Here is a 288,358-nt window from a genome sequence, read left to right as displayed (position 1 = left end):
CAGCTCTCTGCTGTGGCCTGGGAGTGCAGTGGAGGATGGCCCAAGTGCTTGGGCCCTGCACCCCATGGGAGACCAGGAGAAGCACCTGGCTCCTGCCATTGGATCAGCGCGGTGCGCAGGCCACAGCGTGCCGGCCACAGCGGCCACTGGAGGGTGAACCAATGGCAAAGGAAGACCTTTCTCTCTGTCTCTCTCTCTCGCTGTCCACTCTGCCTGTCCAAAAAAAAAAAAATAAAATAAAAGCAGACGCTGAAATGCAGCAAGTGATGGCTGAAGTAACAGGGGCCCTGCCACCCATGTAGGAGACCTGGATTGCTTTCCTGGCTCCTGGCTTCCACCTGACCCAGTCCCAGCTATTGTAGGTATTGATGGAGGTGAACCAGCAGATGGAAGGTTCCTGCCTATCTAAACTTCTCTGCCTTCCAAATAACTTTTTAAATCAAACAAATGGTCAGGCAAGATGGCTAAACAGGGAGAAGACGCGCTGCTTTAGACGAGCAGGAAACAGCAGAAGAAAAGCGGAGGAAGTGCATTCCCGGGGGAAGCTGGAGAGACGTTTGCATCGGAAATTCTGCAGAAGGAAGAGCAACGCTGTGGAGCAGCTTGGAAAATGCAGACGCACAACAGCCAGTGGGAACACCTCACAGGACCCCCACAGCCAGGGACTGGAGCAGAGCACGGTGAGAGCAGACTGCGGCAGCCCTCGCTCAGGTGATGTTGCCTGAGGGAGAGCCTTGCAGACCACACTGTCTTCAAGTTCAACCTGAAGCCCTAACAGGGGGCAGGATACCCACCTAATCCAGTAAAGAAAAAGCATGTTTCTTTCTCTCCATCCACCCACAAAGGTGCCCGGCAACTGGTGGGGAGAAGGAACCCTTTGGATACCAGTAGAGGTTGTGGCAGCTCTTGTGAGTGCCTGTGATCAGCGGATTTTACCGGAAGGAAAAAGCCACATTCCCCACTGACTTGGAGTCTGGCTGGGAAAGGCGACAAGGGGCTGGGCATCCAAGAAGCACTGTGCGGTGCCCCCATCCTCTCAACACATCACAGGCTCCAGGGTGCAAGCTGCCAAGCAGAGCACCCACAGGCAGCTGGCTCTGGGAATGACTGCCCTTTCCATGGATGGGGAAGGCTCACGGGGCTGAGTGAGTCTCCTGCATCCTGTGACTGTGGGAGCCTTGCATGCTGTGACTGTGGGAATTCTGTGACTACATAATAGGGAGTGGGGTGAAGCTGGGTCTCTGGGCAATCACTGTGCCTGGTGTCAGAGGCTAGGAGCTCCGTGACGGCCTGGGGTGGTCACTGCAGAGCCATCCATGCTCAGACTGAGGACCACACAGATCCTTTGTGCAGTTCATGCACCAGTATGGATGGGTGTTGAATCCACTATGGGCTAATCCAGTCATTGATCACCTTAGGAGAGAGGAGGTGAGGTTGTGATTACAACAAGAGGCAGGATCTTACCCTCTCCCCTGATGACAATAGGGAGCTATCACACCCAACTTGGGTGTCACCATGGATTCTCTTCCTGGAGCACCGAGCAGAGCTCCTGGGCCCTACCCAGCACATGCCTCTAGGTACTCACTGAAAGATCAGACACTTCACTAAGCCACAGAGGCATAGTTCAAAGATAAACTCCTTAACAGGAAAAAACCAATTAGTGTTTTCACAAATGCATAAAATTAAATGCATAAATTCAAGAAACAAGAATAAGGAAGACAACATGACTCCCCTAAAGGAGCACAGCACTTCAATATGAGAAAGTGAAGACAAAGAGACTAATGAAATACCTGAAAATGAATTCAAAAGACTGATCATAGGATTACTCAGAAGCAATAAGAAGCAAATTCCTGAGTTAAAGAAATGCACACATGACATGGAGGGAAAATTTTCCCATGAGATTGAGATTTTGAAGAGAAATCAAACTAAAATATTAGAAATGAAGAATTTGGGGCCGGCACCATGGCTCAGTTGGCTAATCCTCCTCCTGTGGCCCTGGCATCCCATATGGGCCCTGGGTTCTAGTCCCAGTTTCTCCTCTTCCAGTCCAGCTCTCTGCTGTAGCCTGGGAGGGCAGTGGAGGATGGCCCAAGTGCTTGGGCCCCTGCACCCACATGGGAGACCAGGAAGAAGCACCTTGATCCTGGCTTTGGATCAGCACAGCGCCGGCCGTAGCAGCCAATGTGGAGTGAATCAACGGAAGAAAGACTTTTCTCTCTGTCTCTCTCTCTCTCACTGTCTATAACTCTACCTTTCAAATAAATAAATAAAAGAGAGGAATAATTCAATATCTCAAATAAAAAAATACAGTAGAAAACCTTAATAGCAGACTTAGTGAGGCAGAAGAAAGCATATCCAAGCTAGAAAACATATCTTTGGAAATATCTCAGTCAGACAAAAAAAGTAGAAAGTAGAAAAGTTAAAAGCAATGTTTAAGATTTATGGGATACTATCAAATAACCCAACATACAAGTCTTAGGAGTTCCTGCAGTTGTGGAACGAGAGAATGGATGAGAATGGCTATTTAGTGAAGTAATTATAAAAACTTCCCTAAATTGGAAAAAGAAAGCAAAATACAAGTATAGGATATACACAGAACTCCTAATACACTTGATCGTCACCACAGCACATTGTAGTGAAACATTCAACAGGAAAACATAAAGAAAAGAGTCTAAAATATGCATGAGAGAAATACCAGACTATTTTTAGAGGATCTCTAATGAGACTCACAGCTAATTTCTCATCAAAAACCCTATAGGCTGGGGCAAGCACTATGGTGCAGTGGCCCGGGCCTCTGCCTATGGCACTAGCATCCCATATGAGTGCTGATTCATGTCCCACTGCTCCTCTTCCAATATAGCTCTCTGCTATGGCCTGGGAAAGCAGTGGGTGGATGGCCCAAGTGCTTGGGCCTCTGCACCCACATGGAAGACCTGGAAGAAGCTTCTGGCTCCTGGCTTCAGATCAGCCCAGCTCCAGTAGTCACAGCCATTTGGGGAGTGAACTTGCAGATGGAAGACCTCTCTCTCTGTTTGCCCCTCTCTCTATAACTCTAACTCTCAAATAAATTTTTAAAAAATCTTTAAAAAATTACAAAGAATCCCTACAGGCTAAGAAAGATTGGAGAGTCTTAAAAGAAAAAAAGAAGAAAAAACTAAAACTGTCAACCCAGAATACTGTACTCTGCAAAGTTCTCATTTTTTTAAAAGAAGGTGAAATAAAGACCTTCCGTAATAAAACAAAACTGAAATAAATTGCCCCCATTCATTCAGCTTTACAAATGATGCTTCAGGATGTGTTACACCCAGAAAGATAGTCATCATTATGGAAGACTGTGAAGGCAGAAAATCTCCTAGTAAAAAAACAAAGGAATCCAAAGAAAACAATAACAATATATATGGGGAAATGGCAGGGCCAAGTCATTACTTATCAATAGTAACCTTGAATATAAATGGCCTAAATTCCCAAATTAAAAGATACAACTGGCTGAATGGATGAAAAATAAGACCTATTTATTTGCTGCCTAGAAGAAACACCCCTCACCAACAAAGGTCCATGTTGACTGAAATTGAAAGGATGGAAAAAATATATTCCATGTTAACAGAAAGCAAAAATGATTAGGTATAGCCATCCTAATATCATACAAAATAGACTTTAAAACACTAAACTGTTGAAAGAGAAAAAGAAGGACATTATGTAATGATGAAGGGATCAATTCAACAGGAAGATGTGACTATAGTAAATGTATATGCATGCAATGCCAGGGTGCCTGGCTATTTAAAACAAACTTTAATGGAGCTAAAGTGAGACAGATACCAATACAATAGTAATGGGGGACTTCATTATCCCACTTTCACCAATGGACAGATCAATCAAGACAGAAAATCAACAAAGAAACAACAGAACTAATCTACACTATGGACCAAATGAAGCTAATTGATATCTACAGAATTTTTCACCTCACTGTTGAAGAATACACATTCTTTTCATCAATGCATGGAATTTTCTCTAGGCCAGAAAGTAATTCATAGTAAATAAAAAAAAAATTGAAATCATACCATGTATCTTTTCTGTCTACAATGGTATGAAGCTGGAAATTAACAATTTAAGAATCTCTAGAAAATATGCAAACACATGGAGACTCAACAACATGTTCCTGAATGAACAGTGGATCACAGAAGAAATCAAAATGGAAATCTAAAAATTCCTGGAAATGAATGAAGATGACAACACAACATATCAAAACTTATGGATAGAGTATAAACAGTGTCAAAAGAGAAGTTTACATCAATTAGTGCCTATGTCATGAAATTGGGAAGGCATCAAATAGATGAACTATCAGTGCATCTCAAGGACCCATAAAAACAACAATAAACCAAATCTAAAATTAGTAGGAGGACGGCCGGCGCCGTGGCTCAATAGGCTAATCCTCCACCTTGCGGCGCCGGCACACCGGGTTCTAGTCCCGGTCGGGGCGCCGGATTCTGTCCGGTTGCCCCTCTTCCAGGCCAGCTCTCTGCTATGGCCAGGGAGTGCAGTGGAGGATGGCCCAGGTGCTTGGGCCCTGCACCCCATGGGAGACCAGGAAAAGCACCTGGCTCCTGGCTCCTGCCATCGGATCAGCGCGGTGCGCCGGCTGCAGCGGCGGCCATTGGAGGGTGAACCAACGGCAAAAGGAAGACCTTTCTCTCTCTGTCTCTCTCTCTCACTGTCCACTCTGCCTGTCAAAAATAATAAAAAAATAAAAAAAATAAAAAAAAAATAAAATAAAATTAGTAGGAGGAAAGAAATAATTAAAATTAGAGAAAAATAAATAAAATTGAAACAAAAGAATACAAAAGATCAGTGAAATGAAAAGGTATTTTTTTGAAAAAAAAAATAAACAAAGTTGATACACCATTGGCCCAACTAACCAAAAAAAAAAAAAGAGGAAGAAGACCCAAATGAACAAAATCAGATGAGAAAAAGGAGATGTAACAACATATACCACAGAAATAAAACAAATCATCAGTAATTACTACAAACAGCTATATGCCAACAAATAGGAACATCTAGAAGAAATGAACAGATTCCTGGACACATACAATCTACCAAAATTGAGTCATGAAGACATAGAAATCCTAAACAGACCAATAAATGAGACAGAGATGGAAACAGTAATAAAGACACTCCCAACATAGAAAAGCCCAGGACTGGATCACTTCACTGCTGAATTCCATCAGAATATTTAAAAAGAACTAATTCTAATTATCCTCAAGTTATGAAAACTATTGAAAGGGAGGAAGTCCTCTCATACTCCTTCTATGAGGTGAGCATCACCTTAATTCCAAAACCAGAAAAAGAACTATAGACCAATATCACTGATGAACATAGATACAAAAATCCTCAATAGCTAATTGACTCCAGGAACACATCAGAAAGATCATTCACCACAACCAAGTGGAATTTATCCCTGATATGCAGGGATAATCCAATATATGAAAATCAATATATGTGATGCATCACAGTAACAAATTGAAGAATAAAAATCATATGATTGTCTCAATAGATGCAGAGAAAGCATTTGATAAAATACAAGATACTTTCATGTTAAAAATTTTAAGCAAATTGGCCAAAATAGGAACATTCCTAAACACAATCAAGGCAATTTATGACACACACACACATATATATATATAATATATATATGTATATATGACATATATATTTATATATGCAGAGAGAGAGGGAGAGAGAGAGAGAGATAGTGTGGCATACTACTCAGCTGTAAAAATAATGAAATTTTGTCTTTTGCAACAAAATGGGTGCAACTTGAAACCATTATGTTTAGTGAAATAAGCCAGTACCAAAAAGACAAATATCTTATGTTTCCATGATCTGTGGTAAGTAAATAGAGTACCAAAAAAATGTGATTTATACGAGTGAAATTGACATTTTGAATTTTGATGATTGTTTATAGCCTTTGTCTCTTCTGTTGAGGAATAGTGTTTTTTTCTTCTTACTATTTGTTGAATATTTTTTTGTTAAGTATAGGTTAAGTATAGGGTTAATCTTATGAGTATAAAATAGAATAAGAGTAGGTCATTGTAAAAATTAAAGGAAGGAATGGGAAAGGAAGGAGGAGGGAGGGAGCATAAGTGGTAGGGAGGGTAGGGTGGAGAGTATTATTATGCTCCTAAATCTGTATATATTAAATACACAAAATTTGTTTACCTTAAAAAATATAAAAAAAGAAATAAAAGAAATGTTAAATAAAAAATCAAATAAACACAGCTGGGCATACACTTGCAGTCAGAAGAGGGTGACTGTGTACTGGAAAACACTCTACGTGTATGTAAGTAGCAATATGGGCATCAGCTTGGGTCTTCCAATACCTTTTCTGAAAGACTGAAAGGAGGGTAGTTAGACGATGGGCTGATTAATGTAGGAAATGCAGGCTGCATTCACAGGAACGTTGCATCCAGCATTAGGGATGCCCCTCCCTTCTGGGCTGGCTAGCACACTCAGGAGCTGTTCCCTTTGGGGAAAACTGACAAACTGCAGTGGGACTGGAGAGCAGAAAATGGGGCGCTTGGAAGCTACGGAGGTGTGACGAACACTGGGCGACAGGTGAAGAGACTGGAGGAGAGACCACTCCAGAGAAACACACTTGGTGGCCACAAACCCCTGTGGTGAACAATCCTGGGAGCCTTGTGACTGCTGAAGCTGAGCCATTCTTCACATAAAGTCTTCCTCACACCCTCTGCATCGTCACTGAGGCCAGCAGAACTGGGGCCTCCCTTATTACAGTGGAGAAGTGAGGCAGGTGGGAGGACCAGTGATGACCCCTGGACCATCTGCCATGACGAGGTGGAGCGAGGATGACTTGGTCTCTGTGCTGCACCTGCAGTGTCTGGAGCATGCCTTGGTCTGTGGAGACAGACATGGCCTGGAAGGGCCTGGGACTGACTATGTGACAGCCGATTTCAGCCCAACGTGTGCCCTTCCTTTTGGTCATTAGGGCCCCAGCAGTCTGAAAGCCGTGGCTGGACATCTGCCTACTGAGGATTTTGTAGAAGAGGGAAGTAGGGGCTTCCCTCTGTTCTCAGGATTCAGTCATTAGAGCAAAGAGCCACGCCACTTCCTCCTCACAACAATATGCCCCCAAATCACTTACTGAGTTTTTTTTTTTAATTTTCAACAATAGACTTTATTTATACAACAGACTGTATACATTTGGTTCTTCCCTGAAGAACCATATTAGCTCATTCATTCATTCAATGTCAAAATTCCTCAAGAGCTTGATGTATGTCAAGGCTCAGTGACTTGGGGACACATGGCTCACCTGGCCCTGATGTTGAGAAGGTTTCTTCCGGTGCCACAGCAAGGTCATCCAGGGCACGAAGTTAAGGTTCTCCCAAAGCAACGCCTGATGGGCCTCATTTCTCACCTAAACCCAAGCCCACTGCCTCTTTTCTCAGCAACATCAGCTGTTCCTGTCAAACAGCAGGGAGTCAATGAACATTTGCTGAATGACAGGCATTAGGCATGGTGGTTAAGATGCCAACTGGGACATGCACATTCCATGTCAGAGTGCCGGGTTCAAGTCCTGGCTCTACTTACAAGTCTAGTTTCCTGTTAATAAGTACCCTGGGAGGCAGCAGATGATCACTCAAGGCATTGGGCTCCTGCCACCCACATGCAAGAACTGAGTGAGTTCCTAGATCCTAGCTTCAGCCTGCTGTAGCCATGGATGTTGTAGATATTTGGAGAGTGAACCAACAGATGGGAGATTTCTCTCTCTCTCTCTCTCTGTCTCTCTCTCTGTCTCTCTGTCTCTCTCTCTCTCCGCCCCCCGTAATTCTGCCTTTCAAATAAATAAATCTTAAACAATTAAAAATGAACATTTGTTGAATAAGTGAATAGAAATGATTTGAATAAAACAAAATACAAATGTGCAAATGTGGGGATAGTTTTATCCCAATAACAACAAAATAATTGAATCCCACAGGAAGCAGGGACTCCTGTCACTGAGAACTCAAACCCTCGTCCTTCTGCAACCTGGTACTGCTCAGCGAGCATTGATCCAACTACTTCTCAGGGTGGGGAGAGGGGGAGGGGACCTCCTGGTTCCTCTCAGACCCCATGGAGGAGTCTGAGCAGAGAGAACGTGGTCATAACGTCTGCTTTCCTCTGATGCCGACTGAAATTCCTTGTAATGACCAGAAGCTAGGAAAGGCAGAGTTCTTCGTGGGCAGCAAGGGCCAATTCCTTCCGTGACAAGATTTTAAAGTCACACATGATGCTAAGTATTGCCTGAACAAAATATAACTTTGTGAAACTGAGTTTTGTCTCCATTTTTTAAATGAAGCAGTTCATCTCTCAGGGCTGAGGCAGCGAAAAAAATCTTATGATCCCATAAATTAACTAAGGGCTTAAGAAGCTCCTAATAGCCAAATCTGGGACAATTCCAACAAGAAAATAAATAACAGGAATGGTTTACAACCCCCAGAATAAAACATACCAATAGTCCCTGTCTTACAGTGGTTCAACTCATGATTTCTGGACTTAACGAGGGTGCTTGAATGACACCGATTCAGTAGGAACCACCCTTCAAATTTCCAATCTTCATCTTTTCCTGGGTTACTGGCAGGCAACGCTGTCCTGTTGTGTGGCGCCCAGCAGCAGCTGTGGGCCACAGTTCCCTTTCAACCCCACAATTGTGGGGATGAACAGCTGACACTACAGTGAGCTGTGTTGCCAATGCTTTTTGAATAGTCAATCAAATCCATGTCATTCAACACTTTGTTATAAACCAGGTTTTGTGTTGGATGATGCTGCCCAACTGTAGACACAAGTGTTCTGAGCATGTGTAAGCTCAGCTAGGCTGGGGCCAGTGTTGTTGTACAGTGGGTTAAGCCACCACCTGTAACACCAGCATCCCACAGAACACTGATTCTAATCCAGGCTGCCCCACTTCTGATTCAGCTCCCTGGTAATGTACCCAGGAAAGCAGCAGAAGACGGCCCAAGTACTTAAGGCCCTGCCACCCACATGGGAGACCCAGATAGAGTCCCAGGCTCCTGGCTTCAGCCTGGCCTAGCATGGGCCATTGTGGCCATTTGGAGTATGAATCAGTGAATGGAAAATTTTTCTCTTTCTGTCCCCCTCTCCCTCTCTATAACTCTGCCTTTCAAATAAATAAATAAATATTTTTTTAAAAAAATAGGCTAGGCTAAACCATGATAAAATAGCTATATTCAATGCATTTTTGATTTATGACATTTTCACCTTAAGGTGGGTTTATCAGGACATAACCTCATCATAAAGCAAGGAGCATCTGCCTCTATAATAATTAAATCAATTAAGAAGAAAGGAAATCTGCTTCTTACTTTGCAATCTCAATTAAGTATAGAAAGAACAATGGAAACAGGAAAGTTACTATGAGGCAAACAGCATGGCAATAATCATTGCACACAAGAATCAGCGATGGATGCTAAAATTGGTGGGCTCAGATGTTGATAAGAAGTAAGATTTCTGCACAGTCTCAGAGTACCTCCCCACGAGATGATTATTTGAAGCAGAAACTGTACAGTAGAGAATCTTGTAGGTAGCTCCTTGAACCAGTGGTCACACTTAAGTTCACTTGCAATGTAGTCTATACACAGAGGCAGGCAATGTGGCACAGCAGGTTAAGCCACCACTTGGGATGCCCGTATCCCATTTCACAGTGCCTGGGTCGAGTCCAGCCTTTGCTTTTGGTCCAGCTTCCTGCTAGTGTGCAACCTGGGAGGCTTAAATACTGATGGCTTAAGTACTTGGTTCCCTGCCACTCATGTGGGACACCCAAATGGAGCTCCTCCTGGCTCTTGGCTTTCGCCTGGTCCAGATCCAGCTGACTTTCAAATAAATAAAAAATGAATAAACTTTTAAAAATACATATAATCATGTACCACTTGATAAGATCCAACTGAAATTCTAAAATGCTAGCCTTTTCCTTTAAAAAGTTCTAGTACTTATAAAACACAAAAGGGGTAGTATTCCCCTTTATGTTACTATTATGTTACAACATAACCTTAATTACAAAAATATTTTAACTTCATAATTTTATAAATGCACTACAATGTACTAAATAATCCTTTATTAATTATACATTTTGAATGAGTATGAGATTTTTCTGGTTCACTCTTCTACAAATTTCTGCAAATTCATATATTAGGTCATTGAAACTAATACTTTTAGCAACTTGGTTTCCAATCAGTATCATGGGAAGTGATGTCAGCCAACTTTGGCAAACACAAGGCCACAAGTATTTCACCGTTTTTAATTTGAGAATGATCTTTCTACTGATGCACCTGTTGCTGGTGCCCTGAAGAAGCTAAGAGGCTGTAACAACACTGGGACACATTTCTGGTAAACCATTTCAAAACACAAATTTGAGTACATCTAGAGCTGGTGATCCTCATGGAATGAATTTTCTAAAGAGATTCTCTAACTCTTCCTTTCAATCAGTGTTGTGTCAGTCTGGATTTACTGGTCAATGTTCACTTATACAATGCCCTTTAATGTTTAATGATGTGTTTTGTTGCAGTATCCACATGTGATGCCTTTATTTCGTAATAATTTACCAACAAAGTTTACTGCCTGGGCCTCACAGTCCCTGTTCTAGTGCTCAGACTGAAAGGTGATGTCTGTGCCGTCACCAAAAGTACAGGCTCCGGGACACATTGGTGAGCTGGCCTCCGGCCTCAGTCCCAGCACTACCCATGGGAAGTCCCTGCTGCCGCCACCACTGCTGGTTAGGGAGTTTTTGTTTTGTTTCGTTTAAGATTCATTTATTACTTATTTGAAAGGCATAATTACAAAGGGAATGAAAGGGAGAGAGAGAGCGAGATAGATAGAGATGAGAGAGAAAGAGAGATGAGAGAGAGAGAAATGAGAGAGATGAGAGAGAGATGAGAGAGAGATGAGAGAGAGAGAGAGAGAGAGAGAGAGAGATCTGCCATTTGCTAGTTAACACCACAAATAGCAGCAATGGCTAAGGCTGGGCCAGGCTCCTGGGTTTGTCCTGGCCCAGCCCCAGCCATCTCCATCTGGGTCTCCCATGTGGGTGTAGGGACCCAAACACTTGGGTCATCCCCTGCTGCTTTCCCAGGTGCATTAGCAGGGAGCTGGATCAGAAGTGGAGAAGCCAGGACACAGTCAGCGCCTGTATGGAATGCCAATATTGCAAGCAGCACCTTAACACCCTGTGCCACAGCATCAGCCTCTGTTGTTGTCGTGGGTTTTTTTTTTTATTCCACTTTCCACAAACTTCTTTTTTCCCCCTTTTAGATATTTACTCGCTCTTTGAGTGACAGAGGAGCAGAGACAAGGAGACAGAGGTCTCCCATCTGCTGGTTCACTGCCCAAAGGCACACAACCATCGGGGATGGGCCAAGCTAAAGCCAGAAACCTGGGACCTCACTCTGGGATTCCCACATGGATGCGGCCACTCAGCTACTTGAACCAACACCTGCTGCATTCTAGGCCACACACCAGCAGGAAGCTGAGTTGGGAGTGGAGTTGGACCTCGAACCCAGGCACTCCTGATCTGGATGGGGGCAGGTAATCTCCATGCCAAATGCCTCCTCCACTGCTATTTCTGCTGCTACTGCTGCTATGCCCCCTGACACGCAGGGTGCAGTGTCTGGCCCACAGTGCTACCCTCTGCTCATGTGCACACTCTGCCATCGACTCAACTCCTTGGGTCAAACACAGGCCAAAGGTAAAATTGTCAAGAATTTCCCAGAATTCCAAAATGACTACAATGCTTCAGCCACCCACGCCATGAGCAGTGTTCACAGGACACACGCCCATGAAGCCAGCCCTCTCTGGTTCTTTCAAGCTGTAGGTTGGCTTTTCATTGTTTGAACAATTTCCATACCGTTTTCCATAATGGCTGCACTAATTTATAGTCCTACCAACTGCATGCAAGTTTTCACTTTTCTCTACATCCTTGAAATTTAGGTTGTTTTCAGGTTTTCAGAGAGCATTACAAATAATTTTGCAGCGAACCAATCAACATACTTGTGCATCTGTGCTCTTGCTCCTCTGGGGTAGAAACTAGAGGTGGAAGTGCTGGGGGATTTTTTATGACAAATGTCTAACTAGCATTGAATTGCGACTGCACCAGGCAGCATGCTAGGCGTTTTACATATACCTCTCACTGATGCTCTAACATTTACTCCCCCTTTCTACAAATGAGAAACCGAAGCCTCAAAGAGGCTCAGAAAGTGGCTCAGGCTACACAGCCTTTTGGTGTTCTAATCGCTGCCCTGTTCTGCCTCCCTGATGTACGCATTTATGAACCAGCCTGTGTGGATGGTGTGTGGGCCCCATTGGTGCCATTCATCATGTAGCAAGAAGCTTGATGCTGTTCAATCTCAATGGTCCCCACGACGCCATGAAGTTAAAACGTTGGCCCCGTGGACCAGAAGCAGCAGAGCCAGGATCTGCCCCAGAGCCTCTCCGTTCTCCTGAGTAGGAGCAGGTGCTGAAGCTGCTCACCAGGGTGGGTCTTGGGCTCAGGCCAGCCTGCTCAGCCCATGTTGGAAGATGCAGGGGTGCTTGGAGCCTTCTTCCAGCCCAGCCACACTCTCTAGGACCCCCTTCCTAAACACAAAGAGGCCCTGGTCTCAGTGAAGTGCCCACCTTGGGAGGAGGGCTATGGGATGCAGTTTCAACTTCGACCCTGCTCGGACAATAGTCCTTGACCTTGCATGGCCAAGGTCAATGAGCATACAATCCCAGGGGCTGGTGAATCCCTCTGGGCAGAGCTGGAAAATATATGTGTGTATACACACACACACACACACACACACAGAGAGAGAGAGAGACAGACAGAGACAGATAGAGAGAGAGGCCAGCGCCGCGGCTCAATAGGCTAATCCTCCGCCTGCGGCGCCGGCACCCCAGGTTCTAGTCCTGGTCGGGGTGCCGGATTCTGTCCCGGTTGCTCCTCTTCCAGGCCAGCTCTCTGCTATGGCCCAGGAGTGCAGTGGAGGATGGCCCAAGTGCTTAGGCCCTGCACCCGCATGGGAGACCAGGATAAGTACCTGGCTCCTGGCTTCGATCAGCACAGTGCACTGGCCACAGCACGCTGGCCGCAGCAGCCATTGGAGGGTGAACCAACGGCAAAAGGAAGACCTTTCTCTCTGTCTCTCTCTCTCTCACTGTCCATTCTGCCTGTCAAAAAAAGAAAAAAAGAGAGAGAGAGAGTCTATGTCCCAAACCAAACCAACCCTGCTTTCCCCTGGATAGCCCACAGCCCTGGACACTTCTGAGCTTGACCGTCAGACACTGCACAGGACACCAGCAAATGCCATCGGGTTGTGTCAGCTGGCTCCTGATCCAGACAGCATAGGTAATCAGAGCATGACCCCGTGGCGGCCAGACAGGAAAGCTGGTGGCCCCTCATTCTCCACACAGGCCGCCCTCCGTCTTGGAGGACTCTCTGCCGCAGCCTTTAAACCTAGCTTTTCTCTTATGTATCATCAAACCACTACAAGCATGTGCGTGTTCTGGAAGACTGGAACCAGCAAACATCTCTCCCCTCTGGCAGCATGACCAGGCGTTATGCCATCCACTTGGGGTTGCCCCAAAAATCACGCAACAGGCACTCTTCAGCACAGAGGAGACACCTGCCCCCCACCACGCCTGGGACCCCCGCCCGTGGCTCACACAAGCTAACTGGCAAAAGGAAACTGCAGTAAATCTAAGCTCTTCCCTCCCTTCCTTTGCCTGGCCCTCACCCTCGTTCCCGGAGTCTTCCACCAGATAACCCCCTGACCTCCCCTGAATGGAAGGGGGGAAATAAAGAAATCACCAGACATGTGGAATTATTTAGCCATTCGAGAGGCATACATAAATCTGGACAATTAGAGCACACGTCACAATCAATGGCAGAGTTAGTGCAGTAACAAGAGCAATATAAAGAAGCTCGAGATGTTCCTCCAAGAAGACATTTCAGGGATGAAACTGGGGGAGGCGGGTTGTAAAAGAAAAACACAAAGAGGTTGCTGTGGATGCAAGAACTATGTTTGACCGGTTTTTAGATGGAGAATCAAAAGGCAAACTCGAAAGAGATCCCCAGGACTCAGACATAGATGAAAATGAGAAAGTAATAAGAGTCAATGGGCACTTATTCTGGATATAAAATAAGTTTCAAAGAAAAGAGAAGCAGTAATTTAAAAAAGGAAACAAAATCTTCCTTAGGGTGCATGAATATGGAAGTCTTCAAGGTGGAAAGTATCTCCGGGAACAAAATCCTTACCAGAAGGAACTAATATAGGATATGCGATGATTCCATATAAAAAGCAAAAAACCCAATAAGTGTCTAAGCACAGAATGTGAATCAGCTAAATGTTTCTATTAAAAGATTGAGTTTGGGTCAAAAGCAAAACCCAGCTTTGTGATATTATAAAGGAACACACCTATAAGAAAATGTTCCAGAAGATTTAAAATATTCATTCATGCATTTATTCATTCAACAAACAAATACTGAGTTCTGTCTATGCCAAATAAAGTGATGGGCAAGGACTTACCAGGCAAACACAAACAAAAACAAATCTGGGATGATAACATTAATATTTCACAAGGTAGAAACTGAAGCAAAATGGTCAATGATTTTTGCCAGATAGAGAGACAAAAAAAGAAGATTTGGCCAGTTAAGAAGAAACTTGAAAATACATACACATGCAGACACATACACATGTGTACATACATATACATGCCTAGGAGAGTATGCCAGAAAAATCACAGAAAATGCATATTACAACGGACACAGTGTGCACGGGGACTCTGTCTAAAGCCTTAGCAGCAAGTGCTGAGCGAATCTCAAGGCAGCGTATTCCATCCTTACCATCAAATTAGGAAGCTTTTGTCTTTATGCACCAACTGACTTATTTTTTTTAATATTTATTTATTTATTTGAAAGAGTTACACAGAGAGAGAAGGAGAGGCAGAGAGAAAGAAAGAGAGAGAGAGAGAGAGAGAGAGAGAGAGAGAGGTCTTCCATCCGCTGGTTCACTTCCTAATTGGCCGCAACAGCCAGAACTGCGCTGATCTGAAGCCAGAAGCCAGGAGATTCTTCCTGGTCTCCCACGCAAGTGCAGGGGCCCAAAGACTTGGGCCATCTTCTACTGCTTTCTCAGGCCATAGCAGAGAGCTGGATAGGAAGTGGAGCAGCTGGGACTTGAACGGGCACCCATATGGGATGCTGGCATTGCAGGTGGCAGCTTTACCCACTATGTCACAGCGCTGGTCCCTGAACTTGTGTTTTAAAGTCACTTTCCATGAACTTTCCCAAGTCCCTGCATTTACTTGTATCTAGGGGAAGTGGCTTCAGAAAGTTAATTAAAAAGCAACTGAACAAAGACGGCAGCTGAGTAAGAGGCTCCTGCCCCCTCTCCCCACAGAGATGCAGAAATGAATAGCTGTCCATGCACTAAGTCATCTTTTATAAGCACTATGGAAGCTGAGTGAGCGACCACAGCACCTTGTCTCATAAGAATAATAAGCAAAGTCACACTGAAAGAAGCAAGAAGGAAAGAGTGGCTCACGTCACCCAGCCCTCAGCTCCAGGGAGCTCCCGCTGGGGGCAGGCAGCATCCTCAGCCACACGGCCTCTACCACCCCGCCTCCAACCACCTTCAGAAAGTGGAACTCCAGCCACACGGAGCAAAGGAGCTCAGAGCTCAGACCCCAGCCTGATAAGCCTAAGTCCAGCACCCAATAAAGCCCAAAGACCTCGAGCCCCAGGCCAGTGCTCCCAGGCTGAGCCATCGTCTAGGCCTTCCCTGGCATCAGCCGTAGCCCTGTGCTGTGGGATTTGGACTCATTTTATAGCCTCCAGTGGGCTGGACACCCTCTGGAGCTTCCTGGGAACCGTGACCGTGAGAACTAGGTGTGACCATCCTGGGATCAGCCTGGGTATCAGAGGGCTATCTTTCTCCCTCTCCTTTAAGATGGGGCCAGACAGCAAGGGCTGGATAAAGGCCAGTGATAGGCAGATCCTGGTGGGTTCCAGCCCGAGGCAGGTGCCTGCGGACAGTCTCTGGGCTTGCCCCAGTATCAGGTGGAGACCTGCCCTCTGGTGAGACACACATGTTTTGGCATATAGCATCAGTTACCTCTTGCAGGCCTGCTGTGCCCCCCTAAGACTGCACAAGCCTGCTTACTGCGGGACCCAGATGTGGCCCACCCAGATGTCTGCCTGAGTCCCTGAGGGGCTGCCTCTATTACCCCACCCCCACAACCAGGGGCAGACATCAAGGAATTACAAGACTGGGGACTCTTTAAGAGGCTGACAAAACCCAGAACTGAGCAGATCCTAATCGTCCCTATACCCAAGTCAGCACAGCAGACAGAGCCTCTGGACCTGCATCCATGCCCAGAGAAGTCCCATGTTCCCAGCTAAGCAATGTTATACCCCACACAGCATCACCAGCTACTAAATACAACAGCAGGCAATGAGCTCACCCCAGGAGAACACAGAGCATCCTGTGGGGAGTTTGGTCTCACCCCCAGGCTGCACTGGTCTTGGTGGGCCGAGGGCTCTGGGTGCGATTCAGCATTGTGACATTTGTGGGCACCAAACAAGGAGTCTGAGCCTAACAGGCCCAGGAAATGGCGAGTAGGAACTCCTCCAGTGCATACGGAACAGCACACCAACTGGAGGTTTGGAACAAATTGGAGTCTGCAAGTCTTGCAAGACCAAATCAGTAAAAAAAATCAACACCAGTCCTGGGGCAAACTGCGACTTAGGGTGCTACTTAGTACTGAAAAAGAAGAAGTGACCACAGGCTCAGAAATCATAAACAGACGGCTGAGAATTTCTAGAAGGCCAGACACAAGCAAAGCCAGATTACTACCCTGACCCCTCAATGCACAGCAGGAAGCATCAGGGAGCCCCAGGGAACCAAGACCTCACCTAGAGAGCAAAGTGAGTGCCAGAACCAGACACCTAGGAGTTCACATTTCCAGATGCTCTGATGAAGATGCCACATCGCTGTTTCAAGAAAACTCAGTGAGGGACCGGTGCTGTGGCGCAGTGGGTTGAAGCCCTGGCCTGAAGCACCAGCATCCCATTTGGGCATCGGTTCTAGTCCCAGCTGCTCCTCTTCCAATCCAGCTCTCTGCTGTGGCCTGGGAAAGCAGTAGAAGATAGCCCAAGTCCTTGGGCCCCTGCACCCACATGGTAGACCCAGAAAAAGCTCCTGGTTCCTGGCTTCAGATCAGCGCAGCTCCAGCAGTTGTGGCCATCTGGGGAGTGAACCATCGGATGGAAGACCTCCCTCTCTCTCTCTCTCTCTCTCTCTGCCTATCATCTCTCTGTGTAACTCTGACTTTCAAATAAATAAATAAATCTTTAAAAAAAGAAGAAAACAGCAAAATTCAAGAGAAACATAAATAATTCAGTATTCTAACAGAGAGTTTTGATCTAGACATGGAAATATTTTTTTAATATCAAGCAGAAATCTTCCAACGGAAAAGTACACCAAGTGAAATTAAGAATGCAATACGATGAAAGAGAAATCAAAAAAATTCTTGAATTAAACAAAAATGAAAGTACAACATATCAAAATCTGTGAGATATAGCAAGAGCAGAACTAGAAGGAATGTTTATAGCAAAAAGTGCATACATCAAAAAATAGAAAGATTTAAAATAAATCATAAATTCATGCATCTCAAGGATGTAGAAAAGCAAGAACAAACCAAACCCCAAACCAGCAGGGGGTGAGAAATAATAACAGCAGAAATAATTAAAATTGAAAATAATTTTTAAAAATCAACAAAATGGAAAACTTGTTTTTAAAAAAGATAAACAAAATAGACAAAACTTTAGCCAAATTAATAAGAAAAAGAAAAAAATTCAAAGAAATAGAATTAGAGATGAAAATTGATACCCACAGAAATGCAAGGATCATAAGAAACTACTATGAAAAATTATATGCTAACAATTAGAAAACCTTAAAGAAATGGATAAATTCCTGGGTACATACAACCTACTGAGACTAAATTTCAGACATGGAAAATATAAACAGATGAATAATAAGTAATGAGACCTCAACAGTAATTAAAATTTTCTATCTAAGTCCAAGACCTAGCAGCTATACAACTGAATTCTTAAAAAAAAAAAATTTAATGAGGAACTAATTCCAGTGCTTTGCAAACTATTCCAATTATCAAAAAGGATGAAACTTAGCCAAACTCCTTTTGTAAGCAATATTACTCTGATTCCCAAAAAGAAAGAGAGAAACACCACAAAAATGCAAACTACAGATCCATGTACTTGATCAACATAGATGCAAAAATTCTCAACAAAATATTAGCACCCAGATCCAATACTACATCAAAAAGATCAGGTAGCACCATCAAGTGGGATATACTCCAAATAAGCAAGGATGGTTCAATACTCACAAAGAAATGTAATAAATTATATCAACAGAATGAAAAACAAAAACAATATGGTCATCTCAATCGAGGCAGGAAAAATATTTGATAATTTCAACATTCCTTCATGATTAACAAAAACTGTCTACAAATGATATGTAGAAAAAATATACTTCAAAATTATAAAGACCATATGTGACAAACCCACAGCAATGTTGTATTGAATGGAAAAAGCTGAAAGTTCTTCCCTTCACATATGGAACAAGACAAAGATGTCCACTTTCACCACCATTATTCAATACAGTATGGGAAGTATTGGCAATTAGAGGAAAGGGCATCAAAAATAAATAAAACCATCAAAAATACACAAGGAGCATCAAAACTAGAAAAGAGGAAATAAAAATATCCATGTTGGCAGACTACATGATTTTGTGCATGAAAAAAGCAGAACACACAACAAAAAGCTGTTAGAATTGATACACTATTTTAATAAAGTTGCCAAATACCAAATGAAAATATAGAAAGTAGCATGTTTGTATAGCAATAATGATCTTTCAGAAAGAGAAATCAAGAAATTCCACTCACAATAGCTACAAAAATTAAATAGTTAGAAATATATTTAACCAAAGTGAAGGATTGGCACAATAAAAATCATAAAATGCTGATGAAAGAAATCATCAAGGACACACACACAAAAATAAAAGATGTTCCTTGCTGAATTGGAAGGATGGTTGAATTAATATTGTTGAAACATCAGTGCTACCCAAAGCAATCTATAGATTCAATGCAATCTCTATCAAAATGTCAATGATAGTCTTTACAGAATGAGGGGAAATCACCCTAAAATTCATATGGAGGTACAAAAGATCCAAAATAGACAAAGCGATATTGAGCCAAAAAGAAAAAGAAAAATTAAGCCTGCAGCATCACAATGCCTGATTGCAAAGCATACTACAAAGCTACAGTAATTAAACCAGCATAGTACTGGCATAAACACTGACACTTAGATCAAGGAACAGAAGAGAGAGCCCAGAAATTAATCCACATGCATAGAACCAACTGATATTCAACAAAAGTTCCAAGAACTTCACTGCAGAAAGGACAGTCTTTTCAATAAATGATGCGGGTAAAACCAGACAGACCTATACAGAAGAATGAAATTAGATCACTCCGTCCTGCTATACACAAAGATGAGTCCAAGATGGATCAAAAAACTAAACGTGACATCTGAAACTGTAAGATTCCCAGATGAGGGGCTGGTGCTGTGGGGTAACAGGTAAAGCCGCTGCCTGATATATCCAGCATCCCATATGGATGCCAGTTCACGTCCCATCTGCCCCACTTCCAATCTAGCCCCCTGCTAAGATGCCTAGGAAAGCAGTGGAAGATAACCCATGTATTTGGACACCTGTACCCACGTGGGAGACCTAGATGGAGTTCCAGGCTTCTGGCTTTGGCTTAGCCCAGCCTTGGTCATTGTAGTCATTTTGAGAGTGAACCAGTGAATGGAAAATCTTTTTCTCTCTGTTTTCCTTCTCCATTCTCTGTAATTCTGCCTTTCAAATAAATAAATAAATCTTTTTTAAAAAATTGCTGGAAGCAAAATATAGAGGAAACAGTTTAAGATACTCACGTAGGCAACAATTTTTTTGGAGAAGACCTCACAAGTGCAGCCAACAAAAGCAAAACTAGATCCATGGGAGTATATCAGACGCAGAAGCCTTGGCACAATGAATAGAGTGAAGAGATGTCCATAGAATGGGAGAAAACATTGTGCAAGCTACTTATCTGACAAAGGATTAGTATTCATAACATGTCAGGAACTTGAAAAACTCAACAACAAAAAAAATCAATCCAAATTTTTTAAAAAGTCAATCTATTCAATAAATAGGCAAGGTACCATAGACAGTTCTCAGAAGAAGAAATACAAATGGCCAACAGGCATATTTTTAAATGCCCAATATCAGCAGTCATCAGAGAAATGCAAATCAAACCCACCATGAGATGTCACCCCACCCTGTCAGAAAGACACAGGGTGACAAATGCTGGTGAGGATGTGGAGAATGGGGAACTCTTTTCATTTTTTAAAGATTCATTTATTTATTTGTTTGAAAGGCAGAGTTACAGAGAGGCAGAAGCAGAGGCAGAGAGAGAGAGAGAGAGAGAGAACTTCCATACACTGATTCATCCCCAAATGGCCGCAACAGCCAGAGTTGGGCCAATCCAAAGGTGCAGGGGCCCAAGGAGTTGGGCCATCCTCTACTGCTTTCCCATAGCAGAGAGCTGGATCAGAAGTGGAGCAGCCGGGACTTGAACCAGAGCCCATATGGGATGCTAGCACTGCAGGCGGCGGCTTTACCCACTACACTACAGTGCTGGCCCCATCATTATGTTCTTAGAATTGTATCTACAAAACACATTGAATCTGTTAAAAACTAATTAAAATAAAATTAAAAATTATGAAAGAAAAAGATTGACTAAAACTATATGATTATCTCAATAGTTGCAGAGAAAGCATTTGATAAAATACAGCACCACTTTGTGATAGAAATCTTAGCAAACTGGGTATAGAAAGAATTATCCTCAACATGATCAAGGCAATATATCACAAAACCAGTCAGCATCCTATTGAATGGGGAAAAGTTGGAAGCATTTCCACTGATATCCAGAACCAGACAAGGATGCCCACTCTCACCATTGCTATTCAATACAGTCCTGAAAGTTTTAGCCAGAGCCATTAGGCAAGAAAAAGAAGTCAAAGGGGTACAAATTGGAAAAGAGGAAATTAAATTATCCTTGTTTGCAGATGACATGATCCAATATATAGGAAAACCAGAAGACTCCAGTAAGAAACTGTTGGAACTCCTAAGAGAGTTTGGAAAAGTGGCAGGATATAAAATCAACATTCAAAATCAGTAGCCTTTGTATACACAGGCAGTGCCATGGCAGAGAAAGAACTTATAACATCAGTGCCACCACAGTAGCTACAAAAAAAATTTAAATACCTTAGAAAAAATTGTACCAGGTCTCCCACATGGGTAGCAGGGGACCTAGTACTTAGGCCATCCTCTGCTTCTTTCCCAGGTGCATTAGCAGGGAGCTGGATTAGAAGTGGAGCAGCTGGAACTTGAACCAGGGTTCATATGGGATTTAGGACTTTAACCTGCTGCACCACAGAGCCAGCCTGACAAAGATTTTCTGGATGAGACCCAGAAAGTAGACAATTAGGATTTTGTCTAACCAGAAAACTTTTACACAGTAAAGAAAACAAGAGACAACCTACAGAACTGGGAAAAATATTTTCATATTATGCATCTGACAAGGGATTAATATTCAATATATTTAAGGAACTAAACTCAATAGCAAAGAATAAAAGAATAATCCAAGTTGAAGATGGGCAGTAGATCTAACAGACATTTCTCAAAGAAAGACATACAAATGGCCAATGGATACATGAAAAAAACACCCCACATCACTAATCACCAGGGAAATGCAAATCAAAAACCATGATGAAATGTCACTTCACTCCAGGAAGACTGGCTAGCTTGAGAAAGACAAAAGCTAACAAGTACAAGAGGAGGATGCTCAGGAAAGGGGACGTTTGCACACAGAGGGTGGGAATATAAATTAGCACAGCCATTGTGGAGAAGAGCATGGAGGCTCCTCAAAAAACCAAGCCTGGATCTGCCACATCCAGCAATCCCACTCCTGGGTGTGTATATCCACAGGAAACCAAATCCATCTGCCAAAGAGACGTGTGCACTCTCACGTCTACTGCAGCACCATTCACAATAACAAAGAAAGGGAGGGGATGGTGCTGTGGCACAATGGGTTAAACCTCTGCCTGCAATGCCAGCATCCCATTTGGGCACGGATTCACATCCCAGCTGTTCCACTTCCAATCCAGCTCCCTGGTAATGGCCTGGGAAAGCAGCAGAAGATGGCCTGAGTGCTTGGGCCCCTGCACCCATGTGGGACACCCTGATGAAGTTCCTGGCTCCTGGCTTTGGCTTGACCCATCCCTGGCCAATGCGGCCATTTAGGGAAAGAAATTCTCCCTTTCTCTCTGTCACTCTGCCTTTCAAATAAAATTAATTTTTTTAAAAATGGAAGCAATCTAAGTGTACATCCCCTGATAAATGGATGAACAAAATGTGGTACAGGGGCTGGCATTGTGGGTAGCAAGGCCACCAAATTGAGATACCAGCAACCCATATGGGCACCAGTTTATGTCCTAACTGCTGTGCTTCAGATCCAACTCCCTGTTAATGCTACTGGGAAAGCAGCCAAAGATGGCCCAAGTGCTTGAGACCCACACCCACATGGGAAACCCGCATGAAGGTCCTGGCTCCTGGCTTTGGTCCAGCCCAGTCTTGGCTGTTGTGGCCATTTGGGAAGTGAACCAGCAGATGGAAGATCTCTCTCTCTCTCTCCTCCCTTCCTCTCTGTAACTCCACCTGTCACATAAATAAATCTATTTTTTAAAAAAAGTCAGTATTTTAGCACAGGATGTGCTCATTGTCACTGGTATCACATCACTGGTATCACATTGCTTCGAGTCCCTTTGAGCAGACAGAGTTGGGAGATGTCCATGGCAAACACACACTATCTTTTGATGCCATTTTTTACATGAATTTTTTCAAGTACCTTTGCATGTAAGGGTGTGTGTGTGTGTGTGTGTGTACATGTAGCACATAAGCATAGATATTTATTCCATATGTATAGATTATCATGTCAGACCATAAATTAGATAGATGATAGATCAATAAATAGACAGATATGATTGATAGAGAGAGAGAGAGAAAGCCATGAGTTCATCTCTTTTTTATTCCAATTCAGCAAGACAGGGAACATTTCCAGGGTCCTCCTTTCGTACTTGCCCAACAGTGAGAAACTCTGCTCCTATTAGCCAAAACATATTCATTTATGCAATCCCAGAACTCACAGAAGGTAGGTTCAAAATTCTAACTCATTGCCCCTGCAGGAGGAAATCAACTAGGGGCAACAGCAGCACCAACTATGGATCAGAATTTATTTATGTCTGTTGGTTGGTTGGTTCTAGGAAGGACTCCTTGGAGAAGTAACAGGTAGGAAAGGGAAAGCACATCGTGAACCTGAAACAGCTTTCTGTGCCAAAAAGTAAGGACGCACTCCAAGAGTGGAAGGATCCCAGAAGCCCAACTGAAGATGTTTGGAATGTCAGAATACACTGTTACATACAACAGTACAGAGTTATAACCTATTGAATAAATCGAGTCAGGACTCTACACTGATGTAAGTAAATTTTTCTAAGTATGGGAATGGAGAGAAGAGACCTCTTTTCTACAGTAGAATGCTACAAATAATATACAATGAAAGATGGAGCTACAAAGTCATCAGCATGTAATAAAACTAGTGGATGAAAATTTGATGAAGAATGGAGCATTCGCACAGCGTGGAAGTGCTCCCTACAAATTACTTACTGCTTACAAAAGGAGAACATAGTGACAGTAGAGTGGAGGGAAGGAGCCAGACAGACTCCACCTTCTCCAAGACATCAAAGTCAGCAGTACCTGCACTGGGACAACCCGACCTTGTGTGCTGCTACCAGAAAGATCCACCGAGTAAGGCGCACCATCCCTTGGGTAGCATTCCTGCTCAAAGTGCATAAGCGGAACCTATACACTGTGGGGAGCAACTCGGACTAGACTGTTACTCGAATTAAGACTTATTCTATGCATCTGCTCTCCCACAGTATGGCGCTGGGAGAGGAGGAAACAGCTTCTACACAGCTGCCTTTCACCAACTTGACAAGCTGCAGGAGCTGCTCCTGATTGGAGGAGAGCAGCGTACTTGGCATGTGGGTAGCAGAGTTGGGATTGGTGGAAGAGGACTATAAAGGAGGAGAGAGACAACATGCACCAGGAACATCTAAGAGGAACACCTGAGCAGCCCCCGAGAGAGCCGGCCGGCGGTGTGCCGCTCCCCCACGGAAGTGGGGAAAGTGGCAGGGGGAACCGCCCTTCCACAGAGGTGGAAGGGACAGTAGCCAACCCGGGAAGAACCAGCAGCAAACCCGGGAAGGGCCGAGCAGACAAAAGAACAGCGCAGGGTCCTGTGTCGTTCCTCCACGAAGAGGGGGAGCGACAATACACGAGGAACCATGGAACAAACCCAAATGAGAGGCATTCTGCAAAATAACTTGCGTAGGTTCACCAAAAATGCCAAGATCGAGAAACACAATAAAAGGCTGAGTTTTCCAGAGAAGGTTAAAGACACAGGACAACTCCCTGCCACACTTGATCACTTGACTCTGAACTAGACCTTGCAAGATGGAAATAACAGCAACATTACAAGTTACCAAAAATTTGTAAATAGTTGACAATTTAATATTTTTTAAAAATTGAACTACTAAAAAATTCAGGATTGAATTCCTTACTGCAAATAAGTACCTGTCAAGTCTGATTAAGGAAAATGAAAAATGACAAAACAGTTACACAAATAGAAAATAAAAATAGTCATTGTTGTAGAGAATGCTGTTTTCCTGATAAAAGAATGTGGCAAATCCATATGGATAGCTTTGGTGATAACTAAATCCCAGACTTTATTCAGATGTCACCAATCTTTTCACAAATGTTCTTTCTCTGTGGCAGGATCTTAACAGAGATCCCACGTTTCCTTTAGTCATCATTGTCTTCTTGGTCTCTAACTGTGCAACAGTTTCTCCATCTTTCCTTATTACTCATGATCCTGACAGTTTAGAGGAGTTGGCCAAGTATTTTATAGAATGTCCTTCAATTTCACACCAGTAGCTTGTACACATCTCATAAAATGTCTAAATTTCTTGGGATATATGGATTACTGTCAGCAAAAGAAATGTTGAAAATCTAAACAGAAAAGGCAGGCATAAACATACAAGAATTGGAAAAACTATTGAATGAATGATTCCAAAAAACAAAGCACTGGATTAAACTTTTAAAGGCAATTTGTCCCCAAAATCAAGGTAAGAAGAAAGCCCACACAACATTCTTGCTGTTTTGAAGGAAAGAAAAATTTGGAAATTGTCCTCATCCATTGCTCAAAGCAAGCTTAATCTTGACACCAAACCCACTCAAAGATATAGCACACACACACACACACACACAAAAAAAAACTGAACCAATCTCCTTTATGAATAATGATGTCAACATTCTAAGTAAAAACATTACAACTCAGATCCAGCAAGATCCAGGTTTTGCTGACAACACACAACGATGCTTCAACATTAGAAACATCTATTAACAATAATACAGCTCAGTGGAAAGCCAAAAAAAGCAAAACCACGTAGTCACTGTGATGGGAGTTGAGAGGTGGGTCGTGAATCCAGTCTCTCCTACTGATGAGAACTCAATGAATATGGACTAGAAGAATCTGATCTGCAAATAACACAAAGCAGTTACTTCACACCACAGGTAATATCGCACCTAACCGCGGGAAACCAAAATCGTCTCAGTTCAAGTCAGTGGTAGAACAGGTGCACACATTATCACCATGAACAACTTCCAGTCATTCCAGGCAGTTCAACAATACAAGGACAAAAATAAAATCTGCGGCCACTGGAAAACTTGAGGCAAATGTTTTGCTGTTTCTCATTATGCTGGTTTGACCTGGAATAATGCAAGAGAATTTGCTGGAAATTGGACAACTAAGGAAGCTCAGTCTGCCATCCAGTTCCATATTAAATTTACTAATAATATGATTAGCAAATATGTATGTGTGTGTACATATATATAATTGCTTATTCATCCACAAAACCCAGTGAAAAACTAACCATAATGAACAATGCAAAATAATATCATCTTCAAAAACTATTGAAAATATGAAACCATAGAAAAATGAATAGGCAATTCAACAATAAAAATGAAATATTTCTGTTAGTAAAATGAAAAATTAGAAGTCTTCAAGATGGGATGGGAGAGGGAGTAGAAGATGGGATGGTTTGAAGGTGGGAGGATAGTTATGGGGGGAAAAACTGCTATAATCCAAAAGTTATATTTTTGAAATTTATATTTATTAAATAAAAGTTTTCTAAAAAAAAAGAAGTCTTCAAAAAAGAAGTGTGTAAACTGAGAAATATATCATGTTCTGATAATATTATAAAGATAACAGGTTTAGTTAATTTATAAATACATTGTCATCTCAAGCAAAATCCTCACAGGAGAAAAATGCTCGCAAAAATTTTGAGCGACAAAATGAGATTCAGAAGTGACTTGCACTATCATATTTTAAAACGAATTACATAACTGTAGTTTTAAAACAGTGTGGCACAATCCTAGAAAAAGACAGATGTGAAGGGATACAAATGAGGAATTTATATCAGAGGCAATAAAATAATCAATGAACATATTAGAAGATAGGTTTAGCCTATTAGTTACCAAAGAAATGTAACTCAGTATCAAATAACACTTGTGACTTTCAAATGGGCAAAGATTGAAAAGGGCTATAAAACATGGCTGTTGAAGAAGCAGGAGAATGTCTACTCTTCTTATATTCTGAACATGAGGGGAATTTTCCGTAACCTTTCCGAAAGTGATTTGAAACACGTGAGAACTTTTAAGTGTAGTGTGAATTTTCATGTGGGAATTCTATGATCAAAATTGGAAGCAACCATACACCTGCCTTTAACACTATGTGAAAGCTGCCTCCTTGAGGGTCCAGCGCTGGGTGTAGTGGGCTAAGCCTCCACCTGCAGCACCAGCATCCCATATGGGAGCCGGCTGTTCCTGTTCCAATCCAGCTCTTTGCTATGGCCTGGGAAAGTAGTGGAGAATGGCCCAAGTCCTTGGGCTCCTGCACCTGTGTGGAAAGTCTGGAAGAATCTCCTGGCTCCTGTCTTTGGATCAGGCCAGCTCTGACCATGGCGGCCAGTAGCTGATAGTCTACTTCTGCCTCTCTATAACTTTGCCTTTCAAATAAATAATTAAATATTTAATTTAAAAAAAAAAAAGCTGCTTTCCTGAAAGATAAACTATTACATGGAAAGATACTCCAGAATAGCAAGTGAGACACACAGCTTAGGAAGCCCTTGTGTGGTTGGATCCCGTGTTTAGAAAGGAGCAGGGAGATTGGAGAGTGGACACAGAGACTCCGGAAGACAGGCGCTGCAACGACCTGCAACTGTAGCAGCTGCATCCTACAACATCCTTGTTGCTGTGAGTCTTCCACCTCCTTGACTTCATCACGCCCACCAGGTTGGTCACTTCCCTGCCGGCAGGGTTGCAAGCCATTCATGCATTCATTTACGGTGCAAGAGTCCATTGTGGAAATAAAAAGAAGCCCACCGAACAAGAACAATCAGAGGCCACGTCAAGGGACCCGGCCACCATCACTGATGTCTGGCGGAGTCTCAAAGGCAGCAGAGGAGTGGAAGCAAGGACAGGCTTCGGGCGTGTCCTGCGGTGCGGGGAAGTGGTAGGCGGGCCAACCAAAAGCAGGGCACCCTCTGGGATGGGTTACAGGAGCACATTTGACTTTCTCTAGATGGTCTGGGTCGGATGAAGGCACAAAAACCCGGGACGGTGTCAGCGGTTCTGCAAGCCCATTTGACACCGAATGTGACAAATGTTGTTGTCTGACTCGCAGCACTGCTTGCTGCAGATGTCTGTCTGTGTGTCTGGTCGCCTAGGCAACGGGGAAAACACGGGCTTGACAGAGACATGTGAAACTCATCGCCTGCCCTCAGCTGTGGAATTTCCTAGTTGCTCGTCCACACCCTACGACAGAGGTATCTGCCTGGCACTGGGAGAGCGAGCTGCACATGAGACCAAAGCCGTGCTCCATCACCAAGGCCTGCAAGACCCCTCAGGACCAGGCTCTTGCCAACTCCTGGAGCCTCATTCTCTTTACCCACTGCTCACAGTGCTGCAATCAGCACTGGCCATCCTGCCAGTGGGAAACAGCCATGCCCCCATGCAGGCCATCAGCATGCCAGGCATTCTAGACAACATCCATGCCCAGGCGGCACCATGGCACAGTTGGTTAATCCTCCACCTGCAGCGCCGCTATCCCATAGGGGCACCAGTTCTAGTCCCGGCTGCCCCTCTTCCAATACAGCTCTCTGCTATGGCCTGGGAAGGCAGTGGAGGATGGCTCAAGTGCTTGGGCCCCTGCACCTGCATGGGAGACCAGGAAGAAGCACCTGGCTCCTGGCTTCGGATCTTCACAGCTCCAGTCGTTGCAGCCATTTGGGGAGTGAAGACCTCTCTTTCTGTCTCTTCCTCTCATGGTCTGTAACTCTACCTCTCAAATAAATAAATAAAATCTTTAAAAAAAATGCACTCCTCTTAAAAACTGTGTTGGTCTAGGTCCTAAACAATTGCTATCATCACTGTGAGTTTTAATACTCTACACGAAAGCTTCAAATTACCACATTTTTATCACCTTCATTTGAATGTCCATCGACTCTACCTGAAAGTTAAGTTGAATAACTTACAGTTATATAGAGGTCCCCGAGACGCACAGACTGACTGGCCTCATTGGTTTTGAGAGTAAGTTTGTAGTGATCTGAAACGGTCACCAAGCCCATGGAGCGCCACACCCTGCATTTAAACAGTAGATTCAAAATCAATAATAATTGCCTGCTGGGTATAGAGCTGATGAAACACAACTTCTAGCCCTTCAATTCTGTCACCCTAGGAAGTTCACTGGCTTTGAAATTTTATTTTGTTTAAAGATTTATTTATTTGTTTGAAAGGCAGAGTTACAGAGAGAGAGAAGAAGAGACAGATAGAGAGACATCTGCTGATTTAGTGCCCAAATGGCCCCAACATCCAGGGCTGAGCCAGGACAAAGCCGGGAGCTTCATCCGGCTCTTCCACATGGGTGCAGGGACCAATCACCCCGGCCATTCTCTGCTGCTTTCCCAGGCCATTAGCAGAGAGCTGGGTAGGAAGTGGAAAAGCCGGGACTTGAACGGGCACCCATATGGGATGCTGGCATCTCAGAAAGCAGCTTAATCCATTGAGCCACAATGCTGGCCCTGTGTTTAAAATTTAAAGAGAGTGATCTGTATCATGTTACTTTTTTGTTTGGTAAGTGCCAACTTCAGTTCATGCTTGAGGAATTTAACTTACATAATTTAACTAAGATCATCATTTAACTTATATAATTTAACTAAGATCATCATTTTTAACTGTAAGTTGTTTGGAAAGTAAAAGAGAGCACAGAAAAGAAAACCTTACAAGGATGATGTAATTTAGGAGTGTTCATCCTGAGGATGGAGGAGGTCTCTCCGTCACAGAAATATTCACAAGGAGCCACAGCCCACCTCGAACTGTGTGCAGCAACAGATGAGACTTAACTGTGGCAAACAGATGCAAAGAAATGGACAGTCAGGGGCCGGTACTGTGGTGTAGCAGGTAAAGCTTTTCTATCTGCATCCCATGTGGGCGCCAGTTCAAGTCCCAGCTGCTCCACTTCCGGTCCAGCTCCCTGCTATGGCCTGGGAAAGCAGTAGAAGATGACCCAAGTGCTTGGGCCTCAGCACCCATGTGGGAGACCTGGAAGAAGCTCCTGGCTTCGAATTGGTGCAGCTCCAGCCATTGCAGCCATTTGCAGACTGAACCAATGAATGGAAGACCTCTCTCTCTCTCTCTCTCTCTCTCTCATTCTTTCTCTCTCCCCCTCCCTCCCTCCCTCCCTCTCTGTAAATCTGCCTTTTAAATAAAATAAATACATCTTTTTTAAAATGATCTTTTGGAAAAAGAAAGCAATGGACAATCAAATGGAAAAAGAATCAAATTTTAGAGAAGAATGCCGGGAAAAGTGACAAAAGGTCTCGTATTGCCAACAGACATGAGCAGAGTTAGCGTAAGGGGCTTGAGCATTTTTGCCCAGAGTTGGACAATGGGCCAAGGGGTGTCATGTTCACCACTATTAAGCCATTCTCCTTGATGGTTGGAACACAAGACAACTTTGAAATGTTTTACAGAGTGAAATAAAAATTGATGATAATATTTTGGTGATTTTCAAGTAGGGAACACATTTTACATGGAATTCATAGAAATCACTGCCAAATGATGCTCATGCTGAAGACTTTTCATAACTCCCAGCTGTTCTGCGTGAAACTCTTCAAAAACTGAAAGTAATGAAGAATTGTTTTTCAACCAACTATGAGTGAAAACAAACCAACAAATGAATATGGAACATAGATATAGAAAGACAAACAAAACTACCTGCAACTTTGCAGAAGTCCAGGCTTAAAACAAGAAACCATAATGTACTATTCCCCAATTCCACAGATCGGTGTGTAGGAATATAAATTTACCCACACTAACGTAATTTAATACTATTAGTCTGTTATGTATTTTGCTTTTTTGTACTGTAATCTTTTCTTTGGAGTTGATTATATATATGAAGTTCAATAAAAGGAATTTTTTTTTCACTGTCTATCATTCTCTTATGGACGTTGCTGCTATTTGTCTTGTTTCTGACTTGGGATCACCTTGGCATGGGGAAGATATTGGATCGATCCCTTCTATCCATCTATCAAGTGCCTCAGACTCACTTCCGCTCCAGATGCCCCCAGGGACTCATCAAGCTTCCGCTCAATGCTGAGGCTTCCTGTACCTGCTCTTTCCTGTACCTGTGGCACCCTCCTTCCAGACCTTTGAGGATCTGGGCTCTTTCCACTCTAATGCCTGGCCGTTTTTATAGTGTCTTCCTCTCCAACACAGGTCTTGCACTATCCTGTTGATCTATTTGTTTTTTGTTTTTTTTGTGTGTTTTTTTTTTTTCTTGATAGATAGAGTTAGACAGTGAGAGAGAGAGAGAGACAGAGAGAAAGATCTTCCTTCCGTTGGTTCACCCCCCAAATGGCTGCTATGGCCAGCGCACTGCACCGATCTGAAGCCAGGAGCCAGGTGCTTCCCCTGGTCTCCCATGCAGGTGCAGGGCCCAAGGACTTGGGCCACAGCAGAGAGCTGGACTGGAATAGGAGCAACCAGGACTAGAACCCGGCACCCATATGGGATGCCAGCGCTGCAGGTGGAGGATTAACCAAGTGAGCCACGGTGCTGGCCCCTGTTAATCTTTTGTATACTCATTGTCTGTGTCCTTATACAAGCACAGAAACCCCATGAGGGCTGGCTGTGTGCCTCAGCTTCCTGGTCACCCCTCACTACAGCTCAGCATCTAAAAGGCCTGCAGGCAATACCATGACCGAGGAGCAGAAGCGCCCCACCATGAGAGGCAGGTGAATGGCGTCAGGCTCACCAGGTGCAGGCCCCTGAGTCAGAAGCTAAAAGGATGAGCAGGTGAAGAAGAATCCGTAGGAGACAACAGAGAGGGCTTTCAGGGATTTCCAGCAGAGACAGATCTGGAGGGGAGAGCAAGGGACCCCGAGACGGCCATCCCAACCTAAGGAGATTGACAAAAGGTTTTGTTTGGGCTTTACATCCAAGAAAATTAAGCACAGTTTTAAGCAAAGGAATAGGATGGCCTGATTTACCCTCTCAAAATGCCCCCTGTGGCAGCAGAGAAGGAAAGGGGCACGGAGCAGGACTGGGAGGGGGAGGAGTCGACTGTAGAGAGGCTGTGCCGTTTGCATCTTCTGGAAAGGGAGAGCTGAGATGCACCTGAGCCCGCCCTCCAGCCAGGCTCCATCATCTGCACCTGCTGGTCCAGGAGCAAATCCTAGGAAGAGAGGGCGGGGCCAGCACAGCCAAGAAGGGAGGACGAGAGGAGCCTCCTCAACAGAGGGCAGGGGAGAGGGGCGAGCCAGGAGGATGTGAGGAGGGGGTGGCACAGGGGTAAGATGGGGTGCAGGTGGCGTCCTAACCCAGCTGCTGCTGGGGAACAGAGACAGGCAGAGCCACACTTCCCTTCAGGTATTCCCCTTGCTCTCCAAGGTCACGGCGTGGGGGCAGGTCACAGGCAGTCTCTGAAGACTGACATGAACACAGAACTTCTAGGAAGATGAGGGAGCCACGAGTTCTCCTTTATGAAAATCCACTTTGCCAAGGAAGCCGCTGCAAAGGCTGTCCCACTCCAACTCCCTCCCCCCAGAACCCATGCCTGGTGGCACCACTGGGACACACAAACCTGGTTCAGAGGCTGGCAGTTGCTCCCGGGACCCCTTCCCCACACACCGGTGGCCAGCCCTCGCCTTGTCCCAGAATCAGCCTCTGCTGTAGGAGCTCTCCTGGGACAGGGAGCAAGGGGGCACGCTCTGAATCTTTCCATTCCACAAGCAGGAAAATCGATTCCAATGCCCAGAGGAGGGAATTACTGCAGCAGCAGGTCACCAGCCACTGCAGGCTGCAGACTTCGACAGGGAGAAATGCCTCAAAGTGAGGGAAGAAGGCTGTGGCTTCCAAGCAAACCCCCTCTCCCCAAGAATAATGTGAGGGAGTCCCTGTGTGGGGCAAGGTGGGGGGAGGGACAAGGCTACACAAAGGAAGTGGTTTCTTTGTGTGTGCACAACCGTGGTAAAATCCCAAATTCTAGCTCCCATCACCCAGGCAAGTCCTCACCTATAGCTGCAGAGTGCTGATCCCTGTCCCTTCCTGGAGGAACCAGCTGACATTTCAACCTGATTTTTGCAGTGGCAACACCATCAGTGGCAATAACTGTATCACCGGTGTGCCAGAGACAGCCTTGGCAGCCCAGCCTCGGGGGCCCCTGGAGCACTCTGATCACTGACACAAGGATGCTGAGTTTTGACTAGAGATGTGACTTCTTAGATCTACTGCAACAAAGATAGAGACCGTACCTCTGCCCAAGTGTCTTGTCTTTTCTTGGGGCCAGTGTCACAGAGCACAGCCAAAGCAGGTGTCATTGGGCTGGATATTGAAACCCCATTTCTGGGAGGAGAGACTTAAAAACAGCTAAAGCCCAGCTTCTTGTCCAGGCAATGCAGAGATAAGCAGGTGCTCTGTATCCTGGAATTTTTTTTTAATCAATTTATTTGAAGGACAGAGTGACAGAGTGAAAGAGAGGTAGAGAGAGACCTTCCATCTACTGGTTCACTCCTTGGAGTTGGGCCAAGCTGAAACCAGGAGTCAGGAACTGCATCCAGTCATCTACATGGGTGGCAGGGACCCAAGGACACATATTATATCTGTTGCCTTCCAGGGCCATTAGCAGGAAGCTGGGTCAGAAGCAGAGGAGCCAGGACTGGAACCGGCACTCAACAGCGGATGAGGACATTGCAAACCGCAGCTCAACCACTGCACCACCGCATCCTAGGTCTACAAAGAAGAGGGGCATGGCGGGCCCGCCAAGGCTGCCACTTTACCCCGGACGTTACATGAAGTATAAAACCAGACGAGGTGCTACAGAGTAGCACTGCAGCTGGATACGCCAAGTTAGGGACGATCTAACCATAGAGTGGACTATAACAGTCCCAGCCAAGACCTAGGGGCCGTGAAAGGCAAGGAAGCTTCTAGAAGGCAGCCATATGGAGGAAGGGGGAGTCTAGGCAAGAAGTACAATGTGGGTGGGGGCTTCCTTGGTGGCTCCCCTAAGAACGCCTTTCACGAGGGCCCCCGCAGGCCAGGGTTCCTCCTACGGAAGCCCAAGAGTGAGCTGGGCAGGGGCGAGGCAGGAAGTGGAGAAGAGCTGGAGCCAGGTCCAAGCAGAGCCGCTGCCTGGAAGCCACACCCTAACACCACCCGTCGGCTGACGGGAATTAAAATAAAATTAAAAACTGGTGGCATGACACCACCAGCACAACCCATCAAGGAAAAGGATGACACATTGGACTGCATAGAAATTGGAAACTTGTGTTCTGCGACAGATACTGGTAAGGGACAGCAAAGAGAAGTCACACGATGCAGAAAAGCATGTGCCAGCCTCACACTCAACCAAGGACTCTAATCCAGATGATGGGAAGACACCTAAAGACTCAATAGCAAAGCAACCCAACAACAAGTGGGCCAGACTTCCAACAAAGACTGAGCCAAAGGAGACAGAAAAATAGAACAGCAACATGTTTAAAAGGAGTCATTAGGGAAATGCAAACTCAAGCCACCGTGAGGTCCGTACACTCCTATTAGAGTAAGTAAAATACAGGAAGTCCATTTTAAAAATATCAATAGCAAGTGCTAGTGAGGATGTGGAGCAACTGGAATTCTCACACAGCATTGGTTCAAAAATAGTACGGCCTTTTTGGGACGGAGTGTGGCAGTTTCTTATAGGTGATAGCCCTTGGTGAGTGCAAGTTTATATATCCATCAATACCTGAATCTGCATTTTTGTAGCAAATTTGTTTATGATCAACAAAAGAACTGCGCATAACCCATATATCCTTCCACTAGTGAATGGCTAAAAATCCTAAAACATCACACAGTGGAATGCTACCCAGCAATGAAAAGGAACAAACTACTGAGATGCACAAAACAACCTGGGTGAATGTAACGTATGTCACGCCGAGGGAGAGAAGTTCCACACGAGAGACTGCGTACTCTCTGATTGCATCTGGAAAAGGCAAGAACGGTCAGGTCAGAAAGCATTACTAGTTACCAGTGTGGGGGGGGTGCATTTAGGGAGGGGACATGTGGATTACAGAGGGTCAGGAAGAGAAGGAAGGGGTTGGATCTGTTCAGTATCTTAATTGCTGGGGGAATGTGGTGACCATCTGATGATCACTTTTGTCTTAACACCTCTAGAACTATATCCCTAACCATGACTGTACCATATACAAATTTTAAAAGTGAATAAATAGGTTAAAAGGCCGTTTTGAAAAATTAGTGGTAAGGGAATGGGCATTTGGCCTAGCAGTTAAGGTGCTTGCATTCCACAGGGGAGTAGCTGAGTTCAGCTCCCAACTCTGGCTCCGGACTCCAGTTTCCCACTAATGCAAATCCTGGAAGGCAGCAGGGATATGTCGGATCCCTGCCACTCACATGCAAGATCTGGATTGAATTCCTGACTCCTGGCTTCAACTTGACCCAGCCTCAGCCATGATGGGCATTTGGGGAATAAACCAGGAATGGGATTTCAATTTAAAACTGGTGGTAAGAAATTTCTCAAGGGGCCAGCGTTGTGCTATAACAGGTTAAGCCACCGCTTGCACTGCTGGCATCCCATGCAGGTGCTGGTTCAGGTCCTGGATGCTCCATTTCCAGTCCAACTCCCTGCTAATGCACCTGGAAAAGCATCGGAGGATGGCTCAAGTGCTTGGGCCCCTGCACTCACATGGGTGACCCGGAAGAAGCTCCTGGCTCCTGGCTTCATTCTGGCTCAGCCCTGGCTGTTGCGGCCATTTGGAGAGTGAACCAGCAGTTGGAAGATATCGCTATCTCTCTCTCTATCACTCTGTAACTCTGCCTTTCAAATAAATAAAATCTATCTTTTGAAGACAATGAAGAAACTTCTCAAAAAGGACTTTCCCTCCAATTGTATAAACATGGCAAGGAGTTCCTACTCAGCTCACTTAGCAGACATAAACAGGGGAGAGCCCTGCACGGCTCTGACAGTCTGGAAGGATCTGGAAGGACTGAGACTTCCACCTCCCCCCACTTCTGCCTTCCAGAGGGAAGTGGGAGCAGACAGAAAAGCCAGCCGGAGCCTAGGGCTTTGGTGGAGGAGATGGAGTGCTAACTGGGCCCTGAGGAGGGGGTAGGATCCGGGGGTGTGGACACAGGGGCAGTAGGATGTGCCTGCATACAGACAAGGCAGATTCTGAGACAGGGAGGCCAGACCACACATGCTGCCGGGAAACTCAGCGAGGGGCCAGTCGGTCGGCACAGCGACTTTGTTTGGGAGACAGATGGAACATAAATAAAAATCAGCATCTAGCCCACTGAGCTCAAATGGCACAAGAGCATGGGGAAGGCCTTCTTAGCAAATGCCAAGGGCGACCAGCCCCCTCAAAGGCGAGCTCTCCAGGAGAGAACACAATGACCCCATTAGCTGACATTTACAGAGTGCCTACCATGTGCCGGGCACTGAAGCTAATGCTGCCTGTGTACTGACTCATGTAACCCACACACCACTTGGCAAGGCACTTTTATGAAGCTCATTGTGCAAGTGAGAGGATCGAGGTACAGCGAGATGAAGTAAGAGGCCCAGGATCACGCGGGATGCGGGGTGGATCCAGCAGTCGGGCCCCCATGGCACTCTCAGAACTCCACACTGAGCTGGGAGTCGCACCTGTGTGACCCTGCTGAGCACACACACACATGCGTGTGCAGGTGCACGAGGACACACACACTCCACAGTCATCCTCCATCACCCCCCTCCACCAGGACACCAACAGAATCCACGGATTCAGATGCCAAGTAGAATCACAAGATGCTGGTTCTTAAAAATAATAAGGTGAGGACGTATGAGCAGCAGCGGGAGCCAAATGACGTCTGAACAGTGCAGCCAATAAATTAATTTCATGTGGGGAAAAAAAAAAAAACTGGGTTGGCCCTGGGTTAATAAAGATCCCGTAGACATAAAGATCTCATTATAACACAGCCTTCCCTGGCAAGGTCGCATCTGCTGAAGCTGTTTTGAATTCGAGCTTCTTCAGGGTCCCCTGTGCCTAACAAAGATTCCACATCAAATGTAGAAAATATGGACCTGTCTAGACATCGCTGTATAGAAGAAACCACGCGGCCTTCTGTCAGTCCCCATGAAGTAGGCTCTGCGTGAAGCTCCCCACCTCCACCCTGGCTTCCAGCAGCAGGACAAACACAGATATTCTGACCCCGGAATCTCATCCAGCCTCTCTTTTGTAGCAATTGTTATGGAAGTTCTAGAACATTCTGAGGACTCGGTGAAAAGTAACGGGGGGGGGGGGGGGGAGGGTGTTCGACAGCCCACAGTCCCCTGGAAGACAGGGAGACACACCCGTGACTCACTGATGAAATACAGACCACTCCACATCAGTGTTTAACCGCACTTCTGCCCTGGCTGAGCTGAAGTCTCCCCTAGGCACAGCCAAGGAACAGAGGACCCACGAAAACACGGGTGGGTGGTGTAAACTGGAGGAGGGGACAGAGACCCCATTGGTGGAGTTACTAACAACTGTCCTCATACCCCGTTCATGAATATTTATGCAACTCCTGTTCCAGGGCAGGCCCTTGCTAGGAGCTGGTGTTTGGAGGTGGAGAGAGTAGTGTGCATAAATAAGTAAATAAATAAAGAAAGAAAGCTTAATAATGAGATTTAAAAAAGGAAAGTGCAGGCAGTGCATACGGCATGCGAGGAGACACAAGACCAGCTCCACACTGGAGGCTGCACCCTGCCTGTCTCGCCAACCTCGGCCTCAGCAGAACTCTGAGTTCAGCGGCTGTTGGAACACAGCCCAGCACCTTCGAACTTTGCCACTCCCTCCCTTCCTCCCTCCAGAAGGCTCTTGCCCCAGCCTCTGTCCAGCTGGCTGTTCTCAACCCAAGGGACCGCCCTCCTACGGCCACGCCCCCTCCCTCTCTTGCCTTGAGCTAACACGACATAGCAAGGTCTGTGTCTTAGTCCGTTTTGTGTGACTCCAATTGGGTAACTTGCAAACAAGTGCATTTGGCTGATGATGCTGGTGGGTCAGGGAGGGGGTGGGGAGTGTCCAAAAAGCACAATGCCAGGACCCTGGAGAGGGCTCCCTCAGGAGTCACGATGTGGCAGAGAAGCAGAGCTGAAACCCTCAGGGTGCAGATGGAGCCAAGAGTTGAGGGGGTCTCTGTATAGCAGCCTGCTCTCCAGAGACCATGTGAACCCATTCATGGGGGTGGTGCCTGTTCCACCACCTCAACTGCTGCATCCCGTATCAGAGTGCCTGGGTTCAAGTCCAGCCCCTGCTGCCAATTCCAGCTTCCTTCTGATGTACACAGTAGGGAGGCAACAGGCGATGGCTCAGGTGGTTGGGTCTCTGCTGTCCGTGTGGAAGACCTGGATTGAGTGCTCAGATCCTACCCTCAGCCCTGCCCTGAAAAGCCAGGCGAGTGAGACAGCCTAGGGGAGCTCTATCTCTTACTCTCTGCCACTCTGTTCTCTGCCTCTCATGCAAATCTTCTAAAAAGAAGGAACCTGTGGCATTGTCTAGGTAAGATATAACAGACAGAGGGCAGTGGAGCAATAGGTGGAACAAGAATTCTAGAAGCAGGTGGATTAAGATGGCTCCTAAGGTAGACCCTGCAGGCCAGCTAAGTATGAGTCTAAGGGAGGACAGGGGCCAAGAAGGTTGACCAGGGGTGGTTCTGTGATAGGATTGGCAATGCAAGTGTCCAAGAAGGGTCTACTACAAAGAACTCTGGCAGGGGCCAGCGCTGTGACGTAGCAGGTAAAGCCAGCACCTGTGATTCCAGCATCCCATATGGGCACTGGTTTGTGTCCCATCTGCTCCGCTTCTGGTCCAGCTCCCTGATAATGGCCTGGGAAAAGCAGCGGGAGATGGCCAAGTGCTTGGGCCCATGCCAACCATGAGGGAGACCCAGAGGAAGCTCCTCGCTCCTGGCTTCAGCCTGGCCCAGTGCTGGCTGTCCTGGCAGATGGAAGATGTCTTCCTCTCTGGGTCTCTCCCCCTCTCTGTAACTCTGCCTTTCACAATAAATAAGGAGGTCATGTTAGCTTCAAAGCTTTTCCTACTGCAGAGCATTTCTGTGCTTTATTTTTCCCTGTGGATCTCCCAGGTGAACAGTGGTGCAAGTGTAGCACTGATCACAGATGGATTTCGTTAGAAGCATCAATGAGACACTTGCAGGACACTGCAATGTGGGACATTGCTTGTTTCTTCCATATTTGGAAGATAAGTGTATGTGTAGACAGTTTTATGTAAGATATAGTTAATAGCTACAATGTATTGAAATGGTCTTGCTCGTATCCAGGTGCTTAAAGGAAGCATTGAGGCTGCAAATATTTCTAATTTTTAGAAATTATTTTTATGAACAAATGCACCAGTTGTCAGTCCACATCACTGATGCTTTCATTGTTTAAAATGTCACCTATAAGATGACTTGTGTGTGGGGATTTTTTTTTGCATTCCTGATAATATATGTATTGTATAAGGAAATCTGTATATACTAAATACATGAAATTTGTATGTCTTAAATAAAATTTTAAAAAGATGTTAACCATTAAAAATAAATAAATAAATAAAGCTTAATAATGAGATTAAGAAAAAGGAAAGTCTGCACATTGGATTATAACACTGCTGTATTTAAACTTACAGACTTATTTGTAATGTAAACCACCATCTCAATGTGTAACTAACATAGCTATAATATGTACAAATCTCTTGCCCACCACACAACTCTTTTTGTGTGTGATAAGCCAATTTTGGTTTGAAATAAAATCTTGAAAAAAAATTTTTAGAAAAAAAGATCTCTTGCAACTCAACAATAGAAGACAAACAACCCAATTTAAAAATGAGCGAAAGACTTGAATAGGCACGTCTCAAAAGACATACAGATGAAAAAAAAAAAAAACTGCTCAACATTACTAGTCATGAGAGAAATGCAAATCAAAACCACATGAGATACCACTCTGTGCACATTAGGACGGCTATCACTTAAAAAAATTAGCAGTAACAAGTATTGGTGAGGATCTGGGAAAATGGAACTTTTGTCCATTGCTGGTGGGAATATAGCATGTTGCAACCACTGGAGAAAAACTTAAACACAGAATTACCTTAAGACCCAGAAGTTTCAGTCCTGAGACACCCAAAGGAACTGGAAGCAGGTCCTCAAACAATTAAAATACATGTACAACAGCACCTTTAAAGTTCTTAGAAATTGGGATTAAAGCATAAATTCATGTGGGTGCAAAGTTTGAAATCCATGCATTGTTTTTTCATAACATGCATTTTCCATGAATTTATTGAAAAGCTGTCATAAATACCTGGTTCACAGCAGTATTCATGGTAGCTAAATGGTGGAAATATCCCAAATTTCCATCAACAATGGAAGAATGGATAAACAAACCAGGGTGTGTATACCCAGTGGGACATTATTCAACCATGAAAAGGAATGAAGCATTGACACATGTTAAAACATGGATGCATCCCCAAAACTCAGGCTAAGTCAAGCAAGCTAGACACAGAAGTCACATGTTGTGATTCCATGTATATAAAATATCCAACATAGGTAAATCCATGGAGATGGAACTCAGACTGACAGTTGCCAGGGACTCTCCTTGGAGGAGGGGGGAAAGAGAGTGACTGCTTAATGGGCATGAGGATTTTCTTTTTTTGAGAATGAAAATGGTTTGGAGCTAGATGGAGGCAGTGATTTTACAACACTGTAAATTTATTATATCAAACTGTCCGTTCCAAAACGCTTGATTTTGTGCTATACGGATTACAATTCAATAACCTTAAAAAAAAAAAAAGATTAACAATCAGGTTTGGGGATTCTGATAAGGACACTGAATAGCTGGATAGAGATGGGTGCCCAGGTGCCCATTTCAGACTTGGGGAAGCCTTGGGGGGGTGTTATGTATGCAGGCAGGGAGGATCAGGAGCCTGAGTTTTGGACATGTGACATGCAGATGCCTGTAAACTGATATACATGTCCAGGGAAGCACCTGACTATGGAAGTCCAAAGCTCAGATGTGAGACCTTAGCTATAGAGAAAACATGTACGGCTGATTATATAGAGAGGGATTTTAAAATCAAGGAAATGAGACCAGCTGGGGCAATGGTGTGCAACACTCAGTTCCTGAGAAAGTCTGACCTTGTGAACCTGGACAGAAGATGAGCCAGCAAGAGAGGCTGGGAAAAGAGGAGATGAAAGCCGGCGCCGCAGCTCACTAGGCTAATCCTCCGTCTCGCGGCACCGGCACACCGGGTTCTAGTCCCGGTTGGGGCGCTGGATTCTGTCCCGGTTGCCCCTCTTCCAGGCCAGCTCTCTGCTGTGGCCAGGGAGTGCAGTGGAGGATGGCCCAAGTCCTTGGGCTCTGCACCCCATGGGAGACCAGGATAAGTACCTGGCTCCTGCCATCGGATCAGCGCTGTGCGCTGGCCACAGTGCGCCGGCCGCGGCAGCCATTGGAGGGTGAACCAATGGCAAAGGAAGACCTTTCTCTGTCTCTCTCTCTCACTGTCCACTCTGCCTGTCAAAAAAAAAAAAAAAAGACAATGGGAGAGGCAGGCCTTTAGCCTGGAGGTTAAGATGCTGGTGTCCCATATCAGAGTGCCTAGGTAGCAGTCCTGGTTCACTCCTGATTCCAGCTTCCTTCTGAGTGAGACCCTGGGGGGCAGCAGTGATGACTGAGCACTTGGGTTCCTGCCACCCACATAGGAGATGTGGTTGAGTTCCCAACTCCTAGCTTTGGCCCCAGTCCCGTTCCAGCCATTACAGACATTTGAGAAATGAATCAGCAGATGGGAGAGCTATCTCCACCATCTCTCTCTCCTCTCTTTCTCTCTCGCTCTGTGTGTGTGTGTGTGTGTGTGTGTGTGTCTGTGTCTGCCTCTAAAACATTTTAAAAAGAGGGTGGGAGGGGCCAGCGCTGTGGCTTAACAGGTAAAGCCTCTGCCTGTAGTGCTGGCATCCCATATGGGCGCCAGTTCAAGTCCCAGCTGCTCCTCTTCCAATCTGGCTCTCTGCTATGACCTGGGAAAGTAGTGGAAGATAGCCCAAGTCCTTGGGCTCCTGCACCCACGTGGGAGACCTGGAAGAAGCTCTTGGCTCCTGGCTTCAGATCAGCACAGCTCTGGCCATTACAGCCATCTGGGGAGTGAGCCAGCAGATGGAAGATCTCTCTCTCTCTCTCTCTGCCTCTCCTTCTCTGTGTAACTGAATTTCAAGTAAATAAATAAATCTTAAAGAGAGAGAGAGAGAGTGGTAAATAAAAATACAAAGACAGCATGTGCAGACAATCCTCTTGTAAACTTTTGTAAACTTGTACCCCTTTTAAGGGGATTTTTAAAATAAGGTCATTATTTAACTTTATTTAAAATAAGGACCTTATTTAAGACTTGCAGTGGGATCTGAAAGCACCCCAGACAACCTCTTAAAGAAGGTGGTTACCATCATCTTTTATAAGAGAGATGAGGAGGGGCTCAACAGCAGGGGCAAAGGACAAGAAGAGGGGTGCACTCCTGGTGATGGCTCAGTTCCAGTGAGAGCCTAGGGACCTCCCAGGTGCTTTAGCAGCAAAGGCACCAGACACTTCACTAAGGATTGTTGAAAAGGTCCCCAGGGCCATTCCTATTTGCAGAGATCACTGGATGTTCGACTCCCCTCAAAGGCCAAGGACTCCAGGGTCAGGTATTTCCTGCGAATCTCCCACATAGGACTGAGGGCGTCCGGGGCTCCCCTTACAAGCACCGGCAACACTTCAGATCAGCACCCAGGAGCCCAGAGCAGTCTGCACAGTGGAAGGAAAGCCCGTAAGTTTCCTTCTGGACACTAGAGCAACTTTCTCTGTTCTCTGCTCTAGCTTTGTTCCCCATCTCTCATACAGCAACTGTAAAGGGTGTCTCGGGAGCCCCCAAGTTAGATATTTCACCTGTTTGAGCACTGTATGAAATGATCTAATAATTTTATTTTTAAAAAAGATTTATTTTATTTATTTGAAAGAGTTACAGAGAGGGTAGAGACAAAGAGAGAGAGAGAAATCTTCCATACATTGGTTCACTCCCCAGATGGCCACAACGGCCAGAGCTGTGCTGATCTGAAGCCAGGAGCCAGGAGCCTCTTCTGGTCTCCCACATGGGTGCAGGGGCCCAAGGACTTGGGACATTTTCTACTACTATCCCAGGCCATAACAGAGAGCTGGATCAGAAGAGGAGCAGCCGGGACTCGAACCAGCACCCAAGGCTTTAACCCACTGCGCCACAGTGCTAGCCCCCTAATTTTATTTTTTAAGAACTATATTTATTTGAGAGGCAGAGTTACAGACAGAAAGAGGGAGAGACAGAGAGAGAGGACTTCCACCCACTGGTTCAGTCCCCAAACGGCCGCCAAAGCCAGCCGATCAGAAGCCAGGAGCCTGGAGCTTCTTCCGGGTCTCCCATGCAGGTACAGAAACCCAAGGACCTGGGCCATCTTCGATTGCTTTCCCAGGCCATCAGCAGGGAGCTAGATCAGAAGTGTAGCAGCCGGGACTCGAACCAGCACCCATATGGGATGCCAGCTCCACAAGCAGAGGATTAACCTACAACACCATAGCACCAGCCCTGAAATGATCTAATATTTACTCACTCCTTTTTGATCATACATCCTGGAGACTTAGTGCTAATACAAGCTCTTCCCAGATGCTCTCCATCTCTCTCTGAATCTTGGAAAGGCCCTTCCACTGCCGTGCTGTCCAACACTCCCTTCTGCAGCTAAGGTCTCAGGCCACGAGGCCTGGGTCCATCGCACCTTTACTCAGGTGGGGACTATGAAGCCCAGCAGACAATCCCAGGCCTGACCCAAGCAAGGACACCAGCTCCTTGCGAGAAGCCACCCAGGGCCTCCAGCTGCTGTTTTAGAAGGGCCCCACCTTCGGGTTTCGTGTTCTCCAGGATTGAACAACTAGAAGCCCTCAAACTGCAGGAAGTGCTGCTCATGAGGCCCCCGAGGAAACCCGCATTCTTCCAGGAACCATCGGGTGGACCCTCAGAGGAATGCCCTCCATCCCCGCTCTAAGCCCCTCATCAGCAGGAAGCAGTCAGAGCAGTCATCGCCCCTTACCCCTAACAGCACTTAGGGTCCACTCTTCGGACAGGTGGTCAGGCTAAGGTAGCACCAGGTAGCCAGGTCCCTGTAGGAATGAGAAAAGGGGCAGAATCCCTTTAAGAGTGGACAAAGTACTTGCTTCTTCCAAGAGGTTGCCTTTGGCAACACTTAGTTTTATCATGAGAACAGTCTAGACAGGATTACAAATTCCAGCCCTCTGGTGGGCTTTAATCCCAGACTCTGATCAATTGCTATCCTGGTCTTCTGATGGATTGATACTCCAGCCCTCTGATTGGTTGCTATTCCATTCTCCTGATTGGATACTTTTCCTCTAGCCCTCTGATTGGTGGCTAACTCCTTTGATTGGTTAAATCCCCCTTTGATTGGTTAAATCCAGGTAGCCACTTCTGTGAGTAAAAAGATCCAGTACCCACAGGCTTCCTGGACACCTCTTCTCTTACAGCCCCCCTCCTGGCTGCTACAGCAGGTGGACTCTTGCTTTCAACACATCTTGTTTTGCTTACACCAAAAAATTAAAAATAAAAAATGAGGACATTGAATTGGGGGGGAAATGTGGGGTCAAGAATGTCCCTCTTAAAGGTAGGAAATATCACAGCATATTAGAAACAGATCTGGAACATCCAGGCAAGACAGAAAGGTGGAAAAAGGAAAAAGAACAGAGTGAACATGAATGAGCTAGATCATGAAGAGGTTTAGAGGGAGGGAGACAGGCAACCACAGGGACGGGCAGCAGAGAGAAAGGAGGGGTCCCTGAGCAGGTAGTTTTGTAGAGGGCTGGGGGTGGGAAGATGAAGGCGTTTGTGACCTCTGGTTTCCGCTTCTTCAGTGAAAGACAGAACAGGTGTATTAACCAGGGTTCTATAGAGAGACAGAGCCAACAGGACATGTAAATAGGTATGTTAAATAAGACTGACTTCTAGGGGAAGATGGATGGCTCACTAGATTGTGACAGCCGAGATGTCCCACAGCAGGTCATCTGCAAGCTGGAGACCTTGGGGTGCCAATAGTGAGGCTCAGCCCAATCCGAAGGCCTCAGACTCAGGAAAGCTGAGGTTGTAACTCTCATTTGGAGCCTGGAGCCTGAGTACCAGCAGGGGAGGCTCTGGCGGAAGTCCTGGGGTCCGAAATCTAGCAACCCTGGAGGTCTGATGTCCAAGGGAGGAGTCGAGTGTGTCCCAGCTCTCAGAGAGAGAACGAATCACCATCTGTGTTTATTCTCTTTGGGCCCTCAGCCGATTGATGCTGGCCTCCTACACAGGAGCCATAACCTCAGGTCCCTACAGACACTCAGCATGGCCACCACCAGCAGCTCACGTTCAAACCAGTTCCCTCTCCTCTGACTATTTTGGGATGTACAGTGCATTATTGTGCACTACATTGACCCTACTGTGCACTACAGAACTCGGGGACTTACTCCTTCCATATCACTGCAACTTTGTATCCCTTGATCAACCACGCCCCAGCCTGCCTCCCCAGTCTCTGGGGACCACTCTTCCGCCCTCAGCTTCTATGAGATCAACTTTCTTCAGCCCCACATATGAGATCATGCAGTGTTTGTCTTCCTGTGCCTGACTTATTTCACTTAACGTAATGTGTTCTAGGTCCATCCATGTTGTTGCAAATCATGTAACTTTGTGTATTTTTATGAAATGCATGTTCCCCATTGTATATGTGTACCATGTTTTCTTTATCCAGTCATCTGTCGGTGGGCATGTAGGTTGATTGTGCATTCTGGCTATTGTGACTAGTGCTGCAATAAACACGAGACTATAGGTGCGTATTAGCTTTTTGTTGCTAAGGCCATACTCGGGAAGCACGAAGGTTTGTTTTGGCTCAGTTTTAGAGGTTCACAGCCTTAAATCAAAGAACTCCATTAATCTGGCATCTGATGAGGGTAGTGGATGGTGGCACACAGGTAGAGGGGACCACACAGTGATCCGGGAAGCAAAGAACAGTTGCATGAAATGTGGCTTACCTAAGGGTCACAAGAGCCACCAGCCCACTAGGCTCAGCTCTCAGGTACCACAATTAGACCAAGCCCCCAGCCTTACTCCACCAACCATTAATGTTAATCCATTAATGGTTCACATAAGACTTTGAGGTTCCAGCAGAACCCAGCAGCTTCTGAGAATGATGATGACCATGCAAGAGATACTGAGAATGCCGGTGACTGAAAGAGATCCAGCTCATGAAGTGAACTCATTAGATGAGATAGGCAGAGACTTCCAGACCGAGAACAGGCAGGGTCTGTGCCCCTAATCAACAGGAAGTAGCTACAGAAGATGGAGACTCGACGCCCATCAACATCCCCTTAAGATTAAGGTCTGGAGTCTCTGAGGGGGGAATGAAGTAGGCATACAGGTTAAAATTGATCAGATTTGTGAACTGGAAGACCACGCCCCTGTGTGACCTCATGCTCCTACCTGATGCCTTTGCCACGCCCCTGTGTGGCCTCATTCCCCTACCTGGCCACACCGGGGTGCCCACCAGTCAATCAGGTTAATTAACCACTCCCCTTTGGAGTGGGTTAAAAGCCTAGGGCACAGTGTGCCCAAGGCCCTGCTCTTCTTCCCTGGCCTCTTGCTAGGAAGCGGCTTGCTATAGCCCTGTGCCTCCAGGGTGCATGGCCTTCGGGCCATGTGCTCTAGGCTTCCTGGCCTAGATGCTCATCCACGTGGCTGGTTCCTGGTGCTTGGTATGAACCCCTATTCACCTCTCTCTCTTAAATAAAGCTCTCACTCTCCTATGAAAAAATAAAATAAAATAAAATAAAGACTTTGAGGTTCAACCAGCTTCATGAGCTAGGGAGCCAAATCTTGCTCAAACCACAGCAGGATACCTCTTTGACACGTTGATTTTGTTTCATTTGTGTCTAATAGGATACTTCAAGAAGTTTGCCCAAAAAATCCAATGAAAAGATAAGTTCATTTTGAGGCAGAAAACATTGAAGTTCACATGTAGCTTTTTCATTATACACATTTTCCTTGAACATTTTTTAATACCTTCCTCCCCTATATACCCATAGTGGAACTGCTTAATCATCTGGAAGTTCTATTTTTTGGTTTCCAAGGAACCCCTAATCCTATTTTCCCAGAACGACTGCACTAATTTACATGAGAGCTCCCCCTTCTTCACATCTTCACCAGCGTCTGTGTCTTTGTCTTTATGTGTTGTGATGGATGTGTTAATTTGATTGCGGTAATTATTTGCATGTGTGTGCATGTAATCATCACTTGGCAATATCTTGACTTTATAAGTCATTACTTATCAATTATATCTCCAGAAAGCTGGGGAGAAAAAGATTGACAATGCCACATGTTGGTATGGATGTGGAACTAGAACTTTCACACGCTATTGGCAGGTGTCAAAATCAGTACAATCATTTTGAAAAAAAAGCTGGACACAACCACCAGAGTTAAAAAGTTTCATAACCCAGGACCCCTATATATTCCCAAAAGAAATGCGTGTATATGAATGCTCATTGGTGTTAGTTAACAACTGGATATAACCCTGTTCCAGACACCACTTCTGTGTATTAAACCACTTCAAACAAGCCAACAGCAACAACTAAAACAGCTCCCTAAGAGCCACACCATCCAACGCATTGGTCATCTCTGGGACAAATGTATTAGGGGGAAAGCTGAACTTCTCAAAACTTCTCAAAAATGCCCCCCCCCAAATGCTCAGGCCAAGCCCTACCCTCTGCGGCCACCAAGCAGGCACACCATGAAAGTGGACAGCACTGTGTGTGCGCTGGCCCCAGGTTCAAAGCTAACACCCAGCCTCCATCAGTAACCCTCTCCTTTCTGCTCCCTATCCACATCTGGTATTCAGAAAACAAGATCACGGGGATTTTTTTTCTGATTTTTTTTTTCTTAACCAGAGATGGAAAGGACTTTATGCTAACTAGTTAAAGTAGCTGCTGGTACCTGTAGGTAGGCCAGTACGTTCATGAAAATCTGCTCTGACTTATAAAGAGTTCAAGAGATCTCCAGGAGAACTATGCATTTGACTCGGGAGACTAGAACAAGAACAGAGAAAGGAGAACACTCTCGGGAGGTGGGAAGGACAGAAAACCAAGCTCTCAGCTCCTTCAGGTCTTTGCTCAGAACCACGTCATCCATGAGGCTCAGCCTGACCAGCCCCTTTTAAGTTGCACTGCTGCGCTGCACCCAGGCTCCCTCTAGTGCGGGCCTGTTTAACAGGTCGTCACGTGACAGAAGGCAGTGGGAAGGCACAGAAAGGGACTGCACTCATCCTCTTATACTAGCAAGAATCCACCTCTGCCCAACATGGGTGCAGAGGCCGCAGATCCTACCACCTCCCAAAGGTCCCAGCTCCCAGCCACAATGCCAACCAAATGCAGTACGAATGTTCAAACCACAGCAGTCCCCAATACACGGATGATTTGTTCATATTTGTTTGTTTTGTTTTATATATATTTTTATATTTTCTTTATTTATATGGTTTTTATATGTATTGCTGTATATATACTACACCCAGCATATTTTAACTACCGAAAAATTATAATTAAGGATAAAGGAAAAAATATTAACAAGCTGTATTTTCTTTCTAAAAAATATTTTATTTATTTATTTGAGAGGTGGAGTTACAGACAGAGAGAGTGAGAGACAGAGAGAGAGGTCTTCCATCTGCCAGTTCACTCCCCAAATGGCTACAATGACTGGAGCTGAGCCAATCTGAAGTCAGGAACCAGGAGCTTCTTTTGGGTCTCTCATGAGGGTGCAAAGGCCCAAGAACTTGGGCCATCCTCCACTGCTTCCTCAGGCTATAGCAGAGAGCTGGATTGGAAGTGGAGCAGCTGGGGCTCAAACCAGCACCCATATGGTATGCCAATGCCATAGGTGGAGGCTTAGCCCACCACGTCACAGTGCCAGCCCAAATAAGCTGTATTTTCTTTAAGTGCAAAAGTGAGACAGTTTCCTCTGGACATACAACACTGCCTGAATATTAATTAAACAGGCATTACTTGCCAAGCACATGCACACATCACAGATATTGTCATAACCCATCACACCCTGCTAGGTCCATTCACATCCCCCATTTAACAGATGAGAAAACTGAGGTTCAGATGAATTAAATAACTCGATCTGTGGCAGAGTCAGTAAGTAGCAGAGCCAGAGTAAAACCTAGGGGTGTCTGACTTCAAATTCCATGGGCTCCAGGGGTGGGACAGAGATCTCACCTTTGACACAGTCACAGTCAAAGTACAGCAAGTTGAGAATAGCCCAACACATGATCCCAACTCATCATTTCACCCAGTGGAGACAGCCAATGTGACAGGGTCCCATGCCCTGGAGCAAGCCATCTGGCTAGCCCCATCAGAGACCATACAAATACCATAAAGACCTAAGTATACCCACACAGGCTCTCCACGCCCAGGCTGGCACCAGAATCTACAACTTCCCAAGATATAGACATTAGAGTGACCAAAACAACCATTAAGCCATGCCAAAATCATCTATTCCCAGGGTGATGTCTGTCCCAGTCTGACAGTGACAGTCCCCATTTAATTATCAACATACGCTCTTTCACTCTCAAAATTATTAGTACTCTCAAAAGTGCCCGGATGTAGAGAACAGATTACACAGTCAGCCAGTCTGTACCCTGGCTCAGCGCACACCAGACCGAGCCCAAGAGCTGCTCTGACTAGAGGAGAATGCTGTGATTTCTCATACCCAGGGATCCCTCTCCCCCTGCCCCTGCAGGTCAAAGCAGTAGACTTCCCATTAGCAGCAGCCGACCCTGAGCCACCCACATGCCCTTGCATGGAATTCACTTCCGGAGCCCTGGTCACTTTGGGCCAACTGGACTTCCCATAAATCACCCCGTGTTGGCGACCCTGCCCGACCCCCAGCCCCACTCAGGTCTCACCCCAATAGGCAAACATCGTCACTGATGTTAATGGAAGGTTTCACAGGGGCACGCAGCACAGCCAGACACCAGCACTGAGCCCCGTGGCTGACACCACAGCTGCCAAGGGATGAGGAAAGGAGACTGTTCCGGTGGCCAGAGTCACAGCCACCCAGGACAGAGCCTTGTAGCCCATGGAGCTTCCCTAGCAAGTGTCAGGTGGCTCAGGGGTCCCTCCCAGCTGACATGGTCACCACAGACCAGCCCTTCTCAATTCCTGCCTTTGCCACGAGCCTGGGTTTCAAGGGATGCCCTGGAAGACATTGCTGGGTGAGGAGAAGGCGCCAGAATCCCCCAGGAGTGGGGCAAACAGGACCTGATGGTCCACACCTGCTGAAACTGCAAATGGCTCACTGTCACAACACCCCCGAAATCCTTTTAGATCGCTAGCCAAGGTAAGCAGTGATGTTGTCTCCTTTTCTCAGCCCCTCGGCTATGGTGTCTTTCCCAGAGGAAGTGGAGGCTGTAGCAACAAGACAAATAAAGGGATGTTTGTCTCTTTCCCAGTTCAACACTGGGGGAGGGGGGAAACACAGAGGGGTCTGTGGAACGGGACAGCAATCAAAGGACTTCCCACCTGCCGGCACGTGGCCCAGGGAAAGCACTGTCCTATGTCATCCAGCGTAGTGTTCCTCACGTTGCTGGCTTTCAGCCCCCAGCATGCTGCAAGACAGGTGATCCAGACAGTGGCCTGGGTGGGACCACTAACCGGCTGTCAGGCTGGGGGCAAGGCGTCTCTGGGTATGCACTCATGTTATTGGCCTGGCTGACTGTGAGCCTGTGGAGCCCGCCCAGTGAGGAGTGACCTTGAATTCCAACTGGGCACAGCCTGCCCAGGACTGCCTGGGTCTACTTCTGTGTCCCTGGGACAGCAAGGACGGAGGCCACGCTCTCTGTGGCTCCTCAGCCGTGCAAAGACTGAGAGCGAGTGAGTTCACTGCTGGGACTGCAAGACCAAGACGCCACAGGATCGGGTTTGAAGGTTGTAAAGGGAACGAACGTCAGACTCGGCTCAGCTGCCTCGGTTCTCAGTGGAGCCCGGGCATCTGGCTTCGCTGCATCTTGGAATGAGCATCTCCGGGTCAGCTGTTGCCACGCTCTGGGTGTTTGTCCACAGCTCTCATGGAAAGTTACTCTCCAAGGGTGCACATTCGTGGTACTGGGAAGCAGGGACTTTGGGGGTAATTAAGATGCAATGTGGGCCGGCTCCGTGGCTCACTCCGCCTGCGGCGCCGGCACACCAGGTTCTAGTCCCGATCAGGGTGCCAGTTGTGTCCCGGTTGCCCCTCTTCCACTCCAGCTCTCTGCTGTGGCCTGGGAAGGCAGAGGAGGATGGCCCGAGTCCTTGGGCCCCGCACCCGCGTGGGAGACCAGGAAGAAGCACCTGGCTCCTGGCTTCGGATCGGCGCAGCATGCCAGCCTTGGCAGCCATTTAGGGGGTGAACCAACGGAAGGAAGACCTTTCTCTCTGTCTCTCTCTAACTCTGCCTGTCAAAAATAAGAAAGAAAAGAAAATAAAGAGAGAGAGAAAGAGAAAGAAAGAAAGAAAGAAAGAAAGAAAGAAAGAAAGAAAGAAAGAAAGAAAGAAAGAAAGAATGCAATGTGGTTGTGCAGTAACCCGCACAATGGCATTAGCAGCTTCCTAAGAAGAGAGACTCAAGTTAGCAAGTTCACTCCATCTGGCCACAGGATGCTTGCCCCACCTCAGGGTTCTGCAGAGGCCCCATCCGCAGGAAGCCCCCCAGTGACGCGGCTGCCCCATCCGGATTGGCCCGGCTTCCACAGCCAGGAACCGCATAATCCTTTATTCTTTATGCGTTGCTCAGTCTGTGCTGTTCACCTACTAAGAAAGACTAAGAGAGCTACTGGGCCTCCAGGGGGCAGCATCGAAGTCAGCAGCAGGTGATGGGTAAGGTACACAGTGCAGGAAAACCACCAGCTACTCCTTAACCCCTGATGACCCACGCCCAGCCCAGGCCTCTGAGATAGGGAGCCTGGCCTGGGAGGCAGCTCCAGGCACAGTGGGTAAGGAGGTGGGAGCCAGGCAGAGCCTCAGGCCACAGGCCGGGAGCTGGAAGGGATCTGCTCTGCCACCTTCTCTCAACCCGCCCTCAGCTCCGGCACGTTTCCCAGATGCTCTGGCAAACAGGGCGCTGGGCCCCAGGAGGCCTGACCCAGGTGATCCACCTTTAAGTTAAGTGGAAAAAGCGCCACTTAAAGTATCCACATCTCCTGTGCAGAGCCGATTCAAGTTCCCACCACTCCGCTTCCAATCCAGCTTCCTGCTAAAGTGTCTGGGAAGCAGCAGGTGATGGCTTAAATATTTGAGTCCCTGCCACCCACGTGAGACCCAGATGGAGTTCCTGGCTCCTGGCTTCCACTTGTTCTGGGCTAGGAGTTAGGGTCATCTGGGGAATGAACCAGCGGATGGAAGACCTCTCCCCTCTCCCCCCTCCCCCTCCCCTCTCCCCTCTCCCCTCTCCCCTCGCGTACCCTCCCTTCCCCTCTCTCTTTCTCTCCCTCTCTCTCCACTCTTTCCCTCTCCATCATTTTGTCTTTAAAATAAATAAATTAAAATTTAAAAAGAAAAAAGCTAAGGGTGCTGAGACACTACTTCTGCCAGCCCAACATAGAAAAATAAACTAGAAGCTTAGCCAGGGCTCTTCCAAGAGAAAACTGAGGCTTTGGGTCTCCTCAACTCCCCACGCCCCAGCAACTCAGTACCAGGCCCCCCGGTGACATGCAGGGGTGATGAGGAAAGAGGCCAATGCCAGATTGGAGCTCCTCGTCCTGGCAGACACTGACGGGACAGCCGACCCCGCAGAGCAAGCCTGCTTCCTCTGGAGCTTGCCCCCTGCTCTGGGGTATCGGGGTACGAGAGATGTGAGCAGGCTCCAAACCACAGATAAAACCCTGGGGACTGACTCTCCATCCACCCCTTACCTGACACCTCCCACGGGCATTCGCCATTGCTTCCCTCCAGAAGTCTTTAGACACAGAAGAAACACAGGGAAAGTAATTAACATCAAACACTAACAGCCGTGGCTAATCTACCCTAAGAAGTGAAAAGACCGTTTCCCACCTACTGCTCAGAAAACTTTACAGCTGCAGCCATCGGATGCTAACTCTGAGTCAGACACGTTCTAAGTTGCTTCACAATCATCCCATGGAAAGCCCATAACACCCACCATGGTAGTTCCACTGTCAAGGTCATGTTGCAGATGAGGTCACATCTGTTGCTCCCTCCCAGCATAAACCACTCCACAGCAATAATTGATGCAGGCTCCCTTAGCCAGAGAGGTTCAGAAACTTGCTCTGATCACACAGCTCAGGAGATGGGTGTTCGGGACAGTGATTAAGAGGCCACTAGGAAGGCCTGGGTTCAAGTCCCGCTGTGTTCCCCACTCCAGCTTCCTGAGAATGCACAGCCTGAGAGGCAGCAGGCGATGGCTCAAGGGCTTTGGTCCCTGCCCTCCATACAAGAGATACAGACTGAGTTCCTGGCTCCTGGCTCCAGCCTGGCCCAGCCCTGTTATTGTACGTGTTTGGGGAGAGAATTAGAAAAAGAGAAGATCTTTGTTTCTTGGGGTCTCTCTGTCTTTCAAATAAAAAACAAATTTTGTATAGATTTATTTTATTTATTTGAAAGAGAGTTACAGGCCGGCGCCACAGCTCACTAGGCTAATCCTCCGCCTTGTGGCGCCAGCACACTGGGTTCTAGTCCCGGTCGGGGCGCCGGATTCTGTCCCGGTTGCTCCTCTTCCAGGCCAGCTCTCTGTTGTGACCCGGGAGTGCAGTGGAGGATGGCCCAAGTGCTTGGGCCCTGCACCCCATGGGAGACCAGGAGAAGCACCTGGCTCCTGCCATCGGATCAGCGCGGTGCGCCAGTCGCAGCGCACCAGCTGCGCCGGCCACTGGAGGGTGAACCAACTACAAAGGAAGACCTTTCTCTCTGTCTCTCTCTCTCACTGTCTACTCTGCTTGTCAAAATAAATAAATAAATAAATAAAAATAAAAAAATAAAAAAAAAGAAAGAGTTACAGAGACAGGTAGAGATGAGGGGAGGGAGTCTTCCATACACAACGCAAGGAGCCAGGAACGTCTTCCGGGTCTCCCATGTGGGTGCAGGGGCCAAAGCACTTAGACCATCTTCCCCTGCTTTCCCAGGCACATTAGCCGGGAGCTGAATCAGAAGTGGAGCAGCCAGGACACCAGCCAGCACCCATATGGGATGCCTTCTCTACAGACTGGGATTTTAACCCACTGCACCACAGTGCCAGCCCCCAAAATAAACATTCATATATGTATATGTATATGTATATATATATATATATATATATATATATATATATATAAACCACAGAGCTCAGAAGTGGTAGAGCCCAGATCTGAACCCAAGCCACCTGGCAGCCTTCACTGCTGCTGCCTCCCATAAAGGCCAGAGAGAGAAAATGAATTCCCAGCTGCAGAGCTGCTATGGTGAAAGGCACAGGTGCAGCCCCAGGCCCTTGACCTTGAAGCCTCCTGTGTGAGTCCTGGGGCCAAAACTCACCCCTGACCACCGGTGCCCTAGGGGCTGGGACAAGAGCAGGAGCCTGGGGGGGCTGCAGCCTCAAAGGGGCAGGTTCACCTGCCAGGCTCAGTCCCTGCATAGTTCTATACCCTGAAATGTCCTGGAGTTCAAGGACAGGGGCACTCGGGGCTGAAGCTGCACCCCTGACAGGCACCACCACAGTCCACCCTGCCTTCCGCCCTCAAGTCCAGTCCCGCCTCCCCTGCAAAGCTGCAGGCTTGCCTCTCCCTCTCTCCCGATCCCTCCACCCAGTACCCTCGCTGCATCTACACCCATCCCTCACACCTTCACAGGAACCGTGGCACATGAATCACTTCTCCCTGTCAAGGTTATATTTTCTTGTTTTAAAAAGAGCACCTATTCTTCTTATTATTCTGAGGATGAAAAAAAAAAGTTGCCTCTTTTTTGGCTTAGAAGGTGGCTGAATTTTTCAATATATTCATGCAAACGAGATATTTCATCTCATGGATTTTATCCCAGTTCTGTCTATGCACATTTTAAATAAATTAAGATGAAATAAATCCATTTTATTATATTACCCAGTGCCATCTCCATGAAATAATGTCCATATTTGTATTTCCTAAGGAATGTTGACGTGGCTAAAAATGTTGCAGCAAGTGTAATCTTTGAGGATTGTGCTGCCAGAAAAAAAATAAATCTAGGCCTTTGTTTAGAGCCTAGAGTGGCACCACCTTTGATTGAAATGGCTCGAAATATCCATCCCCAAAACATGGGCAAGGCAGTAAAGTATGCAAAATTGATCACCACTGGCTCAGAAACCAAAGTGGTTGCCTTCCTTTGTTTTCCTAACATCTGTTCCCTCCCTCCCCGCAGAACCTACCCCACAGAAATAAATTATACACGCTCCCTGTTTTAGGGGAAGAGAAACCAAGATTTGCAGTGGTCGACCCCAAGGTGCTCTGGGCAGGCCAGCCAAACTCAGGTCTCCTCTTGTCCGGGCGGCAGCTACAGAAACTCCAGACATGCAGCAGGGGCAGGTGTGACCTCACAGACTCCACTTTCTATTTTCTTCCCTAGGGGGATGGAACAGCATGGATTCCTAGAGGAGCAGCCTCACTGTCCGCAGCGTTGCGTTTTCCTGGAGAGAGTAGAGATGGACAACATGGGTGGCACCTGTGACGTGAACCTGAACCCAGAGCCGTCTCTGTAGTCCATTGGCCCTCAACGACCACAAGAGCCAAGGGAGGCAGGACAAAAATATGTGGCTTCAGTCGCTCGCTAGCCCTTTTGTCTTGGAGATGAACTGGGATCACAAAGAATGGAAGAGAGGAGGCAGCAATTCTGTTGGTCAGCAGCTACAGCCACATCCTCCCAACTGAGATGGTGGTTTTCAGAGAACTCGAAGTACAAGGTAGCCGTAGAAAAATGATGCCGAGGGAGGCCATCTGACTGGCTTTGATTGAAGCTGGGACCATCTCTCTGGCTCGTACCTGCTCTGCATCCCTTTTGCTGCCTCTCATAGACAGTTCTCACCTCCCACCTCGCATCACGCCCAGCACGTGTTGCATCCTTGGACAGAGAGGCTCTGTTGCACCCAGCCCAGCTCTTCTGAAACAAGCACTCCAGCTATGCCAAAGCCGTGGTGATCCTGGCTGGGTGTGTACACCGAGGACAGGGACTTCCACACGAGTACACCACAGAGCATCAGCCCCCAGGGGCAAAGCATCTGTCTCAACCTGCCTGGGCGTCCCAGCCAAGAACCTTGGCTCTTCTTGTGACTGTGCTTGTGAATGGGACTCACATGCTTTCTGGCAAAAACTGGCTGCCTCATCAGAGACCCTCACCCAGGTGCCCCAACAAGAACCCACTGCAAAAATACAGCAGCTTCCCTTCCATCCTCCCCAAAGACGGTTCCCTTCTAGAGGCAGGTGCTGAAGTAGGGACCAAGAGGAGAAAATGCCGCTAGACCCTTCTGAGCATCCTCAAACATCCTGGTGGGGCAGCCAGTGCTCCCTCCACTCCTCCAAATGGAAGGAGAGCCGGGAGTTAATTTCCCAGGCCACGGTGGGACGACTGCGAGAGGCCTGGTAGCCACTCTCTGGTGCTCATGCAACCAGGCGATATTCCGGGCTCGCTGCTCCTCCCTCCACTGCTATTACTGTCAATTAGGTTGAGCATGACAGGCCACCTTTGACGAAATGCTGGAGCAACAAAGATATAAACAACGCCAAAGCCTTTGGAGCTGATGTATGGTTGCATTTAATAAACATTTGTTTGCATATTTTTTATCATGCTAATGAATATAATTACTTTAATTTATGTCATCAAGCTATGATTCTGTTCTGATCTATACGTCACTTAAATGTGTAGTGTTAGCATTTTGCACACACTGGCAATTTGAAGAAGGGGAAGGATTCGCCCCCTCCTGTGAGACCTTGCGACATCGCTCCACAGTCACACACGCCCCTCCCCTCATGCCGGCTCCATCCAGCTCTGCAGCTGGGGGCCCCTCCTCAGCACCCAGGGGAAAGGGGGCCACGCCTGCCCTTGCTGGGAGACCCATATCAAGGAGCGCACATGCTCTTGTCTCTAATCCACAGCATAATGCTCCACACACAGCCGTGAAACAAAAATGGGAGTTTGAACCCTAGTAATGAGTTTTGCTGATTCTAAACGTAATACATGTTTATTTCAGAAAATTTGAGAAAACATAGATCAGAAAAAGAGATGGGATGAAGATGATAAGCTAAATCATTCTCAAAATCCTCAGGTACCTTTATCTGTCTACATCTATGTGGATGGATGATGATGATGAAGATGACAGAGAGATGATAGAAGAGTAAAATATGGAAAAATAGAATTAAAAGGTGAGTTTATTTTGATACAAACATTTTAGACGCATGCATAGTTTTTTCATAAGACATATTTTCCATGAATGTTTTGAAGAATTCCAAACCACACTGGATTATAGGAAGGGTTACTCTCGGTATCCCAGGATGTGTAAAAATTCTCTGAAATACAAGAGGAAGGTGGAATTGCATTGATAGAAAAAACACGCCAGTGCCACAGCTCACTAGGCTAATCCTCTGCCTTGCGGCGCCAGCACACCGGGTTCTAGTCGCGGTCGGGGCGCCGAATTCTGTCCTGGTTGCCCCTCTTCCAGGCCAGCTCTCTGCCGTGGCCCAGGAGTGCAGTGGAGGATGGCCCAGGTCCTTGGGCCCTGCACCCCATGGGAGACCAGGAGAAGCACCTGGCTCCTGCCTTCGGATCGGCACAATGCGCTGGCTGCGGCGGCCATTGGAGAGTGAACCAATGGCAAAGGAAGACCTTTCTCTCTGTCTCTCTCTCACTGTCCACTCTGCCTGTCAAAAAAAAAAAAAAAACACTCAGAAGATGACAGGAAATGATGCAAGGGGCACCAAGCATGTGCCACGCTTGGCCAGGGCACCCCAAGAGCATTGGCTGAGGAACAATGCTAGGAGAAGCCAGACAGGTCCCCCCTAAGCATTTCTTCCCCGTGGCCATGCATCAGGCAGAATGACGGATGCACACTGGCCTGCAGGAGAGGCACTGCTCATGAGTGACAGTCCCCCGATGACCTGAGCTCCAGCCCCCCACACCCCCAGTGCACTGGGACAAGCTTCAGGAAAAGATAAAAAAAAATTAATAGAGCTTCTGGGCCTGTGACTCCTGTGCCCCATTGTGCAACCATCTCATGTAGAAGCACCAGCAAGGGGGAACACACCGCAACGGGGAGCCCTAGACCACCGGGAACTCTCCTCCCCCACAGAGCGTGACAGTCTCCTCTCCAACCCATAGGCGTGATCTTGCCACAACCATCACGTGGCCCCAGAGGCTCTCCCCATCCCCCCCGAGGCAGAGGACCCCAGCACCCAAGCACCTACGGGGGGGGGAGGATTCCTGGTCTTTGTCCAGCAAGATGCACCAGCCTGGGGAGGCGGCTTCTTTACATCCAAGTGTCAGCAAGGACCCATGGAAACCCCAGGGGCAGGAGATAAGCCAAACAAACAGACCAAAACACTTCATAAGCTCTGCAAATTAGACTGTGGCTGTAGCTATAGCCCGCAAAACTATGCTGGGACCATGCCAAGCCGAAACAGGGTGACTGCCTGCTAATACCAGAAATGGGAACAGGATCCCGATCTCCTGATATGCAAACAAAGACGTTCAGGGCAGAATGGAAAGCCACCCATCACGCCAAGAACCAACAGAATCACCACCAGGATGAGAACACGACCCAGAGATGCCAACCCGGATTGGGTCAGATATTGAAATTAACTGACACGTTTTTTAAAGTAACCATCATAAAACCAATTCCACATTCTCTTGAAACACATGAAAAACTTTAGAAATCAGTAAAATTCCGTGAAGAAGTATAACTTATCAAAAAGAACAAAATTGAAATTCCAGAACTGAAACACTGAATCACAGAAATAAAAAAAAAAACTTTCGATAGGCTGAATACTAAATGAAAATGACAGAAAATAAAACCAGTGAACCTGAGCACAAAGCAATGGGATAGACGGGGAAAATGAGCCGACTCAGGAAACTGGAGATGATAATGAAATACGCATTTATTTCATTGGCATCCCAAAAGAGGAGGAGAGTGGGGACTGGAAGAGAATTCAGAGATAGGGCTGAAAACTTCCCAGACATTTCAAAAGATATAAACGCAAAGATTCAAAAAGTTGCCAAACCAAAAATAGGTTACACCTTAGAAAGCCACGCCAAGACACACCATAATTAAACTTCTTAAAAATAAAGACAAAAGGGCCAGCGCCACAGCTCAATAGGCTAATCCTCTGCCTGCGGCACCGGCACCCCGGGTTCTAGTCCCCGTCAGGGCGCTGGATTCTGTCCCGGTCGCTCCTCTTCCTGTCCACCTCTCTGCTGTGGCCCAGGAGTGCAGTGGAGAATGGCCCAAGTGCTTGGGCCCTGCACCCCATGGGAGACCAGAAGCACCTGGCTCCTGCCATCGGATCAGCGCAGTGCGCCAGCCAAGGCGCACCAGCCGCAACAGCCATTAGGGGGTGAACCAACGGTAAAAGAAGACATTTCTCTCTGTCTCTCTCTCTCACTGTCCACTCTGCCTGTCAAAAAAATAAATAAATACAAAGGAAAACATTGAAAAGAAAAAAAAAAAAAACCATTACCTAAAGAAAATACCAGATTGGGGCTGGCATTGTGGCTCTGTGGGTTAAGAAACCACTCACGATGCCTGATATTACGTACTAGAGTGCCAGTTCCAGTCCCGACTGCTCCACTTCCAATCCAGCTCCCTGCTAATGCACCTGGGAAAGCAGCAGTAGCAGCCCAAGTACTTGGGCCCCTGCCACCCATAAGAGAGACCTGGATGGAGTCCCTGGCTCCTCCTGGCTTTGGCCTGGTCCAGCCCTCGCTGTTACAGGCATTCGGCAAATGAACCAGCAGATGGAAGATTCCTCTCTCTCCTTCTCTCTCCCTCTCTCTCTCCAAACACTCTGACTTTCAACTAAATAAATAAATCTTTGGAAAAAATTGAATGACAAGATTTTTCAACTGAAGCCATGGAATCCAGAAAGAAGTGGCACAATATTTTTCAAGTGCTAAAAAAGGATCAACTTGGAATTCTATAGCCAGCAAAACTATACTTTGAGCATGAAGGAACAATAAGAAATTCTCAGGTGAAAGAAAACAAAAAGAGCTTATCGCTAACAGACCCACACATAAAACACAGATAAATGAAGTTCCTCAGACAGAAAGGAAACAGAAAGGAAAAAGCTCAGAGCATCAAGAAAGAAGAGACAATGGAAAGAAGAGAAATGTGGCTAAATATGATCAGATCTCACAAATTTTCTAAATCACATATGATAATTGAAGCAAAAACTGTTAGCACCATCTGCCACACAAGACAGTGGTATTTAAAAGTTGGGCTTTATAAAAGGTAGGTTCTAAATGTAAGTAACATTTCCACAATTCACTCATAGTAGTCCATGATAAGTCACATTTTGATATTGCCATACCCAAAGGAACAACTAAGGAAAACATTCAAAATTATTAATTTTTTTTTTTAAAAAAAAGCACACTATAGGTACAGCAATGTGGTATGGAAGGTTAAGCCTCTGCCTGTGATGGATGCCAGCATCCCACATGGGTGGTGGCTCCTGACCCGGCTGCTCCACTTTCGATCCAGCTCCCTGCTAATGAACCGGGAAAAGCAATGGAAGATGGCCCAAGCTCCTGGCTCCTGGCTCCAGCCTGGCCAAGCCCCAGCCACTGTGGCCATCTGGGGAATGAACCAGTAGATGGAAGATCTCTCCCTCTGCCCCTCCTCCTCTCTCTAGAACACTGCCTTGCAAATAAATAAAAAGTTAATCTTTAAAAAATATATAAATAAAGGAAGACAGAATCCTTAAAGATATTCAAATAATCCATGGAGAGACAACTTTGAAGAAACAGAAAAAAAAAATAAAGTGTTAGACTTAAAGCCTGATATAGTAATAATGACTTTACATGTAAATGGCCTAAATCCACCAACAAAGAATCAGAGACTGGAAGAGTGAATAAAAAATTATGATGCAACTGTAAGCTATTTATATGTAACACACTTCAACTTCAACAACATATATATGTTCAAAATAAAAGTACAGAAAACGGATACTACAAAGATGTTAATTTCTACATAGCAGAAATGGCCATGTTAATATCCAGTAAACTGTAATGAAAGGACTAAGAGTCAAAGGGAGCACATAAACAAGTCTAGTACCTGCTAATACTAACCGATAGAATAAATAAAGGGGAGAGTGATCCAACATGGGAAGTGAGATACTCAGCAGACTCATAGAATGGCGGATGTCCTAAACAGCACTCTGGCCTCAGAATCAGCCCTAAAGGCATTCCGATCTGGCTGAAAAGCCCATGAGAGTATTTCAGGCATGGAAAGCCAAGACACTCTGGCAAAAAAAAAAAAAAAAAAAAAAAAAACCACCTAAATGAAAGATCTATGTGAGTGAGATCCCAGTGGAAAGAACAGGTCTTCAAAGAAGGAGGTACCTTTCTCTGAAGGGAGGAGAGAACCTCCACTTTGACTATGACCTTGTCTAAACAAGATAAGAGTCGGAGAACTCAAGGGGCTTCCATAGCCTTGGAAACTCATGACTGGTGCATAGGGAGATTACTGATGCCATAAACAGGAGTGTCAATTTGTAAAGTCAACAACAGGAGTCACTGTGCACTTACTCCTCATGTAGGATCTCTGTCCTTAATGTGCTGTACAGTGAGGCTTAATGCTATAACGAGTACTCAAACAGTATATTTCACTTTGTGTTTCTATGGGGGTGCAAACTGTTGAAATCTTTACTTAATGCATACTAAACTGATCTTCTGTTAAAAAAAAAAAGAAGAAATTAGCAATTCCCAACTTGACTCTCACTGGGATTAAACATGACAATAGGTCTGATCTGATTTCATCATCATTTAAAAAATTATCTATTATTTTTCACTTTATGTTTCTGTGTGGGAGCAAATTGTTGAAATCTTTACTTAATTTATGCTAAACTGATCTTCTGTATATAAAGAGAATTGAAAATGAATCCTCATGTGAATGGAAGGGGAGAGGGAATGGGAAAGGGGAGGGTTGCGGGTGGGAGGGACGTTATGGGGGGGAAGCCATTGTAATCCATAAGCCGTACTTTGGAAATTTATATTCATTAAATAAAAGTTAAAAAAAAAGGAAAAAAAATCCAGTAAACTGGACTTCGGAGCAAGAAAATTACCAGAGACAAAGAGGGACATTAGACTATGATAAAAGGATCAACCCACCAGGAGGTACAATGACCATGAATGGGTCACAACAAACAGCAAAGCTTCAATAAAGCTTTTTATTAAGAGAGCTTGAAAGAGAAATACATAAATCCAAAATTATCCTTGTGGACTTCACACCTTCAGCAGGGGGAAACACATGTATGCAAGACTGGAGCTGTAGCATAGCGGGTAAAGCCGCCGCCTGCAGTGCTGGCATCCCATATGGGCGCCCGTTCGAGTCGCAGTTGCTCCACTTCTGATCCAGCTCTCTGCTATGGCCTGGGAAATCAGTAGAATATGGTTCAAGTCCTTGGGCCCCTGCATCCACGTGAGAGACCCCAAAGAAGCTCCTGGCTCCTGGCTTCAGATCAGCTCAGTTCCAGCTGTTTCGGCCATCTGGAGAGTGAACCAGCAGATGGAAGACCTCTCTCTCTCTCTCTCTCTCTCTCTCTGCCTCTGTCTCTCTGTAACTCTGCCTTTCAAATAAATAATTTTTTTTTTCAAAAAAATGTATGCACAGTGAATGGGAGAAGAAGTTCTGGAGGAACACCCAGCAAGCTAGCAACAAGGGATTCCCACGCCTTTGGGGCAGGGGTGAGGTGGGTCTAAGAGACTTCAGTGTTACCGGTAGCATTTTGATTTTTACGAGAATTTTCCTCGTGTATTTGGTTGTGATATTTCACAAATGTGAAGCACGGAGAGGAGGAGGAAGGACATCACTGTCCGAGAATAATCGGTGTTAACATCCTAACTCACTTCTGTGTGGCTTCATTCACTCGCACACACACACACACACACACACACACACACAGAGGGATGGGGATGCAGACAGACGGAGCGTTACACTTACTCACCTGTGCGGGGTTCCTGGAGTTGTTTGTTTTTTACAGGTCTTGATGTTTCGTAGTTCTCCCACACACTCAGATCAGTTAACGGGCTCCCAGGGGAAACTGGGTCTGATGTAAAGACTGTGACAAATAGATCATCCCCACAGAAAACGCTAACCACAGGGAAACAAGGTGCAGGGGATATGGGGACTCTGTCCTACTTCTCAATGCTTGTTTGGTAAAAACCAGTCTGAAGTAAAAGTTTACAAATGCAGAAAGAGATGATTTTTAACGACTGAGCAACATTCAATTGCATCTTGATTCATTTTAATTTATTATTGGTTATTTAAGTAGTTTCTCCATTTTGCTTAATTTAAATAAAATCACAATAACCATAATTATACATGCATCTGTGGGCACATATATGATTATTCCACTTAAGTAATTTTGATAAGTTGAATTACCAAGGTCAAAACATGTAACTCCTTTTTGAAACATATATACTTATTGCAAAGCAATCTTGAACAAAATACATCCCAGTTTATACTGAAAATCAATTTTTTTTCTCAAAGTTCCTCCAGCACTAATGAAAAGTCCCTGACTGCAAGCTTTGCCTGACATAGCCCTGACCATTGCACCATTTGGGGAGTGAACCAGTAGATGGAAGATCTCTCTATCTCTCTCTCTCCCTTTCTCTCTCTTTTTCTCTGTAATTCTTTCAAATAAATTTTTTTAAAAGAATTACTTATTTATCTGAAGTTCAGACAGGAAGAGACAGAGAGAGAGCTCTCCCATATGTTAGTTCGCTCCCTAAATGGCCAGAAGCCTGGAACTCCATCTGATCTCTCACATGGGAAGCAGGTGCCCAAGCACTTAGTCCATCCTCTGCTGCTCTCCAAGGTACATTAGCAGGGAGCTGAACCAGAAGTGGAGCAGCCAGGACTTAACCCTGTGCTACCACACTGGCCCCTGTTTATTACATTTTCTAATGCAATAATGCAGTTGTATCAAAAGTTTTTATTTTTATATGTTCATTTTGTACTGGACCACTTCTTAGTGCTTAAAAATCCTAATTGCTCCACAACTGGTCATCTTGTCCCTTCTAGGAAGCCTGAATGTATAAAGTCAAAATGATACTAATCTCTTTCTTTCATTATTCACCTACCTTTTTAATTTTTTCTTGTTGTATAGCATTGGCTAGGACCTCCAATACAATGTTGACTATAGAAGCTGTAGACAATCATGTCTTGCTCAGGCCTTGACTGGAGATGTTTCTCATGATTTCACCACTGCTACAGATTCCAGGTACAAATTCTCAACTTTTACCTTGAGACTAAAGTTTTCTTCTTTTTCTCACGTGTAAGAATGTTTATGTCAAGGGGCTTGTTTTTTTTTATGAAGGAAAAATTTTGAAAAAAAATTATTTGACTTCTATTGCGATTTTAACAGCAAAATTACACTAGGCTCATAGAATAAGATAAACATCTTCCCAATTTATATAATAACATTTATCGAGTTCTTGGAGATATAGTGCAACTAAATGATGCCAATCGGGCTTGATATTTTCCAATAAAGGTGTATCCTTGGCTAGCTTTCTAATATTTCCACTTGGACTATAGTCTATTTCTCAAGCTAAATGGGTTAATTTATATGTTTTCTAGAAAACCACATATTTTATCTATGTTTTAATGTTACTGATATAAAGATACTTTTACAAAAATTAGTTCCCTCTATATCTACAATTATATCTCCATTATCGCATTTCTGATGCTATTTATTTACCTCCTTTCTTTCTTCTTAATCAAAGTTGAAGAAATTTTTATTGATCACTTCTACTGCCTTTGTTGTTCTTGTTTATTTTATTAATGTCATTTTTATCTTTATTAATTCCTTCCTATACTTTCTGGAGATTTGATTTTTTTATTCTTTCTAGTATCCTGAATATTATGCTTGGTCCATTTCATTTCAATTTCCCCTATTTCCTAATGTACGCATTTGAGTCCATAAATTTTCCTCTGATAACGTCTTTGGCCACATCTCACAGGTTTTAATATTTTATGCTCTGTTGCTTATTTCTAAATAGTTTGTAATTTCCACTTTTTATTTCCTTATTAACACAAGGCTTTTTATAAGGGTTTTTATATTTATAGCTGGGGAGATTTGTTTAATCTCTCCTCCGTTATTTTCTCATCTGCTCAGGAAATGAAGCCTATGAAATTTCTACTCTAGAATTTGCTAAGATTTCCTTTGTTATCTGATATATGATCGCGTGCTGTGAGTGATTTATGTGTGTTTGAAAAGAATGGGTCTCATAAGATGGCCAGTGCAAAGTTGTTCGTTGTGCCATTTAAATTCTAGTTGTCCTTATTTTTGTCTATCTGAAATGCTCATTTCTTAAGGAAATATGAGATTTGTCCCGCTATGATTGCAGATGTATCGGTTTGTCTCTCTATATCTATCAGCTTTTTGCTTTCTATTTTGCACAGAGCCATTGTTGAGGGCACAAAGGTGCATAACTCCTGTACCTTCTGGGTGGACTGCTCTTCCTAAAAACGGGAAGCATCTCTCCACATACTCCTCCTGTGTCCCCCTGATGAAACACGGCACTAGAATCTTATCACAAGCATTTAATGTGGGGAGCCTTATTTTTTTTGCTTCGTGAGCCTGTTTCTTTCCATTGATTTAACTGATTATCTTGTGGCATCACACTTTTGTCCACTGTGGCTTTATGAATTGATTTATTATCTGATAGATAAATTACTGATTACTCCAACATATGCATATTAACTTCAGATGCATTTTGTAAAATGCCCAATAAATTTCTATTTTAAAGTCATATTGGAATAAAATCACTTATAAATCAACTTGGAGATATCTCTCATTCTGCATTTAAGTATTTTATATGAGCCTCAGGAATTTTCTTTACTTTTATTTATTTGAAAGGCAGAGTTATAGAGAGAGGAGGGGAGAGAGAAAAAGATCTTCCATCCTCTGGTTCATTCCACCAAGTGGTTGCAAAGGCCAGGGCTGGGCCAGACCAAAACCAGGAGCCAGGAGCTTCTTCCAGATCTCCCATGTGGGTGCAGGGGCCCAAGGCACTCCAGTCATCTTCCACGGCTTTCCCAGGCACATTAGCAGGGAGCTGAATCAGAAGTGGAGAAGCCGGAACTCAAATCAGCATTACAGGCTGTGGCTTTACATGCTATGCCACATCAGCAGCCCCAAGGCTTTTATTTCTGATATGTGTGTGTATGTGTGTGTGTGTATGTCTGACATTTCTTAAATTTCTTGGTGCTTTTGAGGTATTTTATATTTTGTTGCATCTATATAACTAAAATATTTTTCTTTCAAATTTACCTGTAGCCATAATGTCTCTGCCAGTAATAACTGGTGTAATATATAGAGCATCTATTGATTTGTATGTATTTGTTTTATTATTGGGCATATTATTTGCCCCTTTGTAGAGCATAGGATCATTTCAGGTGATGTCCTTGAGTGTTTCATATTATCATTTAATAATCATTTTGATTTGACCATCTCATATTTATTTCTCACTTCTTTTTATCACTTTGCCTATAATGCTGTTAGACTGTTTTTGCTACGATAACACAAATTCCTCCAAGTATTCAGCTTTAGGTGTAGTACAGGCTGCTGTTTTGAGATAAGTTACCTTTATCATAGAAACCAGCATTCTCAGCCTTGGTCCTATTGATATTTAGGGCTGGATAATTCTCTGTGGGGGAGAGGAGCTCTTTCCTGCAGGTTATAGGATGTTTAGCGGCATTCCCCACCTGCACCCCCTCATACCAGTAGCATCACCCCTAAGTCACGGCAATCAAACAGGTTTCCAGACAGTGTCAAATGTCCCCTAGGGGGCACAAACAGTTCTGGTTGAGAACTGTCGCTCCCCCTCTTCGTGGAGGAACGACACAGGACCCTGCGCTGTTCTTTTGTCTGCTCAGCCCTCCCCGGGTTTGCTGCTGGTTCTTCCCGGGTTGGCTACCGACTCTTCCACCTCCGTGGAAGGGCGGTTCCCCCTGGCCACATTCCCCACTTCCGCGGGGGAGCGGCACACCGCCGGCCGGCTCTCTCGGGGGCTGCACAGGTGTTCCTTCAGATAGATGTTCCTTGTGCATGTTGTCTCTCTCCTTCTTTATAGTCCTCTTCCACCAATCCCAACTCTGCTACCCACACGCCGAGTACGCTGCTCTCCTCCAATCAGGAGCAGGTCCTGCAGCTTGTTGGTTGAACTGGAGGCAGCTGTGTAGAAGCTGTTTCCTCCTCTCCCAGCGCCATATTGTGGGAGAGCAGATGCATAGAATAAGTCTTAATTCCAGTAACTTAGTCTAGTCCAGAGTTGCTCCCCACAAGAACCACTGGTGTAAGGAGTTATTCTTCTGTTCCTATTTTAATCACAGCTTTTAGCAAAAATGAATGCTGAATTTTATCAAATGCCTTCATAGCTTATGAGTTTAAATCTTTCTCTAGTTACCTACTGGTAGGAAACATTTTTAACTATATGTTTCTTATTTTGGTATCACTCTTAAAATAGTAGAATAAGGCCTTATTGGCCAAGGTTTTTTTTTTTAATATAAGATTACTGTTCTTTTTTTGTGACTCTTCCATTTCTGTTCACATGTAAAGTAAACCTATAGATTTTTCCGTTATTTTTTGTTAGGTGTTGGTATAAAGATTATGCATGCTGTATACATTTTCCACCTATGAAGATTAACACACTCATTATACATTACTTAAGAGATTTAGATGGACTTCTTACACAACCCTGTTTTAACATTTTTCCACTTTATTTTTTGTTATTCAACTATTCTACAATTAAAATTTCCTATAAAATTATACATTTCTATTATTCTTTTAACTTTTTTGAATACATGAATATTTCCCTTACTTCTAATATTGTTACATATGTTTTCTGTGTTTTACTTAAAATAATTTGTCAGATGTCTTTAGCAGTTCTATTTCTTAGATTTGTCACTGTATTATTTGTTTCCTTACCCACTAAGTTATGTTTTATATTTATCAATATCTTTCCAGATTCAGCTGGTTGCTTTCTTTCTAGTTTATTATTAATTGATTGTTTAACTCATTTATTTTTATTCCATGTTCAGTGAAAGTAGTAGTTAAGGTCTGAATATGGTTTTCACTGCACACCTTAAACCTGGTATGTGTCATTCCCACTGTTATTTTCTAAATAGGCTTGCAGTACCTTAATTTCCTCTTTGATCTAAAATGTATTTAATAATTTTTAAAACTGCAGATTTTTAATTTTGGGGCCTTGCAGCACCCGCATCCCATATGGGCACCAGGTTCTAGTCCCGGTTGCTCCTCTTGCAGTCCAGCTCTTTGCTGTGGCCCGGGAGGGCAGTGGAGGATGGCCCAAGTGCTTGGGCCCTGCACCAGCATGGGAGACCAGGAGAAGTACCTGGCTCCTGGCTTTGGATCAGCCGTAGCAGCCATTTGGGGAGTGAACCAACGGAAGACCTTTCTCTCTCTCTCTCTCTCTCTCTCTCTCTCTCACTGTCTATAACTCTCCCTGTCAAATAAAAAAAAATTGGTCACCCTATTTTGTTCCTTTTGTAAAATATGGAACCCACCTGCATCCTGATTATTGAAATGTAGTAAAAAAAAAAATGTAGGCAATGGTTATTCAGAGCAAATATGTTTTGTGAGTACGTTACAGGTCTCTTGTTCCAAGAGAATATCTCTACTTCAGAAGCAATTTTATTATCTGAGATCATAGACATCCTGGACTCTGCATGCTAGATCTGCCAGAAATCAGAAGAATTACCTTAAAGCTTTGCATCCCAGCTGTGAATCTCTCCTAGCAATCTTGCTTGCCACATTTCACTACAGTGTTATTTGCACGTTGGGATCCACGACTAATTCGACCTACTAGACTGTAAACCCACTGAAGACAGAAATAACATCTGCCTTGTTTAATGTTGAGTTACCAGTCCCTGGTCCAATATTTATTGAATAAATGTAAGAATAAATTGACAAGCAATAGAGCTTCAGTGTTAAGTATATACCTTCATACATAAAAAATAGTTTTCCTGTTCCATGTAAAGTCTCTACCTTTTTTTGTCAGATGCCAAAAATCAGGCTCCATATTTTCTTGGTTGCTTTTCTCTTGTGTAAATTGTGCGTCTTGTTGCTTGGGGGGAGGAAGAAGAGGGTGTTCTTTTGTTTCTCCCATCTATGAAATCAGTTTCTTTCTGATCACCTTCAACGTGACAAGACCCTGTTTAGAATTCAAGTAGTAAGTGATTCTTTTGTAATTTGAAAGTCAGAGACTGAGATGGAGAGAGAGAGAGATCTTCCATCTGCTCATTCACTCCCCAAATGCCTGAAACAGCCAGTGGTGAGCCAAGCCAATGCTGGAACCCTAGAACTTAATCCTGGTCTCCTATGTGGGTGACAGGGACCCCACTACTTGTGCCATTGCCTGATGCCTCCCAGGTGTGCATTAGCAAGAATCTGGAACCAGGGGCAGAGCCAGGACTCAAACCCAGGCACACGCATCTCCCAAGCAGTGTGTTAATCACTATGCCACACACCCACCCCAGTAAATAATCAGTAAATAAATTTAAGGATTTCCAAAGCATTATTTAAGCCCTATGATTAATTCCTATTTTTTTCTTAATTTTTAGGTGAGAAAGGAATCCTGGAGTTCTCCTTTAAAACACAGTGGAGTCAGCATATTGTTAACCTCTCCCTCTCCCCGAGCGTGCACTGATGCTTCTTCTCCAGCTTCTCCTCAGATACATGTTAAATAAACTGGGCTTGAATATGCAAATTATTATTAATTTTTACATAATACAACTTCTCTTCAAAAGTTCATTGTTAACATTTTTCCAACAATTTTTCTCAATTGCTTAGATAGCACCCCATAAAACATAAAGAATGCCTTGAACTCCGTCCTGCCTTTTCCAGGCACTGCTGAGCACTGGGCTTCTCACCCCAGAGAGTCACCAGCTGAGACCTCACAGGTGTTGGGGATGGGGCAGAATTCCCTTCCGGACGGGCCAGGTGGCTCCAGTGCCCAACAGGCAGAAAGGTTATAGTGGGGAAGCTAAGAGATAGTCACATGGATGCAAGTTAAAAGATGGGAAGGATCTAGCCAGGGCCGGCCGGCGGGCGCAAGTAGTGGGCACGAGCAGTGACCCGAGGTCCTCTGGCTGGGCAGGAGCCAGCTGCACCTGCTGCTGGAGGCCCACTCAGCCCACCCTTGCCTCCTGGCTCCACTGCTTGTCATCCCCTTGTGGAGGACGGGAAGGTGCCAAAGAAGCCCGCACAGGGACTCGCTGTCGTCATGGGTCTCTGCACCACCTGCGTTTCATCACGAGCTTCCCAATGACGGGTGATTCCATCACCAGCAAAGCAGAGGAAACGCAGGGGCTTCTAACATTCTCCCGTGAAAAGCGAAGTGCGGACACAGCGGCCACAGAGTTTACCACTTTATTAAAATTGTGATTGTTCACATAAAGATCCAACCAGGTCACATGTTAATAATTATCACTGACAATCTTTCACATCAGCCAAAGCCCACAAGTGAAGCAATATTACATCTCTCGCTCTCATTTATCTTACTGCTTATGGCCCCTCTGTGCTCAGCACTGTGTGCTCGGCGGACATTTAATTATGAGCACATCATAAATGTAGCTGACAGGGCAGAGGCTGCCCAGGGAAGCTGCTGGCAAGGGGGTCGCTGTGGAAAGCAGTCAGTGGACGCACCCCACGGCAGGGCGCAGCGCGTGGCTGTCCACCACGAAGCTCCTCTGCGGCTCCCTGGTGCCGGCAGAGGAAGAGATCCTGCTTGGGTGTCAGGGTCCCTGTAACCTGCAGATGCACCAACCAAACTGCCGTACAACCTGTGCCCGGTCCTTCACTTTCTCCTGCCGCTGCTCAACTCTGCTAGTCCCTTGGCTGACCTCTGCATGTGATGTCTGGCTGAGTAAGGAGCTCCCCACGTGAGGATTTCACTGGGACACAGGTGGCAAGGATGAACATCCTCCCTGTACTCCATGGCTCCTGGGAGCTGATTGTCCTGTCCAGCTGGCCCAGCACCTGCCCAAACCACTCAGCTCTACGCAGTGCCCCCAAAGCACCTGCCACTCACCTGCACCCAGGTAACCCATTCCCGCTCAGGAGGATCCAGCAGTGTGAGTGACAGGGCAGGGAGAGCCCTCTGTTTCTAATCCGCCACCATCCTGCTTTGCAAGCCAAAGCGTGGCAGGCTACTAGGGCCGCATGCCCCTCCTAGTGGGCCTGGGGGAGCAGCAAGGCCTCCCAGTGTCAAGTTTCACAGTAATGGTCCTCGGAGGAGCCAAGGTCCTGGTGCCCCACAGCCCCAGCGGGCTCGGGTGGGGAAGACAAAGCATATAATAAGGGGCACACAAGGAAGGAGCTGTGAGGAGAGAACTGAAAAGTAGCTATCATGTTGGCAGATAAATTCTACACACAATTATTCATTCCTAGCCTCTTGACATGTAGATTAATGAGTTTGATAACCCAGGCTTCTAAGAAGTAGATTCCACTCTGTTCGCAGGCTCCCTTTCCCTCCACCTACAAACAGCACACGGGTCTATGGAGAAAAAAACAAATCGATACATTTGCAGTCGCCATCACTGCTTCCCGTGACTCGAGCTCTGTGTCCAAAATATGATGCGGCGGCTCCTCCCTGACCTGAGAGAAGCCAGGCGCAGTGAGGGGCACATGGGTAGGAGCCTTGGGCTTCAGAGCTTGCCCTCTGCTGGCTCCTGGCCCTCAGACCGGAGGCTGGGAGTGGCAAATCTCCAACTCCCACCTCCCTGAGGGTTAGGACGCATTTGTAGATGCGGTGGTAACCTGGTGTTGAACTATTTCAGTCCCTGCTGGCCTTGTGCCCAGTTGTCACCAAGATACTCTGACCACTGAATGAGGGAATGGAGAGAAAGCACACCCAAGGGGTGAGCCAGATGCACCTGCACCCACCCCAGGCTGTCATTTAAGGGGAGTGAGCAGCACCCCGCTGGGGGCTGCACTCCCTCCAGCCACAAGTAATGAACTCCAATCCTCATCAAGAGAAGTGGGGCTTGCATTTATCAACATGATTTGGTTTTGACGTTAGAAGTGCACCACCCCTAACTGGAGTGAGTACAACTTGGGAGACGTGGTATTTGCGTGGTCAAGGGTGCAGTCGTTGGCTTTCTCCTTAGCTGTTTGGTAAATGGGTTTCTGGATCCTAGCCCATCTTATTTCCTCGTCTTCAGACGGAGGTTTAGATTCTAAAACTAAAGTGGGTTTTTTGCAATAAATGCAAACAATACCAGAATAAAGTAAGGAATGAAGACAAATGTCTCCCTGCCCACGCTGGATCCCTGTGCTGCTGCACCCTGCTCTGAACTCTTCCGTAAACCACAGCACTACACTGTAAGGGGTCAGTAGAGCTGGGGTGCCAGGGTACAGGGGAGATGGACAGAGGAGAGAAGGAATATTCCCACCTGCTGCCTTGCCACCTGCTAGGAGGTGTGGCTGCCACCTTCCCGTGCCAGGCACGCCCTCTGGGAATCAGTGCAGGCCGCAGAGCCTGCCCGGATGCTGTGGCAGGCAGGTGCTGTGTGTGTGAGTGCTGTGTGGGTGCAGGCAGGGAGGGGCTGGGGGGTGTCATGAGCACAGCTGTTCTGCCAGGCATCTCCTGTGACCCCACAGGGGCAGGCGTGAATGGAGTAGAAATTCACGCAGCTCACAAAAACCCAATGAGATCTTCGAGGAGCGAGGTGTACCCTTGAAACATCTATGGAGGGACGACAGTAGCATTTCAGCATCACTTCTGTGCTGCTTCCGAAGAGGCAGCCCCAAGCCTTTTCCTGTATTTAAGCAACTTTGAGGAGCCAGACTCGGGTCTTCCAGTGAACAGCAAAATTCAGGAGTCCAGGCGGGACACTGTATCCCAAATATGCATGGAGCATACTTATATGACAAAGGTGACTTACTATATACTAACTACCAGGATAACACTCTAAAAATTGAGCACTAGTTTGGCCTCTGCATTCTTGAGACATACAACGAGTTTTCCAGAAATGCACAGAAAATTAGACTTATCTTCTTATTTAATTTTTCCGTGAACTCTTAGAAGTACCCTTGAACTTATATTTTTTAAAAAATGGTTCATTCTGTGAAATTCAAATGGGAGCAGACATCTGGCATCTCCTCTGACAGCCCCATCGCAAGTGGCCTTGTGAAGTCACCCGGGGACAATCAAGGGTGTGGCCTGGGCAGAGGCAGCAAACACAGGAGCCCCCGACCCTCTCCACCTGGCCTCTTCCCAGAGCCCGAAGCCCAAACCACCGGTGGACAACTTGGGGCCCTTGTTCCTGAGCAGGTGCAAAGCTCTCTTCTCAGAATCCTGGGATTCTGCACATGGGAGCCCGAACTGGAGTAGGGGTTGCCACAAGCAGGGGGATAAGAAGGGACAGCATGGTAGGACAATGGACCCGGGCCCCAGAGTTCTTGGTAACTCCTTCCCTGCTCCTGGATCCCAGCACCCCAGCACCTCACCACGGCCCAACCTGGACTTTATCTAGACGACAAGAGTGGGTTGCAGGTCCTGCTCTCCCACCCAACACAATACAACACACCTGGGACAGGTGTGGGGAGAAAAAGCCAGCCCTGCTTCCCTTTGCAAACCAATTATGGCCAAACTGACTCATCTCCTGTAGACCTGGAAGTCTCGCGTTTTGTTGCTTCTTAATCACATGGGAGCCTAAATTTAGACACGTGTGCAGACAGACAAGCCTGAGAAAGCCCGGATCCCTGGTCTCCCAGGGGAAAGCTCCGCTCTTACTGTTTTCTTCTGTATTTCAAGTGTGGGACTGCTGGCAGGACTGAGTCAGGGACTTTGTCCTCAGCAGTGAGCCCACCATGGTGGACACAGCATGCACCTGGCTGGCAGGGCTCCCCCTACTTGGTAACTCATGGCTGCACCTGAGTTTACACCAGCCAGCACCCCTCATAGCCCTCGGGGCAAATCTCCTCTCGCTGTTCTGCACAATAGTGTGCAGGAAGCAAGGTCCCTGGGCTGCACCCCTGCTGAATGCAGGCTCCAGAGGAGATTCCTGCTAAGCCCCCGCCCCTCACTGGGTCTCAGGCACACCCATGGAAACCCAGCACACAGGACCAGGCAGCAGCCCTGCAGGGTTCCGCATCTGCGCCCTCCAGCCCTTCATTCCATCTGGGAACTGGCACCAGGGCCACCTGCTTTGATATGACTGTGGTTTGTCTCTTCCAAATGCACGTTGATGTTAAAGTCCCATTGTGAGGCACTAAAGGGGTAGACACTTAATCCGAGGACCATATGTAGAGGTCATAGAGGTCGACCTACACACACTATACACACGTACATGTACGCAGAGGTAGATGACTGTTTTATGTCTGTATAGTATGTAGGGTAGGCCTTTTGGAAAAATGATTAGAGTTCAATCTGCTCATTAGGGTGGGGATCCTGTGATTGAATAACCAGCTTGATAAGAACAGAGAGAGAGAGAGAGAGAGAGAGAGAGAGAGAGAGAGAGATGCTCCTGTCTTTTTCCATGCGATACCCATGCTGGCCTGCAGTGCCAGCATCCCATATGGGCGCCGGTTCAAGACCCGGCTGCTCCACTTCCAATCCAGCTCTCTGCTATGGCCTGGAAAAGCAGTAGAAGATGGCCCAAATCCTTGGGCCCCTGCACCCATGTGGGAGACCTGGAGGAAGCTTCTGGCTCTTGGCTTCAGATTGGCGCAGCTCCAGCCGTTGCAACCAATTGGGGAGTGACCCATCGAATGGAAGACCTCTCCCTCTCTCTCTCTCTCTCTCTGCCTCTCCTCTGTGTAACTCTGACTTTCAAATAAATAAATAAAACTTTAAAAAAAAAACTCTTTGTCTTTATAACTTCCCCAGTACATGGCATTGTGTGAACAACATGGACCAAAACATGCTTTTGTTAGGAAACATTCAGTACCTTTCGTGGAGGGTTTCTAAGGCACCAAGGCTCTGAGAGCAGGGCAGGGTGGAGGGTGGGGGGAAGCGATGTTAGCAACGAGAGCCGAGCTGTGGAGAAGAGAGGTGCAAACATGACAGCCACCGTGCAGCCCTCATGGAGCCAGAGTGTCCAGGAAACGTACTTCAGAAGAAACCAAGGTCCTCTCCCATTAGCCATGGAACCCCTTTCCAAAGCCCAAGGTCAAATTCAGCAGCAAGAAGCATGAGACAGGGGAAGAGTGCCCACCAGCTGGGAGGCGCAGGCACTGCAGGATCTAGGGGTGGAGACTGAAGCAGCTTCTATAGGGTAACTCCCCTGCTGTCTGCAGATCACACCCAAAAGACAGCGCGATTGTCCCCTTTGCATCCCTAGCACAGAGGTCAAACCCTGGCACCTCACGGGCCTCCCTGCCCATGGCCCAGGGTCTTGTTTGGGTCACACAGTAGCTTCTAGATACTTGAATTAGTGGCCAACACTTAAGCATCACATCAGTTGTGCAGTTGGTGGGAGGCAAGGAACACGTGGCCCTTTAGATCAAGCACACGATTGCCAGTTCTCCACAGTCCCCACCATTCCCTATTGTCTAACGTCTGCTCAGGAGGTGCACTGTAGAGGCCCTGCCCTGGCCCCTCCTGAGCAACCCTAGCCCTTCTCAGAGACTTTTCTCAGTGAACCCTAACCCTAGGCACCCTCCCTCCTGTAGCCACTGGTAAGCTCCCCTCGGGTCCCCAAGGGCTGTGGTCCATCCACCGACATCTTCATGAATTTCTATGAAAAACCATGCCCAGAGAACTTAGGAACCAGCTCAGGAAAACAGCTGAAATGGAAGCAAAGTCACACCCAAGACCCAGAGAAGGCAAGAAGCACGTGTCCATTTCATAGACTGTGGCATCGAGGCCATGGTCCCATGGCCTCTGGCTTAATTCCCTTGAACTTCCAGAATGAATGGGAGGTGGAGAGGAAGGACGGGTCACAAATGTGCCAGGGGTTGAAGTGGGGAAAAGAAGTTCTGATTGGCTGACTCGGGACCAGCGGTTCCGGGCCGAGGTTTGCAAAAGGATAATGTATCTTTAAGCCTAGGTGCCCTTCAGGGAATGTATTGGATAAATGTCTTCTGAAAAGCCTGTAAATATTCCATCGCCTCTCTGTCATTACTACCATGAAATGATAATGAAGCATGAAAGAAATATAATTCCATATTCAGATGACAGCATTAGCCTCCATAAGCAAACTGAAATATTTATTAGTAAAATGTTCAGTATCTACGCCTGTAATCTAAAAAAAGGACAAAAATGTTTTATAATAAAAAAGAGATTGAATGCAGAGGTAAAATCTGGTTGGCTGATTTTATTGCTTATTATTAAATCCTGGCAAAACAATTATTTTTTTCTTTTCATTAGTAAGACACCCAAATTAAAACTATGCCCTCCGGCTCCAAGGTTTACAGTAGTGATTAAAAACAAGGAATTGTGATGCATGGGGCTTTTGACAATGGCATAATCAAATTCATTCATATTGTTCAATCTTTCACTGACAAATATTTTTACAGTGAAATATTCCAAACAAAGAATCCCATACAGCAACTATCAATACAGAGAAATTAGGAAACCTTGTGATTATTTAAATAGTGAACTGATACAACGTTGCCATAATCTTGAATACAAACATTATAGTGTAGTTAATTAGGGTAATTATTGCCTAAATTGTGCCTAATTGTCTTATACTGAATAGGATGTGTGAATGAAGCTCCATGAGCATTTTATAATACGTAAGTGCCACCAAACTATTCCATTATCGTTTGATAAGTTTCGGTGGTGTTTCCTATAAGTCAGAAAATACATCGGAATACAAGCGAACAGAGAAACGTGAGCCATAGGCCTTGACCTCTGTTTCACCTTATTGAAAAAGAGGCGTCGAGAGTCATTTAGTATCCAGCGTCACCCAGCGCTCAGTACCCAGACTCATTCCTTAAAGGAAAGGGAAAAGGAAAAAAAAAAAAAAAAAAAAAAGGGGGGGTCTTTGAAGTGAATGAAAAATTAGAAATTCAAGTGACCACGATCAATTCTGAAACACTGCACAAAATTAATTACAGTTTTGCATCAGAAGCAAGAATGTAGATTTCAGACAGTCGGTGTCATTTATCTCGAGCTGCACAATATACAAGGCGATTAAAAAGCCAAATCTGTCCCCACCTCCCAAGTCTAAGGCCTCTCGGAGGCTGTGAAGTACAAATGATTAACTCCAAATTATGCAAGGGATTGTGCAGAGGCTTCATCCTGAATGGAGCGCGCGGCAAGTCTCAGAAGCCGGAGAGGGACAGATCCACGGCTCTTTATCAAAATCCAGTCTGGCCACCGGTGACGGAATCCAGATCTGACAGCTCCGCAGAAAGCTGGCGTGGCAAAATCTGGAGCTCTAACTTTCTATCTGTTTTTTTAATTGCTTGCTTTAAATTTGCATCTTCATACCCTGGATTTAAAGGATGCATGCTAGTCTTTAGGCGCCCGTGACCCCAAGTGTTATTTTACAAAAGGTTACAGGAACCTGGCTTGGAAGGTAAGGAAAATAATTTGGCTTTTTAATCGATTTCCACAAGAAAGCTCAGGGTCCAAAATATACCTTGGCTAGGGAAGTCCCCTGCCCTCTGTAGATCGGCCCAGGAAGGCACAGAGGTGGCAGGTGGCACAGAGCCAGCCCAGCCTTTGTGTCCAGAAGAGGTCCACAGGGAAACCCAGCCACACTCTCCCTCCTGCGCCTGGGCTCTCACTGGAAAAGGTAGGGTGTGTGTGTGTTCTAATGCATCATACTCTGTTGCCAAAACTAACTATTAGAAAGGCTAGGGGGGGTCCCTGACTCCAAGAAGCCACACATGGTGTCTCCCCCTCTCTGACACACACACATACACACACACACATGCACATGCATGCACACACAAACGTGCACACACATGCACTAGCTGAGTGTCTGCTTCATTGAACCCTGCGTTCATAACTGATCTATTACCACAAGAGATTGCCCAGTAGAAAATCATCCTTTTAAGATCTTTCAAGCGCACTTCCCCTAACAAGCGCTTAGGTTTTGAGAGATTGAATCCTGGCTGCCCTCACCAGCTACTCCTTTTTTTTTGACAGGTAGAGTTAGACAATGAGAGAAAGAGATAGTGAGAGAGAGAGAGACAGAGAGAAAGGTCTTCCTTCCATTGGTTCACCCCCCAAATGCCCACTACGGCCAGCGAGCTGCGCCGATCTGAAGCCAGGAGCCAGGTGCTTCCTCCTGGTCTCCCATGAGGGTGCAGGGCCCAAGCACTTGGGCCATCCTCCACTGCCCTCCCGGGCCACAGCAGAGAGCTGGACTGCAAGAGGAGCAACCGGGACAGAACCGGCGCCCCAACCAGGACTAGAACCCGGAGTACCAGTGCCGCAGGCGGAGGATTAGCCTAGTGAGCATGGCGCCAGCCAAGCTACTCCTCTTAATAAAACTGAACTGACCTCGTCCAGATCCTCTCCTATTTACCCCAGCAGAATTCCCTCCACGTGTCCCGCTGGAGATTTCTTAAATGGGGCAGGAGACAGCTCAGCGCAGAAGCTTCTCATTAGCCCCTTCCCTCGCGGAAGCAGGTCTGTGGATCCCAGGTGTCTCTCCCACGCACGGCTGCTGCACATGGGTAGGTCACGCAGGAAGGAGGAAGAGCAGGTGTAGGAGAAGTCCATCCACCCTCGACCCCGGACCTCTGGAGCTCTCGCTCTGCTGGAGGAAAAAGCACAGTTACTTAAGCACACTGGACACCGCCGCTGACCCCGCGCCCTAAGTCCGTCACGAAGCAGTGGTGGGGACTGTGGCCGGCTTCAAGCACGGGGTCCTTCCACCCCCGTAGACGTGCCCATGACTCACAGCAGGTCCCCACTGCCAGATATTCTGAATTTCCAAACAAAACTGGAAAGCGGAGGCTGGATTCTCGCAGCAAGTTCCTTCATGGTTTAATGTTGAATCATATTTTAGAAGCAAATAAAATGTGTTCTACTGGCCAAACCAAAACACTTCTGTGGGGCAAATCCATTCTGGGACTCCCAATGTACGACCTGGGAGCCACACGTTTGGTGGACATGAGCATTTGCTTTAAAAATAGTTGTTCCATTTATTTGAAAGGCAGAGTGAAAGAGAGAGAGAGAGAGAGAGAAATCTTCCATCCATTGATTCATTCCCCAGATGGCTGCAACAGCTAGGAGCCAGAGCTTCTTCCGGATCTCCCACGTGGGTGCAGAGATAAAAGCACTTGGGCCGTCTTCTGCTGCTTTCCCAGGACTGGAAATGGAGCAGCCAGGACTCCCACGTTGGTGTTGCAGGCAGCGGTTTAACTCGTTAGGCCACAACACCACCCCCGGAGGTGTGCATTTTCATTGCTGGGGGCTTGTGGAGATTTCCCCCCAGCTCATGTGGGGGGGCCCAAGAGAAGGGTGTGGGAGCAGAAGCCCCTGAACTCCACCCTTCTTTACACTGCCCACCCCCAACCCCCTGGCCTTAGAATGATCACGGGGTGCTGTAACCTTGGAGACCTCAGGGTCCACCCCCATTGCAGGTTCTGGAATCAGCCTTGACTTGCTGTTTGCTTGCTTTGTTTTGTTTTTCTTAAATCCCTGGACTGTTAGAGAAGTGACATAATGGGGGCCAACATTGTGGCGTAATAGGTTAAGCCTCCATCTGTGGTGCAGGCATCCCATATGGGCATCAGTTCATGTGCCGGCTGCTCCTCTTCCGATCCAGCTCTCTGCTATGGTCTGGGAAAGCAGTGGAAGATGGCCCAAGTCCTTGGGCCCCTGCATTCGCATGGGAGACCTGGAAGAAGCTCCTGGTTCCTGGCTCCGAATTGGCCCAGCTCCAGCTGTTGCAGCCATTTGGGGAGTGAACCAGCAACCAGCAAATTGGAAGTTCTCCCTCTCTCTCTCTGTCTCTCTCTCTGTCTCTCTCTCTCTGTCTCTCTCTCTGTGTCTCCCTCTCTCTCTCTGCTTTCTCTCTCTCTCTCTCTCTCTGTCTCTCTGTCTCTCTCTGTCTCTCTCTCTCTGTCTCTCTCTCTCTCTGCTCTTTCTCTCTCTCTCTCTCTGTAACTCTGTCTATCAAATAAATACAATCTGTAAGGAAAAAACAAGCTGTGAACCTAGGCCAGTCACACAACGGTGGGCCCCTGTGGCTTCTCCAACCTCCACCCCCACCCCCACCACCACCCCCAGATCCCTCTGCCGCTCCTGGTGCCCAGGCCGAGTTCCCTCTGCAGGCTGCCGCAGCCATCACTGTGAGCAGCTCAATGGCGCTGATTAGAGAGAGAAAGATGTGCTCGGCTACTGTGGGGTGCCCTCCAGCCACAGCCTGCCGATGCCCGTCAGCAGCCTTTACAGAGCGGGAGGAGAGAGAGGAGACACCAGACACCATGCTGGATCCCCAACCACTCAGCTCCCACAGCCTGGCTGCTCCCTGCCCTGGCGCCCCGACTACAATCTCCTGACGGCGACCTGAGGAACGCATGGGTCCCTGGATAGTGCCCCATTTGGTCTTTTAAGAGCAGTTAGTTAGTTAGCAAGTTAGTTAGATAGTTAGTTAGTTGAAAGGCAAAGTGCAGAGAGAAAGGGAGAGACACACAGAGAGATCTTCCCTCCCCAAAATCTTGTCATCTTTGTTTCCCCAAATTGCCGCAATGGCCAGGGCTGGGCCGGACGGAAGCCAGGAGCCTGGAACTCCATCCGGCTGCACTGAATTATTTACATTTCTCCCTGTGGCTTAGGAAGTGTGGCCCAGCAGAAAGTTCTTGGGGTGCAAAATCAGCAGTACGTAGTGGAAATTTTCTTCTCCAACACAAAGAAGTGATAAAGATGGAAGGTGGTGGGTAGACCAGTTACCCTGATTCTATCATTATACACTGTAAACATGCTATAGACACAGCTCTGGACCCCAGAAGCACATGGTTATTATTAATTTAATAAAAAAAAAAAAACTTGAGGGGCCAGCATTATGGTGTAGTAGGTTAAGCCACCACCTGACACCAGCATCCCATATGGGTGCTTGTTTCAGTCCCGGTTGCTCTTCCAATCCAGCTCCCTGCTGATGTGCCTGGGAAATCAGCAGAAGGTGGCCCGAGTGCTTGGGTCCCTGCCACCCACATGGGAGAACCAGATGGAGTCCTGGCCCCTGGATTCAGTCTGGCCTAGTGCCGGCCACTGTGGCCATTTAAGGGGAAAAAAACAGTGGATGGGAGATCCTCTCTCCCTCCTCCCCTCTCTTTCTCTCTCTGTTTCTCTCTCTCTCCCTCTTTCTCCTGGTCTGTTGTAACTCTGAGTTTTAAAGTACACAAATAAATAAATATATTTAAAATGACAAAAAGGGAAAATTATAAGTACATGTTTGCTCAAAAACAAAAACGACATCCCTGTAGTGGCTGTAGAACCATGGGTAAATCCTAGGAACCCAGAGTTCTGCTTGAACAAATAAGAGAATTGAAGCTCACAGTTCGTGGATGTCCAATCACCATTGCAACACCGAGGAGGAATCTCCATTTAGAGCTCTGTGGCCACTGGGGACAATGCACAGTGACAAGGGTCAACCCCAGGGACAAAACTTCCACTGCAGGGCAGCCACGCGACGGCCTCTGAAATATTTTTTTCTAAGACACTCTATTGGCCAGCAGCTCAACAGGCTAATCCTCCACCTAGCAGCGCCGGCACACCGGGTTCTAGTCCCAGTCAGGGCGCCAGATTCTGTCCCGGTTGCCCCTCTTCCAGGCCAGCTCTCTGCTATGGCCAGGGAGTGCAGTGGAGGATGGCCCAAGTGCTTGGGCCCTGCACCCCATGGGAGACCAGGAGAAGTACCTGGCTCCTGCCTTCGGATCAGTGCAGCGCACCGGCCGCGGCAGCCATTGGAGGGTGAACCAACGGCAAAAGGAAGACCTTTCTCTCTCTCTCTCTCTCTCTCTCTCTCTCTCTCACTGTCCACACTGCCTGTCAAAAAAAAAAAAAAAAAAAGACACTCTATCCATAATAGCTTCTGGATTCACTTCTTGGGCCTTAGTGCATGGTTCCTTCTCCCACGAAGCTGTCAGTTGTTTGCAATGCCCAGGCTAGGGCCCAGCTCACCTGGTTTTTCTTCCCCAGCCCTGGGAAAGTTTCCTACCAGCTCATACCGGGACCACTTTTGATGCTCATGTCATGTGGATGCTGGCTTTCCTAAAGGAAGGGAGAGGCCCACACAGGAGGCCTCCTGCTCTCTTTCTTTCTTTTTTTTTTAAGATTTATTTATTTATTTGAAAGGCAGAGTTACAGAGAGGCAGAAGCAGAGAGAAAGAAGTCTTCCTCGGGGCGCCGGACTCTTTCCCAGTTGCCCCTCTTCCGGGCCAGCTCTCTGCTGTGGCCTGGGAGTGCAGTGGAGGATGGCCCAAGTGCTTGGGCCCTGCACCCCATGGGAGACCAGGAGAGGCACCTGGCTCCTGCCTTCGGATTAGCACGGTGCGCCGGCTGCAGCGCGCCAGCTGTGGCAGCCATTGGAGGGTGAACCAACGGCAAAAAGGAAGACCTTTCTCCCTGTCTCTCTCTCTCACTATCCACTCTGCCTGTCAAAAAAAAAAAAAAAAAAAAAAAAAGTCTTCCATCTGCTGGTTCACTCCCCAAATGGCTGCAACAGCTGGAGCTGATCCACAGCCAAGAGCCAGGAACTTCTTTCGAGTCTCCCATGCATGTGCAGGGGCCCAAGGACTTGGACCATCTTCTACTGCTCTCCCAGGTCATAGCAGAGAGCTGGGTTGAAAGTGGGGCAGCCGGGACTCAACCGGCACCCATATGGGATGCCAGCACTGCAGGTGGTGGCTTTACCCACTATACCACAGTGCCGGCCCCGAGGCCTCCTGTTTTCACATCCCTAGGAGCGGGGAAGGAATCCAGGGGGTCTTGCTGCCCCAGGCTGAGTGCACTGCTGGGGTCACGGGGCCAGAAAAAGGCAAGGACATCTGAGAAAGTGTCTAAGACACAGCTGTCTTTCAGCTCTGTCTTCACCAACGGGATCTTATGCTCTGAACGCAACCTATTAAACAGAAGCAGAAGGGCTGATTTTGGCAATCTGTGATTCAGAGAGCTCTGGGTTTAGCCACTTAGAAATCATTTTTTAATATCACAGTTTGATTGAGTTCAGGCAATATTTATCAATAGCACTTTTCTCTCAGCATTCATGATTTAAGCTGCAAGAATTCGTTATGTGAAATTAACACAACGTCTATCTTGCTGCCGATTACCCAAAGTTAGAGCCGCTGGCACTCACATTAACACTTCCAAATGACCACTCCTGATGAGCCCGGATACCGCATAGGAATTCTAGGGAAGGGCAGTCCTTCTGTGCCTCAGAAGACACCAGCACCCAGCTCACCCTCTTAGCAACACCCTCCGTAGTTCTCAGAATCAGGCCGTGGCCTTACAGTGAGGAAATGAAGGATCAGGGGGTGAGATGGCTTAGAGAAAGACCAACAGCAAGTTCTCACCCCCCTGAGACTTGACTGTTGACTGCAGCTCACTCCTAGAGGAGAAGAAGCCCCTCCACAGAACTTGAGTTTCTTCACACTCACAGAGGGCTGTGAGACCTTGGAGAGGGTCAAGGTCAAGGTGTCCTCTGTCCTGAGGTTCCCCAACACCCTGCAAGCTTCCCCACCCCGGGGGGTGGGTACTGTCAGTCATAGGCACGTTTTCCAGACCCTTGGGAAAATGCAGTGAGCAAACCTCCAGTCATAGAATTCGCCACAGCATTTGATAGGGCAGTCGGTAGCCATCCTTGAAACAGGCTAGAGCCAGCGCCGCGGCTCACTAGGCTAATCCTCCACCTTGCAGCGCCAGCACACCGGGTTCTAGTCCTGGTTGGGGCGCCAGATTCTGTCCCGGTTGCCCCTCTTCCAGTTCAGCTCTCTGCTGTGGCCCGGGAGTGCAGTGGAGGATGGCCCAAGTACTTGGGCCCTGCACCCTGTGGGAGACCAGTAGAAGCACCTGGCTCCTGGCTTTGGATCAGTGCAGCGGCCATTGGAGGGTGAACCAATGGCAAAAGGAAGACCTTTCTCTCTGTCTCTCTCTCTCTCACTGTCCACTCCGCCTGTCAAAAAAAAAAAGGCTTAGAAACAGGCTAGAGAACTTGAAGCTGAAGGAGCTACCCAGATAGTGCTCACGGGGCACTGCTCATTCACGAAGCTCTTGGAAATAACCTCTAGAGAGATGCTAACAGTGCAACAGGGCAATTTTCCTTTCCAGTTAGCTACTGAGTAGCTCACAACCCAAAGCCTAATCTTCTCAGAGAACAGAGCCCTGGATCCAAAAGCAAGGCTCACATCGCTAAAGAAGAGCCAGACATCTTGTACTAAGAAAGACAAGGATCTACGGGTCCTAGTGGACCCCCACTGGTGATGAGCCACCTTGTGAGACAAGGCAGGAAGAAAATCAATCCTTGTGGGACCCGCCTTAGGGCTCAGTGGACTAAGCCACCACTTGGGACTTCCTCCCTCCACACTGGAACACCATCTTGAGTCCCAGCTGCTCCACTTCCAATCCAGCTCCCTGCTGATACACCTGGGAGGCGGCCAACCATGGCTCGAGTGCCTGGTCTCTGCCACCCAGGGAGACCAAGTTGGAGTTTCTGGCTCCTGGCTTTGGCCTGGCCTAACCTGGGCTGTGGCAGGCATTTGATAGTGAACCAGTGGATGGAAGGTAGTTCTGTGTAAGTATATGGGGTGTGTGTTTCAAATAAAATGAACAATAAATAATTAATTTGAAAAAAATCAACCTTGTGGTCACAAGTCGCCTCCTGTGAGATGGTAAATAATCCCACTTCTATCTTTCTCATATGGCTGCTCAAGGCCTCAAGGAGAGAATGCAGACGGTGGGCACCTGGAAGGCCCAAGGCCTTGCACACCGAGGACTACTGCAGAGCTGCTGGCCCTGGGCCCTAGCCAACCTCTGCACTTGAGCCCCATTTGCGTGATTTTGGACACTCACTTTCTGAAGATGAAGAATGCTTCCAACAGGGAATTTTCCTCTGTTGTTGCCTTTCTCCTTGAAAACACTGAGTAACTGGTTTCAATTAAAATAACGGCTGGTGTTAGCATTGCAGAGAGCACACTCCAAGCCCTCATGTGGACAGAGGAAGTTCCGCAGGTCAGCGTCAGCGAAGGGAGATCAGAGGCCCTGCCAGGGGCTGCTTGTGGGGTTCCCACCATCGGATCCTCCACTCCCTCCCACGTCACAGCCAGAGAGCCCCGTGGAGGAGACCCAAGCTGGCCCAGCTGACTGCCAGCCACAGCTGACCCACTAGGGAGGCCGCCCTGGAGTCCCCAGCTGCCCATCAGGCTGGGAGCTGGCTGCCCGCCTGTGTGTGAGCCCAGCGGAAGCCAGCTGGGCAGCCCAGACGGTGGAATTGCCCAGGGTGACTGCTTCGAGGTGCTGTGTGACAAAGCAGGCACTGAGTCCCCTCCCAAGCCCTCTGGGCAGCAGAAAGGACCAAGGCTCAGAGCAGCTTCCTCCTGTCCCCTCTAATGCCTCGGCCCCTGTGAGCCATCCCTCTCTCCACCTCCAGAGCAACAGATGGTGGTTAGATGGTTCACAATGCAAATCTTGCAGTGTCTCCAGCCTCCCTGGAGCCCTGCCTGGCTCCCCAGCGCCCCGAGAAATTGACCAAGCCCCTGGCCCCTTGGCAGCTCTGGGCCTTCCAGACATAGTCCCCAGCACTCTAGCTCCCCTGGTCAGCAGGTTCCCGGGAACAAAGCACCCCAAGCCTGGTGCTGTCCAGAGGGAGGCTAAGCCAGCTGATCGGACCCTCAGCCTCAGCTCCCAGAAAACCAGGGCATCTGATCCACCTTGGAAAGCCCTGCAGATGCCGACATAGGGGACCAGACTCCACGGGGGGCTAGGACGTCACCACCATGGCCGCTGCACCTGCTGAGGTGCCATGTGCTCACCCCTAGCAGGTGCAGCAGGGGCAAGACTGGGAATGAGTAATGGAATGGAAGGAGCACTGGGTTCAAGCCGTGCCCCTTTTGCTCACCAGCTTGTGACCAAGGCACAAGCAGCCTGAGCGCTCATAGTCCTGGGTTCCTCATTTGCAAAATGCAGCAGGTTGAGCCCTTACCCCATCCACGGGGACACCAACAAGGAAAAGCAAAAGCAAAACCACGGGCGCCTCTGCTCCACAGCTCACTTGACCAGGTGACCTCGTAGGTGCTCACCACAGCTTCTGCTGAATGACAGCCACACACCCAGGGCCACCTCTGCCACCTGCCTCCGTGCACCTTGGGCTGCACATGCAAGTTGTATTCTCTCGTGCATGCTCATGCGATCTCTCTCTCTCTCTCTCTCTCTCTCTCTCTCTCTCTCCCCTGCTGTGTCTCCACTCCCCTTCCCAGTGGAAAAGGCCATTGCAGCCTCTTTGGTGAAGGAAGACCCCAGCTCTCCGCCTCTTTGATCGTCTTGCAGGTACTGGCAGGAGGCAGCCCCCAGAATGGATCAAGTTCCTAGAACAGCAATCGCTTCTCTTACCCAGGTGTCGTGAAAGACCCCACTGAGTAGGGAGTCTGGGGAAATCAGAGTCAGATTGAGCCATTTCACAGATTTCAGCCAACTTGACACCACATATCCGGTCATGACGAACAGTAACCTTAAACACATGAAAATGTCGACCTACCCTAGACGCAGCCTGCCAACCTGGGTGCATGGTCACTGCTGCTCCACCGCCTGTGACACCCCTACTCGTCCCCAGATTTGACTTCCCGCCCTCCGTCCACGCGCTTGGCAGCATAACGGGGAAAACGAGGAGCTGCCTTGTAAAAACTGAAAATGCAATTGTCTGACCAATAAAAAGCATCGCTGTATGTAATCCCAGTAATAGATTTTTTAATCCTCAGTGCCGGCACACTGTTATGTGTTCACAGTTATTATCTGTCCACTTGCAAACCTTAAGAGGTTAGATTGTTTAAAGATTTGCTAGCTATGAACTGCTTAAAGAAAGCCAAGTATAAACTCCAGGCTAATTGAAAAATAGCATTTTATCAGATTCTCCTCTGATATTATATTGTAATGGTTGTACTTAGAGTCCTCTCAATACTTCAATAAGTGGTGAAATTAAAAAAATAACATCTTCAGGGCTTTACGGAAAATGTGGCTGTTACCAATTTAGACTGCTTTTTTAACCATTATTTTCTTATATTTCCCACAATGCCTCGGATCAGAAGCAAACAGAAACTGAGTGATTACCCCAAAGTGTGCTAGATGAACTGGAAAAAGTCTATTCAAACAAAGCTCATTAGTTCTGATACCTCCAGGGCGATGACAAATTAAGCGGCTGGCAAGTGCTCTCGTAGACAAAAGGGCGATGCCGGAAACGGGGACTGAGCTAGGCACCGTGTCAATAAATTCCCCTGAAAAAGGTAAAAATTACAATTGGAGCTAAAATGGAATCCCTTTAAGGAGCATGTACAAAATAGATCATCCCTTCTCTCTTAAGCACATTCGTGAGCCCCGCTGCTGATGAATTATTGCAGCCCGGGAAGTGGCCACTCCAGAGGGGCCGCTTGGCCAGGTGTGCATCTGAGGCGCTGGCTGCAAACACTCTCGCCGCTCTGCAAAGACTTGGCCTCCTTGCCCGCAGGAAAAGAGTTCCAAACCCAACAAGCAGAGCGCACATTTTCAAAGCCAGCAATCCGGGGCTCCCGCTCTGCCTGCCGGGCTCCAGGGGACAGGCAGATGCACCGTTCCCAAAGCTGGGGGGCAGCACCCCCCACATACACACAGCCTGCCAGCTTTGAAGGTGACCTTCAGGTGACCTTGTGTTCCCAGCTAAAAGAGGGGTTTGGCATTTTAACCAAGGACTCTTGTTTTCCTGGTTTGTGAACCAATTTTCAACAGTTCTACGGAGCAGTTGTAAGAAGTCAGGCACACAGAGGTTTTAATTTGTTGAATAAACGAAAGAAATATGAATGAGTGAGGCCCAGGGCCTCCAGACTGTCCTTGGGCTTTCCAGGATCCGTGCTGGCCTCCAAAGCCCACAGAAGGTGCCTCACAAAGCTCTTTGACCTCAAGGGCAGAGCAGCTGGGACTCAGAGAAACACAACTTACAGTAATGCCCAGCCGGCTCCATGGCATAGTGGGGAAAGCCGCCCTCTACAGTGCCATCATCCCATACGGGCGCCAGTTCAAGTCCCAGTTGCTCCCCTTCTGATCCAGCTCTCTGCCATGGCCTGGGAAAGCAGTAGGCGATGGCACAAGTCCTTGGGCCCTTGCACCCACGTGGGAGACCCGAAAGAAGCTCCTGTCTCCTGGCTTTGGATCAGCCCAGCTCCACCTGGCCAACTGGGGAGTGAACCAGTGGATGGAAGACCTCTCTCTCTCTCTCTCTCTCTCTGCCTCTGCTTGTCTGTAACTCTGCCTTTCGAATAAATAAATATTTTTAAAAAAGTAATGCCCAGGCTGTCCAAGTGGAGAAAACCCTCAGCAGGCAGCCAGTTCCTAAAACAAGGCCAGAGCATCCCACAGACTTTTTGCCCTACAGTGTGTAGTGTTTCCTGTTCATCTGCCATCTTTGCCACCGAAAAATTCAGTTTGTTCAGAATTGCTAGAATTTTCTGAAGGCTTGAAAGATCTGCTTGAACGAGTCCTGTTCTGCCACAGACACAAATGCCCACAACAGACTTGCAGACACCCCACTGAACAAGCGTGCACACCACACCCCTAGCAATGTGCCAAGGGCCCCTCCCAGCCCACTGCCCCCCCCCCACCACCGTCTAATCAACCTGGCCTCTGAAAGCATCCAAGTGCACAGCCTCTCGGCCAGTCAACCACCAGCCAAGGAGCCAAGGGAAAAAGAAGACCCAGAAAGTGGCCTGCCCGGCTCAGCGTGAGCACACGGCAGCTCCAGCACCGGTCCCCACGTCCGGGCTGTGATCACTGAAGCCATCTGCTGTCCTAGCCCCAACAGAGGGAATTCTCCATGCCTATGTTATCACTTCTGTGCCTACTTCTTATTTTTCCCAATCCCCCCATCTCACCATGTACCCATGTACACAAAGCAGGGGTGACCGCAGCAGGCTGCGGTTAGCGGGTCTCAGGCAGCCCCACCCAGTGCTCAGGGGCTTCCGGGCAGGCTGGGCCAGATGCTGCCATGTGATCCTGTGATCCTGCGATCCTGCAATCATCAGTGTACAGTCTGACTCCACCAGGAGACCAGGAACAACGCGAGGGCAGGCGAGCAGGCATAGTAACCATCCCCATGTGCAGTGCCTGGCACACAGCAGTTCTCAGGAAAACCCTATTTCCCTTTTGTCATGCAGTCTCCTGGCACCCTGCAGGCTCTGGTCCCAAATCCCGGCGGACATACGAGTGCGCAGTAATTAAACCCCAAATACCATGACCACCAGCCTCTTCAAGTCTGACCACTGACTCGCTCAGGCCACGCTCCCAACACAGACTTCCACAATCTGGTGTCTCCCTTAGGTCCAGCAGGGCCACCTCATGGCCCCAAAAGTTTCACTGCATCCAGGCTGGCAGGGAAGTCCCCTTCTTTTTTTTTTTTTAATTTGACAGGTAGAGTTATAGAGAGAGACAGAGACAGAGAGAAAGGTCCTCCCTCCGTTGGTTCACTCCCCAAATGGCCGCTACGGCCAGCACTGTGCCAATCCAAATCCAGGTGCTTCTCCTGGTCTCCCATGCGGGTGCAGGGCCCAAGCACTTGGGCCATCCTCCACTGCACTCCCGGCCACAGCAGAGAGCTGGACTGGAAGAGGAGCAACCGGGACAGAACCCGGCACTCATGCACCCCTCTGCTTTATTGATATTTTCTTTACATTTCCAGAGCCAAAGGACACTGAAGGGGCAATTCTTTTTTTTTTTTTTTTGACAGGCAGAGTGGACAGTGAAAGAGAGAGACAGAGAGAAAGGTCTTCCTTTGCCGTTGGTTCACCCTCCAATGGCCACCGAGGTCGGCGCACTGCGGCCGGCGCACCGCGCTGATCCGATGGCAGGAGCCAGGAGCCAGGTGCTTTTCCTGGTCTCCCATGGGGTGCAGGGCCCAAGCACCTGGGCCATCCTCCACTGCACTCCCTGGCCACAGCACAGAGCTGGCCTGGAAGAGGGGCAACTGGGACAGAATCCGGCACCCCGACCGGGACTAGAACCTGGTGTGCCGGCGCCGCTAGGCGGAGGATTAGCCTAGTGAGCCGCAGCGCCGGCCTGAAGGGGCAATTCTTGACCTAAGGAGAAAGTGCTGCAACCTTTTACCGGCCTGCCTCAGCATGTCACGGCTGTTGCATGTGATTGTGGGGTCTGAGGACCACCCAGGAGACAAGGAACGGGGGGCTTCAGACACCCAGTGGGGAAGCACCAGCACTGTGGAGTCTCAACCTACACACACACACACACACACACATACACTAACTTCCCTTTGCTGTGCAGGCAGCTCCAGGCAAGGTGTCCACTGCTGCAGAGAAGCTACTAGCAAATCATCAAATGATTGTCTTTTGTATCCCACAAGTTGAGAGAGATACGAGAAAAATGAAGAGGCACCTGCCATCCAGCTGTTGCCATCATCCCGTCAAAGCTGGCCTTAGGGAGCAGAGTGGGGGTCAGAGGCTTCAGAGTGGCACAGGGAGGCCCAACCTTTCCCCTCTCCTGGGAGGAAGGTACAGTGAGCTGAGGGGTGCGGGAGCTGGAGCACCTGGCTTGCAGTGAGGACTGGCAGGTACGGACACATGGCAGATGGACCTGTGGGAAGTCGCCAGGCAGTTGCGCCGAAGGACGTCTGGCTGGCCCCAGTCCCTGAGTACAAGCCTCTCCCTCTGTCCCAGGGAAAAAGGGTGTAGAGAAACCCCTGTCCCAACTAAGGAAGCCCAGATCAACTGTGTTTCTCAAGAATGGTCAGACTGGCCTTTGAAACAGAGCCTGACCCCATTCCTGGGAGCGTAGTCTCCAGAGTTGCTGTGTGAGCCGAGCAATCTTCCCCGGAACCAAGTGTGCTGGACAGTGTCTCTCCCAGCAGGGCATCCCCTTCAGGGGGCCTGGGAGAAGGAAGACAACAGGTCCCGGGGCTGCCTAGTGGTCCCTGGGCGGCAGAGGGCAGTGTCGGGGTGGAAGCAGGCACCCAGAGGACAGGGCGGCAGTGGGGTGGTTTTCTGGCTGGTCCTTGGGTAAGGCAGAAAGAGTCTAGGGACCCAGGCCAGGCAGCAGCCACACCCTGGCAGAGCCTTGACAAGCAGCCAGGCCAGCATCTGGGGCCCTGGGCCGGGAAGAATTTCTGAAGGCCACCCACCCGACCTGTGATGAGGGCAGAACATCCTGGCTTCCCAGAAGGCTGGTGTGCACACCCGCCCTGAGCCACAGACACCCACAGACCAGCCAGGTGGGCAGGAGGAGGGGTGCAGTTGCATCACAGTCAAGTTGCTGGCCAGTGAGCCTCCACCAGGCGTCTTGCTGTGCTGTTCTCATGGAGGTTTTTCCAGCACCTTCTCCGTGTTTCCACGTGGCAGCCCTGGAAAGCCTGTGTGAACAGGGGTTTCCCCTGGAGGATGGGGGCTTCTACCCTACTTACCTGAGTGCATGCCACTCCCACAGGGCAGCCTGCCCTGACCCCCAAGGCTAGGAGAATCTCCCTGCTGTACGCCACGGTTTTGACCAGTGACTGATCACTGCAGTGGCGAACCCAATGTCTGTTCTCCCGGCTGGACTGCAGTTTTTTGTTTTTTTTTGTTTTGTTTTTGTTTTTGTTTTTGTTTTTTTTTGACAGGCAAGAGTGGACAGTGAGAGAGAGAGACAGAGAGAAAAGTCTTCCTTTGCCGTTGGTTCACCCTCCAATGGCTGCTGCGGCCAGCGTGCTGAGGCCAGTGCACCGCACTGATCCGATGGCAGGAGCCAGGTGCTTCTCCTGGTCTCCCATGGGGTGCAGGGCCCAAGCACTTGGGCCATCCTCCACTGCACTCCCTGGCCACAGCACAGAGCTGGCCTGGAAGAGGCGCAACTGGGACAGAATCCGGCGCCCCGACCGGGACTAGAACCTGGCGTGCCGGCGCCAAAAGGCGGAGGATTAGCCTAGTGAGCCACGGCGCCGGCCAAGGACTGCAGGCTTTACGAGTGCTGCCACGGCTGGTCTCTTGCTTACACACCGCCTGTACGCAGTAGTGCTTGAAATGAGAGGGTACATTTATTCATATTCAAGCATTGGTGAAAACCAGACACATGCCAGTCAGGATTTTTATTCTGTATCTTTGTGATAAATTGGTTTGCCTCCCCTATTCAGGGACCTAGCAGGCAAGACAGCTATTCCTCCCATTTTCTAGGAAGAAGGCCATGCCGACATCATAAAACCCAGGCAAGCCCTCACCCCGCTCCACACCCACCTTCACAGAAATACCTACCAGAATCTAAGCATCCTAATCTGGTTTAAGCCCATGTCCTTCAAAGCAAGCATGATTGCAAAGCCTAGAACCAGTACCCCAGCGCTCCAAGATACCTGGGGTCCCCAGAAATATGGCCAATCTGCCTCTATACCCAGCATGCAAAGCAAAGGCGGAGGAAGGGCCAGGCTTGCCCAGGGAAGGGCCTGGCAGGGCCGGCACCGAGCATTTCTGACGAAGCCTCGCCTTCCCCCATCAGCTCCCTCCCTGCACACGCCCGCGTCAACGTGACAGTATCTTGGAAATGTGGAGAGTTCTTCATTGCATAAGTAATAGATGCTCATTCTTGAGAAGTATGTGTATAAGGATAAGAAAAACGGAGCCACCCACAACGCCACCACCCACTCAAATCACCGCTGCCATCGGCCTGTCTGCAGCCCCCCTGTGGCTCCTTCCCAACAGCCTCTACATTTTGGGGTGCATGGGGCTCGTTCTTCGGGGGGTCTTCTCTTCTCTGCTCACACTCACATCTTTGGTACCCCCTCCAGCTTTCTTCTATCTGCCCCAAGGGGCACCAGAATAAACTTGTATTTCAATTCTAGTTTCCCCTGGACTTTCTGAAGATCCTTTATATGCCCAGCCCAGCCTCCTTGCTAAACTCCAGGCCCTAACCTCCCACTGCCCAGTTGTCACCACTTAGATATCTATTCCGTATTTCGAACTCAACATGTCCAAAAACGCTCTGTCAAGCCTCAAAAAAAAAAAAAGAAGGAAAGAAAAAAATCTAATATCAGCAAAATGCTACAATTTTAAAAACGAGGACAGAACCCACCACCCCCTGCCTTGATCTCTCATTTTCCTGCCTTTTGTATCCTATCCTTATTTAAAATGTTGATATTTTGTTCATCGGGAGATTTCACATGACTTCTAATTTTTTTAAAAAAAATATGAAATTATGATATGATTCAGCTCGATGACTGAGGTTTCTGTCACTCTAAGTTTTGGACTTAAAAGTTGCCTCTGTCACTACCCCTTCACCCTGGAGTCACCGTTGTGCTAGCCACATGCCCGACACACGCTCAGCTGATGGTGGCCTCTCCAGCCACTTCCAGGCTTGCAGGAAATGCCTCACTTTTGTCCCGGGGTAGCCGATAACCCCAAAAATCTGCCACAGTTGCAACCCAGAAGACACAAGGCAGAAAGCAGAGGATGCTCCCCAAAGGATGCATTTTGACCAGGGGAAAAGGAGGAAAGGGAGGGAGCCAGAAACACGGACTCCTCTTCCCTCTCCCCCACCTCCCACTCTGAGACAGAGTTTCTGCACCCAGCCCATCTGGAGGAGATGACAGCGCCAAGCAGAGACACCTGCTGAACCACCTGCTGTGTCTGTTCCCAGCCAGCAGCCAGCCTGGGGCAGGACCACGAACACTGCTTCCTGTCCCACCTTGCCTCATTTCCCCCTTGCCAATGGTTCACGCCTCTCAAATAAGGCACCAGCTCGTGCATCCCTGTCTCGGGCTTGGATTTCCAGAGAGCCCGGGGTGACGACAGGTTTGCTTCTGGATTTTGCGCTTTGTTGAGGTTTTTGTTAATGTATTTTAATACCAAGTAGAAACTCTGCATCATTCTTTGTTCCCAGATTTCTTTGCCTATGATTACTCATTGAGTCACTCAAATGAAATTTCCCAAAAGTTAAATTCTGGGGAAAAGCTACGGCTTTTGATTTTTCAAATCATCTTCACGTTCCTTGTCTTTCTCCAGTGTGACACAAATATGTATTAGCAGTTTGGATGTGGGCACAGTCCTTGGCTCTCCATGACTGTATGGGACTGTGATCTCTCGGGCGAATGGAAACATCACAAACAACCCTTATGTAAGTCCTCAGAGTAGGTGTCCGTGTCCCCGGATGGCACGGAGCTGAGACCGGAAGTTATGTAACCGAGACTGAGCAGGGGCTGAGCTAGGTCAGGAGCCTAGTTTCCCTCTCATCTGCTTCACTGGCCAGCTTTCATTACTATAGCTGAACACCCGACACAGGTTGTTTGTGAAGCAAAAAAGCATAATTGGTTCATAGTTTTTGAAGGGCCAAATCCAAAAATCTAGAGGTAGACTTTTGGATAGCAGTTAAGCCACCACTTGGGGTCTCCACGTCCTATGTCAGATTTGAATCCTGGCTCCCTTCCCCACTCCAACTTTCTGCTAATGCACACACCGGGAGGCAGTAGTACTCTGGGAGTACTACTGGGAGTACACTGGGAATCAAGTACTTGGGTCTCTGCCACCCACCTGGGAGAGCCAGACTGAGTTCCTAGCTCCCAACTTTGGCCTGGCCCAGTCCTGGCTGGGACAGACATTTGGGGAGTGAATATTTGGGTGGAGATATATGATTTCTCTATCTATCTATCTATCTATCTATCTATTATCCATCTACCTATCTATCTATATCTGTCATCTATCTATCTACCTCCCACTCAAATGCATGAAAATAATTTTTGAAGTATCCAAGCTCAGGCATCCCCATGGGTTTGGTATCCAGTGAGGGTTGACAGAAGGGTCGCATGGAGCAGAGAGTGGCTGTGCGCAACCCTCCCATGAGCACCCCTGGTCACCTAAGCACCTCCGACTAGGCCTGGCTCCTGTAGCCTCACCACCTCTCTGTAGGTGCCACCCTGAGAACCAATCCTTTAACACATGCATCTTTGTGGGGACTCCCAAACTAAGGTTAAACTCACTGCCTCTGTCCACTCCCCCGCCTGGAATACCGATGACCACACAGACAAAGAAGTCAATAGCTCAGAGGTTTCCAGAGGCAGGGGAGGGTGGGGGAGGGCAGATGGGGCAGGTTGATGGGTACGAAGACACAGCCAGACAGAAAGGATAAGCCCTGGTATCCTATCACACAGTAGCATCATCACAGTCAACAATATTGTATGGTATTGTGGGGAGCAACTCGGACTAGACTAAGTTACTGGAATTAAGACTTATTCTATGCATCTGCTCTCCCACAATATGGCGCTGGGAGAGGAGTAAACAACTTTTACACAGCTGCCTCACCAGTTCGACCAATAAGCTGCAGGAGCTGATCCTGCTCCTGATTAGAGGAGAGCAGCATGCTCGGCGTGTGGGTAGCAGAGTTGGGATTGGTGGAAGAGGACTATAAAGGAGGAGAGAGACAACATGCACCAGGAACATCCGGATAACATCTGAGCAGCCCCCGAGAGAGCCGGCCGGCGGTGTGCCGCTCCCCCGCAGAAGTGGGGAAAGTGGCGGGGGGAACCGCCCCTCCACGGAGGTGGAGAGTCGGCAGCCAACCCGGGAAGGACCAGCAGCAAACCCGGGAAGGGCCGAGCAGACAAAAGAACAGTGCAGGGTCTAGTGTCGTTCCTCCGCTAAGAGGGGGAGTGACAGGTATGAATCCACATAGCTAGAGGAGAGGATCTGGAATGTTCTCATCACAAAGAAATGATGACTGTTCAAAATAATGGCTAATCTGAGGCCGACGCTGTGTCAGCATCCCATATGGGCACCAGTTCGAGTCCCAGCTGCTCCACTTCCAATCTAGCTCTCTGCTGTGGTGTGGGAGAGCAGTAGAGAATGACCCAAGTCCTTGGACCCCTGCACCTGCGTGGGAGACTTGGAGGAGGCTCCTGTCTCCTGGCTTCGGATCAGCACACTCCGGCTGTTGCAGCCAATTGGAGACTGAATCAGCGGATAGAAGACCTCTCTCTCTTTCTGCCTCTCCTTCTCTCTGTGTAACTCTGACTTTCAAATGAATAAATAAATCTTTTTTTAAAAAAAATGGCTAATCTGAATGTCCTGACTTGATAGCCTGAAATGTGCACACCTATCAAAATTGCACCCTAACCCAAAAAGATGCACAATATCTATCCATCAATTAAGTAGTAAATTCTTTAAAAAGGAGAGTGACTGCCTGAAAAGCTCAGACTAAGGAGAGCTTGCGGGGGGGGGGGGGGGGGGGCGGGGCGGGAGGGAATGGAGAGGTGCCATGCTGTGGGAGGCTTCATGAAGCTTTAAGCTTCAGGGCGGGCTTTAAGGAAATCATGCCAAGGAGACAGGACAACGTCTAAGGGAGATCCCCAGAGCAACCCACAAAAGCCCTGAAGCATCCAGACCCCAGTGGATGGGAGAGCACACAGCAGTGTCCTAGGTGCTGGGGTAGACAGGGTGGCCCTCGGCGCTTTCCCCTGCCTGTGGATGCTCGCCCACCATCCCCAGGAATTTCACTCTAACTCCCCCATGTGGCCCAGAGCCCCACATTCTGCTCAGTGGCCCATCCTTGGCCACTGAGACCCAGATATGCTCTGAGGCCAGGTCATCAAGGCCTCACCCTTGTTTTGTAGGATTTTTTTCAATTGCCTTCAAAATTTTACTTTTTTTTTTAAGTTTCTCAAAATGAAATCTGACTTGGAAATAGCCTCCCTTCCTGTGGTCTTTATGCTTCCTTAAAACGTATCAGTCAGAAGCAACTCACATGGCCATGATGTGTTCACCACCCACTATGCACAAGACACCTTGCGGGCAGTGGGCAGGGGGGACATGGTCCTGCTTGCAGAAACTCCCAGCCCACCTCCCTCTATGCATGGGGGTGTTCTGTCCCACTGAGGCCTGACCCTGAGTAGCGACCACAGTACCCAGAACAAGGCCAAGGCTTCCATGAAAGAATGAGTGAAAAGTGAGTACAAGTCACAGAACAGACTCTGAGAGGATGGAGGCTCTGGAAACACAGGCAACGGGGAGCCACATGCAGCAGGTGCCATTGCATGGATCATTCCCACTGAGGGGCTTCTCCAAGTCCATTTTCTGTATAACTGAATGCTTGAGACTGGGTAATTTATTTAAAAAAAACTGTATATATATACACATATATATGTATATATATGACTCTGGGGCCGGCGCTATGGCCTAGTGGATAAAGCCACCGCCTGCAGTGCTGGCATCCCATGTGGGCACTGGTTTGAGTCCTGGCTGCTCCACTTCCAATCCAGCTCTCTATTGTGACCTGGGAAAGCAGTAGAAGATGGCCCAGGTCTTTGGGCCCCTGCGCTTACATGGGAGACCCAGAAGAAGCTCCTGGCTCCTGGCTTTGGATTGGCACATTTCCAGCCTTTGAGGCCATCTGGGGAATGAACCAGCAGATGGAAGACCTCTCTCTCTGCCTCTACCTCTCTGTACCTCTGCCTTTCAAATAAATAAATAAATCTTAAAAAAAAAAAAAAAAAAAGATGACTCTGGCTATCAGATGTAAACTATCTATGGTGGAAGCAAAGAAACACGTGAGGAGGCAGGTGGAGCAGTTCAGGTGAGAAATGACCAAGGGCAGTGGAGACGGAGAGTGGCCAACTCAGGATGGAAGTTTCAACAGGAAGTTGAAAGAAGGAAAGAAATCGTAAATGGTTCCTGCTTCCTCCAGCGCCGTCTGTGTGCCATGCTGGATGGGCAGTGCACAGCAAGAGTGGTGCCAGCTGACACTCCCAGCCCTGTGCACTTGCACCACTGGCTCTAGGCTCTAGGGCTGCTATGGACTAAGCTGTGGCCACCAGCCCAGAAGCCACAAGTTGAAGTCTCAACTCCAGTGCAACCGTCTCTGGAGAGAGGGGTTTAGAGGATAGGTAAGGCTGAAGACCACAAGGAGAGGGCCCTACTTCAGCAGGATTGAAGCAGCCATCTGCAAGCCGGAGGGGAGCCCGCACCACAGCCTGGCTGTGCTGGCACCCTGACCTTAGAATGGTGGGAGCATGAACGTCTGTTGTGCCGGACTCCGGGTCTAGGGTACTTTGTTATGGCAGCCTGGGCTGGCTGAGACAGGGTCCCAGCACATGCGGCGGAGTGTTGGGGGTGGGGAAGTCCAATTTTACAAGCACTTAAACCCCTAGAAGCAAACAGCTCTGGGACACACTCTCCACCTTCCAAAGGGGTCATCCTTCTTGGCACTACTGCCGGCTCATTCACGCACCTCTAAATGCGGGAAAAGAGGGAGGAGAAACAGCTACACGAGAGGTCTCAGGGGTAGGTGGGAGAAGTCTCAGATACTTCATACAGGCCCAGGCAGGGCAGTATCAAAACCACAACTCTGGGCCAGGCGTTGTGGTGCAATGGGTTAAGCCACCACTTGGGAGACCCACATGCCGTTTCAAAGTGCCTGGGACTGAGTCCCATCTCTGCTTGCAATCCAGCTTCCTGCTGATGTGCTTGGGAAGCAGCGAATGATGGCCCAAGTACTTGCATCCCCACCACCCATTTGGAAGATGGTTCCTGGCTTCAACCTTGTCCAGCCATGGCTGCTGTGGGCATTTGAGGAGTGACTCAGTGGAGGAAGATATCTCTCTCTCTCTCTCTCTGTCTCTCTCTCTCTCTTTCTCTTTCTCTCTCTGCCTTTCAATAAAGATACATAATTTTTAAAAATTTGGAAAACATCATGCTGAGTGAATTAAGCCAGTCCTAAAGGGACAAATATCATATGTTCTCCCTGATCAGTGACAACTAACTGAGCACCAAAGGGGAAACTTGTTGAAGTGAAATGGACACCATGAGAAACAGTGACTTGATCAGACCTTGTCCTGACGGTTGATGTACAATGTAATACTTTATCCCTTTTAGTATTTTTTTTGTTCTAGTACCATTGGTTGAATTAACACACAATTATTCTTAGGTGTTTAAATTTTAACTGAAAAGTGATCCCTGTTAGGAATTTGGAAAATATTATGCTGAGTGAAATAAGCCAATCCCAAAGGGACAAATACCACTTGTTCTCCTTGATAGGTGACAACTAACTGAGCACCAAAAAGGAAACCTGTTAAAGTGAAATGAACACTCAGTGAACTCAGGGGGGCTTCCATAGCCTTGGCAGCTCATGACAAGAGCCTAGGGTGATTCCTGATGCCATAAACAAGAGTGTCAATTTGGTAAGTCAACAACAGGAGTCACTGTGCACTCACTCCTCATGTAGGATCTTTGTCCTTAGTGTGCTGTACATTGAGATTTAATGCTATAGCTAGTACTCAAACAGTATTTTTCACTTTATGTTTCTGTGTGGGAGCAAACTGTTGAAATCTTTACTTAATGCATGTTAAACTGATCTTCTGTATATAAAGAGAATCGAAAATGAATCTTGATGTGAATGGAAGGGGAGAGGGAGTGGGAAAGGGGAGGGTTGTGGGTGGGAGGGACGTTATTGGGGGGAAGCCATTGTAATCCATAAGCTGTACTTTGGAAATTTATATTCATTAAATAAAAGTTAAAAAGTTTAAAAAAAATCCATAGCTCTGGCTTGCGCTGCAGCTCACTAGGCTAATCCTCTGCCTGTGGCGCTGGCACACCGGGTTCTAGTCCCGGTTGGGGAGCCGGATTCTGTCCCGGTTGCTCCTCTTCCAGTCCAGCTCTCTGCTGTGGCCCGGGAGTGCAGTGGAGGATGGCCCAAGTGCTTGGGCCCTGCACCCCATGGGAGACCAGGAGGAAGCACCTGGCTCCTGGCTTCGGATCGGTGCAACACACCGGCCGTAACAGCCATTTGGGGGGTGAACCAACGGAAGAAAGACCTTTCCCTCTATCTCTCTCTCTCACTGTCTAATTCTGCCTGTAAAAAAAAAAAATCCATAGCTCTTGCAAGGTTGAGTCATCGTGTAATCTGACCGTAAACATTGAAGCTTGTGCATTTTTATGCAGGAACCCACAAATGCTCCTATCCATATGTACAAAGGACGTGAATATGAGACAAAAGGCAAAGCAACCATAAAGGAGAGCAAATCTGCTTCAGCCTTTAGGCTCCGAAAGGTGGCCGAGCATCACCTATGACCGTGACTCAGGCCAGACCACAAGCCAGTGCAAGACTCAACACTGTCATTGAATTTTCCCAGGTCTCTGCAGGAGCCAGAGGTTAACTATGTCATTACCTGGGTCTACCTTTGTTCCAGCTGGGGATGTGGGAATTTCGTAAGACGTCCAGCTGTGCCCTTCCCCAGAGCAAGAACCACAACTGACCCTGACACTGCCTTGCTGGTCAAGACCCCCCAATGACCTGACAAGGTCAGAGCTACATAGCAGAACCTGCAGTCCGGGGACTCAGCTGAAGAAATTGTTCCGGGGGCTGGTGCTGTGGCGAAGCAGGTAAAGCTGCCACCTGCAACGTCAGCATTCTATATGGGTGCCGGTTCAAGACCCAGCAGCTCCACTTCCAATCCAGGTCCCTGCTAATGTGCCTGGGAAAGCAGTGCAGGATGGCCCAAGTGCTTGTACTCCTACTCCCCTATGGGAGACCCAGATGAAGCTCTGGCTTCAGGATGGCCCAGTAGATGGAATATCTCTCTCTCTCTCTCTCTCTCTCTCTCTCTCTCTCTCTCTCTCTCTTTGTAACTCTGACTTTCAGATAAATAAATAAATATTTTTAAAAGGGAAAGAAGGAAATTATTTCATAGAGGAAACCCAAGGGGCTTCTTAGAGGAGAATGCTTGCATTCCAGGTCTTGAGGACCAAGTTGGGTTTCTGCAGGTAGAAAATCACCCTCTGTCCCCTTTCTCTGCCCCATTTCTCCCTTCCAGGGTGACTCTGGGTCTGCCTGATGCACAGCAGCTGTGGTCACCTGAACCCATCACCGCCTGGACATTCACCTCCCAGCACAGAGGCATCCAGGCCAGGCTCTCCCCGCCCCCCCCCCAGCATCCCAGAGCCCCACCTCCCCTCTTCACATGCACAACCATTCCAGGGAACCAGGCCCCCTCCTCCCCCGTTCCCCTCAGCAGCTTGTCTGACTGCAGCACCAGCATCATGGTCACTGCCACCCTCTCACTACGGGCCCAGTGTGGATAGAGCCATACCAGCCGGGCACCTGCACTGGGAGAGCCCAGCACCAAGCCAGCAACTAGGAGGAGACAGAGCAGTGAGAGAGAAGGTGGAGAACCCAGCCTTCCCTCCACACTGCTGGCTCCCCTACGTTGCTTCACTCTCGTGGAGTCTCAGGACCAGTGTGTGAAGCAGGTGCCTTTTCTCTCACCTACTTCTACCAGAAGAAAACCACACCCCCACGGAGCAACAGAAACCCCCAAAGAAGCCACCTGGCTATGCCACACCTCCGAGTGGTTATTTGAGTGCAGGCTCCTGGTGGCTTCTAGGCACGCAGTGAGGAAGAAAGACTGGAGGGGGGGGCGGGGGGGATGCAAACCCTGCACTCACTCAGCATGTGCGTACCAGCACCCACTCTATGGCAAGCAGAAGCTCCGTGCTGGGTGGGCTGTAGGGAGGGGGAGGAGTGTGCCTGTCACACCCCCCTCCTCATTATTTCCCCAGAAGTCAGGGCGCTTCAGTGCCTGGAAGAAATGCATTGCATGATACTAGCACAGTGAGCACATGTGTGCATGTCAACACGGACAGTGATGGCACATGTCACACACACAAGGAAAAGGACAGGATACATACTGAGAAGCGTCAGAGCACAGGGGCAGCCCCCTCTTCCATGTGCTTGCATACCACCCCCCCCGCTGCATCCGGGACTTGGGCCCTGAATGGCCCCTGGCCCCAGGGTCATGCCTGTGCAGGGTGACCACACTCCCAGTTTGGCCAGGATTGAGGGGTGAGGGGATTGCCACAATGTGGACATTGGGAGCTAAAACCCCAAAAACCCTGGGCAACTGGGACAAGTCAGCCAATGCCCAGGAGTTGCGAGAGGAGCACCCGCCCAGACTGCCTTCCCCTGCGGCAGCTTCACAGCCCAGCCAACACACAGCCAGCAGGGCAGGCATGCTCTGCAGAGCTTCGCAGTTTCACGGCCTCCCCAGGACCTTGCTAAAAGTTGTCCCAGGGCAGGCGCTGTGGTGCAGTAGGTTAATCCTCTGCCATGTGGGTGCCAGTTCTAGTCCCAGCTGTGCTTTTCTGATCCAGCTCTCTGCTATGGCCTGAGAAAGTAGTAGAAGATGGCCCAAGTCCTTGGGCCCCTGCACCCACATAGGAGACCCAGAAGAAGCTCCTGACTCCTGGCTTCGGATCAGCACAGCTCTCGCCATTGCAGCCATTTGGGGAGAGAACCAGCAGAAGGAAGACCTTTCTTTCTCTTCTCCCTCTCACTGTCTGTAACTCTACCTCTCAAATAAATAAATAAAATCTTTAAAAAATTGTCTGGCTTTAGTTATCAGTCCCAGTGCATAGGCTTCCCAGAGGAGAAAACCATAGCCCATGAAATGTCCTTTCCAAAGCTAAGATCATAAAGTTGCAAATCCACGCTCCTGGGGGTCATCGTTGTGGCTTAGCAGGTAAGATCACCTCCATCTGGATGACACTGGTATCCCGTATGGCTACTGGTCTGTGTCCTGTCTGCTCCACCCTGCTAATGGCCTGGGAAAAGCAGTGGAAGATAGCCCAAGTATTTGGCCCCCTGCACTCACATGGGAGACCCAGAAGAAGATCCTGGCTCTTGGTTACGGCCTGGCCCAGCTCAGGCCATTGAGACCAGTTGGGGAGTGAACCAGCAGATGAATGATCTCTCTCTGTGTCTCCCTGTCTATAACTCTTTGAAAATAAATAAATCTTACTAAGAAATCATGTTTAAGCAAGGAGGGGCAGCCAGTCTTTCCTCCTTCCCACAGTGGTCACCACCCAGCCCTCTCTGTCTGTCCCCACATTGCTGTCAGGAGCAGAAAGCAGTCTCTGGCCTAGTCCCTTATTCATCTGGGAAAACCAAGTGCATACACAGAGTTCAAGGGCAGAGGCAAGAATAGATGGTAAGCACAGCCCCTCTCCACCTACACCCTTCTATGTCCCCCAACACCGGGCCACCCACAGTCAGCAGAGAGCCACGGAAAGACATAAAGCACAAGGCCACAGGGCTGGCACTGTGGCATAGTGGGTAAAGCCACCGCCTGCAGTGCCAGCATCCCATATGGGCACCGGTTCGAGTCCCAGTTGCTCCTCTTCCAATCCAGCTCTCTGCTATGGCCTGGGAAAGCAGTAGAAGATGGCCCGAGTCCTTGGACCCCTGCTCCCTCATGGGAGACCCAGAAGAAGCTCCTGATTCCTGGTTTCAGATCTGCGCAGCTCCCACCATTGCGGCTAATTGGGGAGTGAACCAGGGGTGGAAGACTCTCTCTCTCTCTCTCTCTCTCTCTCTCTCTCTCTCTCTCTTTCTCTGCCTCTCTTTCTCTCTGTGTGTAACTCTGACTTTCAAATAAATAAATAAAAAAGCATAAGGCCAACCAGAGCCAGGCGGGCAACCTAAACGAGCAACGCCTGTCAGGTATAAGAAACACAGCAGTGAGAATCGGAGGTCTGCGGTGACAGCCACACTCAGTCCAGGGCTGGGGACCGCACACAGCCCCGTCAGCCGGGGCAGCCCCACTCCACTCCCCTCGGTGCTGGTTGGGAAGCAACATTCAGATCTTTCCAAGAGATGCCAGAAATTTGAATTTTCATGTGCAATCTTCTGATTTTTAAATACTGGCATCTAATTCGGGTTTTGTTAAAATACAGCACCAGCCAAGAATCCCACCTGGGCCCAGAGACAGCCCATGGGCCATCTGTTTGCAACTTTGCCTCCAAACGTTTGCCTCGCACCCTGGGAAAGCTGACCCGGCTGAAGGGGTCCGGGGCTGGCACCCTGCGGGCGCAGTCCAGGAAATTTACTACAGTGACTGAGCCTCTTCCTGGCCCATGGCAGTGGCCCATCCCACATGCGCCTCAAGTAGGCAGAGAGCGTGCGGGTCCCTGGCTCCGCGGCCCTGCTGTCTGTCAACCCAGCTGAAAAGGGGGCGTTTGAACCAATCCAGTGCTACAGCAGAGTCCTGCTTCCTTGTCAAGGCAGCATCTGATTCCAAGTGTCCATGACTGACATGACTCCTAATGTGCGTTCCTAAATGAGAAGCTGTTTTGTATGCACATATTGCAAGAACCAGAATCCCTCTGCACAAGCAAGCCTGATGCTTCCTCCCCTGCTGAGGCTCCCAGAGACGACACTGCCCTGGAATGTTAGCCTCTTCTCCTGGTACTTTTGGCTTGGGTTTCAAAGGAAGCACCTTGGGAAAGTAAGACTCTGGCCCAGCTCTGACAGCCCCATCACATGGCCTGGATCCCCTCAGAGATGCAGGTGCAGGAGGAGGCTTGGAGCACTTCTGAGAAGTGCTGTTGGGAGTATGGAAGCAACGGCTTGAACTCTGTATGGAGGCTATGGTGGCCCTTTAAGTAGGGGGTGTTGCTCCCCACCACCAGGTGCCCAGAGGAGCCGGCTCACCAGGGAAGGAGGGAGCAGCAAGATGATATGAGGGATGGCCTGCCAGCTCTGTGCCAATGCATGACCACAAACTAATGACCAAGTGGCACGGAGAGCCCCAACCAATTGCCCCTGGCTGCAGCCGAGCCTGCGTAAGAAGTGGTACCCAGTTGATCGGAGGCACCTTTCTGGCACTGCAGCCAGCTTACCTGACCACAGGTGAGGCAAAGAGGACCCAGTGCTGCCACCAGAAGGTCTCTTCTCCCGGATCCCCCACCCCAAGAGCAGGGCCAGCTTCCCAGACCTGAGAGTGTGCAGCGCTCAGAGACGCTCTGCACTGGGTTTAACTCATGAGATTCTTTTTTGTTTTGTCTTGTTTAAGATTTTTATTTATTTTCTTGAAAGGCAGAGAGAGAGAGAGAGAGAGAGAGAGAGAGAGAGAGATCTTTCATCCTCCCACCCTGCGAATGGCTGCAATAGCCAGAGGCTGGAACTCCACCCAGGTCTCCTACCTGAGTGCAGAGGCCCAAGCACTCAAGCCATCATCTGCTGCTTTCCCAGATGCATTAGTGAGAAGCTGGATCAGAAGCAGAGCAGCCAGGACACAAACCAATGCTCTGATACGGAATGCCGGCATTGGAAGTGGCTGCTTAACCCACGCCTCACAACACCAGCCCTTATTCATGTACTTCTTAGCTCATTTTCTTTGTTTCTATAGATTTATTTATTTATAAGTCAGAGTTTCAGAGAGAGATGAAGAGACACACAGAGAGAGATTTTTCCATCCACTGGTTCACTCTCCAGATGGTCACAACAGCCAAGGGCTGGGCCAAGCCAAAGCCAGGAGCCAGGAGTTTCCTCCAGGTCTCCCACCTGGGTGCAGGGGCCCAAGCACTCGGACCATTTTCTACTGCTTTTCCCAGGCCATTAGCAGGGAGCTGTTTGGGAAGGGGAGCAGCCAGGACATGAATCAGTGCCCATCTTAATTCATTTTCTAACAGGGGACCCAGCATTTTTGCCTCATTCTGTGTCCTACCAATTAAATAGCCAGTGTTGCTCTAGGGGGATCACACAGCAGCCGGACACTGCTGTGGGGCTAAGTTCTCAAGGGCAACTCCCACATCAAGTGCCAGGAGACACCAGGGCAAGACGAGCTCCCTGGGGCGTTGGAGCGCTCTTTGTGGCCAAGGATGCCTCTTCTGGAGCTTTTTGTATGTGGTTGCATTAGCCCAGCCAGGGTGTGGTTTGTATATGGTTACATTGTGCCCAGCCAGGGTGTGGTTTGTATATGGTTACATTGTGTCCAGCCAGGTTGTGGTTTGTATATGGTTACATTGTGCCCAGCCAGGGTGTGGTTTGTAAATGGTTACATTGTGCCCAGCCAGGGGTGGTTTGTATATGGTTACATTGTGCCCAGCCAAGGCTTGGTTTGTGTGTGGTTACAGAGTGCCCAGCCAGAGTGTGGTCTGTGTGTGGTTACAGAGCGCCCAGCCACCCAGCCAGAGTGTGGCCCAGGCCAGGCAGCAAGCAAGAGCCTGAGAGCCTGTGAACCAGAGAAAGACACCCACCTGCACCTGCACAGAGCCAGACGACCAGGGCGGCAGGTGCAGGTGCTAAGGGCTGCCTGGAGGAGCAGCCCAGAGCTGGGACTGAACAGCATGCAGAAGGCTTGGAACTGAGCAGGGCAGGTACACAGAGCACGGGAAGCAGGAGCAGGATCATGGGATAGGAGAAACCCTGGGCGGTGCTGGCAGGAGCATTCCAGGGTCCCTTGCCCTGGCAGCTCCAGCCACAGCAGGAGCAACTTCACTCATCCTCCTGGGGTCACGGCACCTGCCGCCCCTCAGGTGCCCCAGCCCCTCATCTCCGCACACAGAGACTGCTCTAATTCTCCTTGCAGCCCGGGTGAGTGGCAGTCCGTGAACAATACTATCTGCGTGTGGTGGCACCCAAAATACGACTGTCATTTATTCCGTTATATGAAATTAGAGCACGCCGTGTAGCCATAATGAATCATTTCCTTCCTGCCTCGGCCACGGTGTCAGGCAGGAGCTCGGCATCTCCCATCCAGTGCCTTTCACTTCCTCGCAGGCTAATAATAACCCATTCGGGCGAGCACACGTCTTTCCCAAGACAATGCAAGGCCTGGACGGGCATCGCGGGCCCCCGGGGGAGGAAGGAAGAGCCAGGGCAGAGGCCCAGGCCGGGCAAGGCCTATGGGGAGGGAAGAGACAGCGTCCCCCAGGGTAGGGGTCCAGATGGGAACCCAGGACACCCGAGTGCCTTTTTTAACTTCTCCCCCTGACGGGGACAGGGAACAGGACCCATTTCTGGGCTGTTCTGCTCCCAGGACTTCTTCCCATTCCTTGCCCAGGTCCAGCCAGGAAGCCATGTCTCTACTCTCACCACCACCCAACACCATCCTCACCACCACAGGTGGCCTCACACCTCCATTCAGCTCCCAGTTCTCAAGGCACTAGCTCCAGCCACAGCCTCATCCCAGATCCCACGAGGCCCAGAGCTCCCAGCTGGCCCCACCTCCTTCTCTTCCCATCCCTGACTTGTGCAGGAGCAGGTGCTCAGGAAGAGGGGAAATGGTTCCCGGTGGAGCCAAGTCTCCAGGAGTCACCCTCTGGGACCCAGACCATCAGGCCAAAGTCAAGGCCAGCCCAGGGGGAATCGACCTTTTAGGCCCTGTGATTAGCGTTACTCTCCCACTCACTGTAGCTCTCAAGGTCTTGTGAACACCACATCCACACAAGAAGGGACTCAACTGATTTTGCTGAATGAAGGAGAGGCAGAGACCACGTGCTGAATGGTATGCAACAAACCCCAGTGGGGAGAGGGACTAGCGAGGGAGGCTGTTCCCTGGTCCCAGAGGAAGTAGGTGGAGAGGGTGGCAGGTGGCCTGCTGGCCCAGGGGGCCTGGCCTTTCCCCATCCTGTCGCAGGAGGGCAGGGTCAAGGGCAGTAGCATGGGTCTGTCCTGGCAAACCACCCATGGCCATGTGGTCTACACAACCCCAGTAGCCCAGCCCTCGCCCCCCGCTGTGCACGCCTTGCTCCCCTGCTCTGAGCTCAGCCTGGAGAATTCTTGCTGTCCCTTCCCCACAGTGGCAATCCCTCTACCTGGAACTGCCTCCTCACTCACCCCTCCTGCCGCCCCCTGCTGCCCAGCCCTTGGCATGGCTCAGGGAGGCCCACGCTGGCTTCCCACGCTGTTCAGCCCAGCCTGTGATGTTGACCACATGCTCCCGGCACCTGCCCCAGTGCCTGGCCTCACACATCAGGCAGTGCTCAGGAGACCACTGGGACAGTCTGTCCTGCTCCCCTCGCAGCAGCCAACTCCTGGGAAGGGGGCCCCAGGCCTGCTTTGTTCACCATTGTTTCTCCGACGACACACAGAAGGTCCTCATGGAACATTTTCTCATCAAGTGAATGAATGGATTCATCCAATAACAGGGAGTTCACCAAATCCCAAAGCAATGTATTTCTTTAAAAAAAAATAGCATGTAGGCTTACCACTAAGTTACCACTAAAGAAGAAAACATTGCAATTCATCACTACTTCTAAAAAATGAAAATGAGGGTAATCATTGTTGATAGTTTTGTGTATTTTTTTTCCGGTTTCTCCTATGTATTTTTCACATAACCAAGATCTTCTTCCTCAAGTCCTGGGAGCCCCACCCCCACTCATCCACTCCCCGTCTGGAAGAGGAGATCAAGAAGAAGGGGGCAGAGGCCTGCCTTGTATCCCACGTTCCAGGTGGGCATAACACGGAGGGATTTTACTCCCCAGGGCTCTTGAGAAAGATCAGCTTGAGAATTTCCATTACATGTTTCTTTCTTTAAAAAAAAAAAATAGTTATTTATTTGAAAACCTCAGTTACAGAGAGAGAGAGAGAGAGAGAGAGAGAGAGCGAGCTTCTATCTGCTGGTTCACTCCCCAGATGGCCACAATGACCAGGGCTGGACCAAGCTGAAGCCAGAAGCTTCTTCCAGGTCTCCCACGAGGGTACAGGGGCCCATCGTCTGCTGCTTTACCAGGCGCACTAGCAGGGGGCTGGATCGGAAGTGGAGCAGCCGGGAAATGCATGCCTGTGTCACATACAGCAACTTCACCTGCTACACCACAAGGCTGGGCCTAAATTATATGTTACTTACAGATTTGAGTACAATGTTAGTAAATTTACAGCTTCATTAGGCACAGACTTTTGATGTTGCTTTCTTTACCACAAGGGATCATACTATTTATAGTACTTGACTTGCTCTGTTCCCTTATTAGTAGGTGAGACAAGTTTGCTAATATTCTTTTAAAGAAAAATATTTTTTTATTTAAAAGGCAGAGTTACAGAGAAGCAGAGGCAAAGAGAGAGAGAGAGAGAGAGAGAGAGAGAGAGAGAGAGAGGTCTTCCATCCACTGGTTCACTCCCCAAGTGTCCACAACAGCCAGAGCTGCACTGATCTGAAGCCAGGAGCCAGGAGCTTCTTCTGGGTCTTCCCATATGGTTACAGGGGCCCAAGGACTTGGGCCATCTTCTTCTGCTTTCCCAGGCCATAGCAGAGAGCTGGATCAGAAGTGGAGCAGCTAGGGCTTGAGCCAGTGCCCATATGGGATGCTGGCTCTACAGGCAGCAGCTTCACCCGCTACACCACAGCTCTGGCCCCTCTGTTAGTATTCTTGTAATACTTCCACAGCTGCCCACTGTGAATGTAGCCAGGAGCCTGGCATCCCTGCTTGCAGCAAAAGCTAGAATTCCATTGATTCTTTTTGTTTTAAGATTTATTTTATTTATTAGAAGGACAGAGTTACAGAAAGAGGTAGAGACAGAGAGGTCTTCCATCCACTGGTTCACTCCCCAGATCAGAGGTGCACTGATCTGAAGCCAGGAGCCAGGAGTTTCTTCTGGGTCTCCCATGTGGGTACAGGGGCCAAGCACTTGGGCCATCTTCTACTGCTTTCCCAGGCCATAGCAGACAGCTGGATCAGAAGAGGAGCAGCTGGGACTAGAACTGGCACCCATATGGGATGCCAGCACATTAGGCCAGGGCTTTAACCCACTGCCCCACAGCACCAGCCCCTTCCATTGATTTTTTTTTTTTTTTTTTTTTTTTTTTTTTTTTTTTTTTTTACAGACAGAGTGGATAGTGAGAAAGAGAGAGACAGAGAGATAGGTCTTCCCTTTGCCGTTGGTTCACCCTCCAATGGCCACCACGGTTGGTGCGCTGCGGCCGGCGCACCACGCTGATCCAAAGGCAGGAGCCAGGTGCTTCTCCTGGTCTCCCATGGGGTGCAGGGCCCAAGCACTTGGGCCATCCTCCACTGCACTCCCTGGCCACAGCAGAGAACTGGCCTGGAAGAGGGGCAACCGGGAAAGAATCCGGTGCCCCGACCGGGACTAGAACCCGGTGTGCCGGCGCCGCAAGGCGGAGGATTAGCCTAGTGAGCCGCAGCACCGGCCTCCATTGATTCTTAAACCCATCTGCTGTTACTATCATTTTTAACAGATGTTTTAGTATTTGAGTGGTTTTCAATTTTTATGTTAAAAATAATGTCACAATAGCTGATAAAATTCAACATGCACTTACTTCAGAAGGTTCATGGAAAATTGATTTCAAAGATGTTTATTTTGGTGCAAAAATCTTTCAAAATCTATGCGCCATTTTTTCATAATATACGTTTTTCATAATCTTTTTGAAGATCCTATCTATACATAAGTTTCAAAACCTTTTTTTCCAAAATAGAGCTGTGTTTCACTTCGATCTTTCAGGAACTTTTTTTTTTTTTTTTTTTTTTTGACAGGCAGAGTGGACAGTGAGAGAGAGAGAGAGACAGAGAGAAAGGTCTTACTTTGCCATTGGTTCACCCTCGATGAACCTTTTGAAGTCCACTCAATGTGGATTTACCTTTGGATACAGCAGTCCTACTTCTAGGAATGAGGAAGAGCTGCAAAAATACAACACGAGGAAAGTGCAATGCTGCAGCATATTTTTTTATTTTTATTTATTTATTTATTTATTTTTATTTTTTGACAGGCAGAGTGGATAGTGAGAGAGAGAGACAGAGAAAAAGGTCTTCCTTTGCCATTGGTTCACCCTCCAATGGCCGCCGCGGCTGGCGTACAGCGCTGATCCAAAGCCAGGAGCCAGGTGCTTCTCCTGGTCTCCCATGGGGTGCAGGGCCCAAGCACTTGGGCCATCCTCCACTGCACTCCCTGGCCACAGCACAGAGCTGGCCTGGAAGAGGAGGAACCGGGACAGAATCCAGTGCCCCGACCGGGACTAGAACCTGGTGTGCCGGCGCCGCAAGGCAGAGGATTAGCCTAGTGAGCCACGGCGCCGGCTTTTGTAATAATAATAAAAAAAAGATTAGCAATAGCCCAGGTGTTTTCCTGTAGTGAGCTACTTAAATTATGGTACATCCAAAACTGAGGATAGCTATGAAGTATTAAAAGTGAATAGGAAAGCTCTATAGCTCTATACACAGATATGGAATGACCTTTTTTCTTTTTAAAGATTTATTTATTTAATTATTTGAAAGAGTTACACAGGGAGAGAAGGAGAGGCAGAGAAGTCAAGAGAGAGAGGTCTTCCATTCACTGGTTCACTCCCCCAGTTGGCCGCAACAACTGGAGCTGCGCCGATCCGAAGCCAGGAGCCAGGAGCTTCTTCTGGGTCTCCCACGCGGGTGCAGGGGCCCAAGAACTTGGGCCATCTTCTACTGCTTTCCCAGGCCGTAGCAGAGAGCTGGATCGGAAGAGGAGCAGCTGGGACTCAAACCGGCACCCCTATGGGATGCTGGAATTGCAGGCGGAGGCTTAGCCCTCTACTCCATGGCACTGGCCCAGAACTACCTTTTAAAAAGGTTAAAAATATATATATTGCTAAATAAAGAGGAAGGTGGAGGAGAAGGTTTTTGCATGGTACCATTTACCTAAGAAAAGGGGAGAATACAAACACACACACAGAGAGAGCTACCTATATTTTTAAAAGTAAAAAACAAACTAAAACTTTAAAACATACTTAGCTGTAGATGCAGAAGGGAAGAACAGACAAGAGAACAAAGGAATAAAACTGAGATTTCTCTGAACACAATTTGTGTCATACATTTGACTTTGAACCCACAATCTATTTTATATGGTTATAAGACAAAATTCATTTTTTAAAAAATACCCTCCAGGATTTCAGTATTTAAAAATCCCCTCCAGGATTCAGGCAACATCTTTCCCTATTCCTCCTGCTAAGTACAACCAAAAATCCTGGGAGTGATGTCGAAAACAAGCATAATGATTCTCTGGAAGACAGAGGCACTGCGGCTGACTGGCTAGGGTAACAACCAAGGGTGACACAGCCGAGAGTTCCTGTGTTGCCTCGTATATGCTATGAAACTGAAAAAGTCAGAAACCTGGAAACCTCAATGAGAACGGATCAAAAAAGCCCAAGAAAAGCCTAAGTTCTCCAGCCAGAGAAGTAGGAATGGGGCAGACCAACAAGGAGAAGGACGCTTAAGCAGCAATCACTCTGCTCCAGCAGACATCACAGAAGACAAGTGTGGCTCTGCTCACACCTGCCGAGGCCAATGGGGAGTCCAGCCTTCCATCCTTGTCAGGCCGGAGCCCCCACATCCCACTGAGCTGGAGTCACAGAGGCTGAATGTGGAGACTGCCTCCCCACTTGGGCTCCCTCTCCACAGTCGCAGGGGAGGGAGTCGTGAGGACCTCTCTTGCTCCTTCAGATGTCAGAAAAAGCTGGGTGGGGATCCCGGAGGTAGATTGTATTTATGCCAAATAAGACAGACTCCAGAGGGAAAGCATCCCAGACACAGAAAGGAACGTTACAATAATGGCAGCAGGGTTAATCCACCAAGAAGACATCCTCAATGGGTATGCACCAAATAGAAGAGCTGCAAAACCCGTGAGACCAAAATCTTGTAGCAACATTCCCACTCCCCCACTGGAGCAGTGTCAGAGAAAACCATCTTAAACACAAGCCTTGAATTTCAACTTTAAAAAAAAATCACTCACTGTACCATAAAAGAGGAAGGTCTCAAATTAAATGAAAAAGACAATCAGGTGCCAACACCAAGATGACAAAGATGTTAGAATTATCTGGCACAGACAGGTGCCATGGCTCAATAGGCTAATCCTCCGCCTGGGGCGCCGGCACCCCAGGGTTCTAGTCCCTGTCGGGGCGCCAGATTCTGTCCCGGTTGCCCCTCTTCCAGGCCAGCTCTCTGCTGTGGCCCGGGAGTGCGGTGGAGGATGGCCCAAATGCTTAGGCCCTGCACCCCATGGGAGACCAGGAGAAGCACCTGGCTCCTGGCTTCGGATTAGCGCCATGCACCGGCGCAGCGCACCGGCCGCAGTGGCCATTGGAGGGTGAAACAATGGCAAAGGGAAGACCTTTCTCTCTGTCTCTCTCTCTCTCACTGTCCAATCTGCCTGTCAAAAAAAATTAGAATTATCTGACACAAACAGCCATCATAAAAATGCTTCAATGAGCAATTACAAACACACTTTAAACAAAAGTAAAAAAAAAGAATCTCAAAAAAGAAATAAAAGATACAAAGAACAGACAAATGGAAATGTTAGAATATGAAACTATGATAACCAAAATAGAAAGCTCAGTGGATGGGCTTAAAAGCAAAACGGAGGGGACAGAGGGACAATCAGTAAAGTAAAAGTGAAAACAATAGAGATTATCCAATCTAAACACCAGAGAGGAAAAAACAGAGGTAAAAAAATAGCAACAGAATCGTCAGGCCCCATGGAACTATAGCGAAAGTGCAGCCTTCATTGCATCAGAGTCTTGGAATGAGAGAAGAGATGGGACTGAAAAATCATTCAATGAAACAGCTGAAAATGTCTCAGATTTGGCAAGATATAGACCTACATATTTAAGGAGCTAAGTTTACCGAAACAGGGTAAATATAAGAAATTCCATGCCAAGATACATCCTAATTAAACTTCTGAAAACTAAAAGACAAAACCTTGAAAACATATAGAGAAAAATGACATATTAATATGAGGGAACCAACTTGAATAACCGTAGATTTCTCGTCAGAGACTATGGAGACCCAAGGAAGTAGTGCAATGCTTTCAGACAATGGAAGAACCATTTGTCCAGAATCCTACAGGCAGCAAAAGTATCTTTCAGTAATTAAGGAGAAATCAAGAGTTTCTCCAATGAAAGAGAACGAATAGACTTGTGGTACCTGGCAGGCATCCTGTAAAAAGATGTCCAAATGAAGCACTCTAAACAGAAAGGATGTTAGGGGAAAAACTCTCGCAACATGAGAAAAGAAGAAATAATATAATAAGCAAAAATATAGGTAAATATAATATGCCTCTTCTCTTGAGTTGTCCAAATTATGCTTGATGGTAGAAGCAAAAACTAAAGCACTTTTATGAGGTTCTTAATGTAGGCAGAGATGATATTTAAGACAATGGTATTTAAAGTGAGGAAGACAAAAGTACTTAAAGAGAAGGAATGCTTCTATATTTCCCTGGGACTGGGGAAAAGGTGACACCACACTCTGATAAGTTTTAAATATTGGAATTTCACTAACAACTTACATAACGAGACACACACATAAATACTGTAGATAAATCAAGATAGGATTCTAAGAATGTTCAATTAATCTATTAGAAGATAAGAAAATGAAAAGAGAAGCAAAACCAAAGAAAGCAAACAAAAAAAATGACAGAATTAATACCTAGCACATTGAGAATTATATTACATATAAATGGCCTTAGTATACCAATTAAAAGATATGGCAGAAATGGATTTAAAAACACGACACATGGTGCAGACATTTGAACAGAGGTCATGACACTGCTTGGGACGTCTACATGCCATATCAGAGTGCTCCCAGCTCCACATCTGATTCAACTTCTGGCTAACATGCACTCTGGAAAGGAAAAAAATGATGGCTCCTATACTTGGGTCCCCTGCCACCTGCATGGGAGCTACAGATTGAGTTCCTAACCCCTGGCTCTGGCCTGGCCCAGCTTGCTTGCTTTCTTGCTCTCTCTTTCTCTTTCAAATCAAATGAAAAATAAATAAAAATTAAAATAAAAGACCCATCTGCATGCTGTGTAAAAGAAACTCACTTCAAATATAAAAATATGGACAAAAAAGAAAAAAAAATGGAAAAGATATATCATGAAAATATTTATCAAAGGAAGTAGTATTTAACATAAGATAAAATATATTTCTGAGTGGAGAAAATTAACAGAGGAAGATAATATGGATTGATAAAAAGTCAATTCACCAAGAAGACAAAACAACACTAAATGTGTATACACTAAACCAAAAAAATTAAAATATATGACAAGCAAAAACTGACAGAGCTTAAAGGAGAAGTGGCAAAATCCACTGTTATAACTGGATTCATCAAGTGCCTGCTCTCAACAACTAAACAGAAAGTCAACAAAGAAACAGAAGAAGTCAACAACAGAAGTCAATCAATACTTATTGAACAATCTATGTGATGACAGCAGAAGAAACATTGTTTTCAATGGTCCATGAATTATAAACAAATATAGATTACACCCTGGTCCATAAAAGAAACCTTAACAAATTTGGAAAAATTTAAATCCAACTAAAATGCAATGAAACAGAAATTAATAACAGAAACATAATAGAAAAATCTCCAAATATTTGGAAAGCAAACAGCATACTATTAAATAATAATCCATGAACTAAGAATGAAGTCTTAGGAAAATAAAAGCAAAATGACATTGAGCTGAATAACAATGACAATGAAATATTGGAAACTATGAGATACAGCTAAAGCATGATAAGAGGGAAATTTATAGTATCAAATGCATAAACTGGGCAAGAGAAAAGATCCCAAATCAGGCATCTAGGTTCCTACCTCAAGAATGAACAGAACAAACATAAAGTAGGAAGAAGAATGGAAATAGTAAAGAGAATAAATATATTCAATTGAAAACTGAAGAACATTAGGGAAAAATCAACCAGTCAAGAGCTTGTTCTTTGGAAATAACAACAAAATTTTAAAAACTTCTAGCAAAACTGACAAAATAAAAAAGAGAGAAAACACTAATTACTAATATCAGAAATAAAACAGAATATTACCATAAACCTTATAGACACCAAACAGATGATAAAGGAACATGTACACTTGATAACTGAAACAAATGGACCAGTACTCAAAAACACACCCTACTGTTACTCCTTCAATATGGAAAAGACAAGGCAAATAGCTCTACAATGATTAAGAAATTTTTTTAAAGTTTTATTTATCTATTTGAAAGAGTTACAGAGAGTGAGGGAGACAGAACGATCCATCTTCTGATGCTCTTCCCAGGCCATTAGTAGGGAGCTGGATCAGAAGTGGAGCAGCCGACACTCACACTGATACCCACATGGGATGCCAGAGTCATGGGTGGCAGCTTTACCCACTATGCCACAGAGCTGACTCCAATGACTAAGAAATTTTAATTTATTGAACTCCCAAAAAGGAAATATCCAGGCCTAAATGACGCCACTGATGAATTCTATCAAATATTTAAAGAATAATTAGCACCATTCTACACCATCTCTTTCAGAAGATAAAGAGAAAGGAACACTTCTCAATTCATATTATGAAGCTAGTATCACCCTAACACCAAATCCAGGTGATAATTCAAAAGAAGGAATGAAAGAAGAGAACAAGAGAAGGATGGAAGGAAGGGAGGGAGGGAAGAAAGAAGGGAGGGAGGGAGGGAGGGAGAGAGGGAGGCAGGGAGGGAGACACTGGAGGAGGTGAGGTGAGGCTGGCTGCTTCCACCCTCCCTCTCCGCCTCCTTGCCTGGGTGCATCCTTCCTCCAAGACAGAAACCACAGTTCAGCCAACACTGAAACCCTGCTCCTCACTCTTCAAATTTCCCTGGATCTCACAACCTGCAATTAGATGTAAAATCACTTATCCATCTAATCTTGACGGCCAGACATCTACATTTGGTCTGTTTCTTTCTGGGATGCTGTAACGACACAACTGGAGAAATCTGCTTTTGTTATTATATCCTCGGGATAAATTCTGGGAAGGAACTACCTAGCTCCAATGAAAGTGCATTTTGCCCTCCTCAAGCTGCTACCAGCAGCCAGTGGTTCCTTGCCAGCACCAGCCAATTTGGTGAGGTTAATAAGGTTACTTCTGTGCATATGAGCATCTTTTAATATCAGGACACTGTCTATTTGAGGCTGGTCATCTCTCGGGAGCTAGCTGAATTCCTTGGACTCCCCAAGAAAATAAGGTCTGGCGGTTGACCTCCCCCAGGCAATCAGGTCTCCAGCCACAAACCCCTCCACAGCCAAAGCCCATGCTCTCCAAGTATCATGACCCCCAGTGTGGGACTCACCCCCCAAAACCTGATGCTGGAACTACTTGGAGGGGAGTTCCCTGGGAAAATGCTCATCCACAGACCAACCCAGATGTCCAGAATGAAACTCTCCAGGAGTAGAGCCTGGGGATCCTGAGAAATTCTGTGAAGATCCCTGAGTTGGGCTATTCACGAGAGTCGGAGACGGCACCAATCCAAGTGCCCAGCGGTGTATAGATGGATACAGACATGGGGGAGACAGACGCAGTGGAATGCTGTTCAGCTTTCACAGAGACAGAAATCCTGTCATTTGCAACAGCAACCCGGATGAACCTGGAAGACATTATGCAAACTAAATAAGCCAGACACAGAATGACAAGCAGTGGCCCTACCTAGATGTGGGATCTAAATGAGTTGAACACAAGGAAGCAGAAAGGAGAACAGGGGTTCCTGGAGGCTGGGCAGTGGAGGCGTTGAGGGAGATGTCAGCCAAAGAATACAACATTCCAGTGAAGAGGAATAAACCCAAAGGGTCTGGTGCACCTCCCGGTGATCGCAGTCAATAACACAGCCTGAACAGGTGCACCTTGGAGTCCTCAGGGGGTTGGTTCCAGAACTGCCCTTGGATCCCAGAAGTCACAGATGCTCAAGTCTCTTATATAACATGGCATAGAATCCTCATGGAACCTACACACTTCCTCTCATCTACTTTAAATTGTCTCTAGATTCCTTATAATACCTAATACAATGTAAATGTTATGTAAATAGCTGTTATACTGTATTTTTTTAGGGAAGGATGAGAAGAAAAGTCTGTACATGTTCAGTACAGATGCATTGCTCTTCCTGACTACTCTCAATTCTAGGTGGATTAATTCCACAGATACTGAACTCACAGATACAGCAGGCTGACTGTACTCAAAATGGCTAAGAGAGCCGATTTCAGGGGTTTGCACCACACACACACACACACACACAGATAAGTTTGTGAAGTAATGTATATGCTAATTAGCTTGATTTCTTCATTCCACAATGTATGCATAGATCAACACATCAAGTTGTGCACCGTAAATATACACAATTTTTTTGTCAATTAAGACTGGGGCAGCAGTAGGAGCTTCTCCCAGGAGACAGCCATAAACTTACTCACCTACTGAGGGCGCCAACGAAGAATGAGCGGTTGAGTGCATGGACAAAAGAAGCGATGAGTTACTTGATCAACTGACCATCCAAGTTGCAAGTGAACCAATGAGTTCGCACATTAACAAGTAAAGAAATGAGTGAATGCGTGGTTAACAAATGAACGCTCATGGGGGAAAAAAAAAAAAGGCTGGTGCCACACAGGGAATCCGGAGACATGGCCCAGGAGGAAGGCTGCCAGCTGCCCGGCCAGGTACACACAGAACCACCTTCCACACCTGCACACCTGCAGCCTCCAAGAACAGTACCCGAGGCACCCCAGAAAGACCAAACAGCACCTGCCTCAGTCTAGACACAACATAACAGAGTTCAATGTTTTCTACACATTCTTCAGATTCTGTGTGCCTTCTCTGGTGCAAACAGAATCATTATTTGGGCAGAAGAAAAGACTTCAGTGTCTGACATAACACAAAGTGCTGAGTTCACCGATGCTTGCCTTCTGAGTAAGCAGAACATGTGTTGGAAATCTCCAGCAGGGACCAAAGGTGGGTGCAGGCTCCTGGTCTCTCCCCCCTTCTTTCTCTCAGCTGTAGCCTTCCTGTCCTCCCCCTCCAATGTTTCCCTAAGAAAGGTCAGAGTCCCAAGTAGCCATGAAGGAGAAAGCTTCTGCCTGGGTGCCCGTCACAGCGCTGCTGTTAACAACGCACCTGGGCGGCACCGCGGCTCAATAGGCTAATCCTCCGCCTGCAGCTCCAGCACACCGGGTTCTAGTCCCGGTCAGGGCGCCAGATTCTGTCCCGGTTGCTCCTCTTCCAGGCCAGCTCTCTGCTGTGGCCAGGGAGTGCAGTGGAGGATGGTCCAAGTGCTTGGGCTCTGTACCCCAAGGGAGACCAGGAGAAGCACCTGGCTCCTGGCTTTGGATCAGTGCGGCGGCCATTGGAGGGTGAACCAACAGCAAAGGAAGACCTTTCTCTCTGTCTCCCTCTCTCACTGTCCACTTTGCCTGCCAAAAACACGCACCTGATGATGGGTCCTGATGACTCAGGAGCGTCGGAACAGCACGGTGCTGGCATCCTGGTGGAGTTCCCTGGCTGCAGCACAACACGGCAGAGAAACAAAAGCAAAGCAGTTGCATACAGAGAGCGCACAGGTGCAAGAAACACCCGAATGTACTTTGTGACAACTGCTTCCTGTGAGACCTAATCTAGTCCCAAGAGACCTGCCCACTCGTCCATCCACTCACAAGGATGGAGTCTCCGTGAACTGCCTGCCTTCCACTAACGCTTCCGCCACCCTGCGGCCCATCTTGCAGCTCGGAAAACTTCAGGGGACACACTCAGACCCCTAACCCAACCTCAGCGGCTGCTCAACACCCTCTGCCACACCGCCACCTTGAGCCCCGACTCCCCCAGCCACACACGCCTCAGAAGCCGGCCCCACACCTTTCAGGCCCTCCTTGCCCAGTGATGAGAGGAAGCCAGGCATGCCCATGGTCCCCGGGCAGTCACGGAGGGACCTCAGCGCTGGGGTCTGAGCCATGCAGTTCAGAGCTGTGCTCTCACGGACAACCAGGGATGGTGGGCCACCGGCCATGGGCACTCGGGGCTACGGAGGAGTGACGCTTCTTCCTCTCCCCAGGACACATCCAACCCTGGGTGATGGGCGACTTGTCTCCATGGCAAACCCAGGAATCCATCATTGTCACGGTTTTTGTTCTACGATGCTTTTGAAGATGAGCGGCTTTCCCAAGGGGGCTGTTTTGCGCCTCTGATCTGACTGCCTTCCAGAACAGCCCTCCAGTGGACAAAGCATCTGCAGCCTCCGAACCCTAGGAAAGCCGGACACAGCAGATCTGCGACTCGGCTGATTTTATTTCTTTCATCCAGTGTGAGTGATGCCACCAGTTTCTCTGGCACGGAAGCTGCCAGAGCTGTACCTGCCCCTTCCTCGTTGTGGCACAGGTGCCGGTCTGCCTCGGGGCCCAGGCTTCGCGGAGCTGCTCAGCCATGTGGTCACTGCTGGCCGGGCCCGAGTCCTTCCCCAGGGCGGCCCTGCCTCCTCACCTTCCATGGACTCCTCCACTCTCCCTCAGTCCACCGTCAGCCCAACCGCTCGCCGTAAAACGGAACGATTAGGAGTTTACGTTGTTAGCTACATTTATCTTTAAGAGCAAGATGTTGAGTTTAGTTTTAATGATGAAAAAAGCCTTTCAAAGGATAACTCACTGAAACTCATTATGTAGTATAAAGGGCCACTATTTAAAGATTCTGTAATTCTAGTGATAATCTTTTTAAAGCAGATTTATAGCAGAAAATAGTTAGATTCTTTGACTTCGGCTATAATTTTCCATTTTGTAATTTAATACTCCTTTAGTTTATATTTGCACATTAAAAATATAGCATCTAAAAGTCCATCATTAAATACTTTTAATAAGTGCAATAAATAAGTTTTACAGTGTGCATAAATCTAAAAACAAAACCCAACATAAATTGTTAATCTTACACTTTTTCTCATTAATTGCAATACATAAACATATGTTTTATACAAAGATATTTGCTACAAAATAAGTATAATAAATACAGTTTACCACATGTATTAATCTTAATAGTTACAAGCTGTTAATCTTATATATTAGGTAATAATTTGCAATAAATAATTGTTTATTATCTTGATGTTTGCTTGTCTTGGGTTTTAGCAATATGCAATAAAGAAATGCAATTTTGAATAATTTGATTGTAAGACTGCTGGGAAAATACTGTACGTTATAATTAGCTGTGAGAGAACTCTGTTCAGAAGAACCACGAGATAGGGTTCAATAACCCAAACATACATTATTGAGTCCATAAATAATTTTAAAAGTGAAGTTCAGTTTCGAAGAAAGCAGAAATTCTAAAACTTAAATGCCAAATGCAATTAGTGAAACATTTCACTTTCTTTAGTGCTCCCATCGTCATATATTCAAAGCAGCCAAAGAAAGGCAGAAAACCCATGAAAATCGCCCAGCTCTGGGCTGAGCTGGGAACACGGACGCCTGCGGCAGAAAGGGCGGCGGCCTGGCCCCACCCCGCCCACTCGCGAGTGGCCTGCAGGTGCACACACCTGTGCGTGCCCCCACCGGCAGCTGGCACCGCCCGCCTGCACACGCACTTTTCAGGGAGGGCCGTCCCTTTGACCAGACTTCACAGAAACTACCAACCGTGTAGGTAGAGGCAGGAACTTGTCGTAAATGACCGTTCTTTCTCCCACCCTGTGCTTGTCTTGGAGCATGGCGGGTAAGCAACAAAGCAGCCGAGCTATTTAACCATAAGACAACTGGGAAAGCCTGGGGGACCCGCAACGAGCGGAGAGAGGGCCCGGTGGGGCAGGAACCAGCTCTGGGTGTTTCTCAGAGCGAGGCTGAGCCGACCCCAGGGCAGCTCGCGTCCTACGCTGTGGACTGTGGACGCTGCAAGGTCAGTGACACCACACGAGGCCCACCTGCTGGCCGCTGCCACAGTCCGCCTGGGAGAGGCTGGGGCGGGGGGGGTCACATCCTGCAAGGCGCTCCCAGCACCCCTCACAGGGTAACCAGGTCCTGTGTCGGCCCTAGGGGCACAGAGGCCCGGAGGAGAACGCACAGCGGCACTGCCCTCGTGGAATCCCTGGGCAAGGGATTCTCCCCCACCCCCAGCCCAGAAAGGAAGGAGGGAGGGAGGAAGGGAGGGACGGGGCCAGGAGAGAGGAGGGAGACAAAATCCCGGCCCCCTGGGAAGCAGGAGCGCCAGCCTGCAGGTGCAGAGGCCAGGCCGCCCCAGGCACAGGCGCAGCCCCGCAGCGCCGCCCCGTCGGAGCCTGCGCTCGCGTCCCCAGCGCGCTGCTCCCGAGCTCCGGGGATTGCGTGCCCTGGGGCCCGCGGGGGCCGCGGGCTTGGCTTCCCTCGGGGGACGGCCCTCCTGCCGCAACCCGGCTGGGAACAGCCTGCAGCCTGTGGGGAGCTGGGAGAACAGGGCGACCCCTACCCGCGACTGCGTTTCCCCCGCCGCACGTTCTGGGAACCCGATGCCCCGCGCCCCGCTGAAGACACGGCCGGGCCTGGGTCCTCCGCGGCCGCCCCCCGCCCACCCCTGCAACTCCTGCGCCGCCCCCGCAGGCGGGCGTGCCCGGCAGCGCCCGAGGCCCTCGGGGTCCTGGTGCCAGGCTCGCCAGCCGCCATCCTCGGAGGGGCCTGCCCACGCCCCGTGCACCTGCCCCGCACCCTGACCGCCCTATAGGTCATGAGGTCAGCAGAGCCCGGCGCGCTAGGCAGGAGGACTCGCGGGGACAACCGTGGACTCTGGCGGATCCGGAGTCCCGGCGGGGATCCCGGGGGCAGCCGCCACCACCCTGGCCCCCAGGAGGGCGGCAGGGGCCGCCGTCCGACTCGGCGGCAGTGACCGCCGCCACCCCGCAGACGAGGAGCGCGGACGAGCCGCCCCCGCCTCGCCCGCCACGCAAACGCCACCGCAGTCCCCGGGCGGCGGCGGAAATCACGCAGCCAGATGAAGCTCATAAATTCCCCCTATGAACAATTGTTTTCATTTCCCTCCCATGCCACTAGATATTATAAGTGGAAAGCCAAACACGAGTAAATATGTTCATTCCGCTCCCGCAGTCGGTGATGAACGAGAGGCCGCGGAGGCGAGCGGAGGTCAGCGGGCGGCTGCGCGAGCGGACGCTGCCACCCTCCGGCTGCGCGCGGGACTGCACCTGCGCGCGCCGCCCGCCCCGGGCCGGCCCCGCGCGCCCCTGCAGGTGGATGAGCCACGACCGGTGGCTACAGTCTCTCCCTGGGAGCCCCTGTGTCCTGCGATGAGCCCCCCCAAACAGATGTAAGGCTCTTCCCCATGCGCTCTGTGAATTTAGACTAAGGAAGTCTCCCAATATATCTTTAAGGGCTGCATAATACTTCCATGGGCAGCTCTGCCTTGCTCCTGGCTCCAACTTCCTGCCAGTGTAGACCTTGGAAAGCAGCCATGATGGCACAAGTCGTCTTGTGGCCTCTGCACCCGCGTGGGAGACCTGGATGGCGCTTCTGGGTCCTGATTTAAGCCTGGCTCGGCCCTGGACCTTGTAGGCATTTGGGGAGTGACCCAGTGGATGCGTGCATTCTCTCTCTCTCTCTCCCTCTCTCTCTCTCCCCATAAATGAAAATTCTGAAGTAAGTAAGAATAAGGTAAATGAAAAATATTTCTAATGCTTTAATCATTGTAGCTGCTGTAACTATTGGAAAACTTTAGTTCACGTTTAAGTCACTCAAGTGGAATTACTACACGAAAGGGAATTCATATTTTAAGGCTTTTAATAACGTTGTTTTCTAGATAACACATATATGGGGACTATTGCAAGGAATGGCAGGCGAACAGGAAACAGGATTCACGGGTCCATGCTGACTCGTACAGAGAAGGCAGATTGCCAAGCATCACACTGTCAGTTCCGTGCAAATCCAACCACAATTTCATCAAAACCTTTTGTTGGTGTATCACACTGATTTCAGATTTCATTGGTGAGGACAAATGTTTAAAAAAAATCGAAGTTTCTTTGTTACAAAAAAAAAAAGCCAAGAGGAAGAGGATTTACTCAGCCAGATGTTAAAAATCTGTCACAGAAAGAGAGTCACCGAAATAGTGAAACACAAATAGGAGTGCAGAACCAGACGCCAACACCCAGACATGTATATGTTAGCACGGGGTCTTGTAGCTCGCTGGGGAAAGAATGGCCGACCACTGAACATATAGATACAATCTGCCTATCACTCAGAAAATGAACTTGGCGCCCTGCCTTATGGCACATATGAAGACAAAGCCTGGAGGATCCAGAGATTTCAATGTTCAAGTGAAACATAAAGGTACCATTTACATAACCAGTACTAGGGAAGCTCTTTCTAATCCCAATTCCAGAGGCAGACACTAGAGAGAAAAAAGGGCTCTGGGTTTGAGTGCCCCGCATTTAAAGCACCCGTAGAGGAAGAATGTAATTCTGAAATTGAAAGGTGAACTCAAACCCAAGCCAGGGGACCATCTTTTCAACGTATATTCCAGAGAGAAGGTTAATGCCCCTAGCAGATGAAACCTTCTTGCCAATGAATAACAGGCAGATATTTCAGTAGGGGAAAAAAAAGACTGAGGACATGAATAGTTATCCACAAAAGAATAAACACAAATGATAAATAAACATAAAAGACGTTCAACCTTATTAGTAATCAAAGGCATGCAAATTAAGAGAGAAATGAGAGATCATTTGTGCCCCTATATTGGTGAAGACAGAAACAATGATAAGAATAGACTGTTGTCAAGGAGCCTAGAAATATAAACTCTTTCAACACCACTGGTGATAGCATAAATTAGGTAACCTTTCTGGAGGGCAGTTTGGCAATATTAGCAAAAATCCTTACAAATGCATGACACCAAGAGTCTGCTTCTAAAAGAAACAGTCACAAATGGATATAAAGATTCAGCTTGAGGCTCTTCATTGCAAATGGGAAACAAAATCAAAGGACCAACAATGGCAGACTAGAAGAGTCTATGTATATATACAGGCATATATATGTATATATGAAATATACATATATAAAACATACAAAATATGTACATATGTAAATACATATAAAATAAGCTAGATAGATATACATATACATACTATATAGAGATTTTACATATATAACACATGTATATGTATATGCATACATGAAATATACATATATAATATATACAAATAAATATGCATATATAAAGTAAGCTAGAAACAGATGCATACTATATAGCTTTTTTATATCTTTGCATCAATCATAGCTAGATAGACATAATACAATAGATAATACAATAGAGTCCACCCAAGTAATGTCATAGAAATGTCCTTAATAACATTTAAGGATTTTTCATCATATGCTCTTCTGTAGATAAAGCAATTTATATACAATGTCACCATGCTTCCTATACACATAGAAAAAGGACCATATGATTCCTCTAAACCATAGGAATGGCAGTGGGATTCAAATAATTTTTAATATCCTTTTTGCTGATCAGTATTTTTTTCTGCACTGAACAATTTCTTATCAATTGTTAATGAGAAAAATTGCTTTTAGTGGTTTTCTAGAAATGTCGTACTGACTTACACTGCCACCAGTGGTGCAAGAGCGCGTCGGCTCATTCATTTATTTATTCATCAAATGCTCCCAGAACAAAGAACATTCTAGAAGCCTAGCAGCAGCGGTAAACAAGACAAAGTCTGCTCCAGCAGAGCCGACCTGTCCTGGGGTTCAGGGGACAGATGAAGGGGTGTCTGGGAAGATGCCGTGACACCTGCTGGGAAGGAGAGCAAGGCGGGGTAGGGATGGGGTGTGGACCGGCTAGAAGAGGGAGCTGTCTCAGGAGAGCTTCAGGGAGGGCCCCTCTGAGGAGGTGACAGAGAGAGGAGACCTGAGAGAAGGGAGCAGCGGGTCACCTGCAGCTCCCTCTACAGCGAGGGCGGAGGCCTTGGTGTCGACGTCAACAGCCAGGATGTCTCTGAGCCAGAAGGCAAGAGAGCTGGCGGCATCAGGGCAGGAAACCCTGGGGAGCCCTCGGGACCCAGCGGGGTTCTTCTCCTGGGTGCAGTGGGGGTTCTGGGAGGACTCTGTGCAACAGAGACGTGTGGGTCAACTTTGTCTTCCCAGGATGCCATCCGCTCCTGGTGGAGAGCAGAGCCGAGAGGCCCAGGGCAGGAGCGAGGAGACCAGGCAGGAGGCCACGGCATGTCCTGGGCCTGGCCCGTGGACAGCTGGCAGCCTTGGCTGTTGGCACCTGCTAGCTGAACAAGCAGCCGCAGGACACCGGAGACTGAGGTCCTCATGCATTTCTTCTCCAGAGCCTTTGACCGACAGGGATTTGCGGGCACTGCCTCCCCCGGTCGATCTGCGTGTTCCTGGAGAGAGAGAGTGGTGGCAGAAGCCACCGGATGGCAGGATGAGGCATTTTCCATCCCTCCCTGGCCCAAAAATCATTTCATGAACTGGCCTGAGCCCGACCAAAAAGTTAACACAGCAGGTGGCTTAACAATCAAAGGAGAGGCTCCCATTGATCACGGTGCTCATTTAGGACGTACAAGAGCCTGCGTGTCCACTGGTGACAACGCCAGCACAGAAATCACACTTCTCTGCCACAGATGGGTCCGAGCTTTCCTGTACCCAGTGCCCCAGGTTACGGCAGGGAGGAAGCGCAAAACACACCGGGTCTCACCTGGGGTCTTTCATTTCGGGGGCCAGAGTTCACGGATGTCTTTTCCAGGGTGGATGTCCTGCCATGCTCTAACGTAGGCCCGCCGTCTTGAATGGGGTGAAACGAGACGGTTCCTTACTCACTCGTCTTAAAATCATTACCATCCCTTCCATGAAAATCTCTGACTTTCCTCTTTAAAATCAGTCTTGGAGGATGGAGGCATCGGTTACAGCTCTCCACGTCACTGTCTTACCAATGTCTTTGCCTCTCCTCACTCCCTACACCCATCGCTTGGCACCCTGCTCCCCAGGTTCTGAAGAGACTGGCTTCTGCCCCAGCCCCTCCCTTGGGGAAGCTGCTCCTTTATAACCGCAGACACTCCTGGAGCGGGCGGAAGCTGGGGAAACCGGATCTGGGTCCTTGCCTTCCAGGCGCTCAGACCCTGGGTCAAAGATCTAAGACGTGAATTTGTGGCTTCCATGCTTCCTGCCCATCTCTGCTTGCTGGAGGAGAGAACGCTCAGGACAGGGACCATCTGTGCAAGTCTACTCGAGGGGTCAGCCGGTGTCCTGATGGCCAGGTGCACCACCTGGTTTAAGGTACCAGAGAAGGAGGTACCTGTGTGGACGCGGTTAGCTGGGACTCCAGGCTGGGCTTCTGTCTAGCCACTAACAGAGCATCTATCTGTCCTGAGTGAGGTGCATAAGAGGAGAGTAACCCCATAGCAGGACCCTGTGCACAGCGCTGCCACTGCAACTCACCCAGGACCTGCCGTGTGATCCTGGGAAAGATCTGTAGGATGGGACACCCAGAGCTGACCAAAGATACCTTCCTGCCATCAAGTCTCTGACACCACCCCCCAGACCACCATGGCAAAGCAGCTGGCCCAGGGACCCCCTCCCCACACCAAGGCAGCCATGGCATCAACTCAGAAGGTTCTGGAACACTCCCTCCCCTGCCCTACTCTGACCACTTCTGCACGAGGATGTCGTGAGAGCACACGGGGGCATCCATCAGCATCTCACCTCGCACTGGAACTCCTCTGCTCCATCCTGGCCCTTTGTACTATGCCTGGCACTGGGTGGGCACGCAGCAAGGGTTTGCTAAATCTAGGAAGGTGCAGGGGAGCCCGGAAAAGGTGAGCAGACACAACCCGAGGGCTTGTCTCCGAGCAACGTTTCTGGGCAGAGCTCCGAGGCTGTCACTGATTTCCCACTGAGCATCGGCTGCAGGAGTCCTGGTGACTTCTGCCCCCACGACCGAGCACTTGGTAGGCCACTCCCCAGTGTGCTAAGGAGGCAGAAGCACAACCTCTCACTGCCAGGGCCGGCCTACAGGGCCACTGCCAGCAGCAGGCTGGAAATAGAGCCCTCACCACCCACCTGGCAGGCAGGTAAAGTTGGACAAGGCCAGGTCTCTGGGCACCACCTGTAAGATGGTGCTAATCACCCAGGCTTGTCCTAGACTCCAAGGACAAAACCAACACCGAAGCCCCCAAGGAGCCAGGAGGCTCACGGCTCCTTCGGCTGTATTTTGGGGAAATCAGAGTTAGCTCCTGGCCAGGGCAGCGGAGGAGCAGGAAGGTACCAGAAGCAGGTGCTCTTGGCCCATAGCCTTTCAGCCTTAGAGCTGATGCCCAGTGGCTCAGCAGGGCCCAGACACCACCTGCAGACACTGGCCAGGCCATGGTGTTGCCGCTGCAGGAAAGGGAAGGCTTGTGGGGTAGGGGTGGGAAAAGGGGCCCCTCGTGTAAAGGTCTGTGGTCCCAGGGGCCTCCTCTCCCCCCTGTGTGAGGAAATTGGGGGGAGCATATAAAGTGGGAGACGCAGCTGTCCCCAGCCCCAAAGTTTCTCCCGAGGCTCATCTGCCACCCTGCTCCACAGGGGAGTCCCCGTCCCCCACACGCCTCTCCAGATCCTACAGCACCCCGGGGTGGGGCTGTCTCCCCCAGAGCCCTTGGGGGCTCCCTGTGTCTCACAAGGGTGAGGGCTGCTTGCCGGTGCAGGTCAGGGAGCAGGCAAGCCCACTCAGTCCACCCAGACTCCTCATTTGGTCCCTGCGTCAGGTCCCCATGCAGATGCTCAGCCATGCTCACTCCCCGAGATTAGTGTGGAATGTTCTAGAAAGGAAAGGATCAGACAGAGGGGCTGGCTCCCTTCCTACTTCTTAGGAATTGTCAGTGTCACCTGCCCCTGTTATTAAGGAGGGCTCCCCAGAAGTAAGCCCCTCCCCAACAGCAAGCCCTGCCTTTGTCAAAGGCAGACCCCTAGGGCAAGTTAAGGGACTGACCTGCCCCTGCCACAGATGCCCCCTCAGACACCTTTTTGGCATGCAGTCTTGCCAAAGACAGATGACACATTCCTAAATTGTTATTTATTTGAAAGAGACAGAGACCTTCCTTCCACTGGTTTGCTCCCCCAAAGGCCCACAACAGCCAGGGTTGGACAAGGCCGAAGCTAGCAGAGCCCAGTACTCAATCTGGGTGACACGTGAGTGACAGGAACCCAAGTACTGGAGCCATCACCTGCTGCCTTCTAGGGCATGCATTAGCAGGAAGCTGGAATCAGAAGCAGAGCTGGGATTCGAACTCAGGCACCCCAATCCAGGATGTGGGAAGAGCGTCTTAACCACTGTGCCAAATGCCCTCCCAGAGGGATGCATTTTATCCCACATCTTCACCCCTGAATGCTGTCCCTCAATCTATGCCTTTAAGGGATCCAAGGACCAAAGGGAGAAGCGGGTGATTGGCAGGTGTTTCCTGAGAGCCTGCGCCACCCCCGCCCTGCTGAGGACCCACAGGAACAGAAGGAGGGGATGGGAGAGGGAGAAAGGGGAGGGCAAAGAAAGAGGCACCCAGCCCAGGGAACTCGGCAGAAATCTGCAGGGAGAAGACCCAGGCAGCAGTGAGGGAAGTCCCCGCAGAGCCTTGGGAGCTGAGCGAGCAGACAGCAGAGGTCCAGGGGGAGGCAGGCCTTGAACTTTCCAGTCTGGAGACTACACTCTTTGGCAAGCAGGGCCTTCAGCAAGGGTGGCCCTGGAGGAATGTTCAATTAGCACTTCCTGAGCCGGACCACGGCCGAGACCTGGGGGAGCTGGCTTAAGAGCCTGAGAACCACACAGGGGACAGGGAGGGGAATTCAAGCCCAGGAACAGGCCCAGAATCCCTCCTGTGAGCCCCTATGTGCACGGTCTGGCCTCTGACAACCCGGCTGGAGGTGTGGAAGGAAGAACGTGGTGCCTATCCCTGGGACAGGAGGGGGACAGGGTACGTTGCAGGGGGCTAATTAGGAAAGTGAACTACCCTGAAAGTCAGGGACCCCCCCCATTCCCCAATTCCACACCGCTCCCACCTCAGTAGAGCACCTAAAACTCAGCAATCAAGAGAAGCACAATATTTTTAAAAAATCAAAATGCATGCATTTAAAAATCAGCTACAAGGAAAATTACCAAAATTTGAAGTCAAGACAGGCTCCGATCTTGCACGGCACCACCTGGCCATTTCCCACTCTCACGGCACACTTGCTATGGCTGTCATAAAATATCCACGCGGGGACGGCTGGCTTAGTCTCCAGCCCCACAAGACCAGGGCTGTGAACTTCACTAGCCTCTGTGTGCCTGACGCCCAGCTTAGCGCTTGTCCAGTGGGAAATGTGGGGTTGATGGGAAACAGCCATGCGGGCAATACCGAGACCTGCTCTCTGCTCACACGGGCCGTGGCAGGCTTCGGCCACCAGTCTGGGGGCCTCCCCAAGAGTCTGATCCCTGCACCCACCAGCAGGGCGGAGCCCCACCTGCCTCTGCTGTCCTTGGTGAAAAAATTACGCAGAGTGGACGCAGGGCCTGAGACAATGTGGCTTGCCCCTGGCTCCTCTGTCCTCTCCAGGGCCACCGCCCAGGGGCCATGGGAGGGTGGGCTTTCGCTGCTGTTGCAGCCCCTGTGAAGTGCAGCTGGGTCCATTCCAAGGCAGCCACTCTGCATCCACTTCTTTACAGAGAACGTTTCTATTTCGTCGGAAGCCGGTCAGCATCCCCGGTGTCGGAACCACGCAAAGACGCAGACAACTGCTAAATAAAAAGCCTCAAGGAGCCATGCTCTGTGGTTTGCATTTTTATAAGTTCTTTGACAGGAACCAGAGAACAAGATTAAGAAATACAGTTTCTCCCTTTCCTTGCCTGGTCTCCCAGTGGCAAGAGACACAGGAAGGGGTGGCCTCAGCACAGGGAGGGGATGGGGTCCCAGCCAGGCAGGAGCCTCGGCCTAGCTCTTCTCCTTGGCAGGTGGACTCCACCCAGCGCCCCCACACACACCGTGTGCACCTGTCTTTTCCCCTGGGTGTGGGGAGCCAGATGGAAAAGGGGAGAAGTACCCCCCAAGTTTGCACCATTCACTCCCCCAGCCCCCAGAAAGACCCTTAGCAGAGGGTCTGAGTTCCTGCATACCCAGGGCTGCTGGCTCCTGGGGACCCAGGCCACACCAGACACTGCCTGGGCTCATGGCGGAGGGAAAAGCTGCTCGCTGCTTTGATTCTTCGCTGAAAACTCCCAGTCCCTGTGGAGGAAGGTCATGCTCTCCCACTGGAGGCCCCAGCAGTCCCCACGTCTCCTCGTTGCTCCATTCCAACAAGGCCTCGGCACCGCCACGGCCATCATGCTAAGCACTGGAAACTTCTGCTTGACCTTTTATTAACATTTTTCTAAACCAATATGTTTGGTGGCGGTTGTGTTGTGCATTTTTTTTTTTGCTAGAAGCACCCTGAGGAATTATGAAAAATACTTTTTTCTGTAGTTTATCCCATATGCACTTAATAGGCTCACAAATATAATACCATTATAAAAAAGAAAGACTGCCAACTCTGCTAAAAAAATTGTCATAACACTAAATTATTATCTAAATATAAAAGGCGTGTGTCTGTAAAATATTCACTCAATGAACATCCCAAGGTGATGGTTTGGCTGTGTTGTTTTTATTCCTGAGAGATCCATAACGCATTTGGATCTGCCACATGTCACCACATGAATCAGGCACTTAATGCATGTGCTTTTTAGAGGCAGGGATGTCTTCCCAATAGAATGTGCTATAAAAAAAAAAACTGCAAAGATCCGGCTGCTTTGTCTGATAGGCATAATTTAATGTCTTGCTTATAATACTGCATCTTAAGGAAAAATACACACTGTCCCATGTAGTTATTTACAATATATGGCTAAGTCTATGCAAATATGTTTCCCCGAGCCTCGGATTATATAACAAAGGTCAACAATGTTTGAAATATTTTGAAGCATATTCCCAATATGCTTAGAGTATGGTGCTAATGTCCAATATATGCACATATATCTTAATATATTTCCAGATATTTCTGTTCATTGTTCTCTCCAAAGCTTCCCACGGAATACTATTAGAGGAATGTTTTCTTCTAGAGAAAGCCAAACATTGCCTATCCATCTTGGGGAAATTTATTAAGGTGGCTAATTATGCAGCCCTTAATATTGCATTAGCACGGAGGTTGCTCTCTGCCGCTGCAGAGGGGAAAGAGACAGAAACCCGTTCAATAATCCTGCAACCCGAGACTCAGCATAGGCAAAACCGCGCACGCACCTAGGGGATCTGATTTTTCTGCCATGGATTTCCAAATCAGACGGTGACACTCAGGCATCACATGTGTGTTGTATGCACACACACACACACACCACACACACACACACATGTTTGTGATTCGGTATATGCAAAATCAAGATTACAATTCACACGTTCTACTTTTCCTTTCCACATATTTCAAGCTTTGCTCCTTTTTGTAAATTTGAAAGTCAGCGTTACATAGAAAAGAGGGAAAGACAGAGACAGAGAGGTCTTCCATCCATTGGTTCCCTCCCCAAATGGTCACAAATGGTCAGCTGGGGCTTAGCTAGGCAAATGCCAAGACCCAGGAGCTTCATCCAGGTCTCTCATGTGGGTCGCAGGGGCCCAAGCACTTGGGTCATCTTCTGCTGCTTTTCCCAGGTGCATTAGAAAGGAGCTAGATTGGAAGTGGAGCAGCCAGGACTCGAACCCCCCGCTCAGATATGGGATGCCAGTGTTGCAAGCAGGGTCTTAAACCTCTGTGCTACAATGTCAGCTCAATTTCTTAAAAAAAAAAAAAAAAAAAAAAAAAGGCTTGGTTAATTACACCAGGATGAGGGGAGGGGTCACAAAAACCAGACTTCTGATGTGCAAGCCCTGACCAGAAGAGAAGAGAAAAGAGACATTTTGTATCAAAGCTAAATGAAACTGAGTCCTCAGCTACCTCCCCAGCCCTGAGTTGGACCCAGTCACCCCGAGCCCAAATCAAGCCACACCGATGTCATTTAAAAGAAGCCAGTTCCAGGAAAAGGTACTCACCCTCCATGTGCACCGGCATGGGCCGGCCAGCTGGCTTTCCCTGGGAGGTGCTGGAACACTGTGTCACCGTCCCAAAGTCTGGGCCACGATGTCACTCTAGAGGTTTGCTCTGCTGGCTGCAGACCGCCCCATCCTTCGAGTCCTTCAAAACCTGAAGGCAAAACCCCTGCACCCAATCCGTGTTTTTAAGACCCTGCAAACATCACCTGCTTTCAGGGCCTTAGAAGTCCATCCAGGTGTGGCTACGGAACGGGCACCTCTTCCCAGAATCCCTTTTCCATATCAGCAATCCAGCCAACCACACAGCCCGTCGAGGAGGCCTCGGGAGTGGGCCAGCGCTGCAAAACCCACGTTTCCCATGCCAGTGCTTTGCAGCCCATTGCCAGCAGAAATGAGTTATCCAGAGCCTTCTGGAGGTGAGCCCTCCTCCCCGGGGAGCAGTGGTGGACACAGAAGGCAGGTCCTGTGGTGAGAAGGCTGCACTGTTTTTTCTCCAGAAGGGAATGCCATTACCACGCTCTGCTCCCCACCACCGTCTCCCCTGACAACAGCCGGCCATGGGGCTCCTTGAACCCCAGCAATGATCCCACAGGTGTGGGGAGAGTGGAGGATAGGGCAGCGCACTTGCACATGGAGAAGCCATTTCCTCCCAGACCGTAAACTGCTTCGTGGAGCATTCCAGAAGGCTTTCAGGAAGGGCTTTCATGAGGGCCAAGAGAGCTCCAAGCATCTTTGTTCTCCCGCTGGAAGCTGATCTGTATATAAGAGAGAACAAATGCTAAATCATTTAAAGAGAGCTATTTTTCATAGTTTCCAGTACATAAATGTGTTTCGGTACATGTTATTGTAAAATAGTGTTTCTACTTAACGTTCTTATACATCTGTTGTTGTGTTTACTCATCCTCCAGTACTGACTTTTAGAAATAGCAATAAATCTATTTTTTAATCCCCTCTCTTGATGACTGATTATTCCCTGCTAGAAGGGATGGGGAAGGGGGAGGGTCCGTGTGAGGAGTGAGCTGCCCTCCAGAACAAGCTCTACTTCTACAAGCTAGGCAGGGTCCAGGGAGACCCCTCCCCTGTCCTGAGTAGGAGTGGGTGGCAGCCCAGAGAATTATAAATCACCCTGCAGTGAAAACTCGAACCACTTGTTACCGTCAACTTTAGCGAAGAGGAGCCAGCCCTATGCAAACCTTATAATTTGCATCCCTAATGCAAAGATCACAAATGACTTCACAGAAAGTCAGTCATCACAGAGCTAACCCTCAGAGTTGAGGGATTTGGGAGAACAGAGGGAACATTGGGAGAATGTCCCCATCTCTGCTGCAGGTGACAGATTGTGGCACGAGCGTCAGTAACCACACAGCCTCATTGAAAAGGCAGGCAACCCCTAAACACAATACAAACTATAGGACCCTGTAAACACCTTCCTACATGGCCTGATGTAGATGAGGGGTCTTCAAAAAAAAACCCGTGGAAATGCATATTACGAAAAAGAACTGGGCCCAGCACCGTGGCTCACTTGGCTAATCCTCCGCCTGTGGCGCAGGTATCCTATATGGGCGCCGAGTTCTAGTCCCGGTTGCTCCTCTTCCAGTCCAGCTCTCTGCTGTGGTCTGGGAGTGCAGTGGAGGATGACCCAGGTCCTTGGGCCCTGCACCCGCATGGGAGACCAGGAGGAGGCACCTGGCTCCTGACTTCGGATCGGCACAGCACCAGCCGCAGTGGCCATTTTGGGGGGGGTGAACCAACGGAAGGAAGACCTTTCTCTCTGTCTCTCTCACTGTCTATAACTCTACCTATCAAATACATAAATAAATAAATAAATAATCTTTAAAAAGAAAAAGAAATATGCAGAGATGTCAAGTTTTTACACCAAAATTAATTTACCACTTAATTCTATTTCTCCATGAGATTTTAGAAACATGCTTCCTCTCTGTATTTACAACTAAGCGGGGCTTCAGCTGGGTTTCTTGGGCTAAGTGACGAGGGCACTCAATTTCTTCCTCTGCCGAATGGGGGTGACAACGCCAAGGCTACCGGGAAGATCCAAGACTTTATGTATTTGCGAACTGTGTGTTGTTAGCGCTCACATAGGGGTTGGTGGTAACCACAGTCACTCTTTGGCCAGGCTGTCAGCAAGCTGGAACAGGGATGTCCTTCTTCAATGGCTGGAATTGGAGTATCTAGAGAATTCACCAAATGGTGACACTCCTCCAGGTCTCTCTGATGTCTGGCTGATTGTTCTGGAAATCACTTTTTTTTAAAAAGATTTTATTTATTTATTTGAGAGGTAGAGGTGAATTACAGACAGAGAGAGAGGTCTTCCATCTGCTGGTTTACTCTCCAAATGGCCACAAAGACTGGAGCTGGGCTGATCCAAAGCCAGGAGCCAGGAGCTTCTTCTGGGTCTCCTAAGCAAATGCAGAGGCCCAAGCCCTTGATCCATGTTCCACTGCTTTCCCAGAAGCATTAGCAGAGCGCTGGATCGGAAAAGGAGCAGCCAGGACACGAACTAGTGCCCATATGGGATAGCGGCGCTGCAGACAGAGGCTTAGCCTGCTACGCCACAGCACCGGCCCTGGAAATCACTTTTGTTTGCAGTGCTCTTCAGATTCATGGCTGCTGGGGTGGTCATTTGGCTCAGTAGTTAAGATGCCACTGGGATGCCCGCATCCCACACCCAGAGTGCCTAGGTTTGAATCCTGACTCCACTCCAAATTCCCGCTTTCCTGCTAATGTACACCCTGGGAGGCAGCAAATGAGGGTTCCAGGACTTGAATTCCCACCACCCATGTGGGAGAACCAGACTGAGTTCTGGGCTCCTGACGTCAGCCTGGCCCAGCCCTGGCTGTTGCGGGCACTTGGGGAGTGAGCCAGCAGTTCACACTGTCTCGCTCTCACTCTCACTTTCTCTCTCTCATTTTCTCTCTCTCTCTCTCTCTCTCTCTCTCTCTCTCTCTCTCTCTTTCTCCCTCTTTCTCTCTCTCTCTCTCTCTCTCTCTCTCTTCTTTCCCCACCCCATATCTCTCTTCTCTCTCTTTTTCCTTTTCAAATAAAATAAACAAATAATCAAAATCCCTGTTTCTTTACCATCCCTGCTAGTGCTGTGCACCTCCGTACTTTATGTCCACCAGTTCTTGCCTTCTTAGCTACATGGTTGCAATGGAGTCCAGTTCTATGCCAGGACACTGGTAGCTGGGATTCCCTAGCATGTGCGTGGATTTGCACGTAGCACATAATGGATCCTACTCCTCACCTAAAGTCAATTCTGATGGATCTATGTCAGCGCCACAGGGTCCAGCCATCTTCCTAATACCGTGATGCTAATTTTTCTTGCACTCTTGTTAGCCATGCATTGCAAACTACTCTTCCTAAAAATTTCTTGACCCCTGATCATCACTGGATCACGTTAGGAATAACCAGCTGCAAATAAACCCAGGAGTTTGGGTAAAGGAGGCTTGGGCAAAGGAAAAGAATGAGATGGAAGCTTTCTCTCTGGATCCACATGAGGCAGAGGGCTGGCACAGCAGGGCGGAGGGATGGGGCCTTGGAGCTTGGGTTCCAACCCCAGCTCTGCCATTTGCACGCTTGGCCTGAGCAGGGCTGTGGCGTGGTAAGGACTGGGTACTCAGTGAAGTCTAGTTCTCTGATGCCAGCTTCCAGAACCACACTCACTCCTGGGCATCCAAAGCAGGGCTGGACAGCGCCTGTGGAAGAATCACGGACAAGGTAGAACAGGGTGGGCCTGGGAGAGCTTCCTCTTTACAACTTTTTGTTGATAAAACGGAGCCATCTCCAGAGAGGAGCCCAGATGATCCTCCTCCTGGCTCACATCGTGTCCCCCGGAAGCATGGACTCTCCTGTCCAGCACACACAAGCCCAGGTCCAGCCTTTGCCAATGCCACCTCCTCCCACACAATAGTATGTGGCCCTGGCAGAAGGACTGAACCCTTGGCTTCATTCTGTGTCTGCCCACCAATGTCCGGTCACCTTTCTTGACCAGCCTGTGGGTTAGTTCCACCAAATTACAAAAACACAAAAATAAAAATCACTGGAGGTGCTAATTTGTCACAGACAAATCCTGCAAGCGGGTCCCCTATTTTGCGAGCAGTTAGGATATCACACTTTTTGTGCTTTCCTAAACTCATTTAGCCTCCTAATTTTCTATAATTACCTGAACACGCTGAGCTTCCGCTGGTCAGCTGCATTCCGAAACACTTATATAACCAGCATTAAAAAAGATGCATTTAGTGGTGCGGACTGTTAAAGTAACAAAGCCTATAGAATCCGGAGGTTATTGTATTCTCCCAAAAGTACTTAAATAATAGCCTAAAATCTGAAGAATTACTTTAATACTTCAATAAAAATAACCCAATTCAAAACATTTTCAAGGAAACAGAGTTCTTTGCTCTAGGCTACCGAGTAATGGCTGAGAGGAAGTATATAGCCTGTCACTTCTGATTAGAGAGCTGTGCCTCTGTGCTTTGAATGAGGGGCATGTCTGGCAATAGGAAGTGCAGATATTAAAGTTAATAAAATAATGCGGAATACGATATATATGAAACTTGACCAAGTACAGCACAGAATCCAACATACATTACCCTGTTCAGTCAACTCGTGTGGCCCAGCAGCTAATGACAAGCTTAATTTCTGCTTCCAATGAGAGTACACAGCTAAAAATACAATCTCCAGATTAGACAAATATTTTATCCAACTCCCTAACAAATGCAACCCAAAAGGGCTGACATGTCTCCACAGATGCCCAGCGACCATGAGCGAGAATTACCAGGCCTGCAAACTGCTCAGCCTGAAAAGTCTGCGACACGCCGGCATCTTTGAGGTCATTATAAATAATTAGCTGCAGCGGCGGTGACGGGGAGGCTTCATGACGGCCAGGGGACAAGGGGGTGGCTCCATTTCTCTGCCGCCCTCCAAGGGTCTCGGCTCCCTCTCGACACAATTAGGCCTCCCCATACAACTCGGCATCCAGACCCCTGCACACCCATTATTGCATCTTTAATCTAAAGCCCCAACGCCAACCATAATGGTTTTGTTTTTCGATACATTAACCTTCAACTTGTATTTTCACTATTAAATAACCAGCTGGAGAACCTCCTGGAATTTTTTTTCCCCAGTCACCTACAGGAAGCCATGCAGTACCCCATGATGTGACCCTCTTAAGGGATTTAAAAGCAATTCAATGAGCTAATTTCAGTAAACCTAGAATTAAAGTTCTTGTTTCCATATTTCACTTTCAAAATATTTAGAACTTTGACAGATATGACATTATGTTTTCATTAAAACAGCTGATTTCAAAATGCTGCACTGTGCAGAAACGCCATAAACAGTTTATGATGAACTGCCACGCTCTTAATTAAAACAATAAATCCAACACACAATATCTGTGCAGCCTCGGGTCTGACCTTTGCCTCTTGCTATCCACCACCAAGCCGCGGCTGCGTTCCCAACACCAGACGTGGAAGGTTTTAAAACATGATCTGAACGGCACTAAAGATAAAATAAGAGAAAACGTACCATTAGTCTTCGCAGTTATGATTAATTCAGTTCATATTTTACAATCTGGTTATGGAGTAAAACTGCAGACTTTACATCAAGGACTTGCCATTCACTGTACCTAATGTATAAAAATGCTTGATATTTTAGAAAATGGCACTGAGCTAATTCACCACCACCCCATGAAAGACAGGAATCGAAATAATAAAAACAGAGAGTGATTCGCTATCCATCTGAAGTGACGAACAGAGCTCCCTGGTCTGGACGGTCAACTTCACACAATAAATACGTCAATTGCAGCCCAGCCTCGCCATGCCACTCCTGCCTCTGTGCTGCTGGATTGCAGATCAAAATATTCCCCAAATCTCTTGCACCTGCTCCAAGAGCAGGCTGCAAGGCTGTTAATTATCAAGCAGGAAGGATGGTAAATTTGTTACACTGGCATGGAGTCACCAAGCTTACCTGGGGTCTTGCCAGCTCCAGGGTCAGAAACTGCTCTGAACTGTGTCTCACATACACCCCCAAGAAAGAGGGCAGTTGGGATGGTTGGAGGACCCTGTTCTGCAGCTTCTCACCAGATGGATGGATGGATGTCTAGATGGAGAGATGTTAGGATACTGGATAGATGTTTGGATGGATGGATGGATGGATGGATGGATGGATGGATGGAGAATGGATGGGCAGATGGATAGAAGGCAACTAGGCACCAGAAGAAAACTTTCCCAGCTGTGGTTGGAGCAGACACTTCCTGAAGAAAGAGGAGGGGGTGCCAGGTGCCTTTGAAGACGTGGAGACCATCCTCACCACGCCTGCAGCAGATGGGCCCCTAGGCGCCTATCTCTACATCAACCTTGACATGAGCCTTTCCTCCAAGCCCTGTCCTGCCTCTATTCCCCTGCACATCCAACCTCCCATCAAACCCACCTCACATTCATCTGACAAACACATGGACCCAGTACCGGACACATACAGGACTCCATGCACCTAAGCTTCAGAGGCTGGGGAGCTGAGATGGGATTGAGCTGGACTCCCTCTGCAGGCCCTTGTTCCAGGTGTAGCTGCAGCCCCCCAGAAATCAAGAAAGATGAAAATGGGCAAGCAGTGCTCCCCACTGTGAACACAAGAGCCCCATCTGGACCCAGCTGACTCTGGACAGCACTCACCACCAGGGCCCCATCTTACACATCCTCTACCCACTGCAGATATCTTATTTCTCTTCAAGGGTCCCTCCCAGCCCACACAGCAATGCGGGCTTACAGCTCCCCTCTGTTCCCAAGCCCTGCAGAGGGACAATGCCACCCGCTCCTGCCCAAGGAATCTCAGAAGGTGACTTTTCCAGGCACAGATGCCAGTCTGAGTACCCACAGCCATTTCCCCTGGACTCCAGAGACATGCTTGAGACCTGTCTGGCTGGGGAGTCCTGTCCCAGGCAAAGGAAGGCCCCTGGGGGAAGACTGAGCACCCGCAGCCTGTGAGCACCATCCAGGGACCCTGGCCCAGCTGAGCATTCTGTAGGAGCCGTCATTCAAGATCCTCACTCTTTGGGTAAAACAGCAGAGCTGGGACGAGGCCCATCTACCTCCTCCTTGTCGTCACAAAAGAGGGCACCCAGAAAGGGGTCCCTACTCCCCACGCAGACACCTGAGCCATGAGAGGTGGTCCTAGGCACCTGCCACCCCGCTTCCTGACCTTCCAGTTGTGAGCCCCCAACACTGACAAGGTCAATCTGCCCCCACCACCATCTTGGGAATAATCCCCAGAGGAATAAGGTCTCCATCCTGCAGTCACTCAGTGTGTGAGTGGCGCTCACTCCCTCTGCCCTTGGGGCTTGTGTGACTCCATGGTGATGTTCTGCCATCACCCCCTGGAGCCCGTCTTTGGGCAGACCCTGGGATTTCTCAAACTGAGACCTAGAGGGGCCTACAGACCCTTTTGGTGATTTTTAATTGTTTTTTGAAAGTCCATCTAAGGGGGCCAGTGCTGTAGCATAGCAGGTTAAGCTGCCGTCTGCAGTGCCAGTATCCCATATGGGTGCAGGTTCAAGTCTCGGCTGTTCCACTTCCAATCCGGCTCCCTGCTAACGTGCCTGGGAAAGCAGCAGAAGATGGCCCAAGTCCTCGGGCCCCAATCGAGAAAGAACTTGGGTCATGTTCACCAGCGCCAGATTCGTGTTGCAGGTTGTGGCTTCATTTCAGCAAAACGACATCATCCTTTCCATTAAATAAACGTAGCTGTTCTCAATTGTATTGGTTTTATCATTTTGTTTGTATTTAATTTGTAAATGCGGCTGGATTTTATAGTTCTATAAAAGCTACCAACACGGGGCATTTCAATCTCCTTTGGAAGATCTGTGGCTGGGAATAGCACCATCTTCTCTGGCAAGTGGCTGTGAGCAAACAAACCAGTGGGGAAAGGCACTCAGCTCCGCGCCAGGCCCAGGGCAGGAACTCAATCAGTGTTATTAAATGTGCATGTTGTACAGTAATATTTATAGCAAAATAATTCATGCGGTTGATGACGTCTGCAATGTTTTTCCTTAGTACGAAAGGCTCGCTAAGGGTGAACCAAGGCTGAGGAGAACAGAGCTGAGCCACTTCAGGAAGCCCAGCAGAGGAACGAGGGTCTGAGCTGCAGGAGGCACAGCCGTGAGCCCAGGAACACCCACGACTCCAAGGCGGAGTGCCTTGGAAAGAGAGGAGGGGGAAAAGAAGGGCAAAGCAGGTCTGAGCTAGGACAGGGCAGTAAGAACAGAGCAAGGGCCTCCACATGTCTCCCCGGGTTTCCTGCCTGAAACCCCATGACCAGGAACCAGCAGAGCTTCCACGCTCAAACTCAGGCTTAGATCTGGAATTCTCTTGGCCCGGTGATGGAGCCAAGAGAGTGCTTCTCCTGGAGCATCTTGGGGGCCTGGGGCAGGGGCCGCATCCTAGGCTGGAGGGCCAATCCCCAATCCACAGAGCTCATAGTGTTCCAGGCCTTGCCCTGCACCTGTGTTGGATGAAGGGGAGAAGCAGGGAGGAATGGAGGTGCAGAGGAAGAGGGGGTGGAGGAGAGAGAAGTGGCAGCCACTGCAGGGGTGTCTCGGCCTCTGCGTCTCCTCTCCTACCCCCTTCTGCCAGGGGAAGCTTCGGTTTCAGAGGTGGAGGGAGTGTGGGTTGGAAGTCTCTTCTCCTCCTCCAGGTCTCATCTCCTCCCTTTATTAGTGCTCTCTGTCCTGGGATGATCTGAGCACCCCCACTCTCCCAAGTCCACGTTGAGAGCCTAATTCCCTCCGAATGGGACCATATTTGGAGTGAGGGTCTTTAAAGAGATTACTAATGGAAAACGAGGTCATCAGAGTGGGCCCCTGCCCCTTCTGACCGGTGTCCTTGTAAGAAGGGACACACACCGAGGAGGGAGGGAGAGATCGCAGGGAGACACAGGGAGAAGATCCAACCACAAGCCAAGGAGAGAGGCCCTGGAAGAAGCCAACCCTGTCGACACCTTGACCTCAGACCACCAAGAGAAAGCACATGTGTGCGCCTTGACCACCCTGTCTGTGCTACTGGCACATGGCAGCCCCTACACGCAAACATACCTTTGGACCCCAGAAGTCAACCGAGAACTTTTAGAGGGGGTTTTATCTCCATGAGTGACTGTTGAGTTTTACACCCCTTTAGGGTATCCACAGTGGAGTCCCATTTCCCTGTGCCCAGTGGCCACCTCCTCCATCAGGCCAGTCCTGCCCAGTGGGTATGAGGCAGAGGTGAAGCCTCGGAGCGAGTGTATCAGCCCCCTCGGGCTTGCCCCTCTGGCCAGGAGAACCGCGGGAGAAGTCGTCTGGTCCACCTGGGGCTGGCTGTCAGTGCCAAGACCAGGAGGAGGAACGGGGCCAGCCCCCTGCATCTGCACCCTACCGGGTCCCTGGTGGCATCTTCTTGCTGTGATTATACCTCCTGGGCTGGCCCCTGAGCGGCTGTGAGTTCGTGCAGGGGGTCCTGGCTGGGCTGCCGGTTCCCCAGAGCATCCCACCACGCCCCCTCGGCGCCTGCGGTCCATGCCAGGCAAGGCACCTGTCTCCAGCTACTGCTCCACTGCACAGCCAGGAGCGCAGGGGCCCCTGGGCTCAGCTCAGCCTTACAAGGGGACAAATGGACCATTTCATTTCCCCAAATAGCCTTCCAGAAACACTCCCATCAGGAGCCATAAAGAAGCTTCAGAACCGAGAACTTTTAGAGGGGGTTTTATCTCCGTGAGTGACTGTTGAGTTTTACACCCCTTTAGGGTATCCACAGGCTAGGGGCTGAGCGGGAGAAGGCCTGTCATTAAACGCAGGAGGGCAGGAACTGCCGGAAATGAGCCGGGCTGCTCGCCCTCTGGTTTTAAGATAATTCGTGGGAGTTTTTCAACTCCTCGGCTCCCGCACAAGAGCAGGCAGCGGGCCGAGGGGCAGCGCCCTCTGGTGGCGGTCGGTGTTCCGAGTCCTAGCCCGAGGGGCAGCCGGGAGGCCTGAAGTCCCCTGACCTCAGCCAAGCCCTCGGCCCCCAACAGGGGTAGAGACAAGAAGGGCAAATGACACACTGGATGGGCTGTACCAGGTACCCACGTGTGTGTATGGATGTGCAACACACACACACGCACACACAGGGCTATGCTTGCAGTCATGGGAGCTGTGTCACCCATGGGGACTCAGGAAGCCCCATAACCCCCCCACCTTCGGCCACTCCCCACCCCAGAGGTGGACCTTCCTGGCACCTCCTCCCATCCCCATTTTGCCACGTGCTCTAAAGATGTTCAAGAGGAGGCACCATTGCCCTTGAGCCTCTGTACACAACCCCACTGAGCACATCCAAGGACGGCGTGGACCAGCGCTCCCCAAGTGCAGGCCACTAGTGTTCCCCGAAGCTTAGCCTGATGCTGGCCAGCAGGTGCAGAGCAGTGGACCCAAGGGGAAGTGGGGGACAGTCCAGAACATGGCTCTCATCTCCTTCCCCCACACACACAACAGCAGCCCCACCTCCTGGCTCAGCACAGATGTCCTGGCACACTCAGGAGTGGAGGGGCAGCCGGCTGCACCGTGCACTTGGGAAGGCCCCCACGATGCCCACATCTCACCACCTGCCTCAGAACACTCTCTCTGCTCCATCTTATGTTAAACCCAAACTGTGGTGTGGCCGCAAGGCAGAGCTTAATGAGGCACCTGTAGGAGCAAGAAGAGCAGGTGTTGCTGAGAATGTGGGCTTCAGGGTGCTGACTGGCTCCTGTAACTGGCTGATGGAATCTAAGCCTTGGTTTTCTCATCTGTACAGTGGAAAGAACATGCTGCCCAGGCCTGGTGTAGGAGTAGACAATGAACTGCAGAGAAAGTGCTGATCACCAACCTGGCCCATGATGTGGCTCCAACTGCAAACCATCGCGAATCTTGCTGTTCCATCCCGGCCATTACTTTCTTTTTATTCTTTTAAAGATGTATTTATTTGTTTGAAAGACAGACTTAGAGAGAGACAGAGAGAAAGAGAGAGAGAGATCTTCAATCCACTTGTTCACTCCCTAAATGGCTGCAATGCCTAGGGCTAGGCCAGGCTGAAGCCAGGGGGCAGAAACTCCATCCAGGTCTCCCATGTGGGTGCAAGGGCCCATGCGCTTAGGCCATCTTCCACTGCTCTCCCAAGTGCATCAGCGGGGAGGTGGATTGGAAGTGAGCAGCCAGAACTTGAACTGGCGCCCATACAGGATGCTGGCATTGCAGTTGGTGTCTTAACCCACTGTGCCACAACGCCGGCCCCATCCTAGCCTTTGCTTTCCTGCTAACACACACGATTTATCCCATTCATTATCAACAACACGCAGAGACATACAAAGGGCCCAAACATTCCCGAGAGCCAGGTCAATATTTTCCCTCAACCTCTGGGAGTTGGGGGCAAAAGCATTAGCCAGGGGCCGGCACTATGGCATTGCAGGTAAAGCCACTGACTGTATCAGTGCTGTTTGGAATCCCAGCTGCTCCACTTCCAATCCAGCTTCCTGTTAATGGCCTGGGAAAGCAGCAGAAGATGGCCCAAGTCCTTGGGCCCCTGTACCCATGTTGGAGACCCCAAAGAATCTCCTGGCTCCTAGCTTTCGCCTGGCCCAACCCTGGCCATTGAGACCATTTGGGAAGCAAACCAATGTGGGTGGAAGATGTCTCTCTCTCTTTCTCTCTCTCCCTCCCTCCCTCCCTCCCTCTTTCTTCCTACATCTCTGTAACTCTGGCTTTCAGATAAATAGATCTTTAAACAAAAAAAAAAAATAAGCATTGGCCTGGGCTACTACGCATCTCCCACCAGAGGACTGCAGCAGCAGCTGACCCCGGGTCAGGCCAGCCCCACCTGTCTGTGAGTCTCACCCAGTTACTTCTCTCCCTCCAACACCCCTGCTGTTGAGTTTCACTGTCAGAGCACCGTGGAGGCCAAGGCAGCCAGAGCTGGGCTCAAGGGACGGCTCCATGGTGACGAGGAAGGATCTGGCATCCCCCAGCCCATCTCTGTCTCGAGGCCCGAGCATTCTAGAGACCTCTGGATCTGCCAGGCTGGCAGATCCTTGCCACGACAGCTCCCACGCCCACTGCTCCCCAACCTGGCATCCAGAGCGCCCAGCGAACATAGGTTGTAGCCTGAAATGCATGAAAATCAGGAAACGGAACATTGCTAATTCTCACGGCAGCATTAACTCATTCGCTTGTACATATGGGGTATTTGGATCCCAGTGGGCCTTCTATATATATAACTTATTATACAGTAGGTGCAACTTGGGAGAATTAATGTTGCTATAGGAACATTCGGATCAAGGCTGGCTTCCAGAGGGAAGAGAGAAAAAATAAGTTTTCCTCCTCAGTGTACTTCTCTGTTTTGAGTTTCAAAGAGGAAGAAGCAATGTAATCGAGTCAAATGAGGCAAGGAGGGGCTTCCCCCTGGTGGTTTGGGGAAGGTGAGAATTCCTGGAAGCTCCGAGCCTGAGCCGGACGCCCGTGTGGCTGCTAGGGCTGGGGAAGCGGGAAGGGTGGGAGCAAGCCTCTGACCTGGCCAGGGGCCAGATTCCAGGTGCCCACGCCAGGGCATGGCCTTGGGTTGATTCTCCCCCAGGGACAGATGAGTTTTACAAGCTCCATAATACCGTGTATGCGCTCCCCCGATTTTATTCTTCCACCAGGGGCAGTGGCAGTGAGCTCCGTGGTTTGCTGTGGTTCTCAGACAGACACACAGCAAGCACCCACCTTGGGCTGAAGCACCAGAGCAGAAGAGGGGGTGGAAGACTGCCTCACCGAGCTCCTTGCGGAGAGTAGGGACCCTGTGTCCACTTGTGAGAGCCCCACCTCAACCAAACTCTGTTTGTGAAAATCCGAGCATCCAGCTGGCCCGTGAGGGTTTTCCTGGGAGTGCAGTGCATTCCTCCAAGGGTTCTAAAATGCACCGATCCACTGTCTCCTTTGGGAGAGACTGGGTCCTAAATGTTCCTTCTTGCCACCTTTCCTACCACGTCTGGGGACCTCAGCAGGCCATAGAGGCCGAGGTGCCCCCAGCATAACCAGACAATCTACCCTCGGCCCCGGGCAGTGTGTGGGGGACTCAGAGAGACAGCTCAGAGCAAGTTGCCTGGAGGAGTGGACGTTGAATCCAAGATGGCAGCCAAGCCAAGGTGGAAGGAAGAGAGATGGACATTCCCAACACCATTTTCCAACTCAGCATCTGACAGGTGCCTGCTGTGTGCTCTATAATGCCCAAGGGATGTGAGTGAGCATAAATATGACATTGCCATATCCTCAGTGTGCTCACAGTCCCCCCGGGGCAGGGGGGCCAAGGAGAGGCAAGGACCATGTCTTACTTCTGGTCTCCCCAGGAAACGAGTCTAAGTGTATCTGGAATGGGAGCCCACAGATGCCCACAGAATGAATGCCAAGATGGCAGAGTGACAGGGAAGGAGAAGTGTGGGGTGCCCAGAGGAGCACAGAGTTGGGGGACACTCATCCTGGACCAGGAGGCATTACCCCGCAGGCTGCAGCCCACCCTGCTGCCCCCAGTGCCTCCGGTGACATAGCCTCCTTGCCAGTAGACACGTCTGCCAAGTTCCAGATTCTGCGACAGGGAGAGCGGCTGTTTGTCATTTCATTTGCAGCTCTACTTTTTTTTTAATATTTATTTATTTATTTATTTGAGAGGTAGAGTTACAGACAGAGAGAGACAAAGAGAGAGAGGTCTTCCATCTGCTGGTTCACTCCCCAGATGGCCACAGTGACCAGAGATGAGCCAATCTGAAGCCAGGAACCAGGAGCTTTTTCTGGGTCTCCCACACGGGGTCAGGGGCCCACAAGCTTGGGCCATCCTCCACTGCTTTCCTAGGCCATTAGCAGAGAGCTGGATGGGAGGTGGAGCAGCCCGGGCACAAACCAGTGCCCTTATGGGATGCCTGCGTCCCTTAGGCAGAGGCTTAGCCCCCTATGCCACAGCGCCGACCCCAGCTATATCTACTTTTAAAAACATATCTAATGGTGAAGTAAAATATCTGAACGCTTCATAGGCCACTCTGCTGGGCATTGCATGCCTGGCATCCCAGCCAGAGGGGAAGGAGCCTGGTCCCCAAGAGGCATGGGCGGCCTCAGACACAGCTTCCTCCTGGAGGTGAGGGTTAGGTTTCCTCTCCCTGGGCCTTGGACCTCCTACACAGCTCAAAGAAAGGGTGCTCTGTGGCATCCTGGAGCCAGGAGGCACTTGGGTCCTTGTCAGAGATTCTTCTCTGGAAGGCACACGAGGTGTTTTTCATTCTATCTGAGGCATGATTTTGAAATTCAGCAGTTTGTGTGTGGACAGCTGGTGTTACAACTGGCCTGTTCCCTTCTGCCCCCCTGCAGAGAGCCAGCTGGGTGGGTGCGTAGCCCTGGAAGAGCTCTCACCCCTTCCAAAACACCCATCCCCTCCGCAGAGGGACAGGGGACAGCCTCTCCCAGGCCTGGGCACCCATGGGGGTATGTCAGGGACACTCAAGGCTTTATCCTCTGCTGTCCAGCATGCACGCATTTTGGAGGCATGGTCAGGTCCAGGTCCAGGTCCAGGCCACACCCTCACGCGTCTCCCAGGTGGGGGTCGCTGGCTCCAGGGGAATCCAGCAGCACCGCCGCGTGTGTCTCACAGGTGTCGCGAGAATTCGGAGCAGGCCATAGGCTTTGAAAGAGAAATACCTTATTGTTTTCTCTCACCACAGCGCTAACACAGTGCTTGGCCTGGCAACCCTGCAAGGCTGAGGATGGACAATTTCCTGAGAAGTGGACGTTTCAAGAGTTGGGCTTAGTCCACGATGCAAAGAAATAGCACCGGGAGCAAGCTGGGAAAGCAACCTCACTGCAGCCTGGTTTTATAATGCAGGGGAAAGGCCACAGACACCTCCAGGCTGCAGCCAAGGCTGTGGGCCAGCCAAAGCCAGGCAGCCTCCCCCACGCCCCTACCCCCATCCCATCATCGAGTTCCCTGTGTGCAAAGCCTTCAGCTTCTGAGAGTGACAAACACAGGTAGTCCCATCCCTGGAGCAGGTGCTCACCCCACCTCAGGCCTCTCAGATGGTGCAACAGTTATTTCTCTTATGAGGCATTTGTGTTGCCCTCATAATTTAGAACTGCGTATTTTTAAAAGATTTATTTATTCATTTATTTAAAAGGCAGAGTTACAGAGAGAGAGATCTTCCATCCCATCATTTGGGTTCACTCCCCAAATGTCCGCAACAGCCAGAGCTGGGCCAATCTGAAGGAGCCAGGAGCTTCCTCGGGGTCTCCCATGCGTGTGCAGGGGCCCAAGGACTTGGGCCATCTTCTACTGCTTTCCCAGGCCATAGTAGAGAGCTGGATCAGAAATGGAGCAGCTGGGACTCAAACCAGCGCCCATATGGGATGCTGGCGCTGCAGGCAGAGGCTTTACCTGCTACGCCACAGTGCCGGCCCCCAGAACTGTTTTTAAAACTAACACTTTCTACATATGCTAGACACTGAGTAAAAGTTTAGAAAATGATTTCTTTTAAAGTAAGGAGTATTTTAGACTTGGGGATCTATAAGAAGTCAACAGCTAATCTAAATGTCTCACTTCTTATTCACACACATGAAGAGTTGAGCTTTCTGTTCAAAAAACAATATGACATCGTATTTGACATTCTTTCAAAAAGTCTGTGGAAAAGCAGAATTAAAGCCTGAGTTTGCTTTGGTCCACGCATAGTTTTGTCACAATATTAATTCTCCATGAGCTCTTAAGTTTTCTTTTCTTTATTTGCAAGACACACTTAGAGAACAAGAAGGGGAAAGACAGAGAAAGAGCAAGATCGATCTTCCATCTGCTGGTTCACTCCATAAATGACCACAAGGGCCGGGGCTGGGCCAGGCAGAAGCCAGGAGCCAGGAGCGCCATTTGGGTCTCCAACATGGATGCAGGGGCCCAAGGACTTGGGCCATCTTCCACTGCTTTCCCAGGTGCAATAGCAGGGAGCTGGATGGGAAGTAGAATAGCCAGGACTCAAACTGGCGCCCATATGGGATGGTGGCTTTGCAGGTGGTGGCTTTACCTGCTTACACCCCAACAAGGGCTTCCTCTGTGAGTTCTTGGAAGGCCCTTTGTAGTCTTTGCAAAGTTGAAGAAATTGTTCCCACGGCCTGTTCCTGGCCCCTGTTGCCCTCGAGAGAATGCCCAATTCCCATCCTACGGAGCCTGCCCCCAGCCCTGTCTGCCCATGTGCCCCTCCCTCAGCTGCCTCACTCCCCAAATAAACCATGCTCCTTCCCACCCCGGGGCAGCCCTGTGCCCGCTCCTGACTCTGTATTTGGCCAACTCTTCCTTCTTATTCTTGCTCTACATCAACAACGCTCCTTCATGGACAAGACTCCCTGATTTCTGCCTCCAGAGCATTTTTCACCACTACAATTACATAATCACCTAGGTGACGGTACCTTTGCCTAACTCCCAGTGTGCAAGAACCAAACAATGCTCACACCGAGGTCTCTCTCAACATAAGCAAATCCTTTGTGCCTAGTAGGACCTCGTGATACATGCACCTTCTATGTATACATAATATACATATATATATATATATATTTGTATTTATCTAGACTCTTTTTCAAAATGGAACATTGGTCCTGATTATTAAGTCAGGCACACAGTCTGCTTAAAGGTAAGGAAAGTAAAGTGAATGAAATTGATGGATCGGATCTCTTCAAAATTAAAAGTCTTTGTTCTGCAAAACCCAATGAAAAAGATGAAAAGGCAAGCGACAGATTAGGAGAAAATGGTTGCAATCCACACATCCAGCAAAGGACGAGTAAATAGAATATATAAAGAATCCCCAAAATTCAGCAACTATAGGAAAATCAAACAATGAGAAAGTGAGAAAACACACACACACACACATACACAAACCTGTCCTTAACAGTGATACACAAATGATAAAGAATTGCATGAAAAGTAAGGTAGATGTGACAGAGGCTTTGAAAAGTCCAGACCTTTATGCCAAGCTATGCTACTTCTATGGATTTCTCCAAAGGGAATAGAAATATGCAAGAGGAATTCCAGCATCCAGAATGTCAACTGCAGCCATGCTCACTCCTGGTACTATACCCTCCAAATCACAAACTATCAGACGTTTCAGGAGTAAGCTGAGTTTCCTCCAAAAGTATCTAGGATTTAAACTCCTGCATGGCAAAGACTTTTGTTCAGCCACCGGTACACCCCTAAATGCCTAGAATGAGCTTCGATAAATATCAGATTGATTTGAACCTAACGATCAAACAGCCAGCCCCACCGAAGATCTGGACGTGGGAAAGTGTCCACAACACGTAAGTGGAGGGGAAGGAACAGGCTGTAGGGTGGTCTGCTTATCACAGCCACAGTTCTGCTTGAAGGAGAGGAGAGGTATCTAACTTCACATATGAAAACACAACAGCAAAACACACCGAGACATTAGCAACAGCTACATCTAGCAAGAGAGGTCTTTTTCTTTCCCTTCCTTGTCTTTCAATTCCTTGGAATCTTTGTGTGTGTTCTATGTGTTCTATATACTCCAAACTTCCCAAAAAGAAAATCCTTTCTTTTTCCAACAAAATAAGGCAGAATTTTTTGAAGAGAGTTATTTATTTGGAAGGCAGCATTACGGAGAGAGAGGCAGAGACAGACAGAGATCTTCCATCCGCTGGTTCACTCCCCAAATGGCTGCAATGGCTGGAGCTGCGCCAATCCAAAGCCAGGAGACAGGAGACAGGAGCTTCTTCCGGGTCTGTCAAGTGGGCTCAAGGGCCCAAGGACTTGGGCCATCTTCTACTGCTTTCCCAGGCACATCAGCAGGGAGCTGGATCAGAAGTGGAGCAGCCAGGACTTGAGCCAGCGCCCATATTGGGTGCTCGTGTGGCAGGCAGCAGCTTAACTCGCTGCACCACAGCGCCAGCCCCAGCAGCAGAATTTTTTAATCGACACATAATTATACCAATTTATGGAGTACATTGTGATGTTTCAATACAAGTATATATTGGGTAATTAGCATATCCATCCCTTCGGACATTTATTATTTCCTTGGAGGTTTTGGAAGAGTTTTACATTTTTATTTATTTTTATAATTGACACATAATAATTGAACAAGACAGCAGTGTTTCTGAAGTCTGGGGGACGGAGGCTCCAGAAACATTGCTCGAGTTGCAGGGAGGTGCCACACCTGGCTGCCAGTTCCTCACCGCGACCCCACAGCTGCCCACCCCGCATCCCCTCACTCGGCACCTGCTGTCATGTACACCAGCACCACTCTTACCCCCGTTCCCTTGTCTTTCAGCCGACTCCTTTTATTCAATGAAATTTATCTAGAAGCAATCTTTATCATAGCCATAGGGGAAATCGGCATCACTCACCATAAATAAAATGAAATCATGCAACAAAATTTGTTTGTAAGAAGTGACGTAGCAGCACCTGCAGTGCTGGCATCCCATATGGGCGCCAGTTCGAGTCCTGGCTGCTCCACTTCTGATCAAGCTCTTCTGCTATGGCCTGGGCAAGCAGTAGAAGATGGCCCAAGTCCTTGGGCCCCTGCACCCATGTGGGAGACCAGGAAGAAGCTCCTGGCTCCTGGCTTTGGATTGGCACAGCTCAGGCCATTGTGGCCAATTGGGGAGTAAACCAGAGGATGGAAGACCTCTCTCTCTCTCTCTCTCTCTCTCTCTCTCTCTCTCTGCCTCTCCTTCTCTCTGTGTGTAACTCGGACTTTCAAAATAAATAAATAAATCTTAAAAAAAAAAAAAGTGGCACCACTGGGACCAGAGTGTGGCATGAACATGTGAGACATGTGCATCTCACATCAAAGTGACTGGAGGGCCAGCGCTGCGGGCTCAATAAGCTAATCCTCCGCCTGCGGCGCCAGCACCCCGGGTTCTAGTCCCAGTCAGGGTGCCAGATTCTGTCCCGGTTGCTCCTCTTCCAGGCCAGCTCTCTGCTGTGGCCCGGGAAGGCAGTGGAGGATGGCCCAGGTCCTTGGGCCCTGCACCCACATGGGAGACCAGGAGGAAGCACCTGGCTCCTGGCTTCGGATCAGCGTGGTGCGCCAGCCGCAGCGCACCAGCCACAGCGGCCATTGAGGGGTGAACCAATGGAAAAAGGAAGACCTTTCTCTCTGTCTCTCTCTCTCACTGTCCACTCTGCCTGTCAACACACACACACAAAAAGTGACTGGAATGAAATGCCAGTGCTGCTCTCAACTCCAGCCACCTGCTAATATGCACCCCAGGAAACTGCAAGTGATGGCTCAAGTGCTTGAGTTCCTGCCCCCCACGTAGGAGACCTGGATTGAGTTCCAGCTTTGGCCTGCCCAGCCCCAACCACTGTGGACATTTGGAAAGTAAACCAGCTTGTGGAGCGCTTTCTCGCTCTGTTGTGTGCACACTCTCCTTTCCCCCAAATAAATAAATTTCTTTGAAAACATTTATGTGGCACCATTTAGCTCTAGCTGGATACTGCCACCTGCAGAAGGCTCTGAATGTAAAGCTTGTATCCCTTTTGAATAAAGGAGGATGGCAACGTATGAGAGGCAGATGCTGAAGACATGATTGCACCAGATAAGCCTTACTTCTGATATGATCATAAGAGCTGACAGTGCATTGGAGGAGGACTGGCACTTGCTGCAATGTCATTCATTGCCACGTTCCTACAGCACAGGTGTATCTGGGCAGTAGGCCTGCATCCCACACTCTGACACTCCCTGGGTTTCACAGTGAGCCCAAAGGAAGCCCTGGAGTGTTCCAGCCTCTGCCACCCTTTTGGGCTCCTAGCACACCCTCCCCAGGTGTGGGACAGTGCAGAAAGGTGTGGGACAGTGCAGAAATGGGGGGCCCAGGGACCCAGAAAGGACCTTGACCTTCATCTAGCCCTGGAAGCCATGCTCATATCTTAGTGTGTTTCTTCTCTCTCCCCAGTGAGGAGCTATACGTGAGGGAAGCAGGTGCGCTCTCGCCTCTGCCTGGCCCAGCAAAGGCATGAGATGTGCTCTCCATGGATGCTGGACAGGAAGAGCCGGAGTGAGTGATTTGCAGTCATGTTTGCTAGTTACAGAACTAGGAAAAATGATCTCTTTCTGCTGAGAGCATTATCAAGCGAACTGCACCAGCTCCATTAGCGTTGGAAGCATCCGTGTGAAATTATGGAACTTATGATGGCTTTGTCTGGGAAGCTGTTCATTTCTGATCGGAAGTTCTATTACACATGAATTTAATTCTAAACAGTGTTACCAACAGACCCAAATGATTTACATTTTCAGCCATCTTCTTTCATTATCTCATACCTTGTCAGGGAGCAAAAGACGGATTTTATGGGCTCCAAGGATGAGAATTGATTAACGCCCCTAAATAGGAGTCTTAGCCTCTTCTAGAATGGGGTCCCATCCCTCAGGCCCGCTTCAGTGGGTGCATCTGAGATCCAAGAAACGGCACGGGAAAAGAATACCCAAAAATTCCCTTACTTTGCATCAAAATAAGGTACATGTGTCCAATTAGGGCATTGAATACCTACCATTCTCTCCCATCCAGGGAGAGGGATGAGAGAGAGGGAAGGATTCTCCACTAATAGTGCCAAAGATTGTTACAAAAGCTTGCACTTTCCAAAGGGAAGCAATTGGTTTCAACCATCCAGGATGGGCTAAAGGAAGGGTGGTTGGGGCTGTAGGCACTCATTCCCCGACAGAAGCAAATGGGATTTTACATCCCCCTGGTGCCTTAATAAATCATGTCAAAGGTAGGGCTGGGTGAGACAAGGTAGGGCTCTCACTTGCTTCACACCCACTTTGGGGTTTCTTCTTGCTAGGGAGCACCTAGAAATACCACTGAAGGTCAGGTTGTTGCACAGACTTTTCTGGAAAGCTCTGCTCACAACCGGCATCAGATGGGACATTCCTTGAGTGGCAGATTCCTCTTCTCCAGCTTCCTGCAGTTAATTCTTTGCCCAAGTCCGAGGCAAGGGGCATGCATTTGAGATTGACAGCTTCAATGGGCCCTAGAAGCTGACTGCCTGGGATAGAGGGAGCCACCACATAGGAAAACACAGAACGCTCAGGGCCTCCCCTCAAGTCAGCAGCGACGTCAGAACCCACCCAAATCATACCCCAAGTTCCCGGTTCAAAAGATTAAAAAAAAAAAACACATAAAATGCAAGTGATTCAAGTGATCTGATTTCTGACATTTAAAAAAATATGCAAAAGTATCCTCATAGAGACCACCTTGGCAGCCCCCGGAATCCTATTTTCCTTTCAGACTGTGCAGCTTGGGTACCCCGAAATAACCAAGAGCAAGGCCAGGAACGAGAGAGCACATGGAGCTGCAGAGAGTGCACAGCCCTCCACTGGGAGAAGGGGGTCACGTCCTTGAAGCAAATCCTCATGGTTGCCCTGAGCCCCTACAACGCTGTTCCCTCCCCCGCTCCAGTTCATGGTATCTCTAGAATCAAGGCTACAAACCGCATGAATAGCAAGTAATTCAATTAACTCTATCGTCTGTGATGAAAAAAGGGCCATTTTGCTAGCTCTAGTGGAGCACTAGTTTAACCCTGGTGCTCAGGAAGTTCCCAGGCCAGACAGCATATTAAACCAGCTCTTCAACTTAAGAACAATTACTGTCATTTATCAGCCTGAATAGCAATAATGCACAAATCGACAGATTTCAGGAGGCAAAAAGCTAGCTAGGTGTAATGATATGCAAAGCCACAGCACTCTACATTTTGAACTGTCTCCTTCCCATCAATACATCTCCCACTACCTACAATTTATCAATACAAATGTGGTGCCCGATGAAGGCAAGACCGAGAAGACAAATATGAACGGGGTGAGGGGGAAAAAAGGTGCAGGGATGTTTGAATTTTAAAATGATGAAGTACAGATCACATTCTTAAAGCATTTTACATGCAATGACCCGATCACAGCAACTTCTCTTCCGAGAGAGGAAACAGAATAAGGGGCTCTGTCCACCACAAGGTTGCAGGCAGATGCAGTTCTTTCCCTTCCCATTCCCAACCTTGTCTTGGGCGGAAGCGTGCGATCATTTGGGGCTCTAAAAAAAGGAACAATGATAATGCTAATCATGGTGATGGATTTGCATAGAGCCTTTTTCCTAATTACCTTCACATCTATCATTTCATTTTCGTTTCATAAGAGCTGCAAGAGGTAAGAAGATAAATATTGTTACACTCGCTTTGAAGGGAGGGAAACTGAGGCACTCTGTGCTTGAGATACCTTCCAGATCGGTCCAGCTCTGGCAGAGCTAGGGCTGGAACCAGGGTGCAGACTCCCAGCCAGCCCCACCAAAGTCAACCACACACTCAAGGGCAAGACCAAGCCTGCCCAGAAGTGTTCAGGAGGGTACCAAGGAGGGCCTGGGGCACAGGTGGGGTTAGGCAGAGTGGAGGAGGGGCCAGGCAGGGACAAGCAGCACTTCACATTTGAAAACAAGGCAAATAGAATTCCAAGCGCTCAACACACACTGGGCACCTAATGCGTGTCAGGCTCTCAGCGAGGCCAGGGCAATGCCAGTCCAGATACAGGGTCCGGCTTGGGGTCCCCCATCGCACGTCGTAACTTTCCTCATCACGCACTGACGTTCTACGGGGCAGCATCATTCAGCCAGATAGAACAGTTTTACTTTATGTCTAGGAAGCCAGGAAGGGTGGGATCCAAGGTAGGAAACATTCCTGCAAATGCAATGGGCTCGGAGACCCACGGGGGAGCTCCTGATACAGGGCAGGCAAACAAGGACCTCCCAGCCTGGTGCCTTGGGGGCTGCTAGAGTTTTCTTACAACTAGAGCCATTGGCATGTTTCACTCCCCTTCCAGTTATTCCCACAGCCCCATTCAGACCCTCCCAGCCATCCTGGGTGCCCACCCTCTCAAGCCTAGAATGCCACACTGGCCTCCTGCTCTTGCAGGCAATTCAAACCCTATTACTGGCAATATTTTTAACCATTCTAAAAAGAAAAATAATGACTGATATAAAATTTAAGGGATTTATTTATCTGTTTGAAAGATAGGGGTTGGTTTTTTTAATTCTACTTATCTGCATTTTTAATGTAATACTTCACACACACATACATACAAAATAAAATAATCTGATCTTATAAATGCGCTAAAAAAATCATCTGGTGAAATGACATCTTAGGTCTTCATTTTCAAATGGGTGGCGGAAAACCCTGAGCAGATTCTCATTTTTCTGACATCAGCTAAGGATGTGGGTGCATTTCCCTCCATTTATAAGAAATTACACCTTGCTCTTACTATTAAATTAGAATATCCTCTCCTCTTCTGTGAAATTTGGCTGCTTTACAATAAATACATAAATCAAAGAGGCATGGGATCTAGGCGCCAACTGGCAGACAGCACTATGAAGTAAGCACCAGGACACAGGCGTGCGGAAGTGTTACAACCTGTTCCAATCTGCTCCCTGTTCTCCCCCATAACAAAAGAGGAAGAGAGTCCAAACCCTCCTACACACACACACACACACACACACACACGTGCACGCACGCACGCATGCACACACACAGAGCAAAGTTTTGGGGGTTTAAATAGAGCTAAAACTGCTGTCATGAAGAGCCACCCAACTGCTTAGGACATGGGTTTCTCACTCTTACCGCTGAGCTGCAATATTTGCCACATCTTGCCAACAGAAGAGGGTGTGAGCCCACCACGCGACTGCTGAGAAGTTTGGAAAAGCCTGGGGTTCTGCCAGTATTGTTGTCGTCTCCCTCATTCTCAACAGGCCAGAGACATTTTCCAAGCACTTGAGCTTGAGGCTTTTTTTTTTTCTCAGTGTCCTTGGGAGGGTGGCCATGAGGTTTAACTCAATCATTCTTAGGCTGAACTAGACGCAGAGGTGAGGGAGAGGACAAGTGGGCATAGCAATTAGGTGGCAAGTGGCAGAAAATCCAACTCTAAAAGGCTTGAGGCACAGATGAGAAGGTGCAAAGGGTAAGCTGGCCTTGGGCAGGAATGAATCAGGAACCTTCCACCTTCAGTGTCACCCACTCTGCTTCCCGGGGCAGGGGTTTTCCCTAGAACAACATTTAGAGCAGCAGAAGATGAGTCCAAACTAAATTCCTGAACTGAGTCTGGTTGGCCCAGCTGCATTGATTTGGTCATGTGCACATGCCTGAGCCAATTACTGCAGCCAAGGGGACAGAGTGCACTGATGGGCTTAGGCAGGGTTACAAGTCTCTTGATGCAACATGAGAGCCCAAACTTCCCCAAAGCATGCAGGCAGAGAAAGAAGTGAAGTGTGAACCTCACCCAGCAAAAATCAGGAGGAATGGATGCTGGGAGATAAAATGCAACAAATGCCCACTTCAAAGCATCACAAGACTCAGTCTTGGGTTGGATCAAAGATGTGGAATTCTCTGACCCAGATACCAGTGTGCACTCACGGTTTGAGCAGAGAATATAGTCGCTTCCTTGTGTTGAATGTCCTGAACCTTACACGGGCGGCTGCAAGATTGCAGCTGCCCTCTGCATCACAGAGGCTGATGGGTACTCAGAAGTGATTCCTGGAGATGAGTGTTCCATCCACTGGTGTCCAGAATCTCAACAGCACCCTTTCTGGAGTTAGAAAGCTCAGGCCAGAAGATAAGATAGTCGCTAGTCAACAACTGAAGCATTGAGGTGCACGCAGGCCCACATCCCTCATACTTAACATCCCTTTGGATGAAGATCACAAGTCAGATTAAGCAATTGCTTTCTCTAAGACAGAGGAAACACAGAGTGACAGCTATACCAATAGTTTTTAAAGAAATCATTTCAACTTCGGTAAGTTCTTTTTTGCATTCATTAAACTTAATCTGTTGAAATGTACATAAAAGGCACAAGTCTTATATACACACCTCGATTAATTAGCCCAAAGTGACCACATTTAAGCAACTACTATTGAGGTCAAGAACTAAGACATTGCTAGCACCCCAGAAAGTCTTTGTGGACCCCCTTTATCTGTCAGTATCCCATCCTCCCACCCAAAGGTAACTACTGCTCTGACTCCTAACAACATGGAGGAATTTTCCCTATTTTGGGAATGTTATATGAATGGAACCTTGTGCCTGAATTGCTGTCTTCAAGAGTCACCCAGGTGCTTACATGCAGTGTAGTTCCTTCACTTCCCTTGCTGTTTAATAATGCCACATGTGACTATCCTGTGATCTAGTTGACATGCGATGACTGTTTGGACTATGGTGAACATTCCTGTACCTGTGCAGACATTGCTGTTGGGTTTACACAGAGCAGGGGAACTGTTGGGTCACATGTCCACCTTAGAAGGTCAAGGGGAATAATCTTCCCAAGTGGGTATACCAGTTTATGCCCCCATCAGCAGCAACACCTTCCTCCACACCATCAACCTCTAGTTATTACTGCCTTGACCAGTTAAACCCTGCTCCTAACCATGACCCAACTAAAGGTGACCACGTGTGGGCCTTGACAGGCAGCCAGAGTTCAGTTCAGTTCCTGGCTTCCCCGCTTACTACCTGTGAGTGTCTCCATAGAGAATTTCACTTAGCCTCAGCTCCCTGATCTGTGAAGGGCCTGCAATCATAATGATCTGGTCAGAATCAAATTGGATTTTATACACAAAAGTACTTTGCAAACTGTAAAACTGTATATTCATGTTGGGGAATGGGAAGAAACCACAAGTTCCTTTGGCCAAAATTACAGTTAAGACAGAATCCTCCCTGGAGCATTAGAAGTGTGGATGACAGAAAGGTTGCTACGTAACCTTAGAGCACTCCCTGAATGTTCCTGACCTTCTGTTGTTTTTTTTTTTTTCATCTGTGAAAAGATGAGAGTGAGATTTCACTGAACAAACTGAGGAAGAAGAAATGCAATGTGTCAGAAATGAGAGAGAGAACGAGAGCGAGAGAGAGAGAGAGAGAGCGCGCGAGCCTAGTGCTGATGCCATCCCTGGAATGCAACAAAGGCTCAAACAATGATGGCCATCGATAGCAGAGGTCTCTAACTCTCCTTCCACGGAGCCTCTGTAATGATACTGTTGTCTCAGATAATGAAGCTTCCTTATACACAAAATCATCAATGGGGAGAAGTTGACTTTTCCGCCTCAAGATTCCCTTTCTTGGGCCGGCGCCGTGGCTCACTAGGCTAATCCTCCGCCTTGTGGCGCCAGCACACGGGGTTCTAGTCCCGGTCGGGGTGCTGGATTCTGTCCCGGTTGCCCCTCTTCCAGGCCAGCTCTCTGCTGTGGCCCGGGAGTGCAGTGGAGGATGGCCCAAGTGCTTGGGCCCTGCACCCCATGGGAGACCAGGAGAAGCACCTGGCTCCTGCCATCGGATCAGCGCGGTACGCTGGCCGCGGCGGCCATTGGAGGGTGAACCAACGGCAAAGGAAGACCTTTCTCCTTTCTCTCTGTCTCTCTCTCTCTCACTGTCCACTCTGCCTGTCAAAAAAAAAAAAAAAAAAAAAAAAAAAAAAAAAAAAAAAAGATTCCCTTTCTTGTTTACTTGCCTGTTCTAAACACGCAGAGGCTCAGCTTCCCTGGGATCTCCACTCCCTCAAGACCTCGCTGTCAATGAAGGGTGGATTCCTTAGGACAGTCCCAGACTATCAGAGCGAGAAGTGACCCAGGGGCAGCCTTCATTACAGAAGGGAAGCTGAGGTCAGAGTGCTAAGGTAACTGCACTGCTTGGTGGCAGAGCCAGGGCATCGCCTGACAACCAGCCCAGGGCTCACACGTTAACAGCTTAGTGTCCATGTTAATCCACATCTCCAACTGTAAATAAAAGAGTTGGTTGTTTATTAAAGGCCTTTCAAGTATCAGAGGAAGAGTTAAATCACATCTAATCTATCCATAAATTAAACAAACCCTGCTCAAATGCAAAGCACAGAGACAAAAAAAAATCAGCATTTATCATTTAAATAACATCTTCTCTTTTATATAAAAAAAAAAAAAACTTGCAGAACTTCCGCCTCCAGCCATGACAGAATAACTGATGTGAGACTTGCCCGACTGTAAAACTAGACAAATAAATGAGGCAGCTGTGTTCGGACACCGAGTATCAGACAGTGCAGCACTGTGATTTTGAGACAAGGCACACACACGAGGTGAACTCCATGATTCCCCCTTCTACCAAGGCATAAGGAAGGAGAGTCCAAATGGAGAGCAAATCGCACTCCACTGCAGAGGTACAAAGTAGAGTCTTAGGCCATCGAACAGGCTGGATTTTGTAGAGCAGAAGAACAGAAATCGGGAACCTTCTCAAAGAGAGGCCCAAGGAATCTAGTTATGGGGCTCAGCACGGGACTGGGGCTGCGGGCCGGCGTGTGCACGTACCCAGTGAGAAAGCATGGCAGCTGTTCCCTGCTGCAGAGCTGTGCCTGGTGTGGTGATAGTAGGGTTGTGCACTGCTGGAAGGCACTGGCATTTTAGTCAAGTCAAAGTAAAGACATTTGACTGACTTCCCCCAGCCTCCTCTTGAGATCTAAAGAAAGTCAAGCATTTGGGTTAAGGGCCATAGTGCAAAGGGAAGATATTCTCCTAGGGCTAAGTTCAAAATCAAAATTAATTTTAGCAATAAGTGAAGCCAATCTTAATAGAAAGGGTCGGGCTGGCACTGTGGCACAGCGGGTTAAAGCCCCTGTCAGCAGCACCGGCATCCCATATGGGCGCAGGTTTGAGTCCCGGCTGCTCTACTTCTGATCCAGCTCTCTGCTATGGCCTGGGAAAGCAGTAGAAAATTGCATAAGTCCTTGGGCCCCTGCACCCACATGGGAGACCCTGAGGAAGCTCCTGGCTCCTGGTTTAGAACTGACTCAGCTCTGGCTGTTGTGGCCATTTGGGGAGTGAACTAGCAGATGGAAGACTCCTCTCTCTCTCTCTCTCTCTCTCTCTTTGTCTCTACCTCTGTAACTCTGTTATTTAAAATAAAATAAAATAAAATAAAATAAAATAAAATAAATAATGTGAGTGTATTTTTAAAAGTTTGATTAAAATTGGTGGGTTAGGCCAGCGCTGCGGCTCGATAGGCTAATCTTCCACCTGCGGCACCAGCACCCTGGGTTCTAGTCCCAGTCAGGGCACCAGATTCTGTCCCGGTTGCCCCTCTTCCAGGCCAGCTCTCTGCTGTGGCCAGAAGTGCAGTGGAGAATGGCCCAAGTGCTTGGGCCCTGCACCTGCATGGGAGACCAGGAGAAGCACCTGGCTCCTGGCTTCGGATCAGCGCGGTGCCCCGGCCGCAGCATGCTGGCCATGGTGGCCATTGCAGGGTGAACCAACAGCAAAAGGAAGACCTTTCTCTCTGTCTCTCTCTCACTCTGCCTGTCAAAAAAAAAAAAAAATGATGGGTTAATATGAGGAAGTTTATCATTTGGAAAAGAAAAAACAGAAAGGATCTACCAATAATGCTACTGTCTGACAGAGCAAACAATAAAACTCCTTAAAGAAAGACGACGTAATTTACAATCATGGCAGTGCATCATTTGTGGTGTCAACTATATACTCAGAAGTTGCTAGACACGAAAAGAATCATCAAAATGTGACTGAAAGAATGTTTAAAGAATTCAACAAAAACTGACCTCACATGTTGACGTTAACAGAAATGTCTTTCAAACAGCTTTATAAATATGTGTGCAAGGACTTTAAGAGATCATGATAAGGACTTAACAGTGAGAAACCAAAAATGCTTAAAAAGAAGAAGAAACAGAAAATCTGGGCTGGAAATCACAACATCTGAAATGAATTCTCTATATGGGCGTAACAAAAAATCGCAGACTGGCAATGAAAACTCATGAACTTAGAGACAGATCAATATGAAGAACAGCAGAAAAATATTGGGAAAAAATAAATGGGAACCCAGGTTATTGTGCTGAAAATGTCAGCCTAACAGATTTATAATTGGAGTCCCAAAAGAAAAGGAAAGAAAGAAGATGTAAAAAATGAGATGATAACAACTAAACTTTTCATAAATTTTGTGGAAATCTTAAGCTTATAGATCTAAGAAGACTGGGAAATCCCAAATGTCATAAATAAAGAGAGAACTATATCTACCTGGATCACTTCAAGGTCAAACACATGAAAACTGAAGATAAAGGAACAATTTTAAAAGTGTCCAATTAATAAAGGTTCATAAGTTACAGAGAAAAAATACATCAATCCAAAATAAGCTGTAATGAGTTAAGAACCTAGACTTCAATCCCCAGAGCAATCGACTAAAAAAATCCAAAGGGATCGAGCCTTTGTGCTAAAATGTATAAAAAGAGAAGTTAAAGTGGAACCCCCAAAATGATATAATATTTAGGAAAGGAAGAACAGATAAACAAATCAGATGGAACAACTAGAAAACAAATTGTAAGATGGTTGACTTGTAGAATATCACTCATTAAATTAAATATGGGTTAAGCGATTCTATAAAATCGTCAGGTGAGATTCAGAAATCTATATCCTATCTATCTTGTCCTATCCAACTGTACACTATCTACAAGAGACATTTTAAATGGATATGGATAGGTTAAGTGAAAAAGAATGGTAGGGGAAGGCAATAAGCAAACAAGAAATTTGCTTGGCTCCATTAATAGCAGACAGACTTCAGAACAAAGAAGGACATTCGTAAATATAGTGATTGCATAATGAAAAAGAGATAATATCAAGAAAACACAACAGCCCCAAATAGTCACGTGTGCATAGTAGATAGCAAAGCTTCCAAACACACAAATAAGATGTAACAAAACCCAAGGGAAAACAAAGTCACAGAGTTATTGAAGATTTTAACACCTGTCTCGATAATTTACAGAACAACTAGACCAAAAAAAAATCAATACATACATAGAATACTTGAGGAACATTATCACTGATGATGACCTAACTGACATGTTTAGAACGCTGAACCCAACAACTGAAGACTGCATATTGTTTACAAATTCATGTGGAGCGTTCACCATGATAAATCACATTGGAGTCAAATCCAAGTCTCACTAAATTTCAAAATACTGGAATTTTAAAGAGTGCATTCTTCAACCACAATCAAAGAGCTGCAAGTATGGAGAGATTCACAACACACTTCCAAATAAAAGAGTCGAAGAAGAAATTATAAAAGAAATTGAGGGGCTGGCGCTGTGGCAGAGGGGCATAAAGCACCAGCATCACATATGGGCTTTGGTTCCAGTCCGGGATGCTCCACTTCCAATCCAGCTTCCTGCTGATGCAGCTGGCAAAACAGTGGATGATGGCCCAAATCCTTGGATCCCTGAACATTCGTAGGAGACCCAGAGGAAGCTCCTGGCTTCTGGCTTTGGCCTGGCCCAGCCCAGGCCTTTGCAGACATTTGGGGAATGAACCAGTGCATGGAAGATCTCTCTCTCTCTCGCTCTCTCTCCCTCTTTCTCTCTCCCTCTGCCTCTCTTTCTCTGTAGCTCTTTCAAATAAATAAAATCCTTTTTAAAAAAGTTGAAAATATTTAAATTGAACTAACAATAAAAGTAGAACATAACAAAATTTGTGGGATGCTACTAGAACATCAGTTACTGAGAACAGATAGCTTTTAACAGGCAGACTAGAACAATGTTTTACAATCAATTTTTAAAATTTCCATAATGGGACCAGTGTTGTGGCAGAGTGGATTAAGCCACTGCCTGGGACACTGGCATCCCATATGAGTCCTGGCTGCTCCACTTCCAATACAGCTCCCTGCTACAGCAGCAGAAGATGGCCCATGTGCTTGGGCCCCTGCACCCATTTCGGGAGCCAGGAATAAGTTCCAGGCTCCTGGCTTCAACCTAGCCCAGCGCAGGGCTGTTGTGACCATTTGGGGAGTGAACCAGTGGATGGATGATCTCTCTCTCTCTCTTTCAAATAAATAGATAAATAACTCTTTAAAAAAAAAAAACAGCTAAGAACATTTTTAAAAATTCCATAATAAGAAGCTAGAAAAAGTGAATCAAATTTAACCCAAAACAAATATAAGGAAGGTAGTAATAAAAGTAAGAGCAAATATCAATTAAATAAAATAGACAAATAATTGATAACTAAATTGACAAAACTAAATTTATCTTTTTTTTTTTTTTTTTTTTGACAGGCAGAGTGGACAGTGAGAGACAGAGACAGAGAGAAAGGTCTTCCTTTGCCATTGGTTCACCCTCCAATGCAGTGTGGCCGGCGCACCGCACTGATCCGAAGCCAGGAGCCAGGTACTTCTCCTGGTCTCCCATGGGGTGCAGGGCCCAAGCACTCGGGCCATCCTCCACTGCACTCCCTGGCCACAGCAGAGAGCTGGCCTGGAAGAGGGGCAACTGGGACAGAATCCGGTGCCCCGACCGGGACTAGAACCCGGTGTGCCGGCACCACAGGCGGAGGATTAGCCTAGTGAGCCGCGGCACCGACCTAAAATTATCTTTTAAAAAACCTTAACAGAGGCAGACATTTGGTGCAGCAGTTAAGACACCACTTGGAATACCTGCAACCCATATTGAAGCGCCTGAGTTCAAGTCCCAGCTCGGGGTCTGGTTATAGCTTCTTGCTAATATGCATCCTGGGAGGCACAGGCTTGGGATACTTTGTCCCTGCCACTCACAGGCCCAGGCGCGGCTGCTTTGTGCATGCAAGATTTCCTCCCTGCATTCCCTGATCTCTCCCCTTCACATAAATAAAAAGTTAAATAAAATACACAGCTTAGAAGATTTTTTTAAAAGATTAACAAAGTTGCTAAATCCTTAGTAGCACTAAGAAGGGCAGGCATTTCGCCTAGCAGTTAAGACACCCCATAACTCCCTGTGGAATGCCTGGCTTTGATACCTGGCTCCAGCTCCTGTCCCCAGCTTCTTGCAAATCCACACCCTGGGAGGCAGCAGCGATAGCTCAAGTAATTTAATTCCTGTCACCCACATGGAAGATCGAGACTTCAGCCAGGCCCAGCCCCAGCCATTGCAGGAATTTGGGGAGTGAACCAGCAAATGGGTGCTCATTCTTCTCTCTCTCTCTCTCTCTCTCTAATTCTCTCTCTCTCTCTCCCTCTGTTCCTCTCAAATAGACAAATATTTTTAAAAACATATTTTTATCCAGAAAGAGGCATTTGGCCTAGAGGTTAAGGAATAAGCCAGAGCACTTATCTGCCATATCAGATTACATGGATTTAAGTCCTGCTCTGGTCCTGATTCCATTCTCCTGCTAATGCACACCCTGGAAGGCAGCAGTGATGGGTCAGGTAATTGTCTGCCTCTCTCTCTCTCCCTCTCTCTCCTCTCTGTGGTTCTTGCCGTCACTTTCACTCTGGCTCTCATTCTCACTTACAATCTTGCTCTCAAATAAATAAAAGAAATTTTAAAAGAAATTCCTAAGGAATCTATAGGGAAATTGCTGGAATGTCAATAACTACCAAGATTATCAGATAAGTTAATGTACAAAATTAACTGGTATTTCCATATACTAGCAGCAGCTAACAATTGGAATTGAAAGTTTAAAACAATGACATTTGGTGACGTCAGCAGGCGCGCCGCCGCCGAGGCCCGCGGCCGCTCGCGTCTGTTTCTCGGCGCCTGCTCCTGGCCGGTCCCCGCGATGCACGGGTCTCGGCAAAACTGCAGCAGGAGTCGGGGGTGAGCGGGCCGGGCCGGGGGCTCGCGCGCCGCCACCCCGTCTGAAGAAATGAGTGGTGGATTGGCCCCCAGTAAAAGCACAGTGTATGTCTCCAACCTGCCCTTCTCCCTGACGAACAACGACCTATACAGGATATTTTCCAAGTATGGCAAAGTTGTAAAGGTTACTATAATGAAAGATAAAGACACCAGGAAGAGTAAAGGGGTTGCATTCATTTTGTTTTTGGATAAAGACTCTGCGCAAAACTGCACCAGGGCGATAAACAACAAACAGTTATTCGGTAGAGTGATAAAAGCAAGCATTGCTATCGACAATGGAAGAGCAGCCGAATTCATCCGAAGACGGAACTACTTTGATAAATCCAAGTGCTACGAATGTGGGGAAAGTGGACACTTAAGTTATGCCTGTCTTAAAAATATGCTTGGAGAACGGGAACCTCCAAAGAAGAAGGAAAAGAAGAAAAAAAAGAAAGTTCCTGAACCAGAAGAAGAAATTGAGGAAGTAGAAGAAAGTGAAGATGAAGGTGAAGACCCTGCCCTGGACAGCCTCAGCCAGGCCATAGCCTTCCAGCAAGCCAAAATTGAAGAAGAACAAAGAAAATGGAGACCTGGTCCAGGGGGGTCCCTCCACATCCGATGACTCAAGACGGCCGAGGATAAAGAAAAGCACCTATTTCAGTGATGAGGAAGAGCTCAGTGACTGAAATGGCATTTACTGTGTAAATGTCCCTAAGATGGAAAAGCCCGGGAGCGTACAGTTCAGCTGAGGGCCACGGTTACCTTTAGAATTTGAGACAAAAACACTTAATACCAAACAGTTTTTTACTAGAAAGTAGTTCATAGGAAATTTAAAAATAAATGGAAAGTATTATGTTTCTCTCTTGCCTTCGCACAGTACAGTTTGAGCATCCCTAATCTGAACTGCTGAGCACTGCACAGTCTGAAGCCTTGTCAGTGCCAGCACAGTGTCTCAGGCAGGACAGCGTGACAGTGTTACACACCCTGTGTCCTGCTGCCTTCAGACTCTGTACATAAAGCTTGACAAAACCTAGTGAAGTTCCTGTTCAGGCTTGGGCCCTTCCCATCCCTGTGGTAGCTCATTATGCTGTGCAACTACTAGAAAATTCAGAAAAACCCAGAAAACAAAATACTTCTGGCCCCAAGTGTTTCAAATAAGAGATACACAACCTATACTAAAAATCAGAACTTGCTACTACTAATCTGAAAAGAGCTAATGTTAATAAAAAATAAGAAAGTATTATAATGCTGTTGTCATCCCATGAGAAAAAGGTATTAAAATGATTTGAGATGTTCATTCCAAAACTTTACTCATGTTTGATTGGTTTACACGGCTTTCAAAACTTAGTCTTCAAAACAAATGCTTCATAAAATGTTAATAAACTTTTTCAAAAGAAAAAAAAAAAACAATGACATTTGCTCTAGCATAAAAAACATAAAATACTTAGGAATACATGTACAAAGTACATGCAAGATCATTTCTCCAAAAATTTTAAAAAGAGAAATTAAAATTCTATAAATGAAAGGTATACCAGATTCATTGTTAAGACAACATTGATTGACATCTGAAACTAAAAGACTGACTATTGAAGATTCAATGAGGATACATATAGCTTCAACACAAACCTAATCAAAATCCACAGACTTTCTGTATGAAATTGTAAGTCAATTCCGAAATTTTTCAGGAAATGAGAAAAACCTATAATAGCCAAAACAAAGTTTAAGAAGAATAATATTGGAAGACATGCTATCTGATTAATTGCTAAGCAGAGTAATCAAGAAAATATGGTGTTAGCATTGGAATTGGTGACTAGATCAATGGCACATACTGGAGTGTCCAGAGATGGACCCACCTATACTGGTTTTCAGCAAAGGCACCAAGTTCAGTGAGGAAAACAAAAGCCTGTCCAACAGTTAGAGGGGGAAATAAATCTCAGCTCCCGCTTTCACAAAAAGAAAAAAAAATTGAGATCAATCATAGACTTAAACATAAAAGCTACTACTCTAAAGCTTTCGAAAAACTCAACAAGAAAACAGCTTCACGGCCTTTGGAAGGCAAAGGTCTCTTAGAGAAGATACAAGGGCACTCACTTTGAGAGAAAAATGATTGACAAGTTGGGTTTCATGAAAGTGAGAATGTTCTACTCATCAACCATCACTATTAAAGAAAAAGACAAGACACTCCACAGACTGGGAGGAAATATTCGCAATTCATGTATCTGACAAAGTATTTGTACCCAAAATACATTTTTAAAAAAACACATATAAATCAACAGTAAAATGTTGAGCCATCCAATAAAAAAATTACAAAGAGTTGAACAGATTATTTTAAAAGATACATGATTAGCCAATAAATTCAAGAAAGCTTCTCCACATCATTGATCGTGTGGGAAATACCAATTAAAATCACAACAAGACACTACTTGGCAAACACGAGAACCACCTGCAGAGCGGCTAAAATGTGGAAGACGGACCGGAGTTGGCCAGAGTATGAAACGACAGGAGCTCTCGTATGAACACAGTGCCAGCTGGGAGTGAAGGGGGTACAACCAACTCAGAAAAACAGCAGCTCCTCAGGAATTTAAACATGCACTTAACTATATGATCAGTAGTTCCCCTCAGAGATGTTCACCCAGGAAAAACAAAAAGGTATGTCCACAAATGTGTGCTTGGTGGTGCAGAAGTATACACAATGGATGAACAAACTGGGGTACATTCAGACTGTGGAATACTACTCGGCTGGTACACGCAATAACATGGATGCCTCTCACATGCCTGTTGGATCAAAGATGCGGGACATAAACTGGTACATACCATGCGGTGTGACACCTGCTCTGTGGTTGGCTATGGGTGGCGGGCATCCACTGGAATGAGAGCCAAGGGAAGCTTCTGGGCTGACGGAAATATTTCACACTGTGATTGTATGTTTGTTCCAGGTGAACACTTTTGTCAAAATGCATGGAATTTGTACACTTGGTATATGTATTTCATTGTATATCAGTGTTACCTTCATTTTTTTAAAAATTTATTTATTTATTTATTTATTTGAAAGGCAGATTTATAGAGAGGCAGAAGCAGAGAGAAAAGTCTTCCATCATTGGTTCACTCCCCAATTGGCCGCAATGGCCAGAGCTGCGCTGATCCTAAGCCAGGAGCCAGGAGCTTCTTCCGGGTCTCCTATGTGGGTACAGGGGTCCAAGGACCTGGACCACCTTCTATTGTTTTCCCAGGCCACAGCAGAGAGCTAGATCGGAAGTAGAGCAGCCAGGACTCGAACCAATGCCCAAATGGGATGCTGCCACTACAGCTAAGCCACAGCGCCAGCCCCTATTACCTTCATTTTTTAAAGTTAGATGCATGTTCCACTTTCAGTAAATATTGCTGATGTAGGACAGACTCCAGAGCCTCATTAAGTCTCCCCAGGGTTTGCTCAAGTTTCCCCAGAGTGTGCTGTGTGTGCTCACGAGCCAGGCCCTTTTGTGTCCCTTGCAATCTCTATAACCTGCAGTGGCTTCTGCAGCCTTGGGGCCTCCCCAGCCAATCCTGCACCTCCCAGCCCTGCTGTGCCCTCCCTCCCCCTGCACTGCCTCTCCGTGTGTCGGATGCGGCCCCTTACTCTGTGAGCGCTGCATGGCCTGTGACGGGGGACCCCTACCATCAACTGGGAACAGAGCAGGAGAAGGCTCCCAAGCAGTGTGATGTGGCTGGGTGAGGGCTCGGCATTGTGCTGTTGTAGATGTTGGGTTCTGGAAAATCACGCTTGCACCTTTTGCTTGGTTCCACACTCCTTCCCAGGATGTATGGGGGCTGCACCAGGCCGAGAGCAGAGCAGGAGCTGCCCTGGGGCCTCAGGAGCACTCCTCCCTCCAGCAACCTCACAGCCCTCAGGTTTTCTTGGCCAGGACACTCCCGGGACAGTCCTGGTCCTCTCCATCCCCAGTGTTTGGCCGGGGAGACACAGGCAGGGCTGACTTGTTCTCACCTGATCCTGTTGCCCCTCCCGCTAGGCCCCTGCCTGCAGCTCCATTGTTCTTAGCTACAAAAATCTTATACTTCCTTCAACAGTTCCCCAGTGTTCAGAAAAGTTTGTGAAGGGTTGGCGCTGTGGGTAAAGTTCAAGTCCCGGGTCCTCCTCTTCCGATCCAGCTCTCTGCTAATGGCCTGGGAAAGCAGTGGAAGATGGCCCAAGTCCTTGGGCCCCTGCACCTGCGTGGGAGACCTGGAAGAAGCTCCTGGCTCCTGGCTTCGGATCTGTACAGCTCTGGATATCGTAGCCATTTGGGGAGTGAACCTGGGGATGGAAGACTTCTCTCCCTCTCTCGCTCGCTCGCTCTCTCTCTCTCTGTACCTCTGCCTTTCAAACATATAAAATAAATTTTAAAAAAATGTCTTCATGTTCTTCAAAAGGAAAGCCTCACTGGCAGGGGAGAAAATTGGGTGCAGAAGCCAAAATTCATGATGCTCCTTTAGATACAGCACCAGTGTGAGCACTGGAAGTTCAGCTAAGGGGAATATTGTGTACACAGGCTGCTTTTAGCTTAGTCAACATAAGCAAACCTTCAATGCGGCAACATAAAATAACATCAAAGACAACGATGAAAGAAAGGTGAGTGATGGAATTGGGGTCAAGTAGTCTTCAATTGAGGCCACTCACTTGGCTCTGCTCTCCCTCACAGTGAAAAAAAAAAAAAAGTACAGGTGGAATAATGTGCAAAAGGTGTGGGCCCACGAGCAGGGAAGAACCAAGGCAGAGGGGGTGAGGAGGCTGACTTGTGGGCCCCTGCTCTGCATCCAGACACGGCAAGCCTGGGAGGAACCTTTCTCTGTGGCCTCTTACGAGGCCGAGGGGACCAGGCTATCCATCACAAAACCATAATGTTTAAGCAGCATGAAATCATAAAGCTGACAGTGAAGCAGGTATGCTCCCCTGGCAGCCAGCTCGCTCGCTCTTGCTCTCTCTTTCTCTCTCTCTCTCTCTCCTTCTCTACCTCTCTGTCTCTACTTCCCTCGATCCATGCCCAATCTGATGGCAGAGGCACAGGAGGCCCTTGGGCAGCCTTCAGCTGGGTCAGTAGCAGAAGGGACCTCCTGAGGATGGACCCTCTGCCCTGTCTGACAAGGATACAAGGGCCAGGAGAAAGCAGTATTATCCAGTCATCACCCAGTAAATATTTATTGAGAACCTACCCTATGCCAGGTCAGACCCCAGGAATTGGAAAGATCAAAGCCTCAGGACAAGAAAGATCTCAGCCACGGTAGTACTGGCTTTCCAATGAAAAGTTTGTTAAACAGTGCTTCAGGAAAAAGTGCTTTAAAAAACCTACATCAGGGGCCAGTGCCGTGGCTCACTTGGTTAATCCTCCGCCTGCAGCGCCGGCATCCCATATGGGCACCAGTTCTAGTCCCGGCTGCTCCTCTTCCAGTCCAGCTCTCTGCTGTGGCCCGGGAGAGCAGTGGAGGATGGCCCAGGTGCTTGGGCCCCTGTGCCCGCGTGGGAGACCCAGAGGAAGCTCCTGGCTCCTGGCTTCGGATGGGCGCAGCTCCAGCCGTTACGGCCAATTAGGGAGTGAACCATTGGGTAGAAGACCTCTGTGTGTGTGTGTGTGTGTGTGTGTAACTCTGACTTTCAAATAAGTAATAAATAAAATATTTTTTAAAAATTGGATTTGCCAGTGACTTCTTGGATATAACACGAAACCCAAAGGCAGCAAAAGAAAAAGCAGATAAATTGAAGTACGTCAAAATTTAAAACTTCTGTGCTGGCCTGCGCCACAGCTCACTAGGCTAATCCTCCACCTTGCGGCACCGGCACACCGGGTTCTAGTCCCGGTTGGGGCACCGGATTCTGTCCCAGTTGCCCCTCTTCCAGGCCAGCTCTCTGCTGTGGCCCAGGAGTGCAATGGAGGATGGCCCAAGTGCTTGGGATAAGTACCTGGCTCCTGCCATCGGATCAGCGCAGCGCGCCAGCCACAGCGCACCGGCCGTGCCGGCCATTGGAGGGTGAACCAATGGCAAAAGGAAGACCTTTCTCTCTGTCTCTCTCTCTCACTGTCCACTCTGCCTGTCAAAAAAAATAATAAATAAATAAATAAATAAATAAATAAAAACTTCTGTGCATGAAAGACCTTATAACCAACAGAAGGAAGGCAATCTACAGAATAGGGAAAAAGGCTGGCAAATTATAAATCTGATGAGGGAGGCAGCTGAGCAAGACGCTTCACCAATCATCTGCCCACAGAGATGCAAATCTAAGCAACTTCTCATGATCAATTCGCTTTACAAGAACTGGAAGAGCCACGGGAGAGGACACGGTGGCTTGTAGTGTGACATCGAAGCAGGCAGACAGACGAGAGCTGCCCACGTTTCTCCTCTCCCGACTCCAAGCAGTGGAGTGGAGAGACACTTCCTGTGCTTGGGGAATAGAGGGACTCAAGTCCCAGCCTCACACTTGACATCCAGCGCCAGGCCTGTCACAGTGAAACGCATGCCAGGAAGAGCCCTGGGGCCCCTGCCTCCATCCCAGCGCCCACGGACTACACCTCTGGGGTCACAGGAGGCAGCTGGTCAGAGGGCTGGCTCCACCTCCCGTCCTCCACCTTGGTAACACGGCATCTGCTGGGGAATGCTGCAGGAAAGTAGACAGGACTTACCATGGCAGAGCACGTGGCAGAGCTGGCCTTACAAAGAGAGGAAGGAAGTACACAGCATCTGTCAAGATCAACCTTGAACTGAGAGGGACTTCACTTGGTGGGAACACGAGACCCCACCCAGGCTCTTCCCCCAGCAGACCTGCAAACCAGCCAAAGGACCCCTGCCCAGACTCCCATGGACCCAGGGAAAAGCTGTGCAGCCCACCTTGAGCAGCTATGCCTGCAGGGTGCCCCAGAACACCACTGGGAGACCCTGTTCACACTCTGGAAGCATCTGGGTGGCCTCATCCACCAACCTTAGGTCTCAGGGAACAGAAAGGCAGCTCAGCTCACCCTTCTGGGACCCAAAAAAAGCTGGGTTACCCTATCCATGCACTCTTGGCCATGGGAAGTAACTGGGCAGCCAGCTTTGAGTACCTTAGCCCACAGAAGCCAAAAGAAGCAGACACATAGTCCCACTTACCCACAGTCCCAAGAAGAGGCTGAAAAATAACAAACCCCCAGCAAACAACCCAGCAGCCATCCCCACCTTTCTGGAGCCCCAAGAAGCAGATGAGCAGGCAGTTCTTAGAAGCCTGGCCTGAGAAATAGACATTCAGCCCTCCTACCCATCTTCTCCCTTTCCAGCCTACCTACCCTGCCCGCCCAGCCCTACCAGCAGCTGAGACCTCTCTGAGCCCCTCCCACCAACCTCTGAAAGCCCATGAAGTTCCCCCATGCCGCCCATGGACACTGATGAGCCTCATTTGGGCACACAGTCATGGCCTGCGCCCTGTGCACCTTTTGGTACTGACAGATAACTCCACCCTGCTCCCTTTCAGGCTTGTTGCAACACACCCATATGGGCCTACTCTGCCCACAGAAACAGAGGTGTACCCCACACCCACAGCTCAGCACACTGCATGCAGAGCTGCCAGCAAACCTGCCTCATCTGAGGCAGTTGCATCCCGGATGGTGATGCAGCACCACAACCCTGAAACCTAGGCCACTGAAATACCTGGAGATGCCACCTTGATTATACCTGAAAAACTGCACTGACACAACACTAAAGCACCACTTAACACTGAGGCAAATGCAATATACTCAATCAATGCCATAGGGCACATACCCAGCAGTGTTTCACTAGAGAGCCACCCGCTAAAATGGGTGGAAGTAACTGACCCACCAGAGTCACAAAAAACAATGTAAAGACACGGAAGCATGAAAAAATGGGGTGACATGAGGATTCCAAAGAAACAGAGGCTAGCAACAGACTACAAAGAAAAGGAAATCTGTGAATTGCCTAACAAGGAATTCAGAAGAATGACTTTATGGAAACTTAATAATATACAAAAGAATACACAGAAAGAATTAATGGGATTAGGAAGGCTGCTCATGATCTGAATGAGAAATTCAGCAAAGACAGTGATTATTAAAAAGAACAAATCAGATATCTTGGAACTAAAGAACTCAATAAATGAAATTAGAAATACGGTAAACTGAGCAGGCAGAAGAAAGGATTTCTGGGTGGGAGACAGATCTTTTGAAATAATTCAGTCAGATTTTTCAGAAAGAAAACAAATTTTAAAAAGGAATGAAACTTTCACGACTCATAGGGCATCATTAAACAAGCAAACCTTCACATGATGGTGGCCCAAAAGAAGAGGAGAAGGGAAAAGCACAGAAAAGCTACTTAAGAAAATAATTGTGGCCGGCGCCGTGGCTCACTAGGCTAATCCTCCGCCTTGCGGCGCCGGCACACTGGGTTCTAGTCCCGGTCAGGGCACCGGATTCTGTCCCGGTTGCCCCTCTTCCAGGCCAGCTCTCTGCTGTGGCCAGGGAGTGCAGTGGAGGATGGCCCAAGTGCTTGGGCCCTGCACCCCATGGGAGACCAGAAGCACCTGGCTCCTGCCATCGGATCAGCGTGGTGCGCCGGCTGCTGCGGCCATTGGAGGGTGAACCAACAGCAAAAGGAAGACCTTTCTCTCTGTCTCTCTCTTTCTCACTGTCCAAAAAATAAATAAATAAAAATAATTGCTGAAAATTTTCCTAATCTTTAGAGATTCCTGACAGATTCAACCATAAAAGATCCCCTCTGAGGCATATTATTGTCAAATGGCCAAAAATATAAGACAAAGAATTCTTAAAAAGGAAAGAGAAGAGCCACTTACAATGAACTCAGGTCACTGCTAAAGGAATGCTCTCTAGACTAACAGCAGACTTCTCTGCAGAAACCTTGTAGCCAGGAGAGAATGGGAGGATGAGTTAAACATTCCAAAGGGGAAAAATTGCCAGCCAAGAATATGACACCCATAAAAGTTATCCTTCAGAAATGAGGGATAAATATTTTCCATGACAAACAAAAGCTGAAGGAACGCATCAGCACAGGAAGACTGATCCTGCAAGAAATGCTTAAATTGGAAGTGAAAGCATCATGCAAACCTGCCCAAGTGCAAAACTCAACAGTGGAGCAGATACCCAAAAGAGCAGGAAAAGAGAATCCCAAACTCCAGCAATACAGAAAACAACCAAACCACAGAGCCGGATAACGAGAGAGGAAGGAAGGGAAAAGGAAAATACAAAATAACCAAAACAATTACATAATGACAGTATATTTTCACTAGTCAATAGTGACTTTGAGTGTAAGCAAATTAACTTCCTCAATTAAAAGACACAAAGCAAGAAAACTACAGACCAATATCTCTGATTAATATACATGTGAAACTTCTCAACGAAATGCTAGCATATTGAATTCAACAGTTATGTGTGAAAGATTATGCAGCAAGGGGCCAGTGCCGCAGCTCACTAGGCTAATCCTCCGCCTTGCGGCGCCGGCACACCAGTTTCTAGTCCCGGTCGGGGCACCGGATTCTGTCCCGGTTGCCCCTCTTCCAGGCCAGCTCTCTGCTGTGGCCAGGGAGTGCAGTGGAGGATGGCCCAAGTGCTTGGGCCCAGCACCCCATGGGAGACCAGGATAAGTACCTGGCTCCTGCCATCGGATCAGCGCACCGGCCACAGTGGCCATTGGAGGGTGAACCAACGGCAAAGGAAGACCTTTCTCTCTGTCTCTCTCTCTCACTGTCCACTCTGCCTGTCAAAAATAATAATAATAATAACAATAAAAGAAAGATTATGCAGCATGGTAAAGGGAGATTTATGCCAGAAACCCAAGAATGGTTCAACATATGTAAATTGATAAGTATGTGAACAGAATTAATGATAAAACCACAAGAGGAGAAGTGGGCATTTAGCCCAATGGCTAAAATGACCACATACCACATCAGAGCACCTGGATTCAGTTCCCAGCTCTGTGTCCTGGCTCCAACTTCCTGCCACTGCAGACCCCTGCAGGCAGCTGCTGATGGTTTAAGTAATTGGGTTCTTGCCATCCATGTGGGAGACCTGGACCAGATAAGAATTCCAATACCACATTGCATAAGAGTGGTGAAGGTGGACACCCTTGCCTTGTTCCTGATCTTAGAGGAAATGATTTCGGCTTTCCCCCATTCAGTATGACATAAGCTATGGGTCAGTCTGTATACATTTGTTATTGGGTTGAGATACATTTTTTTAGCTATATTTTTTATAATTTTTAGGGCTTTTTTTAATCATGAAAGGATGTTGAATTTTATTGGCTTTGGTCCCAGCCCTGCTCACTGCAAGCTTTTAGAGGATGAACCAGCAGATGGCAGCTTGCACTCTCTCTCTCGCTCTCTCTCTCTCTTTCTATTTCTCTCTCTCTCTCTCTCTTTGTGTGTGTGTGCTTCTCTATTTGCCTCTGCCTCTCAAATTTTTAAAACATTTTAAGCCATATCATCATTTCAATAGATACAGAAATAAAAGCATTCAATAAAAGCATTCAATAAAATTCAGCATCCCTTCATGATAAAACCCCTCAGAAGTTAGATAGAGCCAAGAAGTACCTCAACACTAAGCTAAGTCATACTGAATGGGGGAAAGCTGAAATAACTTGCTCTAAGATCAGGAACAAGACAAGGACGTCCACCTTCACCACTCTTAGGCAATGTAGTATTGGAATTGTTATCCTCAGCAATTATACAAGAGATTGACATAAAGAGCATCCAAACAGGAAAGGAGGAGGTCAAATTATCCCTGTATGAAGATTACATGATTTTATATATGTAAAAGTACAAAAATTCCACCAAAATTACTATGACTGCTGATCAATGAATTCAGTAAGGTTACAGAATATAAAATAAACCTGCAAAATCAGTAACACCAATAATAAAACTTCTGAGAAAGAAAGCAGAAAAGCAATCCCATATACCATAGCTACCCAAAAAAATCTAAGAAAAAAATTTAATCAAGGAAGTGAAATTGCAAAATGCTGAAGAAAGAAATTAAAGAGGACACACAAAAATAAATGGGAAGACATCCTGTGTTACCCAAAATACCAAAGACATTCTTCACAGAAAAAGCAATAAGAAAATTGTTATGGAACCACAAAAGACCTCATATGTCCTAAGCAATCCAGAACAAGAAGAACAAAGTTGGAGACATTACAATACCTGACTACAAAACATACTACAAAGCTATATCATCCAAAACAGCATGGTGCTGGCATAAAAATAGACGCGTAGACCAATGGAACATAATAGAGAACTCAGAAATAAATCCAAAGATTTATAATCAACCGACTTTTTTACAAAAGCAGCAGGTTTAACACTGGAGAAAAGGAAAGTCTCTTCAATAAATAGGGCAGGAAAAACTGGATATCCATACGCAAAGAAGGGAACTATACCCCTCTCTCACCAGACTCAAAAGCCAGTGAAAATGAATCAAAGACTTACATATAAGACCTTACATGAAACTGATGTTGATAGAAGAAAATAGAGGGTAAAAAGTTCAGGACACTTGACCAGGCAAACATTTTTTGGGTATGATCCCAAAAGCACCATCAGCAAAAGCGAAAATCTGCAAGTGGCATTGCATCAAACTAAAAGACAACCTAGAGAATGGGAGAAAATATTTGCAAACTATTCATCCAACAAAGGATTCGTTTCCAAAATGTTTGAGGAACGCAAAAAACTCAACAGCAAACAAAGCAAAGACACATACAACGGATGCATGATCTAAACCGAGATTTCTTAAAAGAGAATATACAAGGCCCGCGCCGCGGCTCACTAGGCTAATCGTCTGCCTGCGGTGCCGGCACCCCGAGTTCTAGTCCCGGTCGGGGCGCCGGATTCTGTCCTGGTCGCTCTTCTTCCTGTCCAGCTCTCTGCTGTGGCCCGGGAGTGCAGTGGAGGATGGCCCAGGTCCTTGGGCCCTGCACCCCATGGGAGACCAGGAGAAGCACCTGGCTCCTGGCTTCGGATCAGCACGGTGCGCCAGCCACAACACTCAGGCCGCAGCGGCCATTGCAGGGTGAACCAACGGAAAGGAAAACCTTTCTCTCTGTTTCTCTCTCTCACTGTCCACTCTGCCTGTCAAAAAAAAAAAAAAAAAAAAAGAGAGAGAGAGAGAATATACAAAGAGCCAATAAATAAATACATGAAAAAGTGCTCAGCAAATCATCAGGAAAATGCAAGTCAAAAGCACCCTGAAGCAAATTCTCACCCCAGTTAGGATGGCTATTATCAAAAAGCAAGAAATAACAAATGCTGACGAGGATGTGGCGTGAAAGGGACTCATATGCTGTTGGCGGGGGTGTGAATCAGTACTCCCGTTATGGAAGACAGTATGGAGATGCCTCAAAAAACCAGAAGTAGAACTAGTACATTATCCATCAATCCCATTACTGGATCTATATCCTTAAGAAATGAAACCAGAATGTACGAAAAGACCTCTGCAACCACGTGTTTATTACAGCACTATTCACAATAGTCAGGACATGGTGTCCAATAACATATGAAAGAATGAAGAACATTTGATAGAAATTAGTGGTGGAATATTATTCAGTCATATGAAGAACAAAATGCTGTCATTTGCAGCAACATGAATGGAACTGGAGCATATTAGGCTAAGTGTAATACATAAGAAACAAAAGGCAAATACTGCATGTCCTCATTTATACAAAGAAGCTAAAGTTAACCTCAAAGAAGTAGAGACTAGCATAGCGGTCACAAGAACCTAGGGAGGGTGGGCTGGGGGGCGGGGCAGAGAGAGGATCACTAGTGGGTACAAGTGTTCAGTTAGGAGGGATGCATTCTAATTTGTAACACAGTGGTATAACTATGGTTGACAATTACCTGAACATTCCAAAATAGCTAGGAAGATTTTTTAATGTTCTCAGTGCAAAGAAATGCTACATCCAAGGTGATAGATAAACACAATTTCCCTGATCTGATCATTACACATTGTATATAAGTATTAAAATGCCACACCATACCTCATAAATATGTGCAATTACTGTGTGTCAATTAAAATATAGTTCCATTAAATCTGATAAGAGGTTAAGATCCAGAATATATAATAAACTCCAACTCAACAACACAACACAGCACAATAGATATTTCCCCAAAGAAGACTTACAGATGGCCAACAAACACGTGGAAAGATGTTCAATATCACTAAACATTAGGAAAAAGCACATCTAAACCAAAATCAGACACCATTGCAGGCCCACTAGAATAACTACCAAACTAACAAAACAGAAAAATAAGTGCTGGTGAGGATGTGGGGAACTTAAGGTATTACGGGTGGGAGTGTATAATGGTGCAGCCATTATGAAAAACAGAGGTTCTTCAATAAATTAAAAATAGAATTAACCGAGGAGCCAGCACTGTGGTGCAGTAGGCTGAGCCTCTGCCTGCAGCTCTGGCATCCCATATGGGTGCTGGTTCTAGTTCTGGCTGCTCGTCTTCCCATCTAGCTCTCTGCTATGGCCTGGGATAGCAGTAGAAGATGGCCCAAGATCTTGGGCCCCTGCACCCACATGGGAGACCTAGAAGAAGCTCCTGGCTCCTGGTTTCAGATCAGCCCAGCTCCAGCCATTGCAGCCAATTTGGGAGTGAACCAGTGGATGGAAGACCTCTCTCTCTCTCTCTCTCTCACTCTGTAACTCTACCTCTCAAATAAAGAAATTAAAAAAATAGAATTATCATATGATGCAACAACTCTACTTTGGAGTATGTAACTAACAGAATTGAAAAATAAGCTCTCAAAGAGATGTTTGTACACCCATTTTCACAGTAACATTATTCACAATAGCAGCAAGGTGGAAACAACCCACATTCATTGACAGATAAACGAATAAACAAAATGTAGTAAAACACCACGCAACACAGTGTTGTTCAGCCTGGAAAGAGAATACAGTTCTGCAATAAGCAGCAATACAGATGAACCTTGAAGACACTACGCTAAGTGAAATGAACCAGATGCAAAAAGACAAAGACTACATGGTTCCACCTATATGAGGTTCCTAGACTAGTCAAATTCATAGACATGGAAAGTAGATGATGGTTGCCAGCAGCTGGGGGAGAAGGGGTTGGGGAGTTACTGTTTCACAGTTACAGAATTTTAGTTTTGCAAGAAGAAGAAAAAGAGTTGCGGAGATGACTGGGGTCATAGCTGCACATTGGGTTACAATGCAACTGTAGATAATACCACAGAAAATGCTTATGATGGTAAACTTTACATCATGTATATTTGACTAAAATTAATAACACTTGAGTTAGGGGGTGAGGAAGTCAGCCCAGGACACATCTGGCGGAAGAGCAAACCAGGCAGAAGGTAGTGAGAAGACCAAGTCCCTGGAGAAAATGCTGTGCTTGATGGGGTGGAGCCACAGCCTCCCCCAGACCTCCTGCCACTCCAGTGACACTGCACGTGGCTGTTGGTGTCGAACGTCAGTTTGCCGTGGGAGGGCTTCAAAGTATTGTCAGCTTGTAGAAGGTTTTAGGGCTAAGCATCTAAGTAGGACGTGTGTCAGCAGCTGGAGCCATAGTTCCTGAGCCCCTCAAGGCCACCTCCTGGACTTCACTTTCCCTCTGAGCCCCAAAAGTGCAGTGAGGGCCCTAACTGGAGGCACCCACCACTGCTGGCTAACGGGCAGCATGCTTGAGACAGCAGGATGAGGTTTCACGCTCCACAGAGGAATAAGGTCCTTGAGCTATAAGGCCCTGGAGGCTTAATGGACTATGTTGCTTCACCAGCTTTGGCAATAAACAAGCTTCTTCATTCCCCAGTCTGCTGATAATTAGGTGTCAGACAAATCAGTGATCAAACTTTAAAAGATGGTCTGTGAGCCACTAATCTCGCAGAAGAACAATCGCACAAAATTTGCTGTAGCCAGACGAAGGGAATTTTTATGAACCTTTTAAATCTGCTGATATACTCGGGGAGCAAGTGCATCAGTGGTGCATTTAAAAGTCTGTGTGGAAGTAAACATTTTACTACATATTTGGGAAGAAGGGAAGAGTTAGCCAAGATTCATATTTTTCTGGGGCAGATGAGGTCACACACTGGTGTGTGGCTGGTTTTCCCTCCCGTGGGGTCCTGGGAAGATGCGTCAAGTCCCCGGATGCTGCTGCTTTGCTATTTCCTGGAGATTCATGGAACGCCGTTAAAGGTAATAAACAGGAAGCATTCTCCCTGAGACAGCCCAGGAGGCAACAGATGGAAAATGGCCTTGAAGCCGAACAAGCCAAGCCAACAGTCCCCTGCACGTGCCCTCCCACACAGCCCGAGGAGCAAGGACCCAGCGACTGGGGAAGACACTTGGAGGCCCCGGCTGGGCTCTAATACCCAGCACGGGTCTCCTGATGCCTCACAGCACATCTGGAACTTCCAGCAGGAGACCAGGGGTGCTCGAGGTGCCCATGAGGTCTCAGCAGGGAGGGAGCCACATGGGCTGCCTAACATCCATTGCACCTTCTATATACACTCCCACCCATAATACCTTAAGTTCCCCACATCCTCACCAGCACTTATTTTCTATTCCTTCGGGAACTTCTCCCCACCTTGGGTGTTTCACCTGCTCCTACCCAAGAGGCAGCCCCTTGTCTAGACTTGGCTAATCGGGACTCTTAACCTGGACATCAGAATTTTGAAGGAAATGATGCGGGAAGGGATTCTGTTCATTTCAGCCCTGTCGCCTGGACTGGTAGAAGCCACCAAATGTCTGTCATTGTCAACCACACTGCACAGATGTCTTGAGCCACCCTGCTTCCTCTCATGTTCCCGAGCCTTCCCCTCCTCCTTTTCTCTCCTCCCTCTCGAGCTATCTGGGAGCCTTGCAGTAAATTCCTAGTGTGCTGGAACTAGTTTCAGTTGCCTGGCAGCAAAGAATCTTGATGGTGCAGATGGGCACGGCCCCAGGGCATGCTACAAAGACAAGCATTGGAAGTGCTCACATGCCCACATCTCAAGGCAAACACTGACTTGGCTTCCAGAAGCCCTACTTTAGCAAGGCTGGTGTGCCTCTTTGGGGGTTCAAATAAAGGCCTGAAGAGCTACGGATCCATTGTTTCATCAGCCAGAAACAAGCCTCAAATTCATGGCCGTCGCAGAGGTGGAGGGAAGACCCCCATGCACTCTGCTGGACACTTTCCCAAGCAGGACTCTCATGGTTAAAAGGTTAGCAGTGCTCACAAATCCAGAAGCTAATAAGCAGAATCCTGAGTGCACTTTTATTTTAATTGTGGTAAAATATACATGGCATAAAACATACCATTTTCAACACACATAGTTCTGTGGCATTAAACTCATTCACATCATGTGCAACCATCCCCACCTCCATCTGCGGAAATTTTTTCCTCTTCCCCAGCTGAAACTTAAACACACCCCATTAAACGTGGCCTCCCTTTGCAGCATCCCCCCAGCCCGAGGCAGCCATTGTTTTACTTCCTGTCTCTAAGAATGTAACTGCACTAGAGTACACCGTGTAAGTGGAATCACACAGTCCTTGTTTTTTTGTATCTGGCTTGTTCCTCTTCCCATAATGTCCCCAGGGTTCATCCAGGCGGTAGAATTCCCTTCCTGTTGCGGGAAGAGTAATATTCCATTGTTTGGTTATACAGACTGAGAATCCCTTATCTTAAATGCTTAGGACCAAAACTGTTTCTGATTTGGGATTTTAGAGTATTTCCATATACAGATATCAGGGATGGAACCCAATATAAATACCAAATTCCGTCATGTTTCATATTCACTTTATACACATTGCCCAAAGGTGATTAATTTTTCCTTTTTTTAAAGATTTATTTATTTATTTGAAAGTTGGAGTTACAGAGAGAGAGGGAGAGACATAGTGTGAGAGAGAGAGAGAGAAATAAAGGTCTTCCATCCACGGGTTCACACTCCAAGTGGCCACAGCAGCCAGGATTGGGCAAGGCCAAAGCCAGGCCTTTCATCCAGGTCTCCCACATGGGCGACAGGGGCCCAAGCATTTGGGCCACCTCCTACTGCTTTTCCTAGGCCAATAGCAGGGAACTGGATTGGAACCGGAGGAGCCAGACATGAGCCGGCACCCATACGGGATGCTGATGCCACAGGCAGTGGCTTTACCCACTATGCAACAATGCCAGCCCCAACTTTTTTTATTTTTAAATTTTTTTAATTCTATTTGTTTGAGAGGGAGAGAGAGAATCTTCCATCCACTGGTTCATTCCCCAAATGGTCACAATAGCCATGAGTTGGCCAGGCTGAAGCCAGGAGCCTAGAACTCAATCCAGATCTCCCACATGGGTGACAGGGACCCAAGTACTTGAGCCACCACCTGCTGCCTCCCAGGCTACACAGTAATAGGAAGTGGAAGCAGAGCCCCGACTGGAACCCTGGCACTCTGATCTGGGATGCATGCACCCCAAGCAGTATCTTACTGGCTGTGTTAAACACCCACTCCCCAAAGATAATCTAATAATATTTTTATAACCCTGTACATGAAACAAAATTTGCATACCTGAACTCAAGTGTGGAGTTGTCTACTTGTGGTATCTTGTCAGTACTCAAAAGTTTCAGATTAGGGCCAGCAGCAGGTTAAAGCCAAGGCCTACAATGCCAGCATCCCATTTGGGCACTGGTTTGAGTCCCAGCTGTTCCACTTCCAATCCAGCTCCCTGCTAATGCACCTGGGAAAAGCAATGGAGGATGGCCCAAGTCCTTGGATCCCTGCACCTATGGGGGAGCCCCCAGAAGAAGCTCCTGGCTTCGGATCAGCTCAGCTCAAGCCATTGCAGCCATCTGGGGAGTGAACCAGTGGATGGAAGACCTCTCTGTACCTACCTCTCTCTGTAACTTTGCCTTTCAAATAAATAAAATAAACCTTTTTTGGCAAGTTTCAGATTTTGGAGCATTCTGGATTGTGAATTTCTGATTGGGGTGATTGCTGTGTACCACATTCTATTCATCCATTCCTTGTCAACGGATGCTTGGGTCGCTTCTGTCTCTCACTACTGTGAGTGCTGCTGCTATGAATGTGGACGAGCAAGTGTCTCCTCAAAGGCGTGTTTTCAATTCCTTTGGCTGAATTTACTTTTTTTTTTTTTTTTTTTTTTTTTTGGACAGGCAGAGTGGACAGTGAGAGAGAGAGACAGAGAGAAAAGTCTTCCTTTGCCATTGGTTCACCCTCCAATGGCCGCTGTGGCCGGCACACCGCGCTGATCCGATGGCAGGAGCCAGGTGCTTTTCCTGGTCTCCCATGCAGGTGCAGGGCCCAAGCACCTGGGCCATCCTCCACTGCACTCCTTGGCCACAGCAGAGAGCTGGCCTGGAAGAGGGGCAACCGGGACAGAATCCAGCGCCCCGACCGGGACTAGAACCCGGTGTGCCGGCGCCGCAAGGCGGAGGATTAGCCTAGTGAGCCGCGGTGCTGGCTCTGAATTTACTTTTGAAGACTGCTGAATGCCGGCAGCCTTGTTAGCTAGGTGATCTGCTTGAATGTCTTTCCGAGCACTTGCTATGTCCAGGACACTACGCTATGCTCCAGGGACACAAAGATGGTTATGCTGGGGGGTCTCCCCCTAACACCCATCACAAAGAGGGGCTCCGGCACAGAAAGGCCAGGAATGACACCTGCATATATTGGGCATTGCCTAAAACCTCCATCACAACATGGCGCCTGGCAGATGTTCAAGGGGCGTGTCTGCTGTGGTTAAGCTATGTTAAGAACAGACCACTGGCAGGGATAGGTCCGCTTTGGTTCCGGACACGTGGACAGTGCGTGATCCCTATACTTTGCTTAAGATGCTCCTGTGCATGGTCCACCCACGCCTGCGTGACCTTTTCGCTGATTGGCTCCCCTACTGCGCATGTCCTTCATAAGCTTTATAAGCCTGTACACTTCCTCAATAAAGTAGTTCCTGCTTCGACAGAACTCACGGGTGCTTGCTGTGTGCTTGACCCATCAACCTTACCTCTCCCTTTCGCCTTGTCAGGGAGTGCTTGTACTGTCCCCTGCTGGTCACGGGCCAGCCTCAGGTTTAAGACCCCAACATGCCTAGTTCCCACAGGGTCCCAAACAGGAGTGCCAATAACTGTCCTGAGCCCTTAGGAGGGAGAGGCAGGCAGGAAGCTGGTAGGGCAATAAGTAGGGGCCATGATGGTACCAGGATGCAGAGCAGCAGCAGAGACCACTCTTGCTGGGACCACCCGTCTTGTGGGAAGAGCCTGCTGCTGTCCAGAACAGGCCTTTCAAAGTTTCCTCCCCAGGGTGAGCAAATCAGATTCCTGACCTGTACCCACACAAATTCTCAAAGGTTGGCAGCGAACCTCCCAGTGCCTGTGACAAGTTGTCTGTCTCAGGACACTTAGTCTGAGCTTCTATCACCTTGTTGGAAACCCAGAGTTGGGGGCCAGCGCTGTGGTGTAGCCGGTTAAGCCTCTGCCTGCAGAGCTGACATCCCATATGGGTGCTGGTTCAAGTCCCAGCTGTTCCACTTCTGAGCCAGCTCTCTGCTGTGACCTGGGAAAGCAGCAGAAGATAGCCCAAGTCTTTAGGCTTTAGTCTGGTCCAGCCCTGGCTGTTGCAGCCATTTGGGGAGTGAACCAGCAGATGGAAGGTCTCTTCTCTGTCTTTCCTTTTTTTTTTCTCTCTATAACTTCACCTTTCAAATAAACAGGTAAATATTAAAAAAATAAAAAATAAAGCCCTGGGGCCAGCGCTGTGGGGCAGCGGGTTAATGCCCTGGCCTGAAGTGCTGGCATTCCCATGTGGGCACTGGTTTGAAACCTGGCAGCTCTACTTCTGATCCAGCTCCCTGATATGGCCTGGGAAAGCACAGAAGATGGCCCAAATCCTTGGGCCCCTGCACCCATGTGGGAGACCTGGAATAAGCTCCTGGCTCCTGGCTTTGGATCACCACAGCTCCGGCCATTGTGGCCAATTGAGGAGTGAACCATTGGGTGGAAGACCTCTCTTTCTCTCTGCCTCTCCTCTCTCTATGTAACTCTTTCAAATAAATAAATAAATCTTTTTAAAAAATAAATCCCAGAGTTGTCATAGGGACTGATTGTGCTCAGCACCTGGCCAGAGGATTATACTCACACAGAGTTGACTATTTTTCCTGTGCTCCATCAGGGCAGGGATTCTGTTTTGCTCACTGCAGTATCTCCAAGTTTAACATAAGGCCCGATACTTAGTAGTTAGCTAGCAACTATTTTTCATGTTCTCTGGTCTTCAAATTTTAAGTCACAAAGAAACATAAGACAAGCACAGGTTAAAATGTAGGATAACATGTGCTCCCAACAAAATGCTGTCCTGCAAATGGCGTTTTCCACATTCCTATGCTAGCTGGGTGACCCCGCACTGGGCTCTACTAAGAGGAAGTCCTGGAATGGAAGACGTGGAGAAAGGAGAAGCCATTCTTCCAAGCTTCTGAAGCTCACCCAGCAGCAGTGGAGGAGGGCCAGCGCGGGTGGGGCCAGCAGCCAAGGCAGTGATAGTGGTGGCAGCATCAGGCCAGAGGATGCGGGCCCAGGTTCCCGCTCAGGCAGCCTGTTCCTAGCAGCAGTCCTTAGATGCTACCTAGCTCCGTCTTCCTTATTGTTCCTGAAGCCACCGGGCGACAGCAGCTTCCAGTAGCTGTCAAGCACACTCTTTCTAACACCTTTGAAACTGATTCCTTGTGTTAAATTCCCTGGGGTTTTTTAAAGAGGTTTTTGTTTGTTTGTTTGAAAGGCAGAACGACAGAAAGAGAAAGGGCATGAGAGAGAAATGTCCCACTGCTAGTTCACTCCCCAAATCACCAACAACAGCCAGGTCCCGGCCAGGCTGAAGCCAGGAGCCAGGGACTCCATCCTGGTCTCTCACAGGGGTCCAAGTTCTTGGGTCATCTTCTGCTGCCTTCCTAGGCACATTAGCAGGAAGCTGGACTGGAAGCAAAGCCGCCAGGACCTCTAACTGGTGCTCAGATATGGCATGTGGGCATTACAAGCAATGGCCTGACCCACTATGCCACAGTGCCAGCCCCTAAATCCCCTGTTTTGAAATCCCTGGGGTGTTTCACCGATTGGACTCCAGCTGATGTTCAGGGCAACACTTCTCCCAGGGCCACTGCAGGCATGGGGCCACCTCTTCACCTCTGCCCAGCAGAGGCCGTTGTGAGAAGCCCCATGGTTTTTCTAGCCTCACCTGAGTCCTGGCCCACCCCATACAGTCGCACTGGTTGTTCACTGCACAAAACTGCTCTGCTAAAGGTTACGTGAGCAACTGAGATCTGTTCTCTCTGCTCTGTGCCCACACCGCTGAGCTCACCTAGGAGATGCCTCTTTCTTTCCTTTATTTTAAGATTTATTTATTTGAGAAGTAGAGTTACAGACAGTAAGAGGGAAAAACAGAGAGAAGGGTCTTCCATCTGCTGGTTCACTCCCTAAATGGCCCCAACAGACAGAGCTGAGCCGATCTGAAACCAGGAGCCAGGAGCTTCTTCGGGTCTACCCATGTGGGTGCAGGGGCTCAAGCACTTGGGTCACCTTCCACTGCTTTCCCAGGCCATGGCAGAGAGCTGGATTGGAAGAGGAGCAGCTGGGACTAGAACTGGCGCCCATATGGGATGCCGGTGCTGCAGGCAGAGAATTAACTTACTGTGCCACAGCCCCGGCCTGGGGGATGCCTCTTTCTAAGACATAGACAGGCAGGTGAGCGGTCCCAGACCCATGTCTGGGTGGGACAATCTCTTTCTGAAAGAGTTCAAAGCCCCTGGCGTCCCCCTAAGTCCCCCTGGGCTATTGCCTGAGCTGACCCGGGCCTGCCAGGGGAGAAGCCCTCAGTCAGGACTGATGGGTCTGTCCACTCAGGGGGCAGGCCAGAGCAGAACAGATTCAGGACCAGCAGTGCTTCTAAAGCAAGCCCAAGCTTGACCTTCGTCCCATTTTTTGCGGCTCTGAGCTGCACAGATGACCTTTCCCAGGCCTCATGGAGCTCAAGGATGTGGGGACCCCAACAGCCCCCGACCTTTCTCTATAGACCCTCTTAGCACAAGAAGGACACAAAAGCCTGCTCCAAGCTCTCCCCAGAACACAGGCTCCACAGACCAGGCCTTGGTAGTACCAATTCTTTTTTTTTCCCTTAAGATTTATTTATTTATTTGAAAGGCAGAGTTACACAGAGAGAAAAGGAGAGACAGAGAGAGAGAGGGGTCTTCCATCCACTGGTTCACTCCCTAGATGGCCACAACAGCCAAGGCTGGGCCAGACTGAAGCCAGGAGCCAGGAGCTTTATCCAGGTCTCCCATGTGGGTGCAAGGGCCCAAGGACTTGGGCCATCTTCTGCTGCTTTCCCAGGTGCATTAACAGGGAGCTGGATCAGAAGTGGAGCAGGGGGCCAGGACTGTGATATCGTAGGCTAAGCCTCCATCTCAACACTAGCATCCCATATGGGTGCTATTGGCTGCTCCTCTTCCAATCCAGCTCTCTGCTAAAGCCTGGGAAAGCAGTGGAAGATGGCCCAAGTCCTTGGGCCCCTGCACCCACATTGGAGACCCGGATAAACCTCCTGGCTCCTGGCTTCAGATCGGCCCAGCCCTGGCTGTTTTCTCTCTCTCTCTCTCTCTCTCTCTCTCTCTCTCTGTAACTATACCTGTCAGATCAATAACTAAAAAAATTTTTTAACAAATTTTAAAAGATAAATCTGTCAGATAGTTAGTGAAGTGACACCCTGACAGTAGGGACTCCATTTAAAAAGAAAATTTTTAAAAAGAAAAAAAGAAGTGGAACAGCTGGGACTTGAACCAGCACCCATATGGGATGCTGGCACTGCAGGCCATGGCATTAACTCACTATACCACAGCACAAGCCCCAGTGCTACCAATTCTTTCCAAGCACCTGTGTCAACATTACATTTTTCTTTCATTAAAAAATATTGTGTTTGGCCGGTGCCGCAGCTCAATAGGCTAATCCTCCGCCTATCAGCACCGGCACACCGGGTTCTAGTCCCGGTTGGGGCGCCGGATTCTGTCCAGGTTGCCCCTCTTCCAGTCTAGCTCTCTGCTGTGGTCCGGGAGGGCAGTGGAGGATGGCCCAAGTCCTTGGGTCCTGCACCCCCATGGGAGACCAGGAGAAGCACCTGGCTCCTGGCTTCGGATCAGCGCGGTGCACAGGCTGCAGCACACTGGCCGCAGCAGCCATTGGAGGGTGAACCAACGGCAAAGGAAGACCTTTCTCCCTGTCTCTCTCTCTCTCTCACTGTCCACTCTGCATGTAAAATATATACATATATATAGTGTTTAATTGACATAAAACAATTACACATATTTATGGGGTACAGTGTGATGCTTTGATTCAATATGCAGATTGTATAGTAATCAAATCGTCTCATAAATCCATCATTTCTTTGTGGTGAAACTCAAAATCCTCTCTTCTATTTTGAAGTGTTCAATCCAATATTGTTAAGCATAATCACTCTCCCATCCAGTCAACACCATAAGTTACCCCTTCCTTCTATCTAATAGCAATTTCGCACCCATTGACCTAAATGCAAGACTCATAACAACAAAACTACTAGAAGAAAACACAGGGCAAACACTTCATGACTTCAATCTGGGCAAGAATTTTTGTTTTGGATAAGATTCCCAAAGCCCAGGCAAGAAGGCAGAAGCAGACAAATGGGATTAGACGAAACTAAAGAGCTTAAAGAGCTTCTGCATTCAAAGGAACGGATCAAGGGAATGAAGAGAAAACCTACAGGATGGGAAAAGCTATCTGCAAAGCAGAGGTCCATCCGATAAGGGGTTAACACCGGGAAGCTATGAGGAGCTCAACTCAACAGCAAAGAAACAAGCCATCTGACTGGAAAGCGCTGTGTTTCTGCAGGGTCTCGATACTTCTTCCCTTGTCGCTGGGGAGGAACCATCCACCCACCGGGTTTACTGCAACCGAGGCATCCACACTCCCGCAGGAGAGTGCACGTCTGCTAGAAACCCGCAAACAAGCCCTCGCCATATGTGTAGATTTAAATGGAAACCAAACGGGGAAGGATCCTGACGACAGTCTGTCACCGACTGGAGCGCTACTTCCTTCGGTTAATTTATGTCTTCCGTAATCAAGTTTTGAAAAGTCTCCACCTGTGAGGGCACTTTTTTTTTTTTTTTTTTTTTTGCCCATGTGTTCAGGCTCAGAGGTCCCCAGCCCATGCGCTAATAGTCATTCTAAGACACCAGTCTCTAGTAGCACTTTATCTTCCCAGCTCTCTACCTGTATTAATTAATTAGTGCTATAAATACAACCAGCACATGACTATTCTGGGACTAATCAGTCACTGACTCAGCTCAGGACCTGCAGGGAAATTAGAAAAACCGAATCTTTCAAAAGTTGGGCTTGGACAAGGTAACTCAGTCAATTCTGTCCCGAGGGTTGGTGGGCGCTGGCTGATGTAGGCTCTGAGTGAGTAGCAAAGCAGTTTCCTTAACAGCAAGACAGCAGCCCTGGCTAAGGTGACTCTGACCCACGACAAGTAGAAAGCGGATTACGTTTTCTTCATGGTTGAGTGTAGCAGCAGTCCCTGAGGGCCATGCTGGGGTATCAAGTGTCAAGAGACCCCGCTAAGGCCTTGCCCACTCAAGTGTCAGAGTGGAGGCGAGCAGAGGGAGGATACGGTCCAGGGTCAAGCCTTCAATCCCAAAAATCAAGCAAAGGAAACCAGGGGACTTAGGGGTGTTGTAAAATGTTACAGAGACAGGGGCCGGCACTGTGGTGTAGCGGGTTAAGACACCACCCGTGATGCTGACATTTCACATCGGACCGACTGTTCAAGTCCCGGCTATTCAGCTTCCCCACCAACTCCCTGCTAATGTGCCTGGGAAGGCAGTGGAAGATGGCCCAAGTTCCTGAGACCCTGCCACCCATGTGGGAGACCCAAATAAGGTTCAAGCCTCCTGGCTTCTACTTGGCCCAGCCCTAGCTGTTGTGTCCATTTGGGGAGTGAACCAACAGATGTAAGATCTCTTTCTCTTTCTCTGTTTCTCCCTCATTCTTTGTCACTCTGCCTTTCAAATAAATAAAGTCTTTAAATATATATATATATTCATAGAGTCATTTATAAAACATATTTACTGAACATTTACAAGCTGTTGCCAGAGATACTAGGAATAAACTTGGTCTTCACCCGTAAAAGAAGACAGACATAGCAACTGCCAGAAACGTACTCAGCAATCCATGGTGCGCAGAATCCAAGGTGTTGAGGGAAAGTCACAAAAGGAGACCCAAAGCAGCTCAGTGCCCCTGGTCACAGGCTGTCTGGACAGAAGGCTGGAAGAGGAAGTGACGCTCATTCAGCCACAGGCTTCAAAGGCTGCTCTCTCTCTCTCTCTTTTTTTTTTTTTTTTTTTTTTTTTTTTGTTGACAGGCAGAGTGGACAGTGAGAGAGAGAGAGAGACAGAGAGAAAGGTCTTCCTTTGCCATTGGTTCACCCTTCGACTGGCGCACCGCGCTGATCCGAAGGCAGGAGCCAGGTACTTATCCTGGTCTCCCATGGGGTGCAGGGCCCAAGCACTTGGGCCATCCTCCACTGCCCTCCCTGGCCACAGCAGAGAGCTAGCTGGCCTGGAAGAGGGGCAACCGGGACAGAATCCAGCACCCCGACCGGGACTAGAACCCGGGGTGCTGGCACCGCAAGGCGGAGGATTGGCCTAGTGAGCCGTGGCGCCGGCCCAAAGGCTGCTCTTAATAGAGATCCAGAACCACTTGTTTTGGGTTTGAACTTTTTTTTTTAATTAACCTGAGAGGCACAGTTACAGACAGAGAGAGAGAGACAGAGAGAGAGAATTCTTCTATCTACTGGTTCACTCCCCAAATGGCTGCAATGGCCAGAGCTGGGCCAATCTGAAGCCAGGAGCCAGAAGCTTCTTCCAGGTATCCCATGTGGGTGCAGGGGCCCAAGCACTTGGGCCATCTTCTGCTGCTTTCCCAGGCCATAGCAGAAAGCTGGATCAGAAGAGGAGCAGCTGGGACTTGGGATGTCAGCCCTGCAAGCAGAGGTTTAGCCTACAATGCCACCGCGCTGGCCCCATTTGGTTTGAACTTTAACCCTGAGTTTCTGGGTCCAAATTTGCTTCTAGTTCTAGATTTGACCCTTGTGGGGCCCCTTGAATGCTAGGCCTTGGCTTGGCCTGCAAGCCTCCACCTAGGGCTGGCCTTTCTTTCTGAGTCCCAAGCAGATCGTCCTAAATGGGGTGAAATGAGGCAAGAGCTCCATGAAACCCTATGGCCAACCTACTCTAGCTCAGTTTTCCTACGTTCTCATCAACTGCAACATAAAGAACCCATCCCAGCCTGCCTCCCTGTGAGATAGAACCTAAGAGGAAGAATTGCTCTGATCACCATGAATCAGCTACTGTCTTCCGTCCACCTTGTGATCAAAGCCAGCCATGCTGTTCCACATGCGGCTCTGGGCTAGGCACTGAGGGATTAGGGATGCAAGAGTCTTAGCCACCAGCCTGAGGGAGAAGAAAAGCTGTCTGGGGCTCTGTCCAGAGCCTGGGCCTTCAGTGTAGACAACAAACAGCACTGGGGCTGCTGTTGTGGTACAGAGGGAAAGCCACCACCTGCGATGCTGGTATTCTACATCAAAGCACTGGTTCGAGTCCCTGCTGCTCTGCTTCCCATCCAGCTCCCTCCTAATGCACCTGCGGGAGCATCACAAGATGGTCCACAGGCTTGGGACACCCACCTGAGGGACCTGGATGGAGTTCCTGGCTCGTGGCATCAGCCTGGCACAGCCCTGGCCATTTAGCAAGTGAACCAATAGATGAAAAAATCAATCTCTCTTTCTCTCTCTATCCCTCCCTCCCTCTCTCCCTGCCACTCTGCCTTTCCAATGAATAAAATAAATCTTTTAAAAATGCCAAGTCCCCAAGCAGCCCTGAATGCAGAGAGTGGGAGAGCTGCACTCTGCCTGCTTAGGGGAGAGAGTGAAGAGGCAGGCAGAAGATCCAGAGGTGTCTTAGAAGGATGCCCCTTCCAACAGAGAAGGCTAAGCAGTGAGTGGGGATGAAAGTATCGCCAGGCCAGGGAAGTTTGTGGCAGGGGTAGGAATGAACAGAGGATGCTGAGGGGTGATGACTGGGAGCCCACACTGAATGTCCCCCACCCCCGAAAACACGCTCAGATCTCCACCCTTCGTCAAGTTCAGTTCCTCCTTCAATAGCCCAATCCTTCATTCCCCAGCCGATCAATCATGTGCTGACAACAGTGACATGGACAGCTGCCCGCCAGGAGCCAGACTGTAGGGAAAGCATCTATGTGTCTCCGGTGCTTTCTCGCTCCTCCTGCAGCCCCGGCGATGCAGCTCTGTTTGCCAGCAGCCCCTCTGGGTAGGAAGAGGTGTGTTTTCTTCTGGCCTCCTTGGCACAGCAAACCACCCCCGGATATTTTGCTTCCGCTCCTCACGAAAGAGTCCAAAAGGTCCAAAGACAGATGCCTCGCCCACCCACAGGAAAAGAGACAACTCCTACAACGGAGCAAAGCCACGCTGAGCAGCTACAGGTTGATGACAAGAAACTGACAAAGGAAACTATGTATTCCTATTTGCTTAAAGTTTTTCATTCATGCCAGTGAACTCTCAGGTTGGAGGAGGCACTGGACAGCCCGGAGGGACTCATGCTGAGACCTGGCCTGGGGCACAGACTACCACATGCCTGTGGACACTTACCGGCTTGGAAGAGTCAGGGTTTCGTTAATGCACAGCCAAGGCTATTTCTGATAAGCAGTAAGTGACACTCTCTGTCCGGGGTCTTTAGGGTCACCAACAGTGTCCAGAGCCAGGCACAGACCTCACCACCCACCACACACAGGAATCCTGCTACCTCCTAGCCACTGGATTTCTCCCCAGCTTTACTGAGGTAAGAGTGACAAATCAAAGTTGTGCATATGTAAAGTATGAAACACAATGATTTGATATGCATATGCAATCACCTCTCAGTATAAACAGTGGGTTAGTTCCAGAACCCCCTGCATCATCCAAATCTGCTCATGTTCGAGTCCCTTATATAAAACGGTGCAGTATTTGCATATAACCCATGCAATCAATCCTCTCATATGCTTCGAATCATTTCTAGATTATTTGCTATATCTAATTCAATGTCAGTGGTTGTAGCACTGTATGGCTTTGAAATAATGACAAAGAAAAAAGTCTGTGCAGGTTCAGCACAGATGCATCTTTCCAGTGTTTTCCTTGTGCATGTAGTTGGTTGGATCAGTGGATGCAGACCCCACAGATAACAAGGGCCAACTGCATATCGTGCAATGATGACCGCAGTCAAGCCAATTAACACACCCATCACCAAACATTCCTGCCCTGTGTGTGTGTGTGTGTGTGCGTGAGTGGTGAGAACACTTCAGATCTCTCTTAGGAAGTGTCAAGTTTGTGATGCATGATTATTAGCTATAGGGACCGTGCTATACCTTAAATCTCCAAACTTACTCACTCTGCAGAACTGAGGTTTTGCTTCCTTTAACCAACATGTCCCCCTCACTCTCAGCCCCCAGCCACTGGCAACCACCATTCCACTCTTTGTTTCTGTAGGTTCAATGTTTTTAGACTCCACATGGAAGTGAGATGATGCACTGTTTGTCTTTCTGTGTCTGACTTGATTTCATTTAGCACACCGTCCTCCGGATGCCTCCGTGCTGTGGCCAATGGCGGCATCTCCTTCTTTTCTTAAGGCTGAATAATATTCCGTTGTGTGTGTGTTTGTGTAATGGACACATCAGTTGTTTGTTGTCTCCACATCTTGGCTTTGGTGAATAATGCTGCAATAAATACAGAGGTGCAGATATCTCTACAGAGGGGTGATAGGGGTGATTTCATTTCCTTTGGGTATATATCCAGCAAGAGCATTGCTGCTAGTTGTTTACAGTTTTTAAGAACCTCCACGCTGTCTCCATAATGGCTGTGCTGATCCACATGACCAACAAGAGTGGACGAGAGTTTCCTTTTCTCCACACCTTTGTCAACATTTATCTCTGGTCTTTTTTATAATAGCCTTTCTGACAATTGTGGATTGATGCACACTGTAGTTTTTTTTTTAAGATTTATGTATTTATCTGAAAGTCAGAGTTACACAGAGAGAAGGAGAGGCAGAGAGAGAGAGAGGTCTTCCATCCACTGGTTCACTCCCCAGATGGCCACAGTGGTCAGAGCTGCACCAATCCAAAGCCAGGAGCCAGGAGCTTCCTCCAGGTCTCCCACATGGGTGCAGGAGCCCAAGGACTTGAGCCATCTTCCACTGCTTTCTCAGGCCATAACAGAGAGCTGGATAGGAAGTGGAGCAGTTGGGACTCGAACTGGCGCCCATTTGGGATGCCAACACTGCAGGCTGCGGCTTTACCTGCTACGCCACAGTACCCGCCCACACCATAATTTTGATTTGCATTTATATCCCTGAGATTACTGATGTTGGACACATTTTCATATACCTGGTGGCCAATTTTATGTCTTCATCAGAAAAATGCCGATTCAGGTTCTTGGCATATTTTTAATTGAATTATTTGTTTTTCAGTTATTGAGTTGTGTGAGTTCTTTATATATTTTGGATATTAACTCTTCATCAGATACATGACTTGCAAATCTTTTCTTCAAATTCACGGGCTATGTTTCCATTGTATTGATTGTTTCCATTGCCACACAGAACCTTTTCGGTTTGATGTAGTCACACTCATTTGTTTTTACTTTTGTAACCAAGTTTTTAGTGTCATGTCCCCAGAAAATCATTGCCATGACCAGTGTCAAAGAGCTTCTTTCCTTAACACTTATGTATTTATTTGACAGACAGGGTTACAGGAACAGAAGGAGAGAGAAAGAGAAAAGGAGGGAGATCTTCCATGTGCTGGTTCACTCCCCCAATCGTTCACAACAGCAGGGCTGGGCCAGGCCAAAGCCAGGAGAGAGGAGCTTCATCGGAGTCTCTCCATGTAGGTGCAGGGGCCCAAGTACTTGAACCATCCTCTGCTGCTTTCTCAAGTGTACTAACAGAGTTATGGATCAAAGGTGGAGCAGCTGAGCTCAAACCAGTGCCCATATGGGATGCAGCTTAACCACTACACCGCAAAACCAGCCCCAGGAAGATTTTCTCCTTTGTTTTCTTTTAAAAGTTTTGTGGTCTCAAGTCTTATGTTGAAGCTTTTCATTAATTTGGGGTTTATTTTTGTACCTGGTATAAGATAAGTGTCCATTATCATTTTCTTGCATATAGATATCCAGTTTCTTCATACCATTTATTGAAGAAAATATTCTTTCCTGCCATGTATTCTTGTCTCCCTTGTTAAACATCAGTTGGCTATCTATGTGTTAGCATTTCTGCAGTTTCTATTCTCTTTCATTGGTCTATGTGTCTGTTTTTTGTTTTCGCATCTGTTTGTTTTGGGGTTTCTTTATGCCATTAACATATTCTGATTTTTTTCCAGTTTTCATTCTGTTATTTATTTCTACTTTCATACTGTTGTGATCAGAAAGAATATTTGATCTAATTTCAATAGATTTGCTTTAAGACCTGTATTAAGACTTATTTTGTGGCCTAACATAGAATCTGCCCAGGAGGATGTTCCCTGTGATCTTCAGAAGAATGTGCTTGGTTGCTATTGGACGGAATGTTTTGCATGTGTGCATGTAGGATAGAATATTCCATACATAGAATGTGTATTGGGGCCGGCGCCGTGGCTCACTAGGCTAATCCTCCGCCTTGCGGCGCCGGCACACCGAGTTCTAGTCCCAGTCGGGGCGCCGGATTCTGTCCCGGTTGCCCCTCTTCCAGGCCAGCTCTCTGCTATGGCCAGGGAGTGCAGTGGAGGATGGCCCAAGTGCTTGGGCCCTGCACTCCATGGGAGACCAGGAGAAGTACCTGGCTCCTGCCATCGGATCAGCGCAGTGCGCCGGCCGCAGCGCACCAGCCGCGGCGGCCATTGGAGAGTGAACCAACGGCACAGGAAGACCTTTCTCTCTGTCTCTCTCTCTCACTGTCCACTCTGCCTGTCAAAAAAAAAAAAAGAATGTGTATTGGGTTGCTGCTGGACAGAATGTTCATGTACAAGTTTATTTAGTATAAAGTGTAGTTCAAATCCAGTGTTTCCCTATTGATTTTGTATGTGGATGATTTGTCAATTGTCAAAAGTGAGTTGTTGAAACTGGCTACTCCTATTGTATTGCCATCTATTTCTCCTGACCTGTTAATATTTGCTTTATATATTTAGATGTTCAATATTGGTATATATGCATTTTTGGTTGTTACATCCTCTAGATTAATTGTCCCCTTTATCATCATATGATGACCTTCTTTGTCTCTGGTGATGGTTTTGACTAATGTAAGCCTGGCCACCCTTGCTCTCTTTTTGGTTACCATTTACCTGGAATATCTTTTCCCACACCTTAAGGTCAGCCTATTTGTGTCCTTAAAGCAAAGGTGAGTTTCTCATAGATAGAAAATAATTAGGTCTACTTTTAAACACCCATTCAGTCACTCCATGTTTTTTTATTGCAGCACTTAATCCATTCACATTTAAAGCAATTATTAATAGATCAGGACCTACTATTGCCATTTTATTCATTGTTTTCTTACTGTTTGAAGTGCCTCCATTCCTTTCTTCCTTTCTTACTGTCTTCCTCTATGGACTGATGGCTTGCTTTGGGGGTATGCTGTCATTACTTTATCTTTTGTGCGTCTACTATAGATTTTTGCTTCGTGGTTACCATGGGACTTACTAAGATCTCTTACTGAGTCTATTTTAAGCTGATTACAACTTAACTTTGATGGCATGCAAAAGCTAGATTTTTTTCCTTCCCCACATTTTATGCCTTTGATGTCACAATTCACTTCTTTTTATATTGTGTATGCATTAACAAATTGTTATAACTATAGTTATTTTTAATACTTTTGTATTTTTAACCTTTGTAATAGATACAAAATTTATTTGTACACTATCTTTATGGAATTAGAGTATTTGTAAACCAACTTTTACCTCTAATCTTTATACTTTTGTAAGTTGTACTTGGGTTTATTAGGGAAGTTTTCAGTCATTATTTCTTTTTTAAAAAGATGTATTTATTTATTTGAAAGGCAGAATTACAGAGAGGCAGAGGCAGAGACAGAGAGACAGAGAGAGGTTTTCCATCCTCTGGGTCACTCCCCAAATGGCTGCAACAGCTGGAGCTGGAGCCGATCTGAAGCCAGGAGCCAGGAACTTCTTCCAGGTCTCCCACATGGGTGTCAAGAGCCCAGGCATTTGGAACATCTTCCTCTGCTTTTACCAGGCTGTTAGCAGGGAGCTGGATCAGAAGTGGAACAGCTGGGACTCGAAACAGCGCCTATATGGGAAGCCAGCACTGCAGGCAGTGGCTTTACCTACTATGCCACTGCGCGAGCCCCCAACCATTCTTTCTTTAAAAAAAAAAAAAAAAGAATTATTTTATTTATTTGAAAGACAGAGTTACAGAGAAATGTAGAGATGGGGGGGGGGGGTCTTCCATTCCACTGGTTTACTACCCAAATGACCGCAATGGCCAGAGCTAAGCTGATCCGAAGCCAGGAGCCAGGAGCTTCTTCTAGGTGTCCCACATGGGCGCAGGGGCCCAAGGATTTGGGCCATCTTCTATTGCTTTCCCAGACCATAGCAAAGAGCTGGATGGGAAGAGGAGCAGCTGGGACTGGAAGCTTTAACCCACTGTGCCACAGTGCCAGCCCCCAGCCATTATTTCTTTAAATAAGCTTTTGCTCCTTTCAATCCTTTTAACCAGTACATTATATCTCTTGATGGAGTCCTGGGAGCTTGCTTCATTCTCTTTTCTCTTCTGACTTTATAATTTCAAATGATCCGTCTTCAAGTTCACAGATTCTTTCTCCTGTTTAATCTAGACTGATATTGGAGCTCTATGTTGCATTTTTCATTTTAGTCATTGTTTTCTTCAGCTCAGAATATCTGCTTTATACTTTTTTTGAGATTAAAAGTGTTTATTAGAATCTAGGACCTCCAGCCAGAGTGGCTTGGAGGGGGGCATCCAAGAGAGGAATAACCCAAATGGGCCTGCTGGCCCTGGGCTTTAAGTACAATTTCAAAGGAAAACCACTTGAGGATTAGACTGGCATTCAGTTACCAGGCAGGGACAAGAACCATTCAAAAGACCTCATTTACAATTCTCCATCCTGTCTGGCCCGCTAAGGGTGGGAGAGGTGACTTGTTTTCACATTAAGCTGTGAGCTCTGGAGCTCCTTTGCTATTTTCATGGTAAATTTGGAAGAAGGGTGGCCTGTTCTTGCTAAAGATAAAGTTTTAGGGAAGGAAGCAAGTATTTTGCACCCCAAATTCCATTGGGATCCCCTGACTATGGTTAACCCATCTGACTCCTCACATTCCCTCCTCCCGGAGTTGGAAGCCCTAACATCTGTTAGGGGGAACTGGGCGATGATCGCTCTGGCTGCTTCATGCTGAAAAGGGGCGACTTTGGGAATTAGAGCCAAGACAGGGTTCCAGCAGGAGGTGGCTTCTCCAGGGGGATGCAGTGCCAGCGTGCAGAAACTGCCTCCATCAGAGGTTTCAGGTGCATGGCACCTAGAATTTTACTTTGTCTTTAAGTCTGGAGAAGAAGATCTAACAAGCAGTTTAAACTCACAGGATCTAAAATCACAGGATCTAAAACCGAGGACAGAGTCATTACTAGAGGCCCTAAGGAAAGTGTCTAAACCATGAGCGAGTTTTTCCATTGAGAAGCAAATACAAACTGACAGAAAGGGCTTGAAAATAATCAGGTGGGCTTAAGGCCTTGTCAGTTATGAGGCTCAGACCTATCTATATCCTGTCACATGTGGTGCATCTTAAGGGAGACACCCTGTTGACTTCCAGTACCTAGCTGGCCTGGGAGGAGAGCTGGCTTGAAGAGAAGGTAGGTGGCATTTCTAAAAGAAAAACATTTATTAGTTAATATACAGTTCTGCCTGCAATGTTGGTGACCCTACTTGGCCATCCCCTCGCCAGCAGTGGTCACTTTGGAGCTGGGCTGAGTGAAGGGCTTTTCAGCTTAGAGGGAACAAGGTCTGTGGCTCTGACCTGGAGCCCTTCAACTCCAGGGCAGGTCCACTTTCAGGGACCCAACTCCTGGCTGGCAGAGCTGCCAGGGCTCTTTATAAACTGACTTCTGCTGAAGCCCTGGCTTTCCACATAAAAACCAGTGTGGTGGGCTGGCCTGTTGGGTCTCTGATGGCAGATCACTGTGTAAAGCCATCACTAACTGGGCTGCCACCTATCTTTGTATTGTTTCTGCAGCCCAGCTTCCTCTTCCCCCTGATTTTTGTTAATAGAGACCAGAAGAAACCTTTAAGAGAATACAAGTCAAGGGCCTGCTCTGACCCTAATCTTTGGTGGCCTAAACTAGAAATCTGTAGTCACAGGCAAGATCTGAGTGATTTTTCTTTGAAGTAGATAATCCCCATAAGGAAAGCTATGTCAAAAATGATGACCACCAGGCCGGCGCCGCAGCTCACTAGGCTAATCCTCCGCCTTGCGGCGCCGGCACACCGGGTTCTAGTCCCGGTTGGGGTGCCGGATTCTGTCCCGGTTGCCCCTCTTCCAGGCCAGCTCTCTGCTGTGGCCAGGGAGTGCAGTGGAGGATGGCCCAGGTGCTTGGGCCCTGCACCCCATGGGAGACCAGGAAAAGCACCTGGCTCTTGGCTCCTGCCATCGGATCAGCGCAGTGCGCCGGCCACGGCGGCCATTGGAGGGTGAACCAACGGCAAAGGAAGACCTTTCTCTCTGTCTCTCTCTCTCTCACTGTCCACTCTGCCTGTCAAAAAATAAAAATAAAATAAAATAAAATAAAAAAAAGAAGTTAAGCTTATTTAAAAAATGATGACCACCTCATTTATGAAATTTTAAGTCATTAGTAAAACTCACAGAATATCTGCTTTGTACTTTTTTTTTATGATTTCTAGGTTGTTCATTGAACTTCCCATTTTGCTCAGGTGTCGTTTTCCTGCTATCATTAAGTTTTCTACCTGTAATCTGTAGCAGCTGCCTGAGCTTCCTGAAAACAAGTATTTGGAATTGACAGACAATCTTTATAGAGAGTCACTTCTTTGGGGAGAGTTACTGGAAAATTACTGTGTTCTCTTGGTGGTTTCTCAGGCCTCTTGAGGTCTTGCCTTGCTGTCTTCACATTTCAAGAGCAGTCATCTCTTTCATTCTTCACTGGCTGCCTTCATGAAACACCTTTCCCAGTCAGTCTGAGCAAAGACCCCACGATCCTCTCAGCTCTTCTCAGTGGAAATGCCAGCTCTCCTCCACCTCGTCCCCTCTTAGGGGGAATTCTCAAGATTGTTATGTCTTTCGTCAACCTGACAAGGCCAGTCCAGTTACTGAGAATCTCCCTCTGGTCTGCCCTAGGGCAGTACTCTGAGATGCTCAAGGTTGTGTGGGTTCTTTACACCCAGTGGAGCTGAGATGGATGACTGCCTTGTGAGCAAAGGCTCCCACTTGCTGTCTTGGGGCACACACAGGAAGTTGCCCATGAGACAGAGAAAGACGAGGCTTATGGAGCGTTGGGGTGCCTATGGGCCAGATGGGGAGCCACAAGCGAGATATCCCAAGGAGCCTCCTGATGCAGACACACAAAACAGTCAGTAGGGCTTCAGTAGTGTGTATACTTCTGAACCATGGTTTTCCTGAAACCCCATCACTTGCTCCCATTCTCTGAGCCACTCAGTCATGCTCATCGCCTCAATGTTCAAGGTGAGGTGAGAAAGAGGGAGCATTTGACATAGGTGCAGAAGCTGGGTGCTCACTCACACACTCTCACCTTCCCCTCTCCCCCACGCGGAACTGCCCAATGAGAGAGTGCTTCTTGGTGTTGAGTCATGACGTCATGGGGAAGTGAGGATGTGGGTAAAGCAAAACCGTTCTTACTCTCTTCAAGTGCAACTTTTCTCAGATTTGTGGTGCAGCTGTGTTCTGAAACTTCTCCACTGGACTCCCAGAGGGATATTCCCATCTATAGGTGGTTGTCAAAAGCAGAGGTGTCAGCAAGATAATTTTCTGCTATCAGACACTGCTGACATCACTTCCCTCCACTTCCTTTCCTATAGAAAATTTCCCATGTCTCCCAGGGGTGCTTCTCAAGGCCACCCACCTTTGATTCTCTGATGAAAGAATTTCCCAAAGATCACCCATGGAATGAGATTGTACAGCAGCTCCCTGAATGAGTGAATGAATGAATGAATGAATGAATCATCACACCAGACCTCACCTTGAGATCTCAGAACATGAGGCCTATATGAATAGAATTACAATACTGTACCCTGGATACAGCACCATTTCAGTAGCATTCAGATCTTCCAACTTAAGAAAGCTAATTATTTGTACCCGCTCTTCCATGAAATAGCAACATGAAAAAAGAAGTGAGCAACTCATCTGCCAAGATATGTAAGCATAGGCACAGGGACTGTCTGTTCTGAACCAGAAATACTCCAGCCTCGTCCACTTGGACAACACCCAAGGGGTCCATGTGCTGGCCGCATCAGCGCCACCCACCTGCTAGAGATGCTCCACTTCAGATCTGCCGAAATAGTATCTGTACTACATCGAGATCCCTGAATGATCTGCTGGAAAAGTGTTGGTCCCTGCCAGCTGCATAGTAAAGTCACATAGGCAATTTTTATTTTTAAATATCAGTACCCTGGCCCTATCCACAACTCAGTGAATCAGAATCCCTGCAAGTTGGGCCCAGAGAGCTGTATTTTAAATATTCCCAAAGAGATTCTAATGTGGCATGAGTGAGATTCCTACATTTCATATCCAACGGACTTGAAATTTTTCATTTTACCCATGTTGTCACTTTTTTCATAGATAAAAAATGCACAAAATTTTTTTAAATATTTATTTATTTATTTGAAAGGCAGAGTTACAGAGAGGCAGAGGTAGAAGCAGAGAGAGAGAGAGAGAGATCTTCCTTCCGCTGGTTCACTCCCTAACTGGCCACAACAGCTGGAGCTGTGCCGATCCGAACCCAGGAGCCAGGAGCTTCATTCCGGGTCTCCCATCAGGGTGCAGAGACCCAAGGACTTGGGCCATCCTCCACTGCCTTCCCAGACCATAGCAGAGAGCTGGATCGGAAGTAGAGCAGCCGGGACCCAAACCGGTGCCCATATGGAATGCCGGCACTGCAGGCGGTGGCCTCACCCACAATGCCACAGTGCCAACTCAAAAACTTTTTAAAAGTCAAAGAATAAGGTCCAGCATTGTGCTGTAGCAGGTAAAGCTGCTGCCCATGGAGTCAGCATCCCAAATAGGCTTAAGTTTCAGTTCCTGCTGCTCCACTTCCAATCCAGCTCCTTGCTAATGCACCTGGGAAAACAATGGAAGATGGTCTAAATGCTTGGGCCCCTGCACCAGTGTGAGAGATCCAGATGAAGCTCCCGATTCCTGGCTTTGGCCCAGTACAGCCGCGGCTGTTGCAGCCACTTGGGAAGTGAACCATCAGATGGAGGATCTCTCTCACAGCCCCAGCTGTTGCAGCCACTTGACAAATGAACTATCAGATGGAAGATCGCTGCTCTCTCTCTCTCTCTCTCTCTCTGCCTTTCAAATAAATTAATTAATACCAAAGAATATAAATTAGAACATGGGTAAAGCAAATCCTCCTCGGATGGCCCAAGTGCTTGGGCCCCTGCACCCACATGGGAGACCAGGAGGAAGCACCTGGCTTCTGGTTTCGGATCGGCACAGCTCCGGCCATAGCGGCCATTTGCGGGATGAACCAGCGGAAGGAAGACCTTTATCTCTGTCACTGTCTAATTCTATCTGTCAAATAAATTTTTTTAAAAAAGCAAATCCTCCTCTATTCTTAACCTTTGGTACCCCAATTTCCCTCTCCCAAGGCAACCGCTATCACTAGTTTTTTCATGTCCGTCCAGAGCTTTCATATACACGGTCAAACACATCCATGTACACACACACCTTCCTTATGTGTGCAGTGCTACCACACTACACTGACTGTTTTACATCTTGCCTTCTTCACTTAACAATGCAGCTTAGAGATTGCTCCACGACAGCAAACACGATTCTGTCTCATGCTTTTTGATAGCGACATACTTTTCAAGCGTTGGAACACAATATGATTTACTATCCAGTCTCTAGCTGGTGGAACTTCAGGTTGTTTCCAATTTTTTACTACCATAAAATATTTCCCAAAAATAATACATAAGTAGCTGACATTTCAGTGGCTCTGTCCTTCTTTCTTACTTTTTTTTCCAAAGCAACTCCTCGTTAGGGTGATGATGTCATTTATCAGGCAGACTAGGACACTTCTAAAAACAGAAGGGGGAGCTAACAGTTGTCCTGGGATAGAAATGTGATGATTCCAGGCAACTGGGGTCCATCTCATCCTACCTGTCTCCTTGTGCTTCCTTTGTGTGTTTGTTCATCACCTGCCTCCCCACTACAATATAAGCCCCTGGAAGGTAAGAACTAGGCTGTTTGTTCACTGATGTTTTCTCCAGTTCCCCAAACCCTTCCTGGACTGCAACAGCTCATTAAATATTTGATGAATGAATAAATGAAAAATGAATATCTCTGAATATCATCATTAGAACACGTGTGGGAATACTTCAGGATAAATTCCTAGCTGTGGAATGCCTGTGTCAAGTGTATGCATGTCTTATAAGTTGATAGACATGACTGTGTTGCACTCCATTGGGGGTGTGCTAAGTAACACTTCCACCAACAATGATGCATGTGCCCTACATGTGTGTGTGTGCACAAATGTGTGTGTGTGCATGCACATTCACACTCAATGGGCTCCACAAACAGAGAGCTGGTGCCACAGCATGGCCAGGACCAGGCATGGAAGCTTCTGACTTCCCAAAGGCATGCAGTTTGCTGCTGAGGGAGAAGAGGGAGACATCCTCTCACCCCCACTAACAAGGGTGATGTGGTGCAACCTCTCATCTCCCCAGGATCCCTCATAGGAGGGATCCACATTTGCAAATTGCCTTCTAGGCCCCCTGACTATCAGACACAGTATGGCAGCACCTAGCATGGGACTTGCTCAATACATGTTTAATTAATTAATCAATCAAGGCAAATCAAAGATTAGGTTGATTATCAAGACATTCTTATCTACAGAGCACTAGGCAACTTGTTAATTGCTTTCTCTCTTTTTTTAAAGTCTTGTACTAAAATGATAATACATTTTGGAATTATGTAGATACAGCCGCGGAGGTCAAAAATCTGATAAGTATGAAATATTCCCAGGGTGTTCTCAAGAGCAGATTGCTACAGAAGCAATTGTCATTATCACTGAAGTCAATGCCTTAATGTTACCATAATGCTGAGGTATAAAATACTCTGGTGTATGATGGGATAAGTAAAATCTGGAAACATGCTTCTGCAAAAATAAGAAGCCAAACACAGAGACCCTACATCAGCACTATTTTCCTCACTGTGGATGTCCATACATATACACCCATCACATGGACAAAGGAATGTGTTAGCACATAAGATTCCTAATTGTGCCTCTGCCTGCGGGATTCTGTCAGAATCTCGGCATCCCGCAGCTCTGTGAGAAAATGTTGTGTTGGGTAAAACGTGGGACAGTGAAAACCTAGTCCTTGAATATCCACAGTGAGGAGAAATGCTAGGTGTTTCCTGTGCTTGATGAACGTCCCACGCATAGTGGAGATTCCTAGGAAACCCCACCCAGTGGTTTCAGGGAGCTCCACGTTGGGTCCCGCCAATGTCTTCATATATTCAAGGAAGAGTTGTAAATTATCTGCCTTTGTTTCATTTACAGATCACAAGATGCTGAACTTCCTGCATTTTATTTGGCTATCAACCTTAGACTGCATATTAATTGGGTTGTTAGTGTGCTCTTGGTGCATTTGGGGCAGAACAAACCAATGGCATCCCGAGGGCCTTTTCTACACAATCCATAGCCAGGCACCCAGGACAAGTGCACCCAGAACCTGCCACCTCCCTGTCCCCGGAAGCTGCTTGCCCCATGTACAGGCTGGACTGGACAAGGCTGGACTTGAGGAAGGTGTAGCACACAGGACAGGAAACCTTAGCAGGTTCATTCCAACTAGAAATTTCAGGTAGTTTCCAGACGCTGGGGAAAAAAAAATTATTCACCAAAGCATTTTTCCTTTGGTTTCTAAAGATTTGCCTCTGATTTGTGAAAAGCTCTTTGGGGTTGAGTTAGAGCCCTCACTCACACGTTCGTGTGAGAGGCAGCGATCTGGCAGCGGCCCATGCCTCAGAGCCTGCCAGGGTGACTCCAGCGCTCGTGAACGCCTCTGATTCCTTGCAGCCCGAGCTGGAGCACAGACACGCATGATCCCAGCCATAAGCACTGCCTTCACAGGCTGTCGGGGAGTGGGAACCAGGGACAGCAGAGCTGGCTGCCAGCCCCACAATAGCCACTTCCTCCTCCAATGATGCAAAGGCTCACAGAGATGAATAGCTGTTGTTCCAAATTCTCTATCTTTCCAACATTGTCAACACTTGTCCAGTCGCACATTGTGTAGACGCTAAGTGCACACAGAACCGCATCAAGACACGCACTTGTCACACGTCCATCTGCACAGTCCACACCTTTAAATGGTGCCGTCCATCCACAGGAGCAGCCAACCTGAAGACTGACACCCACTGGCTCTCAAGGGGCCCACAGTCTAATCAAAGTCCACCAAGACTTTGGGGACTCTGATCTGGGAAACTTGAAACCACGCAAGGACATCGTGCCTTCCTCAAGGCTAGGTCACCTGTTCGGGTGGACGTCTCTGCAGGGTCTGAATGATATATCACGTGTAAGAAAGCACAGAAGTGGTGTCCAGAGGTGTAGCACTGTGAAGCATGGGCCCCTACGCAGGCACTGCTCCTTCTGTGGGACCCACAGTTTACCCACAACTTATCTTCCATCGGTGTCATGATGCAACCTCTTAACAGATGAAGGCTCTGGAGCAACTCAGTTCCAAGTGGTGTCTCTCTGAAAAAGGAGATGCACTGTGCAGTGGTTAAGACAATGCTTGGGGGGGACAGGGGTGGCACTGCAGTGTAGTGGGTAAAGCCACCGCCTGCAGTACCGGCATCCCATATGGCACAGGTTCAAGTCCCAGTTGCTCCACTTCCGATCCAGCTCTCTGCTATGGCCTGGGAAAGCAGTAGAAGATGGCCCAAGTCCTTGGGCCCCTGCACCTGCATGGGAGACCCAGAGGAAACTCCTGGCTCCTGGCTTCAGATCAGCACAACTCCAACCATTGTGGCCATCTGGGGAATGAGCCAATGGAAGAAAGACCTCTCTCTCTCTCTCTGCCACTCCTTCTCTCTGTGTGTGTAACTCTGATTTTCAAGTAAATAAATAAATCTTAAAAAAAAAAAAAAGATGATGCTTGGGATGCCCATATCCCATATCAGAGTGCCTGATTTGGGTCTCAGATACTCCATTTTGGATCCAGCTTCCTGCTGATAAGCACCCTTGGGTGGCAGCAGGTGATGGCTCCAAGTGCTTGGGTCTCTGCCACCCATATGAGAGACCTGAATTGAGTTCTGACTCCTGACTTTGGCCTGTCTGGTCCTAGCTGTTGTGGGCATTAGGGAAGTCTCTCTCTCTCTCTCTCTCTCTCTCTCTCTCTTTCATAAAATGAAAATTTAAAAATAAAATAAACAGCAGAGACAGAACTATCTCTCCCAGGGCTCCAACCAAAGGCCACACACATGCTGCGGAAAGAACAGAACTTCAGCAGCAGGTAGGCTTGGGTTCACCCTCCGGCTCTGCCATCGGCACCCAGGTGAGCCTGCCAGCTTCAGAACCTCCTGGATCTTTGATGTCTTAATCTTTTTTTTTAAAGAGTTATTTTATTTATCTGAAAAGCAAGAGTTACAGAGAGAGGTAGAGACAGAGAGAAGTCTTCCATCCGATGGTTCACTCCCCAGATGGCCACAACGGCCGGAGCTGCGCCGATCCGAAGCCAGGAGCCAGGAGCTTCTTCTGGGTCTCCCACGTGGGTGCAGGGGCCCAAGCACTTGGGCCATCTTCTACTGCTTTCCTAGGCCACAGCAGAGAGCTGGATTGGAAGAGGAGCAGCAGGGACTAGAACCAGTGCCTATATGGGATGCTAGCACTTCAGGCCAGGGCTTTAACCCACTGCACCACAGCACAGGCCCCTGATATCTTAATCTTTAAAATGAGGCCAATGGTATCCATTCCCTGTTGTGAAAACTAAAAACGGGTATAAAACATTCGGGGCCAGCGCCCTGGCTCAATAGGCTAATCCTCCACCTAGCGGCGCCGGCACACCGGGTTCTAGTCCCGGTTGGGGCGCCGGATTCTTTCCCGGTTGCCCCTCTTCCAGGCCAGCTCTCTGCTGTGGCCCAGGAAGGCAGTGGAGGATGTCCCAAGTGCTTGGGCCCTGCACCCCATGGGAGACCAGGAGAAGCACCTGGCTCCTGCTTTCGGATCAGCACAGAAGGAAGACCTTTCTCTCTGTTTCTCTCTCTCACTATCCACTCTGCCTGTCAAAAAAAAAAAAAAAAAAAAAAACACTGGGCATCCCACAGGAGGAGCATGGCACATTGTGGGAAGAGGAGGGACCAGCAGTCATAACGGTCTGGGGAACAACCTGGACCCCACAGAGCTGAGCTGTGCCACCCTCTCAGCCTGGATGTGTTCATCAGTCAGTTCACCGTATCTCATGGTTCAAGAGTATTTAGGGCTTAATATTCAGTCTTCCTCCCTTTCTCAGAGGTTGGTGCATGGGACTGAAAGTTCCACCTTCTGATCACCACCAGCCCCATTCTGAGGCTTCCCAGGGGTGCAGCCTAAGTCACTCATTAGCATGAACTCCAGTATGATCAAAGGGGCTGATGATGAGCCGCATAAGGCACTCCTCTCGCTCAGGAAATCCCAAGGATTTTAGGAGCTCAGTGCCAGGAACTGTAAGCAAAGCGCAACTCTATTTCTTATTACACTGTAGACCCTCTCTGTCAACTTAGTGACCACGCAAGACTTTGGGAGGGTGTGAGAGCAAGGTCTCGGCTGACATGTGAGTAGAACACACACAGCAAGCAGGACATGGGAGCTGAACACAAAGGGAAGCTGACACGTTGCTGGAAGAAAACAGAGGAGGAGCGCTGGGTGCACACCTAGCTCTGGGACTAATGACTTTTGCACCTGGTTTTCCAGAGCCTTCTTCCCCTCTCTAGGTTTGATTTACTCCACCCTAAGACGGGCTCATGTCTTTTCGATCCTACCATCCCAGGATGCTGGCTTTTGTTCCACACTGTTCACAATGCAATGTGAGGGAGTGATGGTTATTAACGGAACATTTGTGCATTTATATGGAATGGGCTCACTGCCACAATAGAATGAATTTTCTCACAAATTGTATGTGCAAAAAAAAGTGCTCAGATTGAACTGTAAGATCACTTCAGATGCACTATTGATTTTCATTATCTCCACGATCTCCATCACTGAATTCCCTGCAAACATCTCCCAAGTTGACTTTACCCAGAAGAACAATCTCCATCTCCCCTTTCTAGTAATCAGTTCATAAAACCTCAGAACTAGAGAATCTGAGGAACTAGACTGGTTTGGGTAAAATGTTTATCCTTCAAAGGACTGATGGTTTCTGGCATCCTGGAGCCAGAAGGATTTCTCTGCCTGGTACATAGATGTCCTTCAATGGCAACATGAATCATCAAACATGCATGCAGACAACAAAGAGACACCTTTCTTATATCACTTCTTATATACCTGTGCGTTCATAGGATATTTTCTTACACAGTATACAACAAGGAGATGACTTCCTGTTGTGAAAAATATCCTGTGAAAACACAAATGCTTATTCCCCCACTATGGCTGTCCACTGGGGAGCACTGAGGATCCTTCTCCATGGGGGCTCCTCTAGTGCCCACTTTCCTACCCATTTTGCCTTTTTCACCCTGTTTCCTCACAGTGACCAAGCCATATAACTTCTAGGCAGTGCCAGTTCCCCAAAAAGGCAGATGGTCATTTATTTTATTTATTTTAAAGGCAGAATGACAAAGAGAGAGAGAAATCTTCCATCTGCTAATTCACTCCACCAAATGGTCCCAATGGCCAGGGCTGGGCTAGGTCAAAGCCAGGAGCCTAGAACTCTAACCAGGTCTCCCACATAGGTGACAGGGGCTCAAGTACTTGGACCAAATTCCACTGTCTTCCCAGGCACATTAGCAGGGAGCCAGATCAGAAGAAGGGCAGCCAGGACTCAAACCAATGTTCCAATATGGATGCTGGTGTCGCAGGTGGCGGCTTAACCTGCTGCACCACAATGCCTGCCCCAGCTGAGATCATTTTCTAGCAAAAGAGGCCCCTCCTGACTTCACAGCGGCCTTCCAGGGACTGTGGTCCCTGGGTTGCCCTTCCAGCATCTCTTTGATTCAGTGTCATCCCAGAACAGATTAGCTTGGCTCAGCATGCGAACATCAAGATGTGAAAATTAGACACTGCCCCACTTCTGATATTGGGAAACCATCACAGATGGCTTTGTGTAGAATGACTTTCATAAGCAATGGCAAAGCAGAATAAAAAGTAAACCTGGGAGGACTGCTAATACAAAAACTTTCAGGAAAACAGAAAATAAGGCAAGAGACTCTTATAGGCCAAAAAGACTACAAAGAGAAGTGATGCAATGACCTAATGTGTTAGCCTCGGGGACTCGGAATGAGGTCATCCGTCACTAGTTCGTCTGTTGTACCAAGGGTTGGGTGCTGTCCTGGGTGCTGAATGCCCCCACACAGCTGAGGTCCTTGGTCCACAAGCAAGGTCCTTGTTCCTCTAACACTTGCAACAAGGAAGTTGTAAACATGTCACAGATAATATGCCTTCAGAAAGTTGTAAATGCCTTGAAAAAAAACACAACAGGATGGAGTGACTGCAAGACATTGGCAGGGTTCGTGAGGCTACTCCTATAACCAGGGGAGCCAGGGAAAGCCCCTCTTGAGGAGATGGCATTGAAATGGGATGTAAAGAGACTCAGGACAACTCCTGTAGCTTTAGAGTTTGAACACTCAGTATAAATGAGTTATCATTGTGTCAGGATAAAAGATAAGCCCTTTTCATCATTCTTAGGAGGATATAGGCTTTGTTTTTGTTTTTTAGGAACTTAGGAGTCAGTTCATAACGAATGTAAGTATAGGGCAGACATCTGGCACAGTGGTTAAGATGCCACTTGGGATGCCCACATTCTCTACTGGAGTGTCTGCTTCTTTATTGGAAGTCCTACCTCCACTTCCAATCCAGCTTCTTGCTGATGAACTCCCTGGAAGGCAGCAAGTGATAGTTCAAGTACTTAGGTGCAGGTCACCCACAGGGAGCTCCAGATTCCATTCCCAGCTCCTGATTCCAGACCTGGCCCAGTCCTGGATGTTACAGACGTTTGGAGACAGAATTAAGTGTATGGGAGATATCTCTGCCCCTCTGCCTTCAGATAAGAAATACGTAAATTTTTAAATAAAAAACAGAAATACAAGTAGTGGCAACATTTAACACTGCAACATGAGAAATCGTTTAGCTTTTATTTGCATATGAATTTTAAGCTACCTTTTCAAACAGATGTCAAGCAGAGGTTAGAAACACATGCTGGCATAAATATAAACATCCCTTTTGTGGAGATACAACCAAAGGCAGGCTTTTCTTCTCTGCCAGAAATGTGTTTCTTATCTGCAGAGGGCAGGAGAGGCTTTACCCTACGAATCAGTGGGAGACCTAGACTTCACACTTAACCCAGTGGGTCTTGAAGCCAACCTAATGTAGAAAAGAGTGTCTCTGAAGATGGTAGTGTGCTTGATGGAGTAGAGTAGGCAAAAGCAGACCGAGTGTGCAGGGGGATGAAATGTTAGAAGAGGCAGAATATCGAGGAAGAGAAACTGCAAACAGATTCGTGGGAATCGATTGGCTGCCTAGCAGCAATATCACTTCTGTGATTCCTGTAAAGGAATCACCCAACTATTTCCAAGTGCATCTGATTGCTGTGTGGATGGCCTCTAATGAGACACAGCTTCTAGCCAATTGGATTTCACACTGCTCAGTGCCAACCTCGCGATTTGTTTTGCATTGAACACTGCAGCCTGTTAACCTGGTAAGTAACTATACGAAGTGGGCAGCCAGAATCTTCGTTTTTTTCTTACAAGACGAAGGAAAATAGGGGTGGTTATGATGATGAAGATGAAAACAGCAAACTAGTTCAATGAGGTTACCATCTTGAACATTGGGAGTCATCAAGCGAATACTATCCAGACAATGATCCTTTTCCAAAAAGTATACCTCTGCATCACTCCAGGAAACAGCTCATTCCATTTTTCCATATTTCTGTGCCCTCTGCTCTTGTTGGAATAACTAGACTCAGGAAAATTTAGTGTTCTGGAGTGAGTAAGACAATTTAAGAGTTTGGTCTAAGGCAGATTGAACCTGGAGTGAGGGTGGGAGTAAGAATTTAGGAACAAAGGCACCAGACTTCCTTACTCTCATCTCTAAATATAAAAGTCCTCCTGTGTCTGACACTAGCAGTAAAATAGGATTTTTCTTTTTTAGGGGACAGGGAAAAAAAAGCCTACCCAGCCAAAGTATTCTGTGCCTGGTCTCTCTTTTGCTAGTCCAGATGAACCTGGAACCTTGGGCTGAGCCAAGCATCTGAATCCCCAGGCATGCTCACCAGAGCTTCACCAGAGTCCACCACATACCTAGAAGAGTCCAGGGCACCCTCCCTGCTTTCCTCCTACCTCTTTGTAGTACAGGCAGGAATGGGTTTGTGAGCTCTGACAGCAGAGCTTTTGGTAACATGAGTCTCTGCTCCTTCCACAGGCGGACACTCGCTGGGTGCAGCCAAACCCTCTTCCCACAGGATCAGAGAGGGCAACAGAGGGATCAGACTCTCCAAAAGCAACTCCAGGCTTTCTGAGTTTTGCTGCAACTTCTACTTCACTGAGCACTGCCTGGAGCTCATCAGCATCATTGGGCTACGAAAAGGAGATGATGCAAGCTACGCTTCAAAAACAAACGTAAGCCACAATAACAAAAGGTTTGGGTAGCAATGATAACACATGTTTTTGGCTTATCGTGAAAAAGAAAGGCCTTCTCCGTTGAAATAAGTCAGGAGAGAAAGTGTGGGCATGCATATGCGCATGTTTTTGTAGATGTTCTGTGATCAAGTGTACGTGACAATGTGTGTGTCACTTTCCAAGCACCAGAAGCCCAACTGTCCATTGATTTTCTGACAAGCTGCATGGTCCATTTCAACTGCCAAAAACAGAGTGATGTCAGGAAGCTCAGGAAGCAGCACCAGCTCTTGATTCAACTCACATTGCAACTGATCACAGTGGAGTTTCTGCTCCAGACAAGGCCAACATCTTCCCAGCGAGGGGCCCCCTAGGCCAAGCTCAGAAGTCGTGTAGCTCGTTGGTTTTACACCAACACATACTGATTGAAAAGATGGACCCTGGAGAGCCACGACTTGTTTTTACACATTTTGTGATCTACTCTCTTAAGATTTCAGAAAAATGTCTGAAAATCTCCCTTTCTAAACGGAGATATTGTCCTTATGTGTCTCCAAGAACCTAGTATTTGCAAGCCATTTGGGACTTCTTTGTTCCATGATGTGTTTGTGAGCTGGTTCCATAACTTATTAGAACAAGCTCTGTTGAGGCAATGTGTGGCTCTGAGAAAACTGACTGACAAATCAGAGCTACTTGGGAGTCCCATACAGTCAGAGGGTTGGACTGTGACCAGACTCCCAGTTCCAAAAGAGTGACACCATCAGCACACAAAGGAAGAGCCAGAAGGCAGGCCAATTCTGAAATACATAAATATATGCTGTTATTAGTGCACTTCAAGGAACTTATCTTGTTAGACCATTTTACACAAACATTTTCTAACATATTCAATCAGCCCTCTCAAACTGACACTGTCATCAAAATTTAGTCAATACTTCTTGTGAGAGAGGAATAAGGATCTTACCTAATAATCAACTTATTTGAGATTTGCAATGCTGGTTGCTATTACCAAAAGGCATTTCTCAATTATTTAGATTTAACTGTACAGTGCTTTAATCTTTGTATCAGTTGCATTTGGATAAAATGTGAGTTTCTAATTTAATTTTGCTTCATATTTCCTATAATATATCTATTTATGCCAATTGCCCAGGAAGAAAAGGCATTCAGTAATCATGATAGTTATGGAAAACACTTATCAAGCACTTTTAACATGCCAGGCTCTGGGCTTGAGCCATCGCTGGGACTGTCTACTTCAATCACAAGGCAAGTCTATGAGAAAGACATAGATGGGTATTCCCATGTCATGGCTGGAGAACAGGAGCTGAGGCATTAAGTGTCTTATCCCTGGGATTTGACCTGGGGAAGTCTGACTCTGGAGCCCTGCACCTAACAACCATTGCATGGCTCCACCGTTCAGGCTTGAGTAATCCCCAGGGGAGATTTCTTTAAGGTTTCCTCGGACGCTGAGTCAGCAATACTCAGAGGCCCGTGGACATTAGCCCAAGAATGGCTCTAGACTATGAGCCAGCCCCTGCATAAGGTTGAAGTCAGCTGTGTGCACTGTTCTCTGTTAGTTCTCCACACAAAGTGCATTCTCTGAGTCAGAGTAAAAGGGAAGCAGAGGAACACATGGATATGGTATTGCATATAGAGGAAGAGGGCCTGTGTAATACTCTCAGCTCAGCACCTACGGGGTATTTTAGAAGGTTCAGGGGAAAATGGTATGAAAAGATAAGTTCATTCTGGTACCAAAAAAAAATTGAAATCCATGGATAGTTTTTTCATAATACATATTTTCCATGAACTATTTGTAAATCCTGTAGATGCCTGGATTTCCACATTTTTTTGCACCAACATAAATTTATCTTTTAATTCCATTTTCCACAAACTTTCTGAAGCACCCTTGTATTCACTATGTTTTCTTGAGTAACCGTCAATTCTCTGTACCTCAGGTTCTCTATCGGTATTATGGGGTGATGGTAATTCCTCTGTAACAAGGGGTGAGGGAGAGGATGGTAAGAAACTACACATGTAAAGCATGCGCCACGTACCCAGAGAGAGTAAGTGTTCAGTCTGTGACATGAGTCCTGGTCACCCCCTGGGACCCCAGCACCCCCACCACACCCTGCATCATGCCCACATGGGCTTTGGTTACCCACACCTTCCTTCTCCACTGTACTGTGAGTCACTCACAGGCCTGGCTTCTGCCTCATTCATCTCAGGACCCCCAGCCCCCAACACAGTTCCCAACCCATAGTTGGCACCCGTGAATGCCTGCTGATTGCATGAGAGATTGCACTTACTCCTGCACAGCTCACTGCACAGGAAGATAACTGGAGCTCAGGGGCCCAGTCTCTAACTGAGGCCATGGACATGGACCTGGATGAAGGCAGAGCTGGAAGGGGACACGAGTTGCTCAACCCCCAGTCCTGTGTCTGCACCCCACAGCAGAGGGCCTCAACACTGCATTTTCTTTAAAGAGATGTTAGTGACTCCCAAACCAACATGATCATCAAAATGCCAGTCACACTGTCAAGCTAGGGACACATTCATAATCTATTTTTCCAACTTACATGTCAGCAATCTATCACACAAATTTTTTTAAACACTGCAAAGATATGGGCCTCAACATTTTCAGTGTTTTGCATCTTAACATCTTAAGTAATTATACAATATTACTATGATAATCTAATAGCAATTGACAAGATAAAAATGCATGGTAATCATCTATTGTACCTGATATATGCAATATTGCATCACCTTTTACACAACTATTTCATTACTTGGAAGCTCCATGGTAATGAATATGCTATTAAGCAGGTGTTTTTAATTTGCATGTTTCTCTCACAGTGATTCTTCAATAAATTTTTCTGACTTCCTTCATAAATAAGTTTCATTATTCCTCATTATTTAAAAAAACAACCACATTCTCCTTTCTTGAGAGGATGCCATATACTAGATGACCTTCCTATATAAAATCATAAATGAAAAAGGACTAAACAATAGGAAAATAAGTAACCAGACAATGAAGCACTAAATACAGTTGGGCAGGCTTAAGGCATCATTGTATAGTTAAAAGTCTGCAAAAAGAATATTTTACAATGTAAATGCCAAATGAGAATGTAGTTTTACTACAGCATGAGACAAACCCCAGCTTTTGCACAATCTATCACTGATTTCTTCATTTTGTTGTTTTAAACATGCTTTTAAGACATACTGGATAACTAGTAAAAATTGTATACAATTCAAATGACATTTCAGATAAGTTTTATTGACTTAATGCTCTGATAATAAAATTATAACAATCAGTATTATTCTGATTTATTGCAATTTTTACTTTCACTTTGTAATGGACTTGGTGCATCACAGAATTGAATGTAATGTTGCTGCCACCTCAAGGTCACTCCCTGAAAATGAGATGGCTCACTTCGGTCTAATGTACCAGAGGAAGCAGGCAACAGAACGCTTTATGGGTGAAAAGACCACTTTGTGGTCACGTCACAGTAAATCTAAACTTTTATTTGCAATGAAACAGTCGGTTTATATGCAGTTTTCAATGAAAGCACACTGCAGGCATGCTAGGATGCCATTGTGAGGACCAGGTCTGTGAGGGAAAAGGCTTTTACAGCACAGTCCGGGGGAAGGCACGTCAATTCATCAAACTGAACTGAAGAACCATCTGTGAGTGTCTGGCATATTGACACGGTATAATCCAGATACAGTGGTTTCCTTAGAAAGGGAAATAGTCCTTGAGTTTATCGTTCCTTCAGATAGCTTACTTGGCTCTTTTCCTCCCTCTCTTCAATCTTCCCCAGTTGGTGACCTCCAGGAACCTGACACTCTTCCATCTGGATTGATCAAAACTCCCCCTAACATGAACAAACAGTTCACAGAGAGGGAAATGCCAGCGAACTCACTCACTCAAGGAGATACATGTTTTGCCTAACAGATTGTCAAAGATCAACTTTTGATAACACTGGCTTGGCAAGGTGGCACTGTAAATTAGAAAAGGGGGAAATGTGATGATATTTTCCAAATTTTAAAATGCGTATACCATCTGACCAGCTGTTGCATTCTAAAAAAAAAAAAAAAATCAGACAGACACATGCAGGTGCACAAAGACGTAGGTACAAGGAAATGTATGAAGGAAAAAGCTTAGAAACAAACTAAATGTCCGTCAACAGAAAGACTTGTAAAGCAAATTATGGCGAAGTCATAAAATGGAATACTGTGCAGCCTTTGAAATCAACAAGGCAGTTCTATACATACCAATGTGGCTCCATTTCCAAGATCATATGGTTAAGTGGGAAAAAAAAAGCAATGTGCAAAACTGTGTATAGTATGCTTGGTATGTATGTATTTGCATAGAATCTCTTTGGAAAAAAAATACAACAAACCATTAACAACAGTTCCTTTGTAGAGGAACTGAGGGACTGGTAACATGGATGGAGGAGACTTCATTTTCACTGTCCTCCCATTTTTTGTCTTGAATTTTAAATGCAAAATTCAATTGAAATATAAAAAATATTGAAATATAAAAAATAAACAGTTTTTTAAAAACTGCTTTGGGTTGTCATTCAAAGGGAAAGTCAATCATGAAGATAAGACAAAGGAAGTTCCCAGGGAGAAGACAGAGAAGAGAGGGATGGGGAAAGGGCAGTAAAGGGGAGATGGCCGCTGGAGGCCGGGGTTTGCTGGAGGTGCTGGTCCCACTCCATGGTGCCTCTGCTATAATCCCACCTGCACAGTATTTCTTCTCTGGTCTCTCAGTTTCCTCCACGCTCCTCTGACTTGCTGTCCATTCTCCTCTCCACTTGCATTCATTCCCCTCCTAGTTGTCAGTTCTCATCACCATTTCTCTGATTCCTTGGGGAGGAGGAACCAGAGCCAGCCCTCCTCTTCCTGGAGCCAGTACGTGGTGGGCTTGCCAGGTAGGCACTGTGCGCACCCTGGATGTGCAGGAGTGTGAAGAGCAGCACTGCTGTTAAGAGCCCCATCTGCCATCTGCCCTCTACTGGAACTGAAAGTATCTAGTTGTCTGTATTTGGCTGCCTCTCTAAACGTGGCGATGAACAATACACGTGTTTGCCCAACTGAATTGCACTGGCCAGCCAGCATGCAGAAGAAATGCGCTCGGAGTGGGGTCTAGAAATCTGGAGATAGTTCATGGGTTTGCAAGAAGGCAAAGTGATGGGGAACTACAGACCCAGGGACACCCAGGACTAATTGGATGCCCGTGTCCACCGCCTCAATAGGGCTGGAGAGGAGAACCACGCTCAGAGGAGAAAAGGGGAGGAAGAAAGGAAGAGAGTTCCTCCAGCTGCTCTCCATTCCACGTGTTTATTGGATTTAATTTGCTTTCCCCTTTTTCCTCTCTTATTAAAACAAATCTCTTGAGATTTTGATAACTCCTTTCAATGACAGATCATTAACAGTGAAGCCCAAATTCTATTTGACATTGCTTAATAATTCAAATTCCATCAGACATCCATCAAAATATTTTTATAAGCACCGATGCGCAGCATTTTAAAAGCATGAGCATTTTCTCCTATCTGAACACACAGGTGAGGACTGCTAGGTTCGCCCTTGGTAGCAATTTGAAATGCCACAGTTCAAAAGAAAGGAGCATTCCCGCATGGGCCCAGGGGCTTCTCCAAACTTACCCACTTTGAAGGCACATATCATTTGTATGATATTTGGAGGTTACTGGGAAAGTCAGAAGCAAACCAATGAACAGTTCACTTTGTCTTCCAGGGAAGTCCTGGCAGATTTCAGGCATGTGGAAATGCTTCTCCAACCTTCTCACGGATACCCTGCTGAAGAGGGATGGCATGCTGAGCCTGCCCACGCCCGAGAGGAAAATGGTACAGAAACTGAGCTCCCAGCCCTGACCTCCCCGCTCTGCCTGTCTCCGAGAATCTCCCTGTTCTAAACTTCTGCAACATCAGTTCTGAGAGAAACAGGGAAAGAAGAGCGAGGAAGCAACATGGAGGGCAATGAATAGTTTGGAAAGCTTAAGTCAAGTGTAGGTCCAGCCACAGAGAGAAAAATAAAGTAGCTTTGTCATGCCAGTTGGGTTTTTTGTTTGGTTGGTTTCGGGTTTTTGTGGGTGGTTTTTTTTGTTTTGTTTTGTTTTGTTTTTTGCAATTTTTTAGAGAGATTGTACACAGATAGGACTTTAAGAAAAACTATTTTACTGAGCAGTTTTGCCTCCAGTCCCTTCTTCCGCCTTCTGTGTAATTACCTGCAATCATCTCAAACATATAAATAGACACATTTAAAAATACCCCCACCTCATTAGCTCTTCCAGGCTCGGTTCTGAGATGGCATTCTAGAAATCCAGGATCTGCCAAGGATGCAGGTGAGTCGTAAGAGGAAGGACCAGGGGCAGAGCCACTCTCCAAATGTGAGCTCCAGCAATGACTGGAGCTTCGGCAAACCGACCCCAGAATGGAACAAGCGAGTATGGTGGTTGCCGAGCAATGACTTGCGGGAGAGCGGAGAGGTGGGGTTAAGACACAGATGGGCTTCTCGAGACCGTACTTGGGTGGAGGAAGGAATTCTCTTAGAAAGGGAGAATTGAAGAAAACGACTCCACAGTGAGGGTGAGAGACTGACCTCATCGGCAAGGAGGCTAAGATAAGGCTGGTGTGAATAACCCAACGATCGCCTATCTGATGTGGGGTCTCCCGACTGACAACGTGCCCAGCGTGGCACAAAAGTAGATTGCACAAAATCACTACAACCATCGACGTTATGGGGTTTCGAACGTTTTTATTCCACATTTGAGAGATTTACAGGAAATCTCCAGGCAGTAAAGCTGAGGGCTGAGCTTGTCTTTCAGTTGGCTCGAAGCCAGTCCTTTGGAGGGTGGCTTTAATTCCTGGGATATGGAGTCATACAGTCAGGAAGCAGCCCTGACCCTGGTAAGGTCAGTGTCATGGCCAACTACCCTGGGCTCAATTTAGAGACATAACTATGGCAACGACTGTGCCCAATCGGTTATTAGAGGAGATTTATTGACGGATATGCTTGAATAGCAGAGCCATTAATTGCAATTACCAGACAAGACACTCTGTTCATCTCGGGGAACTGAATGCCAAAATGCCCTAACAACTTTAAAATCCCATTTTCTCTTGGGCTCTCTGCTGGCCTCATTGCACCTGCTCCAGCTTCCCAGTCCTGAGAGGGAGAGGGGAAGGGGATGAGCTTGACACGGCACCAGCTGGAGAAACTGGCGGAGCTGGGCCCTCAGAAGTAAACTGTAGGATTCTCACACAACCCCCACGAGGCACCACGACTGCATGAGTAGTCCTGCTCCTCTCCAAGTCCCTTCTCTGAGTCCCACCAACAGAGCAAAGAACTGTCTTCCACCTTTGCTCTGCCAAGCCACGCTCATCATTCTCTCCAAGACCCTCTGGGTCCTCTCTTGTCTTCCTGGGCTTGGTGTTGCTCAGCCCATGCTCTGTTCATTTTGTGGTCCCTCCAGCCTGGAACAGTGCAATCCCTGGATTGTATCTTTGTAGTTCCTCGGGACAGCTTCCTCTCAATGCCTCATTTTTCTACAACAGGGACTCCCACCAAGCTCCGGTATCTCCTACCCCTTGTTCTGCAATTTCTTCATAGCACTGAAATTATGCTAGGTATGGGTCTGCCTGTTTACCTGTTTACTTCTACCTCTCTCACAAGGTCCACAAGAGTAGAGATTTGGTTTGTGCTTTCTGCCACTGTATTCCTAGTACTGAAGCAGCTCTGGGCACACAGCCGGTGCTCAGAAAATATTTGTTGAATGAAGAAATGGGCTTAATGCATTTTTTAAAAAAGACTTACTTATTTGAAAGTCAGTTACAGAAAGAGAGAGAGAGAGAGAGAGAGAGAAAGATCTTCCATCTACTGGTTCACTCCCCAAGTGGCTGCAATGGCCAGGGCTGGGCCAGGCTGAAACCAGGAGCCAAGAGCTCCATCCAGGTCCTTGTTGTTGGTGGCAGGGGCCCAAGCACTTGGGCCATGTTCTGCTGCTTTTCCCAGACCATTGTCAGGGAGCTGGATCAGAAGTGGAGCAGCCAGGACATGAACCAGTACCCATATGGGATGCTGGCATTACAAGCAGAGGCTTTACCCGCGGCGCCACAGTGGCAGCCCTGACCCAGTGCATTCTGCAGTTGTGCCTAGAGGGATCTCTCTGCCCAACTTCCCTGAAGGCAGAGATTCTCCCAAGAGTCACAGCAACTTCTTCAACACCACATAAACCCTACGTGCTTTAAAACTTAAACAAGAGACTGAGAGATTGTGAAGTACAAGCCCTATCGATGCATCCAAATGGTAAAACTACATATCCTACCATGTGTCAAGGTGCAGTAATAGCTAATACTTCAATATTGCCTTCTATAGAGACCCTCTTTTAGCCATTTTCCAGTGTATTTGTTCCCAACATTCACACAATAACAATGTGAGGCGGGGAATGTTCATTCTTTGTGAGTTAAAGGGAGAAAGTGGGATTATTCAGCAACTAAGTGACACCAACCAGGCCAGGAAATTAACCCAGGCAGTCCAGCCCCAGAATCTGTGCCCTTAACCTCTATGCTATGTCATTTCTCTTGACTTTGAAAATTAGCATGAAAACGACTAGATAAAATATTCTAAAAAGAGAGGACTTGAGGCACTAACACTATCACTATATTCCCTTGAGTTTATTTTTTTCTTACAAAGTAGAATACAACTTAACAAATTTCTGCTCCAAATTAAGATTTCTCTTGATAATCTCTGTCTTAGAGATAAAAATCAAGGCTATTCTGAATCCAAGGTGAGTGAAACGAATGGTGTTCAGCAAAGTCCTTCCAAAAGAGGGGAACGCACGTCTTCCCTACAGCTGTGAGATGCAGCCCCCATTTCTTGGACTTTGCCAAGAGTTTGGACTACAAGAATTCTCAGCTGAAGCAGATGAACCTCTCCCTCAGTGCAAACATGGCCATAGCAGGTGCCCTGTGGTTCTACATCATTTCATTATTAAAATACAAGCAGGGGGCTGGCGCCGCAGCTCAATAGGCTAATCCTCCACCTAGCGGCGCCAGCACACCGGGTTCTAGTCCCGGTCAGGGTGCCAGATTCTGTCCTGGTTGCCCCTCTTCCAGGCCAGCTCTCTGCTGTGGCCAGGGAAGGCAGTGGAGAATGGCCCAAGTGCTCGGGCCCTGCACCCCATGGGAGACCAGGATAAGTACCTGGCTCCTGCCTTCAGATCAGCGCAGTGCGCCGGCCGCAGTGCGCCAGCCGTGGCGGCCATTGGAGGGTGAACCAACGGCAAAAGGAAGACCTTTCTCTCGGTCTCTCTCTCTCACTATCCACTCTGCCTATCAAAAAAAAAAAAAAAAAGCAAGCATGCCTTTGACTAATAAGACAACGCAAGTAATTGGAACCTTCTATACTTGACACTTATATCCATGAGCATCAATTAAGATGTATTTCTATCACAATTTCTTCAATGGGTCCTACAACCCACCTAAATGTCACCATGTTTCCTACCATTCAGTTCTCTGTTTTACACAATTAAACAGAATGATCTGATATGGAGTTGAAGACAAACTCCATTACACTCATTCGTTCATTCATTCACTATTGTTTTTAATTCATTATCATCTACTAGTGCTAAGCACTATGCTAGCCCAACAAGGTGGATGACTTCACAGACTCCTAGGAGTATGGTGAGGGGACTGGCATGGAGTCAGCGGTGACACAAACAAACCATAGCATCATAAAAAGCTGTGAACAAAAGGTCACAAAGTACTAAGGGACAGTAAAGGGACATAACCAGGTCACACAGATCAGGGAAGTCTTCCAAGAGAAAATATCCCCTTTGTTAAGACCTATAGGAAGAGTAAGGGGGTAATCACATGGGGAGTGAGCGGGAAGAGGGAGGGAGCTTGGTGCTGCCTGGCAACCAAAATGCAGATGGGTGGGGATGGGCAGGTATGATGGGGCTGAGGCTAGGAGTGGCCAGGGACATCAGGCTGGACAGCAAGGCTGGGCAAAGGTCTGGATTGTTATTAGAAGCCATTGAAGACATTTAGATACCTTCAGAAATGGAAAGTTCAAGGGTTATTTAGAAGATGAAATGGACCATCTGGTATCCATCAATTCTGCACCCTACACTTGCCAAGTCAGGAAACTGGACCTACACACTCAAGACAGAAAAAGAAAGATCAACAGCGGGATTAAAACAAAAAGGATTTTCTGGCCTATCTTAAGATAATCAGAATAATCCAGGCACACATCCTCACTATAGGAGAGCTTGGCCGGGTCTCACCATCATCAGCTAATCCTATACATATCTACAAATATCTAGAAGCAAACATCCAAGGCTGTAATGCCAAAAGTCAGTTCACAGTCACTCACAGAGATCTGGTCCATCTTGCATCAGCCTCACTAAAACAAACAAAAAAAATAGTATAGTGCCGACATGATCATTGTGTAACGGCATGGGAGAGTGCTAATTGTAATCCGCCCCCCAATCACAGGATTTTCATGTTAAGAGGACATTGAAACATCATCTGAATCTTGATGCGTTGTTCCTGCATGCTCACAGATGTTTTCATGAACGGGTTATTTCATGTTAAGTTTGGTGTGCTCTAAATAAACTGCATGGATTGGTACTGTAGCACAGCAGGATAGGCTGAAGCTTGCAACACTGGCTTCCATTTTGGAGCACAAGTTGGACTCCTGGCTGCTCTACTTCTGACCCAGCTCCCTTCCTGGGTGTCGAGGTGGATTCGTTCTGAGAGGAGCAGCGTGGTGGGGGCAAGAGGCGCAGAGTCACCACACAGACCCCGGGAGTCGGGTGAAAGCAGGCCTGAGGCGAGCAGCTTGCAGACTCATTTCAGTTGCTACAGCAGCTTATATAGCCAAGGCAGCCAACCCGGTCATGGGGTGGTCTATGCTCTAACCAATCACAGCCTGTTGCCAGGCAGTTTCCGAAGCCATCCAATCACAGCCTGTTGCCAGGCAGACTCTGTTGTCAGTGGCCGTCTTGGCATGGCCTTCTCTTTGCACCACATTTCCCCTTTTTTGTTTATTTTTTAGCAATGGAAGGCATGATTCTTGGCTGCACCATTGTTGACCCCGTTTCCGTGTGGTCTCCGTACACAGCTGTGCCTGTCTTAGGTTGTCCCCCAGGGGATCTTACCTGTCGTTGACTAACCAGCACTCAAAACGGGAGACCACAGGTGTGCTTGCTCAGATCGGGTAGGAATGAGGAACAATGGTTATCAGGAATGGCGTGACCACACACAGGCTGTGGGCCATTTGAGTGGCTGACCAGAGCTAGTGGGGTATAAAGCAGTAGAGGATGTGGCTATGGGCAGTTCCTCAGGGTAGGATGATAGGGCAGGTGCGTCTGCTAACAAGGCTGACTCTCGGTCTTGTTCAGCTGGTTCTGGTTGGCTGTCAGTTGCAGGCTTGATGTTTCTGGCTGGTACCCAAATGGGCTGTCCTGCATTCTCTGGAAAGACACAAGCATATCCTCGACCCTTGGTTAGCAGAAGCCTTTTTACAGGCGTTGAAATCCAGGGCCTGAATTTTGCATCCACTTTGAGATTAACGACAAACATGTGGGTGAGATGGGGTCTAGCGGCTGCCCAGGGACTGCCACAAATGTGGGGATCCTCACTGGGTGTGGATGGGATGACCTCGCATGGGTTATAAGGCAGTAGAAGATGGCCCAGGTACTTTGGCCCCTGGGGGAACCAGATGGAGTTCCAAGCTACTAGCTTCAACTTGGCCCCCAGCCCCAGCCATATTGGCCATTTGGGGAGTGAACCAGCATATAAAAGGTCTCAATCTCTCTCTCTCTCTTTCTGTGTGTGTGTGTGACGCCGCCTTTCAAATAAATAAATAGATCTGTAAAAATAAATAAATAAATAAATGGCATGTTTTCCATGGACTGGACCCTTGTGCATTTCCTTTCAGATTCCCCTCATTCTCGCCTAAACCCAGTAGGGAACATACATACACACACACACACACACACACACACACACTCCACATGCATTGAGGACCCAGGAGGTTCTCAATCAATACTGTTAGTTAACTGACAACAGACCAAAGGTTGCCCGGAGTCTAAAGGTCAAAGTCATAAGGTCAAGGAGTTGCTCAAGTCTCCAATAAAAATACACGGAGGGGATGAGGTGAATCACCAAATACTTGTTCCACTAGCTCCTCAAAGGAGGGAGAGAACTAGAAGTAGCTGGCCCAAGGCCTGAGTGCTTCTCCATGCAAGGAAGGAGGCTCTCCTATCCACACACAGACTAGCTGAGGATCCGATGGGAAATCTGCAAAGGATGCCACATTGCTGGTTCAAAGGTCAGGTACATTAAGCAAACTGAGAGGTGTTACAAGTTGAGAAGGAAAACAATTTTCTTAGAAGCCACTTCCAGCCTTTTCCTTTCTTTGATGTGTCAGTGTTCTCCTGGCCAGCAACCAAGTCCACAGGGACACTTTGGATTGCACCCGTGTGTTGGCACTCTTATTTTTCAAAACGTACAGGATCTAAATCTAAGATTAAACCTGGAGAAACCAACCCCTAGGTGTCATTGTTGCTGCTGAAATATCAAATCTTTGGGTTCTTAAATCAGAAGAGATAGCAGTGTTAATCTGAATAAGCCACTTAAATAATGCAAATTCAATTCACTTTCAATGTTTCAAAGCCAAGTCCAAAGTCTTCTGGACTTCTTAACCAAAATGTAACTAAATCTTAGGGTGTTAGCACGCATTCGGTTGCCAACACAATTCGCATTTAAGAAAAATAGGCTGAAAACCCACATAGTCATATGTGACATTACTAACGCGCTCACATCAAATTCCACGACTCATAAGCTGATTATAGAGTAGCTGGATGATTCTGTTCCTCTTCTCCTTGTCTCTATGTCCTCTGACTTCCAAGCTGGCCTCTGCCATTGGTGCCGTGGTACCTGGAGCCCAGAGCTTCCGTGTGCCTTGCTGACAGCAGCTTCCAATCAGGGGCATACTGCAGGAGCACAGGTGCCCACGGTCCCTCGACTTCACACCCCCTCTCTTACAATCCATCAAACACTATGCATTCTTTGATCACAGTGTCCCTCGGCTCTGCCTCTTCCTTCCATGTCATATCATCCCAGTCTGATCTTGGCAAATGTAAAATGTACTGCTTATGGATCCCTTGGTCTGAGTCAGGCACATTGGTGCGGCATATGCATCACGTCCTAAGATAGGGGTCACTATCCCCACTTCACGATGTAACTGATGCAAAGAGAGATGAGGTGACTATCCCTGGATGACAGCTGGTAGGAACTGATGGGTTCTGAAGATCAGGGAGAACCAGTGTGCAGCTTGGATGCTTAGGGCCTCTCTCAGGCCAACTTCCAGGTCCCGAATTGAAAGCTGTCTTTACTATCTCTCCATAACCCCCAGCCCTCAATCTGATGTCCTTTTTTCTCAGAAAGGAGTTTTTGGGTAGCTCCTCCAATAAGGCCTATATCTGGGAGCACATCTGCTTACACAAAACCCCTTCCTCATCCAATCACTGACTATTCACCAGATCCAGCTACATTCAGGGTCTTGCTCCATGAGTGAGACTGGCAAGCTCTCTGGGCTCTTGGAGGTCATTCCCTACCAGGATGGACAGATGTCGAGGCAGTAATTATACACGTAATTAGTGATGATGGTGCTAAGTCCACAAAAATGTGTGAAATAACCAAAGGAGAATCTCTAACGCAAGGTCCTCTGCCAGGGCCTGTTTCCACCTGGCCCAGCCCCCAGTCCCAACATGCCTTTCTGGCCATGGTTCTCCCTGCTGCCCACTCTGAACCCTCCACCCAGGCCAGAGAGTTCTTCACCGTCCCCTCACTTATCCATTCATTTTGGCCCATTTTCTCCTGTATACCAAGCCGACCTATACGAGCTTAAGCGGGCTCGTAACTCCCACCAGTTGGTCATAGAGATCTCTTGCATGTGATCCAACAGTAAGAGATGAGGGAGCAGAGCAGAAGCAACGGAGGCAGTGGCATGGGAGCCTGGCCACCTTCTCATGAAGTTTGCTTGTGCCCTGCAGCCCTGCTCTTGCTTGATCCCAGTTCACAGATTTTGGGTGGGCTACCCCACTTGACAGCTTGGTGGAGCTTATAACGAGGCCTGTTGGGGCATGACAATTGGGATACCACATGCATTTTCCCTTCCCTTTCTCACTCAGGCCCCTTTCTCAATGAAAGAAAGATCCCCAAAGTTCAAGTACTGTACAGTGTTCCCCAGGCGTGGTCTTCCTACGAGGAGCTCAAAGCTGGAGGACCTTGGGAGACAGAATACTTGCCATCAATGGGTCTCCATCTGCTGATGTCTTCAAGGAGCAAGGAGTGGAATTCCCAGTTGACGATGATGCTAGCAGCTCCTCCTAGTCCATCACCTCAAGAGGAGCTGTCAAAATAACAAATGACATATTTTTAGGTCACAGGATTGCCCCTTAGCTAGGCTCTCTTGGTTTGATTAGTAGTTACTTTTCCTCTTAGCGTCTTTCTTCATCTTCTCCTCCTCCTTCTTTTCATTTTCTCCCTCTGCCCCTCTCATCAATAAAGGTCACCACTTTAAGGAAACTGCATCTCTGGGAAGAATTTAACAGTATCCTATTACAATCACATTGTCTTGTTCAGAAGCAGGTGGTATTACCTGTCAGCCGGGTTTGGGACATAGCAAATAGCTACTCCCCCACTCAGCTGAGCTACTTACTACCTGGCTCCTGGGCAGATAAAGTGGCAAAAGGAGAGAGGCCTCAAAATCTCATTTTCATTCCCCTTGCAGAGAAGAGATTGCCTTTATTGACAAAGACGACTGAAAATTGCTTGAGCGTTCCAATAAGCAGTCTGCGTTGAAGCAGAGAGACAGTCTGGCGGAGGCGCACTCCCTGCTCCGCCACGCAGCTCCGCCGAGCCTCGCTTTGCTGCGGCACAAGTCTGTGGCATATGCAGACTAGACTGAAAGGAGCCTCCTGTCGTCCTCAAAAGCAGCTCCTCTCCACCTCCACGCCCAGTCTGCTGGTGCATTTCCTGGATCCCTACCATAAATCAGCACGAATTCAGGGAATCCCTGCCAGAAACCAACCTCTCAGACTGATTCAAGGGCCTGGGGTCAGGCCTGGGTTAGCTGGGCAAGGCCAATGTCCTACCTCCCACCCCAGAGTTCTGGGATGCCACTGCACGTTCCAAGTAGACCACTAGATGTCACCCTCTTTGATTCCAGGGCCTGCGCGTAAGCCAGAGCCCTGGCTAGGATTCCAGACAATTCCATCACCACCTTGACTGTGGGGCTGCTACACTGAAGCTCTTCCATGGGACTTTGCTAATCCAGTTAGCATCTCAGATGCAAAAGAGTGAGTAGCAAGTTCAGCAAGACTGGAGCTAGCTAGAGCAAACCCCAGCTGTCACAATCAGGGCCCCCTGGTCTTGCCTCTCTTCTTCCTAGTGATAGTTGTGTATCCTTTTGGTTTATTTCAGTAAGAAATAAATTAGGATGTGTGCCTTGTCGCACGAGGGATTTTAGACATGGATGTGCTGCTGAAATAATGTAGGTCTCTGGCTTTTAGCAGAGAATGAATGACAGATGGATAATTTATGATGATTTCTGAGACCCAAACTATAATTATGAAGTATTTCTAGGTATATATTCAGGATGCAAAGTGTAAGGAGCCCAGAGCTAATGCTAATTTATTACTGACAGCTGTATATATATAATAATATATCATGTCTTTTAATCTTACATTCCTTCTGACTTACATCAAGCAATCTTTTCATTCATTAATAAAATCAAGCCTTGCCATCATTCTTAATGATGAGGTCCCATTTTGAACTTGGAGGACTCCTGTAATTAAGTTCCCCATTTCCATATACCAGACATCTGAAGCTCCAAAAAAAAGGGTACACTGAACTTCTTGTTTTACAAACAAGGTGAAAAGCTCAGAAAGATTGGAGCCCACCTGCTCACAGTCCTACGGGAGCTACTGAGAAAAATCAGGAACAATTTTCGAGTTAATCTTCTCAGTTCGCACTCCTACATCTTTTTCCCTTTTAGCTCCCCTGCCTCCTCTTACCCTTCCTGGGTCTTTTCCTTTTTTGAGACGGTGTATTTTTTAAAGGTCATGACAGTTAAAATTACAGGCCACATGTCTCATCCAATTTTCTGTGCTGTGCCAAAGACGTACATGATTAATCCTTTCAAAAGAAATCTAACCTAATCTTATTATATCCAAGACAAGGTGTCCTTCATAAGTATTGTGGCTGGAAGCAAGAAGGTCTTCCTCAGGCTTCTACTGGTTCGGTGTTTCAAGTAGTCATCACTCTAGCCACTTACTCACGGTGCTGTCCTTACTGTTTCCAAAATTTAAACAGTGCTCTGGTTCAGGTTGTAAAGCACTATGTGTTATCAGACTCTCTGGTCACTTCAGGAGATACAGACCCATGATACTTGTAGAAAAAGTGAAACCTTTAACCTCATCAGCTAATTAATGACCCCAAAGTAGAATAATGAGGTGTGTGGAGATAGAGATTCAGTTATCTGGGTCATCTTTCATCTGCAGACAGAATCAGATTCCACTGAAGAGGTGCTAGGTAATTGAGTAAGCAGGTTTCCTATCTATAACACTAAATCTCACTATGATTGGTTAATTAAATCATGATAAATAACACCTGCAGCAGATGGAAGGTGCTGAGTTTAGGTGAGATCTGTACAAGTTCAGTGGAACAACATCTCAATGTCTTTCCATTCTTCTGACTTAAAAATACTTCCTGTAATTTCCTAGAGAGACTTACTTTTAGAGAAAAGAGCCATATTAAGGTTTTTGTGACACTGGCTCTTTAAAATGGTTTAGGTTTTTCTATCAGATTTCACATCTTAGGGCTTCTCAGTCTTCAAAAATGAAGGCCTGAGGCCAGCTCTCTGCTATGGCCAGGGAGTGCAGTGGAGGATGGCCTAGGTGCTTGGGCCCTGCACCCCATGGGAGACCAGGAAAAGCACCTGGCTCCTGGCTCCTGCCATCGGATCAGCGCGGTGCGCTGGCTGCAGCGGCGGCCATTGGAGGGTGAACCAACGGCAAAAGGAAGACCTTTCTCTCTGTCTCTCTCTCTCACTGTCCACTCTGCCTGTCAAAAATAAAAAAAAAAAAAAAAAAAAAAAATGAAGGCCTGGGACCAGCATTGTGGTGCAGCAGGTTAAGCCATCGCTTGAGACATCCATGTCGCGTATCAGAGCACCTGCTCAAGCCCCAGCTGCTCTGCTTCTGATCCAGCTCTCTGCTAAGGCACCAGGGAAGGCAGCAGATCATGGCCCAAATGCCTGGGCTCCTGCCATCCATGTGGGAGACCCGGTTGGAGTTCCGGGCTCTTGACATTGACCTGGCCCAGCCCCGACCATTGTGGCCATTTGGGGAGTGAACCAGTGAATGGAAGATTGATCTCTCTCTCCCTCCCTGTCAAATAAATAAATAAATAAAATTTTTACTGAAAGCCCTCTTCTATTAGTACTCCTTTCTGACTGTAACCATTTCTTCCTAATGGCTCTGCCTCTCAGTGACTTCTGTGTAGGGAAGAGTGTCAGCTACAGCTGTGTCATGCTGTAGCAACAGCTTCAAGCCTGAGTGATGTGTTCACCCCCCAAACCCACTGTGAGTCAGCTGGGGTATTAGCTCATCGCCGTCACTCTAAGATGCAGGCTGGCAGGGATCAACCCAAAAGAAAAAGAAGACTGGAAGGAAATGCACTGGCCATTCTGCGCTCCAGTGTGGCGATCCTGGCCCTCACTTCCACACAATTCATTAGCCAACGGCAGCCACAGGCCATGCTGCCAAGCCACACGAGTAGCAGGAAGTTCTAGCCAACCTCGTGCTGGGAGAAGCATGAGAAACACCTGGTGAATGCCAGGAATGACTGCCTCAGGACCTTCGGACAGGGACACCCTCTTCCACTTGTTTCAGAATGTCCTCATGTTTTCTAGATTATATTCTACTTTGGTTGTGCACTCTCCCCTGGTCATATCTCTCATCTATGTTCTGTCTACTTTCAGATTCATGAATATTAAAATTGGGACATTCTAAAAATGGGGCCAACGTTGTGGTGCCACAGGTTATGCTGATGTTTGCTACACCAGGACTGGTTCAAGACCAGCTGCTCTGCTTCCAATCCAGCTTCCAGCTAATGCATCTAGGAAGGCAACAGAAGATGGCCCAAGTACTTAGGTCCTTGCCACATATATGGGAGACCAAGATGGAGTTCTTGGCTCCTAGATTCAGCCAGGCCCAGACTTGGCTATTGTAGCCATTTGGGGAGTGAATCAATGGATGGAAGATCTCTTTCCCTCTCGCTCTCTCTCCCCTTCTCTCTGTTACTCTTTCAAATAAATAAATCTTTTTTTTTAAAAAAGAAAGAAGACATTACAGGGGCCACTACTGTGGCATTTTAGTTAAAAGCTACATCCTGCAGTGCTGGTGTCCCATATGGGTGCTGGTTTGAATCCCAGCTGATCCACTTCCAATCCAGCTCCCTGCTAATGTGCCTGGGAAAGCAGTAAAGATGGCCCACATCCTTGGGGCCTCTGTACCCATGTGGGAGACCCAAAAGAAGCTCCTGGCTCCTGGCTTTGGACTCTCCCAGCCCTAGTCCTTGCAGCCATTTGGGGAACCAGCAGTTGGAAGATTTGTCTCTCTGACTCTCCCTCTCTCTGTAACTCTTTCAAATAAATAAATTTAAAAAATAAAAAGACATTACAAAAAAAAAGCTTCTCTCCAGTAACTTAGAAACTACAATTGGGGCTGGCACTGTGGCACAGCAGGCAAGGCCTCTGCCTGCAGTTCTGGCATCCCATGTGGTCATCAGTTAAGAGTCCTGACTGCTCTGCTTCTGATCCAACTCCCTGCTAATGCACCTGGGAAAGTAGCAGAAGATGGCCTTAGTACTTGGGCTCCTGCACCCATGTGGGAGACCAGAATGAAGCTCCTGGCTTCAGCCTGGCCCAACTCTGGCTGTTGCAGCCATTTGGGGAGTGACCCAATAGACGGAAGATAACTATCTCTCTTCCTCTCTCTTTCCCTCTCTCCCCCTCTGCCTCTGTGTCTGCCTCTCCCTCTCTGTAAATCTTTCAAATAAATAAATATAACTTTAAATAAATAAATAAAAATATAAAAGAAACTACATTTTAGTTGTTTGTTCAACCTTTTGTATTTCTGGTTTTTCTTCATTGCTTTTCTCTTCCACCCTCCCATGTTCTCTCCCACTTAATTTCTTAACTTTTGTTATGCAGTCTTTTATTTTTACTGCTCCTTCTTTATTGGGCTATTTGGCAAAGACCTATATGGAATATCACCATTCTAATTTTGCTGGCTGCTCAAGGCCCAAATTTGGGTCAGGTTTTATTTTTTTAGATTTATTTATTTATTTGACAGGCAAAGTTACAGAAGGAGAGACAAAGAGATGGGTCTTCCATCTGCTGATTTACTCCTCAAACGGCCAGAATGGCTGGAGCTGGGTCTCTTAGAAGCCAGGAGCTAGGGAGCTTCTTCCAGCCATCTTCCACCACTTTCCCAGGCCTTTAGCAGGGAGCTGGATCAGAAATGGAGCAGCCGGGACTCGAACCGGCATCAGGTCAATTTATATCCCAAGATACAGTAAGGAGAATTACCCATGCATCTGAACAGTGGCTATGCATCTTATTTTGTATATTTTGGGTTTTCCTCCTACTGGATAATTGACAGCCAGCTATAAAGGCTTGTGAATAGACGTGAAAGCCCCATCTATTTCCACAGTATGACAGCGTCTTCAGCTTTACTCACTCCTTCCTGTCCGTGGCTTACCAACCCCAGCTCTCTGCGGTGCAGTTCTTAATATACCAAAACTGCCCAGTTTTCATGGTGGAGTTGGGTGGAATGCCACACACTCCTCGCAGTTCACTAGCTGGCAGAGGAGCCAGAACAGGACTGCTTACATCTGGTGTTCATTTTATGAAGCTCAGAGGGACTAAGGCTTTGCGACTCCATCAGCCTACCCCTGAAAATCCTCACATCTTTCAAGCAAAGACGCACTCAAAGCACGCCTGAAATCCAGCCGTGGACCCACACATAACCAAGACCAAGAGAACGAACACGAATTCAGAAGCACAGGAAGGAAACGAACGCCAGTGGCCACTTGCTTAAAGCCAATTAGGCGGTGGACAGAGGGGTAAAGCCAGGCCCCGGCAGATTTAGGCCACCGGGGAGGTCTCCATGGTGAACACACGTGGACTTCTAGCCAAGGCAAGGGCCGTGAGAGCCGCCCACCACCAACCCCGACCCCGACCCCGCCAACGTGCGGCGGGAAACCGCAGGCAGCAAACCTGACACCTTCCGAGCCCGCCCGGCCTCAGCGGCCCCGGGACGCCCGTGGGCGGGGCTTGGACATCGCCCCGCCCCCGCCGCCCGCCACTCGGGTCACCTGACCTGCCGGCGGCTCACGTGATCCGTCCTCTGCGCCGCCATTTTGGAGCTCCGAATGAGGAGGGGGAAAGTGGGGGAAAAGAGGGAAAAGAACCGGGAGAGAGGTGGGCGAGGACGAGGGCGAGGGCACGGCCGGGTCCTAGCCGGCTAAAGGAGGCTCGCGGAAGCAGCAGCCGCCACCCGACCGCAGGTACCGCGCCCCGGGGCCGCCCCTCCGCCCGCTCTGAGCGCCGCCGCCGGCCATGTGCAGCTTGCCTTCAGGCCTCTCCCGGCGCTCGCTTCCTCAGCCGGCCGACACCCTCCCGGTGCTCGCCACATGCCCCAAGTTCCGTGTCCCCTTTCTTTCCTCACGGCCTTGCCCGGCAGCTGGGGGTGGGGGGAGCCTGCCGCTCGCCAGCTGCTGTCACCAGTCGGGTCCGCAGGCAGGCCCGCCCGTCGGAGGCGCAGCTCCTCTCCCCTGTGCTGAGGTGAGGTGGCGGCGGCCGGCCAGGGTGGAGCCACCACGGCGCTGGCGCCCTAGCTCGCCTGGCCCTTGCGTGCTGTAGGGAAAGCTAGCAGAGAGAAGCAGCCCTGGCTGGCCCTTCTGCACTTTCTGCTCTCTTCGCTGGGGTGAGCTTTCCAGAGGTCTCTGGGCGCCCATCTTGGAAGACCCGGGGGCATCTGGAGTGAATGGCTTTTGGTGGACGTCCTGGGTGATGGATCAGGCAGGGGCCCTCTCTCCCTACCCGTAGGCGATCTTTTTCCAGTCCTTGCAGTGGGCTGTAATGGGCCGTCAGCCTGCATCGCTCGTAGGCTTTTACTGGCTTTATCACCTCCTTGAGTTTGTACTTTCTTCAGTACTCCTGTAAGTGTATGGCTCTGTGTTATCGATTAAAAGAGAAAGCCTGGCTCTCCAGTCCCTTTAGGTCCGTAACTCGTTGAAAATTAACTATAGAGGAGGCCCCCCAAACGTGCTCGGTGCCCTGGCAGTGAAGTCTTTTACTTTAGCGGAATCGATGAAGCAGTTGCAGCCTGGGTGAGAGAAGGAAGCGTTCTTTGATGTTTTAGGTTCATTCTAAGTGAGGGGAAGAACCAGCAAAGCCATGTAGGAGCAGGGTAGGAAGGAAGCTGCATTAGCAGGTATGTAGGCCAAGCCTCTGTGTCCTCTGTCTCTTTCTGCCCACTGTGCTCATAAAATTAGCATAATCACCCTTAGGGTTGTTATTTTTGGTTGCGGTTAAAATAGCAATATGCAGGTTACTTTTCCATACTCATTAGGACATCAGGCCAGTAAAACCAATAGTGTTTTGAGGCAATTACATAAATTCTGAGGTAAAACACAAAATATACACTTATCCTGAGAAGTTTCCAGGGCTACTTTTTTCTAGCTCCAGCACAGTCCTTGAGGCTTCTCACTAGGTAAATTATATAAACTTGAATCACATAATTGGGTTGCATGAGTGTTCCTCTGAATTTCTTTTTGATATGGAATATTGGGAAGTTTTTCACTCCCCCCCTTCCCCCCCAAAAAAAAAGAAAAAAAAAAAAAAAAAAGAAGTGTTTGATACTGTATACTTTCATTCTTGGCCACAGCTGGATTTGGAAGATTGATCCAAGGGACTGTATTAATTTCAGGAATTGATTTGAAAGACACTGGCTCTGCCACTTAACAGCCATGTAACCTTGGGTAAGTCACTTACACTGCACTGAGTTTCCTTATTTATAAAATTGTGTAACGCCCACCCAGGCTGTCCCAAAGAGCTAAGAGGATCAAGTTATGACGCAGCCTAGCTGTGAGGGGCTGATACTTCTCAGCATCCATGTTTTATAAATTTTTGTTCTCACTGAGAATAGGAAAATTAGGATTAGAGAAAGCCTGGTTTTAGAATCAGATTGGCCTCGAGTCCTGTTTTTAAGCCAGTTACTACTTTACATCTGTGAAGTTCCTCATCTGCAAAATACCAGCTGGAATTACCAGGAATACATGAATATTACACAGAATCCACACAGGCGCTGCTCCCTGGACTTGCACCTCAGGGGCAAGGATTTCCTCTTTACCACTTTTGTAATTTTCAGCACACTGCTTGGCACATTGTAGATGTTCAATAAGTGATGGTAAATCTGAACGTTGGTTAATGTTAGTTAGACCTTCTGTCTAATTTGCAGCTGCCAAATTAGAATATTGTCTAGGCTAGATGCCAGCTAAGAAATTCTAGACTATGAAATTCATATACGTGTGATATTTATACTTGGTTTTTTTCTCAGTGGCAATTCGTAATTATATTGCTAAGGAGATTTTAAACGAAATGGATGATAGCTGACATTTCTAAGGTAAAACCATAAATAATATGTAAGCATTTTTCAGGTCACTTTTCACAGAGTTTATAATTCAGCGATCTGGAAAGTTCTGCCCTTCCATTTTATATCTGAGGACCCTGAAACCCCCAGAGATAGTGACTTGCCTAAGGTCACACAGCTAACTGAAGGCACTTAGGGCTTACGCCCCCTGTCTTCTTTTGCTCCAGCAAAATAAAGTTTTGTATTTTAGAATCATAATCCAGAAGAGTGGAGGATTAATTGTCATTAAATTCTATAGAGCACTTTTTTTTTCCAAGTTGGGAAAGAGCAAATTGTTAGTATGAAAGAGAAGGTTCTCTTTATCCTACTGAACTGTCTTTATGTTTACACAAAAATTACAGCCTTTTCTCCAACCCATGTGAATTGTTCAGCTTGATTTTACTTATGTTAACATTACTGCTATATCTAAAAAGAACTAAGTAGATAAACAAATAAGCCCAATAGCAAATTAAAAGGAAATCGACAATTGAAATAATTTGGCTCTTTTTATAAATGTAGGAAACTCTAGGAAAGTATGTAAGGAAATGTAAGAAATGGAAAATGTAAGAAAACTCTAGGAAAGGTTATAGAACATTTCTGCTTTGGGATACAATGTTGATTTACTTATTTATTAGTCACAACTTGATATATTTGGTCTAATGTTCTTAAGTCTAAAGATTCCAGATGAGAAATCTGTTTTGCTAATGCCTCTAGTCTTCCCTTCTCGTAAGCCTTCATATTCAGCTATACTGATCTTTTCACTAACCACTAAACAGCATGCTTATTTTCATTTCCAAAAATATAATAATGTTATGGCTGCCTTCCTTGTCAGTCTTGTCCTTGTGTCAACAATATTCCAAAGAAGCAAGTGGCATGTTCAGATTTGCAAAGACATTAATAATGAAGGCATTGGAATTGTAGGTGAATCTCAGGGATGATGTAGTTATCTAGAATGGGCAGCAGCAGGAAAAGAGAGAGGTACTAGAACTACAAAATCAAGGAAAAAATGCTATGAAAAGATAAATGTTAATTTGGGTACAAAAAAAGGCTTGGAAATCCTTATATAAGTTTTTCATAAAATTTTTCATGAAATTTCTGAAGACCCGTCATAGGAGATTGTTGTAGAGAGTGTGCCTCGAGAAGTGGCCTTCCACTGAGAAGCACAGCCAGTCCAAGATGATCTAGACATAAGGAATCTGGACAGTGGATCTCCTGATCCCACTCTGTGGGCTTACTCTGAACCATCATGATTCTCCATTGGCATAAGTCAGCCAGAAACTAGAGACCAGGGTAGCCTAATCATGTAATCCCTCCTGGGACTCAGAGCAGAATGGGGAGGAGGATACAGTGAGCCCAGAGTCCATCCTTCGGGGTTCAGGGCACATGTCTTTAAGAAGTCTTTGCTTACCTTCCTAGCCAAAAGGAGCTCTTCAGTCTCTGTTGGGATTTATGCATAGATTATTGCTTTCTATTTTACCTTGTACACTGCTACATTACTTCATTTTAAACTTAAAAACTGTTACTTCATTTTAAATATATATATATATATATATATATTTTTACTTGAAAGGGAGAGAAGGAAAAATCTCCATCCTCTGGTTCTTGCCTCAAATGGTCACAATGGCAAGGACTGGGTCAGGCCAAAACCAGGAGCGCAGAACTCTATCCAGTTCTCCTATTGGGGTGGCAGGGGCCCAGGCACTCAGATCATCTTTTGGTGGCTTTGCAGGGACCTGGGTCAGAAGTAGAGTAGCCAAGATACTTGAACCATATGGGATGTTGCGTCACAAGCAGTGGCTCAAACTGCTGTGCCATAATGCTGGATTATACTTCATCCTTTTTAACTTTTTTTTTTTTTAATATTTTATTTATTTCTTTGAGAAGGTAGAGTTACAGACAGAGGGAGAGACAGAGAGGTATTCTATCCACTGGTTCGCTCCCCAAATGGCCGCAACAGCCAGAGCTGGGCCTATCCTAAGCCAGGAGCCAAGAGCTTCTTCCGAGTCTCCTACATGGGTGCAGGGACCCAAGTACTTGGACCATTTTAAAGCTCCATTTTCCCAGGCCATTAGCACAGAGCTGGATCAGAAGAGGAGCAGCTGGGACATGAACCCATGCCCATATTGGATGCTGGCACTGCAGGCGGCAGCTTAGCTTACTACACCACAGTGCTAGCCCTCTTTTTAACTTCTAAATGTATTTGTCTTAATCCATTTAATTTGATTTTAAGCTATAAGTGCTGTGAATTTAGTATTTTCCCATTTTCTTGATACTTTGTGCCTTGCAGATGACTTTTTAAACATTTACACATGTGTAAAAGAATGGTACATTGAACTTCTAGGTATTCATCAGTCAACTTCCATTACGGAATTTGTCATTCTTACTGCATTCTCACCTTCTCCCCACCCATCTCCCTCACCTCCATGGTTATTGTTTTTAAGTTGTGATCACATTGATCTCTTAGGGTCCAAGGATAGTATATAGATTATCGTAATCCATGTTGTAATCATTACTGAGAGGCTGGCGCTGTGGCATAGCAGGTAAAGCCTCCGCCTGCAGTGCCAGCATCCCATAGGGGCGCCGGTTCAAGTCCCAGCTGCTCCACTTCCAATCCAGTTCTCTGCTATGGCCTGAGAAAGCAGTAGAAGATGGTCCAAGTCCTTGGGCCTCTGCACCCACGTGGGAGACCCAGAGGAAGCTCCTGGCTCCTGGCTTCAGATCAACTCACCTCCTGCCATTGCGGCTGACTGGAGAAGGAGAGTCAGAGAGACACCTTCCATCCATTGGTTCATTCCTCTCTGCCTCTCCTTCTCTGTGTAACTCTTTGAAATAAATAAATAGATCTTTTTAAAAAAATCATTATGTTACTAGGATTGCATTTATATTCCTATTTTCCTTTGTGATTCAGACAAATTTTATTTTGCCTGCCATGCAGTCTGATAGATAGTTGCATTAGTGGTCTAAGTAAAATTTTTGAAAATTTTGAAGAGTTGGCTTTAAGGAAATTCCCCTCTGTGTGTATATTATTGTGAGCTGTTTATGTAACCTTTTTTTTTTTTTTTTCAAACAGAAACTTGTTTTAATGAGATTTTACTGGTGCATTGATTTTAACATGTGGGCCCCAACTAATTTTTCAGGTGTTTCTTGGTGTATTTTATGTTGTCATATCTGCTTTATGGTTGCCATTACTGTACTTAATCCCCACATGTATGCAGCATCTAAAATGAGATACTTACATAAATGTTCTGGGGAAATTGGAGCATCTGCTGCAAATTTCCATTAGCTCTTAATGCCTGAGCACACACAGCTTTCCCAATCTGAATGTTTTGTCAGATTCTTTTGTACTAGTCTTTCTTGAGGTAAAATGAACTCCTCCTCCTCCTCTTCATTTCACTTTCTTTTTAAGGTATGTACTGAAACATCAAAGGGGAGCAGTTTTCACTTCTCTGCCTCCCTCCTATCACGTCACTAAGTAGAAGAGAGATAACATGAGTCACCTTTGTAACCCTCTGGGTATACAAGGTCTATTGAGCAAACATTCACGTGTTAGCCCCCAAGTGATCCGTCTGCCTACACAGAGGTTGCATTTCATAGGAGAGAAGACCTTACATCTAAAATAGAATCATATCTTGTCCAAAAAATTGAATGTTTAGAAATTTCTGTTATTAAATGAATTTGCATTTAACATTTGAGTTGAAAGGAATGAAGCCTTAAGTTAATGACCCTAACAGGAAATGGGTAGTCAGATGAAGAGCTACCACTCCCCTTGGCTTAAAAACCTGGAATTCTATGACAAGTTAGAGGAACATAGGAAGTCACAAAGGGTTTTTCTGTCACAACAGATTGTTTTTCCCCATTGATCTCCTCTTCAGTGACTTAAGGTAGATGTAGAGAGTTAAAGAGACGTTGATTCTTTCTACTTGAGAAAGATGAAAAGAAACCAGTTTTTTGAGAGGATGTTTAAAGGAGAGAGTAGCTGGCCTTTGGAGGCAAAATAATAATATCAATAGCTATGGAATGCATTCCCTTGCCACAAGGGTAGATAAAGGCAGTCAGTGGATGAGACCAAAGCTGCCCCTACAGGGGAGAGTAGGAGGGAGGGTAGAGGTAGGACCACAGAAGCCAGTAATTTTTGCCTGATGTGGACCTACATATAGAAAGCTGGTTTGCCTGAAGAAAATAAGTGAAGACAACCCTAACTGCCCAGAGTTAATGTTGTGGGTACTCTGACACTGTAGCTGACCAGTGCACTGGTGGGGTTTAGCAGCATAGTTTTGGTCTGATCCTGGCAGGGGCCAAAGCATCCTTATATTTTGATTCAGCCATGTGGGGACGAGGAGCCGTGATTCACCACCTAAAATAAGAATTCAGGGCCTGTGACTAAAGTTTAAGAATAGTATGGTCTTTGGTCTGTAGCTAGTGCCACTAAAAATTTTGTTGGCATTTATTGAATGTTGTGAGTAAGATTCCAGAATGCACCTAAAATGTGGAAAAACAAAACTTGTTGCTGGAAAAAAGCCTAAACTTAAAAATGTGATCCAAGTCAACAAATTAATCTCACTTTAAGCCAAAGGAAATGTTTGAAGGGAAATTACTGCCAGGAAATATAAAGAATATTCAAGGTTTAGGCAGAAAGATTTATGAGTATGCTATGTTGGTGACTTCCTTGGCCATAATGCATTGTTAGAACCTACAGATAACCCCCTCTATGGACTCTGTTCATGTCTGGACCTGATACACAAATGGGCTATCAATTTTTTTTTTCTCTGATGCCTTTCCCTTTCAGGAGAGAAAACAAACATGTGGGTATGAGAAATAGTTAACCACTAATATGACCTCTAGTAAAAAACCACAGCATAGTTTGCGGTTTATCTCCAGGAAGATAAATCAAGGGAAGTAAAAGAAGGAACTAGTTCATTGCTTTTATTTAGTTTCTTTGCATGCTACTTCCCAAAATTCACTATGCCCTTTACACTATGTTACGTGACTTTATTTTCGCAATTCCAAAGATTTGGAGAGAAAAAAAAGTTTAGAGTTTTAATAATAAAAGTATAGTTGCATTTGGTGTAAAAATAGTTTCTCAAGAATTTTATCAATCATACTGGCTTTATAGAATGATGTTTCACCTTAATTTGAAGTGGTTCCCCAAAGAATAGAAGTTGCTTTTTGGTTTTGGCATTATGCAAAAGTCAGTTGGGTCCAGCTAGATATATAAGGCAAAGAAAGTGAAGAAAAAAGGAGATAAGGATTGTTAAAAGTCATTACCAAAGACATAATGAAGGATTACAAGATCATCATCAGTCTTCATAGGAGATTGTATTCCAAAAAAAAAATCTAAATAATTTAAGTCTATGTTGGGGATAGATAGGTACATTGATATGGAGCTCTCAGCTTAGGAAATATTTAGATTGGCTTAGACACTGAGACTGGCATGTATTTCCTCAATTACATACCTGTTTCTGTCCTGTAACCTGGTATTTCTTTCTATTGTACATTATCCTTTTTAGATATGGAAGAAGGCAGCAGTGTTGCAATGTTGGTGCCAGATACTGGGGAACAAGAAGCTATATTGACTGCTGAAAGTGTCATCAGTTCTTCATTGGAAATTGATGATCAAAGAAAAGCTAAAGCAGATCCATTAATCCATGTTATCCAGAAGTTAAGCAAGATAGTGGAACATGAAAAGTCACAGAAATGCCTCTTAATTGGGAAAAAACGTCCACGTTCAAGTTCTACAACACACTGTCTTGAAACCCAAGAACTGTGTGAGATTCCAGCTAAAGTAACCCAGTCACCTGCTGCTGATATTAAAAAGGCTGAAATGTCACAAACAAATTTGACCCCTGACTATCTCGCCCAGAATGATGGGAAGGCTATGTCTTACCAGTGTAGCCTTTGTAAGTTTCTGTCATCATCTTTTTCTGTGTTAAAAGATCACATCAAGCAGCATGGGCAACAGAATGAAGTGATACTGATGTGCTCAGAGTGCCATATCACATCTAAAAGCCAAGAAGAACTTGAAGCTCATGTGGTGAATGACCACGAAAATGATGCCAACAGCCACACCCAAAACAAGGCCCCGCAGTGCATAAACCCCTCCGACTCCTTATGTCAGAGAACCATAGAAAGAAATACCGAAACCGTTCCTGATGTCCCAGTAAATGTGGGCAGCCCACAAATTCCTGCTGTCCAAAGTGCGTCCGTGGCAGAAATGGGGAGGAGGAAGTGGTATGCGTATGAACAGTATGGCATGTATCGATGCTTGTTTTGTAGTTACACTTGTGGCCAGCAGAGAATGTTGAAAACTCATGCTTGGAAACACGCTGGGGAAGTTGACTGCTCCTATCCAATCTTTGAAAATGAAAATGAACCCCTAGGCTTGCTGGGTTCTTCAGTGACTGCTGCACCTGGTGGGGTCGATGCTGTAGTCATTGCTATTGGAGACAGTGAACTGAGTATCCACAATGGGCCATCGGTACAAGTGCAGATTTGCAGCTCAGAACCATTGTCATCTCCATCTCCTTTAGACCAGAGTGCAGAAGGAAGAGTACACCTAAGTCGGTCAGTTACCCTTGACCCTAATGAGGAAGAAATGCTAGAGGTGATTTCTGATACGGAGGAGAATCTGATTGCCGATAGCCTCCTTTCATCAGCACAGAAAATCATTAGCAGCAGCCCAAACAAAAAAGGTCACGTTAATGTGATTGTGGAGCGTTTACCAAGTGCTGAAGAAAGCCTTTCACAGAAACATTTCCTCATGAACGCTGAAATTGAAGAGAGGAAAAACCTGAGCCCAGCCGAAATCCCAGTTGAGTGTGAAGGCACGGAGGATGTGTATCATGCCGATAAATGTACTGTTGATATTGGGGGCTTGGTCATAGGCTGGAGCAATCCAGAGAAGAAAGAAGAGTTAATAAATAAAGGCCTGGCAACTGATGAGAATGCTCCCCCAGGCCGCAGGAGGACAAATTCCGAGTCTCTTAGGCTACACTCCCTAGCTGCAGAAGCCCTTGTCACAATGCCTATAAGAGCTGCAGAGCTAACAAGAGCCAACCTTGGACACTATGGGGATATAAACCTTTTAAATCCAGATACCGGACAAAGGCGAGTAGATAGCACATTGGCGGCATATTCAAAAATGATGTCACCACTTAAAAACTCTTCAGATGGATTAACTAGTTTTAACCAAAGCAACTCTGCCTTAGTCGCACTCCCGGAAGGCAGACAGGAATTGTCAGATGGGCAAGTTAAGACAGGGATCAGCATGTCCTTACTCACCGTAATTGAAAAATTGAGAGAAAGGACAGACCAAAATGCTTCAGATGATGACATTTTGAAAGAGTTGCAAGACAATGCCCAGTGCCAACCCAGCAGTGATGTAAGTTTGTCAGGAAACAATGTGGTAGAATACATCCCTAATGCTGAACGCCCCTACCGCTGCCGCTTGTGCCACTATACGAGTGGTAACAAGGGCTACATCAAGCAGCACTTGCGAGTCCATCGACAGCGACAGCCCTATCAGTGTCCTATCTGTGAGCACATAGCTGACAACAGCAAAGATTTGGAGAACCACATGATCAACCACTGCAAAACAAGAATATACCAGTGTAAGCAGTGTGAAGAGTCTTTTCATTATAAGGTAAGCACTGGCTCGTGAGATCTTTGACAAGAGCCTAGAATTTGCGGAGGGAACTTTGTAGATCTAGTCCAGGGTGTATAGACAAGGAACTGAGTCCCAGAAAAGTTGGATCATTTGTACAGAGGGCTCCCTCCCTAATGAGTACTACAGCTGAGATTAGGCCTTCAGAATTCCCGCGGTGGAATTATTTCTGCTGTCTGCTGCCTCCTTCACAGCCTCTACTTCGTGTTTCCATGTTTTAGTGTGTGTGTCTTTTTTTAAAGTGTGGATATTCATTTGCAAGGGAGTGTGGGTTGACATACACACATCTGACTTAACACAAGTTTAACTGCATCATTAAGGCAAACAGTGTGTATTTCTCATCCTACATGGCCCCAGAATGCAAGTCATCCACTTCAGCTGCTACACAACCAACAGTGATTTGTATCATGGCAGAAAGAAAAATGGACTATCTTGGGTTTATCGAAAGGCAGTAAAGTGGAAATTGAGCCTTGTATGCTGCGTTTAGTGGAAAGTTTAAGGGGTTTATGAGGGTTATTTTGACCATCTAATTTTCATTCTAGGGACTGACCTTAAAACCAATGCCCAATAAGAAATGCTGTTCTTTTGTAAGGGAAACTTGGGACTCACTGATAGAACTCTTTGTTAATGGTCCAAATGACTTGTTGAAAATGCTTTAAGATGTATCCTAAAAGGCCAACTAGGAGGTAGAATTTTTCACTCAGATGACCCAGAACTGGGGTCCAGCTGGAGGTACAAAGCTGATCAGAGCCTTGGAGTCTGAGATCCAGTTCTGCATTATTACTTTCATGAAATTCCAAGAAGCACATTCAAATAGATCGCAAAGGCAAATTCCAGAAGCTTCTAGGAGTTTCTTTTGCTGCTATACCCTTGATTTGTAGGGGTGGAAATCCCTGAGCAGTTCCAGTTAGGTCTGCCTTACACATTTAGTTGATACATAAAGACAAAAATTAGCAGGAGTCCAGTGATTACTGCCTGGATCTGTTTTTGTGAGAATGCTGCATTATTCTAAACACTGCTGTTTCCTTGTCTGGGCCTGCCACTGGCTTAGTAAACATAAGCAGCTGCATAAGCACATTGTAAGTGAGTGGCGACTTCCTTCCAGAGAATACAAAGAGGAAAACTGCCTCTTTGATGAAATTGTGATGTCCCTAGTGTAGTTCTAGAAATTGCCGATTTGTTAAATAGCCTTTTGACAGACTTGATTTTAAAACGTTGGTAGTATGTTCTACATAGTAGGCCATGAGTAATTAACCCCTTCGACAACCTCCTAGTAACTGGACCATGCGTGTTTATTGAAAATTACATACTAATTTCTCTCAATTGTTTAGAGTCAACTGAGGAATCATGAGAGAGAGCAACACAGCCTTCCAGACACCTTGTCAATAACATCTTCTAATGAGCTGAGAGTTTCCAGTGAGACAACTGATGGAAAATGTGTTCAGGAAGGTATCTGCACTTTTTTATAGCAGGCCGCGGTAATTAGCATGTGAAATTAAAGATGTCCTTAGTTATTTTCAAAGCATGTAGTCTTTTTATACTATAAATGTGAATGAATGTTATCTCTGTTCTTGAGGCAATTCCAAGTAGTCGATTAAGTGAATTATTACCAGGCCCTAAAAAAGGAGTGTTAGAGTAGTAAGGGCTCAGCTTTCACATGTAGGTCGAGTCCAGTAGAAATGTGTGGTAACAGCTGAGCCAGAGACGCCGCCTCCCAAAGGCCAACCTTCTCTCCCTCCCAGCGTCAGCTGACCTGAGGAGAAGCCTCTGCACACAGAGGCCCCGCCTCGGACTTTAGCTAGGCTTCCTGCTGTGATCTTTCTCTTACCCACGGATGACTACTTAGATTTCATTGGCAGTATTTAAAAAAAAAAAACTCAATCTTTTTATGTACTAGTTAGGTAGTACTAGGAATATTAGAATCAAAAGATTTAATTAGAGTTTCCTGAGAAGGCGGATGCCACATCCGGAGAATTAGGGATGAAGTGTAATGAGCTGTGCTTTCTTGCATCGGCTCACTGAAATTGATATACTTTAAATGTCTCAAGTGTGGCACATAGTGTTTATGGGAAATAAAACATACTGGGGTGACTTTCCTTTGTAGATTTCCTAAGAATTAAAGTTAGAAACAACTGCAGAGTAAAATGTTTCACCATAATGTTTCATTAAATTATACCCCAGAAAGCATAACCAGTTCTGGAATGTTTCTGAAAGAACTGATTTTGACACCACTGTAGCACCAAAATTCTCTTGTCAAACAGATGCCATCCCTGTAAAACTCTCCAAAACAAAAGGAGTTTATGACACAGCATCTGTTTCTGCGATAGATGGCTGAGCTAAAACAGTTTTGTTTCCTTTTTACAAAATAGCCCTAAACGCCTCCTTTTATTTTAATTCATTATGTTTCCATAGCCCCTTTAAAAGAGACATTATAACATTAGAAATGATTGAACCATAAATCCCTAATGAAGGAATAAAGGAAGTGCTGCTCAGTAGCACCACCTGCAGTTAATACCGGTTTTGGAATGTATCTTTTCTAGCACCATCTGAAAACACAAACATTTAAAACTGCCCCAATGGGTTAACAGATTAATACTCAGTTTTAATAAAAAGATTAGAACGTCAGCTCAAAATTAAAATAACCAGTTCAAACTAGAGTATTAGTGTCTGCCCCCCGGATACTGTTTCACTGCATCCTTTCTGGTGGACATACTCAGGGTAAATGTGTGGACTTAAATGTCTGCCATGCCTCCCTCCTTTGCTCCAGTTGCTTTTCTCTCTACTGGGAGAGAACACAGATAGCTTATATCTTCCTGCATACTTGCATCCAGATGGCTACTTCATTAATTCAGTATTAAATATTTGGGGTCAGCTGTTTGGCCTAGCAGTTCAGATGCCTACATCCCACCTCAGAGTGCCTGGGTCAACACCCAGCTCTGGCTGCGAGTGTACATCTTGGGAGGCAGCTGGAGTGAGTTCCTGCCACCCACATGGGAGCCCTGGATGGAGTTGCCAGGTCCCGGGCAGGGGTCTGTTGTGGGCATTTAGGAAGTGAACCAGCAGATGGAAGCTCTGTCTCTGTTTCTCTGCCTCTAAAATAAATTTTAAAAATAAATAAGTTGCATGTATTAGGTATTTTTAAATCTTGTTGACAGACCAAAGAACAAATTTTTAGCTTGGAAGATAAAAATAATTCGCATTTTATAAAACTTCTTTAATCCTTTAATAAACTTATTAAACAAGAAGGGAGATGTGAGCCCTGTGGTCCCCAGTGTCTGTGTGTTATGATAGCACAAGCAGATATCTTCAGACGTGTTTGCCAGTCTGAAGTCCCTTGTAATTGTGTTTCTGATGGTCCTTCGGCTAAAAGGCAGAGCATGCCTCTCTTGAACTGGAGACTGTACTTAGTAGGTGACAGCAGTAGGATTGAAGGGAGTCCCTGCCCTTGAGGAACCCAGTAAAGAAGACAACTGGACTGCTGGGTGTCGGCAAACCACAATGGTGCTGTAATACAGCTGCCTGGCAAAGCACTTTCATCCGGTGTTTCTTGGGAAAAGTTAATTATTCTTTCCCAGAAGCCTAGCTTTGCCAAGCACCTGGGATCCAATCTAAACAAAACAGGAAGATCCTTGCCCCTGGGGAACTTGCAGCTTAGTGATAGGGCCGCAGCATACAGATCATGGTGAAGAGAAGCAACAGGACTTAGGGAACTATGCCATGAGGGTCTGTTGTTTCCATTGTGTGGATGAGAAAACTGACCTCGAGGAGGAGGAGGAGGACTTACCCATGATCATGTTGATAGTAAGTGGCAGAGCAAGGACTAAGCCCAAGTTTTTGAACTTAAAATCCAGTCTTCTTTCCATTGGAAACAGTTGCTTGGAGTGGCACAGGCTCTAATTCTGTGCTATATTAAGTTTTTCCATCTGTCAGTTTTATTAGTTGTCATTGATCTGTAATATTTCTCACACAAAACCATTATCCAATATTTCACACTTCACTTTTTCAGGGTTTTTTTTAAACTGTATTTGGAACAGTGCCATTTATAATCAAGTCCAAGTTTTTAACCTACCAATTAAGAGCACTACTTAGATTATAATTATGATTAGTGTGTATATTAATGTTATAGATTTATACCAGGAAATTAGGTCATTTTGTTCTGCCTGGCAGTACTTATTAGCAAAAGAAAATTTCAATTTTAGAAAGCTTAAATTTAACTTAAGGATTTTCTTTGTTGAAATTTCAGTGTGGGTTTTCTTTTGTGCCTGTAATTTTACTTTTGTGCACCACGTGCTCTGTGTTCTACCTAAGCTTTCTTCTTGCCAGGGGAGACACAGTGCTCCCTATCCAGCCTTGCTCGTGAGCTTCCATGTTTGCTTTGTTTCTGAATATAAAGCAGTCAGCATGGAACAGCCTGTGGACTTTCTGCTAACAGAAAAATAAATAAAACATCCAATGTCTTCAGGAAATAGCTCCATATGATCAAATCACTCAACTTGTATTGTCACACTTGAATTCCAAAGCCCTGTTACCACAGAGGGAGCCTGTTTCCTGCATTTCAGAGAGCTGCATATTCATGTTAGTCCTAACCTTTGCCCCTGAAGCCTGCTTTTTACGGGGTATAATTATACTACATTAGGAGCACTTAATGTTTTGCAGTTGCTTTTCCTCTCCAGCTGACGTTTAGTTGTAAACCAAGGAAACCCACAAGGTGAAACCTTTAAGCTTTTTATATTGAGTTTGTTTTATATGCTTCATGGCTCACTTGATAATATCAGATTATAGTAGTAAATAAGTTTGTTGGCAAATTAATGTTTCCTTAAAACAATATATCCAATATTAGTTAGACTAGCACCTTTCAAATCAACAGTATTTACCTGGTTAATTTAGCTGCTATGCAGTCAGGGCAGCTGAAAGCTAGTTCAGTATTCGTTGGAATTTTGTACAAGGTTGTGCAGAAACCATACCAGGCTTATCTGTGTTTCCAGGTCTAATGATGTTCAGTTTCTGTCTGCTAGGAGGCTGGATGTAGAACCAATAGAGCCACTTCACACTTGTTAAATTTAAACAGTGACAAAACTTTGATTGAAATGTTAATTGTGTGTGGTATTCATTTACAATGACATGTAAATGCTGTCTTTTGAATGTTATCAAAGCATGCCTCTAAAACTTTGAAATACTTTGTCTAGGGAATAAGTCTTCAGTCCAGAAACAGTATAGATGTGATGTATGCGATTATACAAGTACAACATATGTTGGCGTCAGAAACCACAGACGAATCCATAACTCTGATAAGCCATACAGGTAAGTGTGATGATCCTAGAATATTAAATATCTGAATGAAAATATTTTGTAATAAATAAAATAGAAATAATTAGAAGTTCATTGTGATTGTTGAAATGCAGGTTAAAAGCTAAGAAATTTTTTCATAAGAAAGTGGTTTCATAAGTTCTTTTTTTTGCCTTTTTTTTTTTTTTTTTGAAGATTTATTTATCTGAAAGGCAGAGAGAGAGAGAGAGAGGTCTTCCATCCGCTGATTTACTCCCCAAATGGCTGCAATGGCCAGAGCTGGCCAATCCAGAGCCAGGAGCTTCTCCCGGTCTCCCGCTCGAGTGCAGGGCCCAAGCACTTGGGCCATCTTCTGCTTTCCCAGGCTATACCAGAAAGCTGGATCGGAAGTGAACCAGCTGGACTCGAACCGGTGCCCATTTGGGATGCCGACACTACAAGTGGCAGCTTTACCTGCTACGCTACAGCGCTGTCGCCTTCCTTCATAAGTCTTCTTTAGCTTGTTAAGGAATATGAGCCCTAAGCTTGAGTCTCAATACAATAAGCATTTTTGTCTAGAAGAAATATAGGAAGATGTTCCTATCAGTTTTGGGTTTTCATTTCTTCTAGGTCTAAATTACCATAGCAATTTTCTGTACTTCAGAGTACATTGCAGTAATTTGGTGGTTTGGTACTATTATTTCCAGCAAAAAATCCTTAAAACTTAAAAGCAATAAAATTCCCCATGAAATATACTGTTTTTGAAAATTAAGCTTTTGTGTAGAATAAGATCATTTAATGTTGTTATATGATTTTTCATAAAGTTTAGTTCTAATCTTTTTTCAGAAAATACAAGAATTCTCAATCAAAAATCATCTGATAAATAGAAGTCTTTTTTTTCTAAAATGAAATTTTCTTCTTGAAGATAAACTGTTGTTTATATAGATATAGATGTAGATATAGATATATATATAGTTAAGATGCAGACATTTTGCAAACAGTTTATCCAGGTGTCACACAGTTTGCTCTACTTGTAGCCATGGTGAATCATCATGTTCCTAAGCCAGTCTCTGTGACTAGTAGTTCTAGGCTGTGGTCATGAACTCTTTCGCCTTCCCTGTCAAAACTTGTTTCACGTTTAGCTGTCTCCCCAGGTTTTATAGGTATGACACAGGTGACTGTGGAAAACCTGTTGTATTATCTAAATGAAAGCCAGACAGACTGTATGATAAAAGGTCATGATTTGTGCCTGTAGTTTGGCGCTGTCTGTATATGATTTTAAATATTTCATTCATGCTGAATTTGCTAAGGAGACTTACTGATAGTCACTCTTCAGACAGGCATGTGTTTGCAAAGTGTTGTAGCTCTGTGGTAAATTTTCAACCTTGCCTCTTTGTCTTTTTTTTCCTGAATATTTTCAAAACTGGGATCATTAAGATTTTTTTTTTTCCTCCAGAGTATATAAAGGCCATTGTTAACAGGAACTCAGAGCCAGAAACTCTGGATGAGGAAAGACAGCTGTGACAACATTTGTCCAAGTTCATGATTTCCTCTGGGAAAGTTTAGGAAGACATCATGGAAATGGAATGTTAGTTTACCTAAATGAGATTTTGCCTTTACATTTTGGCATCTTTATTCTTGAATTTAATGACATAACCATAACAAATTCCTATAGATCTAGAACTAGAGCATTAGCTTGTTCATTGAGAAGCATTTATTGAGCAAATGTTCTATGCCAGGAGTTGGCCTGGGCTCTTGCACTATAGTCATAACAAAAAGGCATGATCTTTGCTGTCATAGACCATGTCAACAAACAGTGAACAAGTAAACTCTCAAATGCAGGTTGAGCATCCCAATATGAAAATCTAAAAGTTTAAATTCTCCAAATTCTGAAACTTTCTGAGCAGCAGCAGGAAGCCACGAGTGAAATATTCCATGGTCAGAACACAGGCACGCTAAAAATACTGTGCAAAATTACCTTCTGAGGCAGGTACTGTGATGCAGCATGCTAAGCTGACAGTTGGAACATCCACGTCCCATTTCAGTGTGTCTGGGTTCAAATCCCACTTCTAACTTCCAACCCAGCTCCCTGCTAATGTGCACCCTGGTGCCAACAGGCGATGGCTCAAGTACTTGTAGTCTCTGCCACCCACCTGGGAGACCCAGACGGAGTTCTTGACTGCTGGCTTCTGCCTGGCTCCAGCTCCAGCTATTGTAGGTGTTTAGGAAGTTAACCAGCAGATGGAAGATAGCATCTAACACTCTCCTTCTCTCTCTCATTCTTTCTCTGCCATCCAAATAAATAAAAATAAACTTTTTAAATAATTACCTTCAAGCTATACATATCAGGTATATATAAAACATAAATGAATTTGGTCTTCGGTCCCATCCATCTTCAGGGTACCTTGTTGTATATATGCAGATATTCAAAAAAATAAATAATCCAAAACACTTCTGATTCTAAGGGATTGTAAAAATCAACCTGTATATAGTTATGCCAAGTTTATTAAAGAGGTTAATGGTTCTATAAAGAAGGGCTTCACATCTACCAGAGTAGATGACTTTTTCTGCTTAAAAGCCTGTTTTGATAGCTTTTGGTGTCTTAGTGATGTTTTCTTATGTTTTCAAAGAATTCACAGACTCATATGATTGGCTGCAGTTGTGCTAGGAACTTCCCAATAATGGGCAACATCCTGTGATATTCTGCTTCATGTAATGTCTCCAAAGTCTTGTTTTCTAATCTCGTGACTCTCCAGTTAACTTTCTTCAGATACTTAAATATACATCCTCCTTTGTCTTCATATCATTTACAGTCTTCAGAGTATTACGTGGCACATTCTATTCCTGTCTGTTTCTAGGAGTTGCTCTTCTTTGTCAAATACTGTTTGCCATAAGCTAAGATAGTAAGCACAGCCTTCTTTTTTTTTTGAATTGAATACTTTTTTTTTATTTAATGAGCATAAATTTCCAAAGTACAGCTTATGAATTACAATAGCTTCCTTCCCCTCGTAACTTCCCTCCCACCCACAACGCTCCCCTCTCCCACTCCCTCTCCCCTTCCCTTCACATCAAGATTAATTTTCAATTATCTTTATATACAGATCAATTTAGCGTATATTAAGTAAAGATTTCCACATTTTGCTCCTGCTCCCACACAGAAACACAAAGTGTAAAATACTATTTGAGTACTAGTTATAGCATTAATTAAACACCTAAGAGTAATTGTGTATTAATTACAGAGTTCAACCAATAGTTTTAAGTAGAATATAAAATGCAACTTTTGTATTGTGTGGCTCCCCCCCCCAACCTCCCTCCCTCCAGTGGCCCTCCCCCTCCCCTCTCCCACTCCCTCTCCCATCCCGCCCTTCATCACGTTTCATTTTCAATTACCTTCATATATTGAAGATCAACTTAGTATATACTAAGCAGGAATTTCAACAGGCTGCACTCACACAACCGAACCAGGCATAGGGTGTTGTTCGACTAGTAGTGTTGTTTTTGAGTTTCATAGTTAAACACATTAAGGACAGAGATCCTACATGGGGAGCATGAACCCAGTGACTCCCATTGTTGATTTAACAATTGGCACTCTTGTTTATGATGTCAGTAATCACCCGAGACTCTTGCTATGAGCTGTCTAGGCTATGGAAGCCCCTTGAGTTCACCAACTCTGAATTTGTTTAGTCAAGGCCGTATCACAGTGGAGGTTCCTTCCTCCCTTCAGAGAAAGGCGCCTCTCTCCTTGCTGGCCTGTTCCTTCTGCTGGGGTCTTGTTCACCAGGATCTTTCATTTAGATTGTTTTTTGCCAACATGTCATGGCTTTCCATGCCTGTGAGACTCTCATGGACCTTTTAGTCAGATCCGAATGTCCCAAGGGTTGATTCTGAGGCAGGAGAAGCACAGCCTTCTTAATGATTGATTTACTCTGAGGATCACAGTAGTTTTTCTGGCTTATTTCACATTTGTTTCATTCCATGTTGTCGCCTGGTACACTTAAGGTCAGCCTTTGGGCTTGGCTCGCTTTCTCATAGTCCGTACCCTTTGCATTTTGAATCTCTACATTTTGTTAAGAAGCATGCTCACAAGTAGCAGTGATGAATTCTTACACAGCAAAGATACCTTGTTGCACAGCTTCTAATTTTTGCACAAGAGCACAGAAGATTCGTTTTGTATTTTACCTTGTCTGTTATGTAATAGATTTTTCTGCCATGGCAGTACCGGTTCCTTTCTCATGCCTTTGCTCTTATGTTGTCATTTCAATTCTTCACTGAACCCATTTTTGTGGTCTGGGCAATAATTTCATGGGAACAAATAGTCCTGGTATTGAATCTGAGAACTCATGTATGGTATTTTATGACCCTGGGTAAACTCTTTACCTCTCTATGCTTGGTTTTGTCAATTGCAAAATGAGGATAATTAAGATGCTGAGGTTCAGAGGAAATGCCTATGCCATAGGAGGTACTAGCATATAATAAGTAGCCAGTCAATGGTAGCTAATGGTTATTTGTCCTCATTCCTTCCCAATAATTTATTGACTAACCAAAAAAGAAAAGACTGTTGACCTCCTCTCATTTGGGAGGCAAAGGAAAACAGTTCTGTTCCTGTGTAGACAGGCAAACCTTCTTTTACAAGGCGGAAATATTTTCACTGCTGAGGTCCCCATGCCATATCTGGCTGCTTTGGAGGCACTGCAGTGTCTTGAGGAGCCTTGCTTTAGTATCCCAAGTATGGATCACACTCTTCGTGTGCCCAGTTGGAGACCACAGGGATGTTATTCCAAGCTAACCCTCCCTTCCCAATGAAACAGGAAAATGCTGCCTGCATCATAAGGCCTTTGAAGATTGAATGAGAATGTATTTATGAGGCGCCAGAATGTTACATGGTGCTTGGAAGGGCCTGGTTCCCTCCTCTTGCTCAGGAAGTTGTAAGTCATCTCAGAAACTCCTTACTGCAGAAGGAGAGCTGTTTTCCGTTCCTGTGTAAGGACAGAGAAAGATGAAAACACATCATCATTAACACAGTCCCTGCCAAGTGCAGCTAACTTTGTTTTTATGCAATGTAAACCACATGCCAGTTGTTGTACCTGATATTTGTAACATTGACTTCAAACTTTCAGTGAAAGATTTCATTCAGAATTTTCAAATACTAGGTTTTCATCGATTACTTCAATATTCCAGTACTAGAATTGCCCTGATTTTCATCCCCTGATACCATTTTTGTAGAGAACAAAATGAGAGAACAAAACATTGTCTTGAGGTTACCAATTCTCTCCTAATCATATGGCATGGAGCCCGTTTTCCCATAGAAACACAAGCGTATTGATTACTTGGGTTGTGAAACTAGCTGGTTGCCAGAGACGACCATGGAGGGAAGTGCACGGGCTTTGGACTAACATACTCTGCACATTGCTGGCACATAGTAGGTGCTCTGTAAATGTTGACAGTTACCTGTGTACCTCAACTTGTCTTCTATATAATGGCTCTTACTGTATAAGTTTAGTTTATTATTGAAAATAAATGTATAGTGGTGTTACTGTACCTTTTCTTCCCTAAATAGGTGACCTACCTAAATGTTCTTTAAATGTTCTAGACTATACCTTTAGTTTGTTCATGTCAGGAATCAAGAGCCAAACAATTCATTTGTATGTTACATCTCTTAAATGTCTCCCTCCTTCTTCCTCTCTCTTTCCTTCTCTGAGTTTTTAAAATAGACTTTTTAATTGAGGTTAGCATATATCCTAAAAAGTACGTAAATCATAAATGTACAGCTTGATGAATGATCATAAATCAAATTCTTGGTTTGTGGGTTTGTTTGTTTGTTTTTAGAAGAAGAAAGGCAGGGAGAGAGAGGGAGAGATCTTCCATCAGCTGGTTCACTCTTCAGATGGCCACAGTGGCCAGGGCTGGACCGGGCCAACCATGGCCACAGTGGCCAGGGCTAGACCGGGCCAGAGCCAGGAGGTTCTTGCAAGTCTCTCACATGGGTGGCAGGGGCCCAGACATTTGGGCAATCTTCCACTGCTTTTTTCAGGCCATTAATAGGGAGCTGGAACCAAAGTGGAGCATCTGGGACACAAATTGGTGCCCGTATGAGATGGCTTTACCTGCTATGCCAAAATGCTAGCCCCTTGAACTCTTGTTTTAATGAATAAACCACTGCTAGTCCCTTCTTGGGCCTTCTCATCCTTAACCATATCTTACCCATTTCTTGTAACCATTGTCTTAACTTCTAGCATCATGTTAGTTTTACCTGTTTTTAACTAAATAGAGGCGGAATCACACAGTATATGTTCTTTTTTATGTTTTTTTTTTCTCTCAACATCACTTTTTTCTGTGTGTATAGTAATGTAGCACTAATATATCTCATTGCTAGATAGTATTCCATTATAAGACTATACCACAATTTATTTATTTATTCTACTGTCAGTTCATATTTGGATAATTACTGAGTTTTCCTCCTCATTATCAGTAATGTCATTTTTAACATTTTTTGTGCAGATGTAAAGTGAGTCCATTTCCATTGGATTTATACCTAGGAATAGGATTTTTGGGTAACTGAACATGGGCGTTCAGCCTTGGTAGATAGTATCAACATTTTTGTGAAATGTTTGTACTGATTCATATCCTTACCAACACTTTGTATTTTCAGTCTTTAATTTTGATCATTCCGGTAGGTGTGTAATAGTGTTATTGTAGTTTGTGTTTGAGTTAGTGTTTCCCTGATAATTTATGAAGTTAAGCATCTTTTCATTTGCCTGTGGCCTATGGTCCATTTCTTTATTGGACTGTCTTCCTTTTTCTTACTGATTTACAGGAGTTCTTTATATATTCTGAATGCAAGTATTTGTTGTATATACTGCTGATGTCTTCTAAACTGTGACTTTCTGCTCTCAGTGATGTCTTAATGAACAGAAATCTCTGGTTTTAACATAGACAAGTTTTTTAATCTTTTTCTTTGTGGTTAGGAATTTTTTGTCTTTGTACTTTGAAACTGGTGTTTTTGTTTTTGGTTCAAGAATGATGAGTAAAGTAGAAGATGGTGCAGAAGAAAGAAATGTTTGCTGATTTTCAGGGATGACACATCAACTGGGGCAAAACTACTCTGTATTTTTGTGAGCTTGGGTTTCTCATAGGGCACAAAAACTGAGAGAAAAATCACAGAAAAAAAATTGCAGAAAGGTTTTGGCAGCAGGAGTGACATTTTAGAATGACAAGATTGCTTGTCAGTATGGTCCATCGTTGATTACATGGCTTCTGTATAAACATGTAAGAAAGGATAATAATGGCTGACATTCTCGAGACCACCTTTTGTGGGCCAGGCAGTGTGGTGAGTACTAGGTACATGTCAGTTCACTGGATCCTCACACAGCCTTGGATGTGGAGACAGGGCTGTAGGAGATGGTCTCACAAGTGGCAGGACCAGGTCTTGAATCCTTGCTGCTAGTGCCATGCCATCCTGCTTATCTCAGCTACGCCAGGGGTACACCATGAAGTGGATGACAGGCTGCCCCCAGCTCAGTGGTGTGAAATAGTAGCTATTTCAGTATACTGTGGAGATCTGGACTAGCAATTTGGACGATGTCTTGCCTCTAGCCCATACAATCTGGGGCCTCAGCAGGGAAGCTTGGAGGCTGGAGGTGACTTAGATAGCCGGGGGTGCAGGCACTAGGACTTTCTCATCTACTCTCTGGTAGCTAATGCTGGCTGAGCTTCAATGGAACACATAACATGATTTTTTTCTCCTGAAATTGCCAAATAAAAAGCTTCTTAGGTAAGAGATAGGCAAAAACTTTATTGCTTTTTATGACCCACCCTTAGAAGTCTTATACTATCCCTTCCACCACAGTGAGTCTCAAGTTTCTTTTCATTGGTGGGTGTGATGACTCAAGTCAGTGGTGTTGGCTTGGGGAAGAACTCAGTCTATGAGAAGTTCAAATTTGTTTTCAGGAAAATCAGTTTAGCAGATAGTATAATTTGGAGAGCAAAAGTATGGGGTTTTTTTGTTTTTTGTGTTTTTGAATGAATTAATTGAAGGAGTTTGTTTTTTCACAATGGCCTTTTCAGGTTTATCACAAAATTTGAAGTGTATTTCTCTGGGTTATCATTCCTTTAAAAGCATAGGAAGAACCTATTGGGAAGCTTCTGTTGAAATCTTTGTATACATTCAAACTCAAGTCACCCCAAATCTTGTAGGATATCCAGTTTCTTCCAGCTAACCCCTCAAAGCAGTTGTCCCTAATTGGATCAGACCTAGAGACTAACCAAGTCAAGACCCAGACCAAAGAAATAGGGAAGTTTTCACCAGCGTGATTTTCTCCCCTGAAGTTCTGGGTCTGAAGTCACTGGTTGTTAGCATTGGGATTAGCACTGTTACATCAGTATCCATTATTAATTCGAATGTACTTGTTTCCTCTTGACTCGTTTCTCTCTGATTTAGTAAACTCTGACAGCTCAAAACCTTAAAAATGGCTGTGTCCCGCAATCCAGGAATATTCTTAACTAGTGGGGAAAAGAGGCAAAGGTGGGGCACACAGGGAGCCTCTCTACAGGTGTATTGGTGATGTCTGTATCCTACCTGAGAGTGTCCATTTTTCCTTTGTTGTTCCTAAATGTTCTGGAGGAAAATAGACTTTATTCTAAAAACGATCAACACTGCACAAATGGTCAAAAACATTCTAACCGTAACTAGTGGTTAATTTATTCTACTTTTGTAGAATGGAGCATTATAGCCCATTGAAAATGTATAATTTTAGCGCCACTGCTCAATAGGCTAATCCTCTGCCTAGTGGCGCCGGCACACCGGGTTCTAGTCCCGGTCGGGGCGCCGGATTCTGTCCCGGTTGCCCCTCTTCCAGGCCAGCTCTCTGCTGTGGCCAGGGAGTGCAGTGGAGGATGGCCCAAGTGCTTGGGCCCTGCACCCCATGGGAAACCAGGAGAAGCACCTGGCTCCTGCCTTCGGATCAGCGCGGTGCGCCGGCCGCAGTGCGCCACCCGTGGGGGCCATTGGAGGGCGAACCAACTGTCCACTCTGCCTTTAAAAAAAAAAAATGTATAATTTTCAACTTGAAAAGTACTCATGGGACATTTTCAAAAATATGATTAAAAATCTGTAGTATGATTCTACTTTGCATGAAATCTGCACATGTACATTTAAAAATTTGGGAAATTATGCAAGTAATATTTTAAAATTTGTCTTTGTGCTTACCTCTGTATTCCTTTTTGGTACAAAGAATGTAAGTTATATCTGTTAGCAGGGGGCGCCTGTGTCAGACAACATAGTAGACTAGATAACCTGAACTACTCTCCCAATGACAGCAACTAAAGCATTGGATAAATATTAAAACAACTTCTAAATATTTTACCTCTGCAGTTTCTGTCAGGGAAATTGAGAAACTACAGAAGCAAAAAAAATCGAAATCGAGTACCTTGTAAGGGAAATAAGCTGTACCTGTTAACATAAATGAATCTCAGAAGCAAGAAGCAGGTCACAGAAGAATGCATGAAGTATGCTTGTATTTATGCACTCAAAAACATACAAACAGTTACCTTAGGGATACACAGAGATAGGACTGAAAAACAAATCACACAATATGAAATTGGAAAATTGTTCCTCTGTTGGGGAGAAAGGAATATGTGATCTTGAGGAACACCCAGAGCTCTTAAGGTAGTAGTAATGAGTTTTAGCAGATGTCATATACAGTGTTTACTATTGTTTTTTTAAGTCTGTGTGTACCTTATACCACTCTTACATGACAACTTTTTTTCTGTTATGTATGCAGATTAAACCAAATCTATAGGAAAAGTGGTGGTAAGGAATTGGAGATAAGTAGATTTTGTGGGTAGTTCAATTTTTTTATTTGTTTTGAATGAGTGATATGTGTAGGCACATAAGAATTTTAGCAACCACTTGTGTATTAAAATTTTTAGCAACCACTTGTGTATTAAAATAAACACTTGCTTAGTTTACTCTTAACGTAATTATTATTTATATTGGGGTCATGTTAAGTTTCTAGATTAATTAGAAAGAATTAACAACTTTATATAGACTTTTTTATTCCTTTAAGTCATCTATTCTGTATGTTAAAGTTTCTTCATTTATATTAGTCTGCACATTTCTTGTTTTGTGTGTGTGTGTGTGTGTGTATAAAAGTACTTCAGAACATCTGTGGAAGGGCAGGTGTTGTGGCACAGCAAGACAAGCTACCACTGGGACACCTGCATTCCCCATCAGGTGCCTGGCTACAGTGATTTCTGATTCAGCTTCCTGCTGATGCATCCTGGGAGGCAGCAGATGATGGCTCAAGTGCTTCAGCCCCTGCCAGTCATGTAGGAGACCCAGGTGGAGCGTCGGACTCCAGGCTTCAGCCTGGCCCAGACCTGGCTGTTGCTGGCATTTGGAAAGTGAACCAACAAATGGAAGATCTCCCTCTTTGTGTCACTCTGCCTTTCAAGTAAATAAATTTTTTAAAGTATATTTTGTGGAAATAGGATTAAAAGATAAATTTATTTTAGTACTCACATGGGAAAATAGGCCAGTGTAAAGGTACTAACCCCATTCACAGGGTCTACCCTCTCATAGTTTAGTTACTTCCCAAATGCTCCACCTCTTCATACTGTCACCTTAGGAATTACATTCCAAAATAGGAATTGCAGGGGCCACAAACACATACATTCAGACCATGGCACCTGTGATTTCAAACTTAAAAATTTGGAGAATTAAAATGTGTTATCTCTTACAGTTTGGAATAAGCATCCTTACTATGTCTTGGCAAATTGTCAGCTGTCCTTTGTAAGAATGGATCAGCTTTCAGCATTTTTCAACATTTTTGCTGTTTGGTATCAGGAAATATCTCCAAGAATTCCTTTCATGTGAAATTTTTGCCAGTGTAAGTTATCTCTGGAAAGCACATAACTTCATTTGTTTCACTGAGTTCAGCCTTAGAAAGACCCAAAGGCTGAAAATGCTGTTCTTCAGTGGCTGCAGGAGCAGCATCCCTACGGTCAACTATTTGTTCTGTAAATCCATTTGCATTTGTGTCTAATTTTGCTTCCAGTGATACCGTTTCTTGGTTTTTTGTAGCACTTGCATTTTGTGTACAAATTTCCCCTCCTTTTCACTGTCCATTTTTGTAAAATGTCTTGTGGGTTTATCACTGGGAGACAAAGAGGCAACAGAACTATAAGCTTTGCTGTCTGTGTGAACAAGAAGCACAATGAGCACTCACTGACAGACTTTGAAAGGAGTAAAATGATTGGTCATTGATCATGATGCACCTCTGTTTTAGCAGGGAGCTAGAGAGCAAACAATGAAGTTTTGACTATACAGTTATTCACAGTTAGTATACCTATCACAGTAACTGCAATTTGAATCATGCTGTTGGAGGACTGCTGGCATTGAAGCCAGGGTAACTGAAATTTGTGCATAACAGAACTGTGCAAAGCAATGTCTGCCTCCTCCCCACCACATACACGTCTTTATTGTGCATACTCGTACATAGGGTTTCTTTTCCCATTGCCATTATAAGTTGTGTCCTTTCCTTCCTCCCAGCATTTTAATGTTGTTGTTGTATATAGGAAGCTTCTTGACCCATACAGAATGTTGGCTTTATGTTTTTATAGACTTATCTTATTATTTGTGCCAGTTTTTCATTTCTGTTGCATTATCTAGTTATAGAACTATTATCTGCAGATGTTGTTCTCACCCCTTCCTCTATGATATTTATACCTCTTTTTTTGTTTCTTGTCTCGTTGTACTGGTTAATACCTCTACAACACTGAATAATAGTGGGGAAAGTCAGCAACCTTGTTTTGTTCTTGGGCTTGATAGAAATGCTTCTGGCATTTCTTCATTAAGCCTTATATTAGTTTGTGGTTGAGATATGTACAGTTTATCATGCTGAAGAATTATCCATCTACCCGATTTTAGAAAGAAGTCTTATTAAGACTATATATTGGGTTTAGGTATTGTCAGCCTGGTCTCAGTACATCCTGAAGTGTGGTAGTAGGAGATACACAGCTGTAACCATGAAGTATATATTTTTTAAACTCTGACCTTGTGTTTAATGAATCTTCTAAATCACTGAATTTTGCCTCCTCAGAGGACATTTGCCAATCTCTAGGGGCATTATTGTTTTGTCGTTTGTTTTGTGAGTGAAAATATCATTTCAAACCAGTTTATTTCCTTGCTTTATGAGAAGGAGCATTCTAAAAGCAGAGTGGCCAGCCTGCAGTCACAGTGCTGAAGAACTCTGAGCAGGCAGAAGCACGGGGACAGTGACCCGCGGAAATGAGGAGACAGTCCAGCAAGGGAGGCCTGGAGCGGCGCTCCCACAGTGGGGACAGCGGCCGAGGCAGTCCATGCATGCTGTTAATTACAACAATGGAATGGAAATACTTTAGCTGAAACTGGGTATTTCAGGTTCTCGCTGTAGTAAACTGCACCAAGCTTCATAAGTTTCAGTAGTCCCATAAACCAGCATTGGTGTTTAACGATTAGATTGTTAAGAAACTGATTTAAACTTGGAAGCAAATGATTTGTATGACCGCAGATATAGCATCATGGATTTTGAAAGTCATCTGTATGTCTTTGAAAAATATTTGTAAAGGTATCCTTTAGGGCATTACTGTTTATCACAGCTGAGAGAGAGGGTACTATGAGCTTCAAGTGGGTAGGAGCCAGGAACACTGCTAGACAACCTACAATGCCCAGAACGGCCCCACTGCTTAAGAATTATCTGGCCCAAAGTGTCCATAGTGTTGAGATGAAGACTCTTTTCTCTAGGTCCACTAGCAGTTTACAAGAAATACAAGAGAGGGAGGAACTTGATGAACTGTATCATCAGAAAGTCATCAGTGCATTCCACAATGTGAGGAATTCTACAAGGCATATCCACAGCATGAGGACATTGCAGGAAAGACTTAGTGTAGATCAGAAGAGATTTAAGATATTTACCAGGGTTGACATTGTGGTGTAATGGGTGAAGCACCACCTGCAATTTATGGCACTGGTTTGAGTTCCAGTTACCCCACTTCTGATCCCGCTCCCTGCTAATGTACCTGAGAAAGCAGCAGAGAATGGATGGCCCAAGTGCATGGGCCCCTGTAACCATGTGGGAGACCCAGAAGAAGCTCTTGCTCCTCGCTTCAGCCTGGCCCAGCCCAAGCCATTGTAGCCATGAGAGTGAACCAGTGAATGGAAGATCTCTCTGTCTCTCTCCTCTCTATGCAACTCTGCCTTTCAAATAAATAAATCTTTTTTAAAGAAAAAAAAAGATATATACCAACCAAATGTAATACTTAGAGTTTTTTTGGATCCTAATTTGAGTAAAACATTTCCATAAAAATCAAGGAAATTTTAGTGGGGAGAAAATATGAAGCAAGTTAAGCAAAAAGCCAATAAATAATTATTGAAGCTTGATCATGGAGATCCATTGTATTTTCCTTTGTAATTTCATCTTTGTTTAAGGATTTTTATGGATTTAGAATTTTTTAAGATAACTTTCAGTAAGAACAATAAAAATGTAACTTTTCTATCCTGATCCTTTCAAATGGTGAATCCTCATCACAGCTTTCCTAATACTGAGTTGTCAATATTCCTGGAATAGCTCCCCACCCAAAAAAAAAGAGTGTGCATATACTTCCGTTGGTACACACATTAGAGCTTATGGACTATGTTCTTAATTATTTTATCCAAAGGTTTAAGTGCTTGTGATTCTTAACATGAAGATAATTATCAGCTTTTAGAATTACTTTTTTACCTGAAACAGTAGGGAATTAGCGATAAGATTCTACCAGTTCCATCCAGTGCTGCCATTACTAGGCAGCCATTAAATATTTAGTGTAAAAAGTGTATATCGGAGAATAGCAACAGAAGAGCAGGCTTACTTGATCTCAGCTTTATAAAATAATATATGAATTTTTAAAGACTGGAAAATAGACACCAAAATCAATTGAGTGGTTTTTATTTTCTACCCCTTCCCCTGTCATTTCTAAATTTTCACTGTGAATCTTTGAAATCAGGGAAGAAACTCTTTACAAAAAAAAATTTTTTTTTTTTTTTTGCCAGGCAGAGTTAGTGAGAGAGACAGAGAGAGAGTTATAGACAGTGAAAGAGAGACAGAAAGGTCTTCCTTCCACTGGTTCACTCCCCTAATGGCCACCATGGCCGGCGCTGCGCCAGTCCGAAGCCAGGAGCCGGGTACTTCCTCCCAGTCTCCCATGCGGGTGCAGGGACCCAAGCACTTGGGCCATCCTCTGCTGCCCTCCCAGACCACAGCAGAGAGCTGGACTGGAAGAGGAGCAACCGGGACTAGAGCCCGGGGTGCCGACGCCACGGGTGGAAGATTAGCCAGGTGAGCCACTGCACCGGCCTACAAAATTAAAGTAGTTTACCTGGCATCTAGCTCTTGGTTCCCGATACATTCTCCAGTGAAATACCCACATCAGTACTGTTGTCATACAGATAGTTGTAATGAGAGTGCCAGTTACTTCTACGATCTTTCTCCCAAGAACCCAAAAAATGAGTCTAACCATGAGAGGAACATCAGACAGCCACAACTTAGGGGATATTCTACAAAATGTCTAACCAGTAGGCCTCAAATCTTAAGATCAGTTAAAATAAAGCAAGTTGGAGAAACTGTTAGAACGTAGATCTTAAGGAAACATTTGAGTAAACGTAACCTGGTATCCTAGGTAAGATCCTGGACTACAAGAAGCACATTAGATTAAAAAACAGGACAACCAAATCAAGTATGGACTTCAGTTAATAATATGTCAACATTGTTTCCTTATTTATGGCACACATACCACAGGGATGTAACATGTTAAGCAGAAAAAGCTCAACTTTCCTTTAAACCTATGACAGTTCAGAAATTGAGAAGTGTAATTTTGATTTTTTAAATGTTTATCTATTTTTTAATTTATTTGGGAAGGTAGAGGGAAAGAGATCTTCCATCTGCTAGTTTACCCTCCAGACGTCCACAATAGCCAAGACTGAGCCAGGAACTTCATCCAGGTCTCTCACGTGGATGTCAGGTGTACTTGAACCATTATCTGCTGCCTCTCAGGCACATTAGCAGGAAGCTGGATCAGAAGCAGAAGTGGGACTCAATCTCATGAACTCTGACATGAGATACAGGCATCCCAAGCATTGACTTAACCTACTGTACTCCAGTGTCCACCCCAACATTTCTGTTTTTGGAAAAAGAACAGGCATGGGCATTGCCTTAGAGGTTAAGATGCGATCTAGGCTGTTCACATCCCAAATCCCCAGTGCCTGAGTTGGAGTTGTGGCTCCAGCTCCTGCTCTAACTTCCTGCTAATGGGAACCCTAGGAGGCAGTGATGATGGCTCAGGCAGTTGGGTCCCTGCCACTCGTGTGGGAGGCTTGGATTGAGTCCCCGCTCCCAACCCTAGCACAGCCTCAGCCATTGTAGGCACTTGGGGAGTGAACCAGTACATGGGAACTCTTCTCTCTCTTTGTCTCTCCCCCACTCAAAAAATAAGAGAGCAGTTACTTAATTGAATAGCTCAACAGTTTTTTTTTTTTTAATTTATTTATTTATTTTTGACAGGCAGAGTGGACAGTGAGAGAGAGAGACAGAGAGAAAGGTTTTCCTTTGCTGTTGGTTCACCCTCCAATGGCCGCCGCGGCCAGCGAGCTGCGGCCGGCGCACTGCGCTGATCCGATGGCAGGAGCCTGGTACTTATCCTGGTCTCCCATGGGGTGCAGGGCCCAAGCACTTGGGCCATCCTCCACTGCACTCCCTGGCCACAGCAGAGAGCTGGCCTGGAAGAGGGGCAACCGGGACAGAATCCGGCGCCCTGACCGGGACTAGAACCCAGTGTGCCGGTGCCGCAAGGCGGAGGATTAGCCTAGTGAGCCGCGGCGCCGGCTAACACTTTTTTTTCCTTAAGGTTTAAGTAATATTGGAGAGATTTTACAAGATAAATTTGAAATTTCTGGGGTTTCTTTTTATTTTATTTTTAATAAATGTGTTTATGGGATGCAGTGTGATACGTTGATACGTGTATACAATGTGTAATGATCAAATCAGGGTAGTGGGCATGCCCATCACCTGAAACTGCGCTTTTGCTGCGACTATTCAGAATGTCCTCTCTTGATGCCACTCTGAAGTACACCATAAAGTGTTGCTAACTGTAGTCACTCTGCTGTGCCGTGGACACCAGGAAGTAATTGTCCTGGCTGGCTCTGGATGTAGTTTTGTACCAGCCCCCTCTCCCTACTGCTGCCCAGCTTTTGAAAGCCACTCTTACTCCCCACTTGTTTAAGCTGGGGTTTTTCCCTCGGTTTTCATGACGTGTGAAATTCTACTTGCATGACACTGACTTCCACACAGGGGACCCTTTGTGCAGTGTGGTTCATTCTGCATACGGAAGTTTCTCGTGAGGCTTCAGAGCAACAGCATTGAATACATGAGGAGACAAGTAATTTGAACAACCAAGATTTCAGGTCTGTTTTCCCTTTGCATGACATAAATAGGAGAGTATTGGTATTATAAATTATCTCACAGGCTCAAGTTACATGCAGGCATTGACTTAGTGAAAGTTCTAGGGAGAAATGACTGGGCCCTCTCTTGCTTAGTGTTGACTGAGTGCCCAACACCGGCATGAGGCTGGCATTCCTTTCAGTGAGCTGATACCAGAACACTTAAGCAGTGGACTGCAACCACACGACAGGCTACGGTGTGACCAGTGCAGTGATACACAGGCACCCAGTTTAATGGCTTGGGCTGAGAGTGATGGCCATGCTGGCCCTTCTATGGAGATACTGCTGAAAACACATTTATTGAGATTTGTCACAAAATTGATGCATCTTAAATGGGAGTAAGCAAAATAAAATGAATTAAGTTTTTTGTGTGTGTCGCCAGTAATAAATGTGGTAATTTTATTTGTCCTTAAAGTCTTAAGGAAAATAGGATAGCATTTTTTAAAATATTAAAAGAATAAAACATTTCAAACATTTTACCACATTGTAAAGAAGTAAAATTTTATAGAAATAGCCAGAACCTCACATCTTCAGCTCTTCCTGCCCACTAACTCATTGTCCTGAAGTTAACGTGTGTTGTTTTAGGCATTTTTTCAGTAACTTTACACATAACGTGTATGTGTGTATTAATAACAACAGAGCAAATCTTTTTGTTGCTTCTTTTATTGACATCGGTTCATCCGTGTAGATCTAGTTCTTTATTTCAACCACTCTATAATGTTCCATTATGTGTTCCATATCCTTGTGGAAGAACACTGGTTATAGGTTTTTGTTTCGTTTTGGTTTTTACTATGCATGGCCTCAGTATTATTCTTATAGGCATGTCTTTGTGAGTGTGTTTGAGAATGCCTTTAGCGTGAACACCTAAACCTGGACTTTGTGGGTGGCAGGTTTTTAAGAGCTGCTGCCACACTGTTCTTTGCAATGCTTGTGTATACATGCATGCAGCTTGTGCTTTCCCTGTCTCCACATGGTGAAGGATCTTAGCAGACCTACTCATCTCTGCCAATCCAGGGCATTTCCTTGACTGATGTCACCGAGCATCTTTGGGGTTGAATTTCTTAGGAGTTCTCTGGAAAATACTGCTGTATTGTCTTTATCTAGGCTGGTATTTCTTGAGATCAAAGACCTTTGGCGTTGGAGCTGGTCCTCAGGACATTTAATAAAGGAATACTACTAGTGCTGTCATGAAGTTAAATTGGCGAGGGGCGAGAGTAAGGTTTTAGTACCTGTCCTTATCTAATTGTTTTGTTTACTCTTTGATTTGCTTTATGCTTTGTTATTGCTTACTGGTATAAGAAAGAATTCGGTTGAGCTATCTGATTGATGAAGTTTGTAATTAAGTGTCTTTTGCAAAGTACATTTGCAATTTCCTAAAAAAGACAAACATAGTTTTACAATACAGTCTAGCAGTTATGCTCCTAGTTATTTACCCAAAGGGTGAAACCTTCTAGTCACAGAAAAATCTGCAAATGCATGTTTATATCATCTTTGTTCACGATTATAAAAAACTGGTAACCAAGTTGTTTTTCCTCAGGTGAATGAGTAAATAAACTGTGGTATATCCATACAGTGGGATCTTACTCAGCAGTAAGAAAAAGCTATTCAGCCACTAAAAACATAAAGGAGCTGTAAATACATGTTGCTGTGACTCCAGTTATATGACATTCTAGGAAAAGCAAAACGGAGATACTAAAAAGAGATGCATGGTTACCAGGGACTGGGACAAGGAGAGAGGGCTGACTAGGTGGAAGATTTCAAGTTAGTGAAACTCCTCAGGATAAGACCAGTGGTGGCTTCGTGATAGTACACATTTGTCAGAACAGGTAGAATGCTCATGTAAGCTGTGGACTTTAATAATAGTATGATTCATCACTTTCTACTATTATACTACACTAATGCACAATGTTAATAAGAGGAAATAGGTAGAAGGGCTGGATGGGAAATCTGTTATGTGACCAATTTTCTTCTGTAAATTTAAAAGTACTCTAAAAAATAGTCTATTACTTTTAAAGGGCTTCATTGTGAAATTCACATTTTACCAAATGTTCCCAAATATATGCAACAGTTTGTTTCGGGGCCAGCACCTGCAGCTCCAGCATCCCTTATGTGTACCGGTTAAGTCCCAGCTGCTCTGCTTCTGGTCCAGCTCCCTGTTAATGCGCCTGGGAAAGCAGTGGAAGATGGCCCAAGTGCTTGAGCCCCTGCAGCCTGGGGGGAACCCAGATGAAGCTCCTGGCTTTGGCTTGGCCAAACAAATCTTTTTTTGATTTCTTTATTTATTTATTTGAAGGGTAGAGATAGTTACAGAGAGAGAGAGGGAGACGGCGGGGGGGGGAGGGTCTTCTATCCACTGGTTCACTCCCCAGATGGCCACAACTACCAGGGCTCAGCTGATCCAAAGCCAGGAGCCAGAGCTGCTTTCAGGTCTTCCAGGTGGGAGTAGGACCCAAGCACTTGGGCCATCCTTTGCTGCTTTCCCAGTCCATTAGCAGGGAGCTTGATCAGAAGTGGAGCAGCTGGGACTCGAATGGCATCTGTATGGGATGGATGCCAGCACTGCAACTGCCGGCTCTACCCACTACACTAAAGCCCTGACCCCATAAATAATTTTTTTTTAATGTATGCGGTAGCTTCTCAATCTGAAATGTAATAATTGCCACGAGACTCTCATGAAGTGTTAAGGTTGTGCATGCCTGTCTTTCAGATGCTCTTTGTGTGGCTACGTGTGCAGCCATCCTCCTTCTCTGAAGTCTCACATGTGGAAGCATGCAAGTGACCAAAATTACAACTACGAACAAGTGAACAAGGCTATCAATGACGCAATTTCCCAAAGTGGCAGGTATCTCTTCTACCCCTTCCCTTTATTGCTATAGATAAAGCTAGGATTAAAACCACTAGTCCGACATTATGACTCATTCAAGCTTTGTATGTTTTGTTTTGAAGAGTTCTTGGAAAATCCTCTGGAAAGACTCTAACCGGCAGTGAAGAGAGAGCCGACCCTGTCACTGGAAGTTCAGAAAACTCCGTGTCATCCTCAGAGCTGATTTCCCAGGCTCCCGGTGAAGTTGTAGATCCCAACGAGAATGAGAAACTGAGCCCAACAAATAATACCTCATATAGTTTAGAAAAAAACTCCAACCTTGCCCCTCCTGGTATGGAGTATTGTGTTTTACTCTTCTGTTGTTGTATTTGTGGTTTTGAGTCAACCAGCAAAGAAAATCTCTTGGATCATATGAAAGAGCATGAGGGTGAGATTGTCAACATCATCCTAAACAAGGACCACAACACAACCGTAAACACAAGTTAGGGGAAATAATCACTTGAAGAAGAACTTGGTAGACGAGGATCCCCTTAAACCACAGCCTCACCTTTGTTGTCAGGTAGCTAATTTACTAGACACAGAAAAAAGAGTCGGTATGGTTTTCAGAAGTGACAGATGCAACTTTGGAACTAAACCCGTTGTAAAATGAATTCCAGATGGGTAAGCAGTGAAGGGAAGTAGGTTGAGGAGGAAGCAAAAATGTAAACCTGTATTAACCCTCTATCACCCATGTTAGTGTCGAGTGTATTTATTATCAAAAGCTTATTGTAGTGTAGAAATGCAAGAAGAGTTACGAAAGGGCTTTGCAAGGCGTTGCTCTAAAATGTATGCTATCTGTGTTGCAGTCTGCAGCAGAGCCTCGTTTTCTTCATTCTCACGTTTCACATGCCAGCTCTAGGATGACAGGCCTCTGGTGAGAAGAAGGAGGCAGCTCGAACAGGGTTTCTTTCTGTGTCACCGACAGAGTCGACAGGGAAACGGAGGGCTTTAAAATGACCCACTTAAATCGTTCCCTCAATTTATAGGAATTAATCCTCTACCCGAGCTGAGATTTCTCCCTTTACGCCTAAAAAAAAAAAGAAGGAAAAGAGAGACCTCTAAACCAAATCTGGACTGTCAGCAATGCAATTAAGAAGTAAATTATTGTCTTAAATTACAATGAATTTCTTATGGGCAAAGGAGGAAATAGGTGAATTCCCATCAGACTTGAAACAGATCTCAAGTTCACAGAAATGGTAATTCACTGGGCACAGTGCACTTCTCACAGGTTCTTTTCAGAGTGTTTGATGGGACACAGCACGCTTTGCCTAGATACACGGTCCTCCTAATCCTCTCGGCTAAACGAGATCATGCTGGTTATCTGAGAGTCTGCTGAGGCAACAGGGTATGAAAACTTGCTTTTGATCATCAGCCCCATAGAAATAATTTGAACTCGTAAGGTGAAAATCAGCTGGATGTGGGGTAAAATTCAGGAGCCTTTTAAAATGAGTGCTGCTCTTGAGATTTTCCTTCCTGGAGTTTATTAGTTTAGTCATGTTTAACAGAAGAGGAGAAACCAAATGTGACTAAAATACAGTAGAAATTCAGGTTCTTTATAAAAACTTAATCAACAAACAGCATTCAGTAAATCCATAGGATTTCTAAGAAATTCCAAATGGAATTTCCAGTATGATATAGGACATGTTAAAAACCAACTAAAAGTGCTTTTGCCATCAAATAGACGTAATCTCATTAATTTCACATTTTGTACTATAGTTATTTCCAAAGGTGAAAGACACAGGTCGTTTCTGTTTTTGTAGTTGTATTCACTTATTTATGCATTGTTTATTAACGTGAACTTCACCTACAAGTCAAAAGGCCAGTGCGCCAGTTTTCACGGTGCTATTTCTGAGTTTCTGAATATTCTGAATCCTGATTTTTTAACATCTAGAGTTAAGGCCATGACTCTGCTAAACTTAGAACGTGCGAAACAGAGTTTTTTGAGTGGGCAACTCTGTAGACATTTTGTTTCCAAAGTCCAGTTATGAATTGAATTAATATTTTAAAGATAGTATTAGGAACTATTTAAGTGGGGCCAGGTGTCTTGAAACATTGTCTGATTTGTTTTTATTTTTTATCTCATTTTGCTAATGATATTTAAACAATTGATTGTAACTTTGCAGCTCTATGATTTAGTTAGCTTTTATTTATGAAACAATCCATTTCTGATTTGTGCTTTTAAAAAAAAAAAAACATGAAGTTATATATACTAAATTATATACCCCAAATCCATTGTATTTGGATTTAAATTCATTTTCTCCTGTTTTCAGAATTGAAATATTTATTTCAAATTCAAATAAAGTATTTTAAAGAGTCACATTTTTTACCACTCATGTTATTGCCGCTCATGTCGGCCAGTTTTTTCATTGCTGATAACTGTGACTCATTATTTCTTTATAAAATCTGTTATTCCAGAAGTTAACAACCTGACAAGAATTTTGTTTGATAAATTTTCTTTGTCTTTCATTTTATGTAATCATTTGGAAAATACTAATAACCAAAGTATCCCCAAAACTTCAATAGTGTGACTATTTAAATTACCTTTCTTCCATTTCCTTAAACCACTTCCGTTGGTTGCTACTTAAGTCTTTCCATTTGGAATCATGGATTTAAAATTTCCCTAGTTCATGGGGGAAAATTAACCCACAGGTTCAAAGCCTTTAACCTTTCATGGAATTCTGGCTTTTGAATGTCTTAAAAGCTTTCTCCTGGCCTGTCGGAGGAATCATATACCAAGAATGTTCTATACCTTCCTGTTGTTTTGTGGCAAGCCTTAATTTAACAGTGTCTCTACCACGAACAATTGAGTTTTCTTAAAGTAATAATGAAGATTAAATATGCAATTGTAATTGTAAAAGAGATAGCTATTAAAATAATCAGTAGTAGTTTGCTTTATAGGAATATCACTTTATTTATTGCTGTTAGACCTTTTGTTATCCAATGCTCCTTGTATTTGTTTTCTGCTCTGAACACCTACAATTCCAGAATTTGATAGTGAAGTTCGATTTTAAAGGAAACTTACTGGATAAGGCAGCGCTGGCGAGGGAAAAGGTGATGCATTCTGATCATTATGAGATATTTTTCAGAGCTCTGTCGTTTACTCCCGGTCTTAATAAACAAGCACATGGTTGGAGTCCCCAGTGTTCCCGCAGTACCGTGCTTACCTTCCATCTGATCTGTAGACCGCAGACAGTGCAACGTAGTGACACTGACTGAAGCCTTTCTCTAGATCTTTAATCCTATCTAAGGTAGCGTTGGTGATTCCATAGTTTTCTCTGTTCTTTCTCACGAAACAAATGGTGGGCATCCATGTTTACATTGTGTCTTCCCGCAGTGTGCTTGGCTTGACAGAGACAAGCAGGCTTCTCTATTGAGACTTACTATATTTTTAGTTTTCATAGACACTTATTTAATCTTTTTTTATTGTACAGCAAGGTGCTCTAAGTAATATTCTATAAAATATATTTAATAGAAATTTGAGTTTGATATTCATGGACATGAATACATGTATTTTTTTAAGAAATAAGTATTGTGTAACACTATGGCATTGCTTCTATAGCCAAAGTATAAAAATTTCTGGAACACTGACATGTAAAGACTACAGTTAATTCTGACACTGTATCTTATTAAAATAGGATGATTTGCATTTTGTAAAATTATCCTGCACATCAAGCTGCATGCCTTAAAGCTGAACCTCTAGGATTGCGTTCATGGTAGAACAGTTCATCTGTTCAGAACAGTGAGGCAAAGTCCATAGCGCTTCTCTAACTACCTTTGGAAATACTGTACAATGTTAGAATAATTTATTTTGCTTTACAGGAGTTTGTCATGTATTGACTTTAATATTGTATTTTGGTAATAAATTTTTTGTTAAAAATACTGGTCTCTAAGTTTTATTAATAGTGATTCATAGCCAGTCCTAACCTGGAAATGTTGATTTGATTACCTAGGAAGTTGTGTTTCAATAATTAAAAGCGTCCCGGGGGGTAAGCTGAGCCTTGTTTACCTTTTGGTAATTTGTTAAACTGTTGCTGACCAGCATTGAACTGTGCTATACCAAGATAATTGAGAAAGCTAGTTATCTTCATCGTTTTAAAAGTTCAATATGAATTCGAAGCATTTTTTTCCTTCCTATACAGGTCTACATTTTATTTTCCAAATCACACACTGAATATTCTGCTAATGACAATTAGCGTTCTTTACTGAAGGCCAGAGATGACAATAGTGTGTTCACACTTTGGTCATTTTGTGGTCTGTACCAAGTCTCTCGATGTGAGGTTTGTTGCATCGGCAGGTGACGCTAGCATCATCTGACTGGATCATTGGTCTGATTATCAGTTTGTGCCCTGGAATCCTGGGCTACCTCAGCTTAAAAGTGACCAAGGCCAAATTCTTTGTTTCCCAAAAGCTGTAATTCCTTGTCCTGTGCCCCCTAGAGGCAAAATCTCATCACTGTGTCCTGACTGCCAAATTAGTTAGCAATCCTAGCATGGAAAGGCTAGAACCTGTGGCCCCATTTGGTCACCACCAGCTACATGTGGCTATTAGAAGTATGGCTAATACGTTCTGTAAGTGTAAAATATACCACAATTGCAAAGACTTGGTACAAAAAAAATGTAAAGCATCTCATTGATAGTATTTTATATTGATTACATGTTGAAATGATATTTTGGATACATTGGGTTAAATAAAATATATCACAAAAATTAATTTCACCTGTTTGTTTTTGTTTCACTGTAGCTACTAGAACATTTTCAATTACATGTGTGGCTTACTTTATATTTCTCTTGAACAGTGCTGGTCTAGAAGGAGGATTTGCCAGCTATGGCCCTCGCTTCAAATTCTGCCTACCACACTGTTTTTGTAAATAAAGTTGTATTGGAAGACAGCCACACTCTCTTATTTGTATCATAAATGGCTATTTTCAAGGTATAATAGCAGCGCTGAGTAATTGTGTGACAGAAACTGTATGGCCCACAAAGCTACCAGAAAGAAAAGAGCTTTTTATAAAGAAAGCTTTTTATAGTAGTATTTTGTAACTAAATTATATTGTTTCCTCTTCTGTCATTTTTATAGTCCACATAGTCTTCTGCAGCTCTTACCCATACTTTACAACCTCAACCTGTTTCATCAATCTCTTGATATTTGAAGCCAAACACAGTTTGTTTAAAATAACAACACAAGGAGCAGGCGTCTGGCCTTGTGGCCAAGATGCCTGCATCCTCTATCAGGTACCTGGGTTTGATAACCTTTCTCTGCTCCTGAGTCCAACTTGGTGCTAATGCAGACCTTACGAGGAGTGATGATGGCTCAAGTGACTGAGTTCCAGCTACCCACTAGGGAGACCTGGGATGAGTCCCTGGCTCCTGGCACTGGCCCCAGCTAGGGACCACTTCTAGCACTGGGGTGTGAAGCAGTAGATAAGAGGTCTCTCTGTAGGTTGTAAATAAATAATGCATAAAAATAAGTTAAATAATGCTACTATAAAAAGTGTTGTTTTCCTCCTTACAACCTGCTTCACCCTCTCAGTGTGGGTGGCACTACCACTGGTGATGGAGTCATACCACCTGCATCTGTAAACCGTGGCACCATGGAGCCACAGCAAACAATGCATTCAACTGGGCTGACCAGTGACTTGAGTAACCCAGGATGTAAGAAAAGAGCCTGAGATGTGCACCTCTTTATAATGAATAGCGTGTGCGACTCTAAAGCCAAATTCACGGGTGAGGAGGAGGGTGTAGTTGGCTCTGAATTAGAGCTGTCGATTAAACTGGCAGAGCTAAGAAAAAGTCACAGTACTCTCCTGCACAGATTTCTTCCAAATCAATCAGCAAGGATGTAAAATGAGAACGTTTTTGGCCCTATAAATTCCTAGAGAAGTTTCTGTTTTTAATTGGTGCCATACGATAGACTGACTTAGGTGGAGTGTTTTGCTGTATATCACAGGATCCAAATGGATGTGAGATGCTTAAACCATTTCCAGAGTCCTACATATGCAGCAAAATCCAGTTTGAGTACTGTTAGGGGACTACAGACCTCATTTTTCTGTTAGTACATTAATAAGAGAATGTACTGTTCTCTAGTTTTATCGTTTGAATCATGAAGTGTTTATTTAAAAAATGACAGCTTTGGTTTTTTTAATCAGGTTTTTTTGCAACACTATTTAAATTGTTTATCTTAGAAAAGTGTATTATTATAAGGACAGGCATTATGGCACAGTAGCTTAATCTGCCCACATCCCATATTGGGAGTGATGGCTCCAGTCCCGACTACTCCCTGCTTCTGATCCAGCTCCCTGCCAATGCACCTGGCCGGCAGAAGATGATGACTCAGGCATTTGGGGTCAAAGATCGATTCATTCTCTCTCTCTCCCTGTTATTCACATAAATGAAAAAATCGGTTTTTTAAAAAAAAGATGTATTATAGTAGAGCTTCCTTTGAATTAAGTTTAAATTTAGTCATCTAATATAAATTTTTTTTTTTTTTTTTGACAGGCAGAGTGGACAGTGAGAGAGAGATACAGAGAGAAAGGTCTTCCTTTGCCGTTGGTTCACCCTCCAATGGCCGCCGCGGCCAGCGCGCTGCGGCCGGCGCACCGCGCTGATCCGATGGCAGGAGCCAGGTACTTCTCCTGGTCTCCCATGGGCTGCAGGGCCCAAGCACCTGGGCCATCCTCCACTGCACTCCCTGGCCACAGCAGAGGGCTGGCCTGGAAGAGGGGCAACCGGGACAGAATCCGCCTGGTGTGCCGGTGCCGCAAGGCGGAGGATTAGCCTAGTGAGCCGCGGCGCCGGCCTAATATAAATTTTTTTTAAAGATTTGTTTATTTATTTGAAAGACGGAGTTACAGAGAGGCAGAGGCAGAGAGAGAGAGAGGTCCTCCATCTGCTGGCTCAATCCCCAGATGGCTGCCACGGCCAGAGCTGAGCCGATCCAATGTGGGTGCAGGGGCTCAAGGACTGGGCCATCCTCTGCTTTCCCAGGCCACAGCAGAGAGCTGGATCAGAAGTGGAGCAGCCGGGACTCAAACCGGTTGCCCATGTGGGATTCTGGCACTGCAGGCGGTGTCTTTACTCCTTATGCCTCAGTGCTGGCCCCTAATATAAATATTTTTGTAAGATGTATTTATTTATTTGAAAGGCAGAGTTATAGAGAGAGGGAGGGAGAGACAGACCACGATCTTCCAGCCGCAGCTTCACTCATCAAAAGACCGCAATGGCCAGGACTGGGCCAGGCTGAAGCCAGGAACCAGGAGCTTCTTGTAAGTCTCCCACATGGGTGCTTCGGTCCAAGCACTTGGGCTATCTGCTGCCGCTTTCCCAGGCACAATAGCATGGAGCCAGGCCGGCGCCGCGGCTCACTAGGCTAATCATCCGCCTTGCGGTGCCGGCACACCAGGTTCTAGTCCTGGTCAGGGTGCCAGATTCTGTCCCGGTTGCCCCTCTTCCAGGCCAGCTCTCTGCTGTGGCCCGGGAGTGCAGTGGAGGATGGCCCAAGTACTTGGGCCCTGCACCCCATGGGAGACCAGGAGAAGCGGCAGCCATTGGAGGGTGAACCAACGGCAAAGGAAGACCTTTCTCTCTGTCTCTCTCTCTCACTGTCCACTCTGCCTGTCAAAAAAAAAAAAAAAAAAAATAGCATGGAGCCGGACTGGAAGTAGAGCAGCCAGGACTTGAAACTGCGCCTATATGGGATGCTGGCATCACAGGCAGCAGTTTAACCAACTATGCCACAAGGCCAGCCCCTAGTATAAATTTACTGCCATGTAGTAAAACTGTCTGATATTGGTGCCTTTTGAGTTCCAAACTCAACCGTAGTTACACCAGCTGTGTTACTTAAATCCAGATACTGAAGGTGCCATTCTGTAACAGTTTGCAAAGCTGAATGTAAGAACAGGTACTTCTATGGTAATACTGAGGTACTTGGGGCCTTTTGTTTTAAATAATTCTACATATTAGATAGAATTTTATTTGCAGATACCAGAAAGTAATGACTCCTTGGCCATGAGCTCAGACCCACCTATTTCATTGTTACGATTTCTCAGCTTAGTCATGTGTTAAAAGGTAAAACAGAATATAATTACATTCTTGCCACCAATACCAATAATCAGTGTGGTCTTTAAAACTAGTTGTGGAGTATGTAATTGTAAATGCGTACACGGTAGGAAACTGTGACCTAAAAAGACCTTCAACAAAGCAAGTTACTCATTTCAGGCTTTTCGCGAGCACTAGTGTTATTTTAAGGCTTATTGTCACTACACTGCACATTTCTGAATTTTTGTCTACTTGTCATTAATTTTAGTAACCATATTTCAGAAATGATGTGGCTGCCTTTTACTGAAATAGGCACATCAATCCACATCTTGCTCTTTTTGTTTATATCTGCAGTCCTATTTAAATTCCTTATTTCCAACCACAAAAGGTGTTAGAAAATGCTATTTCAGGATGTCAGAGAAAAAGTACAGCAGGATGTGGTTCACATCTTAAACTGTATTTCTGCTTTCCTGTAACTAGCATTGTGCAAAAGAAAAAAAAGTTTGGCGATGAAATATTTAACAACTGTAGGAGCCAGCGGTTTCAGCGTTATTTTCGTTTTCTAAGCCTCTCTGCATAGGAAGCAGGAAGACTGTCGGTGAGGCTGAGGCCCCCTGGAGCGATGGTCCCAGACCCCACACTGAGAGCCGCAGCCTGTGCTGCCATTCCTCCCAATGCGGCTCTTCAGCACCTGGGCCTGCCTGGAGCAACCCTGAGCACAGATGCTGGTGAGAAAGGCTCCAGTGTGTTGTCTGACAATTGTTAAAATTACTTTGTAATAGCCGAGGAACAAGCGTGAATCTTCCTGATGGGAAAGCAGGCACCGGGTCCCGTGTGAAGCAAGGGGGTGGGGAGGATGTGTGGTGTCCAGACCACCAGGCGCTGCACACAAGCTGTGTGTGGTTGCCCCGGCTGCTCTGGGACATGGCCTTCGGCCTTCTTTGTAACCTCTCATGATTTCTGTTATTTTCTCTTGGCTTTTTATGATGATGATGATGATGACTGTAAAATCCATACTATGAGACCTAGCTCGTAGTTATAGGGATTCAGTGAGATAGTTACAAAACACCTTGGCAAAGTCCTGGGAGAGCTCTGGGCAGTGCTTGGTTCCAGTCCTAGAAAGCCATGTGATTGGGGGGAGGCAGGCAGTGTTTTTGAACTTCAGATTCTTCATCAGTAAAATGGATGAAGAGGCCTGCCTTGCAGTGTTATTGTGAAGATCACAGACCTGGATATAAAGGGCTTGGCCATGTAGGAGCTTGGACAATGGTGGATCTCATAGTTTAATCCTTAACTAGGAGGAGTGAAAAATTAAACTGCCTTTGTAAATCAGAGCTATGAGTTAAACAACCTTGGAAAGGAACCTTCGAATCACACGGGTTTGTGTTAAAAGACAGGATACCTGATGGGAGACCAGGAGAAGCACCTGGCTCCTGGCTTCAGGGTGAACCAACGGAAAAAGGAAGACCTTTCTCTCTGTCTCTCTCTCACTGTCCACTCTGCCTGTCAAAAAAAAAAAAAAAAAAAAAAAAAAAAAAAAAGGCAGGATACTCGAGATAACCTATCAGCCTTAAAATATACCCAAAAAAGACAAACCTGTTTTTTCAGCACCTAGAACATCGTACGCAGTTCGCATTACATCTCAGAAAATAACAGTCCAGGAGAAAGTGCTAAAACATTGCCCTGGTTCCATCGTGTTCAGTTCATGTAATCATTGATACAGAATTCTTCTTTTGCACCTATAAACTGCCAGTAAGGGCTTATTTGCACCTGCCATGTGGGATACAAGAAAGACATGAGAAATGGCCCTTTTCCCAAGTAAGCGTAAGAGCTGGCTGCATTAGCAAAACTCAGGCCCTAAGAAAGAGAATCCTACCCTGGGTTGTGCACACGCGGTATAATCCGCCGCTGGCTGGATGGGAGTGCGTGCTGTGCGTGGGACTGCTTTAGAAAGGCAGCTCCTGGAGAAGGTATGAAATGGTCTGTCCCAGACTGTGCACGGTTCTCACAAGGAAGCTCCTAGCTGTCTCCCAAGGACGTTTCATCTGCAGGAGTCTGCTGCAGAGCAGTTGATGCTTCTGAAATGAACCCACAGCCTGTCCAGGTGCCAGCCTCTCTGTGCTGCCCTGCAGGCCCAGGCTGTCACCTGCACACGTTCTTGTGATCAGATAGGAAAATAGCAAACATGGGGCGGGGTGGGGGGCACAAATCGGCACTTTTGTTTAACCCAGTCTACTGGCCTTGAGGTTAAGACTCCCCTTGGAACACTGTATCCCACACTGAAGTGTCTGGGTTCGAGTCCCGGCTCTGCTCCTAGTTCCAGCTTCCTGCTGATGCTTACGCTGGCAGGCAGCAGGTGACGGCTCCATTACTTGGGTCCTCATGTAGGAGACCCAGATGCAGCTCCAGACTCTTGGCTCCAGACTACCCCAGCCTGGCAGGCGTTTGGGGAGCAAACCAATGGGTGGGAGCTCTGCCTCTCTCTCTCCCTCTCCCCTCATCCCCTCACCCTTCCCCTCTGCCTCTTAAATAGTGAAAAAAGAAGAAGACAGAGAATCTTGCCTATACAGTTGGTTGGATTTACACAGCCCCATTCAGCTGATCTACCCTAACATTTAACACCTACAAACTGAGTTGCTAAATGTCACTGAGATTCTTGTGGTTAAACCTACCCAAAAAAACTTGATTTCCATTTATAAAAAAGATCTCTTTTTCTATGAAGTTGGGGTTGGGGGGGCTTACAATTAGGAGTCTGCATTTAGGACCTGATCAGATACTTTTATTTAGTTTTTTAAATTTATTACAGAGACCAAAAGACAGAGACAGAGAGATCTTCTATCTACTTCTGTCTCTCCTCAGATGCCTGCAAAAGGTGGAGCTGGGCCAGGCAAAAGCCAGGAACCCAGAACTCCACTGAGGTCTCCCACATGGGTGTCAGGAACCCAACTCCCTGAGCCATCACTGCTACCCCTCAGGGTGTGCATTAGCAGGAAGCTGAAGTCAGAAGTGGGGCCAGGACTTGAACCCAGGAAAGCTGCCAATATGCCATGTAGGTGCCCCAAGCAACTTCTTAACCACTTTACCAAACACTCACCCACCCCCCAGATATCTTTTAGATTGATTTAATTTTGTATTTCCTTTGAAAGGCCAGAGACAGAGATCTTCCATTTCCTGACTTTCTCTCAAAATGCCTGCTATAGCCGGGTCTTCCGTGTAGATGGCAAGAGCTCAAGTATTTGAGCTTGGTCCCTTGGCTGATACTAATAACAATGACTTGTTCTGGTTCTGCTTCTTAGCCCAAAGCCGTTCCCCCACACCAGCTTCTTCATCATTCTTACACTGCCTGCATTTAAGGGTTTATTATCATCAATGAAACAAGAATAATAGTGTACATGAAGCAATACACATTCAGCCATAACCTAAAAAAACTAGGTACTTCCCACCTGAGTTGTGGCAGGCACTGTCGATTGCTCCCCAACATCCATTTTTCTCTTCCACAGTGGTAGGATTTCTGGCTGCATTTCCAGCCTCCCTTGCAGCCACACAAGGCCATGTGACTACATTATGGTTAATGGGACATAAATAGTGATACGATACTCCTGGTTTTGCTGTTAAAATTAAAGGGAGTTCCAGCCGGTGCCGCGGCTCACTAGGCTAATCCTCTGCCTTGCGGCGCTGGCACACCGGGTTCTAGTCCCGGTCGGGGTGCCGGATTCTGTCCCGGTTGCCCCTCTTCCAGTCCAGCTCTCTGCTGTGGCCTGGGAGTGCAGTGGAGGATGGCTCAGGTGTTTGGGCCCTGCACCCCATGGGAGACCAGGAAAAGCACCTGGCTCCTGGCTCCTGCCATCGGATCAGTGCAGCGCGCCGGCCGCAGCGGCCATTGGAGGGTGAACCAACGGCAAAGGAAGACCTTTCTCTCTGTCTCTCTCTCTCACTGTCCATTCTGCCTGTCAAAAAATTAAAAAAAAAATTAAAGGGAGTTCCATCCCTTTCCCTTTCTTGCTGGTTTTTATCTGAATGTGGTGGTGAGCCATAGAACTTGTAAATCTCAAAAACAACAAAAGGCTCAAAAATAGGCAAAGGGCTTCAACAGATATTTCTCAAAGAAGATACACAGATGACCAATGAGCATATGAAATGATGTCCAACATCAATAATCATTAGGAAAATGCAAATCAAAACTACAGTGAGGAGCTAGCATTGTGGTACAGTGGGTTAAGCCTCTGCCTGAGTCACCCACTGCTCCACTTTTGATTCCTGCAAACACACCTGGGAAAGCAGTGGAAAATGGCCCAAGTACTTGGATCCCTGCCACCTAGGCGAGAGACCCAGATAGAGTTCCAGGCTTCTGGTTTTGACTTGCCCCAGCCCTAGTTGCAGCCATATGGGCACCAGTGTCTCCACTTCCCATCCAGCCATTTATATATATATATATATATATATATATATATATACACACACACACACACACACACACACTGAAATGAAATGCTACCACACACGAACCCCAGTGCACTGTTTATGGGAATGTAAAATGGTACAGCCACCATGGAAAACAGTGGAGGCAGCTCCTCAAAAAGTTAAAAATACAATTGCCGTGTGATACAACAATGTCTCTTCTGGATATATACCCAGAAGAATTGAAAGCAGGATTCCAAAGAGAGATCCATCCACCCATGTTCATACCAACATCATTAACAGTGGCAGCAACCCAACATCAATAGATAAATCACTAAAATGAGGGTTATCCACTCAATGGAATATTACTTGGCCTGAAAAAGCATGTGTTATAACACAGATGAATCTTACAGACATTATGCTAAGAGAAATAAATCAGTCACAAAAACACAAACACTGGACGTTTCCATTTTGAGGTAGAAAGTAGAATGGTGTTTGCTAGTGGCCAGGGGATGGTGGAATGGGGAGTTGCTATTTAATGGCTGTAGAGTTTCAGTCTTACAAGTTGAAAAGTTGTGGAGGTGGATAGTGTGATAGTTGCACAACAGTACAGATGCACTTAAAAGATCAGATCTATTAGACCACAATTTAAAAAAAATTTTTTTAAAGATTTATTTGAAAGGCAGAGTTACAGAGACAGAGCTGGAGGAGAGACAGAGACAGAGTTTTTTTTAAATTTTTATTTAATGAATATAAATTTCCAAAGTACAGAACATTGATTACAATGGCTTCCCCCCCATAACGTCCCTCCAACCCGCAACTCTCCCCTTATCCACTCCCTCTCCCCTTCCATTCACATCAAGATTCATTTTCGATTCTCTTTATATGCAGAAGATCAGTTTAGCATACATTAAGTAAAGATTTCAACAGTTTGCTCCCACACAGAAACATAAAGTGAAAAATACTGTTTGAGTACTAGTTATAGCATTCAATCTCAATGTACAGCACACTAAGGACAAAGATCCTACATGAGGAGTAAGTGCACAGTGACTCCTGTTGTTGACTTAACAAATTGACACTCTTGTTTATGGCATCAGTAATCACCCTAGGCTCTTGTCATGAGCTGCCAAGGCTATGGAAGCCCCCTGAGTTCACTGACTCTGATCATTTTTAGACAAGGCCATGGTCAAAGTGGAAGTTCTCTCCTCCCTTCAGAGAAAGGTACCTCCTTCTTTGATGACCCATTCTTTCCACTGGGATCTCACTCATGGAGATCTTTCATTTAGGTTTTTTTTCCCCCAGAGTGTCTTGGCTTTCCATGCCTGAAATACTCTCATGGGCATTTCAGCCGGATCCGCATGCCTTAAGGGCTGATTATGAGGCCAGAGTGCTGTTAGGACATTTGCCATTCTATGGGTCTGCTGTGTATCTCACTTCCCATGTTGGATCATTCTCTCCCTTTTTGATTCTATCAGCTAGTATTTGCAGACACTATTCTTGTTTATGTGATCCCTTTGGTTCTTAGTCCTATCATTACGATCAATTGTGAACAGAAATTGATCACTGGGACTAGTGAGATGGCATTGGTACATGCCACCTCGATGGGATTGAATTCAAATCCCCTGGTATGTTTCTAACTCTACTGTTTGAGGTAAGTCAGCTTGAGACAGAGGTTTTTCATCCACTGGTTCACTCCCCAAATGGCTGAGATGACCAGAGCTCAGCCGATCCGAAGCCAGGAGCCAGGAGCTTCCTCCATGTCTCCCAAGTGGGTGTAGGGGCCCAAGCACTTGGGCCATCCTCTCCCGCATTCCTAGGTGCATTAGCAGGGAGCTGGATGGGAAGTGGAGCCACTGGTGCCCATATGGACTTCTAGAACTTCAGGTGGCAGCTTCACCTGCTATGCTACAATGCTGGCCCCCAAAGTTTTTTAGAAAACTACAAGGGGCTGGCGCCATGGCTCACTTGGTTAATCTTCCACCTGCGGCACCGGCATCCCACATGGACATCGGGTTCTAGTCCCGGTTGCTCCTCTTCCAATCCAGCTCTCTGCTGTGGCCCGGGAGTGCAGTGGAGGATGACCCAGGTGCTTGGGCCCCTGCACCCATATGGGAGACCAGAAGGAAGCAAATGGCTCCTGGCTTCGGATTGACACAGCACCAGCCTTGGCAGCCATTTGGGGGTGAACCAATGGAAGGAAGACCTTTCTCTCTCTCTCTCTCTCTCACTGTCTGTAATTCTGTCAAATTAAAAAAAAAAAACTATAAAATATGTATGACATCCTGGTTACAAGGACCCTGGTCTGTGACACTGGTACTGAACTGCCTACATGACAAACATGAATGTCTTGTTTAAGCCACTGTTTCCTGAGGTGCTGTGTCAGCAGGCCATCCTGAGTCCTGGTCCATACCGACTTCTCAGCTGCCATTTCTAGTGTTTCCCTCCCTGACCATCTCTGTACAGAGATCCCCTGATACAGAGAAAGGCACACTGCTGGGATGCCAGCAGACTAACAACACTAGCCTGGCGTTTGAATGTTCTGTTCTTTCTCCCTTCGTCTCCCTCCCACAGAAACTGTTTAGTCCGTTTTCCTAATGAACCCTCTAGCGCATGAAATTTTAATACCAAAGATGCACTGAATATCTGTTTAGGTACTATATTGTTGCCGTTGATTTCTCAACAATGTTGCAGTGGATTCTTTCTGAGAGGAGCGGCGTGGTGGGGGCAAGAGGCACGGAGTCACCACACAGACCCCGGGAGTCGGGTGAAAGCGGACTTTAGGCGAGCAGCCCGCAGACTCGTTTATTACAGTTGGAACTACATCTTCTATAGCCAAGACCAGCCAATCTGGTCAAGGGGTGGTCTGTGCCCCAACCAATCACAGCCTGTTGCCAGGCAGGCTCCGTTGCCAGGTGGGTTTCAAAGCCATTCCTGAGTAACTGACACTCGCTTGCCAGTGGCCACCTTGGCATGGCCTTCTCATTCCACCACACTATATGTCTATCTGCTTCTTACATTTAAAAAATTACCCAATCACCATTGAGAGTACACATTCCTACATAAATGCACTGGTGGTTCACTTAAATGGTAGCTGTGGGAAGAAAAAGATACTCCACACTTCATTTACTGGTGTCCTGTTTAATTTTTAAAGGCTTATTTTATTTATTTGAAAGATACAGAGAGAGAGAGAAAGAGAAAAAGAGAACCACTTCCAACCACTGATTCACACCCCAAATAGTCGCAACAGCTGGGGCTGGGCCAGGCCGAAGCCAGGAGCCAGGAGCTCCATCCAAGTCTCCCTACATGGGTGGCAGGGGCCCAAACCCTTGGGCCATCTTCCACTGCTTTCCCAGGCACATCAGCAGGGAGCTAGATCGGAAGCAGAGCAGCCGGGATTCATGCCAGCGCTCCTGAACTGTTCTTTGGAGCCTGAACTGTAGATGTGGAATCCGGGGATCAGCTTCCTCAAGGCTCACGCATTGTTCCAGAGCTGCACTCTGACATTGCACTGCACGCCTGCTTCCCTCCTGAGACTGCAGAGAAGGCATTAGGAAATAATGTTGACTGAATTTGTAGAGGTTAAAAACGGGGAAATGGATAGGCAGAGTAGCAGATTCACAGGTACCCAAGGATTCTATAGAGTTAGAGTTAGCAAACTATTTAAACATGATCAGTTTTGTTTCATTTTCTTCCCACTAATCTTCTATTTATCTGTCCCTTTTTCATTTCCATGGATACCACCTACACTTCTCTTCGTGTGCATGGTTAGAATAACTGTGGTAATTGCACATTTTTGACTGAGGACACGACGGAAGCTATTCGGGTAGATGGTGATGATCTATCACACTAGCTTTCTGTTGGATGTGATGACTGATAGGTGTTAGCTGTTCTGGTTCCAGAGTCTGTGGCCAGTCCCTTCAGTCTGTTTCCTTAGACTGCTCTAGTGTGGCTCCCGCCTCACCAGGCATAGACACCGGTGTCTAAATTTGTCCCTGCTAACAGACATCCAGGTGGATTGTAAGACTTGGGAGTTCTGGGTTTTTCAGGACTTTCAGCCAGAAATGGATGTGTTTCTAACACTCTCGAGTTCAGACACGTTACCATGCTCTAAGCCGTGGCTCATGCGGTGCTGGGCTGGATTCTCGCCCTCAGCCTTCCTGGTGGACAGCGACGAGCTTTCCTGAAGGAGTTCTTATGCACAGGAAGGAGCTCACAGGTTTGATCGAAACGCTGCGGGCTCATAGTTGTCAGAACTCAAACTATTCCCAGCAGTGTGGAGATGCAGCGAGTGGGTTCAGGCTTGAAGTCAGTGATGCACCCGTGATGGAGGTCAGCAACTTTAGGGGTCTGTGATCACAGTTTCTTGATGACTTCTTTGAATTTTCAGTCAAGACATCAGGAAATGGGGGCCAGCATGGTGGCACAGTGGGTTAAGCCACAATGGGACGTGCCAGCATCCCATATTGCATCACAGGTTTGAGCCTTGGCTGCTCCACTTCCAATTCAGCACCCTACTAATGTTCCTGGGAAAGCAGTGGAAGATGTCCCAAGGGCTTGGGCACCTGCCACCCAAGTTGGAGACCTGGACGGAGTTCCTGGTTCCTGGCTTCAGCCTGGCCCAGCCCCAGCAGTTGTGACCATTCGGGGGAGTGATCAGCAGATGTAAGATGTGTGTGTGTGTGTGTGTGTGTGTGTGTGTGACTCTCTCAAATAAAACAAATCTTGAACAACGAAGAAGAAAAGAGGAGGAGGAAGAAAAGTATGAAGAAGAAGAAGAAGGAAAAGAGGAGGAGGAGGGGAAGGGGAAGTAGAGAAAAGAGAAGAGGAAGAGGAAGGGGAAGATGAGGAAGAAGGAGTCAGAGAAGAAACCTTATCTCTCAGGTGCCTGAACTGAGTTATACACAAAGAGTGCACACAGCAGTCCAAAAGGATGCAGACAGAAAAGATCAGCATTCCATTTGTGTTACTTTAGTTCCATATCTATGTGTACCAACAGAGCAAGAAGACAAACATTTTTCTCTGATAAACACTGGATACCACTGCTCTGACTTTTATCAGACACTTGAAAAGTCAGCCTTATGGACAAGGTGGAAAAATACAAATCTGATGACAGTACTACTGGAAACATACATGGAAGGAGCCAAACTCTCCTTAACCCAACACATGCTCCTGCAGGGGAATACTGATTATTCTTAAAGATTGCAGGGGGCTGGCACTGTGGCATAGCAAGTAGAGCCACCACCTGTAGTGCTGTCATCCCATACGGTTGCTGGTTTGAGTCCCGGCTGCTCCACTTCAGATCCAGCTCTCTGCTATGGCCTGGGAAAGCAGTAGAAGATGGCCCAAGTCCTTGGGCCCCTGCATCCACTTGGGAAGACCTGGAGGAAGCTACTGGCTCCTGGCTTTGGATAGGCCCAGCTCTGGCCGTTGCAGCCAATTGGGGAGTGAATCAGCTCTCTCTCTCTGCCTCTCCTTCTCTCTCTGTGTAACTCTTTCAAATAAATAAATAAATCTTTTTTAAAAATCATTTTTCTCTAAAACACGCCTACACATTTTATACAATTCTAGTAGAAATATCATGGGTCTTTTTTTGGGAGGGAGGACCTGGTAAATAATTGTAAAGTATATTTGAGTGAATATATAAGCAAGAACTGCTAAACTGTATGTTTAAAAAATGTATAATGAAGGGTTAATTACTCTCCCAAATATCAGCACATTCTATACAGTAATTAAGAACATGGGGAACTGTTATGAAACTAGCTCTTTTAGTCATTTAGACATGCTAGTAAGTTTGTAAATACAGTTACTTATGTACATAGCAGAATTTAGTATGTGGTGTCAGAAATTCAAATCAGTAGGGAAGAATAAAATAATCAACTATCCAATTACCAAAAAAATACATCTGCTCTTTTCCGCCCCTCATCAAATTGATTTAAAATACCAGAATACGGTCCCAAGTGATTCACAGTCAATGCAATCCCCACCAAAATACCAACAGGGGCAGGAATTTGGCACAGTGGTTGGAACACTTCTTCTTTTTTTTTTTTTTTTTCTTAGATTTATTTATTTGAAAATCAGAGTTGTAGAGACACAGAGGAAGAGAGAGAGGGCCTCCATCCACTGGTTCACTGCCTAAATGGCCACAATACCCGGAGCTGGGCCAATCCAAAGCCAGGAGCCGGAAGCTTCTGGGTCTCCCATGTGGGTGCAGGGGCTCAAGCACTTGGGCCATCTTCTACTGATCTCCCAGGCCATAGCAGGGAGCTGGATGGGAAGTGGAGCAGCTGGGACTCGAACCAGTGGCCACATGGGATGCAGGCACTGCAGGTGGCAGCTCTACCCACTGTGCCATTGCACCGGCCCCCGGGATACTTCTTGAGACTCCCATATCCCATATTCAAGTGCCTGCATTTGAGTTCCCTAGGAGGCAGTGGGTGGTGGCTCAGGTACTTGGGTCACTGCCACCCATGTTGGGGACCCAGATGAAGTTCTAAGCTCCTGGATTTGGCCTGGCCGAGCCCAACCCTGGCTGTTGTAGGCATCTGGAGAAGGAGCCAGTGGATAGAACATCTCTCCCTCTCTCTGCCTCTTTCAAATAAATAACATTTTTTAAAAAAATGTTAAAAAAAAAACTGGTCAAAGAACACATACCAAAAAAAATCATAAAAATAGAAACGCTAAACACCTAATAAATCCAATAGTTGTCTTTATCTTTTTTTTTTTTTTTTTTTTGACAGGCAGAGTGGACAGTGAGAGAGAAAGGTTTTCCTTTTCTGTTGGTTTACCCCCCCCCAATGGCCGCTGCGGCTGGCGCACTGTGGCCAGTGAACCACACTGATCCAAAGCCAGGAGCCAGGTGCTTCTCCTGGTCTCCCATGGGGTGCAGGGCCCAAGCACTTGGGCCATCCTCCACTGCCTTCCCGGGCCACAGCAGAGAGCTGGCCTGGAAGAGGGGCAACCGGGACAGAATCCGGCGCCCCGACTGGGACTAGAACCCGGGGTGCCGGCGACGCAGGCGGAGGATTAGCCTAGTGAGCCGCGGCGCCGGCAGTCTTTATCTTCTTAAAAAAGAAAACATATAGGGGTGGTATTTGGTGTAGTGGTTAAGACACCACTCCACCACTTGTGATACCCATATCCCCTATCAGAGTTCCTGGATCTGAGTCCCAACTCTGTTCTCAATTCCAGCTTTCTGCTCTTGCACACCCTGAGACACAGCAGTTAATGGCTCCAGTAACTGGGTCTCTGCAGCTCAGGTGGGAGACCTGGATTGAGTGCTTCAGCCTGGCCCAACCCCAACTGTGGGCATTTAGGGAGTGAACCAAAGGATGGGAGATATTTCTCTCATAAAGTAATAATTTTTTAAGGGAAACAGGGGTGGGCATTTCGTGCAGCAGTTGTGTTGCCACTTGCAAGGACCACATCCCATCCTGGAGGGTGTGCTTTGAGTCCTCCATCCTCTGCTTCCAATCCAGCTTCCTATTCATGTGCACCTGGGAGATGGCAGATGATGGCGCACGTGCCACCCACATGGGAGATCCAAATGGATCTAGTTTTTGGGCTGGCCCAGCCCTGACTGTTGCAGGCATTTTGGGAGTGAATCAGCAAGTGGAAGATCTCTCCATCTGTCTGTCTGTCCTTTAAATAAAATGAAAATAAATGAAAAAACATACATGACTATGACATTATTTGTCACCCCAGATTGGCAAAGATTAAAAATACTCATTGTTGGCAAAGGCATGGAGAAATATGCAACATGTATAAAGTAATAGAATTTTTAACCTTTTGGAATCTAATTTGCCCATGTTTATTCACAATTTAGGATATGACTCCTAGAAATTCTATTTCTAGACATATCCTGCAGAATTACACAAATGTACTCAGGTTCTTACAGCATTGCTAGTCATCACATAAAACCAGAAACAACTTAATTTCCAATTAGGTGGGAATAAGTAGTGATGCATCCATACAGGGATTATTACTGTATTGGTTATCTGTCATCATAAAACAAAACTACCCCAAAAGTCAGTGGCTGAAAGAAATAATAAACACTTGATTACCCTCTGTGTTAAGATATTTGGGAAGGGCTTCAGTGGGCCTTTCTGCCTTGGGATCTTTGATGATGTCATCTGGAAGCTAAGGTGGAGCTAGCACATCTACTTTCAGGATGGCTCACTCCCAAGGCAGGGAAAGTGGTGGTGGTGGTGGCTGCCAGAGGCCACTGGCTACCCAGCTGGCCCTGTCTACAGTAGGGGTATCCCCATAACATGGTATCTGACATCACCCCTCAGTCAGCAATCTGCAAGAGACCAAAGCTGAACAGTGGTGTCTTTTATGACCCAGTTTCAGAAGCTTTCAGAGTATGAGCACTCTATCAGTCACACAGAACAGCCATCATTCAGTGAGACAGGACTCTCCAAGGGATATGCCCAAGGAGCAGGGATCACTGAAGCTGGCTTCTAGGCCTGCGCTGCAGCTCACTA

At 46.6% G+C, this 288,358-nt stretch overlaps 2 protein-coding genes and 2 long non-coding RNA genes across 9 annotated transcripts; 2 read left to right on the top strand and 2 right to left on the bottom strand.

Moving 5' to 3' along the window:
* Positions 1-132,155: 132,155 nt before the first annotated feature.
* Positions 132,156-232,823, bottom strand: LOC103352342 (uncharacterized). Its single transcript, XR_016224489.1, has 4 exons — positions 232,734-232,823; positions 226,696-226,799; positions 138,162-138,246; positions 132,156-133,490 (listed from the first exon to the last, which is right to left on the bottom strand). It is a non-coding gene; the product is annotated as an uncharacterized LOC103352342 (long non-coding RNA).
* LOC100340830 (zinc finger CCHC-type and RNA-binding motif-containing protein 1) lies at positions 165,200-166,746 on the top strand. The gene is given in 2 exon segments (XM_002716910.6): positions 165,200-165,937; positions 165,939-166,746. Coding segments are annotated over 2 exon segments (654 nt in total). The 5' UTR covers positions 165,200-165,370; the 3' UTR covers positions 166,026-166,746.
* LOC149120897 (uncharacterized) lies at positions 215,614-218,179 on the bottom strand. Its single transcript, XR_016224490.1, has 2 exons — positions 218,027-218,179; positions 215,614-216,232 (listed from the first exon to the last, which is right to left on the bottom strand). It is a non-coding gene; the product is annotated as an uncharacterized LOC149120897 (long non-coding RNA).
* ZNF507 (zinc finger protein 507) lies at positions 232,802-271,321 on the top strand. Of its 6 annotated transcripts, XR_016224488.1 has the most exons (8): positions 232,845-233,023; positions 234,406-234,499; positions 240,657-242,788; positions 244,141-244,258; positions 247,996-248,110; positions 264,433-264,545; positions 267,289-267,423; positions 267,528-271,321. XR_016224488.1 is itself a non-coding variant. In XM_008274578.5 (7 exons), exons 3-7 carry the CDS (start codon positions 240,659-240,661, stop codon positions 267,889-267,891), a joined length of 2,862 nt encoding a protein of 953 aa, XP_008272800.2. In that variant the 5' UTR covers positions 232,838-233,023; positions 234,406-234,499; positions 240,657-240,658; the 3' UTR covers positions 267,892-271,321. The 6 variants fall into 6 exon arrangements, 5 of the variants coding, with proteins under 5 accessions (XP_008272801.2, XP_089174860.1, XP_008272800.2 ...); XM_008274578.5 differs by lacking the exon at positions 264,433-264,545 and having other exon boundaries at positions 232,838-233,023; XM_008274579.5 differs by lacking the exons at positions 234,406-234,499; positions 264,433-264,545 and having other exon boundaries at positions 232,802-233,023.
* The last annotated feature ends 17,037 nt before the right edge of the window (positions 271,322-288,358 follow it).

This window comes from Oryctolagus cuniculus, chromosome 18 (assembly GCF_051225735.1).
Source record: "Oryctolagus cuniculus isolate XC-2025 breed Fujian yellow rabbit chromosome 18, ASM5122573v1, whole genome shotgun sequence".
Classification (NCBI taxonomy): domain Eukaryota; kingdom Metazoa; phylum Chordata; class Mammalia; order Lagomorpha; family Leporidae; genus Oryctolagus; species Oryctolagus cuniculus.
The sequence above is the reverse complement of the archived record's forward strand: the minus strand, read 5'-3'. Positions and strand labels throughout refer to the sequence as shown.

Excerpts from the sequence above, each read along its gene's own strand:
- ZNF507 (XM_008274579.5), top strand. The coding sequence starts at position 240,659 with ATGGAAGAAGGCAGCAGTGTTGCAATGTTGGTGCCAGATACTGGGGAA. Across the intron at positions 242,789-244,140 it reads AAGAGTCTTTTCATTATAAG|AGTCAACTGAGGAATCATGA; the intron begins GTAAGCACTGGC and ends TCAATTGTTTAG. Across the intron at positions 248,111-267,288 it reads AACTCTGATAAGCCATACAG|ATGCTCTTTGTGTGGCTACG; the intron begins GTAAGTGTGATG and ends CCTGTCTTTCAG.